The sequence below is a fragment of the Phodopus roborovskii genome, unplaced genomic scaffold, assembly GCF_943737965.1.
Source record: "Phodopus roborovskii unplaced genomic scaffold, PHOROB, whole genome shotgun sequence".
Taxonomy (NCBI): Eukaryota; Metazoa; Chordata; class Mammalia; order Rodentia; family Cricetidae; genus Phodopus; species Phodopus roborovskii.
The window spans coordinates 674706-942500 of record NW_026126665.1 but is presented as its reverse complement, the minus strand read 5'-3'; the positions used below and the strand labels follow the sequence as shown (position 1 = coordinate 942500).

The 267795-nt window shown below is 42.2% G+C and overlaps 7 protein-coding genes across 23 annotated transcripts; 2 read left to right on the top strand and 5 right to left on the bottom strand.

Annotated features, from left to right (window-relative positions):
• Positions 1-62728: 62728 nt before the first annotated feature.
• Kcnk16 (potassium two pore domain channel subfamily K member 16) lies at positions 62729-69067 on the bottom strand. The gene is made up of 5 exons (XM_051174475.1): positions 68589-69067; positions 65149-65263; positions 64066-64232; positions 63203-63368; positions 62729-62962 (listed from the first exon to the last, which is right to left on the bottom strand). Exons 1-5 carry the CDS (start codon positions 68799-68801, stop codon positions 62745-62747), a joined length of 879 nt encoding a protein of 292 aa, XP_051030432.1. The 5' UTR covers positions 68802-69067; the 3' UTR covers positions 62729-62744.
• A 16324-nt stretch (positions 69068-85391) lies between these two features.
• Nudt13 (nudix hydrolase 13) lies at positions 85392-107291 on the top strand. 3 transcript variants are annotated; one of them, XM_051174473.1, is made up of 9 exons: positions 85392-85463; positions 90187-90279; positions 95314-95453; positions 97866-98000; positions 100214-100320; positions 102615-102740; positions 103437-103548; positions 104214-104368; positions 106533-107291. In XM_051174473.1, the coding sequence occupies exons 2-9, from the start codon at positions 90197-90199 to the stop codon at positions 106731-106733; spliced, it is 1059 nt and encodes a 352-aa protein (XP_051030430.1). In that variant the 5' UTR covers positions 85392-85463; positions 90187-90196; the 3' UTR covers positions 106734-107291. The 3 variants fall into 3 exon arrangements, with proteins under 3 accessions (XP_051030430.1, XP_051030429.1, XP_051030431.1); XM_051174472.1 differs by having other exon boundaries at positions 85392-85548; XM_051174474.1 differs by lacking the exon at positions 90187-90279 and having other exon boundaries at positions 85431-85548.
• Positions 107292-115889: 8598 nt separating this feature from the next.
• Ecd (ecdysoneless cell cycle regulator) lies at positions 115890-146079 on the bottom strand. Of its 3 annotated transcripts, XM_051174461.1 has the most exons (15): positions 145946-146076; positions 145471-145563; positions 144584-144789; positions 140968-141085; positions 139702-139789; positions 139412-139590; positions 138099-138291; positions 137458-137586; positions 127959-128087; positions 127163-127248; positions 124330-124436; positions 124063-124249; positions 122056-122123; positions 119482-119675; positions 115890-116132 (listed from the first exon to the last, which is right to left on the bottom strand). In XM_051174461.1, exons 3-15 carry the CDS (start codon positions 144786-144788, stop codon positions 115920-115922), a joined length of 1896 nt encoding a protein of 631 aa, XP_051030418.1. In that variant the 5' UTR covers position 144789; positions 145471-145563; positions 145946-146076; the 3' UTR covers positions 115890-115919. The 3 variants fall into 3 exon arrangements, with proteins under 3 accessions (XP_051030418.1, XP_051030417.1, XP_051030419.1); XM_051174460.1 differs by lacking the exon at positions 145471-145563 and having other exon boundaries at positions 145946-146079; XM_051174462.1 differs by lacking the exons at positions 144584-144789; positions 145471-145563.
• Positions 146080-146446: 367 nt separating this feature from the next.
• Fam149b1 (family with sequence similarity 149 member B1) lies at positions 146447-187639 on the top strand. Of its 8 annotated transcripts, none has more exons than XM_051174466.1 (14): positions 146447-146674; positions 146801-147069; positions 151071-151175; positions 152469-152596; positions 155729-155871; positions 158023-158139; positions 162832-162996; positions 167389-167576; positions 178253-178377; positions 178840-178943; positions 181445-181669; positions 182130-182253; positions 182479-182598; positions 187096-187639. In XM_051174466.1, exons 3-14 carry the CDS (start codon positions 151124-151126, stop codon positions 187309-187311), a joined length of 1707 nt encoding a protein of 568 aa, XP_051030423.1. In that variant the 5' UTR covers positions 146447-146674; positions 146801-147069; positions 151071-151123; the 3' UTR covers positions 187312-187639. The 8 variants fall into 8 exon arrangements, with proteins under 8 accessions (XP_051030423.1, XP_051030422.1, XP_051030428.1 ...); XM_051174465.1 differs by lacking the exon at positions 146801-147069 and adding an exon at positions 185948-186020 and having other exon boundaries at positions 146448-146674; positions 152469-152598; positions 187096-187272; XM_051174471.1 differs by lacking the exon at positions 181445-181669 and adding an exon at positions 185948-186020 and having other exon boundaries at positions 146448-146674; positions 187096-187272.
• A 1136-nt stretch (positions 187640-188775) lies between these two features.
• On the bottom strand, positions 188776-193163 carry Dnajc9 (DnaJ heat shock protein family (Hsp40) member C9). Its single transcript, XM_051174513.1, has 5 exons — positions 192940-193163; positions 192631-192771; positions 192286-192540; positions 190065-190151; positions 188776-189734 (listed from the first exon to the last, which is right to left on the bottom strand). The coding sequence occupies exons 1-5, from the start codon at positions 193117-193119 to the stop codon at positions 189621-189623; spliced, it is 777 nt and encodes a 258-aa protein (XP_051030470.1). The 5' UTR covers positions 193120-193163; the 3' UTR covers positions 188776-189620.
• A 2697-nt stretch (positions 193164-195860) lies between these two features.
• Positions 195861-197894, bottom strand: Mrps16 (mitochondrial ribosomal protein S16). The gene is made up of 4 exons (XM_051174479.1): positions 197755-197894; positions 197297-197491; positions 196506-196780; positions 195861-196093 (listed from the first exon to the last, which is right to left on the bottom strand). Exons 1-4 carry the CDS (start codon positions 197892-197894, stop codon positions 195960-195962), a joined length of 744 nt encoding a protein of 247 aa, XP_051030436.1. The 3' UTR covers positions 195861-195959.
• Positions 197895-198005: 111 nt separating this feature from the next.
• On the bottom strand, positions 198006-262009 carry Cfap70 (cilia and flagella associated protein 70). 6 transcript variants are annotated; one of them, XM_051174488.1, is made up of 28 exons: positions 261894-262009; positions 260367-260553; positions 247466-247564; positions 247209-247288; positions 244939-245118; positions 243796-243978; positions 240552-240646; positions 237809-237908; positions 234940-235074; positions 231720-231890; positions 231506-231586; positions 229126-229217; positions 225748-225812; positions 225303-225493; positions 222848-222979; positions 218728-218853; positions 216396-216529; positions 216166-216281; positions 215576-215788; positions 212036-212104; positions 211388-211546; positions 210319-210440; positions 207844-207996; positions 206937-207098; positions 201282-201371; positions 198703-198804; positions 198447-198494; positions 198006-198200 (listed from the first exon to the last, which is right to left on the bottom strand). In XM_051174488.1, the coding sequence occupies exons 1-28, from the start codon at positions 261954-261956 to the stop codon at positions 198120-198122; spliced, it is 3429 nt and encodes a 1142-aa protein (XP_051030445.1). In that variant the 5' UTR covers positions 261957-262009; the 3' UTR covers positions 198006-198119. The 6 variants fall into 6 exon arrangements, with proteins under 6 accessions (XP_051030445.1, XP_051030446.1, XP_051030450.1 ...); XM_051174489.1 differs by lacking the exon at positions 212036-212104; XM_051174493.1 differs by lacking the exon at positions 215576-215788.
• Between the last annotated feature and the right edge of the window lie 5786 nt (positions 262010-267795).

The following is a 267795-nucleotide window of genomic DNA, read 5'->3' as shown; positions in this document are numbered from 1 at the left end:
GGATAAATACCCATGGGAAAAAGCCTGGGAGTGGGAAAGATCTCTGTTTTGGGGGCTTAACTGTTTTAGTATGCATTTTTAAAAGCTCTACATTCACCTAATGCAAAAGTTAGTAAGTACACACACACACACATACACACACACACACACACATTTTTTCCCCTTTTCTTCCTGTCTTGGTTCCCTTTTCAACATTATCTTTTTTGTGTGTTTTGTTTTTTATTGTTGTGAGATAGGATCTCACTATGTAGTCCAGGTTGGCCTCCAGTTCACAGTTGTTCTCCTGGTTCAGCCTGTCTATGAACAAAACAGCTGTCCTCTTCAGCAGATCAGCCATGCCTGTTTAGAAGAAGCCATCACATTGGGTCTGGGAACTGTTAGCATTCTCTCACAGAAGGAGTAGGAGTATAGATTGGGAGAGGTTAACTGCCAAGGGGATCCATTTATGTGGCTATGGGGAAGCCATCATCCATGCTGGCCTCCCAATACCACTACTGCTTTAGGGTCACTCAGGCACCTGTCAGTCATCCTTCACCCAATACATTTACTGGTTCTCAGGAGTGAACTCTGATGGAATTGTGTTGGGACCTTATAAGGATACAGCTAATGCTGTTCACCTCTCCCTAGGGAAGGGATACTTCGAGTCACCATATGCAATTTGAAGGCAGTTCTGTCAATACATAAAGATTTCTCCATACCCTAGTTTGCCTCTGCACTGCTGTGATCAACACCATGACCAAAGAGCAACTCAGAGAAGATGGGTTTATTGCATCTTAAGCTATTTGTCCTTCTTGAAGGGAAGTCAGGATGGGAACTCAGGGAGCAACCAGGGGGTTAGAAACTGAAACAGAAGTCATGGAGGAGTGCTGCCTACTGGCTTGCACCCCATGGCTTGCTCAGCCTACTTTTGTATTATCAAGAAGTACTTGCCTACCGATAGCAACACCTGCAGGTGGTGGGGGATTTCCACATCCATAATTAATCAAGAAAATCCCCAGCAGACTTACCTTCAGGCCAGTCTTGCAGAAGTATTTTCTCAATAGATTCCCTCCTTCCAGATATGTCTAGGTTTGTGTCAAGTTAACAAGAACAACCAGCACAACACCCCAGTATCACCTGTCCAGGGGTGGCACTACCTACAGGGGGCTGGGTTCTCCCACAACGATCAACCAAGAAAATGTCCCACAGATTTGCCCACAGGCCAGTCTGATGGAGGCTGCCCTCAGTTGGTGTTTTCCTAGTTGATAAAAGCAAATAAACAAAAATGCAAACAAGCACAGCCCCAGTTCTTTTACACAGCTGTGTGATGCTCTGTTATTTAGTTACACCATCATTTTGAACCAGTGCCCCATTGATGGGATTTAGGTTGTCTCCAACTATTGTCTGATATTTACAAGGTTTCTGTGAACAGCTACAGATACCATTTTGCATATCAATGATTTGTAGGATAAATTCATCTCAGGACATTGAGGGGAGTGTGAACCTTGGACATTGGTCCTGTTTGTGTGTTTGCTTCAGGCAGAGCTGACTCATTTTCTGTGTGTCTGGGATATTCTTGGCTTTCATGGTTCAGTGGTTCTTAAGAAGAGACTGTGATTTGGCTTGGGAAAGCAGGGGCCCTTAGAGGAGCCTCTGATGGGAAATGACAAACTGCTAGGTTACAAGTGGGTTGGTAGTGGAGAGGGGAGGGGTCAGACAACTGCACACTCAGAAGGCTGATGGCCACAAAGCCAAGTCCTAGGCCTATTTCAACCAACCTGAATTTGACTGAGGGTTGGGGAGGGTGGGGCTCCTCTCTTGGGCCATCTCACTTTTACATGCTTAGAATTACTCAGAGCAGGACACTAGAGTGGATTTTGCCAGCCTGGCCTGTGAAGCCTCTTCCTGGCACTTGTGGAGTAGAACAGAGCAGTAGGGAGACTACCCACTTTTCAGTTTAGAGAGTCTACACTTGCCTTTGTTTGTTTTTTTGATTTTGATTTTGATTTTTGAGACAGGGTTTCTCTATAGCTTTGGAGCCTGTCCTGGAACTCCCAAGTGCTGGGACTAAAGGTGCGTGCCACGGCCACCTGGCTATACTTCCTTTTTAATGTGTTGTGCGTGTGACATGTCTGTGTGTGCACATATGTAGGCATGCACGTGCCAAGAAACACACATAGAGGTCCGAGGACAACCTTGAGTACCAGTCCTCATCTTCTAACTTGTTGGTTTTTATTTATTTCTTTTTATTTATTTAGTTTTGTTTTAAAATTTAATTGAAAATAGGGTTTTTTCCATACAATAGCTTTCCCTCCCTAACTCCTCCCAGTTCCTTCCCACCTCTCCTCTCATTCAGATTCTCCCCTTTTCTATCTCTCCTTAGAAAACAAACAGGCAGCTGAACATGGTGGCACATCTTTAATTTCAACACTTGGGAGGCAAAGGCTGGTGGCTACCTAGAGCCTTCACTCCATATGGGCTAGTGTTATTGGGACTAGAAGGTACTCTGCATGCTACCAAAGGAGAAAGGTAAACACCAACCCAGCTACAAACCCTTTGATCTACAATGGTGTCCTGCCTGCAAAACACACTTGTGTGATGGTGGCACAAAGCTTATTCAAGTAACCAGTCAATATCTGATGCTTCTTGAATGACCAAGAACCTGAGAGTAGAGAATGGTTAACTTAGGGACCTAGAGTGAAACCATACTACCATTCTTAAAAAAAAAAAAAAGGCAACAAAACAACTTAAACAACACAACTCCTAATGGCATTCTGCTATACTCCTTGTTGATTTTTACTTTCAAAGGTTTATTTTTATTTTATGTGGACCAGTGTTCTGCCTACATGTACACATACCTCCCACTTTTCTGTAGGACAACAGGGATTACACATGCCCGGCTGGATCCAACTCTTACATGGGTCTTGGAATCTGAGCACTTGCCAATAATTTACCCACTGAACTGTCTACCTATTGCCTGTGTCTGTGCTTCTGGAACTTGTACACCACGCTCCCTGTCTCTTGGCTCCACCAGTAACCATTCTCTTACTGCCATTCTCCACTCTTAAGCATTTACTAGAGCTGGTCAGGTAGGGATCCAGGAACTGATGACTGCAAGATTTATGTGGTCCAAGGAGCAGATGCCAACAGAGACCTCTGGGCACTCTGCCCCAACCTCTGCAGCCTTCCTGCCTAGGTGCCTTCCTAGGCTCTACCCACTCTTGCTTCTGAGCATACTCCCCCCCCCATCCCCAACTCCCTCACCCCCAACCCCGTTTTGAGATTACTCTGGGATTTGCTATATAACTCAGGTTATTCCTGAACTCTGATCCCTCCACCTCTTCTTTCCAAGTGCTGAGATTACAGGCATGCATCACCATACCACGTATGGTATCTGAGCCTCTTCGCCTACAAAGGCCACACATTTGTTTTAAAATACAAACGAAATGATCTATAATCCCAGTACTCAGGAGGCTGGGCAGGCAGAGTTCAAGGCCACACTGGTCCACATAGGGAATGGATGGAGAATCTGAGTGGAGGCCAGGAGTTGCTAACCACATGCTAATGGACAGGTCATAAGGAGATAAAACCTGAGTGTGGCCTTATGGGTGTGGCATAAGACTCAGTGTTCTTATCTGTAAAGTGGGAATAACTAGATTATAGACAGACAGATGCTGAAAGTTTTCTAGACTCAAATGAGAGTTCACATGTTCACAAATATACTTATGAAGGGAGACAAAGACGATATCAGTAAGAGATCTTCCCTCCTCATGGCATCCTTCAGGAGTTTAGTTAGGCACCTCTATCAGTGTTTAGGCAGCTCCAGCAGCTAAGGGTCTGCATCTACTACGTCAGGATAGCAGAGTTTACAGTTGGTAGAGCATTTGCCTAGGAGTGCTTGCCTACCATATACAAAGACTAGGTTCAAACTCAACCACTATATCAATTGGGCATCATGGTGCATGCCTATACTCCCAGCACTCAGGTTGTAGGAACAGGAGGAACATAAACCAAGTATATCCTTGGCTACATTGTGAGTTTGAGGACAGCCCGAGTTGCCTGAACCCCTGTCTTGAATGAATGAATGAATGAATGAACGAACGAACGAACGAGTGAATTGGGAGGAAGTTATATGCCTGTAGGGGTGACCCTGAGTAGCAATTCTCACCAGGAAACAGCAATAGTCTGTGCTTGCTGCTGTCCACACCCAGAAGACTTGTGGTTGAGGGAGGCAGAGCATCCAGTGGTGGTGGCCCCTGCAGGCCAGTGCCTCAGCCACTTACCTTGGTTCCAGTTGGAAAAACAGGTATCCCAGGTCGTGAATGGGTCAGGGCTGAGAACCCAGCGGTTAGGTGAGGGAGATATTCATGAGTGAGAATTAACCAGTATTCTTACAGTGAGGTGTGTGTAATGAGGATGGGGACAGGAAGGGAGATGGTGGAATGTTCTCGAAAGGAAGGAGAAAGGGAGCAGCACCCACAGTTGAGGATCCTTCCCTTCTTGCTTATCCTCTTGCCTTGCCAGACTTCCTAACCAGCAAGTCTTTCCAGATTGTCAGCAGAGCCTAGGCCACACCTTAGCTCCACAGTTCCTTGGAATTTATGGAGGTAGTTAGCTACTGTTTTGTTAACCTCCTATCCTGGAAGCTGGACTCCCTGGAAGAAGCTGTTCCCTGATAGCTGTTACTTCCTCAGACAACAGTGGGGGTCAGGGGGTTTGAGCTTCAGGCTTCAGGGGCAGTCAGGAGACTGTCTCAGAGAATTTAAGGGAAGCAGGGAGGACAGAAGCACCTACAGAGATGCCTCCCTATTCTTCTGAAACTGAAAAAACAACACCACTAAATATTTCAAAATGCTTCCCACTCAGGGGCTGGAGTGATGGCTTGCTGCTCTTGCAGAGGACCTGAGTTTGGATCCCAGTACCCAAGTTGGAAAGCTTTCCATCACCTGTATGTCATTCCAACTCCAGAGGATCTGGCACTCACTTCTAGCTTCTTCAGGCACCTGCACTCATGTAAGCACACCTATGCACATAATTAAAAATAAAATCTTTAAGATGCTTCCATTCTAAAGGTGTAGATTGTTGAGATTTCTGTCTCCCCACCTTGACCAGATCCTGACTCAACACTATTACCAGTCTTCTTTGCATGTGTGCACAGGGGAGTATGCATGTGCATACTTTATGTGCATATTAATGCACATAAAAACATGTGGTAGGTGCTGGCAAGATAACTCAGCAGGTAGAATTTTGTCTTTGATTACCAGGACCCATGTGGTGGAAGGGAAGCATCAACTCCAGAAAGTTGTCCTCTGAACTCCACATGTGGTACAACATACACACAAAATAATTATTAATTAATTAAATGGAAATGAAAAAAAAAGTGTGCAGCCACTTGGGAAAGCATCTAGAAATGTTTCTGAAGGTGAGCACTTGTATGCTGGAGGACATGGTGACTCCCTAAGCTGCTAACCATGCATGAGACCGACCATTCACAACTCAGGAGAGCCCAGATTTGGGAGACACTAGAAATGTCCCAGTGAGAATGGAGAAGTCGCCTTATTGTACAGCAATGGGCAGAAAGATGCAGCCAAGCTGTGATGACACATGCCTGTGTAAGAGGTAAATCATGATGTTCCATGTTCAGTCTGCAGTGCTCTCAGAGCTCATCAGTAAGGAGCAGGTCCTGGGCTTCTCTCCCCTATCCTGTGGCTGGAACATGCTGGGAAGTTACAGGCAGTCTGCTACATGACTGGGTACAGCTTCAGAGAGAGGCAATCATCTCAAGACCTGGGATGATTGGACAAGGCTTTGCATCTTGAACGAATAGGATGGGAAGGGGACTTTCCAGAAAAAAAACCAAGATTGTGGTTCTCTAAAGTCCCAGCCTATGGGTAAAAGAGGGCAAGAAGCCTCTCAAGATCAGGGATCAAAAAACAGTCTTGTACCAAATCATCACGCCAGACTTTTTTTTTTTTTTTTTTTTTTTTTTTTTGAAACAGGGTCTTATTATGTACTTCTAGCTACCGGCTGCCTTGGATTCCCTAGTCTGTTTTTGTTTATTACAGTATGAGGGTCTTGTTTCCTACATTTGTAAGCCCAGCTCTTGGAAGGCTGAGGTTAGGAGGATCATGAGCTCTGGGCTAGCCTGGGCTACACAGTAAAGGCCTGTCTCTAAAGCAAATTACTCCTCCCGCTGCACACAAACCAAAAACAAAAGGAAGAAAAGAAAGAGTAATTATTATGTGCAATAATTAGGAAGACACTCAAAACCATGTTGAATTAAAGAAACCACATTCCATCGAAGACATACTTGTGACTTGGCTTATATCAAGTTCACACACAGCAGGGATTAATCTACAGCCTCGGTATTAGGGTAGTTACCATTAACAGAAAGGGTAATGATGGGGCAAGCAAGGAGAAGTGTGTGCCACACACTTCTGGTCCCTGCTGAAGCACAGGACCCTGAAGGGCAGGTATTTTGAACCAGTCCAGGACCTATAGTGTGCCAGTGTTTAAGACTAGAAAAACAGGGGTGGGCCGTGAGACTCATTGCAGGCAGGGAACTTCAATTCTGAGACATAGAAAGGACTTGCTAAGCCCATGCCATTCTGTCCAGGCTCAGGCAGAGCTCCCTTGAGGAGCTGAGATCTGTAGAGCTTTGCCATCTGTGGGAGAAAGACACACTGGGAGGTAGACAGGAGCACAGTACCTATGTGAGTCAACACAGAAACCCAGAGAAAGAAGCAGGCATCTGATGTGAGCTGGGCATATGACACCACACTGGAAAGGCAGTGACTAGGAGGCCAGTCCAGGTGTTGTCGATGGGTGGTATGGCATCTTCTAAGATTCAGGGGCAGGAATGAGCTGGATGCTTTGGGGAAATTGCTTTGGTTTTTATCTGGAACTCAGGTTTGTTCAGTGGGGTTGGAGGAAGAACTCAGTGGCAGGACACTTGCCTGTTGCACATCCCATCCCCAGCACAGAAAATGAAACAAGGAAATAAAAGGCTGCCACTCTGGAGAGATAAATGGGGGTGCTCCAGCACCAAAAGATTGAATAGGGGAACGAGAGCCCCAGGGACAATGGGCAGAGAGCCATCTAAATGCTCTAAATCCTTTTATCCAAATGGGTGTTTTGCCTGTAGTTCACAGCAGACCAGCCTGTGGCCCCTGCCCTCACCTCAGTCCCCACCTTCCACTCCTCAGCCTTTCCATCCAAAAGGCTCCTCCTCCCAACCCTGGTTCTTGGTCCTTGGGTTTTCTTCTTCATGTGTTTCTCCCTGTCAATGTCTCTGTCTGTGTCTCGGTGTCTCTCCATCTCTGTCTCTCTTTACCCTTTTCTTCTCAGAGAAGCAAATTTGTTTTCCTGGCCAGGAGCGCAGTTGCCGGGCCCAAGACTGTATGAGCCCATCTCAGTGTCTCCCCCATCTCAGGATGTGTGGAATAGTCCCAGCATATACCACTAGGCAACCAGACTCACTTTTCCCTTTCTTGCCTCTGGGGTATGTATCTGCCAAGATGCCAAAGCCCTCATTCCCCCCCCCCATTTTGTCATGTGCTAGGAATGGAACCCTAGGAGGCACTTTATCACAGCACCCCCCTTGAAACTTCTTTGAAACTCCTCCAACCCATTCAGGACTCCTCAGTGGTGTGGCCTCTATTCCATGAGGATGCACACAACATTCAGGGCTGTTCTACACAGGCTACTCATGACCCTTGCCCAGACACTGCAGTTCATCATAGGGCTGAACAAAGCAGACAGACCCTGGATCTGATCTCTTCCTGGTCCCCTTCTCAGAATTCAGAAGATGTGGGGACAAGGCAAGCTTCTTGGTCATCCACAAAAAAAAGAGATCTGGGGGACTAGAGAGATAACTCAGCAGTTAAGCACTGGCTGCTCTTCCAGAGGACCTGGGTTCCATTCCTGGCACCTACATGGCAGCTCACAACTGTCTGTAATTCCAGTTTCGGGGAATCTGACACCTTCACAGCAATGCACATAAAATAAAGTTAAATAAATTATTAAAAACAGAAAGAAAGAAAGAAAAACAGATCTGAGGAAACTTCCTGTTTATTTGCATATATTAATCCTTCAGAGAAGGGACAAGCTGGCAAACTCGGGTGGGGGGGTGGGTATGGGGAGTTGCAGGCATGTTGAGAGCCTAGGACTGGGTCAGGGTGAGGAGATTTGAGAGTTCCCAGGTCATAGAATATAACTAAGGCAGTACCCAGTCTGAGGGACATGTAAGGGTCTCCTTCTATTTCATGCCCTGCTACCCCTCACAGCTGCTCTCTGGAGAGCCACACTGATTTCCATAGTGACCCTATTTGCACCAGGAATCAATAAGAATTGCTTTCAGTATAAGGGTTAGACACCTTCAAGATTTTCTGGAAGGCAATATTCAACAACAGGTGACTCAGGTCATGAGCAGACTGGACTTTTCCAGTAACACTGGCTACTGTGGGTTAAGTAACACTCCTGACTGGTACTGACATATGAGCACATCTTTCCTTGGACATCACAGAATTGGGAAGTAGGAAGAATGATAGGTTTTAAACTATCTCAACATATAACCTTAGGCAAATTATCTTGCACCCCTGTGCCTCAGTTTCCTTGTCTATAAAGTGGAATCTAGGAACATTCCGGGATGTGCCTATGAAAATTAATAACATAGGAAGGAGAGGAATGGAGAAGGTGCCCAGTGAGTGAGTGGTAGTTACTATTTATCTAGTTTTAGAAGACAGTATTTCTATGTTACCCAAGCTGGCCTTAAACCTGTGGACTTTCTGGCCTCCCAAGTAGCCAGCTACTATTAATAACATCCTAAATCCTTAATCTGTCCAGGGAAACCTACTAGAGCATGGCGTCAATGGGGCATGCTAGGCACAAAGTGGCTCTGTTCTTTCTTTTTTGATTTTTTGAGACAGGGTTTCTCTGTGTATACTTCTGCTGTACTGGAACTCACTCTGTAGACCAGGCTGGTCCTGAACTAACAAGAGATCCATCAGAGTCTGCCTCCTGAGTGCTGGGATTAAAGGTGTGCACCATCACTGCCCGGTTATGAGGTGGCTTTTTGTGGTAATGGCTGAACAGCCCAAAGTGGATTGGGTGCAGACAGAAGCAATGCATCCAGTCCTTTTGAGACTCAAGTTTAAGACTTTGCTTTTGAGCCCACAACTAAGGCAGCTGCATGGGGAGAGGCCAGAGAGATGGAATGGAGCACACAGAGAATCCACAGTTCCCAGCGCTAAGCCAGTCTTGAGCAGAGCTCCATGGCGTACCTGAAAGCTGGAGGGCTGCCTGTCCTCTAGAATTATGAGTGTTTGGACCAGGTTCCAAGGCAACTTATGTAAATAAGCCTAAAGGATTAATATATGCAAATGAACTTGTAACTGGACCTGCCTAGATCCACAGACCTGTTTTTCTCTGGGTGTCCAAGGTGCTTCAAAGCAAGGATACTGGTGCAGTGGTTCATGCCTGTGATTACTTGGAAGGTCAAGGTGGGAAAACTGGGACTTTCTCAGGAAAAAAAAAAAACAGAGGGAGGGAGGGAAATAGGGAGGGAGGGAACATTCAGGAAGACATTCATCAAAGTGTTAGCTGTAGTTCACTCAGGGAATAAAATAATACCCATTTCCCATTTAAGTGTCTCTTCTTTATAGTTTGTTGGTTTGTTTTCTCTGGCTTCATGCCTTTGGCTCCATGTTACAGGTGGATGGAGGAACAAGTGGGTGATGTCAACAAAAATGAATGAAAACAAAAAGACACAAGTTTAGTTACCTTGGGGATGAGGCTTGGACACTTTCACAGAGAGCAGGATTACAGAGAGAAGAGATTACTGGCGGCTTATGGCATCTAAAAAAACTTGAGATGTTCATCGAGGCTCCTCAACTGTCTTATTTTCTCTATTCTTGTGTGCTTGTGAGTGTGTATGTTTGTGTGTGTGTTTGCTTGTACTTACTTACCTGTGTGTGCAATCCCGGAGTCATTTCGAACCTGTGTTTTGAGTCAAGACACCTCACTGGCTTGGAACTTGCTGACTGGGAGGACCAGGTAGTCCCAGAAATCTGCCAGTTTCTACCCTCCTTGGTGCTGGGATTATAGGTGTGTACTTCAGTGCTCAGGGGAGAGCATCCAGAGTGGACATGAGCTTGTGAGGAGAGGGGGAGATGGGCAGAGAGAGGGGCAGGTGCAGCAACCAGGAGGCCCAAAACAGGAAAGGTAATCAAAATGTCTAGATTATGCAGGGAAGGGCTGCTGGGGGAAGGCAGCCCAGCTCCCAGGCTAGAGAAGTTTAGGGTAGGAAGATGGGATATGCCAGCCATGTCCTGTAACAGGTAGGGACTGAGAGATGCTGGGAGAACTTGGTGTCGGGTCTGCTTTGGTATGTTAAATGGGCACCTCAGCCATTATTCCAAGGTTTGAAACTCAGCTTTTTTAATGTGGGTTCTAGGGATTGAACTCAGATCCTCATGCTTTCAAGGACACCATCTGTCCCAGCACAATTCAAAGAAGCCTTCTTGGTGGTGGTGGTGGTGTGTCTCTGCAGTAACCCCAGGCCCAGCTCCTCATCCCAGGGAGGAGAGATAGTCTAATAATGTTTTCAATTGACCTTCTCACCATTCCCATGAGTTCTCCACCTGCTTTCAAATCATCTTGTCCCTCCATTTCCTGTTGTTAAAATGCCACCTCCTGGTCCCCAACCCTTAGTTCCCCAATTATCCCTTCTTGACCCCAACCTCCCCTTCCATTTCTACATTTCTGTCACTGAGGTGGGATGCCCTTCTGTATGCTTCAAAAATGTGTTGCTTTTTATTTTTTGATGAATAAAGCTGTTTCAGCCAATGGCTAAACAGAGTAAAGCCAGGCTGGAAATCCAGAAAGAGAGAGAGAGAGAGAGAGAGAGAGAGAGAGAGAGAGAGAGAGATGCCAAGTAGCCACTGGGGAGGCAAGATACCAGGGCATCACTGGTAAGATGCAGCCATGTGGTGATACACAGATTAGTAGAAATGGGTTAATATATAAGAGAGAGCTAGTCAGTAATAAACCTAAGTAAGCCATTGGACAAACAATTATAAATATATACTAAGTCTCTGAGTGATTATCTTATAAGCAGCAGCGGGGACCCAGTGGACAGGGAGAAACCAGTCTAGTGGGACTGGGCTAGATAAAGGTCTCCTGTACATCTCACAGCCTCGTTCCTTGTTGAGCTTTTGTTAAGCATGCTGACTACTAGTTCAGACTACAGTGCAAAGGATACCCAACATGCATTAACATTCACAAACAAAATACCACGAAAAGCAGGTTAGCAATGATTTTAGCAACTCACCTTCATGGTGCTATAGCTTGGATCTGAAATATTTTTCAAATACCCAAGGGTTAAAGGCTTGGTCCCTAGCCAGAGTGCTATTGAGAAGTAGTAGAAAGTTTAAATTTCCTCTGCAGGTGCTCTGTCATGAAGCACTGTGCTGACACAAGCCCCAAAACAGCAGGCAAGTAATGAACCCTCTGAGGCTATGGACCAGACTAAACCTTTCTTCTTTGTAAGCTGATCTACACCAAGTGCTTCATTACAGTTACACTTATTCACTAATATGTTTGGGAGGCCAGTATGAAGGAGGTAGGATCATGCCAGAATCCTAAGATCAGGCTCCAGTCTTGAGTTTTTAATCCTTGGCTGACCTTGAATAAGTCATACTCCTTCTTTTGTTGTCCTGTGGGCTGTTCCTTCAGCATTCTGGGAATGCTGAAGGAAACCAGCTCAGCCTCCGTGTGTTGTGTGGACTGTCCTTCATCAAGCTAGCTAGACCATATTGACCAGTATCATCAGGCAAACCAGTAAAGGGTGTCAGTGTTTTCATGAGTGTTTCTAAGGGCACATTGGGTGAGTCACATCCAAGGGAGCCTTTGTAACCCCCAGTAAAGTCTGTTCCTGTAATCTCCCAGATACCAGTATCCTTATTTTGCAAGTAGGTAGCCCAGTCTGGCGCCCAGTAGATGTGTCTCTTGCCCAATGTTAGCTCCTGTCCCTTACCTACAGGGCAAACAGGTAAAGCACACATTTCTGCTATGGCCAATTGAAGGGTCCTGTCCCAGGCCCCTGGCACTTGTAGCCACTATAATTTCTCTGAAGGGTGTGGTTCCTGTGCCCAGTGCCTAAGCATTCCCCCCCCCACCTGAGGAATGCAGCAGTTGGGTCCTTGGCAGTGAAAAGCAAGGATTGAGAGCAGAATAGTCTCAGCTCTAGCAGGTGCTGCTGTGACATCTGGGCTGGTCATTGCCATTCTCATGTCCCAATGTCTTTTGAAACAATGGCAATAATAGTAAGCCACCTCACTGGGTTATTGGGTACTTAACAATCAGATAGGTAACCTGTAATATAATTTTTGGCCACCTATGAATACTATCACAGGTGGAGACAGTAGGGACATCCAGGTGGAGCCCCCATTCATGCCTAGATGCCAGCTCTGAGTAAGCCTAGGGTGCCTCAGTGGGAAAGAGATAGCCTGAGACTTTTTATCCTGCTGGCCAGGATAGAGTATCCTAGAAACTTATCTAAGAGCAGGATGGGGATCTCATTCAAGGTTTCCAAAGTACACTTTCTCCTGGGTTGCAGCAGCTGCCAGCCCTGGCCAGGTCTTCTGGTAATGAAATATGCCCATCTTGGGCAGAGTATGTTAGCCACCACCATGGCCACCCTGCCATACCCTGCACCACCCCACCCCACCTCAGCCCACTAGAGAAGCTCAGAACATCATGTCTCCTTATGGGTTTCAGCCTGGCCCAGAGCCCAGGGTTCAGGTGCCAGGGCAGAGGGTCAAGCAAAGGGAGGGAGCCAAGGAATTCTGGCGGCAAACCCAACACTGTTTCTGACCTTAAACAATCCCTTTCCTGCCCAGAACTTTATTTTCAGGTGGGTTCAAAGGTCCCTTTCATCTTAGAGAAGTGTCCTCCTCTCTCACTACTGGGGACTAAAGTCCCCTGTATGTTTTCCCCCCACTTTCTGCTAAGAAATTTGGAAATTTGGGACACTGTTTTTCTCTTTTCCTTCCTCTCCTCTTGTCCCCACTGCCCACTTGAGGGTCTCATGTATCCAGGAAGGCTACCATCATCAATGGCCTTAAACTTCCGATCCTTCTGCCTTTATCTCCCCAGTTATGGGCTCACAGGTGCTTCCCACCATGCCCAGTTTATGAGTCCTGCTGGGGATTGAACCCATGGTCCCATGTATGTTAGGCAAACGTTCTACCAATTGAGGCACACCCTCAATCCCCCTCCAGTTCTCTTCAGAGACAAGTCCATTCTGCTCCAGGCAACACCTTTTCCTGAGGTTTCAGGGTTCAAATGAGAACTTAAAATACCCACAAATATCCCAACTCAGAAGAGAGTGTGATGGCAGCTCTGAGAGTCAGGTGTGGCTGACTAGAGCAAAATCTAAAACTGAGACGGGGCTTGCACAACTCTCCCTGTGTGTGTTCCCACAGGCTTGTCCTTCAGTCTGCCCACCAGGCCACATGGCTGGACATTTGTGTTTGTGCAGAGCTCCTGCCTGAATCTAGAGCCAGCTCTGCAGTGGGGCTTCTTGTGGACTGGGTGTCCTCTAGTCACAGCTCACTTCATTGCTTCTGGCAAGGGTTCCAGGGGCTGTGGTGAGCAGTTGAACAAGGCCCTGAAGCCTCCCAGACTGTTCAATAGATCCTCATTCATTAACTATCCCTTTTGCTTTGCATCTCAGGCTTACTGGGCTCACTCCAGAGCTGTGATTTTCCTAAGGTTGAGTCACCCTACAGAAAGACAGTAAAGTGGGTGATTAAAAAGTGTTTCAGCTCCTGGGACTTCCAACCTTTGTTTATAGGAATCCAGAGCAAAGACAGGAGTTCCTGGGGTGCATGAGACAAGAGTAGGGGTTCAGAAGGCCTGGCCGGTGCCATCCTGTCCTAGTAGTGCTCCCTGAAGACAGGCTGGGGCTCACTGAGAATAAGCTGTATCTCCCTCATACTGAACTTCCTGAGGAATGAGTGCAAGTCTCCTTTTCTGCCCCAAGCCCACTATATTGGAGGGCTGCTGGTGCCCCTGCAGCGCTACTGGACCTGACTGGTACAGCAGGAAAGACAATAGCCCATGAGCATTCTCATTTCTCCCATGTGTACTCTCTTCTTTCCCACCTCCTTTCCTTAGACCACACTGGGCTGTACCCCTTGCCTCCAGCCCCTCACCCCCATCCCACATGTGTGCTCCTCAGCCAACCCTAACCTAGAACCACTAGTACTTATTGACAAGGGGCAAAGGACAAAGGTGGTAAACTTGGGCACTGCAGGGAAAGCCAGAGCCAAAATAGACTGGTCAGGACAAGGTCTGGCAACCCCCTTCCATGTCCTCACCTGCTGACCTAAGTCCACAGGAGCTGGCTCTGGCCCAGTGGGAATGGAGGGTGATAGGGATTACTCTGAACAACAAGAGGCAGCAATAACAGGAAGGGTTAGGGGACACTCTTCTGGAGCGATTGCTATTGGCCGGCATCTGCAGACTCTATGCCTGCAGCACAGACAGGTGACTTCTGTATGTAGCCTGCAGCTCCATTGACACATAGCAACAGCCATGTGCAGGGTCACCTTGGGGAACTGCAGGTGTTAAGGAATTCTGTGGTGTTTCTCCAACTTTTCCACCAATGTCAAAGAGGCCAGACCACATTCCAGAAAGGGCTTGGCTCTACACAACCAAGTCCCTGTGAGAGTGGGCTCAAGTCCTTGTTCTCTGAAAGCCCACAGATCAATTTTGCATGATAGTATGTCACATGCTTATGTATTTAATTATTTAAATTTTATTTATTTTTAGTTATGTGTATGTGTATCTCTGTTGTTTTTTTTATTATAATTGTTACTATTATTATTTGAGACAGGGTCTCATTTATTTCAGGCTAGACTTAAACTTCTGATCCTATTGTCTCTACCTCCCCAGCACTGGGATCACAGGTATGTGCCACTGTTACACCTAGTCGATTATGAAGGAGAGAGACAAAACTTATGAGTTCCAAAGATTTTAATACTTCACCACATAAATGGGTCACTGATTAATCATGTCTGTAGGAAAAAGACTTGGGAGCTTTGTTTCTCTTGACAACCCTGAGCAGGGTAGATGTGGGATTTATGATCACAAAAATCACAAACATTTGTTGACAAGTTACAGTTACATTTTTTACCAATCAGTATTTAGAGATTAGGGGCTTCCTTGAATGTTGCATCATTGTCAACCAATATACAGTGGAAGCCTGTCAGTCCAACCAATCAGATTAATTTGTTCTTTCTGTTGTTGGGAATAGCTATAATGTTTCTAAAGAACTAAGATTCATAAGGATTATTTCTATGGTGTAAGGAGGAGTTGGGTCAGCTATGGGAAGGCCAGCTAGGGTTTGGAAACCTGAATTTTGTTTCACCCTACATGTATAATGAAGTCTGAAATCAAAATGACAGCATTTAGGACACGGTGCTTTGGCCTGCTCCCTTCATCACCACACCCAGTTTATGCAGTGCTGAGGATGGAACTCAGGGCTTCATGAATTTGAGGCAAGTCCTCTACCAACTGAGCTACATCCCCAACTCCAAAATAGTATTGGTACAAAATAATATATTCCTAAAATTCTTTGAGTCAAATAGCTATTCAGTGTGGGTCATCCTTTCTCTTTTTATTTTCTTTCCCTTTTTGAGAAAAAAAGTCTCTTATAGTCCAGGCTGGCCTCCAGTTCCTTATGTAACCCTGCAGGACCTGATCAGTCTGCCTTCATCTCCTGAGTGCTGGAACTACAATCCTGCGCCACTACTTCAGCCCTTAGTAGGGCTTATTTATCCTGTGATCTTGTTGCCTGGGCATGATGGTGTCAGCTGAGAAACACAAATCAAGGGGCCCAGGAGAGCCCGAGCTGGTCCTAGAGTGGTCTTCTTCCCCTTCCCCTTGTATTTCTGTTGAAGGAATTAAAGGCAGAATGAGTCAGGCTCTCTGGGACAGCAGGCTGTGGTGAAGGACTGGGGGTGTCTCCTGTCTTCCTGGCTGCTTCTTCTTCACCCTCTCCCTAGCCTATTGGGTCTCTGGCCCATCCTTGCTGGCTGAGAAGCCCCTTTGTTGAAGGCTGTTTGACTTTTCACCAGGAAGTTTGCTCTTGGCTCAGACTCACAATAAGGTCATAGACAGCTTAGGAGACATTTCATTTTTTAAATGTTTGGTTTGGGTTTTTGTTTGTTTATTTGTTTTTGAGACAGTCTGGCTGTATCTCTGGTTGTCCTGGAACTCACTATGTAGATCAAGCTGGCCCTTGCCTGTCTCTTCCTCCCAAGTGCTGGGATTCAAATGTAATGTACCATTACTCTGTTTAAAAACTTAGGAAATATTGACAAGGTGTGCATGTGGGTGTGTGATTACACCTAGCAGTGACTTGCAGGGATTTCCTGCAAGTATAGATAAACCTCAGGGAGAAAGTGCCCTGAGAACCAAGGAGCTGGCCCCAACTCCCCTGCTGTCCCATCATCACTGATACCCGTGTTTTTTGTCTCCCAAATGCTTCTCACAACTGTTTCATTTAACACTAAGTCATCTTTGTATAGAGAAAATCTTACTTTCTTCTCTTGCTTTGACCTTTTCCAAGTCTTGCCACAGACTCCATGTGAATTCCAGCTGGTACCAGTCTCTCCCTCCTCTCCTCTGTCCTCTGTATCTTCCACAGCCTGCACATGTTGTCCCTTCTCAGTTCTGTACTTTTGTCTCTCCCATTTTGATTCTTGCTCCTGCTTCTTTCTCCTTCCTCCTTGTCAGGGCTTCTCTATCTCTCAGGCCAGCATGATTCTCAGAGTGTTTAGCTTCTGTCTGAGTAACTGTGAGATGCTGATCCCTCTCAGATATGATCAGACAAGAAGCAAAAAAGTGACCTAGATTCCGACTTTAGAAAGGGGAGAGGATAAAGCCACCCACCCATGAGAGACACACTAAAAATAAAGAGGTACACAGGATATTTTATTTCAAATGGTGTTACCTTTTCTAGAATCTTCTATCTAAAGATGGCTGTTTCCTCACCTGTCTCTGTCCTCTCCTCATAGTCCCTGGCACACACACAGTAGCCTCCTTGAACTCATGCTTAGCCTCTTCCTCTCCACTCTCACTATGGCCAATTTATTACTAGATCCTACTGATTGGCTTCTAACTGTGACCTCAAAATTGACTCAAACACCCACTTTTTCTGCCTCAAGAATGCCTGATGTCCCTTACTTTCTTACTGTCCTTTCTCTACTCAGGAGCCTGATGGGGATGTGTAGCACTGAGAAGATGGCTCAGTAGATAAAAGACTCGCTGTGCAAGAATGAGGACCTGAGTTCAATCCCCAGAATGTATGTGAAAATCTGGGTGCCATGGCTTGTGCTTGAAATCCTTATGCTGAGGAGATGGAAATAGGTGGATCTCCAGGACTTACTGCCAGTATTTCTAGCCTACTTGTCAAGTTTTAGGAAAGAGAGAGAGACATGTCTCAAAAAAAAAAAAAAAAAAAAAAAAGATGGTGGCAAGCTTCTGAAGAATAACAGCTGACGTTGTCCTCTGGCTTCCACATACCAATGCTCACACAGAGAAGATGTCAGATTGGATCTTTCATGCCTCTGCCAATCACCTCAGTGATTTCTTACACATGAGCAAAACCCAAAAGATGGCCTTGGGGTTTCTCAATCCTGGCAATGACCTACCTCCCCAGCCAACTGTCTTCTCCATCTCTGTCCCACCCTGCTTATCTCTCTTGGGCTAGTGTCCTTTAAGGGCTTCCCTGACCACAGACAAGCCCTTGTCCCAGTCCTAGAGGTCTGAAGGCCACTGCTTCCATCTCTCACCACCCCTCATCCTATGTGTGGGTCCTAGCTACCTCTTCAGGGAATCTTCACAATGCCTCCATATCTCCCAACCCTTCAAGACACTTTTGGCCCATGTTAGTAATTACATGATTAACATGTGGGTTTCCACTCAACTGGACTCAGCAGATATTTATAGAAGAGTGAGAATGCCAGACTCTATTCTGCATGCTATCACCTCCTTCTAGTCCTAGGCCCTAGACCATGGTGCCTCCAGTTTCCCCCATTGTCTCCTAAAGGGAAGGGACTGCTCTGCTGGCAGTGTCCTGGATAATGAGGACTCTCATAACAATAACTTATCTCTCCTTTCCCAGAACCCTTTATCTGTGCTCTTACTTCATGATCAAGAATTTTGTGAGGAGTACATTGTGGAAGGACTTGAGGCCACCCTCACTTGCTGTTCATTGGCCCCCTCCTCATCACAGGTTTACTGAAATTCTCTCTGTGACAGGCCTAGGTTGTGTCTAAGGAGTTATGGATGGGCATAGCCAGCACAGGGCACAAGATGGGTTTCAAGGAGACAAACATGTTACTATAGATTGGATGTAAAGGTCCCCTAAGGCTTCCATGTTTGGACTCTCCATTCTTGGCTGGTGGCACTGTTATAAGACATTATGGAAACTTTTTGACACATCTAGCTGACTTAGGGAGGGCCTTTGTAGTGTGGCACTATCCCTAGGGTGTGAACAAGCCAATCTCAAAGCAAAGTAAGGAAACCACCAAAGTCAACTTGGTAAACCAGTTGGGGTTCCTTACAGGAGTACTGGTAAGGTGACTTAGAAATTTACAGGAGCAGAGATGACTCAAAAGCAACTACAAGAGAAAGTCCAGCCCAGCATGGAGTGTCAGCTCAAGAAACCTGGGACACTGGACCTCTCTGTATGACTTGTCTAGAGCTTGGTAGGTCAGGGTATGCCTTCTAGGCAGCTTGCCCAATCTCAGCCTCTTCCAACAGTTCCAATGACTTGACATCAGCTCTCAGAAGTCCTTACTGCTCATATAGTTCTGGGGAAGAATGGGCCTTGTATATTTTCAGTTACAGGGACTTCCTAAGACTTGTGAGTTATTTCCTCAATCGTCACAGCCTCCCTTTAAAATTTCTAGAGTCTTAAAAAGTTTCTCTCCAGCTGGGTGGTGGCTCACGCCTTTAATCCCAGCACTCAGGAGACAGAGGCAGGTGGATCTCTGCTAGTTTGTGGCTAGCCTGGTCTATAGAGAAAGTTTCAGGACAGGCTCCAAAGCTACACAAAGAAACCCTGTTTTGAAAAACAACAACAACAAAAAGTTTCTCTCAAGAAGGAATATTTTAACTTAAAAGAAATTAAGTTAACTACCCAACAGCCTTGAGAAGCATAATCCCATTCTATGTCCTCTCTGAGATCATTTACCTTGAGGTGAACAAGTCATGCTACAGAGATATGCTATCATAGAAGGAGTCGTGTCAGTTTCCTTCCTTAAGTTGCTTCTGTCAAGTTTTGGTCACTTTGATGAGACAAGTAACTGACATATACTATACATGTAATCCAAGTTTTGTGTGTGGAAGGCGAAGTTCCCCTCTGCATTCTAGACTACATGCTAGAATAGTCTTTATATCCTTATAATGCAAGCTTTACTTAACATGCTGCCTCAAATGATATGGAAAGAGAATAGGTATGTCATAAGGCCCTGAGATAACAAAAATTCACACTGCCCCTCCTTTCTGCCCCTCCTTTCCTGTGAGTCAGCAGGTGGTGAATAGGGTCCTTAGGAAACAAAGAGATAGCTGTAACTCTGGTTTGCCCAGACAAGATTAATTAACACACCCTGAGGCCCTAAGGTCTGCTGATCCTAATAGCAGACCATCCAGCCTCCAAGGGTCACGTACTCAATGGACAGAGGGTCCCACCCCCTCCCTAAGCTTGTGGGTTTGCCTTTAAAAACACCTGGGCCCAGGGGAGGGGGCTTCTCCCTAGCCTGCATGCTGGAGAAGCTCGTTTGCGCAAATGTTTCCTGTTCATTAAAGCCTCTTGCGTTTTGCAGCAGCTGGACTGGACATTGAGTTCTTGGTGTACCGACCGGAAACTGAAAGACTCCTCTTTCTGAGGGTCTTACATTTTTGGAGGTTCCACCGAGATCAGATCGACCCCCAGACTCAATTCCTTTGCCAGTTGGAGGTAAGATAGAGCTCGCAACCTATATGTTTGATGTATGTCTGATGTTATGTGTTTTTGACTTGAGTACTTGAATCTGTGCCTGGCCTGCACAGGACTTGTATAGGACCACAGGGGGAGACAGACGTGTCCTGAGACCCTTGGTCCCGCCCTGGACGAAAGTCCGGGGTTGTTTGGAGGAGGGAAGGAGACGAAGTTTCTCTTCTCCAGGGGACGGCGGGCCTCTGGACTTGCTTCCCTCCCGCTTTGTAACTTTGGTTTGGGCGCCATTTGTCTACTGCGTGGATTTGTCCTTTGTTGGATTGTTCTGTGTTTTTTGTGTCCTTCTGTTCCTACTGTTTGTGTCTATTTCTATTCTCCCCATGGGTCAAAAACTAACTACCCCCCTAAGTCTGACTTTAGATCATTGGCAAGATGTCTCAGGCCGGGCCCACAGTGAAATTATGGATGTCTGGAAGAAGAAATGGCATATATTCTGTTCCTCGGAATGGCCTGCTTTCGAAGTGGGCTGGCCAAGGGACGGCACCTTTAACCTTACAACTATCTTGCAGGTCAAAGCCCGAATTCTCCAGCCAGGATCTCTGGGCTACCCTGACCAGGCTCCCTATATTCTCACTTGGGAAAGCCTGAGCTGCACTCCTCCTCCTTGGGTCAAGCCCTTCCTCTCACCTCCTCCTCCGGGCCCCTGCCCAGCACCCCTGCCTTCCCATGTCCCACTCATTCCCACACCCTCAGCCCCTCCTTCAACCTCTTCTCTGCTCCCCTTGACGGAGCCCCGAACTCCTGATCATAGGCCTAAAGCTCCCCTAGTCCTGTCAGATGCGGAAGAGGATCTCCTCCTTCTAGAACCTCCTCCCCCATACCCTAATCCCCAGCCAGCAGCACCCCAACTCCCGGCACCTGCACTTGCCCAGGGACCCCCATTCCCAAGCTCCACCTCGGCGCCGGCCACCAGAGGCCCTCGAGACACCATCCACCCGACTGCGACCCTGCAGAGATAGAATGCCGGAAGCTCTGGAGTCTCCCAGGCTTTTCCTCTCTGGTCGATGAGGGGAGGGCTCTATCAATACTGGCCCTTCTCCTCTGCAGATCTTTATAATTGGAAAACCCATAATCCTTCCTTCTTGCAGGACCCACAAGCCTTGACAGGTCTTATTGAATCCATCCTCATCACCCACCAACCCACATGGGACGACTGCCAGCAACTCTTACACACTCTCCTCACAACTGAGGAGAGACAAAGAGTCCTCCTAGAAGCCAGGAAAAACGTGCAAGGACCGGATGGCAGGCCTACCCAACTCCCCAATGAAATAGAGGAAGTCTTTCCCTTAACCAAACCAACGGATTGGGACATCAACATGGCAGCCGGTAGGGAGTGTCACCGTCTCTATCACCAGAATCTGTGGGCAGGTCTCAAAGGGGCAGGGAGACGCCCCACGAATTTGGCTAAGGTACGTGCAGTAGTTCAGGGATTGGAAGAAACCCCAGCAGGCTTCTTAGAACGCCTGATGGAGGCCTACAGGATGTACATCCCTTTTGACCCCCAGACCCCAGATAGGGAAGCTGATGTAATTATGTCATTCATTGGACAGTCGGCACCTGACATACATACAAAACTACAATGCCTTGAGGGGTTGCAGAGATACACCCTTCAAGACCTAGTAAAGGAAGCAGAAAAGATTTTTAACAAGAGGGAAACTCCAGAGGAGAAGGAAGAAAGATTGCGAAAGTTACAGGAAGACAGGGAGGACAAGAGAGATAAAAAGCGAAACCAGGAGCTGACAAAGATTTTAGCCACAGTGGTAGTGCAGAAAACAGAACCTAGGCCAGGACAGACAGGGAACCTGGGAGACAGAAGGAGAACTAGGGTGGAGAGAGACTGATGTGCTTAACTGCAAGGAAAAGGGGCATTGGGTCAAGGATTGCCCCAAGAACCCCAGACAGAAGCCCATCCCCGTTCTCTCTTTGGGAGGAGAAGATTAAGCCAGTCAGGAGCCCCCCCCCCAGCCCAGGGTAACCCTTACGGTTACGGGTGGGCAGCCCGTAACCTTTTTAGTAGATACGGGAGTTCAACACTCAGTCCTAACCCAGACTCATGGACCGCTGAGTTCCCGGACTGCTTGGGTTCAGGGTGCCACTGGAGGAAAGCTACACTGATGGACAACAGAAGGAAAGGTCCATTTGAGCACTGGACATGTGACCCACTCCTTCCTGCTCGTGCCAGAATGTCCCTACCCCGTGCTGGGGAGAGACCTCCTTTCCAAGGGAGGAGCCCACATTCACTTCCATCAGGATGGGGCCACGGTTATGGGAGAGAAAGGATTGCCCCTCCAGATACTAACTCTACGACTGGAGGATGAACATAGGCTTTTGGAAGACTCCTCTCCCCCCTTGCCACCCATGGAAACTAGTTGGCTGGAAAAATATCCTCATGCCTGGGCTGAAACAGCAGGCATAGGACTGGCCAAAAAGCAGCCCCCATTGATATTCAATCTCAAGCCCTCTGCCACCCCTGTGGCCATCAAGCAATATCCTATAAGCCATGAAGCTAGAGAAGGAATCAGACCGCACATTAATAGACTATTACACCAGGGCATCCTCAGACCCTGCCAAAGCCCCTGGAACACCCCTCTCCTTCCTGTAAAAAAAAAAAAAAAAAAAAAAAAAAAAAAACCAGGCACGGGGACTACAGGCCGGTACAGGACCTCCGGGAAGACAATCGGAGGACTGAGGATATCCATCCAATGGTACCCAATCCCTATAATCTGCTGAGTATGCTGCCTCTGAGCCACATCTGGTACACGGTATTAGACCTTAAAGATGCATTCTTTTGCCTCAGACTGAGCCCACAGAGCCAGCCCCTGTTTGCATTTGAATGGAAGGACCCAGAACGGGGTTTTCCGGCCAACTTATATGGACATGACTGCCTCAAGGGTTTAAGAATTCACCCACCCTCTTCAATGAAGCCCTACACCAGGATTTAGCGGATCTCTGGGTCCATAACCCTAACGTAATTTTACTCCAATATGTAGATGACCAATATACAGAGACTGAGCAGGACTGCCTTCAAGGTACTGGGGCCCTACTACAAAAGCTGGGAGAATTAGGATACCGGGCATCAGCAAAGAAGGCCCAACTCCGTAAAGAACAGGTCACCTATTTGGGATACCGGCTCCAGGGAGGTCAGAGATGACTGACGGAGGGGCGGAAACAGGCAGTAGCTCTGATCCCACAACCCAAAACCCCCCGAGAGGCACGTGAGTTCCTAGGCAGCGCAGGGTTCTGCCGCCTTTGGATTCCGGGTTTTACGGAGCTGGCAGCCCCGTTATACCCCCTAACCAAGACTAACGCCCCTTTTGCATGGACAAAAGAACATCAAAAGGCCTTTGATAAAATCAAAAGAGCCTTGCTATCAGCTCCAGCACTGAGCCTCCCTGATGTAAACAAGCCTTTCACTCTTTACGTGGATGAAAAGGCAGGAGTGGCAAAAGGGGTCTTAAAACAGCAGCTCAGGCCATGCAAAAGACCCGTAGCATACTTTTCCAAGAAGTTAGACAATGTGGCCATAGGATGGCCCCTTTGCCTCCAGATGGTGGCTGCAATAGCAGTCTTGATCAAGGACACAGATAAACTGACTCTGAGTCAGCCACTTACGGTAATGGCCCCTCATGAAATTGAGACTATAATCCGGCAGCCCCCTGACCGATGGCTTTCAAATGCACGAATGACCCATTACCAGGCTCTACTCCTTAATCCAGACAGGCTGAAATTCTGGACAACCATGTCCCTGAACCCAGTCACTCTTCTTCTGGAAGCCGAAGCAGGCACCGCCCCGCCCCATGACTGCCATCAGATCCTGGCCTAGACCTGTGGAACAAGAGAAGACCTAATGGACCAACCGCTGCCCGGAGCCGACCGTACTTGGCTCACGGACAGGAGCAGTTTCTTGCAAAATGGCATACCAGCCGAAGCAGCGGTGGTAGATGGACGAACCACAATATGGTCCAGTGCATTGCCACTAGGAACGTCCGCCAAAGAGCAGAGCTCATCGCTCTAACCCAAGCACTCAAGATGGCAGAGGGCCACAAAGTCCTCTTGAAGGACCCCACGGCACAGGTGGTCCTAACATTCCCAGTCACAGGGCAAGACAATCTCCCACAGGACAATTAGAAAATTCTGTGCTTATTATAAAACCTCATACCGCTCTGGATGACAAACTAGTGATGGAAGTTGAATCAAACATGACAGAAGGAAATAAAAAACGTATATTTTGGCAAACCTCTATAAATAGTCATAGGCCTAGATTAAGATGAATAATAGACTGTTTGACGGTCTCCTGGACACAGGGGTAGATGTAATTATCATATCTAATAAATCTTGGCCTCGAAGATGGCCCCTGCATGAGGTAAATGTTCAATTCTTAGGGATTGGAACCCTGTCTCAGGTAAAGCAGAGCACTAGATGGATTGAATGTATAGGACCAGAAGGACAGAGAGGAAGGTTGAGACCATATGTGGCTGATGTAGTGATAAATTTATGGGGTCGTGATCTATTACAGCAATGGAATACACAGATTAACATTCCTCCAGTATTAGATAGGAACCATAAACGACCTCATGATTGTGGAAAAAATATTATAAAGTACTATACAAGACAGATACCAAATATCCAGGCTGTACAAAAACAGAATACGAGTGCTGAACAAACAGAGGAACCAAAAGCCCTACCTTTAAAATGGCTAAGAGAGGAACCTGTCTGGGTAGGACAATGGCCTATGACCTCTGAGAAGTTAGAAGCTTTAGAAAGCCTGGTTCAGGAACAGCTAAATGCTGGACATATCGAGGAATCAACCAGCCCTTGGAATTCTCCTGTATTTGTTATCAAAAAGAAATCTGGTAAATGGAGAATGCTTACAGACCTGAGAGCCATCAATAAAGTTATCCAGCCAATGGGCTCTCTACAGCCTGGAATGCCCTTGCCTTCTTTGATACCCAAAGAATGGCCTATTATAGTTATTTAAAGGATTGCTTCTTCACTATACCTTTACAAGAACAAGATAAAAAGAAATTTGCCTTCACGGTACCTAATTACAATAATTCTCAACTAGGGAAGATATATCAATGGAAGGTTTTGCCACAGGATATGTTAAATAGCCCCACCCTGTGCCAATATTTTGTACAAAAACCATTAGAAATAATTCGTAAACAGTTTCCACAATCCATAATCTATCATTACATGGATGATATATTGTTAGCTGACACTAAAGGAGAAATATTAGAAAAAAAATGTTTGAGAAAGTAAAGGAAGTTTTACCTCGCTGGGGATTACAAATTGCACCTGAAAAAAATACAAAAAGGAGAGTCTATCAACTACTTAGGATATAAAATAGGTCTACAGAAAATTAGACCACAAAAAGTACAGATCAGGAGAGATCGCTACCAGACTCTTAATGACCTTCAAAATTACTAGGAGAGATTTCTCAACTGCAAACCATTATTGGAGTAAAAGGGCATGATTTGAAAAACCTGAAAATGGCCCTAAAAGGAGATAAGGACTTGAATAGTCCACAAATACTATCAGCTGAAGCTGAGAAGGAATTAGAATGGGTAGAAAAGAGGATACTAGAAGCACATGTGGACCGTGTGGATCCAAACCTAGACTGTATTCTGGTTATATTACCATCTAGAGAATATCCTTCAGGGATTTTGATGCAGAGAGAAGATATCATATTAGAATGGATATTCCTACCACATAAACAGAATAAAAAACTAAAAACATATATAGAAAAGATCTCTGACTTGATTATAAAAGGTAAATTAAGACTTCGCCAGCTAATAGGAAGGGACCCAGCAGAAATCATAGTACCTTTAACTAATGAGGAAATTTCCTCCTTATGGAAAGATAACGAATATTGGCAGAGAGCTTGCAGTAATTTTTTGGGAATGATTAGCAACAACTATCCCAAAACTGAGAATCAAATTCATAAAGAAAACGATTTGGATCCTTCCACGCATTGTAAGAAAAACACCTATTTCTGGAGTTCATACATTCTACACTGGTGCAAACAAATCAGGTAAGGCAGGATATAAATCAGGGAAAAATTAGCAAAGTGGTTCAAAGCCCTTACAATTCTGTACAAAAGGCAGAATTGTATGCCATTCTCATGGTACTTATGGATTTTAAAGAACCCCTCAATATAGTTACTGACTCTCAATACGCAGAGAGAGTCGTTTTACACATTGAGACTGCAGAATTTACTCCTGACAATACAGAATTAACTTCATTGTTTATACAGTTGCAAGATACTATCAGAAAGAGGATTCATCCTATATATATAACACACATCAGCTCCCATACAGGTCTGCCAGGTCCTCTAGCACAAGGCAATGATGAAATTGATTGTTTATTGATAGGAAGTGTGCTAGAAGCCTCAGAGTTTCATAAGAAACACCACGTGAACAGCAAAGGTTTAAAAAAGGATTTTTCTATCACTTTGCAACAAGCCAATGAAATAGTAAGGAAATATCCTACTTGCTCATTCTATAACCAAATTCCTTTACCACCAGGCAGTAACCCTAGAGGTATAAATAGGAATGAAATATGGCAAATGGATGTGTTTTATTTTGCAGAATTTGGAAAATTAAAATATGTATATCACACTATAGATACATTTTCAGGGTTTCAATGGGCTACTGCTCTGAGCTCTTAAAAGGCTGATTCTGTTATCACACACCTATTAGAGGTAATGGCCATCATGGGCATACCTGCACGAATAAAAACTGACAATGCTCCAGCAAATGTCTCCAGCAATTGAAACAGTTTTTTGAGTATTATAACATGAAGCACATAATTGGTATACCACACAATCCTACAGGACAAGCAGTGGTTGAGAGATCCAATCGTACTTTAAAAGAATTGCTCCATAAACAGGCAGGAGGAACCAAGACACCCAAACACAGATTACACAATGCTTTATTAACATTAAACTTTCTTAATGCTGATGAAAAAGGAAAAACAGCTGCAGAAAGACACTGGACAATAGTAAAAAATTCTGAACTAAATCAGCCAGTGTACTTCAAGGATGTATTGACCTCAGAATGGAAAGCAGGATATGTGTTACGTTGGGCTAGGGGTTTTGCATTTGTATCTACAGGAGAAGAAAAACTATGGATACCATCTAAGTTAATCAAGATCCGAATTGAACAAGAGAAACATCTTAATGAAGAGAAATGACAAGTCATCCAACAAATTAGGTCCCATGAGGTGTGCGGAGGCCTCAAAGGTAGGGGAAGTGTTCTGTTCTTGTTCTTACAGGAAAACAGAGAAAACCTATCATCAAACAGCCAAAAGACACTGAACATGTAGGTGCCTACAGAAGAGAAGACAGCTCTTCAGAAACAATCACTTAAGGAAGCAGAATCTGATATATGGTAAAAAAAAAAATATATATATATATATATATGTATATATATATATATATATTTAATTGTAGTACACTATTTCTATACAGAAATCTATTTCTCTCTACTATCTTGTATTCCTGAAGTCCCAATTTATGTAAACCAATGCTGGCTTTGGAGTTGGGTTTGGCTTTCCTTCTCTAAATTCAAGCATGTTGTTAAGATTAAATTCATGGTTTCTGCCTTAAATCAAGAAGCCAACTGCTGTAAGGCAGAAGAAAACAAAATCTGGGGACTCATTTCTTATACGCAATTTTCTCTCTGAAATCCTAATTTTCTCACATACTTTTTAATGCTTATTGTTGTCTTTCCCTAATGCATACCTTAAAACTTGAAAATTTTACTTTAATATTGATGTGTAACTTTTCCACAAGGAATAATAACGATTCCTAACAGCAGTCTTTGAACTCTCCGGAAAGAAGATGGGCCCCACATCGTTTCCACTTGACTCAACCTGATGCATCTAAACTACAAACATCACCCTAAAACCGGTTTGAGACTGTTTTGCTCGAGACAACTCATGACTAGATAGCTGTAATGGTGCACCTTTTTATTTCACCCTGGCCAGAGTTTCAAATAGGACTACAGTCAAGAATTTTCTGCCACACAGTGACTAGCTACATATGTCACAGCCAGTTCTGTTGAGAAATTTGGTTGCTAAAAATTTTTCTTCCTACAGGATCCATTGGAGCAATCATCGTCCCATTTCAGCAGGAAGTAACCTTAAGATAACGACGCCCCCTTTCCCTACCCTTGGAATTTGGGGATAATAGTCATCTCCTTTGGGTTGGTTTATTTAGGGTTGGGTATGGAAGGCAATGCTTACACTCGGGTTTATCTTTTAGACAGGAATAGGGAATGGTTGGGAAAGGTATGGTTTAGATGGGATATAGGTAGATTAGCCTATTTTCTTGTGAATTTGAGTAAGAATGAGATAGTATTTTACAGCTTACATTGTTATGTATTCTTATATGTGGTAAGCTATGTAAAATTAAGTTTATATTTTGTTATATTGTGTGAAATCTTTCCACTTACAATGTTTTATGCACATTATTTTTACCATATTCTATGTATGTATACTTTTCTTGTATTCAAGACATTTGTATATTGATACAATTTGGGATATTTATCATGCTGCCCTTTATAGTTCTACCTCTTGTCTTGACATTTATACTCTACCTCTATTTTTGGGATTTATATGTATGTATATGTATATAGTTATATTGTTTAAGTATTTGTTCCTGCTTTACTCAGGGAAGTTTTAATCAGTTTTTTTTTTTTTTTTTTTTTTTTTTTTTTTGCTAAGTTCCTGAGTATTACAGATTATCTTCATTCATGTTTCCTGTACCTATGAGATTAGTCAGATATAGATGTAAGCACTTCAATCACTTCATAGACATGCAGAACATGGCATTTAAATGTTTTAATATTAGTACTCTGTTGACACGAGACACTGTTGCTCCTGACAGCACCGTGCACTTTCCCGAAAATATGTTGGACACTGTTGTTGCTCCTGCTGGAGTTCAATCTCGCCTCAGCTAATGGCCTGTTGGGCAAAGAACTTCCCCCACCTTGACCACTGATTTGGACATGCAGTCCTATGTGCTTGCAGGAGACAAATATAGAAGACTGCTTGACCTTGCCAAGTCAGGGTAAGACCACCATTCTACCTCCCTGCTGTTGTTGTGGTCTGTCAAGTTCTCTTGGCCTTAGCCAAAACTGGGTGTACCAACGTCGCTGTGAGACCTAGGGTGACTGTCCAGGTAGCTTGCTGTTTCTGTCCTTGCTGCACCTTTTGGAAGGTGCCCATCCGCACATCCTGTCTACCCTAGTATCGTTATTTTCCTTCTCAGGTCTTGATGAGGTTGAAGATTAAACTATCACAACTATTATTCTCTCTTCCTAGTTAGATATATTAGGTACTAGACTTACGTTTTCCAGCTTAGGACAACTCTATTGTAAACTCCGTTATGCCTTCACCCTAGGACTAGATATGTAGGTCATTTTGTTCTCAATTTTCCTTTTCTTAGAGCACACTTGTTATTCACTGTTTTGTATATAGTTTTGTATTAAGCCTAAATCTTTTCTTTAGACTAAAAGGGGAATTATAGTGAGATATTTACTTTGTCTCCTTCTGTGGCGCTGACCACGCCCATTGGGGGTGGAGCCATGGGCGGAAGTGACCTGTGGAATGAGGTCAGAGGAAGAGCCAGGGAATGCTCTCTTGCTGACGGGACTCGGACAGGAGAGCATCCGGTGGAACTTGCTGGTGTTCATCTGTCTAGGTCGTAAGTTATTTCTCCCTGAATAAACATCTATTTGGCCTATTTGTTTATCCTGATCCTTATTTAACCGCGATAGAGGGTCTCAGATGGGGACAGGACTGCTCTTCCAGCCTGGTCTTCCCCAAGCTGTGGTTCCAGAAGAAGTGTCTTGGACAGATTCTTCCACAAGGGCCAGATGCTACCCTCTACTCTCATAGTGTAAGTATGTGTCAGAAGAGAGCTGCAGCAGCAGCTAGGACCAAGCTTGCCCCTCCTAGTTCAGGAAACACTCCTTGTCTTAGTCAAAGTTCTGTTGCTATGATAATAAAAACAAAAGCAACAACAACAACAACAACAAAAAAAAAAAAAAAACCCAAAAAAAAAAAACACCATGACCAAGGCAACTCTTTTAAAGGAAAATATTTAATTAGGGCTTGCTTACGGCTTAGTTTATTTCATTGTCCTCATGGTAGAAGAACAGTGGCATGCAAGCAGACATGGTGCTGGAGAGGTCGCTTAGAGTTTTATATTCACTTTGGCAGGAAGAGTGTGACACTGGGCCTGGCTTGAGCATTTGAAACCTGAAAGACATACTTACTCCAACAAGATCACCTACTCCAGTAATGCCACACCTCCTAATAATGTCACTTCCTATGAACCTCTGGAGGCCATTTTTACTCAAACCATCACCACATTCCTGGAAGCTGTTTTCTATTCTTTTCCTGCTGTGATTTCCCCCATCATGCCAGGACTATTGCATAAATCTGCACAACCCTGAAGTGTTCCCATCCACACAATGCAATGAGGCTTAGCACCCAGGGAGTCATGAACCCTCTTTTCTTGTTCCCCTTGGTGCTTAAGGTCATATATTATGCTTCACCCTTTGAAACCTTCAGGGTTTTCCCATAGTCTTAGGAAGGAACTCAGATTCTATGACTAATCCCAGGTGTGGTTCACCCCTGTCATCCCAGCATTTACAAAGACACAGGATCATGAGTTCAAAGACAGCCTGGTCTATATCATGAGATCCTATCTCAAAAACAAAAGGGAAGAAAATCTCCCAACTAGGCAGTATTTTATAGACACTGACACTGTGGATATAAGACAAGAGGCTTCAGCCAGCCTCTAGGGAGGGGCAGGGGCATGATGCCATTGCCTGTGACTATAGGAGTGAAGGGGCCGCCTGAGTCTCTCTGCCCAGGAAGTCAGTCTGAGGAAGGTAGAACAACCATCAGCCTTTTGCACTACAGCTCTCTGCCCTGAGCCCAGTCCAAAGTCCTGGATGCCAGAAGGGCTCCTGGGAGAGCAGCGTAGCCCACCACGATTTTCTTCCACCATCCAGCATTTCTGCAGGAGACCCTACAGAGAGCCCCAGACTGCTTCATCTGCAATGGCTCTTGCTTATGTACATGGAGAAACTGAGGCCTGGAAAAGGGCAGGGAGTTTCCTAAGGCTCCTGCAGGCAAGTCAGGGCAAATCTAGGGTGGATTCCCAAACCATAAGTGTTCTGGAAATTTCTCTACCTCTTCCTCAAACCTCAGCTCTCCTGGTCCTTTAGGGATGGATCAACTTCTTTCTTGGGTCAGAATGCTGATCCTACACACACACACACACACACCTGGTCATGGGGTGTCATTGCCTCCACCTGAAGCCAGTAGCCAGAGTCACCCTAGAACCCAGGCACCAGCTCCTCCCACAGTCCTCATCTGCAATTGCTTTAGCTGCTCAGCGGAGCGCCTTGCCAGCTGCCAACTCTCCTGCCAAAAAAATGAAATCAAGGGGAGAAAGTGCCTCCCCCGCTTCTGTGGCCTGGAGCTGCTGCCTGGGTCCAGCGCTGGTTCAGCTGATCTCATTTGGTGCCACAAAGGATTCAGCTATCCACATAACCCTATCAGCTTAATCCAGGCTGCCAGCCAGGGTCAGGGCCACTGACAAGGCCAGCAGCACAGGATGGAGGATGGGCCAAGGCAGGAAGGGCTCTGAGGGCCCAAGAGGCATATCTCCACCCCATCCCAAGCTGATGAGGGAGGCCGGTCAGGCTCCCAGGAAACATGTAGAGAGCAGGGGAACACATTACAGAGCAGGCCTATGATGAGTCAGCTAAGTCTTGGGGCCACCCCTTCCATGTCTTTTCTGGATCATTACTGATCCAGTGTGTCAGGGCATCCTGGGTAAGCACTTGATGAGCAGCTCCAGAGCTTGGGAGTGTGCTGCACCCAGTGGTTTTAGGATACACATTCCTGGAGGCAGTCATGAGAAAGGGTTCTTTGTCACACCTGAAGAAGAAGACACAGCAAAGGCACTCAGATTTGCGAGGGCAATAGGCTATTCTCTGAGAAAGGATGTCTGAGCAGAGATGGAAGGTATGAGGGGAAAAGTTGCAGGCCAAGCAAAACTGAAAATGGAGAGCTGTGAGAGCTAAGGGAGAAAGAAGGATCCCCCTACCAAAAAGAAGAAAAAAGCCCAAAAAGGACAGGGGAGGAGAAACAACAGAGAGAGGGCACAAGCTGGAGAAGCAATAGAGGTCTTGGAAGTCAATACCCTAGGTGGTTTCTAAATCCAAGGAGGAGATTGCCCTTCCTTATCACAATTGCAGGGACTGTCTGCATGACTGTCACATGATGGCAGTCATAGCTTCAAGGAACAAAGGTAGGACACTTCTCTATCTGCTCCATGGCACTTCCTAAACTCCCTGTCTCCCACTACCTGCTCCATTTCAGCCATAACAAAAAACAGAACATATGGAGTGGGTATGTAGGTGAGAAGTGGGTAGAGTGGGGGTTTGGGTAAGTGGATGGAGTGCTCCCCTAGCATGCTTAAAACTCCGAGTTCCATCCCCAATACCATATAACTGGGTGTGGTGACACACACCTATAATCCCAGAACTCAGGAGGTGGAGGCAAGAAGGAACAGAAATTCAAGTCATCTTCAGCTGCATAAAAAGTTCAAGGCCAGAATGGGCTAGGTGACATCCTGTCTCAAAAATAATCAAACAGGAGCTGGAGAAATGGCTTAGCAGTTAAGATCACTTGCTACTCTTGTAAAGGGCCTAAGTTCAGTCTCAGCATCCACACAGTGCTCACAAATACCTGTAATTCCAGTTCCAAGAGATCTGACACCCCATTCTGACCTCCAAGGGTACCAGGCACACATATGGTGCACAGACATACATGCAGACAAAAAACACATAAAAATAAATAAATCTTGTCAGACGGTGGTGGTGCACTGACCCAGCACTCAGGAGGCAGAGAAAGGCAGATCTCTATGCGTCTGAGGCCAGCCTGATCTACAGAGAGAGAGTTCTAGAACAGCAAAGCTACACAGAGAAATCCTGTCTCAGAAAACCAAAATAAATAAATAAATAAATCTTAGTAAGTTTTTTTTTTAAACCACCCCACTCAAAACTCTGTTTTTGTCTGAGCCCCACAAGTTACCATCCTCCGACCTCCCCTTTCCCCAGGCATGGGCCTTTCTTGCAAGTACCTTCTGTGGTACAAGAATATTGTGTTCCTGTGGATCCTCTTTTGGATGGCCTGGATAGCTCTGATCAGCAAACTGATCCTCTTCCTGTTTGGGAGGAGGGCATGGGCACCTGCTCATACTGCTCTCGTTGCTCCAGGGGGAACTTCAAGGTAGGAACTTGGAGGCCTCGACAAGAAGGAGAACATAAGGTCTCAAACCCATGGCCAGGCAGCTGCTTTGTGGGGTCTGAGGGAGTCACACAGCATCTGGGACTCCCTTCTGCTCAGGTTATGAACTGTGCCAAGGACAACTAGCTATATTCCACAATTGCTGAGTCTTCCTTCTTGGACCTCTGATTTTAAGCATTATCTCCTGTCCTTCTTTCCAGCTAGGTTAATCTAGATGATTCAGGTCCTTCCATAGGTTACATCCCATGCAACTTATGGGATGCAACTTTGGAAATGAAGAATGCCCCTCTTCCCCTACATCTTTCTTCTTGCCTTTTGCAATGTTGACATATTGGCTGGAACACCAGCAATCATATAGCACTGTGAGATAGAGACTATGATGACTGAAGATGACAGTGACGGAAGAAGCTTGAACTCCTGGCCATCATGCCATTGTCATGAAAAACTGGAATTGAACACCATTCAATTTGATTCATGTGAAAGCAATAGATGTCATATTAAAAATTATTATTTTGGTTTTATGATATATTGAAACCTACACTCAAAATTTTATATACATATCCAGAAACAGACAACATCTGAGGTTATAACCTACACAGAGAAGCAATGCCTGCACCAGCAACTTGCCCCAGTTTAGTGGATGATATTCTTGGACCTCTCTACATTTAGACCCCACAGAGGAATTCGCAGTGCTTCCTGATGATTCCCAGGGCTCAGCCAGCAAGCAGGGTAGCAAGAACCCAACCAGCTACTGGATCCTTCCTTGCTCTCTCGCTCCCTCAAGCCACAGAAAACATGGCAGGACTAGTGACCTGATCCTGCCTCCCCTCAGTCCTTTGCCTTGGAAGGCTGAGTTTACAGAACCCATCTGTTCACAGTGTGTCCTTCCAACAGTGTGACCACAGCAACACAGAGCTCATAGAGCTTCCTAGAAGTGGTTGCAATCCAACCATGCATTCCCAGGCTTCCCAGGCTCAAGGGTTGCCCTGAGCTAGTGGAGTTCTTGGTGATAGTAGGCACCCATGACTTCCCTCTATCCCCCCTCTTGGAGTTTTGCCATAGGTATACTAAACCCTCAAACCTGGGGCCTTTTGGAACTGTGTCAGTGACAGACAGTCTTGAGGCCAAGAAAGCCTGGACACCTTTCCTGTTTGCACCATCTGATTTGCTTCTAGGTGGGCCAAGGCCAGGCAGGTCCAGACCAGAGTAAAGGCCAGGGCTCAAGCTCTGTTTCAGAGATCTTGGGTCTGGACAGAGGAAGCAGGGATGAGACAGAGGTATACTCTTCACAAATAGGACCTGGCAATTCAGTGCTCAGAGGAAGACAGGACCAGTTTCTAGCTGGCCTCTGTTCCTTTGTTCCCCTGCCAGGCACTCTGGCATGAGCACGGCTCACTCCAGTAAACTCTTCTCCCCCATCTCCCCAGGACCCTTGTTTCTTGCAGGAGACAACCTAGGGAGGGTCTCTAAGGGAAGGTTGCTGATTGGCTAGATCCTTGCACTCATACACCAATGAGAAGAATTTGGAGTTCTGCCCTCCATATCTGCCCAGATAGCAGCCAGCAAGGTAGACATGCCTGGATTCCCAGCACTGGGGAACATGGAGACAGAAGGGTCAGCAGCTCCAGGTTACCTTCAGCTATACTGAGTCTAAGGCTAGCTTGTCTCAAAAACCAAATAAGGAGGAAAAGAAAGAAAGCAAGCAAGCAAGAAAGAAAGAATCACTGAGAAGGGCTTACAGAAGGAGTAGCAAAGTTAGGAGAGGGTAAGCAGTGAGTCTGGGTTAACTTGCTGTCTGCAGGAGGACCAGCATCCTACCTTCCTGACAGGCTAAGATGTGACCACCCATTGCCCACAAACAGGAAGGATGCGCCATAGCTGGCCCTTCAGGGGCCAGGTCTGCAGCCTACCTTGCTGGGCAGGAGCCCTGGTTCTGCCCTTGTTAGGCTCTATTACTCTAGGCAAGCTCAGATGCAAGCATCAATTTCCCTCTGCAACACAGATAAGCTCTCTCAGGATTGATATAGAAATGTAAGCAGTGTGTCGACCCCTATAAACACGTATCCCTTCCCAGCTAGGTTGGTGGACCAGGGCAGGAGGAACCACTGCTCTGCAGGCCCCAGCTGATGTGGCTCTTCTGCTGACTATTCTGTAGTAACCAGTGCTGATCTGGGCTCTGCTCCTGGGGGCACTAACACTATGGCCAGGATGAGGGGCTTGGACATACATGACTCATGACCTCTATGCAGAGGCCAAAAAATGTGGGCCAAGTGGGCAGATGTGACCCAGGGACCAGCCACAGCTGCTCCAGGATGCTTCCTGCATCCAGACCTTGCTCTTCTGTTCCTCCAGCATTTGCAGTCCTAAGTGCATGGCTTCTGGCAGTACCTAAGCAACAGATGCTTCCCTTTAAGACAACTTTATCATTATCCATATCTTATTTACTTAGGTTTGGCTTTGAGATCAGGTCTCATAGGGCTGAGGCTGGCCTTGAACAAACAATATAGTTAAGGATGATCCTTAGTTGGGCAGCGGTGACATACACCTTTAATCCCAGCACTGGGGAGGCAGAGGCAGGCAGATCTCTGTGAGTTTGAGACCAGTATGCTCTACAAGAGCCAGTTCCAGGACAGCCTCCAAAACCACAGAGAAACCCTGTCTCAAAACAAAACAAAACAAAACAAGGGATCCTGAACTCCTAATTTTCATGCCTTTTCCTCCTATGCATTACACTATTCATGGTCAGGAGAACTGGATTAATCTTCTGTAGAGATAAGAGTTCCCAAAGCCAGGGAGAACATGTTGCTGGGCATACTGGCACATACCTTTTATCTCAGCACTTGGGAGGCAGAGGCAGGCTGATCTCAGTGAGAATGAGGCCAGCCTAGTCTACAGAGTGAGTTCCAGAACAGCCACAAAGAGAGACACTGTCTTTTAAAAAAAATCAGCAAATGATTCAGTGAGTAAAAACACTTGCCACCAAACCTGATGTAATCTTAATATGTAATCTTAATATGACTACGCCCCCTTTCCCTACCCTTGGAATTTTGGGATAATAGTCATCGTCTTTGGGTTGGTTTTAGTTATTTGGGATTGGGTGATGCTTACACTCGGGTTTATCTTTTAGACAGGAATAGGGAATGGTTGGTAAAGGTATGGTTTAGATGGGATATAGGTAGATTAGCCTATTTTCTTGAGAATTTGAGTAATATTTTGAGTAATAGTATTTTACAGCTTACATTGTTGTGTATTCTTATGTGGTAAGCTATGTAAAATTAAGTTTATATTTTGTTATATTGTGTTAAATGTTTCCACTTATAATATTTTATGCACATTATTTTTTTACCATATTCTATGTATGTATACTTTCCCTGTATTCAAGACATTTTGTATATTGATACAATTTGGGATATTTATCTTGCTGCCCTTTATAGTTCTACCTCTTGTCTTGACACTTATACTCTACCTCTATTTTAGGGATTTACATGTAGGTATATGTAAATAGTTATATTGTTTAAGTATTTGTTCCTGCTTTACTCAGGAAAGTTTTAATCAGTCTTTTTAGCTAAGTTCCCGAGTATTACAGATTATCTTCACTCACATTTCCTGTACCTATGAGATTAGTCAGATATAGATGTAAGCACTTCAATCACTTCATAGACATGCAGAACATGGCATTTAAATGTTTTAATATTAGTACTCCATTGACATGAGACACTGTTGCTCCTGACAGCACCGTGCACTTTCCCGAAAATATGTTGGACACTGTTGTTGCTCCTGCTGGAGTTCAATCTCGCCTCAGCTAATGGCCTGTTGGTCATAGAATTGCCCCCACCTTGACCACTGATTTGGACATGCAGTCCTATGTGCTTGCAGGAGACAAATATAGAAGACTGCTTGACCTTGCCAAGTCAGGATAAGACAGCCATTCTATTTCCCTGCTGTTGTTGTGGTCTGTCAAGTTCTCTTGGCCTTAGCCAAATCTGGGTGTACCAACGTCGCTGTGAGACCTAGGGTGACTATTCAGGTGGCTTGCTGTTTCTGTGCTTGCTGCACCTTTTGGAAGTTGTCCATCCGCATTTCCTGTCTACTCTAGTATTGTTAATTTCCTTCTCAGGTCTTGATGAGGTTAAAGATTAAACTATCACAACTATTATTCTCTCTTCCTAGTTAGATATATTAGGTACTAGACTTACGTTTTCCAGCTTAGGACAACTCTATTGTAAACTCCATTATGCCCTCACCCTAGGACTAGATATGTAGGTCATTTTGTTCTCGATTTTCCTTTTCTTAGAGCACACTTGTTATTCACTGTTTTGTATATAGTTTTGTATTAAGCCTAAATCTTTTCTTTAGACTAAAAGGGGAATTGTAGTGAGATAGTCCTTCTGTAGCACTGACCACGCCCATGGGGGGGTGGAGCCATGGGCGGAAGTGACCTGTGGAAGGAGGTCGGAGGGGGCCAGGAAAGGCTCTTTTTCTGGCGTGACTCGGACAGGAGAGGATCGGGTTGAATTTCCTGCTGTTCATCTGTCTAGGTTGTAAGTTATTTCTCCCTGAATAAACATCTATTCGGCCTATTTGTTTATCCTGATCCTTATTTACCGCAATATCGAGCTCAGTCCCCAGGGAGGGAAAGAGAAAACTGTAAGTCATCCTCTGGCTTCCACCTGCATGCCATGACACATAAGATCCGCCTCCAAACACAAATCATAAATAAATGAATTTTAGCCAAGCCAGTCATGGTGGTACAGATCTGTAATCCCAGTTACTCAGGAGGCTGAGGAAGAACAATTGCAAAGTTCAAAGCCAGCCTAGGCTATAGAATGAGTTCAATAGTAGCTTAGGCAACTTGTCAGGACCTTGTTGTAAAATTGAAAGTGAGAAGAGGGCTGGGGGTAGAGTTTGATGGTAGAGTGCTTATCTATCATGCACAAAGCTGTTCATAGAACAGCAGCAAATATAAACTAGTTTTTCCAGGTGGACAGGAGAGACTTCCTTCATATCCTACAACCTATAAAACAGGACGTGACTCTGGAGCTTTTGCCTTCATATCTGTTCCCTCACCCCAGGGAGGAACCCACTCTACCCAACCAATTAATAACCCCCCCCCCAATCTCTGAGGAAAAAAAACCTTTGCCAGTTTCACCAGGCCTAAATTCACTAGCTCCTCTTGCTTCCCAGTCTCCAGGTTCTTCAGCCTGGAGAAGGATACCCAATAATGCTAGAAGTTAGCCACAGAAGTAGTCAATGAAGAAGCTTGTGAGAACCTAGGATTGAGCCAACTCTATGTTGAGACTCCCATCCCCAATGCCCCTGGGCCCTTATCTCACCAGATCCCCACCCTGGGCTCCAGGCCAGGAGCTTGCTGTCCTGAAGTAGGCCTGCTGACCTCCACCCTCATCAGGCCACCCACAGGGCTGCTTCCCACTCACCCATGCTGCGCCAGCCTCCCTCCCTGTCCCAGCATGCAGTTGGCGCCTGTCTCCTGCCTTTTCACCTTTGGCTGGCCAAATTCCTGTCTAAGTAAAATCTCCCTTGGGGCCACAAAGACTTCCTCCAGTCCAATCCCAACACCTTAGCCTGAGGCCTAGCTCTGGTATTCAAGCAGAGCCAGGAACTGTCTGTTTCCCACGCCATAAACAAACTGTTCAGAGCAGGAAGACAAAGCAATTCTGACCTGCTCCCTCTATGACCCTCTGACCTGTCTGTACAGTCCTTCCTTCGCCAGATGTATCTGCTCTATAGCTGCTATCAACTTGATCACTGACTGGCACAGTTATTGGACAGACTGTGGCAGATACCATGAAGCTCACAGCCAAGGCTCTATCTGCAATCTTGGGTACCCACTGGGGTCTAGGAATCTATCTCCCTGAAGTCAAGAGAAGATCTCTGTATCCATTCTTCCCCCTCTCTGAAGACTGGTTTGAGCAGGGCCTTCTCACTTGGCTCAACACAGTGTCCATCTGAGTGGTTCTTTTCAGTGTGCTGACCCAGCAGCATGCTGGGAACTAGGTCTTCTACCCTCATCCCTCTGGCCCCAGCATTAGACTGTCCACTGTTGTTGCTGTAAGCCACATCATCTTTAGAGCTAACTCGCTGATACTGGACATTGCCTCTGCACTGTGTGCCCTTAATTTAACCTCGGGGAAGGGCCAGCTCCAAGGACCTGCTGGGTCCGTTACCTGGAGTATTAGGTTCCTACAGCAACAACAACAGAGCCTTAAGCCGAGACTAACTCTGTGGAGAGTGACAGGCAGTCATTCTGGCCCTGGAGCCACTCCAGCCCTGGACAGGACAATGTCAGGATAATAGAAGCCCTGCCATTCTACCAAACACCCACAAAACAAGTCTCCTGTGCCTGCATCTGTCCTGTTGAGGACAGTGACAAGGAAGAAGGAAAAGATTTCCTGTACTGCCTGGTCTTGTGACACCTTGCTGTCACTGAAAAGCCTAGCAGTTCAGAGTATGACCCTCTGCAGGAGACCACTCATGTCAAAGTCCCTCTGAGAAGGAGAAAACTTGCAAAATTGTGTCTCCAACCTGAGTTCTCTTACAATATTGTATCATTGCAATCTATGTGCCTTTGGGCCAGTCACCTATCCTTGGGGTGACCAACTTGTCCCAAGTTTCCTGGAGTAATTCTGGGAAAGCCACACTCAAGACCTCTCATACTCCTAGGAACAGTGGGATGAATGTCCTGGCCTTCACTCACTCTTGCTGCCCCATGCAAGGAGCAGCTTTTCCCACAGGTCCTAACAGGGAGCAAATGTTTCATTCCAAGGTGGCATTGAAGGGAACACAGAAGCTCTCAGCTCATGGGAGTTCTAGGCCAGCACCTAGAACCATCTCTAACATCCATCTCCGCTGTTTGCATTCCCCAGAAGCATAGCTAGGAGCAGGATCTGGTCTCAAGCAGCTTTATCTGGGAACCAACTAGAAGCACAGTGTTAAAGAAGGGTTAAATATGACACACAGGACAGCAATGAGCAGGTGGCTCATTGGCAGCCAGATCAGCTACAGGGGAGATGTTTTAAGTCTGGGGAAAGCATGACTCCTGAGGTAACCTCTGTGGACCAGGGGTGGGGATGGAAGTAGGGGTAGGGTCTGTTGAGGGAGTGCAAAGGCACTAACTCCCAGCCCTGTGGCCTGCAGAGCAAATGAGAATGGTAGCTCATGGTGGGCACTGCCAGCCAGCCATGATCTCCCTGACTGTTCATACAAAGTGAAGGAGGCATGAAAGAAGAGGGAATGCCTACCCAGGTGTGTATGTGAGGGGGTGTGGCAAGGCAAGTGAGGGAAAGGGGGATTCTGGGTAAACTGCTTAGAAGAACCTTGGAAAGTTGAGGCACAGATGTAGGAATGATAGAGTGGAGAGGCATGAGCAAGGAAAATGTTGGGAACCTCCCCTCCAGTCTCATTCTTCAACTCAAACCCCACCCAGATGTTTAGCTGGGAGCTCTGCCTCAGCCCTACCTCTCTCTCTCTCTCCAGAACCTGCCTTCAGAAAGCCCACCAAGCAGCGGCTCCTCCAGCTGAGATGCTTGGGACCACGCCTACAGGGTATTTAAGACCAGGTCCCTGGACAAGCCACGTGATTTGCTTATTGCATAGGTGGAAAAACCTGCAACCAGGAATTTCAAAAATACTTATCAAAAAGGAAGTGGATGAAAAGAAAAAGGAATGAATAGAAGGAGCAGAAAGTGGGGAGGAAGAAATGAGAAGGAAAGAAAAGAACTTGCAGAGGAGAAAAGGTGACAAGAAGAAGTTCATCCCAGCATTGGGGATCTGGAGATATGAGAATCAGAAGTTGAAGGTCATCCTTGGCTACACAGTGAGTTGGAGACCAGCCTGGGCTACATGAAACCTTGTTTCAAAAATTGAAAGATTCCGGGGTGTTGTGGCAGACACCTTTAATCACAGTGCTTGGGAGGCAGAGGCAGAGGCAGGTGGATCTCTGTGGGTTTGAGGCCAGCCTGGTCTACAAAGCAAGTTCCAGGACATGCTCCAAAGCAATACAGAGAAATCATGTCTCATAAAAACAAAACAAAACAAACAGACAAACATACAAACAAAGAAACAAAAATTGAAAGATGAAAGGAAGGGAGAGAGGAGGGAGGGTGGGAGATTTGAGCCAGAAGTTGAGAGCTTACCCAGCAAGCACAAGGCCCTGGCTTCTAACCCCAGCATGGGAGAAACTGAAAAAAATATATCCATTCTCCATCTAGAGCTGAAGGAGAGCCAGGGCTTCTCCAATCCTAAAGGTTACAGAGATCTGGAGAATGCTGGGTCCCACCCAGAGTAGAGGTCACTGAGGCTTCATAGGGTGGAAGTTATAGGCTAGCAGTCAAAGCATTGAAGGAAGAAGGCCTTGGAGTGGATGAGGAGCCAGCCCTAGGCCAAGTACAGCTAGCTAGCCTGGAGGGAGGTTAATATCAAGCTACACAAATATTGTTGTTTTGACTGCTCATAGGATTGTGCTATTTTCCTAGGGAACCACAGCTTAATGTGTGAATTCATTTCAGAGCAGGGCCCACGGAGAACAGTAGCTCTGGCTTGGCCTTTCCTCCTCCAGACCAAACCCATGTGTGCTTGAACACACATACACACACACACACACACACATACACACAGGGGATGCATGCAACACCCATGTATGCATGCATGGGACCCAGCTGTTTTCAGATTTCAGGATCACAGTATCACAGTATCACATATCCTACCTCTCATGTGAAACAGTAGCTGTCTCACAGCACTGAGAAAAAGAGATGGTAAGAGTGGCCCAGAGTGTGCTTGGGTTCACATATCAGTTGGTAAAGAAATGGACTAGCTTTATACAAGGCCCTAGATTTGATTTTCAGCACCACATAAGTGAGACTTAGTGGCATACACTTTGTAATATCTATACTCAGAAGGTTGAGGCAGGAGGATAAGGACTTAAAGACTAGCTAGCCTTGGCTACATAGTGAGTTTGAGGTTACTCTGGGCTATATGAGACCCTGTCTCAAATAAATAAGACAAACAGAAAAAGCTGACCAAGTATAAATGTCATCACTGTATGAAATGGTTAACTTTAATAGTCAGCCTTATTGGATTAAGAAATACCTAGTGGACCAAAGAGATTGCTCAGTGGTTAAGGGGACCCAAGTTCTGTTCCTAGTACTCATGTTGGGCAGTTAACAACTACCTGTAACTGCAGCTTCAGGGGGAGTTGACACCCTATTCTGGATTCTAAAGGCATGGTACTCACATGTACACATACCCACAGAGACTTTCCTTTCCTGCCAACCAGTTCCCACATAACTGACATGGAAACTTAATATTAATTATAATTGCTTGGTCGATAGCTCAGGCGTATTACTAACTAGCTCTTACAATTTAAATAAAACCATTTCTGTTAATCTATGTGCTGCCACAAGGCTTGTGGAAGTTATCTCTCTGGCATGTCCTGCTTCCTCTCCATCTGGCTGGCGACTCTACCTGTCCCTTTTCTTCCTACCACTCTGTTTGGCTTTCTGGCCTAACTTTATCCTGTTCAGCTATTGGTTGGTCAGCCTCTTTATTAAATCAATCACAGAGACATATATTCATACAGTGTAAAGGAATATTCCACAAACTTATTCATAATTAAGAATGTCAAACCATTTAAAAAAGTAATAACTTGGGGGTAAATCAAGCATGCCCCTTGGGGTGATTGTGGGCATTCCCAGAAAGAATTAGACCCTGAGGGCTCCAGCCTGGTGAGAGGCTCATCCCTTGATGAAGTCACACGATGTGATTGGCAGAAGGCAGGGCCTACTTGGAGGAAGTAGGTCACTGGGGTCATATTCTTGTGATATATCTTAGCCAGGTCCCTTTCGGTATTCTCTCTCTGCTTCCTGACTACCATCCTCTCTCACTGCCATGACATTCCTCCCACGAGCCTGGGGAAGAGAAACCCAGGTCTGATCTCACTGAAACCCTGAGTGCTGATAAGCCCTTCCTCTCTTAGTTTGTTTCCAGCAGGCATTTATTTGGTCACAGGGACAGCTCACATGCTATGTGAGAAGGGAAAAAGAACCAGTGTTTACCAGTTTAGTCAGAAGTGTGAACAACCCCTGAAAATTGTCCTGAAAGGGAGAGCCACCTACCTTTTTGGACTTTTGTTTTTCCAACCCTGTTAGACGGATGTGAAGGTTGGTATTTCAATAGTGATCTTGGATCAGGAGGCAAAGTTTCTGCATTAAGAAAGTGGATCAAGTTAGGTGTTATGGCTTACATCCTTACACTGCCAAACCACTCTGAATAACCTTCCCAAGCTCATTGGGCAGGCTTAGCCCTGGGAAGTGCTAGGCCAAAGGCACCTTGGGAAAAGGGAAGTCAAGGATCAATCAATCAATCAATCAATCTGTCTTTCACTTTTTGTTTTGTTTTCTGAGACAAAAATCTCACTATGTAGCTCCCTGGTGTTCTGGAACTTGTGTAGAAGCTGGCCTTAAACTCATAAAGATTCTCCAGCCTCTGCCTTTTGAGTGCTAGGACTAATAAAGGTGTGCTCTGCTGGGCAGTGGTGGTGCACGCCTTTAATCCCTGCACTCAGGAGGTAGAGGCTGGTGGATCTCTGTGAGTTTGAGGTCAACCTGGTCTACAGAGCTAGGTCCAGCTGTTACACAGAGAAGCCCTGTCTCGAAAAACAAACAAATAAGGGTGTGCTCTGCAGCACTCCACCCTCTCCTTGGCCACAGCCATGAGAACATTTTAAGCTAACCTTTTTTTTCTTCCCTTCCTTCCTTCCTTCCTGCCTACCTGCCTTCCTTCCTTCTTCCCCTCCCTCCCTCCCTTCCTCCCTCTCTTCATTCCTTCCTTTTGACCCTATATTCTTCCATGAGAACATGTTGTTTTCTCTGTGGAACCTAGGGCCATGCTGGAGAAATCTAACTACTTACACATGGGACATAATGGTAGACATTGTTTTGAGCTTGGGGAAGGCTGGAGTGTTTGCCTGAATCCCTGCAGAATCTCCCTGCAGAATCTTAGATTAGCTAGTGGCCCCTTGTCCTGAGGTACAGGTGATTTGGGCTGGAGGTTCCAGCCCTCTGGCCCAGTGCTCTTACACTTAGCCTTGGGGGTTGGGTAACACACCCCCCCTACCCATCCCCCACCCCTGCCAAGAATCCTGTTACCAATAAAAGGTCTTCAAGGAGAGACACTGGGGCTTCTGTGTAGGGCTGAGGAGGTGGGAACTCCAAGTGTGGAATCAGATCTACCATCCAAGTTCCCGCTCAGCTCAGCTTTGGTCAGTATCTGCCCACATTCTTGCAGCCAGCTGAATCTGATGCCTCTCTGCTTTCTGAGCTGTTTCTCCTCTGTGTTCCTTCACCTAAACTGCTGGGATTATTCCTTCTGTCTCATGGTGAGTTCCAGCCAATTTGTGTGCACACAGTAACAGAAGGAAAAAAAATATGCCACACACTCCATGTCCCCTTGAAGACTTCTTATATTTCAACCACAGAACAAAAATAACACTGGATTATCACACTGCAAGAGGAACTGGGAAATGCAGTCTTCTAGCTACTTGACAAATTAACCAGTTTTAAAAGACTGACAAGTGGAAGGCTTGGAAAATACTAGAAGTTTCTACTATGATGTTCGGAAACATTAACAGATTCAGTACAAGTCTCTGTCCTGGCACCAGGAACTGCTGTGCACATGGTTGCCCAGACAGCTCCATTTAAAGGGCCAAGGATGTTGTTGATAAAATGCCTACCTAGCTTGTACGCAGTTCTGGGTTTCATTCCCATTATCACATAAACCAGGCTTGGTAGTGTATGCCTGAAATATTAGCACTTAGGAGGATTACAAGTTCAAAGTCATCCTCAGCTACATAATTAGAGAGTAGCATGAACTATATGAAACCTTGTCTCAAAGTAGGGTGGAGGGATAGAGGTACACAGATTGGTGCTATGATGTTAGTGGGTCCTGAACAAATGTTTCACAAAGAAGCCGGATATCAAGACTCAGACTGGGGTTCTGCCCCTGTGGAAGTCCAGAGTTGGACATACACAGATAAAAGGCAGATAAGCTGGGGCTGGGGAGGTTGCTCAGTGGCCGGATGCTTGTTATGAAAGTAGAAAGTGCCCATATAAAAAAAGCTTGTGTGGTGACAAATGTTTGCAATCACAGTGCTGGGAAGAAGAGACAGGAAGATCCCTGGGACTCCCTGGCCGCCAGTGCAGCCTAATAGGCAAGTTCCTGGAATTAGTAAGAGATTCTGCCCTCAAACCCAAAGAGGATGCTAGAGAGATGGCTCACTGTTTAAGAGCACTGGCATCTCTTGCAGAGGACCTAGGTTCAGTTCATAACACTCACATGACAGATGTCTAGAACTCTAGTTCCAGGGGATCCAACACCCTCTTCTGGATTATGCTGGCACTACATAGATGAGGTGCACATACATATACGCAGGTACTCATAAGTGTGAAAAATATGAAAACAACAACAAACAACCAAAACTTTAAACAGTACATAGAAAAGGGAAATAGCTCCTGAAGAATGACACTTGAGGTTGTCCACATGTACAAACATGCATGGGCACATGTGTGTATCCACAGAGTATTAGAGGAACAGGACTTATAGAACAAATCCATACATATATAAAATATCACACACACACACACTCACATTTTTATTAGACATTAGAATGGCTTATAGACTGTGGTCTAGCTAGTTCCATAATTGCTGTCTATCAGTGAAAAGTCGAAGAATCCAGTAGTTGTTCAGTCTGCAAGGCTGGATGTCTCAGATGATCTTCAGTATACACCCAAGTCCCAAAGAAGTAGGGTGTGAGGCCAGTGAAAAAATGGACTTGCCATAGACAGTGAGAGTAAGCAGGCAAAAAATGAAAGCTCCCTTCTCCCATGTCCTTCATATGGGTGGCCACAGGAAGGTGTGGCCCGGATTAAGGCCAGGCTATTATGGTTAAATAAGGATCAGGATAAACAAATAGGCCAAATAGATGTTTATTCAGGGAGAAATAACTTACGACCTAGACAGATGAACACCAGCAAGTTCCACCGGATGCTCTCCTGTCCGAGTCCCGTCAGCAAGAGAGCATTCCCTGGCTCTTCCTCTGACCTCATTCCACAGGTCACTTCCGCCCATGGCTCCACCCCCAATGGGCGTGGTCAGCGCCACAGAAGGAGACAAAGTAAATATCTCACTATAATTCCCCTTTTAGTCTAAAGAAAAGATTTAGGCTTAATACAAAACTATATACAAAACAGTGAATAACAAGTGTGCTCTAAGAAAAGGAAAATTGAGAACAAAATGACCTACATATCTAGTCCTAGGGTGAAGGCATAACGGAGTTTACAATAGAGTTGTCCTAAGCTGGAAAACGTAAGTCTAGTACCTAATATATCTAACTAGGAAGAGAGAATAATAGTTGTGATAGTTTAATCTTCAACCTCATCAAGACCTGAGAAGGAAAATAACGATACTAGGGTAGACAGGATGTGCGGATGGGCACCTTCCAAAAGGTGCAGCAAGGACAGAAACAGCAAGCTACCTGGACAGTCACCCTAGGTCTCACAGCGACGTTGGTACACCCAGTTTTGGCTAAGGCCAAGAGAACTTGACAGACCACAACAACAGCAGGGAGGTAGAATGGTGGTCTTACCCTGACTTGGCAAGGTCAAGCAGTCTTCTATATTTGTCTCCTGCAAGCACATAGGACTGCATGTCCAAATCAGTGGTCAAGGTGGGGGAAGTTCTTTGCCCAACAGGCCATTAGCTGAGGCGAGATTGAACTCCAGCAGGAGCAACAACAGTGTCCAACATATTTTCGGGAAAGTGCACGGTGCTGTCAGGAGCAACAGTGTCTCGTGTCAACAGAGTACTAATATTAAAACATTTAAATGCCATGTTCTGCATGTCTATGAAGTGATTGAAGTGCTTACATCTATATCTGACTAATCTCATAGGTACAGGAAACATGAATGAAGATAATCTGTAATACTCAGGAACTTAGCAAAAAAAAAAAAAAAAAAAAAAAAAAAAAACTGATTAAAACTTCCCTGAGTAAAGCAGGAACAAATACTTAAACAATATAACTATATACATATACATACATATAAATCCCAAAAATAGAGGTAGAGTATAAATGTCAAGACAAGAGGTAGAACTATAAAGGGCAGCATGATAAATATCCCAAATTGTATCAATATACAAATGTCTTGAATACAAGAAAAGTATACATACATAGAATATGGTAAAAATAATGTGCATAAAACATTGTAAGTGGAAAGATTTCACACAATATAACAAAATATAAACTTAATTTTACATAGCTTACCACATATAAGAATACATAACAATGTAAGCTGTAAAATACTATCTCATTCTTACTCAAATTCACAAGAAAATAGGCTAATCTACCTATATCCCATCTAAACCATACCTTTCCCAACCATTCCCTATTCCTGTCTAAAAGATAAACCCGAGTGTAAGCATTGCCTTCCATACCCAACCCTAAATAAACCAACCCAAAGGAGATGACTATTATCCCCAAATTCCAAGGGTAGGGAAAGGGGCGTCGTTATCTTAAGGTTACTTCCTGCTGAAATGGGACGATGATTGCTCCAATGGATCCTGTAGGAAGAAAAATTTTTAGCAACCAAATTTCTCAACAGAACTGGCTGTGACATATGTAGCTAGTCACTGTGTGGCAGAAAATTCTTGACTGTAGTCCTATTTGAAACTCTGGCCAGGGTGAAATAAAAAGGTGCACCATTACAGCTATCTAGTCATGAGTTGTCTCGAGCAAAACAGTCTCAAACCGGTTTTAGGGTGATGTTTGTAGTTTAGATGCATCAGGTTGAGTCAAGTGGAAACGATGTGGGGCCCATCTTCTTTCCGGAGAGTTCAAAGACTGCTGTTAGGAATCGTTATTATTCCTTGTGGAAAAGTTACACATCAATATTAAAGTAAAATTTTCAAGTTTTAAGGTATGCATTAGGGAAAGACAACAATAAGCATTAAAAAGTATGTGAGAAAATTAGGATTTCAGAGAGAAAATTGCGTATAAGAAATGAGTCCCCAGATTTTGTTTTCTTCTGCCTTACAGCAGTTGGCTTCTTGATTTAAGGCAGAAACCATGAATTTAATCTTAACAACATGCTTGAATTTAGAGAAGGAAAGCCAAACCCAACTCCAAAGCCAGCATTGGTTTACATAAATTGGGACTTCAGGAATACAAGATAGTAGAGAGAAATAGATTTCTGTATAGAAATAGTGTACTACAATTAAATATATATATATATATACATATACATATATATATATATATTTTTTTTTACCATATATCAGATTCTGCTTCCTTAAGTGATTGTTTCTGAAGAGCTGTCTTCTCTTCTGTAGGCACCTACATGTTCAGTGTCTTTTGGCTGTTTGATGATAGGTTTTCTCTGTTTTCCTGTAAGAACAAGAACAGAACACTTCCCCTACCTTTGAGGCCTCCGCACACCTCATGGGACCTAATTTGTTGGATGACTTGTCATTTCTCTTCATTAAGATGTTTCTCTTGTTCAATTCGGATCTTGATTAACTTAGATGGTATCCATAGTTTTTCTTCTCCTGTAGATACAAATGCAAAACCCCTAGCCCAACGTAACACATATCCTGCTTTCCATTCTGAGGTCAATACATCCTTGAAGTACACTGGCTGATTTAGTTCAGAATTTTTTACTATTGTCCAGTGTCTTTCTGCAGCTGTTTTTCCTTTTTCATCAGCATTAAGAAAGTTTAATGTTAATAAAGCATTGTGTAATCTGTGTTTGGGTGTCTTGGTTCCTCCTGCCTGTTTATGGAGCAATTCTTTTAAAGTACGATTGGATCTCTCAACCACTGCTTGTCCTGTAGGATTGTGTGGTATACCAATTATGTGCTTCATGTTATAATACTCAAAAAACTGTTTCAATTGCTGGAGACATTTGCTGGAGCATTGTCAGTTTTTATTCGTGCAGGTATGCCCATGATGGCCATTACCTCTAATAGGTGTGTGATAACAGAATCAGCCTTTTAAGAGCTCAGAGCAGTAGCCCATTGAAACCCTGAAAATGTATCTATAGTGTGATATACATATTTTAATTTTCCAAATTCTGCAAAATAAAACACATCCATTTGCCATATTTCATTCCTATTTATACCTCTAGGGTTACTGCCTGGTGGTAAAGGAATTTGGTTATAGAATGAGCAAGTAGGATATTTCCTTACTATTTCATTGGCTTGTTGCAAAGTGATAGAAAAATCCTTTTTTAAACCTTTGCTGTTCACGTGGTGTTTCTTATGAAACTCTGAGGCTTCTAGCACACTTCCTATCAATAAACAATCAATTTCATCATTGCCTTGTGCTAGAGGACCTGGCAGACCTGTATGGGAGCTGATGTGTGTTATATATATAGGATGAATCCTCTTTCTGATAGTATCTTGCAACTGTATAAACAATGAAGTTAATTCTGTATTGTCAGGAGTAAATTCTGCAGTCTCAATGTGTAAAACGACTCTCTCTGCGTATTGAGAGTCAGTAACTATATTGAGGGGTTCTTTAAAATCCATAAGTACCATGAGAATGGCATACAATTCTGCCTTTTGTACAGAATTGTAAGGGCTTTGAACCACTTTGCTAATTTTTCCCTGATTTATATCCTGCCTTACCTGATTTGTTTGCACCAGTGTAGAATGTATGAACTCCAGAAATAGGTGTTTTTCTTACAATGCGTGGAAGGATCCAAATCGTTTTCTTTATGAATTTGATTCTCAGTTTTGGGATAGTTGTTGCTAATCATTCCCAAAAAATTACTGCAAGCTCTCTGCCAATATTCGTTATCTTTCCATAAGGAGGAAATTTCCTCATTAGTTAAAGGTACTATGATTTCTGCTGGGTCCCTTCCTATTAGCTGGCGAAGTCTTAATTTACCTTTTATAATCAAGTCAGAGATCTTTTCTATATATGTTTTTAGTTTTTTATTCTGTTTATGTGGTAGGAATATCCATTCTAATATGATATCTTCTCTCTGCATCAAAATCCCTGAAGGATATTCTCTAGATGGTAATATAACCAGAATACAGTCTAGGTTTGGATCCACACGGTCCACATGTGCTTCTAGTATCCTCTTTTCTACCCATTCTAATTCCTTCTCAGCTTCAGCTGATAGTATTTGTGGACTATTCAAGTCCTTATCTCCTTTTAGGGCCATTTTCAGGTTTTTCAAATCATGCCCTTCTACTCCAATAATGGTTTGCAGTTGAGAAATCTCTCCTAGTAATTTTGAAGGTCATTAAGAGTCTGGTAGCGATCTCTCCTGATCTGTACTTTTTGTGGTCTAATTTTCTGTAGACCTATTTTATATCCTAAGTAGTTGATAGACTCTCCTTTTTGTATTTTTTTCAGGTGCAATTTGTAATCCCCAGCGAGGTAAAACTTCCTTTACTTTCTCAAACATTTTTTTTCTAATATTTCTCCTTTAGTGTCAGCTAACAATATATCATCCATGTAATGATAGATTATGGATTGTGGAAACTGTTTACGAATTATTTCTAATGGTTTTTGTACAAAATATTGGCACAGGGTGGGGCTATTTAACATATCCTGTGGCAAAACCTTCCATTGATATATCTTCCCTAGTTGAGAATTATTGTAATTAGGTACCGTGAAGGCAAATTTCTTTTTATCTTGTTCTTGTAAAGGTATAGTGAAGAAGCAATCCTTTAAATAACTATAATAGGCCATTCTTTGGGTATCAAAGAAGGCAAGGGCATTCCAGGCTGTAGAGAGCCCATTGGCTGGATAACTTTATTGATGGCTCTCAGGTCTGTAAGCATTCTCCATTTACCAGATTTCTTTTTGATAACAAATACAGGAGAATTCCAAGGGCTGGTTGATTCCTCGATATGTCCAGCATTTAGCTGTTCCTGAACCAGGCTTTCTAAAGCTTCTAACTTCTCAGAGGTCATAGGCCATTGTCCTACCCAGACAGGTTCCTCTCTTAGCCATTTTAAAGGTAGGGCTTTTGGTTCCTCTGTTTGTTCAGCACTCGTATTCTGTTTTTGTACAGCCTGGATATTTGGTATCTGTCTTGTATAGTACTTTATAATATTTTTTCCACAATCATGAGGTCGTTTATGGTTCCTATCTAATACTGGAGGAATGTTAATCTGTGTATTCCATTGCTGTAATAGATCACGACCCCATAAATTTATCACTACATCAGCCACATATGGTCTCAACCTTCCTCTCTGTCCTTCTGGTCCTATACATTCAATCCATCTAGTGCTCTGCTTTACCTGAGACAGGGTTCCAATCCCTAAGAATTGAACATTTACCTCATGCAGGGGCCATCTTCGAGGCCAAGATTTATTAGATATGATAATTACATCTACCCCTGTGTCCAGGAGACCGTCAAACAGTCTATTATTCATCTTAATCTAGGCCTATGACTATTTATAGAGGTTTGCCAAAATATACGTTTTTTATTTCCTTCTGTCATGTTTGATTCAACTTCCATCACTAGTTTGTCATCCAGAGCGGTATGAGGTTTTATAATAGGCACAGAATTTGCTAATTGTCCTGTGGGAGATTGTCTTGCCCTGTGACTGGGAATGTTAGGACCACCTGTGCCATGGGGGCCTTTTAGAGGCCCCCTAAGGAGTTTCCAGATGGTAAAGGGTTTCCTTGCTTGTCTCTGGTCGATCTACACTCATTTGTCCAGTGTCTGCCTTTGCCACACCTTCTACATAACCCAGGAGGCTGAGGCCTTCTGTTTGATTCATTCCTGGGAGTGTTATTTCTAGGGAAGCTTTGCCTACAATTTCTTTTTAGATGTCCTTTCTTACCACAGTTATAACATCTGACATGTTGATATCTCTTCAAACCTTTGGAGATGGCTTCTCCTACCCAAGCTTCTAAGTCACCATAGTAAGGAACTCTATTATCTTCATGTCTTCTCTGACCTTTAGATATGGCTTCTCCTAAGCATGCTTCAGTTTTATTGTAATTATACTCAATGTTGCCTGTATATAGGACTCATTCATCCAAGGGTGCTGATCGCATTTTTAAAGGCCAAAGCACCTGTTTGCATTGAGGATTCGCATTCTCATAAGCTAAAGATTCTATGAGTATTCACCTAGCATCTATGCCTGCTACTTCTAATTGTACTGCCCTAGATAATCTTTCTAGAATGACACTAAAGCGTTCTCTAGGTCTTTGCCTTATCTTGGTATAGGGTTCTATCCTCTCTCCTAATTCATGAACCTTATCCCAAGCATTCAAAGCTGCTGTACTGCATAGAGACAAGATATGTTCATCATAGGCAGCTTGGGTTTCTGGGTCAGCATAAAGACCCTCACCAAGAATTTTATCTTGGGGAGCTTTATAACCTTTCTTTAAGCCCTGAAGTTCAAGAGCTTTTGCTTCCTCTCTCCATAAAGCCCTCCATTCTAATTGAGAGGAGTTTTCAAGGACAGCTGATATTAATTGATCCCAATCCTTAGGCATTGCCTTGTTATTCCATGCCCATGATTCTACTAAGTGCTTCACATAAGGTGAGTGCATGCCATAAGAGACTACTGCTTCCTTTATTCCTTTTAAATCTTTCATACGTATTGGTTCCCACTGATATGCAACGACACCTTTTGGGTGTTTTTTCATTGCTGGTTTTTCATTACTAGATACAGGGAAAGCTCCCCTGACCCTAAATGGTGTGGAAAATTTTAAATCTTTTTCATGCCCTGTTACCTGTAGTTCTTCTTCTGATGTATCAGACTGAAGGTCTTCTAAAGCCTGAAATCTATTCACCATTGTTTCTTTTGAGTGTCTGAACTTCTTGAATCAAATAACTTTCTAGAGACTTCATTGCATCAGTTAGTTTCTTACTTTCTCCAACTACAAATGATTCCATGTTTTTAATCTTCTCATCCTTAGATATTATCTGAATGGCATGTAAACTGCCTTCCAGAAACAATGTTCTATCTGCTAACTTGCCATTAGCCTCAGACATGGAAGAGATTCTATCATCTAGTCTTTCTATCCTATGTTCCAGTTTTTTAAACTTATTAGTAGCTTCCTCCGACCAGGAACGAGCTGTTTCTGCTGGCGTGTTAATGCATTGCATTGTTTCTGTTCTGACATGAAACAAATTCTACCTGTCAGCTCTCCAACGCCATCTTCAATATTCTGAACCTTTCTTTCTATACTTTCTATGCTTTGAATTCTATCATTTTCAATGTTTCGAATCCTTGTTACTAAGTCTCCTATGGTTTATACAAGTTCCTTATTGTTTGCTGTAGTCTCAAACCATTTCTTTAAGAATATCATGTTAATGATGAAACCCATTGCTATTACAAAATAAAAGTACATATTGGTCCAGTCATAAGTTTCTTCTGCTAAAATCCCTTCTATATATGAAGTAAAATAATTCCTAAAGTCCTGCATTGCAAAATTATCTGCCGTAGTTATGGAACAATTGATCTCAGATATTATATCAGCTTAAATTGCAAAGGATGTTACAATTACCTTAGGTGTAATTCTGCTGTCCTGGAACTTTGATGCTTTTAGTTGTAGATCTCAGCTTGTAGTAGTTATGCCTGGAGGTATACCACAAATGGCGCCTAGCCGCCGAGGCCCATCTGATCCCAGTTCTGCCCGGAAGTGTACCGCCAAATATCGTCCGGCAGCAGACGATCCTTCTGATTCCGGTCCCTGTAGAATAGCTCTTAACAAACTATGGCAAGCAAAATTTTGTTAAAAGGAGACTTGTGGAATTGCTGGAACACAAGACTAAGGGTGGGAAAACGTGCAAGCAGGGCAGGTGCCGAGTGGCTCTGCGCAAATGCAAAGTGCCGTGCGGAAATGGGCAAAAAATGAGAAGCGGTGAGTGCCTTCTCAGGTCCGCTTTGGCAGCAAAGATCTCCTTTGCCGTAAGGAAGAGGCAAATGTCCCAAAGCTGTGGTGAGTCCACCTAGTTAAACCCTGCCCGTTGGGGAAGGTGGGGGAGGGGAGCAGCTTCTGCCGCCTGAGTGAAACCCAGGTCCCATGAAAATCCTAATCCTGCTTCTGACACCAGATACCGTGGTTAAATAAGGATCAGGATAAACAAATAGGCCAAATAGATGTTTATTCAGGGAGAAATAACTTACAACCTAGACAGATGAACACCAGGGGATTCCACCTGATGCTCTCCTGTCCGAGTCACGCCAGCAAGAGAGCATTCCCTGGCTCTTCCTCTGACCTCCTTCCACAGGTCACTTCCGCCCATGGCTCCACCCCCCAATGGGTGTGGTCAGTGCCATAGAAGGACTATCTCACTACAACCCTCCTCTTAGGGGAGGAGAGGCCTAAGACCTTGAATACAAAGGTCCAGAGAATGTTCCAGAAATAACCCACATGGTAGAATCAAACAGATTAGAAGTTGTGTTTCACTATGCTATCTCAGGCAGTTTGGCCTCTCTGAATTTCACTTCCTCACTGTTAAAATGGGAGTGTGACATTCATTCTGGGTTGTAAGTTGAGTGAGTGACTTGCCACTCTGGCAGAGCCTCGTCTCAACTGTCCACCACAGAATTATGGGGAGAGCCCTGTTGTGTAGGACTACCATCCAAGTCAGGCTGCAATGTCCTATCAGTTGGACCCACTTGCAAATAATCATCACAGCTGACCTGGACTGCTGACATCCCCTCCTAGGAGATGGGGAGTGGAGAAACACTAGCCTCTCCTGAGCATACTGTGTATGGCATATGATACACAGTGTATGGGTTGGGAAGGACTTGGGGGTTCCATCTATGTAGCAAGAGGAGTCATCATCCATGATAGGTGAAAACCTTGCAGTGCAGTGCTTTGGGATCACCCACACTCCTGCCTATAACACCTCACCTGTGCTCTACAAATAAGCTTAATAAACTCATGGTTCTCCAGGGGGAGGTTTGATAGAATCAAACTGTGTTTTGTCTTTGAAACCCCAGAAAGAGGGGGATAGGTGTTGCCTAGCCCTGCTCCCCACCTCCCACTCCTCAGCTCCAGGAGAAAATTTTCATGACAGACCCACTCTTCACTCCAGGGCACTGGTCTACTGAAGGGTGTGGCATCCTCAAGGCCAGCTGGTGGTGGAAGAAGCAGTGGCCTTCACTCTTAGGGCATCTTCAGGGCCAGTAAGGGAAAGGCAGTCAGCCACAGCCTCTGCTACAAGGGCTGTCTCTTCACTGCCACCTGTTGGAACTTGTCTCCACTATTTACTGCAAAGTCCCGCTGCCTCTGGTGTGCTTGCATGGCCCCAACTGACAATGCTGATGGACCTCGTTTTGAGTGAGACCTTCTTGGCCATTGTTTTCCCCCTGGGTCCAGGAGAGACTGAGGTGCCCTGACTTCACTGACTGTTTTGCCTGGTTCTTGCCTGGAGCTGGGTGTGGGATGCGTGGGGAAGAGATTAAGTAGGAGGGAGACTAGACTGTGTCCCTCTAGGGCACTGATCTATCTACAGATAAGCTGACCAGCAAAAGGGGGAGGGAGTAGCCCACCACACCGGGAAAGGGTAGAGCCTACCTAGGCTACAAGCTATGTTCCAAGCTCACCAAGCCACCCACATGAGACACCAACCAGACACTTGAGGTGGATGCCCAAGCTTAGAAGGTGCAGGCAGCTGAGTCTCCACCATGCCAGCCCCACGGTGCTGGTGTGAAGGTCAGGTGGAAACTTTCCATATAGCTCTAGCCTTTCATGTGGGAGAAGAGAAGTGGAGGCAGCAACAGGAAGAGAAGGAGGCCTGACAGCTGCACAGCAGACCCTGCGCACACCGTGTCCTGCCTAGCACAGCACTGGCCTGTGGCTCTGCCAGAAGAGTGTGAAGGGGTGCCCTTCTCCCTCATCTCCAGCTTTGTGTCTCCCCCACATTTCCTATGAGCCTATGGTAACTTTGATGCCTGCCATCCTTCTCATTCCCACAATGAACATCTTAAGATCAAAGCCTCCATTCTGGACTTTGTTTCCACAACCCTATCAACCCCTCATTTTCCCCATCCCACCCATCCTGGTCCTGCACCTTCCCTCTTCTGGAAGTGACTTCTGGCTCTCAGCCATTCCCTTACCTGCCAGCTGCCCCCAAGCTGGTGGCACACCTGTGCACCCCACACTGCATGATGTGGCCCAGCAGATTAAGCACCACAGGGTTGAATGGAATACCAAGGAGAGCAAAGAATATGCAGGAGGGACGGCCAGCATGGTCTGTGGGCTTAGGTTGTCATAGCCTTGGGCAATAGAGAGAAATACTTAAAGGGACTCTTCCCCTGCCTCTGACCATGGCCACTGCAGCCCTCTTCCTACCCATCCCTCACTCCCAACCCCAGCATTCCACTCCAACTCTTGAGTGGACAGCTCCAATAATGAGCCAGAGTTCTCTTCTGTCCCAGCCACCTTTCTTATCCTCTGCCCTGTGCAAGGCAGTGGGACTTTGAGCCCATTTCCTTGGACTTAAAATGTGATGTAGACATTCCCTTGGCACAGGCATAGTTAGCCACAGTGGGATCGTACTGTAGAATGTGACTTCCTGTGCAGGCAATGTGTACAATCCTGAGTGAATGGACAGATAAATGGTGGAAACCTGCCCCATATGGGCATCTGTCCTGAAAGTCTCCTCAGGGACCTCTTTCTCTGGAGCTCCCATCCTCTCCCATCTTGTTTTGTTTTGTTTACCTTAAAACAGGGTCTCTAAACTGGGAATAGTGCCACACACCTCTAATCTCAGTGCCCAGGAAGCAGAGGCAGGCAGATTTCTGTGAGTTCAAGGCTGGCCTGGTGTAGAGTGAGTTCCAGGACAGTTAGAGTTACATAATAGAGACACTATCAAAAAAACAAACAAAAAACACCAGAGAAATCGGTCAGAGAAATGCCTGCTTCATAAGTGCAAAGCCCTACTTGCTGACCCCAGCACCCACATAAAAAGGTGTGGTGGCATGTGCCTGTAATATCAGTACTGGTGAGACAGAAATAGGAAACTGGGACTTTCCAGACAGCTAGTTCAGCCAATTTGGTGAGTCCTAGGTCCTAGCGAGAGACCTTCACTCAAAAACAAAGCAAAACAAAACAAAAACAAACCTGTGAATGAAAAATAAAGTTGACCTACCTCTCTTTCTCTCTTTCCTCTCTCTCTCTCTCTCTCTCTCTCTCTCTCTCTCTCTCTCTCTCTCTCACACACACACACACACACACACACACACACACACACGCTTAAATAAATAAAGACAAAACACCATGATAGCCAGTTCCAGGATGTCTGTGAGGTCAATGGACACCAAGGGACCTTTCACATACACTGTCTCAAAGATTGCCCATGCTCCCTGGAGTCCTCAGAGCTTCCTCCTGGAATTAGGGACTGAGTTAAAACTATCCAGAGGGCTGTGCATATAGTGAAATTCACCTGCTAGCTCTTGGGAAGACAAGGCAAGGTAGTGGAAAGCTGGATTGAGTCATCATTGGTATGAACCTGCCACCTGGTGGCAAGTCCTGGGTCATGCAGGGGATGCAGAGAGCAAGGGTCTGGGACACTGGCATTATTCCCTGAGATTCAGGGCTGCAGAGGAACCTAGATCTTTTTGTCCATACTGTTTCCAAACAACAGTCCTCAGGGCTCTTTTGGGATGAACTCCGCCTCTGGAGGGGAAATGGATCTGGAGAATGGTGACAGGAGTGAGAGGTGCTGGTGGCCTAAGAGGGACTGTAGAAGGAGCTAGGTAGAATGACCAAAATTTAAACTGACTATTTTATAGCTATGACACCCTGGATTAGCCCCCTCAAATGCTATCACCAGTTCCACTGACTCTCAGGGAGGCTCCATTGACTCTTAGGGAGCAGCCACCTCCCCAGCCCCACCAGATTGTCCCCACCCAGCCCTTACCAATAACAGTGATGGTGAACATGGAAAAGAACAGCCAAAACTCCCAGAGCTCCATGCTGTTGGTACTGCTCAGGAGGCTGGTCCCATCCTTGGATGCTTGGGTGATGTGTTGGGCAACACCCCAAGGCACCCACATACTCACATCTATAGACACCTACACTCATACATTTGCAGCCCTCATATTGTATAGGCAATTTCTATAAAGGAAAACCCTTCCTTCTAAAGGGAGGAGAGATGCTCATAGGACTCAAACTCAGCACAAATGGCTAACTGAGATGTCTATTAACATATCAAAGTGGATGCTGCCCCTCCCCTTCCCCAGTCTCTCTTAGCATCAACAGTACCAGTAATAGAGACATCCTGGGTGGCATTCCCAGCCCACTACCCTAAGCTCTCTGGCCCAGGGGCAGGGCCGGACCCCTTCCCTCAGCTTTTCTTCCCTTTATAACCTAGCCATTTTGGCTATGTGGATCTCTTGGTTGATATTCTTAGTTCCTGCTCTCCAGGTCTCTTGGCTTCTGGCTCTCCCCTCCCCACTCTCTCTTCCATGAGCCTATCTACAATAAACCTGCCTCAATCCATACTAGGAGCCACACATCCTTGCTTCATTTTTTTCTATTGTCTTACAAGGCTCTAAAGCTTATAAAGTTACAGGATTCACAAGGCCCCTCCTCCACACTATATACACAGTAACAATTTGCCTCCATGTAGCTATTTGCAAGTTGAGTGGTGAATTCTGGGGGTGCAGCTTCTTCAAGATATTATGCCTACTGGTGTGGTTTTTCTGTGCTCCATTGAATGACCTGTGCTGCTGATAGTAAACCCAGTACACTTACTGGTTCATCCAGATAGACACAGGTGCCCTGACTGGGATGAAGATATTTTGTTTATGTGTCCCCAGGAATCTCACACAATGCCTCATTCTTTACTTCAAGCCCAGACAGATCAAGGAGCCTCCACCCTTCCTATCAACCAGGGCCTCCTCAGAGGCAGGGACCATAATAACCCTTCCACTCCATATCCCAGAGCTGGGTTCTGGGCTATCTCTCAGGCTTAAGTATTCATTACTTAAGCCCCTTAGTCCTAATGTTTCAGGAAGCAGTAGGCTGGGTGACGACAGACTTTAGCCTTCAGTGGGACAGAGAACTGAATAAATTCTGACATGAGCCATCAACGCTGTTTCAGGTGTGGAGACTATAGATGTTAATCGGTTTCTCCTTGCCTCGGTTTCCTTATCTGTAAATACTAATATTAACATTGGCTAATCCTCTCTGTGAAGGTTAAATCTGTGGAGCATGGTTGGGAATTCTGGGAAACATCCAGAAGCAGCCTCTGGGTGGTCAATGGTTCCCATTCTTGGCTGTGCCGCCTTGCATCCAAACTAACCCTCTCTGAGCCTTGCCTCATCTCTAAATGGGGATGATAGTATCTGCTTGTGAGACTCTGGGGGAGATGGGGGCCGGGCAAGGGAAGGGCTACAACACAAATATTTACTGATGGTGGTGGTTGTGGGCAGACATTGTCCCCACCCTGCCTAGATCCAGATCCTGCCCAACTGGCACGTCCAAAAGTTTGAAAGTCTATCTCCATTCAGCTGACCTCCTGTCCCACCCCAACAATATCCTCTTCCGTTCCAGTATCTGGCTTCCGCTTAGAGACTTGGGGCCATTGCAGGAATGTGAAGAGTCTGCACATGGGTCTAATGTCTGTCCCTATGCTCATGGCAGAGGGACTCTGATTTGCTTAGCTGCTGACCCTGTTGGCCATAAGTGGAAAAGCCCTTAATGGGAAGTCCTGCCAAGATGAACTACCTTCTTCTGCCTCCCTACCCTACAGCATTCTCATCGGCTGCGAAGCCTCTGGCTCTGTGATCTTGACACCTTCCTCTGTGTCCCCTTTCTATCTCTGCCTGCCCTGCAGTTGGGGCGGGATGACCTCCAGGCGAACTGGTCTCAACCCTGGATTCAGCCCGGGTCCACTCATCTCTAGCCCCTCTCTTCTTTGCCACTTTGACCCCACTTTTCCCACCCCTATTGGCTGAGCCTTCCCCCAATTGCCCAGACTCCTGTGCCTCTGTAGAGCCTAGCCTTGCCCCAAAGGCCCCTATTTACCCTTCACTAGCCCTTTGGAAGAGGCAAGGTGTGGTCTTTTCATTCTTTGCCCTCTGTCGCAGTAAGTCCCACACAGGGAAGACACAGATGAAATGCTACCTGACACTATCCGACAGCCCTGTATCTTGTGATCCAGGGAAGCACACCTTCTGTATTCCTTATTTCCAAATTAAGAATGACTGTTTTCCCACAAAGCCATGCCCTCTCGTTTCCTTAAGGACAGAGGCCGTTTCCGTTGCTGTTCAGGCCAACCCTGTGGTCGCCCATCCTCAACCGCACAGCCCTGCTGTTCCCAGTTCTGGCCTTCCACCTCTCCATGAAGTGACAGCTCCTAGCACTTCACTGTTCTGGGCCAAAGTATTCTCCATCTCTACCCTGCGCCCTGAGCCCCACAGTTCCATCTCTTCTTTTCCATGCTGACCCTAACCCAGAGCAGCAGGTCTTGTGTCCAGCCATCCACACGCGTGTAGCTCTGTAGCAGCTCCCACTCGTCACTCTGGAAGCTGCAGCTGGGGTCCCGGGCAGCGTGACCCTCCAGCACCCAGGACACACCAGTGTCTACACCCGGCAAGCCAGATAGGAGAGCAGCAGAAGTCCGGTGCCCGGCACCCCTAGGCCCCAGCCCACTAAGGCACTGAGGGAGCTCTCGGTCAGCGGGTGACCATAAGCAGGAGACCAGAGCGCTAACATGATGGTGAGGTCAGAGCTACGATGGACAGGAACCAGGTTGGGCAGGAGGGGCCAGGAGGGGCCAGGAGGGGCCCCCTTCTCTAAGCAAATGCCTTCCTGTTTCCTTGTTCAAGAGTGCTGGAGGATGGGATGACCCTGCCCACTCTCAAGGATCCAATCCCTGGGACAAAAAGAGTGTGGAGTGCCCACCCGTACATCAGAGGGAAGGAGGGGGTCGGGGTAGCCACAGGCAGGGGACAGAAGGACCCAGAATCCCCCAACCCCAGTGGTTCCCTGTAGTAGAAGAGACTCCTGCAACCCACTGTGCAAAGGAGAAACAGCAGCCAAGTTTATTGTCATGGGGCTCCTGCCTATATTGAGGGGCCAGGGATTTCCTCAGAGTGCTTGTAACTAGTACACCCAGAGAAATAAAAGGGGCCCCATCTGGGTTTGTCTGTGTGCTGGGGGAGGGGTGACAGGCAAGAGCTTGTCCTTTGCTGTTTTGGAGAGAGGTTCCTGTCTCTCCAAGCCCTCAGAACAGAAGCAGGGACCAGCATGAGCAGTCAGAAGTATTGGAGGACTTCAGATTTCAATCCTTTCCTGGGTGGCAGCAGGACTTGGGTGCTGGGAAGCCCCTGCCAATGTGGGTTTTCCCTGGGACTCCTCTCAACCTACTGGGCTCACAGTCCCACCCATCCCCATCCCTAATGCTGTAAAGAGGACACAGATCTTCAGAAGCTCCTTGCCACTGGGGAGGTGGAGAAAGCCAAGAGAATTTCAATTCCTAAGCCTGAGATTGGGCACTGGGATAGACTGAGTCAAACTTCCCCTCCCTTCTGTCCCACAGTGTCCCAATCTGGCAGAAAGGCCAGGCTTGGATGAAGTGTTCCCATAGGAGTCCATGCCACAGGGGAGCTCATATCCTGTAAGGTTCTTGGGATCTGCTCCAGCTTCTCGGGGGAGTAATGAGGTCTAAGGGTGCACTAAGGGTCAGGGAAAGTCATGTTCAGGAAGGCAGTGGTACATCTAAAAGAGGTCCCAAGCATTGTTTCAGGATAGCTCTCTATGTGTGGGCAAGGAGAGCTGGAGAACTCTAACTGGCAGTCTTCCTGTCCCTCAGCTGTGAGACTCCTGAGGACATCTTCCTGCATGCACCGTAAGTGCCCCCAGGTGTGTGCCCAGCTGCCCTCTCCAGTCACTGCCCTGAACTTTCATTCTCCCCAAGTTTGTTCCCATCAAGCCTGCAGATGCTGCCCTGGGGCTTCTTTAAGACTGAAGACAGAAACCATCACTGTCATAGCTGCAGACCCAGGCACAGTGCCTGGGACATAACAGAGCTTTCTAAGAGCCTAGGATGTATGTAGCAAGCCATGCAGAAAGCAGGTCCACCTTTGCTTGCAGCCTAAGGGCTCCTGCCAGCATGTCAAGATGGCAGTAGTGATTTGGCCACCATGATCCATATTGGGTTTGACTTTTCTGAGTCCTCTTTGGGAGATAGGGGAAAGAGCTCAGAGGCCAGCTTGCATATCTCCATCTATAGAGGCCTTGATTTTTTGTCTCCTAATCAGTTATTTTTTAGGCTTTCTCTCTCTCTGAAGAGTTGCTGTGTGTGGGTTGAAATGGAAGAGGAAGGGCAGGGCTTTGGGAGGGCAGGACCCCTGCCTTTCATGCAGAGATAGGAATTTTCTGTGGCCTAGTGTCAGAGTCAGGGTCTGCTCCATCCTTGAGGTCCAGGCCTCTGATGAGTAGCCAGAGCCGGGAGCACCTGTGCAGAAGCAGGGATCCCAGGCTAAGGACCACCGCCAGCCACGCCAACCCTAGAAGGATCCATATAGCTGCCAGGCTCCGGTACACAGCGATGTAATGCTTGCTGGGGTCTGTGCCTGCCGGGGAAGGTGATGGCTCGTGTCTGAGGGCACTGTCATCCCCAGCTCCTATAGGAGTGCTTTCTCCCTGGTCCTCATATGATGGACTAGTGATGGAGGAAGCAGTGATAGGTATCATACTAGAGGATGCCCCCAAGAGTCTACAGTAGACCCAGAAGTAACCAGCCTCAGCTGGTACCTCTCTGTTCCCCATCATCCTAGTGGGTACCCAAGATAACCTTATTATCCCATTCTCACCAACAACGTAGTCGCCAAAGCCAATGGTGCTGAGGGTGATGAAGGCAAAGTAGAAGCCCTCACGGAAACTCCAGCCCTCCACATGGCTGAAGAACATGGGTGGAAAGATGAGAATGACCAGGGTCCCCAAAGTCAGGAACAGAGCCAGGCCCAGGACCTGCAGGAGCTGGGAGGGGAGAAACTACCCTTGAGACCACTTGGAAGGCTCTGAAAATATGTGAGGGAGGTTCAGGAAAAGTTGGGTATGGGCAGGGCAGTATCTAAGCCCCCCACTGCAGACTTTTGGGTGGGGCTGTGCCCATGGGCATGTGACATGTATGTGCCAAGCTTTCCTAGTCAGGGGAATGTGTTAGTGAGTCAAGGAAGGAGCCAACATCTCCTTTTGAACTTGATAATTACACCTGAGAAGGCTCCCTAGGGCACTCAGATCTGGGATAAGACTACTGTCACCCACCAAACTGTCCCCAGTCCCTCTATGTCAGTAAGCTCTATAGGGCATGCTGGGGATTGCTTTGGACCACATAACAAACTGTTGGGTACCTGTGATGACCATGGAGAGGCAATGTAATGTTCAGATTCTCTACCAAAGAAGGATGCTGCCCAGAGCTGCCTGGCACAGAGCTGCCCGGCACAGAGCTGCCCGGCACATGGCACCATCCTCACAGGGAAGTCATACTCAGGGCCTGGCCCTCAACCCTTTGCAGGTAGACTCCAAAGTCACATGTAACTGCAGAGCCCTTTGAGGCCATGCCCTGTCCAGTCTACATCACCTTACCAACCCTGCAGCTGTCCAAATTGACTCTCAAATGTCTGTATACCCAAGCCCATCTCCCAGAGGGCCTGGATAGGACTCTCTACCTTACCTGGGATTGCCTGGGATGATCCTCCCACCTGTCCAGTGTGGTCAGGTGGGCACGCAGCCCTGTGCCCAGGTGGTTGAGGAAGACCACGTTGAGTGGGATGCCCATCAGGGCGTAGAAGACACAGAAGACCTGACCTGCCTCCGTGCTGGGTGCCAGGTTTCCGTAGCCTACAGGACAAGGGAGTGTGCAGATCAAGGGAAGAGAGAGCCCAGAACTGCCTCCCACCTGCCCCCACCCCAGATCCAGCAGACACTTGTGTCCATCATCTCTGGGGGAGGAGATGCTCCCTGTTCCCATGAACACTCATCTTATTCTCTGCTAGAACAATCTATAGAAGGCTCATCTCCCATGAAGCCCTCCTGACTACCACCCTCTGCCTCTGCCAGGCACGATTCCCTGAGATGCTTCCAGTCATTTCCATCTAATTATCTGTGCTGCCTTATGCAATTATAGCAATTTATTCCCTCTTTGATGGATGAGAAACTCTGAAGGCCAAGCCCGGGATAAATCTAGGTCTATACCCTGACCCCCAACTCTGTCGCGCAGCCTGGATTGCCAAAGAAGATGGGTAGAAATGGATTTGGGCTTAGCTGGAAGGGAGGCCTATGTGAGAGAGACCTGGGGGCTCATGGGAAGTGAGTAGAGTGCTCTTTCTGTGGTACCCCATCTCCTTGGGACACTGACCCTAGAAGAACAATCCCTGTGCACAAATGCCTCCCACTTCGCATCTCTCTTCCTGAGCAGACTCTCATTCCAGGTGTGAGTTTGGTCTATAGCTTGGTGCACAGGGTTAACACACCAGAACCAGACTGAGGCAAAAGAAGGACAGGCCCTCATTCCCACCTTTTATGCTGCCCTGCTGATGAACTCTATTTAGCCCTTCAGTGTGCCCCAGAGAGTGAACCTACAGCTACAGCCAACTTGGCTGCCTTCCATTTTCACGGGTTTCACCTACTCACTTCCCGATCTGTGCCTTATGTGCCCCCTCCTGGAGAAACCACATCCTGGTCTCAGTAATGGCTTTTGGAAGGGCTCACAAGCTGAGCAGGGCCTAGGGAGACCCCTCTCCCCCCACCCCTTTACCTATGGTGGTGACCACTGTGCCTGCAAAGAAGAAACTGCTCCCAAAGTCCCAGTTGCTAGGGTTGGTGGAGTTGCCTTTGGGGTTCACACCTTTCACCCGGGCTTCCAGGATGACCTGTGAAAGTGGCATGGTTACTTAGTACAAGCTATCACCAAGTCTCTCAGATAGCATTGTTCCTGTTTCACAGAAAATGGCATGAAGGCTCTAAGTGGCTAAGACACTTGTTAAGTGGCTAGAACCTAACTGAGGTATGTGTTCTAATGAGCTAGTGGAGGGCCTGAGGAGATAATGTGGAGGTGCTGATAGCTAGGAAAATGTCACACACACACACACACACACACACACACACACATATATATATATATAGAGAGAGAGAGAGAGAGAGAGAGACAGAGAAAGAGAGAGAGAGAGAGAAATGGGGGTGTAGGACAAGGTGGGTTTTGTATTGAATGCTTCTGGAAGGGTCTGCTGACCAAAGCGGGGTGGGTCTGGATGCCCTCCCACAGGCCAGGTGGTGAGAACAGGAGCCTTCTTGGGCATCTAGTTGGGGCTGGGGGCTGGCAGTCTGGTTCTCTGGTACCCGCTAGTGAGTGCAGCCCATGCTCGCAGAAGAAATCAAAGAGACCCACAAAAGGGCCTCTGTGTGTGTGTGTGCGTGCCTGTGTGTGTGTGTATCTGTCTATAAATAGGTATACAGTGTGTACATGTGGTGTGTTGACTGAATGTGCTGTACAGTGCTGTATGTTGTGTTATGTGTGTGCTTTATGTGTCTATGTTTTGTATTTCTAGAACAGTAGCCTTAACAGGCTTCACCCTCAAGCCCTCATGGGGAATGAGCAGGTTCTATCTCCCCAAACTCTAGCCCTCCCCTGTGGCAGGATGGTGGCAGCTCAGCTTTGATATCTGGCAGTGCCCCAAAGGCAGGGAAACCATTGGAAAGTAGGGCTGCTCCTGCCTCCCTTTCTTGTGAGAACTGATTTTTCATAGACTGGGCAGAGGCCTCCCAGCCCCACATGTCAGGAACTAACCTTTTAAGATAGAAACTTTCGACTTCTCTTTCCCACACACCCAGACACCTGAACCTGATGTTCCAGAGCATGTCCCCTCCCTGGAGACGTTCACCAATGAGGACAGCATTTTCCCAGTTCCTGGCTGTCCCCACTGCACCTCTGAGCCCTCCATCCTAGGGGAGGGGCTCTGACCCCTCTGATGGTTCTGAATGTGGATGAGTGGACTCAGAACTCAATGGTGAAGGAGAAAGGGGCTGATGTACAAGCTTGCTTCCCCTTGGAGCCACATTTGAATACTCAGCTCTGTTTATGACTCAGTGTGGGGGTTCCTCATAGAATGGATTTCCCCAAATCTTACCTCCAAGTTCCACTTACCCTGGAAGGTAAGGACTTTCAGGGTTGTGTCTGTCCCATCTTTCCTAGTGCTTTCCCTGGGCTAAGCACTGCCCCCTTAGGATGCAGTCAAAACTGGTCCATGTGACTACAGAGCTGGTTCAGATCTTGCCACCTGTCTGCCAACTCCTCATTCATGGTTCCACTTCCAGCCCAGGGAGGGGAGGGGAGTGGTTTAGGTGTACCTATCTTTGACCAGGATGTCAGAGTACCTTGGAAATTAGTGCCACCCTGAGTAACTCTATGGGGAGTCTACCCTGCAACAGCAGGGAGAGTTCTCCCTGCTCATGCATCATCCTGTAGGCCAGTTGCTCAGTCCCAAGAGAAGTCTCAGGGCCTCAGCACCACCTGGTGATGTCCCTGAAGCTCCTGAGTCAGCATGACTGGGTGGAAGCTGACACTTGCTTTCCTAACATGCTCTCAGGCATTGCTTCTGGTGGGGTTCACAGGCCCCACTTTAAGAACCCTCACTTTCAGCAGTACCCTGTCCTCAGCACATGAATTAGTTCATGGAGTGAAGAATAAGGAGCTCCCTAGCAAGAAGCATGGCTGTGAGTTCTGCCTCAGCCAGTGACTGTGCAGCCTTGGCCCACAACCTGCCTCTCTCTGAGTCTCAGCTTCCACCAGCAAGCTGAAGATACTGGTTAAAGTAAGCAACTGGGAGAAAACACCTGTAGGTGCTCAGACCCAAGTGCTGTATCAAATGGAACAGAGCCTTGGTCCCCACCCTTTAACACACAGGATCGTTGTGCTGACTGCTCTTCGTCTGTAGGTTTGCAGTGATCTTCTCAGTGGATTTACCTTGGACCAAAATACCTAGTATGTCTTTGTTTCTGGCGGGAGGGGCCCAGGCAGTGAGTGAGAGAACCCCAGGGTACAGTTCTTGTCCTGGCAGAATTCCTTGTCCATCAGCCCAGCTGGTCTTTACCTTTGTTTGCATCTCCACCCAGGGACATAAGCTGAGAGCCAGCAGATGGAGCAGCAGGCCTAAGAAGTGGGGGAGTGTGGGAGAGGAAACTTTTAGAGAGTTAGTAACTAACAGATCATGTTCATGAAGCAAGTGGGAGCTCAGAGAGGGCTTTTAATGTTTAGACTACAGACAGGAGTGTTCTATGAGTGTGTTTATGAGTGCATACATATATGTTTGTGTATGTGCAGATAGCTGTGCATGTGGCCAGAGGTCAACCTCAGGTGTCATTCCTCAGAGCCAGCAGTCTTATAGGATCCACCTGTCTCACTAGCCCAACCATCCAGTGCTGGAGTCACAGGTACTTACATCCATACCCAGAATCATACATAGGTGCTAGAGGTTTGAACTCAGGTCCATATGTTTATTAATGAAGTGTTCTTTCCTACTAAGCCATCTCCAGCATTCCACATTTTCTTTCTTTTTTTAAGATAGGTTCTCTCTCATTCTCATTGGCCTGAGACTTGCCCATTTGGCAAAGCTGGCTGGTCAGAGAGCCCTAGAAATCTTCCTATATGGGCCTTTCCAATGCTGGGATTACAAGTCATCGTGCCTGTCCTTTTAATTTAAAATTACATTTTAATTCGTACACAACAATATGTGTATATCTATACATGTGTGAACATGCGTGTGTCATTGTAAGTGTGTCAAGATCAGAGGACAGCTTTCCAGGAGCTGGTTCACACCTTGCACCACATGTGGGTTCCAGGAATTGAACTCAGATCATCAGGCTCCATGCCAAGAATCTTTACTCACTGAGCCGTCTTACATGCCCCACACCTGGCTTCGAAGTGGGATCTGGGCATAGAATTGAGGTCCTCATATTTGTTTGTCAGACATTTGACTGAATGAGGCCCCCTCCCCAACACCAGATATGTTCTTTATTTTCCCCTTACTAATGAGACATTTAAGTAACTTGATCAAGTTCACATAATAGACCTGTGACTAGATTCTCCAGGCTCCAGTTCCCTCTATACTCTGCTTCGGAACAAGTAACCAAACTCACTTGCCACTGGCCCCTCCACTCACCTCCCCACTCTTCCTGGCCCATCCTTTCTTACTCCCTCACCTGTACAAATTGCTCCAGGGCCTGCTGGTCCAGGCAGGTGTAGTTCTCTAAGAAGCGCAGCTTTTCCAGCTGGAACTGGTCCCTGGATTGAGCTTCTGCCTGCTTCTCCAGCAGCTGGAAGATGGTGGCCCCGAGCAGCAGGTAGCAGATATAGGCCAGAAGCAGGGGCAATACCTGGCCACCCCAGCAGCTACAGAGCCCAGCACGGGGCATGGTGTGGCTAGGACTTTGCAACAGCTGTCAGGGTGGCTGTGGGGAGCGTTGAGAAGAGGTGAGAGCCCCTGCTACTGCCTTCCCTGTCTTTTACCTCACAGGTGTCTGCGGCAGGGGAGTCTGTTTGAACAGTGTGGTGTGCAAACAGGCCTGCCATCCCCCACCCAGCCTTGTTTTTCCATGCACAGCAGCAAGGCAGCAAATGCATGGGCCCCTCAGGAACACCTACAGGCTTCTCCTGGGCACATCTGGTTTCATCTTCTGCTTCCAAGTGAGGCTGAGTCTGAGGCAATCTGAAAAGGAGCCCACTGAGCTGGGTCTAAAAGGGCTCTGAACAACTTTATATTCTTCACTTGGAAAGGCTCCCAGCACAAATACGGGAGGCTGGGAGGGAAGTCTCACAAGGGCGTGGGTTGGCCTTGCTTACAGAACAGAATAGGGAGGATTGGCCTGCCTGTTGGGGAGACCTGGGGATGAATAAACCAAAGTGAAACAAATCAGAGCAGAGTAAACAGGCAGATGACAGCCTTGCTTAGCAGCATTATCAATCAGTTCCACTGATACACAGGAGGCCCTGGTTACCACCAGGTATCACTTCTGCCAATGGTTGGTCTTGCTTGAGACCCTTGAGCAGGTTATCTGGAGGATGCTGAGCTCCTGAGATGCAAGTGTGGCGAAATCAGAAGAGAGCCTTCACCCCCACATTGCTGTCCATGGCTCCTTCCTCTGCTAATGGACCCATGGTGCCTTGGTTGATCTTCATGGATGTGACAGCTTTATTGACATTATATAATAGCTCGCCTCACATACATTGAAAGTGACCACTCCCATGGTGTCCTTAAAAACACCCAACAAAAGCAACTTCAGGAAGGAAGGGTTTATTTTGGTTCATAGTGTGGGGTTAGCTATTTTTGTTGTTGTTGTTGTTGTTTGTTTGTTTTTTGAGACAGGGTTTCCTAAAACTCTGTGTAACCTCAGCTATTCTGGAACTCTCTATATAGATCAGGCAGGCCTCAAACAGAGCGTTCTCTCCTCTCTCTCTCTCTCTCTCTCTCTCTCTCTCTCTCTCTCTCTCTCTCTCAGAGGTTTGTGTCCTATCTGAATTTAGAACCTGTCAAGTTGACAGTCAACACTGACCATCCCACATGGTTTGTACTATATTCACAGAGTTATAACGCCACACCACTATCAATTATTGCTTCAAAGAGAGATGCCCCTCCCATGTTAGCTATTGCTTCCCACTTCACCCAGGTCTGCTCCCTTAGTCTATAGGAACCTGTTTTCTGTCTCTAATAAACTTCCCTATTCTGGAAATTTCATGTAAAAAAAATGTGTCAGAGACGAGCCCCAGGTCCACTTCTCTGCCTTTTTTCTCTTGGTGTTTCCTGGGTCTGATCTCATGTGGAAAGGCAGGTTGCCCATGAGAACATTTACATGGTGGTCGTTTTACAGGTGTCCAGTACCAGATGGACCAAGTTATTAAGCAGGCAGGATTCTGGAACTGAGCTACCCCCATCAAAGGGGGTGTGGGCCTCCCTCATAGTTGTGGGCATCAACTAGAAGAAGCTATGGTGTGAAGATGCTGTGACTAGCCTATCAGGACAAACAACCACCATTACTTCTATAATGATGTGAAGATGAGAGAATATGCATGCTGGTGATAGAGGAGTGTGATAGTTTGAATAAAAAGGCCCCCTATGGTGTATATGGGCTCATATATTTGAATGCTTTCTCCCTAGTTGTTTGAACTGTTTTGGAAGGATTAGGAGGTGTGGCCTTGTTGGAGGCAGTGTGTCACTAGCCCATGTCAGGCCTAGTTAGTGTTCTCTCTGCCTCATGCTTGTGGATCAAGTGGTAAGGTCTTAGCTACTGCTATAAGTGCCATGCCATGCCTGCCGCTGTGCTCCCTGTCATGGTGGTTATAGACTCGCCTTCGGAAACTTTAAGCCAGGCCCCAGTAAATTCTTTCTTCTATAAGTTGCCTTGGTCTTGGTGTCTCTTGATGGGAGATGTCATTCTGTATATGTTTCTCATACTGGTTAATGAATAAAGCACTGTTGGCCAATAGGAAAAGAAGATAGGAGAGACTAGGAGAGAAGAAGGAAGAGGAAGTAGGAAGGAGGGGTGATGGAGAGACTGGGGAGACGAGACGCTGGCCCCTTTCCCCGGTAAGAAGACCACGTGGAAATACATAGAAGTGGGTTAATACTTAAGACAGAGCTAGCCAATAAGAAACTAGTACCTGGCAAACAGAATTATATCAAATACAGAGTCTCTGTGTGTTAATTGGGGCTGGGGCGGCGGCTGGACAAGACCAGGCGGCAGGCGGAAAAACCATACTTGTTACAGTCTCTTACCAAGACAAGGGCCTACAGAAAACCAAAACAAGGGGAGCATCTTTATGACTTTAAAGTTTATGAGAGAAAGGGTAACATAGGGTTTCTCCTCTGCTACAAGGCCCAACATAGAACACAACACATTACTGGCATGAGGTGAGGCAAGGGCATGGCTACTCATATTAAGAGCAAGAACAAGTGTGGGCTGTTTTGGAGGGAATGTGAGGAGAGCTGGGGAGTCATCTTTTCTGAAACCTCCCTGCTGTTTCTGTTTCTGATGCCTCTAGGATGGGTTCTCTCAAGAACACAGCCATGTGGTTGAGGAGCTTCTGAAAGCTCATTGTTTTGAGACAGTGTCTTATGTAGCCCTGGTTGGCCTGTAACTCACAATATAGACCAGGTTGGTCTTGACACAGAGATCTGCCTGCCTCTACCTCCTGAGTATTGGGATTGAAAGCATATGCTATTACACCTAGGTGATTTCTGAAAACTCTTAGAGTCTAAGACTTAGATCATAGAATATATAGGGATTGAAATACAAGGGTGAGCTGGGTAGTGATAGCACATGCCTTTAATTCCAGCACTCAGGAGGCAGAGACAGGTAGAGAGTCTACAGAGTGAGTTCCAGGATATCCAGAACTACACAGTGGATCCCTGTCTTGAAGAAAAGGAAAGAAAAGAAAAGACAGGAAGAAATAAATACAAAGGTGAAATATGAATGGGATGACTCATGAGGTTCTCAAATTACCCTCACAAGATTCAGGAGCTCAGAAACTTACAAGAGTCACAAAGCCACTCCCAAAGGTTAGATGGTCAGTAAATAATTTCTAGAAAGAGGAGACTCTTCCACAGAGCTGCCTTCCAGTTGTGCAGAGAGCTCCATGGATGCACCTGTAGGTTGTCACCCATACTAAGGTAGGCTTTTCACTTCCAGGACCTGTGAGTAACCAGGAAGTTCATCAAACTGGACTTTGGTAGAATGGTTTCTTAGGTCTGTAGCCCATGCCCTATTTGGAGTGAGCAGACATTTTTTTCACATTTCCCCAGGAAAAGCCACAGAACCCTCCCTCCATCCCTTCTTCCCTCCCTCGCTTCTTCTACACATTCAAGGTGTCTGCCACCGTTTGATTTCTGGACTATTGGCTCCTCCCCACATCCTAACTCAGTATCTCCCTATACAGATAGTGCTCCACTGTGAGTGAGGACTAGACGACACAAGGCATGATTTATAACCCCTTTCAGGGAATTATTACTGCTAACGGGCAAGCTAATTTGTGCTTCCCAAGTGGGGAGGGCAAAATCAATTAATGACAAACATAAAACAGCCAGGCAGCCTTGATGGCAGAGCATGGTCTAACATCTGGAGTTGATAAGCGATTTTCTGAAGCTGAACTAATAGAGAGATTGGAGGGGGGGCGGGAACCAGATCAATCCCATGTACAATGGACAGAGAATCCAGAGTAAACAGAGTAGCTGGGCTTAGGTTTCTTTCCATCTGAATGAACCCTGAGATAAGGAAAAGGACAGGCCACCCACCTGATCATCCAACATAGGTATTTGCTTATGGATTCACTCAACCGACATGTCTGCATAGAGGTGAAAGAACACTTTCCAAACAGAAGCCAAGGGGAGAGAATAAGGCCCACATGCCCTAGGTTTGTGTCCTATATGAGAAAGGGTAGGAGAGAGGAGGAGCCACCTTAATGGCCCACCTAATAGAACCAAGTGGCTGAACCTTATAGTCAAGGATGCTGGGGGCTCCTGGAAGTCTCCTTACAGAGGTACTGTAAGAGAAAATTCTATGTGGGGCAGATGGTACAAGTCTCTATGGGTCTTTATCTAACTTAGTAGTTGATCTCAGAAAAGGTCCAGCTTGCTGTGACCAGAGTGAGGATGTGGCACGATGAAGGATGATTTGAGGGGACTCTCCAATTAAGTAAGTAGGCATGCCTAGTGTTGAGTTTTTAAAGACTTATTTATTGTATTATTTTATGTGCACACATGATTTGCTTGCCAGAATATATATATCAATATATCAATATATCAATATATCAATATATCAATATATATATATATATATATATATATATATATATATATATATATATATCATGTGTGTGTCTGGTGTTGAAAGAGTTGTATCCCCCAGCCTGGAGTTATGGATGGTTGTGAGACCTTGTGAAGTTTTATGTCAGATTAACACATCTCTCATCTGAGAGAAGAATGAATGTCAATTAAGAAAATGCCTTCATAAGATGGGGCTCAAGGCAAGCATGTAGGGCATTTTCTTAATCAGTGATTGGTGGAGGAGGGCCCAGGTCATTGTAACTGGCGTCATTCCTAGGCTGGCAGTCCTGGGATCTATAAGAAAGCAGAATGAGCAAGACATGTGGAACAAGCCAGTAAGCAGCACTCCTCCATGTCCTCTATATCAGCTCCTGCCTCCAGGTTTCTGTCCTGCTTGAGTTCCTGTCCTAACTTCCTTTAGTGATGAACAGTGAAATGGAAACATAAGCCAAATAAACCCTTTTCTTGTGCTGATATGTTGTTTATGATCTAATAAAATCACTGAAGATCAGAAAAGCAAAGCAGCCAGCCACTAGCTCTTACCTTTACCTCAGACAGAAATTGATGCTTCTAGAGTCTCCATGTCTCCACGAATCCTCAGAGTTACAATGCCCTCCCTGTCTCAAAACTAAATCTCACATGAGACCCTTTGCTTTTTCATTTTATACCTCCCTAGTGCTGGGATTAAAGGTGTGAGCTCTGTTATTCTTTTAGATTGACTCTTGTGTAGCCCTGGGTGGCCTTGAACTCACAGAGATCCTTCTGCCTGTCTCTTGAGTCCTGGGATTAAAGATATATGCCACCACTGCCTGGCCTCTATGGCTAGCTAGTATGGCTGCTGGAATTAAAGGTGTGTATCAACACTGTCTGGCTCTATGGCTGAGTCTGGCTTTGCATTTTGATCTCCAGTGGCTTTATTAGATCATAAACAATATATTACCACATCTCCTCCTCAAATTTCTTTTGGACATGGTGTTTTATCACAGCAATAGTAATCCTGACTAAAATAATTATCGAGTGGATGCTGGGAATTGAACCCAGGTCCCTGCAAGAGCAGCCAGTCCTCTAATCTTGCTCAATCTTTGCTGTTGTTTCTTCTGGAAGGAACAGGGTATTTTTTGGATTATTTTGTTGTTGTTGTTGTTTGTTTTTAAATACAGAATCCAAGCCTCAACTTGGGATAGAATTGAGAAGAGCCTCATTTTCCACAGCCCAAGGTTCATTCGAACACCCCCATATCCACAATTCTGAAACAGATGGCCAACACTGGGCTTCCAAAGACCAGATCTAAGATGGTGTGAGATTGTTCATCTGGCAAGTGACCCCAGAAGTTGCAGAAGAGGAGTCAGGGAGAGGTAAGGACAAGTGTGTAAGCAGAGGGTTGCTGTAGACCCCACTGAGACACCTAGGAGACTATAGAGTACACTTTAGAGTGTTCACAGAGCACAAAGAAACTGGATGCTTACCCGCTACCTCTCTGCCTCACCAGAAGGAGAATGCACCAAAGAAGCCAACTGTTCTAACTTGTTCCCTGTTGCTGTGATAAATGTCACAACAAAAACAATTTAGAAAGAGAAAAGATTTATTTCAATTTATAGGTTATAGGAGTCTGGAGGCTGAAACAGAAGTATAGACCATGGAGGAATTCTGCTTACCAGCTTGCTTCCGTGGGCTGAGGTCCTAGAGTGAAAAGGATAAAATGAGCTGAGTGGTGGCATTTATCAGTCTCTGCTGCCTGGTTACAGATGTGTGACCAACTACCTCAAGTTCCTGCTTCCCTACTACACTGAACTGTCTCTCATGAAAATGTAAGTCAAAAATCCTCTTTCCTTGTTTGTTGCTGTTGTAAGCTGATTGTTTAACAAGTGAGCCATCTCTCCAGCCCAAATTCTTTCTTTCTTTCTTAAGATACTTTATCAGATATTTTATCATAGCAATGTCAGGCAGCTAATACAGTGGATATTAGTATACTTCTCACAAACTAGTGAGTTTTATTGTGACATTTCCATACATACATATAATACACTTTGATCATATCCACCCATTACCCATTTTTGCCCTCATTCTGCCCTTGTCCCCTCCTGTAATAGTCCTTGCTTCTGCTTTCACGTTTTGAAAATATTTTGGAGACTGCTGAAAAAGAAAATGCAATGCCCAAAACAGAAACTCATGTGAGATTAGTGATCACTTGTGTACAGTAAGAGTAATAGAACAGAAGAAGTTCTTACAGATTTATTCATTATCTGATCAGTTTATTGGAAGATAGGCTTTGTCCCTTTGGGGCATCTGGTTGACCCCACATATGTGTTTTGAAACACTTCTTCAATGAAAAAAAAAAAAAAGAACAGAACCAAAGCCCATATGGAGCCTCTCCTAGGCTAGGGATGGTTCCTATAGATTTTGCTGTTGGTACCTGCTGATTCTCACACCAGAGGGACACTTAGCAGCTTTCTAGCAAAGTACCTAGAAATCCATGGAACACAGCTGAAGGCAGATATATTTGCTTTACTCTAAAGGTGATGGTGAAAAAGGCAAGCACATAAGATATTTTAGAGAAATTATGACAGTACCCAGGGCCAGAGAAGTAATGGGGTTAGCCTGGGAAAGGGCTGCCTTCTTGAGACAAGGAGTGGAGCAAGAGGAGAACCAAAGCAATCTGCTGTCAAGTCTTTGCTCTGTCTAAAGCTGCTTAGCCTGCTGGCTGGTGTTGAGCCATGGAAACCTTAAAAAAAAGTCAAGAGTCCTAGTGTGGCTTGGCATCTCCTTCTATGCCTTTTGTGATTTATCCAGGGCCACAGGCAAAGGCTACTATCCACACAGCTAGAACTGTTTTACACATTTTACGCATACAAATTCATCTGCTAACACTCATGGTCAATTCTTCTCTACACTCCATGCCTTAATACACTGACAGCCCCTAGACATGTGTCACAGAGCACTATCTCTATGTGTTCTCATTTGGCCTGAATCCCTAGAAATCCCTTGTATACATACTCCATGACCCATGCCTGCTCACACCAAGGGACAAGTAACCTGCTATCCTGTCCTATGCCTTCTTCTGCTATGCTCACATTCTTACCCACTCTGACAGCAAGCTCAGCCTGTCCTAATCTACCCTACCTCTTTCCATCAGATTCTCCTATACGTTTATGTTATGTTATCATCCTCATTATAATGCAAGGTCCTGTTCTTGATCTGACTTTGTCACCCAACAAGGTGGATAGCCTTGTCTTCTTTAAAAGAATGACCAGGTGAGTGAACCAAGTTCACATGTAAGGAACTGAGGAGGGAATCTCCGCCTACATTGCAATGCAGATATGTTGTGTCAAAGAAAAGTCCTTGTCTTCACATTCCATCACCAGTGTCCTTCCTTGAGGCTGCTTCAATAGTTGTAGATCCTTCTCATGGATATATACTCCCCTTCTCCTGGAGATCAATGTTATCTCAGATCTAAAAACTGTTGCTTTGCATGTGTTGTCTAGGTTTAGCCATGTAAAGGAGAGTAAATGAGGTCCTACTGTGGCACATGGCTACACGCAGCAGATACAACACGTCTGAAGTATCTTTCAATAAATTAAAGTACTATGTTTTTATAGTGAGGAGAACACATGAAGTGTATGTGTATGGGGGGTATGTATACCACAACACACCTGTGGAGATCAGAGAAATACTTGCAGGAGTCAGCCTTCTTTCTTCTATGTGGGTCCTGTAGATCAAACTCAGGCCATCAGGGTTGGCAACAAATGCCTTTACTTGCTAAATCATCTCTTTGGTCTCCAGAAAATCCCCTTTTGCAAGATCTGAGAAAGCACCTCCCACCCTGCTCTTTTCTTATGGAGGGAATGACAGAAGCTGAATTATATCCAGTACTAGACCAGGGTTACCATCCAGGCTAATTTCCAGAGAACCCTTTAACATTTCAACTCCGACACTCCTTGCCCCTGTTGCACAGAGAATAGTTGGCATATTGGAGCATCTGTTCAAAGCATTCATCCCTTCCTCCCATTTGCAGAGACCCTTTTGGGGAAGGTTCATTGTGGTCTAGCCCAGGTCTACACCAAAGGGCCAACATCTACTGAGATTCCAGGTAGGTTGACCTACTACAGGGCCCTAGTGGCCCTGGGTTCCTGGTAAGCTGTGCTCTTTTCTTCCTTGCCATCTCTCCTGCCTGGGTGACTGCTTCACACCCTGAACCACACATTTTAATCAATAAGTAATGTCTCAGCATTTTTCTCAGGAGAGCAAAAGTCAACAGACCCCAGGAAGCTCTAGGAAGCAGAGGCATCAAAGTGTTCCAGGAACACAGATGCCAATCATGAGGGACTTGGGCAAATTCCATGTTATCTTCAGTGTGTATTTGTGTGAATCTGTATGTACATCCTGTGGAATCATGAGGAGTCTTCTAGAATCAGGTTATAAGGGCTGTGTTTGGTCTTACCTAGTACTATAGGTTTTACTAGGGACTAAACTATGAATGATAGGACTCAGAGGACCATAAGTGGCCCCCTCCCCCATGGGACTAAATCACTAATTCACAAGGAGGTAGACACCAGCCTGAGAAGCAGGGTTGGGTTCTGGCCGTGCCCCTCACAAATGGAGGGATGGCTTGTTAAGCGCTGACTCTATGTTAGGGGCATAGCAAGGAGCCAAGAAACAGTCCCTGGCTGTCTCAGAGCTATGGATTTAAGGTCTGTGGCAGATAAGGAAACCAAGTGTGGAAAGGCAAGGCTGGTATGCTCTGTGCCTCTGGTTCCTAACCTTGGAAGCCAGGCTATGGCTAAGAAGAGTGCTACAGGCCTGCCTAGCTTCAAATGCCTAAAAAGAAGAAAACAAAAACAAGTCCATGTCACTGCGTTACCTCTTTGTCCTCTCTTCAGGATCATGAGTTCTTATACTTGCGGAATAGACACACTGGGAGCAAAGGAAAGTATTTTTATTTAGTTGTCATAATTTCTAGGCACTTATCCCTCTCCCGCCACAGCCCCTCCCAACTGTAGCTGGTTGCCAACTGTGACCCCTTTTCTGTCCATTCAGTCTACAGCACAGGGCCAGAATTTGGAGTGCCGGAAAAATCACTGAGGCAAGACCACTGGCAGCTACGTTATCCCTGTGGGTAGGGAGGTTTGGGCATTAATTCTGTAGAATCCCATGCAACAGGGTGGGATGAGGCCCAAATTCCAATGGCTGCAGAGCTCTGGGGAGCTCCCCACTTTTTCTGGTCCCCTGAGATCCTCAAACTGTGGGGTACATAGCTTCCTGGGGACAAGGCAAGTGCAGGTTCTGCCATCACAATGCCCTTATATTCTACTCTCTTATGTGAGGCTCTGAAGCCCTGCCTGGCCTGCCATAGTCATTTCTGTCCTCAGCTAGGGTAGGCTAGAGTAGTGGGCTGACAGAAAGTTATGATGGATTATCCTTCTGTGTCACCGCCTGGAACCTTCCCTATCTGTACATTATGAGGGTGAATTATACTTTCTCTAGGAGTTCCATTAATCTGACAGTAAGCAGAACCTCCTTTCTTTCCCCAGCTCCCTAGCATTGCCCACCCTGCCCATAGCTCTATCAGGGCCTCCCACCATCCCTGTCCATCCTCTGCTGCTCTCCCAGATACCATCCTCAAGGACGCACAGCTCCCCTCCTCTGACCTCAAATTCCTCAGGCGCTCTGACTAGCTTCATGTCATATCCAAGGTCATTAGTGAGGGATGGGTTCTTTATCTTCACATTGGTCATTCTGCCTGCAAAATAAGCTTAGACTTCCATCAGAAAGTCAGTTGCTTCCCAGACTGAAGAGATGAGGTTGTTTAGCTTGAGGTAACTTTTCCAGAACTGGCCAGTGTTCAAGGGAGGCTGGACCACAACCCTCTCATCCTGAACCTTGCCTGTCAGGCAGAATTTACTCCCCAGGCTCTCCAGCAGGGAACTTTATTACCCATTGCTAAGGTTTTACCCCTGAGCAGAGACTCACACTCATTCCCACCCCATTGTTTTGACACACACACACTAAATCCTTTTAAAATTTCAGTATGGGGTTCCACTTACAGGTTAAATCTGCGTTTGCATCCTTGCAGAATTCTTACATTCATGACATACAAAAATGTGAGCACTGAGGGCTGGAGAGAGCACTGGCAGTTCTTTCAGAGATAGAGATACTGAGATAGAATAGGTGATTTCCTCAGCCCACAGAATGTGGGGAGTAAGAGAGTAAAACAGCATGGCTTGTACCTGCAGTTCTGAGGGGCTAGCACTGTGGAATTCAGCAGGGATTGTTCTTATTTTTAACATATTTCTAATCAATCGATTAAGTAAGTGATTAATTAATTTGTTTACAGTGTATGCGATTTCACATTGTGTCTGGAGAGATTAGAAGACAATCTATCTGCATTAGTTCTCTCTTTTTCCCATGGAGACGTTGAAGATGGAATTTGGTCAGCAGCAAGCACCTTTACTAGCAGAGCCGTCTCACTGGCTTTTCCACATATCTCACCCTGTCCTAACCCAACTCTAGGTGTCAGAAGCTGTCTTTGTAGGGCTGCAATCAGAACCAGCCGAGTAGCCCCAAGTTTGTACCTGAGTGGGGGTGTGTAGATGATGGAAAGGCTAGCTATAGACAATAACGAAAAAGACAGAGGCACAGAATAAAAGTCGGGGTGGGGGGCAGATCAGCCAATACTGAAATGCTAGGAGTTTATTTTTCACCACTCTTATATACAATGGTATCATGTATATGGAACAAACAGACTTTTCTTACTCATTCTAAGGGTTCAGTAACCACACCTCAGCTTCAGCTTCTTGTTCCCTAGCCTTGTGGATCGGGAGTAGCCACACCTCAGATTCAGGTCAGGTGTTATTTAGAATTAGACAGCCAAACATCTTACCATAGCCACACCTTTGATCTTTAGGTCTTATGATTTGATGAGAATGGTTTTGAACTCTCTGCCCTTATGCCTGTTGTGCCCAAGTCTCAAAGATCCCCAAAGACCACCATGGAGAGACAGACCCATTGATGCAAATGTATAAGGTTTATTGTTCATCCAACAAGGACAGGGACACTGTCTAGATGGGTGATGCAACAGCCATCAGAGGAATTGAGTTCTCTGTCTACTGTCAGGTTTTTAAAGGCAAAAAAAATCTCAGGATTACATCAGTAAGTATGGGTTGGTTTCTGATTAGTTGGCATTTGGGGAACAATTGGGAATTTTTCAAAGTCATATTTTGGCATGAAACACCTGTGTACCAATTATTCTCATTGGTCAGTGCTGAGAGGGAACATTCTGTGGTTTCCATTGCTTTGTCGTACTTGCAGGTGGCCTGTTGTTCATAGATACTAATAGTTTTCAGAACTGTATCCTGGAGACTACAGAGGAGGTTTTGGTCTCCCCTGGAGTTTCTTTTGTGGCCAAACAGTTCCCAGGAACCAAGCATCTAGGAGGCTTGGGGGGGGGGGTCCTGGAGTTTCTATGTGTTCAGTTTTTACCCTAGGCTCCAGGAGGCCAGGGGATCTGAAGTTTCTTTGTGTCATGTGCTGAGTCAGAGGGCTGCATGTCTTTTCTGTAGCTTGTCATGACTGCTAAAGCAGTTTACTCCAAGATGGATGCAGCCATCTTTATGGGCACCAACATCTAGGACAGGAAAGAAGTTGAGGCACATCCTAGCTTACAAAGGCCTTTTAGACACCCCAGGACAAACTCCAGGCCTTGGGACTGAAACCCCTGGGGAATGGTCCAGCAATTCTAGTGTACAGCAAAAGCTGAAACCCTGTTTCATCTCTCCAGTCCAAGGACCATTGTGGTCAGGCCTGGGGCCATTTTAGGTCTCAGGTCTGATGTTTTCTCTACACTGCTGATGAGCAGCCTGGGTTGAGATTAGTTAGTGTGGTTATTAGAAGATGCCTGGGAGCCTGAGTCAGCTCCAACCTCAGCTTTCCTAACTCCCCTAGATACCAGTATGTTGTAGTGCCCAGGAGGTTGAAGGAGGAATGGCACACAGCAAAGCTGAAAGCATACCATACCCTAGCACACGGCTCCTCACAGGAACAAACCACCATACAGCCGCACATCAATGGACCACCACACAGCCCTCCAGGTGCCATTTCTGGTGCATATACTGTATCCCAGCTGAGTGATAGAGCTGGAGTAGCATTGGGGCTGTTCATGGTGATGCATCCCTGAAATGGAAGGTATAGTCATAGACATATCACTAAAATGGGGCCAGGTCTTATCACCAAGGAAAGCCACCTTCCCTGCTGCCAACTCTGGTGCCTGGTACATTATAAGAGACTCTGAGGAACTTTATATCTGAAGAGATTCACTGACCAAGTGAGGATGGATGCTACCTTTGACAGACACTGAGAGATTCATGTCATAGCATGACCTGCTCAAGGCCACAAATAATAGAGATAGCCCTTGGATCGAGGGTTTGTTCCTTCTAATCCCTTGAGCACTCTTTCTGACCTTAGGAAGGGCTCCAGAACCCAAGCAGGATTAGGGGTTTGTTAGGAAGTACAGGAGCCTTTGGCAGGCCTTTTCCTGGCATCTCTTAGAAGTGGGGAATTGTGGGTATGGGATTGCTTTCAGGGACTTTTCTGGGTGGAAACTCTTCCAAATTTGAGCATTAAGGAAAGGTTATAAGAGGGACCTCCAGAAAGGAGCCAACCTCATTTCCTCAGATATAAAAGCCATGCTTGGCAATGGAAGTACAGATCTAATGCCCCTGTTGGGGACATATACCTGTCTGCAGGTGCCCCTGGCAGGAATTTAAACTTCTGCTGGCACTTCCATGAGTCTTAAACCAAGCTAATTCATCCTGGCTCTTAGCTAATGCCCTGTGCAAGGAGCCTTATGCTAAGTTGCCCTCCCTGGGCTCCTGTTTCCACTGTAGTCACAAATACTCAGTAATGAGTTCTGGGAAGAAGCCATGACAGGCGGCATGATGGGACAGACAACCCCAGGCAGAGCAGGGTGTTTGCTTTGGCTGGGAGATGCTGGCCTGGCTACCTACTGTTTGCTTGATGGTGGGAACTGATAAATGGACTGCACATAAAATGCTACATAATGGTTCCTGCTGTGTGTCTGGACAGGCCCTGACTTGGTGGGAAATGGCCCTAGTATCCCACTCTATGGTTTCCCTTGAGTCTGCATGGTCACTAAGAAACAAGAACTTTTTTCTGTTTGAGAATGAAAAGTGGATCTTGGAACTTGTATGTGTGTTGATGAATTACTCCAGGCTGCTGTTTGTTAGGACAATAACACTCCAGCTGCAGGGTAGGGGGAAGCTGTAGCTCTGCCTCTAATCTGTCCTGCTCTCTGAGATCAAAAGGCACAGCAGAAAGGGCAGCTCTTGCTTGCTTGTGCCTTTAAAGACAGTGTTGCCTAGTGGAGAAAGCAGAACACCTAGGCTACATTAGCTGCATAGCCTTGGAGACGTCTTTAGCTGCCTCTGTTTTCTTGTTTGTCAGGATAGTAGTCAGGCTCTTGCCTCCATGTACCTTAAGGGTGTGGGTATATTGAGAGCATAGAAATGCAGTAATGTAAATGGTAACCTTTATCGATGACAACTTAGAGTGTGTGTGTGTGTGTGTGTGTGTGTGTGTGTGTGTGTGTGTGTGTGAGTGCACATGCATGAGGAGGCTAAAGTTTGACCTTAGGTTATTCCCTAGATGACATCTACTTTTTACATTAATTAATACATTTAGAGTATGTGCCATATCCCTGATGTGGATGGAGGTCAGAGAGTGGCTTGCTGGAGTTGTTTCTCTCCTATCACATGGCTTGTCAGACTTAGCAGCAAGGTAGTTTACCTGATGACCCATTTTGAGGTCCCATTTTGCATTCTTGATGGAAAAAAGCTGGGCACAGTGGCCTGCACTTATAATCCCAGTGCTTGGGAGACAAGCAGATCCCCAGGAATTGATGGCTAACCATCATAACCAACTTGGAGAGTTTCAGGCTGAGAGATCTTATCTCAAAAACCCATGTGGACAGTGAGGAATGATGCCAAAGATTTTCCAATGGCCTACACACACACACACACACACACACACAATCACACACCTGACCTCCCCTCACCATTAAAAACAAAATGGCTAGCCAGTTAACAATGTCTGTTTTCCTTTTCCTAATAATCTAGATATATATTAGCTACATCAAGATTTAGTAAACTTTCTTACCTTCAGTCTAACTGCCAGTCCATGCCAGTCCATGATTCTTTTAAAGTGTAAGTCAAGTCCTCTTATTCTGCTTAAGTCCTTCAGTGGCATTCTGCCCCTCAGAATAAGACCACAAATGTTATAATGGCTTCATAAGAACTCAGCATTCATAAGGCCCCATGTGTTCTATTGCCTGTCTACTATTTGCCCTCCTCTCCAATAGCTTTCTTTTTTACTTTACGTATTCTTTTTACATGTATGTATATCTGTGTACCACTTTCAAGCAGTCCCCTCAGAGGTCAGAAGAGAACCTCAGATCCCTTAGAATTAGGGTTCCTTACTGGAGCTGGGAATTGAACCCAGGTCCTCTGTAAGAACAGCTAGGACTCTAAACCACTGTGCTATCTCTCCAGCTCCAGTCCTCCCTTTCTTTAAATTTCCAAGCACATTTCCACCCCAGGGCCTTTGCAGGAGCTCACCTTATTTTTTCTACAAGTCTCTACCCATAAACCCTAATTTGGCTATCCCTGTCATCTTAACAATGAGGCTAATCATGGGGCAGTGGTGGTGCATGCCTTTAATCCCAGCACTTGGGAGGCAAAAGTAGGCAGACCTCAATAAGCTGGAAGACAGCCTGATCTACAAAGGGAGTTCCAGGACAGCCAGGACTACACAGAGTAACTCTGTCTCAAAAGCCAAAGCAAAGAAAAAACAATGAAGCTAACTATCCTACACAAAATAGCAAAATCACTCCTCTTAATATGTTTTATTTTCTCCTCAGCATATACAACCATCTGTATATTTACTTGTTTTATTGTTTCCTCCCATAGAATTTGGTTTACACATGAATAGAGGTTTTTATGTATTCTGTGCTTTTAACAGATCCAGAATTATTTTTTGTACTCATTAATTATATTTTGAGGAGCTAGGGAAATGGCTCAGTGGTTAACATCGCTGGCTTCTCCACCCAAGAATCTTGAGTTTAGTTCCCAACACTCATATTTGAAGGTAACAACTATCCTTAACTCCAGTTCCAGAAGAGGGATCCAATGCCCCCTTCTAGTCTATGGCCATACCACCCTGAACATGCTGGATCTCATTTGATACCCCCTTTTGGCTTGCAAGGACACCAGAGATGTACATGGACACACTTGCAGGCAAAACACCCACATATGAAAAACTGATGCTAAATAAACAGATTTTGAATGAGTGTTCTACCACAATGGCTTTTCATACAAGCAAGCAGCTTCTTCAGTGGGAAGAAGGCATCCCCAACTAGCTTTCCTGGAGATTGCTGTTAAACAAATGTTGTCTGGTCTGACTGATAATCAAAGTAGGAATTATACCAAAAGTTTGTAGATACCTAAGTACAGCCCTATCTTACTTATTTATTTTGAAACAGGATCTCAGTATGAAACAGGATCTCAGTATGCACACCCCTGAATAACCTATACCCTATTATTTACACTAGGCTGTTCTCAAAGAACTCTACCTCTGTTTCCTGGGATTAAAGGCAGGCCTGGAATTCCTAGCCTTTAAAAAAAAAAAAAAAAAATTAAGTTGTTTTTTGGTGATGGTGGTGTGTGTGTGTGTGTGTGTGTGTGTGTGTGTGTGTGTGTGTGTTCATGTGCATGGGTACATGTATCCATGGGATGCATGTTCAAGTGTGTGGGTGTAGAGGGTAAAGTTGACATTGAATGTCTTCCTCCATGGCTCACCCCTTTTGTTTGTCAAGGCAGTTCTCACTGAACCTGGAGCTCACCAATTCAGCTAAGCAACATCTGAATAACACCTCCAGACCAGAAGAGCCGGAAACTGTGAAAGTTATTTGGTTGTGGTGGTTTTCATTATAAGTTTTGACATCTGTGGTTAACTTTGCTATCCAAGGTCATGACTGTGCCTGGAAAACATGACTCCGTGCCTGGAAAATTGAACTACAATTCCCAGAGGGCCTCGCTAATCTATCTGGGAATGCTGGGAAGTGTGGCAGAGTATGGTCTTTGGCCAATTATAGTTTCTGTTACAGGCGTAGCGATTAAGTTTCCCAGAGTGCAGCTTTAGGAGGATTCTGGGAGGAGTGGCAGAAGCGTCAGTCCTACAGGGAAGGGAAAAGGTAAACCATTTGAACTTGGACATTCAGCGTTTCGTGGGGTTTGCAGACTGTTGGGACATAGAAAGCACCCCGAAAAGAATTCAGAGTGAGTACAGTGAAACGAAACCTGTTCTAAGTGCAACCAGGATGTAGTAAGGAGTCATAACCAGAACTGGCAGACGCCCTCGCCTACAGCGTTTGAGTTTTTAAGTGTTTCTAATCTCGAGAAACCGGACCTTTTTGCACTCAACATTGAGTACCTCAGTTTATTTTCTGATTTCTCACCTTTTCTCTTAATCTTTGAGGTGGTGGTGGGATCTTTAGAAATAAACCATAAAGCTTTTCATATAACCAAGACCGTGAAGGCTGCATCACGGTGGCATCTCATCCTCTCCAGACTGGTCGAAATCCACAATGGAATGGATGTTACCAGGACTCTCCCAAACACAAAGACCAATACCTCTGCAGGGTGAGGGCATCCGTGAAGATTCGGATGGACTCTTTGTTATGCTTTATGCCTTCTGGAAAGGCGAGCAAGATGAGAAATGTATGCCATGTATTTTGTTAGTTTTAGGTCAAAACAGTGTTACCTTTCATCTCATCTGTAATTCTTTGTACACACACACACACACACACACACACACACACACACACACACACACACCACGAGGGAGCGCAGCTCTCTGTGACAAATTCCTGAGTATTCGGGGCATGACAATTTGCAAATGGCTAAAACTAATTTAATAACAGAAATTGGGCAAGACACTAGGCAGCCATACAGTGGGCCATGCAGACTAGGTAGTAGCTACCCCTACAACGAAGTAGCTTTTGCATTTCCCAGGATCTACGAACCTCACCAGAGGAATTCCAGTAGCCTAGAAATAATCCAGCTATTATCCCATGAACTACTGTTTTAGTTATACATATTTGTTTCTTAAAAAGAATATGTGCACATGCCTAAATTTTAGGCATCGTGTCTCAGTGCCTATAACCCCTCTAGCTGAGGCAAAATGGTTGCTGCCATGAGTCTGAGGCCAGCTTGGGCTACAAAGTGAGACCTTGTCTCAAGATTAATAAATGAATGAAATTTAAAATCAGTAAAAATAAATACATTTAAGACAGGGCTAGGAAGACGGTTCATCGGGTAAAATGCTTGCTGAATTTGATTCCCCAGGACGACCCTTGTAAACCTGGGTGCAAAAACACACATCTGTAATCTGAGCATGCCTACAACGAAAGGAGAGGCAGGGGAGGCTTCCTGGGCACTCACAGGCTAACCACCCTGGTGTACACAGGGACAAACAATAGAAACAGCTTGGCTGAAAATAAGGTGGGGGGGGGTGAAGATCCAACACCTGAAGTTGTCCTCCAATCTGTACACGTGTCCTGTGGCACATGTGTGCCTATAGCAACCCCCCCAACACACACACACACACACACACACACACACACACACACACACATACTATATATACACAAATGTACATGTGAAAATGAACAGTTTAATTGCATGTACCCTTCTCAACCATCATCATCTTCCCTTTCTCCTAAACTAGCCACTGTCTATAGGTTGGTCTGTATACTTCTAGCCATTTGAAAAATATAAATGTCTAACCATAATCCTGGCATTCAGTAGTTGATAGCAGTAGGATCAGTGAATTCAAGGCCAGCCTGGGTTATATGAGAACCTCTCAAAACAAATAAAAAGTAAAAGTCCATACAACTCCAGATGAATGAAGTATTATATGTTTGCAATCACAGCACTGTGGAGTCAGAGGCAGGAGGATTGCCATGAGTTCAAAGGCTAACCTGGGTTACATAGCAATTTCCTGGCCCACTGAAGCTAAGACCCAATTTCAAAATAACAACAACAACAAAAATATGTAATTTATGTATACTGGAATGGTTTATCTGTTCTCTTCATTGTAAATGAATTAGGTAATGGTGACCAACTAAATATTACTTGTCTTTTCCACTTGTCTAGCTGAAGATATAATAGGCAAATAAAGCTTGGTGTGGAGGCTTATGTGTGTTAACTCAGTACTTGGAGGGAGGGGACTGATACAGGATGATTGCCTCTGATTGAAAGCCAGCCTAGGCTATATTGTTTCCAGGCCAGACTCATCTTAAAAAGTTATCATCATCATCATAAATTGATAAAAAAAAATGTAGTATATAATGTAATATTTCAATATTTGCACATCCTGTTAAATAAACCAAGCTAATATATATATATGTATGTATGTATGTGTATATATCCTTACATATTTATAGTTGTTCATTGTGGTGAGGGCATTTAATGTCTCCTAGAGGTTTTCAAGTGTCTTTCAAGTATATATATATGATGACCATCAGTGCTACAGATTTGCAGAACTTACATATCCTGTCCAATTGAAATCGTATACTCTTTGGCCTGCATTTCCCCGTTGCCTCTTGGGTATTTCTGAACTGTGTTCGTGCTCTATCCTGAAAAACAAATATTATGAATTACTCTTTGCTGTTACTACACACATTATTCTCTGTTTAGAAGCTACTTACTATTCCATTTAATCATACGTTTGAGGGGTTGCTGAGGGTCAAACCTTGGGCCTCATGCATATTAGGTAAGTAGTTTACAACTGAGCTATATCCCCAGACCGTATCATAATTTAAACTGGCATAGTATGCATATGAAGGCCAGTGGACAACTGTGGGGAGTCAATTTTCTTCTTCCACTGTGGTTCTGGAAATCAAACTCAGGTCATCAAGTTTGCACAGCAGCAGTCTCGCTGGGTCCCAATATCATAATTTTAAAAGTTTTTATTTCTTTTATGTTCATTCATAAACAACTATGTTTTTATACATGTGTATGTGTGTCTGGTGCTTGTGGAGCAGAAGAGGGCACTGGAGTTACATGTAACTCCTTGGCTCTGGAGTTACAGGCAGCTGTGAGCTAACATGTGGGTGCTGGGATGCTGAGTAATCTCCAGCCCCTATACTCTTTATTACCATTCTTTTTTTTTTTTTTTTTTTGAGACAGGGTTTCTCTGTATTGTTTTTGAGCTTGTCCTGGCACTCACTCTGTAGACCAGGCTGGCCTTGAACTAGCAGAGATCCCCCTGCCTCTGCCAAATGCTGGGATTAAAGGCATGTGCCACCAACACATGGCTTCTTTATTAACACTCTTAAACATATTTTTTCCTCCCTGGGATAGATTCTTAGACGTAGAGTTTTTAGGTAAAAGAAGTTTTATTTAACACATTAGCAGTTATTCCTAAATTAACTTTAAAATATTAGAGCTATGTACATTTCTGAGTTATATATGAGCTATAAAATTTAGCCTTAAACACATATCTTTAGTTATGCCTTTGTTAGCATCTCAGGGTGTTTTTTAACCCACATAGTACATACTACCTTCTGTGAAGGTTATTCATACTGTATGTTTTCTTGTTTCTTAAATGACCTTGAGTAATATCAGCACCTAATATTTCACTGACTCTAATTTGCCAAATATATTTTAGCCTCACCAGGGCCATAGATTGCAACCAAAACTATTCAAGGATTAGTCATCAGGGACTCATAATTGTGCAATCAAGAAGCAGGCCTGAATGCTAAAACTCACTACCTCCCAAGTGCTGGGATTAAAGGTGGGTATGCTCCACCATGCCCAGCCCGAGAAGTTGGATAAAAACAAAAAATTATTACATCTTAAATTTATTTTGTGTATATGTGTGTATGCCCTGGTACATTTGTGGAGGTCAGAGGACAACTTGTGAAAATTGGGTGCTGGGAACTGAACTCAGGTCCTCAGGCTTGGTGGCACATACCTTTATCCATAGAACCACGTCACCAGTCTAGAATGTTGTTATTTATGGATGAGAAACTTGGTCAGGAGTCTGGAGACATCTCAGAGTTGTCCAGAGTTGTCATTTATTTTATCAAAGATAATGCTAACGACCGTAGTATATTTCAGTGGTCAGGAGACGGAGGGTGTAGCTTAGTGGTAGAGTACATGGTTTGCAAGTGCCAGACCCTGCCCTCAATTTCAAGAACTAAAACTTAAAAAATTAAAAACTTTTAGCTTCTTAATATGGTGAAGCCTTCTTTCTTTTTAAGAATTCCTTTCTGTTATTACCCACAGTTGTAGGGATTGAATCCAGACCCTTGCACATGCTATGGAAGTGTTCTGTCATGACCCCATACCACCCCTACCCAATATGGTCAAAGTTCACTTCTCACCAACAGTCCAATGCAGAAGAGTTTTGGTTGATGGAGGAGCTTTTCTCTGTGTGTGAATCAAAGATCCGTCTAATGACTTTCCTTTCCATTGGAGTCTCCTAAGCAAAGGGGGAAATGAGGATGGAGAAGCCACATTCAATGCTAAAGATTCATCCTAGAAGGGACATATATATTTCCACTAACACCATATTGTTAAGACCCAGGCATGGCCCTACCTAGGAATAAGGAAGGGGAGAGAGATGGTTGACTTTGCAGCACTTCCCATCAACAGCTCCACAGTGTGAAGGAGGAAGCACATTATTCATGTTAATTAGCTGATTCTCATATCTTCTGAGCTCAGCAGAACAGGTTTCAATTTTCTGTTCACATGAGTCTTGGGTATTTTTGTTGTTGTTGCTGCTGTTTGTTTTTCCCTAATATTGTAAAATGATTCTGCCCTGGCTTAAACTATAGCGCTCTTGTTGATTTATTATTTTAAAGTACATATTGTGACCCTAAAAACAAAACAAACCTCCATTTTCTCTAGGAGCCCAACAATGTCTCTGTATTTTGGAACAATTTACAGGAGGAAATCTTTTTGGTGCTATAGGCTGCTGTCAACTTATGTCACCAGGACACAGTGAGTTCTTACCAATCTAATTATTTTGGGTCTATTAAATACTCTTAAAATCCTATATTAAGATTTAAATGTGCAAGATAAAAATTGCATATAATATCCATATTTATAGCTGAAAGACATTTAATAATAAATTTCCAACACTGAAAATGTTCTTGACTGTAAGTTCTACTCAAATAAGACATTGTCCTTTTGCCCAAGAGTGGTGATGCACACCTGAAATCCCAGCATGTAGATGGTGGAGGCAGAAGGACCAGGAATTCAAGATCCTCCTCATCTACATAAAGAATTTGAGGTCAGCCCACGTTACATGCATACTCTCTCTCAAGAACAAGAGGAGGAGGAGAGAAAAAGAAGGAGGAGGAAAAAAGGACTTTGTCCTTTTTTTTTTTAATTGTTGTTACTGTTTTTGTTTTGAGACAGGATCTAGCTGTATTTTTTGTGTGTGTACATATTTATAGTTACACATGTGGAGAAGGGTGAGTGTACATGGTTGCGCATATACATATGGAGGCAGAGGTTGACCAGATGTCTCCCTCAATCACTTCTCCACTTTACTTTTTATTTTTCCAAAGTTTTATGTATATGGGAATTTGGCATGCATATGTTTGTGTACCATGTGTGTACAGTGTCCACAAAAACCAGGAGAAAGAGTATAGATGGTTGTTAGCTGCTATGTGGGTGCCTTGACCTGAACTCAGGTCCTCTGAAGAGCAGCCAGTGTGCTTAACTACAGAGCTTAGTCTTCCACTTTGTTTTTTGAGATGGGGCTCTCACTGAATCTAGAGAGTATTGATTGACTAGCTAGCAAGCCCTAGGGATCCTCTTGTCTCATCCTCCCTGGCTCTGGGATTATAGTGCCCTGCCCGGCTTTTTTATTTTATTATTATTATTATTATTATTATTATTATTATTATTATTATTATTTTACAGATCAAAACTTGAGTCTATGTTGGCATAGCAAACACTTTACTGTCTTGGTCATCTCTACTCCCCTATTGGTTTTTTGAGGCAGTGTCTTACTATATATAGTTCAGGATGGCTTTGACCAGCTGTTCTTTTGCTCCAGCCTCCCAAGTGCTGGGACTGCCTATGTGTATCACCATACCCAGCTAAGACATTGACTTTCTTCTGTGGTATCTTGTTGCCTGAGACAGTGCTTCCCACATAACAGGCACTGATATTGTTAGATGAATGCACAGGGAGGGAGATGTTAAAACAGACCTGTTTGGTGTGATTTTTAACACAGTTAAACTATATTGAATAGTATATTTTTATTTCCTGAAACAGCAAGAATAACTTCAAGACCCTCCTTCTCTCAAAAAAGCTACACACTTCAGGCTGGAGCAAAGGCTCAGCAGTTAAAAGCACCTGCTGCTCCTGCAAAAAAAACCCAGATTTGGTTCCCAGGATCTGCATGGCAGCTCACAACAATCTTTAACTCCAGTTCCAAGGGATTCTACACCCTCTTCTGAGAGGCCCTTTCCAGAGGCACCAGGCACACATGATACACACATGCATGCAAGCAAAACACACATTCACATAAATAAAAGTAGATAAATCCTTAAAGAAATAATAACAACAACAAAAGACTACAAATGGCCTGGCATGCCTTTAATCGTAGCACTTAGAAGGCAAAGGCAGGTAAATCTCTCTAGGCCAGCCTGGTCTACAGATTGAATTCCAGGGATAACCAGGGCTACACAGAGAAATCTTGTCTCAAAATAAATATAAATAAAAAAAACAAAGATGACAAATGAGTAATTATGATTGGTTCTGTATCCACTCACATATTTTTCTATGCATACCTATATTCCTTTCAATGTATATTGATACACAATACTATTTAGATAATTCCAAAATTCTAAACAGGATTTTTCCTCTGATTAGTGGGATAATTGATTTTTTTGATAAAAATTAATTGGAGCTTGGGAGATGGCTCAGTAGTTATGAGCAATATCTGTTCTTCCCAAGGACCCAGGTTCAATTCTCACCACCACTGGCAGCTCATATCTGTCTGTAACTCCTGTTCCAGGGCTTCTGACACCCTCACACAGACATGCATGCAGGTAGAACACCAATGAACAAAATAAAAATAAATTATAGTTAGCTTGATGATGGGGGTGCATGCTTTTAATGCCAGCACGCAGGAAGCAGAGGCAGGTGGATCTCTGTGAGTTTGAGGCTAGCTAGTCTGGGACAGCCAAGTATACACAAAGAAACCCTGTCTGGGAAAACCAAAGTGTGTGTGTGTGTGTGTGTGTGTGTGTGTGTGTGTGTGTGTGTGTGTGTGTGTAAAATCGTTTCTTGTTTCTCAACTGGATAGTGGTGGTGAATGCCTTTAGTCCCAGCACTTGGAAGGCAGAGGCAGGCAGATCTCTGTAAATTTGAGACTGAGGTCAGCCTGGTCTACAAGAGCTAGTTCCAAGACAGCCTCAAAAGCCACAGAGAGACCCTGACTAGAAAAAAAAAATCAGATAAAGCTTAAAAATAACTACTTTCAGACTTGGTTGTCAGTATAATGGCATCTATGGTACTATAATGAAAGGGAGAAACTGAGGTCTTTACTGAGAAGTGTCTGGACTTTGGATCTCACCAGATCTGTTGAGGCCATTAGTTGAAGACCTCAACGTCAGTGTTTTTATTTTAAGGATCTTTGAGGCAAAGTGTCCTACTGTCTTTGAAGGCATCAGTATTTCTATTGTTTGTATTTGGTAACTTTGGAGTGGCCCTTGTCTCTCTGACATACGTACATACGTTTATTCTTTACCCTGGAAGCTACAGTCACCTAAAATAAGTTTAAATATACAAGTTGGGTTTCTTTTGGCTCCGTTTATTTTGTTGTTGTTGTTGTGTTTTTCGAGACAGGGCTTCTCTGTGTAGCTTTGGAGCCTATCCTGGCACTCACTCTGTAGCCTGCCTCTGCCTCCCAAGTGCTGGGATCACAGAGTACTGGGATTAAAGGTATGTGCCACCACCAGTCAGGTTGGCCCTGTTTCTAAAGAGCTCTTTGTAAATCCTCTTCACCAGTGGATGGGATTCCTAGCATGGCCAATGTGGTGTTAGTTCTGTTGTGTGTTTTCATGCAGTGCCAACTCTGCTTGCTGCCTTTACACACGTTCCTATATCTTAAAGAAAACACTTGTAAAAACATTTCCCACTTACTTAACAAAATATGGCATATGCTTGAGAGTCTGTTTTAGGGCTTAACTTTTTGATCCTTCTGTATGGAGATCAAACCCAGGGCCTTTCACATGCCTGACAAGCACCCTAACACTGAGATACACCCATAGTTTGGTTTTAGGGTTTTAACCAGCAAAACTGGTTAATAATTAAAATGATTAAAATAATTAAAAGTCACCACTGAATCTTCTTTTTTAAGATTTTTATTCTGCCTGTGTGTATGCCTGAAGGCCAGGAGAGGGCACCAGATCCCAGATGGTTGTGAGCCACTATGTGTTTACTGGGAATTGAACTCAGGACCTCTGTAAGAGCAGCCAGTGCTCTAAACCTCTGAGCCATCTCTCCAGCCCCACCACTGACACTGAATAATCTCCTCCTCCATTTTTTTTTTCGAGACAGGGTTTCTCTGTAGCTTTGGAGCCTGTCTTGGAACTCACTCTATAGACCAGGCTAGCCTCGAACTCACAGAGATTCACCTGCCTCTGTCTCCCAAATGCCACCACCACCCAGCTTCCACCACTGAATCTTAAAGACTCTGATTCAATTTGAGCTTGTGGACAAACTCCAGCCACACTAAATGAAGATCCTAGGAAAGCCTAGAACTTGCTTTATTATTGTCTCTTTTGATAAACCAGTATTTCTTTTTCTTTTCTTTTTTTTTTTTTTTTTTTTTTTTTTTTTTTGTTTTTTTTTTTTTTTTTTTTTTGTTTTGGAGACAGGGTCTACATAACCCTCATTCCCCTGGAACTCACAGAGATCCACCACCTCTGCCTCCTGAGTTTGATTAAAGGCATGTGCCACCTCTATGCCCAGTCCAGTAAGTTTTCTTAATCTACTTTTTTTTGGCTCCTGAAAATATTATCATTATGAATATGTCAATAGTCAAAATGGGCTTTACCAGTGGTTCCTCTGATACACTTACAGAGCCAAAGGAGTTCATGTCTGAAACATCTGAAACACATGTGCACTGATCATTACATGTATGCCTTGTCTTCCCTAGATTGAATGAGAATTCCTAAAGGTGCAATTTGCTCCCATCTGTGGGTATTCTGTGCTGATGTTTTGACCATACTCCTTAACCTTTCAGTCCACTGCCTACAAATTCTTGCCTTACTGTATAACACTGGCAAAGTTCCTTAAGATTTAATTCAGTATTTATTGCCCTTGAAGTTCAAATCAATAAATACTGGTTGAACTAAGCTATTTTATATACTAATTACTAAGATGAAAAGCCAAGAATAGGAGACCCTGTCCTTAAAGAAACCAGTCTTTCTGGAGAGATGAACAGTGAACAAACGGTACAGTGGCACACACAAGGATAGGTGGGAGAAGTTGGGTAAAGACCAGAGTGCACAGTTGCTTGTAGCCACCTCAACTTCAGAGCAAACTGGGATGGAAATAAATTAATGAAACTTGGCACAATGGCACAGACCCTTAATCTCAGCTACTCTATAAGCTAAGGCTTTCATGGATGGACTACAGAGTGAGTTCAAAACCAACTAGGGCAACTTAGTGATAAAAGGTAAGAAGAGAATTGGAGAACTTGCCTAGTAGTGTAATACATACATACATACATACATACATACATACATACATACATACATACATACATACATACATACAGTGCAGGAGAGTTAAGAATTCCTCCAAGTGAATGAGAGACAACCATGTCTGCTTGTTTATATAATTTGGGCTGTATCTGTATGTGTCACAGCATGTGGAGGTCAGGGGATAACTTGAAGGAATTGTCTCTCCTTCCACCATGTGGGCTCTGGAGACTGAAGTCAGGTTGTCAGGCTTGGTCATCTCACTAGCCTAAGTATGGTCTTTCAGTAGTTTGTTTCCTAAACGCAGGTATCTATTTAAATTGAAGGAAGATGATGAGGCCTGCAGGGAAGCTCAACAGACCGGAGTGTTTTACCTCTTTCATGATCTGGCTCCTTTGCTACAGGCATCAGGACATAGATATCTGGTCCCCCAGCTTAGCCGAGCAGGTAAGGTCAAGGTGCACCAGTGGGAGAGATGACGCCTTGCCACTAGGTGAAATTCAGGTTACATTGAAGCTCCAAAAAATATCCTTGCATTTTTCAAATAGCTCTTGAAACGCAAGCTTTCGAACAGAAGTTTCTGTCCTTCCCAATCCCACAGCCATTTAGTCCAAATAAACACACAGAGGGTTATATTAAATTATAAATTGTTTGACTGAAGGCTCGTTTCTTATTAGCTAGCTCTCTCTTAGCTACTAACCCATTTCTATTGATCTGTGTATCCCCTCGTGGTCTTGGCTTACCAGTGATGCCTGGGCCTCTTTCTTCCTTGGCAGCTACATGACATCTCCTTGTCTCTGCCCACTACCTTTCTCTATTCCTATTTGGATTTCTCACCTAGCTAAATCCTGACTGTTCATTGGCTGAAACAGCTTTATTCATCAACCTATAGGAGAAACATATTCACAGCATACAGAAGGACATCCCCCATCACAAGCTCACATAACTATTTCTACTAACTAAATAAGTCATTGTATGAACTTGAATTGCTAGTTATTCTTGGTAGTGATATGAGCCATGAGTGCCTTAAACAGAGGTCCTTGTAGCTCCTATTCAAATGGTATGGACCACTGCCTGTTTTGTAAATGAAATTGTATTGTAAGATTCCACACTCATTCTTTAACATACTGTGTCCAGTTGCTTTTATGCTACAATGGCAATTGAGTGATCACAGCAGACTGTATTATAAACTATAAAATATTATCTATTTACAGAGAAGATTCTCCACCCTTGCCTTAAGCTAATGAGTTCTAGACTCAGGTAACTGCAGTTTATATAGTTTAAGATTTGCATCCTAGGAGCTAGAAAGATGGCTCAGTGGTGAAGAAGGTGAAGGTGGGACTGCTCTCCCAAAGGACCAGGGTTCAAATCCCAGCACCCACATGGCAGCCAGCAACTGTCTGTAACTCCAAGATCAGTCACTCTCACACAGACTTACCTGCAGGCACAACACCAATGCACATAAAATAAAAGTAAATAAATTAAAAAAATATTTGCATCCTAACTTGATTTTGACTAAGCCAAAATCAAGTAAAATTAATTTTTTAAATGGTTTTGAGCCTAGCCTGATGGGAGATGTCATTCTGTATATATGTTTCTCATACTGGTTAATGAATAAAGCACTGTTGGCCAATAGGAAAGGAAGATAGGAGGGACTAGGAGACAAGGAGGAAATAGGAAGTAGTAAGGAGGAGCCAAGACCGGGGAGACCAGACGCCTGCCTCACTCCTTGGTAATGGCCGGCTCCCCGGTAAGAGAAATACATAGATCAACAAAAATGGGTTAATAATTAAGATAGAGCTAGCCGATAAGAAACTAGTAACTGGCCAACAAGATTATATCAAATACAGAGTCTCTATGTGTTATTTGGGGCTGGTGTGATGGCGGGACAAGAGCAACGGCGGGACAAGACTGGCTGCGGGCGAAAAAACCCATACTCCTTACACTAGCCTTTAATGGCTGAGCTATACCTCCAGCCCCAAATAAAATTAATTTTGAGACCCTTTTTAGTACATGCAGCTAGATATCTACGCTTCTAGATTTGGGAATTTTATTTTTGGGACTCAAGTATGGATTGAGCATACTTTTTTAAAATTCTGAGTGGAGGAGGATGTGACTCAGTGGTAGATATATGACCAGCATACACAAGTGTCTTAGTTACTTTTCTGTTGCTATGATAAAACACCACAACCAAGGCAATTTACAGAGAAAGAGTGTATTTCAGGCTTACCATTTGAGAGGAATGAGAGTGTCATGGAGGAGAGGCATGGCACTGGAGCAGTAACTGAGAGCTTACATCTTAAAGCCAGGAAGCAGAGAACGCACTGCACGTGCTTCCCTGCAGCAACATACCTCCAACAAGGCCACATCTAATACTTCCAAAATAGTTCTACCAACTAGTGACCAAGTATCAAACATAGGAACCTACAGGGCCATTCTTATTCAGACCTCCACAATGAGGTTCCTAGATTCAATCCCAGTAGCAGGGGGGAAAAAATCTGCAACCATTAAATTGAGGGTAAATACCAATAAAATAAAATAAAAATCTATGATATATTAACTATGGTCAGGTGTTCATTCTTTTCATTATTCCCTAAACAACAGTGTAAAACAATCAAGTACATATTTGCATTGTTATTTGGTATTTTAAGCAACCAAGAGCTATTTAAAGTATTAAAAGATTTGATCACACCCAAATTTTGGTATGTAAGAGGTATTCTATAACAGACACCAGCTGATTGTGAGGTCGTAACTATGTACTCTAAGCAGAAGTATTTCCTGTGGGCCTCACATAGCTGTGGTGATGTGACTAAAATTTGTATCTCACTTTTTCTCTCTCTCTTCTTTTTTTGTTACTAGAGTTGGAAGGGCTGCTGGGTAAGTTTGGACAGGATTCCCAAAGAATAGAAGATTCAGTACTGATTGGATGCTCCAACCAGCACAAAGCATGGTTTGCTTTGGATCTAGGTCTGAATAGCACAGCCTCCAAACATGGTGTGTATTCCTTTTCCTAATAGGTACTTCCCTGCCACTCTCAGACTTTAGGTTTTGCATACCATTTCAAAGAAAATTTTACACATACAAAAACATTATCAGTTTTTCTCTTTAAATAAAGATATAAAAACACTATTAGCCATTATCACCACTGAAAAGAAAATAAGAAAGGACTTGCTATTAAACTTTAGATAGCCTGAAACTTGCTATGTAGCCTAAGCTGGCCTCAGATTCAGTCCTTCTGCCTCAGCCTCGGTGTGCTGGGATAACAGGCTTGCATCTGGCTGAAAACCAAGGTGTAATGATTTTTGTCCAAGTGGTGGACACACACACACACACACACACACACACACACAAAATATCTTAACTATTTAATAAGTATTTTAAATTCATGTCTTCAAAACCTGATATGGCAGCATATAAAAGAATTTTAAGTTCTGGGCCAGCTTAGCCTACATAGTAAGTTTTTGAGTGGGGGGGGAGAGGTACCCTACAAAAAAACAGCAAAGTTTGGCATGGTTATCAAAAACTTTAAAAGGACTTTGCTTTTAAATTTTTCACTCAGGATTCAAAAAAAGAACTAAAAATAAGTATCAGAACTAAAGTCTGAGGGGAAAGGGATTGGCTCACATGCAATTGCTCCTTTGCATGTTCCTTTCTTCTTCTCTGTCTCTCTCTCTCTCTCTGTTTCTTTTTTGTTTCTTTGTTTCTCCCCAGTTGTTGGGGGTACAGGTACACACACACACACACACACACACACACACACACACACACACACACACACACACACACACACCAGGCCTTCAGGAAAGTTTACTTACACCAGGCCTTCAGGAAAGTTTACTTTTCCCTGAGGATGAGCAAATGGGCTGATTACCTTTGTCTTTATCTTCTCAGGGGAAATAGGAGGAAGCAGGAAATTTCTGAGCTAAAATTTTGAGTTAATAAAACAAGAAGTTTGAGAATCTTTTAGTGCAGGGTTAGTTTAGGTTATTGCTTCTCTGTCTCTGTCTACCAGTGAGGTAAAATCAGGGCATATTTATTTTTTCTATCCATCGAAGTAGCTATGAATCAACAACTTTGGGCTTGTAGTAATTCTGTCTATGTCCTTGGCTATCTGGAAATGTGTTAGATAGGATGCTTTTGCCTGGGCCCTAAACAGTGACAAAATGCCCATCAATAAAGGTAATTGCTGGAAGGCATATCTCTGCTATTGCAATGGAGAGGGGAACAAGGACCTGATAGTGGGAAACAGGCCCCATACATAGCTAAGGAATATAATCAGTAAACTAGAACCTGTTAATGGAGAATGGGTTTTACACATAGCTCGGGAGTGTAATCTGTAAACTCCAACTGCATGGGGAACTTGTTCCCAGTAAATGATCAGATGGTACTGAACTGGGAAGTAAATCCTAAGTTTGTTACAGAAAGGAATAAGCTACAGAAAGAATCTACAGCAAGAAACAACTAATTCATTCACAAAACTATAACGCCAAATACAACTCTTGTATTGGTTTTATCCATTAGAAGAATTCTTGATTCTTCTGAGTTGTCTCATGATATGGAGCTGTATAATTACAGTGATGTTGTGGTTTGTAGTACATGGTGGTACATACTTGTAATCCCAGCACTTGCAGAGTTAAAGATCATCCTTATCTACATGAGACCAGCCTGGCTGCACAGCATTCTGTCTCAAAAACAAACAAAATTGTGATAGCATTTTTTTTCATAAGCTGTTTCCATGGTCCTCCACCCTCCACTTTGGTCAGTTTGGATCCTCCCATGCTCTCCTCTCTTCTGTGTCTGGGGTGTAAGTGTAATGGTTGTGGGATGAACTTAGATATCCCATTTTATGCTTTCCAAGGATTGGTATTGCTGGTCCTGACTGCTCTAAAACAGATCTTATGAAATACTATACACTAACATTTTCCAAAAAACAAACAAACAAACCCCTAAGAATCTGTTCAATTTTTTTAATTTTCCAAAATTCATGTTTGGGATCTCTCTCTCTCTCTCTCTCTCTCTCTCTCTCTCTCTCTCTCTCTCTCTCTCTCTCTCTCTCTCTCTCCAAATAGAAGCTTGGGGGCCTGGGTAATTTCCCAAATCCCTAGATGAGTCTCTAGACAAGTTTGGGAAGCAGAGCTTAGACAGGATGGACTTCGAAGGCAAAGCTGGACATCTGTTTAATCACATTCTCTTTTCTAATTTCCTAGTCTCCTTGCCAAAATCTGAAATGGAAGCCGAGCTCGGAGGTTCTTTTATCAAGCTGAGGCAGGCTCTTTTTCAGCTGAACTCCATGGATTCCTCCTTACTATTCACGGTAGCTCTGGTTTCTCAGTTCCATAGGAAATAGAACAAAGTTGTGTGTACTGGCAAATACAACCTTGGGGTGACACATAGATTCTCTTGGATCACAGACCTTCCTGTACATTAATTAGCAGAAGACAGTGTACTGTGAAAGATGGTTCACCGTTCCTTGTTTTACTTTTAGCAGAGCTGCTGTGAAGATTTGCCTCGTAACAGCATGTCAACTGGATCTATATATTTTGATAGCTATTAATTATTAATATATTTTTACAGATTTTTTATACATGCTTTTTAATTTTTTTTATTTTTAATTGAATGTGCATGTATGCTTGAATGTAGATTGTACATATTGAGTGTAGCTCTCTGCAGAGGCCAAAAGGGGCACCAGCTCCCCAGGAGCTGGAGTTATGAGTTGTGTGAACGGCAAGTTATATGTCATGGGTGCTGGGAACTGAACTCTGGTCCTCTGCAAGGGCAGTATGTACTCTTATTCTTATTCTTAACCACTTGGCCATCTCTTCAGCCCAACCTCATAAATATTTTTCTCTACAGCATGATATACATCTTTTTACATAAGAAATAATTTTACATTGCTTTAATAACTTGTTCTCACAACTTTAGATCTCACTTGTTAATTTTTATTGTTGGCTTTTTAATCTTTATTTTTTGAAACAGGGTCTTATCTACCCCAGGCTGGTCTTGAACTCACTATGTAGCTGAAGATGACCTTGAACTTGTGATCCCTCTACCTCTATTTCTTAATTACCAGGATTATAAGTATGCCCTTACCTGCCTGGTTTATGTGGTACTAGGGTTGAACTCAGAGTTGACTACATATTAGATGTATGAATTACCTTTCCTGCAGCTGTGATAACAACCCTGACAAATACAACTCAAGAGAGAAAGGTTTATTATGGCTCACAGTTCCAGGGTGCAGTCCATCATGGTCGGGGAGTCACATTATATTCACAGTCAGGAGGCAGACAGTGATGGAGGATCAGTCTGGCTTCTCCTTTTTATTCCAGCCAGGACCCCAGCCCATGAAATGATGCTTTGCTAGACACAATTAGGGTGGGTCTTCTCACCTCAGTGAACCTCTCTAGATAATCTTTCCCAGACATGCCCAGAGATTTATTTCCATGGGGATTCTAAATCCTGTCAAGCTGACAACAGTTATCATACTAGCTATTAATGGTTTTTTGTTGCTTTAATTTTAAAGACATAATCTTGGGTAGCCCAAACTGGCCTTCATCTTACTATATAGCAGAGGACAGCCTTGAACTCCTGGTCCTCTGAGCTCCATTCCCCCAGTTCTGGGATTATAGGCATCTACACAGGCACCAACACACCTGTCTGCTGTGGTGTTTTATTGTCTGTTCTAAATTAAGGAGAAACTCCTAAGCATTTTTTTTTTATAGAAAAGGAAAATCACAACTTGAGTTGTAGAAACTGTGGGTGAAAGTACCTGCTATGCAAAACTGACCCAAGTTTCATCCTGGGAACCCATGGAAAAGCCAGATGCTGCAGTGTGCGCTGGGATCCCAGGACTCCTATCGCAAGATCTCAGGTAGAGGCAAGAGAGTGGCTGAAAGTTCAGGGGCCACTGGCCTCGAGCACACTGCACAGCAAAGCCAGTGAGACCCACTTCAAGGTGGAAAGCAAGAAAGAACTGGTTCCACAAGTTGTCCTCTGACCTACAGTTACACACACACACGTTTTCAAAAAATCATAACTTCATTGAGGAGGAATAAGTATGAAAGAAATGTTTAACCATAATGGAAATTGAAATGTTTTCTTTTTAAGATGGATTACATTTGCAATTCATAGTGTATTTCAAAATACCTTGTAGGTTAGGGATATAGTGCAATGAAAAATTACTTCCTAGTAAATGTGAAGCTGTAGTTTCCCAGCACTGCAAAAAAAATTTTAAATACATAAAATATGTTTTCTTTTAGATTTTTTTAATGCTAGGACAATATATTTAGGCCATTTTCTTATTTTATAGTTTAATACCAGTTGGAATAGGTGAACTAGGACCAGTGAGATGGCTCAGCAGGTAAAGGTACTTGCCATACAAGCCTGATGACCTAGAATGATCTTTGTAAAGGTGGAAGGGAAGAGCCAACTCCATCAAGTATTCCTCTGACCCATCCATGCACCATGACACATGTACTCCCCCCAAGATGCAACACTTTATTGATAATACAATTAAACAACTTCCTTGAAATGAGTGAGCTAGAAAAAGATACCCCCAAGAATTGGTCTAGACACCTTTCTCTAAAGCCGGACCCTCCTCTATGTCTCTAGGCTCAGGCTCTTCTCCGATGGCACAATGGTCACCAGTTCTGTAGCAAAAGTGGGCAGCCCACTAAGAAGAACATGGCCGGCAGCAAGCGAGTGTGTCTTTCCAATAACATCATCTACTATCCACAGGTAGGGACAATGGGGTGGGACATACCTGCAATTCTAGTACTTGGGAGGTAAAGGCAGCCTGGGTTACCTGAGATACTTTCACAAAAACCAAAGTAAGGGCTAGAGAGATGGCTCAGCAGTTAAGGGCACTGGCTGCTCTACCAGAAGACCAAGGTTTGATTCCCAACACCCACTTGGCAGCTCAAAAAATCTCTGTAACCCCAATCCCAAGGGATCCAAGACCCTCTTCTGGCTTCCTTGGGCACCAGGCATGCATGTAGCACACATACCTATATACAGGAAAAATATTCATGCGGATAAAATGAAAGTAAACAGGCAGGCATTGTAGTCAGCACTTGGGAGGCAGAAGTGGGCAGATCTCTGGGAGTGACCCTAACCGGGTCTTCACAGTGAGTTCCAGGACAGCCAGGGCTATGTAGAGAGACTCTGTCTCAATAAAATAAATAAATTTATCTAAAAAATATTTCTCTTTGATTTTTGAAAAAGGGCCTCTCTATGTAGCCCTGGCTATCCTAGAATTTGCTATGTAAACTGAAGAGTAGAAAAAGGAAATTGAGGCAGTATTCCAAGATGGCTTCCACCACTCTGTCACGGGGAAGGGAGCCTGTGTGCTCAGAAGGCTTCCATGATTGCCTGCTCCTTTTGCCTTCTAGGCCTCCAAATGCCAACATCTCAATTTCCATTGTCCTTTCCTAGATGGCCCCTGTGGTGATCACACTGGTGACAGATGAGGCCCGGTGCCTACTTGCCCGCCAGAGCTCCTTTCCCAAGGGACTATATTCTGCCCTGGCAGGCTTCTGTGATATAGGTAAGGAGTTTAGGGGAGGAGCTGCAGGTGAGAGTGGAAAAGAAAACAATTTGTCCTGTTGCCATCATGCTTCTAGTCACAAATATTCACTCTCATGTCAAGAAAACTGTCCTGGAATCATATACAATTTTCCTACATTAACAGGAGGTAACATTTGGAACATACAGCATAGCTGGAAGAGCGATACAGTGATACACCCACCACCTCGTTTCTATCATCTGTATTACACTCTGCTCACATATGCATCTACCCATTTGTCTGCCTGTCCATCAGGCCATCTTATTTCTTATGAACAAATTTCAGACATGAGTGTACTTCTCCCTGAGTCTTTCAGCACACAATGATGCTAACTAGAATTCTGTGCTTACTTACATTTCCTTATGCTGTTATCTCTTTTAGTTTACTGGGTAAAGTTTCAGGATAGTGAGACATGACACTGTCATCCAGCTGAAGGGAGCAGTAACCTCTCCCATTGCTACACTCACCTGCATTTTAACCAACCCACTAGACTTGAACACTTGCTATACTCAGGGGCTGATTCCTTGTGCTGGGAACTGCGACTTGGAACACTCGCAGGAGCACCACATTCAGACTCCTTTCACACATTAGATAACATACAGTTTTCCTGCACCAGGCCTGTCTAGAATTAATCTGAGTGCTTTCAGGTGAAAGTGTGGAAGAGGCTGTCCAGCGAGAAGTTGCAGAAGAGGTGGGTCTGGAAGTGGAAAACCTACAGTACTTCTCATCCCAGCACTGGCCCTTTCCCAACAGCTCGCTTATGATTGCTTGTCATGCAACGGTGAAACCAGGGCAGACAGAGGTAAATTCTTAACTTTCCCTTCACCAGACAGAGAGCACTTTCTGAACATGTGCCTTAAGGAGTACTGTTTGGGCCATAGGGAGGTATAGAAGGTAATCAGTACCTTGAAGGAATTTGCCCTTGAGAATGGAAACAAATGGTCATCATTCTCCCTTGCATATATCCTTTGCTTCCCTTTGAGCTGCTTTGTTATAGTATAATTAACACAGAGTCTACCCATGGACAGGGGTTGTGGCTCACTTGGTAGAATGTGAGCCTAATGTACACAGCACCATGTAAACCAAAATTTGGGAGGTGGAGGCAGGATGATCAGAAGTTCAAGGCCAGCCTAGACTACATGAGACCCTGTTTGTTTTTTAAAATGGCATGTCTCCAGATGTCTATAGACTTCTTTTTTTTAAAAAAAAAAAAAATGTATTTATTATGTATGCAGTGTGCTGCCTGCATGTATGCTTACATACCAGAACTCATTATAGATGGTTGTGAGCCACCATGTGATTTCTGGGAATTGAACTTAGGACCTCTGAAAGAGCAGCCAGTGCTCTAAACCTCTGAGCCACATCTCTAGCCCATTTGCAGACCTCTAATGCTTCTAAGTTGCTGGGTTTAGAGATAAGCATATATCAGGAGCCGCCAATCAGGCATCATTATAGGTATCATGAACTTACCCTTTATTTTCTGTCCTCCTGCTTTTCCTCTGTGCTAAGAGCAATTAATATAAGCCTCACTTTAATGTATTCAACAGAATATTTCTAACTGTAGGTTACTAACAGAACTTACTCTGTTAAAAACTGTATATCCTCTGATCACTGCTTCCCTGTTTCCCCCTCCTTCCAGACCTTAGGAACAGTTCTACTCTTTGCTTCTACACCTTTGACCATTTTAGTGGCACCATGCAGCTGAGACCAGGTATGGTCTGTGTTTGAGGCCATCCTGGTCTATAGAGCCAGTTCCAAGACTCCAGGACAGCCAGTGCTACACAGAGAAAGTCTGTCTCAGAAGAAAAAATAGTTTCTATACAGCAAAGGAAACACAGAATGAAAAAACACCCTGTGGGATGTGAGAGAATGTTTATAGAGTAAATATCTCAAAAAGATTAATATACAAACTATGTAAGGATCTCAGCACAGACATGTGTTGGAGTTCAGTGGTAGTGTGCACCTTTGAGGTCCTGCATCCCAAGACAGGGTTTCTCTGTGAAACAGCTCTGGCTTTCCTAGAATTCCCTCTGTAGACCAGGCTGGCCTCAAATTCACAGAGAGCTGCCAATATCTCCCTCCCAAGTACTGGGATCAAAGGTGTACCCCACCACCCAACTTAATGGTACCTTTTATAGAGACAGAATACACATACCTCACTTAGCAATTTGGAGATTGATCTTACTCCTCACAGAATTCAGGATATTGGGGACTAATGATATAAAGCTATAGGAACTTCTGGTTGAAAGGGACTTTGGTATCTTCCCTAAATCCACCTTGTTTGTCTGTAGCATGTCTGACAGATGGAAGTCACCAAAGGCCCTGACTACCAGTTTGCCTATTCTGTCCTCTGGTTTTTATGGGCTCGATAATCTGCTTCTACTTCCTGGGACAGTCTGTGTTTACTTTACTTCTTGCTTTGTCATCATTGACCTTTATCCTTTAGAGAGAGCAACATTTGTACAAGTGTATTTATGTGTACATATGTGGAAATCAGAGGCAGGCTCTGGGAGCCCGTTCTCTCGTTTCAACGTGTGAGTCAAAGGACCAAGCTCGGGTTGTCAGGCTTGGCTTGCTGAGCCATCGTGCTGACCCTGCAGCTGCTGTTTAATTGAAAGAGTTATACAATTAATTATAACTCACCACTCAATATTTTAGTATCTGTACTTGGGGATTTTATGTGTATGTATACTGGGGGTTGAAACTAGGCTAAAAAAATGCTGTTAGCCTTGTACGATAGGATATTTTTTTTATTTTATCTTTTTAAAGAGAACTATGTAAAAATACATTTGATTCTCTATTGTTTTTCCTGACAATATGGAGAACTGATTTTAACCTAGCCCATCAATGCCGGGTGTTATCATTTAAGAAAACATAGTTTTATATGAGTTTTCTCACTTTTGGCCTAGTATTTTAAATTTTATAGTTCCTAATTTTTCTCCCCCTCCCGCCCCCCTGTCTTTCAGATCCAGGTAAACCAGAGAGAACTAGAAGCAGCTGCCTGGTTCAGTCTTGATGAGGTAGCCATAGCCCTGATGAGAAAGGGTTCCTTTCTTCAGCAGCAGAGTGATGCTCTCCCGTTGTTGTTGCCTCCCAAATTAGCTATTGCCCACCACATGATTAAAAAGTGGGTGGAAAGGCAGACCTGTTCTTCCCTGGCTGCTTAACTCAAATCAAGCTGTCTAGATCCCTCCCGGGCATTGCTGAAAGGCATGCCAGAGATGTACTACAATAGAAGGTGGCAAGGCCAGCTCCAGGGCAGCCTCCTAAGGCAGAGGAGCTCTGAGAAGTTCCTATTGCCAAAAGAGGTTCCTATTAACAGACAACCAAAAACATCAGTGAAACTAGGATAAAGCATCCTGTGCTGGCACTTGTCCCAGCTGCTTTGGAGGATGAGGCAAGAACAAAACCCCTAAGGAGCAGAGTTGATTGATGAAATGCTAATGATGAGCTGAGGGAAGGGTACTGATTCATTCAGATGTGAGCCATTTTCTCCAAGGCTGTAGGAGCATACATCTTCAGGCACATGGCTTATGGTTGTTGCATTTACAGGAACTGACAAATGTGCCTGGGGTAATTTATCTTAGTATCTAAACTATTAACAAATCTTAACGCACATTTGAGTTGCTTCTGTCCTCACAGAAAAAATAGCATAATATAATGTTTTTGAATTTGTATGTAGGTATATTCCTTTTTAAATTTTATTATTACAAGTGTTTGTCTGCATGTATGTCTTTGCATAATATGCATGCCTAGTCCCTGTGGTGGCCAGAAGAGGGTGTTACATCCCCTGGAACCGCAGTGACAGACTTGTGAGCTGCCTTGTGAATGATGGAACTCAAACTTGGGCCTTCTGGATGACAGCCTCTGAGCCACCTTTCCAGCCCCTATAAGAGTATACTCTTATATGTGGTAGTTAAAGTTGACCATTTAGTAGTTGTTGCTGTTGCTGGAGATCAAACCCAGGGCCTCATACATGGAAGGCAAGTGCTCACCACAGAGGCATGTCCTCAGCCCCAAAGTTATGGTTTTGTTTTTTTGTTTAAGCTCTGAAGGGTTGAGGAAAGTGGGAACAAAGTTCTTCCTCAGCATACTCTATAGGCAAACGGAGTTTGTTTGTTTGTTTTTCGAAGTAGCTAAATCCAAAAAGGGATTTAAATAATTTGAAAGACTGTGTTGTGGTTCCAGCTCTTTCACTGGCTCAGTTTGTGACCCAGGGAAGAGACTAAACCTAAGACAGTACTGAATCTGCATGCCCAGAGGACACTGCTTCAACTGAAGGAGTGTTGAACCACCACTACCACCCACAGTGCTAGAGAGACCGAACTCATACACCTCTGCAGGCCTATCACTGAGCTGGACTCCAACCTCTGTGTCCTCTGTGCCTTGCCATTGTAAGAGAGATTCTCTGGAGGAAATAAATGTTCCTGCCTTTATTCAGACTTACTTTTTTTTTTCCTGTCTATTGCTCAAATTTTAGAAAATGAGAATGGGGTGTGGATGGGAAAGATCTTTGTGTGTAACTGTAAAATGTTTAAGTCTGGATTCCCAGGCTGTGGTACAAACAGGAAAATGTGCAGAAGAAACTGTCAGAGAGACAGTTGGAAAGAATGGCTGGGGCAAGTCCTAGCTTCAGATAACTGCACTAACATAACTTAGAGAGGAAAGACCCAGCCACCCTAAGCTTACCCACACATTGCAGAAGCATTAATCTAATTATTCTTTATCAATAAAAAATCAGGAGTCAGATATCAAGGTAAGAACCTGAATGATCAGAGAAGCCACCTTCCTCTCTCCATTCCTCCATCCAAAAGGACAAGATTCTCTCTCAGACCTGCATTACTACTTCCTGTCTCCAATATGTCCTCAAGTCCTCCAAAATCTCTATGGTTAATTTTGGTCAACTAGTGGCTAGCTCTGCCCTCTGACTCAAAGCAAACTTTGGCAAATTCAGAGAAAATACTCCATTATCTAACATTTCTTGGTGAGTCCAAAGTTTTGTACCTAATTTACTTTCTGTCCTAACTTGTATTACTAACCAAAATGATCCTTTTATGTCTCTCAACCTTATATACTTTACACCACTTTTTTTTCTTTTTTTGGTTTTTCCAGACAGGGTTTCTCTGTGGTTTTTGAAGGCTGTCCTGGAACTAGCTCTTGTAGACCAGGCTGGTCTCAAACTCACAGAGATCTGCCTGCCTCTGCCTCCCAAGTGCTGGGACTAAAGGCATGCACCACCACCGCCCAGCCTTTACACCACTTTTGTGAGTTTCTTTTCTGAATTTGGTAACAAGGAAAATTCTATAACTACCTAGTCTTTGACTTTATTAGAGACTTAAGAAGGATGTAATATCATCTGACTAAACTGGAAGTGCAAAGTACACAACTTCCTAAACTAAGAAATGACAGAAACAGCTAGCTGCCTGGACAGTCACCCAAGGTTCCTCTGTAACTTTGGGCAACCTTAACTTTGACCTACAGGCCTACCTAGAATATCTTGACAGATTTTTCTGTGAAGCAGGATTTTGAAGTCATTTTCTTTTGTGTCCTCCTTGTCCAATTTAGGCAGCACACTGTCAGCTGTTAAGGCAAGCATATTTTCTTGCCCAGTGGCTAACTTTTACCACAAAGAAAGCAAACTCCATATGGAGTTTCTTCATTGCTCACCATCTTCTCTGAAGTAGATTGGTGGTGCCAAGAGCAGACATCTCTCACTGTCATAAAAAAAAAACCTTGTATGATTAAAATATCTTTAATGCCACATCCTGCAGATCTCTGAAATGTTTGAAGACCACTTGTCTATATAAAACATCTCTGTTTGACTTTGAAAACATACCTAACATGACTCCAAGTTTGATTGTAATAGGGGCCTAACTACCAGTCTGTATTTCTTTATTATTCTAAATAATTTATAATAATAACTTTCAAGGATTAGAAATGTACATTACATTGTTAAATGAGCTGCATAGCTACAATACAATAAGAGTAGAAACAAGAGTAGTACTCTTTGTTCTAATAGAAATAATCTCAAATTTGTATCACTATGCAAAAATATCTTAAGAGTAGAAATATATGTACAGTATAACAAAAATAACCTCAAATGTATATAGACATATGAAAATCCATACCAATGTAAAATATTTAAGACTAGTAGTTGCTTTTTTGGTTTAAAAGTAGATTCAATAATCTACCCTTTAATCGTATCATTTCTATATCCCTTTTTCTTTACAGAACTGAATATAATTAGATTAGCTTTGTTTAGCTTTTTTTCCTGATCACTACCAATAACAACTTGTAACAACCTCCCTAAATGATGACAAATATCCATAACCCACTGAATGACCAAAAACACCCAACCCATTGTAGCATTCAGGCATTATGCTGCCCCCCACCCCCACCTCCAGCCGCCCATCACCTGGTTGGATGTGCTTGGCAGTACTCAGCCAGTACTCTGAGCAATGCAGGGTCCTGACAATCTCTTCAGCTTTGTCACTATAGCTATATCCTCTTTAAAAGGTGGAATCCCACCTGCTTTCTCTCTTCTCTCTCTTCCTCTTCTCTCTCTTCCCCTTTCTCTTTCTCCCCTTCCCTCTGTCTCTCTACATCTCTGTATCTCTTTCTCTCTTTTCCAATAGGCCCCTCTACGCTTCTTTTCTTTCTCCCTTCTCTTCTTTCCCCCACCAATAAAGAAACCCTCCATATGAATGCTGTCTGCATGGTGTGTCTTTCTCACCTGCCATGGCGGCCCCTTGGCTCCAATCCACCAAGGTCTCTCCCCAGCCGTTTTATAACACCACCTCTTGAGAATGTGAGTGTTATGTACTTAAAGTTACTTCCTGTTTTCTTGTGGGGGTGATGGCATCTCTAGGGGACCCTGAGAAAATTGAGATAATAGTCAAGTCCTGGGAGAGGTAGCTGTATCATTTGTTGCCAGTCTCTGTGTAATGGAAAAAGTGTAGGCCTTATCTGAAGTCCTGGCTAGAGTAGTGCATGAAGCTGAACCATCTTAGCTAGCATCATTAAATTGTCCTGAATAGTTTTTAGTTCAAAGCTGTTCTTTGAGTGGTGTTTGTCAGCCTAGTGACATGACTACAATCCAGGTGAAACTGTCATTGTGTGGCTCCATCATCCTATTGGAGGCATCAAAGGTCACTATTAGGCATGGTCACAGTTAAACATCTTAATGTCATATGCAGCAGATCTTGGAGAGCTTAAAAGGCCACAATTTGTTAAGTACATCTGAAATACACAAACTTAATTCCTAGTTACCTGATTCAGACTCAAACCCAAAATCATGCATAGGAAGCTAGATTGTCTTTTTTTTTTTTAACATCATGACATAAAGTTATAATACATATTATAAATCTTGAAATAATATTTATACCTTAAGAAAAGTTTTAAAGTCAAAATAAAACCAAAGAGTTATGAGATTAGTAACAATAGAACAGTCCCTTAATTTTGGTTTTTCTTCTGTCCTGTATCAGAAGGGACATGAAATGAAACAGAGATTTTGGATTTTCCTTTAACAAGCATACTTGAGTTCAGAGAAGGAGCAAAGCACACTCCAACTTCAAAGCCAGCTTGAATTTGTAGTTGGATTGGAACTACAAAAAAATCATTTGCCTTATGTCTCTAGAGAACAGCAGAAACAAACATTTGGGGAGATATATGAAGTTTTATTCTGTTGGAAATGTAATATACCATTAGGTCAATTTACTCTTTTTATTGTGACACTTTCTTGGATGATTTGTCCTTCTTCAGATGTCTCATTTGTTAAGTGGTCTTCAGATTCCTTGGTTGGATGCTTTCATTCTCCTGGAAAGACAAAAACAAAATCCTGCTCCACCCCTAACCTTTTTGGCAGGTTATATCTGATCAAATGAAAGCATTTGTTAGTCTTATAAGTTAGTTTAGGTTTAATGTTAACACTCTTTGATGAAATATCTCCTTTTCTAATCAAGTGGTCTCATGCTGGAGTCTAATCTTTATCAATTTTGATGGTATCCATAGCTTTTCTTTTCTTATGGAAACAAAAGCAAAAAACCTCTTCCCCAACATAACACATTTTAGAAGTCACCTCTATCCAAGTATCTTTATATTCAACATCAGCTGAATTTCTAATCCATTCATCTATGGGTGCTGATCTTGCCTTTAAAGGCCTGATCACCCTTTTACATTCTGAATTAGCATTTTCAAAAGCCAAAGGTTCAATTAATATTTATCTAACTTCTGGATTTGATGTCATTCTATTTATAGCTGAAGTCAATCTTTGTGGAAAAAAAAAATCAGTGAAGCCTTTGGGGCCTTGTATAATTTTAGTAAATAGCTCAGTCTTCTCTCCTGATTCTTCAGTCTTGTCTCAAGTGTTCAAAGATGCTTTACGACATAGGTCTGCAGTATGATCATCAAATGTAATCTGTCTTTCCTCATCAGCATAATGGCCCTCACCAAGGATTTGATCTTGGGAAATCTTTAGCCCTACCTTATTGTTCAGTGACCCTGGCTTCCTTTCTCCACAAGGTTCTTCAATATTGGACCAGCTTCCAATATTGCTGAAACTAAATCTTTCCAGCCTTGTAGAATAATAATTCTGTTCTGAGTGGCCCATGAATATGGCATTTAAAATGGTTTAGGGTTTTTCTTGACAGTGAGACATAAATGCTTCTGGCAACACCACCTACATCAGAAAGGAAGATGGACATCGAAGAAACGCGTTATGAAGTTTACTTCCAATATGGCAAGACTAGCTATTTGGACAAGATACTGCTCTTGTCTGGACTGTTTGACTTTATGCTGTATAAACTGGACATGCAGGACCCACAGGAAAGTGACTGCTGATTCAAGATGGACATTGCTACCGAGTTTCTGCTTCATGGAAGAGTCTGCCAGACAGTCTGCAGGACACAGAGAAAAGTGACTGACAAACTGCCAATACTTTGATGAAGATGGCCTATGGGCTAAAGATGGAAGATTACAGAAGAACTTCAGGTGACTGACAAGGCAAGATGTCTCTGTCATTTCTAGAGTTTATATACTATCCTTCTGTGGTCTTTGAAGGAGTTGAAGACAGATAGTTATGGTAATAGTTTTCCTTAGTTAGGATTAAAGATAAGTTACATATAGGACTTTAGACTCACAAATATAGGATAGATGATAGAATAGTTTCTTAAATCTTGCTAAATGTTAATGGAATAAATAGTGTTAACTGTGATTCTTATTTGATAACTGTTATGTGATATATTTTGCTATGTTAAGGTTAAACCCCTTTTTATTTAGACAGAAAAGAGATGATGGGAGATGCCATTATGTATATATGTTTCTCATAAAGCACTGTTGGCCAATAGGAAAGGAAGATAGGAGGGACTAGGAGACAAGGGGGAAAGAGGAAGTAGTAAGGAGGAGTCAAGATGGAAGACGGAGAGAGCAGAATGCCGGCGGGCTCTCTCTCTGGTAAGATAAGACCATGTGGAGATTAATAGAAATAGGTTAATACTTCAGAGTTAGCCAATAAAAAACAAATAACTGGCCAACAGCATTATATCAAATAGAGTCTCAGTGTGTTAATTGGGGCTGGCGCAGCAGCGGGACAAGACCAGCAGCAGGAGGAAAAACCATACTCCTTACAAACATCTGCTTAACAAAATGGATATATACCATATGAAACTATTGCTTCTTTAAATTTCTTCAAATCTAACATTTCTATAGGATCCCAGTTAGCTTTTGAATAGCCTCAGGGACGCTCAGCCTCACCTTATTACTTCCTGTCTCCTATCTGTCCTCAGTCCTCCAAAGTCTCTATGGTTAATTTTGGTCAGTGAGTGGCTAGCTCCACCCTCTGGCTCAAAGCAAACTTTGTCAGAATGCAATCCAAATATCACACAACACATTAGAACCCCATAGGCACTAGGATAGTTGAGGATCTGAATTTCCTCTTGACCCCAAAAGATAACTTCTGGGAAAATGCAGGTGCCTTCATCTGAAGTTATTGAAAGATTATTTGTGCCTGGTCCTGATTTGGCAGTTTGCTCGACCCAAGATGAATCATAGTGAAAAGCACTTGGGAAAGGAACCTGAGATTTCTTCACATCTGCAATCAGAAAACAGTTCAGCATCTCTCTCTGCTAGCCCATGCTGTGGAGTTGGAGTTGGAGGAGATTGTAGGAATGCTCAGGGTTCCTCTTTTTTTTTTTTTTTTTTTTTTTTCTTATGTTGTTTTGCAAAAGATGGGGGGGGGGTAGCTAATAGGAGAAATTACAACCCTGATGTTCATTTGCCCAGCACAAGTTGGGTAAAGGAGCCTTGCCACAGAACTCCAAGATTATTTGGAAGATAGGGCTAGGGTCTGAAAACAGCAGTTAAGTGGACATAGGATGTTCATGTACACAAACATATGCATATACACACAACAGTGGATTATACGTACTAAGGACATAGTGCATACAGCTGGGACCATGATGCAGATTAGCAAAAAAAGACAAAACCTTTTAACAAATGTGTTTGTCACCAAAGGGAGTTTGGCTCAAGGTCAGTCACCTTTGGTAATGGGAATAGAAAAGTAGTCCACTCATGCCTTAGTTTTATCTTGTTTCCCCATTCCTCAGCATTTAGTCATCAATGAAGATATAATTAACATAAACAAATGCATTGTGGGAAAGCCTTTTTCTCATAATCAAGCTGAGACAGAACACTAATGTGGGAACTGAAATGCAAAGCAAACTTTAAGATGTATTTATTCTTTCTGTGTTTTGAATTTATTCTTAACATTTAAAACTATTTAAAATGCTAATAAAAAGAAACATTTATCTGATGCTTCTGTATATGTGTGCATGCAGACTTGTGTTCCTGTGTGGAGGCAGAGGTCAACCTCAGGAGCCATCCACATGGCTTTTTGAGAAAGGGTATCATGGGCACAGAACTTTCTGGCCAGCAAGCTTTGGATAAACCCAGGGCTAGGATTACAACCATGTTGCCACCAAGGCTTGGCTTTTTTTTAAAAGATGGATTCTGGGGAACTAAAAGGTGTGGCAAGTATTTTATTGACAAGGCTCTCTACCCAGCCTGATGATTTTTTAAATTGTATGTATGTATGTATGTATGTATGTATGTATTTGTTCTTTTTGTTTTTTGAAACAGGGTTTCTCTGTATTGCTTTGGAGCCTGTCCTGGAACTAGCTCTGTAGACCAGGCTCGCCTGGAACTCACAGAGATCTGCCTGCCTCTGCCTCCCCAGTGCTGGAATTAAAGACATGTGTCACCAACAACCGGATAACTATTTATATTTTATGTGTATGTGTTTTGCCTATATGTATGTATGTTCACTACATGAATGCAGTACCCACAGAAGCCAGAAGAGGGCATCAAACATTCTGGAACTGGAGTTACAGATGGTTGTGAGCCATCATGTGGGTGCTGGGAATGGAACCCCAGTCCTCTACAAGAATAGCAAGTGCTCTAAATCACTGAGCCATTTCTCCAGCCCCCAGCTTTTACTTTCATAGAACAATATACATTAAGAGTAAAGTAGGGTGTGACAGCTCATGCCTGTAACTCTAGCACTTAGGCTATAGAAACAAAAGGATGAACATCAACAGAAAGCGAAATTGTAAATTTTCATGTGCCCAAACAACAGTCTTAAGGCACACAAACCACCCTGGCTACATGAGACTGTCTCAGAAAAAAAAAAAAAAAAAAAAAAAAAAGTAAATGTGACATAAAACAGAAGGGAATTAATGGGGAGGGGGACAAGAGAGGGGAATGGAGGAACAAAGAAATACCACATCTCTCTGCTACTTGGAACCAAGACTTACATGTGTATATATAAGACAAGCAGCAGAGCAGTGCGAGGGTGCGAGGAGACAAAAGGAGGCAACAAGGGTAAACAGAAGCCAAACATTATACCGAGGTATGAAATGCCTCCATGATACCTGCTCTATATGCTCATGTTTTTAATTAGTTAATTAAGAAATCTTGAATTAGGAACACATGTGCAAAATGTCACAGAAATAACACTTTAACTTTTAGCACTTTATATTTCCTTAAAAAGTGAATGAGATTTTTGCTGACTTAGAAGGAGGAACATGCTTACTTAAGGGAGAAACTATTCAAAATTACATCATGGATGCATTATGCTTCACTACACCACAGGGAGACCATGTCTTGGAGAAATATAAACCAAACCAAACAAACTCACAAGGTCCCAGGACTTGTGGAGAGGTGGTACTGGGGCTTTGAACCCTGCAGGGAAGACAGTCTTTATGACGAGCCAACAAGAAATGTGCACACTTGGACTCACTGTTTAGTTTATATTTATTGTTTATTCAGATGATGTGCAGGCTAACCCTTCACTGGCTTCCTCAGTGGATGTGATCAGCATTGTCAGGGAGTCGCACACCCATGCTGTGTAACAGGTTGGAAGCAGGCCCTGCCAGCCCGGCTTGGGAGCTGTAGGATTCCAGTATATTTGAGACCAGGTTTAGGTCTACATCCACTGTTTCGACAACACAATCTCCTGCACCTGAGTCTTCCTCATCTGAATTGTCATTTTCAGTCTGTGATGGGGGGTCCTTCTAGAGAGAGAGGAAGAGAGAGGAGATAGTAACCCTCTAGGTTGAATGTTGGTTACAGTGAAATGCAAAAACTTAGCATTAATTTATATACTTGAATTCCAAATTAAAAATGAAATTTCCAATCCTTGGTGACATAAGGTGAAAATGAGCTCTAATAATGTGATTTAACACTTGGTTCCACAAGGGGCAATAGTGGCACATGCCTGTCATCCCAGCACTTGAGAGTGGAAGCGGGAGGATCAGAAGTTCAGGGTCACCCTCAGCTGTACAGGGAGCTTGAGGACAATCTGGACTAGACACCGTCTTAACACAAGACAAAAGGTTCTAAAGAATGTGACAGATTTCTGTTTCAAAAGCATTCCTATGAATTAAACAGGTCTGTCCCTACTTTGTACTTTGAAATAATCCAAAAGAGAGAGCTAGCATTAAAGAGGTATACTCATAACCTGCATAAATATTAATACATCATTAAAAGACAAAAATCTAAATTTTCTTCTAAGAAGTTAAGATTTTCTTTTTGTTCCCTGACCACAATTTTGTTTTTGTTTTTGTTTTTGTTTTTGTTTTTAAGACAGGGTTTCTCTCTATGTACCTCTGGTTATCCTGGAACTTGCTCTGTAGACAAGGCTGGCCTCAAACACACAGAGATCCACCTGTCTCTGCCTCCTGAGTGCTGGCATTTAATTACAAAGCATCTAGTTTGTTACTTGGGCCTCCTGTTTCACAGGCTAGGGGGGAAAAAAAAGTTGGAAAATTGCATATTGACTTATAGACCTTTCTATCTTTGTTACGCAAACTGTGATCCACATACTAATAGTCTGAATTTCTCAGGATTTCCTAAAGCAGAAAATTTCAGTTCTTTGTCCATTTGTCTTAATAAAGGCCATTATTGCCTGATATGGTGATAGATGCCTTTAGGTGGATCTCTGTGATTTCAAGTCTAGCCAGAGTGAGATCCAGGACAGTCAAGAGCTAAACATTGAGACCCTGTCTCAAAAGCCAAAAAAGGCCCTTATTATAATAAGATCCTTGGATGATATCTATTCACAATTAAATCTAATAAATACTTTTTATTAGGTTGAAAGCAATTATAGTTTTAAATGTGGTTCAGATGATTAAAGCAAAGAGTTCTTATTAACCATAAACTGTCATGAGCTTTATTGTTATTTCATGCTAATTCTATGACATGAGGATTTCCAGTTAGAAAGATAATGCACACTGTAGATGGCTGAGCTCTATTTCAAACTGTGGTCCATGACACTCTGTGCTTTCCCCATAATGCCTCTTGTTGGCTAAACAGTGTTGTCAAAAACACTAAGATAAATACGTGACTGGGAGAGGAATTCTAAATTGGTTCTAAACTAGGAAAACAGGAAACAATATTGAAGTTACTTATAAGCTCCTCTTAGTCTGTTTACATTTTTAAATGTTTCTTCTCTCTCTCTCTCTCTCTCTCTCTCTCTCTGTGTGTGTGTGTGTGTGTGTGTGTGTGTGTGTGTGTGTGTGTGTAGCTGGCATGTGCATGGGTACTCGGAAGTCAGAGGTCAATTTTGAGGAGTTGGTTCTCTCCTGCAGTGTGGATTCCAGGAACTGAACCTAGGTTGTCAAGCATGAGAAGAATCACTTTTATCTATCTACTGACTCTTACTCCGGCCCCTCTTGTTTCTTTAAAAGAATAAAAAATAAAAATAAATCTACTTATTGCCAGCCATGGTGGCTCATACCTGTAATCTTAGCATAACTTTGGGGCCAACTTGAGCTATAAAGTGAGGCTCTATTTCAAAAATCTCTCCACTCCATACCCCTTCCGAACACACACACACACACACACACACACACACACACACACACACACACACACACACACACACACACACACACGCACGCACACACGCAATATAAATCTTAAGATATTAATTGGAGATGGCTTAGAGGTTAGGAGCACTGGCTAATCTAGAGGACCCAGGTTTAATTCCCAGGACCCACATGGCAGCTCACACTGTATGGAATTCTAGTCCCATCTGTAACTTCAGTCCCAGAAGACCTGGTGCCCTCTTCTGGCCTCCAAGGGCACCATGCATGCACATGGTGCATGCACACAAAACACCCATAGATATATTTTTTAAAGAAATTAAATATTCTGGGGTTTGGAGTAAATTTTTTTTTTATTTTATGTGTAAGTATGTTTTGCCTGCATGTATGTATGTGTACCAAGTGTATGCCTGGTGTCCTCAGAGGTCAGAAGATGGCTTCAGGTCCCCTAGAACTGTAGTTAGGATGGTTGTGAGCTGCCCTGCTGAACCCAGGTCCTCTGCAAGAGCAGCAAGTGCTCTAAAAGGCTGAGCCACCTCAGTTCCCTGGCCCCTTTAAGAATATAATTATAGTCGGGCTGTGGTGGTGCACACCTTTAATCTCAGCACTTGGGAGGCAGAGGCAGGTGGATCTCTGTGAGTTTGAACCAGCCTAGTCTACAAGAGCTAGTTCCAGGACAGGTTCCAAAGCTACACAGAGAAACCCTGTCTCAAAAAAAAAAAAAAAAAAAAAAAACAACAACAACAACAAAAGAATATACACAACTTTAATCCCAGCACTCAGGAGGCAGAAACAGGCTGACCTCTGAGTTTGACAAGGCCAGTTTGGTCTACAAAGTGAGTTTCAGGATGGCCAAGTCCTCACAGAGAAACCCTGTCTGGGAAAACTAAAAAGAATGTAATTATAATCAGGCATGGTGGCCCATGCCTGTAGTTCCAGCTACTCAGGGGGTTGAAGTGGGGGGATCACTTGAGCCTAGGAGGGTAAAAGCACTTTGAGCAACACACTGAGGTAAAGGAAACAAAGGGGGTGGGACATAAAGGGGGAATTGAGAAGAAGCAGTCATTAAGTTTGTATTTAGAAAATCAAGTTTATAATCTGCCTTTCCTGTTAGTAGGGAGGACTCAATCAAAGGCACATCAGATACCTGCTCAACCACTGAACTACATTCTCAACACCTGCCTACTCTGTCACTGTCTCAGTATTTTGCCCCCGTAGGTTTCAAACTGTTGAGCTTAAATGATCTTCCCTTCTCAGCCTTTTGAGTATATGTGATTTACAGGCACATGTCATTGCAGCTGTCCCCTATAACCTTTCATTATACCAATGTTAGGGGAAAACTAGTGATCTTGGAGTTGGACTGTGTGCTTAGCGTATATCCCAGATCCTAGGGTCAGTTCTTAGCATCACTTAGCCTGCAATAAAACCAGCACTTACTTACTTCAAACCTCGCAAATCAAAAGAGACGAAAGAAAAACTCAGATGAATTATGACTGTCACTCTCCTACATGTGGAGGAGTGGTTAAAACACACTTACTGCTTGCTTCCGGGTACTGAAGCTTTTGCCCATGCAGGTGTGCACCAGTTCGTGGTCCATCTGGGCCATATAGGACTTGAGACTGCCAAGAGCTCCTTTCAGAGATTCAGAGTCCTGAGTTTCATCATCACTGTCTAAACATTCTAAGTCATCTTCATCCAGATCATCAGAGTCTGACTCTTGAGATTTTGTCCCTAGATTGATGGAGACACAGAAAGAACCACTTGGTATACTTTTTTGAGCAGGTTACACCTCTCAAAAGAATTAGAATGTTCCACAAGGACTGAATGGGTTAACCCAACTACTTTGGAAAAATTCTTTCCCAAAATGATGATTCAAGGAGGCATTTATAGGACCATGAACAGGCTAAGCTAAGAGATCCAACTTCAGTTTTTAAAGTTGATTTGATTAATTGAAAGATTTTTTGGTTTGTTTGTTTGTTTGTTTTTAAGGTGAAACCAGGCACATGCCTTTAATCCCAGCACTCTGGAGGTAGAGGCAAGCAGGGCTCTGTGAATTGGAGGCCAGCCTGGTCTACAGAGTGAGTTCCAGGACAGTCCAAGCTATTACACAGAGAAACCCTATGTAACAAAACCAAAATAAATAAATAAGGTAGAAAATCAGGCTGTGCAACCTGGTGATCTGAGTTAGATCCCTAAGGTGGAAAAAGACTTACTCCATAAGGCTGTCCTCTGTCTGACCTTCACACCCATGGTGTTATACATACTCCACCTACCCACACAATAAATATTTTTTAATTTAAAAACTGGGTTGATAGTATTTTAAAACTGAACTCAGTGGTAGAGAACTTGTCTAGCATGTATGAGGTCCTGGGTTTGACCTCCAGCACCATAAAAAAAAAAAAAAAAAAAAAAAAAAAAAATGCAGATTAAAAACATGGGGCCTGGAGAGATGGCTTATTTGTTGTTTTGCTAAGAACCTGGGTTTGGTTCTCAGCACACACAGAGCAGCTTACAACCATCTGGAACTCCAGTTCCAGGGGATCCAACACCATCTTCTGACCGCCCCAGGAACTATGCACATATATGATGCACATAAATAACCATAGGCAAAATATACTTACATATAAAATAAACCTTTTAAAATTATAAGTATAAACTTTTTAAAATTTAAAATTAGGAAATGACATAAATATACACTGATGTCAACATTCAGCTACAGAGATACTGTTTCCTAGTTCACAGCCTTCTCTGAGACATCTTTGAACAGTTGGCTGGTATCCAGATGTCAGATCTAATGGATAAAGCTATGCACACAGGCATATACAAATATGGAGATTTCTTTCAGTACAAGATTTATTTTCATTTGTATGTGTACAGGAACCTACAGGGGCCAGACGAGGGCATCAGATCCCCTAGAGCTGGAACTACAAGAGGTTGTGAGCCAGCTGACATGGGTGATCAGAACCAAATTCCAGTCACCCAGCCCCATGGTTTCTTTTTTAACCTAGATATGCTCACAGTGAACTATGGTCTGCTTTTCTACATACTATGTCTTGTAAATTGTCTTCTTGCAAAATATACAGATGACTTCATAGTTTATTATGGCTGTGCAAATTTATAATATAGTGATTTATTTATCCATTTCTCTCTTGGTGGTCATTAGAATTTTGGTGCTACAAAAAAAAAAAAAAAAAAAAAAAAAAAAAAAAAAAAAACACATTGAAATGACCATCAGTGACCATATCTCTTTCATAGGGTAAATCCAAGAAGTGAAATTGCTAAGTCAAAAATAATGGGCTCCCTAGATTCTTCCTTCAGATTTTGATGATATTCATTTCTCCAACACTTTACAGTAGTTGCTTAATCTTTTCAATAAAGTGAGAAAAAAAGTCATGGTTTTTTCTGCATTTGCTTGCTTACTAGAAGAGTTAACTATTTTCAAAGATTTACTAATTACTCTTCAGTGCACAGCCTGTTCATACACTGTGTTTTTGTTTTGTGTGTGTGCAGACACACATGGGCCAGTGTGTCTGCATGTATGTACAGTGCATGTCAATTGTCTTCTTCTAACACTCTTGACCTTGTTCTTTGACACAATCTCTCCACTGAACCTGGAGCTCCCCAGCAAGCTCCAGGGATCTGCCTATCTATCTCTGTAGCTTCAGTACTGGAATCAGAGGCCTATGCATCTGTGCCTGGCTCTTTATGTGAGTGCCAGCAATCTGAACTCAGGTCTTCATGCTTCTATGCAGCAAGCACTTTACTGAGTTATCTCCCAAGCCCTCTGTGTTGTTTCTTATTTTATTATTGACTTCTAAAATAGTAAGTCTGAAAGAAAAGACAAAAAATGTAATATGAAAGCCACATTAAAATCCTTTCAAAGCATAAAAGGTTTGTGCACTCTGTCAATCAGCAGATAGCAAGCTGAGCACTAATTAGATGGTCTCTGCAAAGTGGTTCAACCAGGCAGTAATTTATAGTTAAATACAATTTGAAACCATCAAAAGAAAGTAGTATTTTGGTTCATAAATGATCTAACGCCCCAGTGTGCTAACAACAGTGATACCCTTCACAGTTTCAAAATAAAAGTAAACACCATATGGTAACTCACCTAAAATTTTATCAAAATAATTAAGAAAAGAATCTGCATCAAAAGTGATTGGAGCTTCAGAAGGGTCTCTGAAAGATCAAAGGGAAAAGGGCATGTAATTTATCCTGACCACAGTTCTTGAGGCATGTTCTAAGATGGTGCTATGCTTAGAGAAACTACCAGAAATATCCATAAAGGAACAGCAAGGGAAGTCATAGTTTAAATAAATAAGAAAAATTCCTTGTGCTTATTTGAGTGGCAATAGGAATACAAAAATCTGGTGACAGAAAAGTAAAAATTACACCTTGTTAACATACATTTAAGCATATGCATTTGGTGACCTGTCTATTCTTTACTCCCTACAAGATACATGGTAAAAGAAATGATTTATCTGAGTTCACTCACATAATGCTTATTCTTTTTTTAAATTATTTTTTATTTTACATATCGATCCTAGTTCCCTCTTCCCTCCCTCCCATGCTCCCCAACTGCCCCCCACCACCACCACTGCACAGGGAGGGTGATGCCTTCCAGGAGGGATCATCAAAATCTGTCAAATCATTTGGAGTAGGGTCTAGGCTCTCCTCCCTGCCTCTAGGTTAAGGGAGTATCCCTCCATGAGGAATGTGCTCCCAAAGTCCTTTGGTATCCTCTCCACTGTTGCTCAGATTGTTAGTTGGGGTCACCCTTGTAGGTCTCTGGACATTTCTCTAGAGTCAGTTTTCTCTTCAAACCCTCTATTGTGGTATCTCTTTTTTTCACTCTCGTCTATTCATCCCCTGACTCAATCTTCCTGGTCCCACATGTTCTCCTCTCCTCCCCATAATGTTTATTCTTATAGAACTCCAAGCTTATGCCTTTAACCCCAGCACTTAGGAAGTACAGTCAGGAAGATTGTGATTTCATGTAAGTTTAAGGCAAGAAAACAATAACAAAAATCAAAGCCTAAAATTGCACCTTCCTTTATTCTTTCCCCTTAACAACTAATAATATGAATAAACTTGTATCTTTTCTTACAGTTTAGGAATAGTAATGTGGGCAGTTTCACTGGTCTGGGGAAGGAACTCAGCAAGGCATTGTTAGAGGGCACAGCCTCTGATCAGTGGCATGTACAGTCTCTGGTCAACAGAGCACAGTCTCTGGTAAACAGTGTACAGTTCCTGGGTCAACAGTGTCAGCCTCTGGGTCAATCCCATTACCACCAAAAAGAAGAGAGATATTTGCTGTACAGGTAACAATTCTACCCACTTTTCCCTAGTTACTTGCCACAAATAGCTCCACAGTTCTGTGATTCTTTCTGTCTCTGATGAATTCCTTTAATCTTTGAGTTTCAAGATTCCAGTCTGATTGTGGGGTAGGAGGTCAGAAGCCTGAGCCTGCTGAGAGCTATATGTGACAGAGTTCTAAATAAGAGTCTATAGAAGCTAGGTGTGAGAGCTCACACCTTTAACACCAGTACTTTGGAGGCAGAGGCAGACAGACAGTTATAATTTCAAGGCTAGCCTGATCTATATAGTGAGCTCCAGGACAGACAGGGCTATGTAGAGAGACCCTATCTCAAAAAAAAAAAAAAAAAAAAAAAAAAACAAGAAGAGTAAAGTGAAAGTGTCGTGGTTCTGGGTGGTGGCTTTTAAACCTATTCAGTTTTCTGGCTTACTTTAAGAATTACAAAGGCAACTTGAATTCTGACCTCCAATAAGAAAGGATGCACCATATGCAGCACCAAAATAGGAAACAAAGCAGCACTAAGAATTTGCTCAAAAAATAAAAACAATTACACGCATATAAGAAAAAAAGAAGAGAGAAAAGCAATATCAAAACAGAACCAAGTGTGGTGGCATGTGGCTATAGTCACATTTGATTAGGAATCTGAGACAGAGAGATACCATAAGCCCAGGAGTTTGAGACCTGGGCAACACAGTAACACTTGACAAAACAAAAGAAAACCAAAGTGGAAACAGTACTTTCTGCTGCTGCTGCTGACTTTGACACTGGGTATAACTGGGCATTTTTCTTTAGTGTAGATACCTTGGCAGCTCTGCCCCCTTGTGGGTTGAGACTTTGGAGATGAAGGCCTTCATGCTGTCTGAGACCTGTGCTACGTCATAGTTCTGCTCCTCCTCCTGCCGGGAAACAGGCTGTGACTCTTTTCTGCCTGCAGTGTCTTGCAGCAGTTGGTCTAGCTGGTCTGGTGACAGGTTTAACCACTGGTCATCTGAAAAAGAAGGCAGGTGAGCCATGCCACAGGAGAGGCCCTTTCTTACCTCCCTGCTCTACTCCAGGCCCATCACTCACCATCCTCAGGAAGAAGATCATCTCCTTCTTTCTTGAGCTCTTTGACATCAAATGGCACTGTCTGCAACACGGTTAAGATTTCCTCACCTGGGCTCATAGCAACTGAACTATAAAAAATACAGACAGGCATTTCTTTATGATGGTGACATGACTTATCATCTACACTGATGGAACTATCTGAACTATTCAAATGAAGCAAATTCAATAAACAGCTGAATACTTTGAAAAGGCACATCAGTAATAAATTATTCCTAATCAGTGTTATGCAAACATTACTAGGCATGAAAAAAAAAGCACAGGGGGATGTGTATGGCAGTGTATGTCTATAATCCCAGCACTTGAAAAGTGGAGACAGGACGCAGTCTCAGCTATACAGAAGGTTTGTGGCCAGTATGACCTAAAAAAAAAAAAAAAAGGTACTGATAATCAATCAAGAAATCAAAACCCTAAAAGTGACTTTTTTTAATGGCAAAATACAGTCACTTTAAGAAAAGCAAAGGCTAAAGAGATATGGAAGAGGACAATTACTTTTACTGGGGTGTGAACAAATTTGTTTGTTTGTTTGTTTGTTTGTTTGTTTTAAAGAAGAGATGGGGCCTGAAACATGGCTTAGTGGGTAATGGCATCTGCTACCAAACCGGATGACCTGAGTCTGACCCTCAGGACCTGCATTGTGAATGCTGAAAACTGACTCTGCAAGTTGCCCTTTAATTTTGACAAGTTGCTGTGGCACACATTCACCTAGAACACTTACAATTCACTCTATTTTTTTTTTTTTTTTTTTGAAGTGCATCATCAAGTATATATGAAGTAATACACATTTTACTTAGATTTAACCATTCTGCAGTGGATATACACTTTAAAACACCACATTGAGCTGGGATTAAAGGTGTGTGATATCGAGAGGCGGAGGCAGAGGCAGAGGCAAGCGGATCTCTGTGAGTTTGAGGCCAGCGTGGTCTACAGAGGAAGTTCCAGAACAGCCAAGGCCACACAGAGAAACCCTGTCTCTAAACAAAACAAAACAAAACAAAAAAGCTCTAAGGATGGCTCAGAGGTTGAGCATTGCCAGTTCTTCCAGAGGTCCTGAGTTCAATTCCCAGCAACCACATGGTGACTCACAACCATCCATAATGAGATCTGGTGTCCTCTTCTGGAATGCAGGCAAAACATGCAGATAGAACACTGTATATATAATAAATAAATTAAAAAGCTCTAAGAACTGGAGACATGGCTCGGTGGTTAAGAGCACTGAACTCTTGCATTCAGGCTTGTCTCCCATCACTCACATGACAGCTCACAACAATTAGTAACTCCAGGTCTAGGAGATCTGATACCTTCTGCTAACCCAAGGGAACCAGGAACAAATCTGGCATACAACATACAGTCAAGCAAAATACTCGCAGACATAAAATGAAACAAGTCTGAATAAATGAAAATAGAAGATGTCTAAGCCTTGGGATTCAAGAATAGGTCTGGAGGGAGATAGGAGTTTGGTTTATAATAGTTTAAAAGGCAAGTCTTGGTGGTTCATGTTTTTTGTTTTGTTTTGATTTGTTTTTTGTTTTTCAAGACAGGTTTCTCTGTGTAATAGTCCTGGCTGTCCTGGAACTCACTGAGATCACCTGCCTCTGCCTCCCAAGTGCTGAGATTAAAGGCATGTGCCACCACCGCACAGCAATGGCTCATGTTCTTAATTCCAGGACTTGGAAGGAGGAGGCAAGAGGAACAAGAATATAAGACCAGCTGGACTACACAGTGAAACTCTGACTTAAATATCAAAAGACCAAACCAAAGCAAATCAAAATGAAACTGTTGAAAAATGACTAGTGTGAGAAATGGGAGTCTCCCTGGAAACTTTCAAATTCTGGTTGTTTTGTTTCTTGAGTCAAGGTCTCTCTTTATGGGCAAGGTTGGCCTAGAAATTATGTAACCCAGGTAGCCTCAAACTCATAGTGATCCTCCTGCTTCAGCCTTCTGAGTGCTAGCTAGGAATCACACTTGCTTAAAATATTAGATGTTAAAGCAGCTTGTATATTTTCTTCAGTACCAAAAACAGTTGTGTGCTTCCATTTCCTTAAATATTGTGTCATAAAGAACTGTGGGGGGGGGGGCAGGATTTCTTTAAGGCCAAACAAACCCCTGGGCTCAGTGCCAGGGCAGCCGTGAGCATTCAGGCTGCAATGGGCTTCCAGTCTCCTGGCCTCGGTGTCTAACAATAAATACACTTGTTAATCTCAAAAACAAAAACAAAAACAAAAAACCTAGAACTGACTGGAGAGGTGGCTTAGAGGTTAAGAGCACTAGTTTCTACCAAAGGACCTGGATTCAATTCTAGCACCCATATGTCTGTAACTGTTCTCAACCATCTGAAATCGAGCTCCAGAAGATCTAACACCATCTTCTGGCTTCCTTAGGGAACCAGGAATGCATACGGTGCACAGGCATACAAGCAAAACACTCATATACATAAAAATAATAAATATTTTAAAGAGAATTGTACTCACAGAAAAATTAATAAGTAAAATTATGTATAAAAATACAAATACCTATAATATAGATTCAAACAGTAAAAATATATAGAAATCAATCAATCAAAAAAATAGTGGTCAATTTTGGTATAAATATTTCCCTTCTTACATCATTCTCTATTAATACTAGAATATCTGTTGTTTTCATACCAACAGCAATAATCTTACTTATGGCAGATAAGATGCCCATGGTAGCATGTTCATGTCTGTATCTATACACACCTTACACACATACAGCCACAATACTTTTACAAAATATATTAGCCTGCCTTCCTCTATGGTGGGTACTAGTTATAACTCACCTTTCTGGCCGTAGTATGGAGAGCTGGAAGTAGTTCTTTGCCATTTCTAGTCTTTCCTGGTACTGAGCAGAACCTTCTATCAGTCCCTTGAAAACACAATATTAGTCACTAGAACAGTACTTACACAATATAAGGTGCTCCATCACTGAGCTACATTTCCAGTCCAATTTTATTATTATTTTGAAACTAGATCTTGTAAGAAGCTCAGCTGGCCTTTAAACAGCTACACAGTCAGACAGGCCTTTAACTTGGAATTTACTATCTGAGCCTCCAGTAAACTGGGATTATATGTGCATACCACCACACCTGACCTCAAATTCCATTGATTTTAGTGAGTGTTTTATTAGCAAATGTTAATTATATATAATAATGGTTTTCATTTTGACATTCTTGTATGTGTATTTCATTAATGCATTTTAATTATACTCATACCTATTACATTCTTAAATTACTTTCAGGTAAGGGTCTCTCAATGACAATGCTAGCAGGGACTTATAGGAGCATTCATTTTCAATTATCTTCATACCATGCTCATTTGTTTACATCAACTACCTAGGAAGGTGGATTTGGTGGTGGTGTTCACTTTATTTCTCTAAGAAAAGGCTGGCCTGGAAGCTCCTTGGCCAACCAGTATAGTCAACTAGAAAGCTCCAGGTTCAGTGAGAGGAAGACCCCCTCCATCCACCTCTGTCCCCCACATGTGAAAACACAAATAATATATACATGCATTACACATGCACATGTGTGTGCCCATACACACACATTCACAAGATGAAGCAAGTACCACAAGTCCCACCTTAAAGTAATCATTCTTCTTCAGACTTTCAAGAAAGCTAGCCCAGAGGGGTGAAATAGTCACAAAGGATTTCCTGGAGTCAGATAAATGTGGGCTACATTTGGAGCACAAAATCTCAAATCCATGAGCCTAGACGAGACAGACAAAATTTTTGTTATTCTTGCATTTTCTTTTTCTATCATCTAATTTTTTCCTACTTAGCCCCAATCAAGAACTAGGTGACAAGGCATGTGGACACTTAGAACACTTTTTAGTTTATTTTTTAGACAGGGACTCAGTATGTATCCCTGGCTGTCCCTGAAACTCAGTACATAGACCAGGCTGGCCTCAAACTCAAAGATTCACCTGCCTCTGTCTCCCAAGTGCTGGGATCAAGGTGTGCATCACCATACTGAGCTTCACTTAGAACACTTTTTAAATTATATGAAAAGTAGATTTTGTTTCTGAGCTGGCAAGATGGCTCAGTGGGTAAAGGGGCTTGCCACCAAGCCTGACGGCTTATGTTCAATCCCTAGAACTCACATGATAGAAGAGAACCAACCCCAAAGTTATCTTCTGACCCCCACTGTGCACCACAGCAGGCTCCCCAACCCTGCCATGCACACAAACGAAAATGTAACAAAAATGTGAAAGTAAGTTGAGCATATTCTCAGACACAGGAAAGAACAGAAAGATTTTGTTTTAAGATCCTTCAGTAAGGGATTGGCCCTGATCCTGCTGCTCCTGTCTCCGGTCCCCATCGAGAGCACCCTTGGAGCTCTGATACACCCCCACCCATCCCCACCGCCAGCCTACCCCCCCTACCCTGTGCCCTACCCTACCTACGGTCCTGCCGCTCTGGTTGAGCACTGGGACCGAGGGTGGAGCCAACAGTCCACCCTACTTCAGAGACCTCTCTGAGCAACTCCGAACAAAGGAGACCTGACTATCCACGCCGGACCACCTGTAATTTCCACCGGCTTGGTCTCTGACCCCGCCTCCAGTCCTCTGGAGTCCCAGGCCCCTCCCAGAGATCCGCCTATCTCTGCAGGTCCACTCAGAGTTCCTGCGGGCAAGATCCTTGACCCCAAATCCAGGCCCCTGCCAAAGAACGAGTTCTCAGCGGGAGAGCGCCAGTTTCCAGGGAGATCCCACTACCCTGAAAAACCTTCTCAAGTTCAAGCTCAGCCCTCATCCTCGGCTATTGGCCAGAGCTATTGGCCAGAGGACCACTGTGAGTACCTGCTGGCATCTTCTTCTGGATCCTCATCCTTGACCCCATCCCTGGATCCCTGTCTTCGGAGAAACCTCCTAGAGAGCTTGGACCACACAGAGCTACAGATATTGAATCTCAGATCCACATAAGCCCATCGGGGGAAGGACCATAGAGAGAGGGAAGAGACACCACCAACACCTACTGGAAGAAACTATGGGAAGAAGGCAATACAAGAGAACACCTAACAACAGAAAGACAAACATGACACCACCAGAATCTGGGGAATCTACACCAACTAGAATGGAACACAACAACAAAGCAGAGGAAGCAGAAGGGTACGACTTAAAAATCACCATCATAAAAATGATAGAGGCCTTCAAAGAAGATTTGAGAAAATCCCTTAAAGAAATGGAGGAAAAAACAAACAAAGTGGAAGAAATGAACAAATTCCTTAAGTACAGAAAGCCAAGAAAAAACAATCAACCAGGTGAAGGAAACGGTTCAAGACTTGAAAACTGAAATTGAGAAAATAAAGGCAACACAAACGGAAGGAAGGCTGGAAATTGAAAAGCTGGGCAAAAAATCGGAAACCATGGACACAAGCATAACCAATAAAATTCAAGAGATGGAAGAGAGAATTTCAGGCGCAGAAGATAAACTAGAAGAAATAGATTCATCGACCAAAGAAAATCATAAATCCAACAAATCCTTAACACAAAACATCCAGGAAATGTGGGACACCATGAAAAGGCCAAACCTAAGAATAATAGGCATAGACGAAGGTGAGGAAGCCCAGCTCAAAGGTGCTGAAAACATATTCAACAAAATCATCGAGGAAAACTTTCCAAATCTAAAAGGGACATGCCCATGAAAGTACAAGAATCATACCGAACCCCAAATAGGCTGGACCAAAGAAAAAAGACCCCTCGACATATAATAATCAAAACACCTAGCATACAGAATAAAGAAAGAATATTAAGAGCAGCGAAGGAAAAAGGACAGGTAACATATAAAGGCAGACCTATCAAAATTACACCTGACTTCTCCATGGAAACCCTCAAGGCCAGAAGGTCCTGGATAGATGTTCTAAAAGTATTAAGAGAACACGGATGCCAGCCTAGGCTACTATATCCAGCAAAACTCTCAATCAATATAGATGGAGAGAACAAGATATTTAATGACAAAACCAGATTTTCCCAATATGTATCTACAAATCCAGCCCTACAGAAAGTATTGGAAGGAAAACTGCAATCCAAGGAAGGTAACTACGCCCACAAAAATGTAGGCAACAGATAATCCAACTACACCAGAAACCTAGGGTGAAGCAGAACAAATATATTCACAATATCACTGCCAACAACAAACCTAAATCAAACAAGCATCAACAATCAATGGACCTTACTCACCCTCAACATTAATGGTCTTAACTCACCTATAAAAAGACACAGGCTAACAGAATGGATACGAAGACAGAATCCATCCTTCTGCTGCATACAAGAAACACATCTTAGCTCCAAAGATAGACATTACCTCAGGGTAAAGGGTTGGGAAAAGATTTTCCAATCAAATGGAAATAAGAAGCAAGCAGGTGTAGCTATCCTAATGTCTAATAAGTTAGACGTCAAACCAAAATTAGTCAAAAGAGATGAAGACGGTCATTTCATATTCATTGCAGGAGAAATCCATCAACACAAAGTCTCAGTTCTGAACATCTATGCCCCTAATACAAAGTCACCCACATTCGTAAAAGAAACACTACTAAAACTCAAAGCTCATATAAAACCTCACACACTTATAGTGGGAGACTTCAATACACCACTCTCAACACTAGACAGGACCACAAATCAGAAACTCAACAAAGAAACAAAGGAATTAACAGAAGTTATGTCTCAACTGGGGTTAACAGACATCTATAGAACATTCCATCCAAAGACAAAAGAATACACCTTCTTCTCTGCTCCACATGGAACCTTCTCTAAAATCGACCACATACTAGGAGACATAACAAACCTCAACAGATACAAGAGAATAGGAATAGTCCCCTGTATCTTATCGGACCACCATGCTTTAAAATTGGAATTCAACAACAACACAAATAGCCGAAAACCTGCAAACTCATGGAAACTTAACAATGCAATTGCACCACTCCTGGGTCAAAGAAGAAATAAAGAAAGAAATTAAAGACTTTCTAATATTCAACGAGAATGAGGATACAACATACCCGAACTTATGGGACACCTTGAAAGCAGTGCTACGAGGGAAGTTCATTGCACTAAGTGCCCATATGAAGAAAGCAGAGGATAGTCACAGAAGAGAATTAACAGCCCAACTGAAAACCTTAGAACAGAGAGAAGCGAAATCACCCCGCAGGAGTAGACGCCAGGAAATAATCAACTTGAGGGCTGAAATCAACAAAATAGAAACCAGGAAAACAATACAAAAAAAAAATCAATGCAACAAAGAGTTGGTTTTTTGAGAAAATCAACAAGATAGACAAGCCTTTATCCAAATTAACGAAAAAGCAGAGACAGAACATGCAAATTAACAAAATCAGAAACGAAATGGGGAACATAACAACAGACACAGAGGAAATCCAGACAATTTTCAGGTCATACTTTGAAAATCTGTATTCCACAAAAATTGAAAATTCAAAGGAAATGGACAAGTTTCTGGATAACTATCACTTACCAAAATTAAATCAAGAACAGACAAACAACTTAAATAGACCTATAACCCGCAATGAAATAGAAGCAGTCATCAAAAGCCTTCCAATGAAAAAAAGTCCAGGGCCAGATGGATTCAGCGCAGAATTCTACCAGACATTCAAGGAAGAACTAATACCACTACTCCTCAAACTGTTCCACAAGATAGAAACAGAAGGTTCATTGTGGCCTCTTTTTATGAGGCCACAATAACTTTGGTACCCAAACCTCACAAAGACACAACTAAGAAAGAAAACTACAGACCAATATCCCTGATGAACATCGATGCAAAAATACTCAATAAAATACTGGCAAACCGAATTCAAGAATACATCAGAGAAATCATCCACCATGATCAAGTAGGTTTCATACCTGGATTGCAGGGATGGTTTAACATACGAAAATCTATCAATGTGATCCACCATATAAACAAACTGAAAAAGAAAAACCATATGATTATCTCCCTAGATGCGGAAAAAGCCTTCGACAAAATTCAACACCCTTTCATGATAAAGGTATTAGAGAGGTCAGGGATAACAGGAACATACCTAAACATAGTAAGAGCAATATACAGCAAACCAACTGCCAACATCAAACTGAATGGAGAGAAACTTAAGCCAATTCCTCTAAAATCAGGAACAAGACAAGGCTGTCCTCTCTCTCCATATCTCTTCAATATCGTACTAGAAGTTCTAGCTAATGCTATAAGACAACAAAAGGAGATCAAGGGCATCCAAATTGGAAAGGAAGAAGTCAAACTGTCTCTATTTGCAGATGATATGATAGTTTACATAAGCGACCCAATAAACTCTACCAGGGAACTCCTACAGCTGATAAACACTTTCAGCAAACTAGCAGGATACAAAATAAACTCAAAAAAATCAGTAGCCCTATTTTTTTTCAGACGACAAAGAGGCAGAGAAAGAAATCAGAGAAACATCACCCTTTACAATAGCCACAAGCAACATAAAGTATCTTGGTGTAACGCTTACCAAACAAGTAAAAGACCTATATAATAAGAACTTTGTGAGTCTAAAGAAAGAAATTAAAGAAGATACCAGAAAATGGAAAGATCTCCCATGCTCTTGGTTAAGTAGGATAAACATAGTAAAAATGGCAATCTACAGATTCAATGCAATCCCCATTAAAATCCCACCACAATTCTTCACCGACCTAGAAAGGATAATAATCAACTTTATATGGAAAAACAAAAGACCCAGGATAGCCAAAACAACCCTATACAATAAAAGAACGTCAGGAGGCATCACCATTCCTGACTTTAAGCTCTACTACAGAGCTGAAAACAGCCTGGTATTGGCATAAAAATAGACAGGTAGACCAATGGAATCGAATTGAAAATCCTGATATTAACCCATGCACCTATGAACACCTGACGACAAAACAGCTAAAATTATACAATGGGGCAAGGACAGCATCTTCAACAAATGGTGCTGGCACAATTGGATGAGGGTGTGTAGAAGACTGCAGATAGACCCATGTCTGTCGCCATGCACAAAACTCAAGTCCAAATGGATCAGAGACCTCAACATCAATCCAGCCACATTGAACCTCTTAGAAGAGAAAGTAGGAGGTACCCTTGAACAAATTGGTATAGGAGACCGCTTCTTGAACATAACTCCAGGGGCACAGACACTGAAAGAAACAATTAATAAATGGGACCTCTTCAAACTTAGAAGCTTCTGTAAGGCAAAGGACACAGTGGACAAGACCAAACGGCAGCCCACTGACTGGGAAAAGATTTTCACTAATCCTATATCTGACAAAGGGCTGATCTCCAAAATACACAAAGAACTCGGGAAACTAGTCAACAAAACACCAAATAACCCTATTAAAAAATGGGGTACAGAACTGAAGAAAGAATTCTCAATAGAGGAAATCAAAAAGGCTGAAAGACACTTAAGAAAATGCTCCACATCCTTAGCTATCAGGGAAATGCAAATCAAAACAACTTTGAGATACCATCTTACTCCTGCCAGAATGGCTAAAATTAGAAACACCAATGATGACTCATGTTGGAGAGGATGTGGAGAAAGGGGAACACTCCTCCACTGCTGGTGGGAGTGCAAACTCATACACCCATTTTGGAGATCAGTATGACGGTTCCTCAGGAAAATGGGAATTAGTTTACCACAGGACCCGACAATCCCCCTCTTAGGCATATACCCAAAGGATTCACATCCATGCAACAAAGACATCTGTTCAACTATGTTCATAGCAGTACTATTTGTAATAGCAAGAACCTGGAAGCAACCTAGATGCCCCTCAATTGAAGAATGGTTAATGAAGATGTGGCACATCTACACAATGGAATACTACTCTGCAGAAAAAAATAATGGTATCTTGAAATTCGCAGGCAAGTGGATGGCACTTGAAGAAACCATCCTGAATGAGGTAACCCAGTCACAAAAAGAGGAACACAGTATGTACTCACTCATATATGGATTTTAGAACTAGATCAAATGATCACCAGCCTATAATTTACATCACCAGAGGAACTAGGATACAAGGTGTATTCTAAGAGATTCATATAAAGTCCCTCACAGAACTGGGAAGGGACAAGTCCCCCAGAGCTCAGGTGAACTGGGGAGGACAGCGAATGGAGAGAGAAGTAGGAGAAAATGAGGGGGAGGAGAGGAAGGCATGTGCGACCAGGAGGATTGAGCCTGGTTAGGAATGGAAGATAGGAAAGAGAGAGAGAGACAGAGACAGAGATAGAGAAAGAGAACATAAAAGAGGGAGCCAATATTGGTTTGAAGATAAAGTTGAACACAAAGAAAGGTCTAGAGAACTACAAGACTGCTCCCAACTAACAATCTCAGCTTCCATGGAAAGGCTATCATAAATGCCCTTCCCGGAGAGTGAGATCAACAACTAACTAACTTCTCCATGGAGCCTTCAACTAATGCCTGTTGAAAACAGGAGCAAACACCCATACATAAACACTGAGACGAACTAGAACCCAGAAGCAGATGGAGAGGACAAGACCATGCGGCAGAAGCACATAGAGACAGCTTACCTGAACAAGGAGGAGCTAAGGGCCACTAGACTGATAGCTGGGAAGCCAGCATGGGACTGACTCGGGCCCCCCTGAATATGGGTCTCAGCCAGAAGGTCTGAGCAGTCTGAGAGACCTCAGACAGTGGAGCCAGGATGTATCCCTGGTGCACAAAAGGACTTTGCAAACATATCCGCCATGGAGGGATAACTGCCTTATTCTAGAGACAGGAGAGAAGCCCTAGTCCCTACTTCACAGGACCTGTCACATCTACATGACCCCAACTGGATGGCATTCCCCTACATACGGAATTGTGGTGGGGGGATGAGAGGGGAGGGTGTTTAGAATGCATGTGAGAGGGCAGAGACGGTAAAAGGGAGGGAAGGAGGGAGGGAGGGCTGAAGGGGAGGGAGGGAGGGAGGGAGGGAGAGGGAACTGGGATCGACATGTAAAATAATATATTAAACTAAAAAAAAAAAAAAATGCTTTGACTCCAAAATTTAACTTGAAGAACAAGTTACTGGGGAAAAGGATTTCTATTTTTGTTTCCACAGAAAATGAAAAGATGTGGATTCCTTCCAGACTAATGTGGTTTGATCACGCCAGACCGCCTGAAACAGAGTACAAGCTGATCCTACATTCAAAACAGCTGGACAAAACAGCCCTACAGACTACAGCTAGGATATCTGAATCTTCTTCGAATCCCCCAAGACAGCGCCCCTTACCAGCAGGAAGTAGTTTGGAAAGAATGACGCCCAAATTCCCAAATATTTTGTATAAATAAATGTTTGTTTTCATTTAATTGGACTTTGTTATATAAAATTAAATTAAAAAAAGATCCTTCAGTAAAAAAATTATAATATGGCACAATAATTCAAACATTATTACCTACATCCAGCATCTCCCTTCAAAAGTACTCTGTACACTCAAATAGATACTGGAACTATCCTCTTCTACAACAGCAGCACACACTCTACTGCTTGGAACTGCATGATATGGAGATAATTTCCTATTACACACATCAATTTGTCTACTTCACTTCACAGACATGCCATAATTTACTTATTCTTCCATGTACTTAGGTGTTTTCTAAGTTTTCACTATTACAAATGATGTTTCCTGAGTAGAAGTTTAATGGTTTTGAAACCTGGAAAATACATTTCTAGAAGTGCAAATGATAACAGCCAATGCAATCTCAGTGTTGATGGACTCTCTCTCTCTCTCTCTCTCTCTCTCTCTCTCTCAACAGGATCTCACTATGTAGCCCTGGCTGTCCTAGAATTCAGAGGTCTGCCTCTGCCTCCCAAGTGCTAGGATTAAAGGTTTGCACCACCACACTCAGCTCAATTTTTATTTCTATCCATGTGTTAGAAAACCTTTTTTCCTTTATATATTCTTACAAATGCTTACCAGCTTAGTATATGTTCTCATACTTTTTTACAACTGCCAATCTAATAGTGAAAAACTATTTTGTGGCTTTAAATTATATTGATTTTTAAGAAGAGAGGTCAATTTTTTTTTCATGTTTAAATTAAAAATCATTTGTACTTCCTTCTCTGTGAACTATCTGTTCAGCTTCTGAACATTTAAAATTAATCACTTAGTATCTTTTCTATAGGAACACCTAATATCCCTTCTCTAGATTTTCTTATATCTTTTGAGTTCATGACATTTTTCTTTTCCAAGTAGAATTTCTCTTCTTCCATTTACTGCTGTGTTGTTGTTTGCAACTGTTGCTATCTGTCATCCAGGATGCAATCTGGCTCCTGGACTCTAAAGGGGATCACAGATGCACACTGCTCTTGGCTAGAAACCTTTACATAATCAAATTATCAATCTTTTATTGCTTATGGTTTTAAGCCATGCTTTAAAAGGCCTTTCCTAGTTGCATAATTTTCTAATTTTATAGTTTCAATTTTTACACTTAATTATTTAATCCAAGTGGAATTTATTCTAAGTGTGAAGGGATTGACTTTAATTCTCAGATGGCTTCACAGTTATTGGATCACTATTTACTGAATAATTCGCCTGATGCTCTGATTTGAAGTGATGAATTTTACTACTTCCTCACATAAGCAGGACTTATTTCTAGAGTTCCTATACTGGGTCATTCATTATCTCAGATGAAAATGACAGCAAAATGTTTGATACAATTTAAGTAGTGATGAGTAGTGGGAAATGATTTCTTATAGGGATTGAATCAATTTATATCTCTATCATTAATGTTCAAAAATCTTTGTGTAGTCTTTTGAAAAATTATTTATTTGTATGTGTGTAAAGGGTACATACATGTGAATACAGGTATTCACAGAGGCCTGAAGCCCGGGAAGTCACTGGTTCTGGAATTACAGGCATTTGTGATATAGACGCTAGCAATCAAGCTCAGGTCCTTTGCAAGGGCAGTATACACTTCTAGCCACTGAACCATTTCTCCAGTCTTTAAAGCTCTTTCATATTAGAGAAAGAAAGGGGAAAAGGAGGGAGGGAGGGGGAGGAAAAAAGGGGAGGGAAAAAGAGGAGAAGGAATAGGGAGAGAAGGAAGGAGGGAGGGGAAGCAAGTTAGTAGTTTTCTTGTTTCAACATTACCAACTTCATGCCCAGTTCATGGGCTCGGTACTGGGGATGTGATGGAGGTGGCAGCTCATATCCACTCCGCCGGTCTGGCACAAATTTCTGTTGTACCAGCTGTGCATACAGACATTTGGTAAAAGTGACCTGGGCATTGGGATACAAAATATGTGAAGTTGAATTTTGATATCATTTCATATTTGGATCTAACAGTCAGTCCACTCAGGTGCTTCAGTTCATATACCCATAGGTGAAGTGCGGAGAAGGTATAGCCTGTTCACTTCTTGTGTGTGTTTTCAGAAACAGCTAGTGAGATAAACATTCACAAACTGTGAAATTTACCCTACTGCCCACCTCTCAGTTGTCACTACTGTAATCACCACTAAGAATACGATGGCATTTTGGGAGGGGTATTAAGATAATAAGTCTTAAGAGATGAAATGTTTTATTGTTAAGAAAGAGGTAATTACAGAAATAGGGAAAAGATGGTCAAAAGTAGATAGGTCATGCTAAAACATAAAATAAGTGTCTCTTAACCCTGCCCCCTCCTACACACATGCTTGGGTTAAAAGAAGAGAAAAAGACAGATATGTGCATTAATTTTCTAAGAGACTATTAAAATTATAAGAAAAACTAAATGACCAAGAAAGATATCTCACTGATGTCATTATTCGTGTTTCAGGCAAAAATGTCTTGAAAACGCGACAGGCTCTCAAGTCAATGGGGTCCCGTAGGTAGAATGCCTGGACTGCTGCAGACACCAGTCTGGGTTGTTGTTTGAGCACTGCCACAATACCAGCCGGAAGGAAGCAATGTGCTCGATGAAGGGAAGCTTCAATTTTTTCTGGGTACCTGTAATGGGTAATATAATGCTTTTATTTGGAATGCAAATATTAAGATTTTTTTTCAGGGTCTCCCTGGGTACTCCTGGCTGCCTTGGAACTCACAGAGATCCTCCTGTCTCTGCCTCCAGAGTACTAGGTGTGAACTAGCATGCACAGCTTAAAAAGAATTTTAGTATCATTAAGAAAATACGTTAAATTACAATGCTATTGGAACTTGTCTTCTCTTCAAAATGAAACTTAAAGGGTTCCACATAGGTCAAAGAACCAACAGAAGCTAAAGGGCTCTACATAGGTGAAAGGAACAAATAGAAGCTCCACAACCACAAAACAACAAAAGGTTTTCATCTTTAAAAATCTCAATTTTTATTTTATTTTTTAAAATTTATAATTTTATGTGTATGAATGTTTTGTCTAGATGTATGTCTGTATACCACATGAATACCCAGTGCCCACTGAGGCCAGAAAAGGGTGTTGAATTCCCTGGGACTAACTTGAGTTACAGATTGTTACAGACTGTTATGAGTGGCCATATGGGTGCTGGGAATTTAACCCAAGTCTTCAAGAAGAGCAGCTGGTGTGTTTAATCATGAAACCATTTCTCCGGCCCTGACCTCATTTTTTTTTTTTTTTTTTTTTGGTTTTTGCTTTTTTTGTTTTTGTTTTTGTTTTTGTTTTTCCTGAGAGTTTCTCTGTGTAACCACCATGGCTGTCCTGGAACTCATGGAGATCTGCCTGCCTCTGCTTCCTGAGAGCTGGGATTAAAGGCATGTACCACCACTACCTGGCTGAAAAGATACTTTTGAAATGGGAAGAAAAACTACATCTAAGTTAAGCACAATGATGTACACCTAGAATCACAGCTACTAAGGAGATTGAAGGAAGAAATTAGATTGAGATTTTGGGTCCAAAGCTAGCCTCCGCAACACAGAGACCCTATCTCAGTCAATCAGTTGATCTGATTTGTGAATTTAAATCCCACAAATGTAACTGTCAATTTCATGAACAGAAGCACCAATAAAAGCAGATGAGTATTACTCTAAGTGGGAGGCATTCTAGATGCAAATAAAAACCTGTGCTGCCTGAACCAAATGTCTGTCAGCTAATAGTATCAGAGTGTTCCTTCTTACCCTCTGATGCGTCTGTCCACAGCAGTTTTTATAGGTTCTGAAGCTAACACAGCTTCTGGGTGTGCTGAGATGATATCCAAAGCCTGTTGGATGGCTGGGGGTGTAGTGGGTAGCCAAGGTATTCTTTCAGATTTCCTTGGCACAGGAATAATACACAGCTCCCCACGATGAAAAAATACCTGCAAAATGGCACTACTTAGTCTCTTTGTGGGTTCTAGGAAACTCCAGGGACACAGGAAATAATGTGGCATGACTTCATACCTGTATTCTCAAAGCTTGGGTGTACTTACCCTATTGGCACTATTATCAGGATCCAACCACTTAGGGAGAAAGTCAGCAGCTTCTATTAACAAGAACTCACCGTCATTGTCTTCAATCCTAATGAGAGAAAAGACAACTTTTCACATTTACAGAGCACAAGATCAAAGACATTTTCCCTTCTTATCAGAAAATACTTGAGTACTTGAAACTTAAAAAAAAAAAAAAGGCAAAATTTAAAATACAGTAAAGAAGGGCTGGGAAAATGGCTCAGCAGTTAAGAGCATGACCTGCTCTTGCAGAGGACCCAGGCTTGGTTAGTTAGCTCATAAATGCCTGTAAATCCAGATCCAGGGCATCTAATGACCTGGCTCCCATCAATACCTGGACTCCTATGTACAAAGCCAAAGAAACATACCCACATACACATAATTAAAAACAATAAAAGTAAATCTTAAAAATCATACCAAAAGTCTATAGGAAACTATAAGATTGTAAGGAAATGTAGAGAGATTAAAAGAGAAAATCCCCAAAGTATTATCTTAGACAAATATATGAAAATACATAGGTACTATAAGGTTCCAAAAGAAGGAGGGGAAATAGCTACTTGTAGGTGAAATTAAAAGGGCCTTTTATACAAAGTATTATTAAGATCTGCAAGGATATTTTTTGTCTCATCTATTTTTAATTTTGAGTCACATCGTCATGTGGTTCCACTTTAACCACACCCAGGTTTTCATTGTTCATCTTTTCTGTATATTTACTCTGTTCTGCATTATTGAGTATAAGGATTTGAATTTTAAAAAACTCAAGTATCTTTGGGTACAATATTCTTTGTCTGAGTCTCATATGTGGCCAGTCCCAATGACCTTCCACACACTTGGCCTGACAGTGTGGAAGATCTGCCGACACACAGCCCTATGTAACATGTACTTCATAGATTTCTAATCATAAGAGAACAGATACTTGTGGTAAATAAAATTTGAAACAGTATAAAAGATAGTACTGTATTGGTGGTTTCCCCAGAAGTTATCATCATGAACTTTTAATATAGGTGAAAAAAAAAAAGTTCTGACTTGGTGGTGCACACCTTTAATCCCAGCACTTAGTGGGCAAAGGCAGGTGGATCTCTGTAAATTCAAGGTTAGTGTGGTCTACATATCAAGTTCCAGACCATCCAGGACTACACAATGAGACTGTCTTTAAAGTGTGTGTGTATGTTCTATCAGATATCAGAAAAAAATTACTGAAGGGACATAAATATAATCACTTATGCTTTAAAATGAGAATTCCTTTACCTTGCTACTAACTCTGGAAATGCATTTGTAATCTGCTTTATTACATAAACAATAAACCATTCATCCTCAATGTTATCTCCAAACTTTGTCATGCCATACATATGAGCAGGAACACCCCCTATAAACAAAGAGAGAATCGATCATAAACCAGGCAAATCTGACACTGTAAGGAACAATACATGTAAGCATTCAGTAACTAGCCACTGACTAAGTTCCAAGAATTATTCTGGGAGCTGGGGTTGCAACTCTGAAAAAAACAGGGAATGTGTATTTCTTAGGAGTTTGGGTCTAAAACAAAGAACAGATAACCAAACTGTCTTTAAAAGCACACTAAAAGTTGTATAAGCATAAAGCTTCATTGTCTGGAGCAGTGACAGCTGCAGAATGATCAGAGCTGGACTTTCAGAAAGAAGGAACAGCATGGTAAAAGGCACAGAGTTAGTTATAGTAGAAAAGGGAGTGTTGTGGGAATAGAAGGATTCTGCTTTTAGAACATTTCAAATAAGTGTATGATCCATTAAGTATACAGAAGATAACTATCACATTTTGACACAACCAAGAATCAAAAGGAAATCACAGGAAAAGTGAAAAAAAAAATTGGGGGGGACAAATGAAAACGAAAGCACTATATACTATAATTCATAAAGTTTAGCAAAAAATAGTTACAGCAGCGGTTTACAGTTATCTAAAATCTCAAACCAGCATCTATACTTTAAGAAAGCAAAAACCAAGAAATAAAGCATATATCTAGCAGGAGAAACAAGAAAATTAGAACAGAGATAAATGAAACAAACAGGGTTTCTTGTTTTGTTTTTTAAATGGGGGGAGAGGTCAACAAAATTGACAATTTAAAAAAATTAAATAATAAGGAGAAATTACTAAAATCAGATATGAAAGCAGGGACAGTATACGCTTTCAACAGAATCTAAAAGATTATAAGGGAATCTATAGATGCCTTACACCAAGAAATTGGAGAACCTATAAGAAATAAATGGATTTTTTTTTTTTTTGAGACAGGGTTTCTCTGTTTTGCTTTGGAGCCTGTCCTGGAACTAGCTCTGTACATCAGGCTGGCCTCAAACTCACAGAGATCCACCTGCCTCTGCCTCCCAAGTGCTGGGATTAAAGGTGTGTGCCATCAACGCCCAGCAAGAAATGGATAAATTCCTAATTAAAGAAGCAGAAAATACTATGAAGAAGCAGAAAATACTATCAGACCTATAACTAGAAGGGATATTCAATTAGTAATCAAAAACCTCTAATAGCTGAGCATAGTGACACACACACTTGTAATTTGAACACTGAGTCTGAGGCAGGAGGTTCAAGAGTTTGAGGTCAGGCTGAGTTATACAGCACAGCCAAGTGACCAGTCTAAAACCATAAGCTAAATAAATCCTCTTACATTGATTTTTCTCAGGTTATTTTTGTCACAATGAAAAGCTGACTAACCAAATTCAGCAACACATTGAAAGGGTTATAATACTACAATCCAATGAGTTTTTTTTTTAAGACTACAAAGATGGTTCAACATACAAAAAAGCAGTCACTATGAGGCTGAAGAGATGGATCAGTGGTTAAGAGTCCTGGCTGCTCTTCCAGGGGACCTGGGTACAATTTCTAGCACCCACATGGTGGCTCAAAATCTTCTGTATCTCCACTTCCAAGGGATCTGATGTCCTCCTATGACCTCTGAGGGTACTGCATGAACATGGTATACAGATTTATATGCAGGCAAACACCCATACACATAAAATAAACAAGAATTTAAGAGATCAATCAATGCAATGTACCACATTAACAGAATAAAGGTCAAACAAATGGTGAGCAGCCTGCTCAACTCTTCTACTCACTCCAAACCACCCAAATCTCTCCAGTTAGATTAGAGCACTATGATTTTTATTCTATTACTTTTTATTATTTATATTATTACTATGATTAGTGCATGACTTTTATTTTACATTACATATCAGACTTCAACTGAAACCTCCTCCTGCAGCAACAGGAAAATGAAGGAGTTTAAGCCAGGAGGTGACACCATCCAATCTATGTTCTATGAAGGTACTGTATATAGTGTGAGGAGCTCAAGAGACTGACTGGAGAGGTAAGCTGGGAACTGTAGTTTCCCAGACGAAAGATTAAAGATCAAGCAGATGTGGGAAGGGATATTCTGGCAATGTTCACACTAGACTGGACAATTTGAAATACTCACTAGCTTGGTCAACTAGTCAGCAATGCCATTAGAGAAGTAAGAAAATACAGAGTAAACATGGTTTTCTCAAAGTTAATAGGTTGCTTTTGTTGTAAAACTGGGTCTCACTCTATGGCCCTGGCTGGCCTCAAACTGGTGATTCTTCTGCCTTAGCCTTCAGAGTGTTAAGATCACAGATAAAGGGTTGGTTTTAGATGCGGCACACTAATTTGCTAGTCTCCTTGTCAATAAATATCATATGTATTCTAGAAAATAAGAGTTCAATAAAATTAAAGTTGGAGAAATAGCTCAGTAGTAGACCTGTTGCTTAGCAATGCACAAGGCCCCAGGTTCAAAGCTCAGTGCTACAAAAAGTTCAGTAAAATTAATAGCAAAGAAGAAACTTAGCAGTTACTAGCCAAATATAACAGATTAGCACTCACTAAGAGCCAGAATGGCAGGAGCAAAAGATACCAAGCTCCTTCCTAAATAGACCCTGTGATAGAAAAATTAATAACTAAAACATATAAAATTAGAGCTTATGGCAAAAAGGGAAAACTAGAGAGAACAAGAATTTCTGTCAGTAGTAACTCCCTGACTACAGAGTACAGAACCCACATGCTGTTCTCAGGAGATAAAGAAGAATGCCAGAGCCCACCACTAGCATCCTCCCTGCCCCATTATCTTGAGAACAAGGCCACTGAGCCTGCCAACCTTGTAAAGAAACTTTGTACTTGGTAAAATCTGTAACCTTGGAAACCTTGTGAGTTGAGACTAGCGGTCTCAAGCCTCCCTTTCCTTTTCCCTTTTAAAAACCCTTCATAATTGTAAGCAGGCACCTTACTCTTCCGATAGAGTAAGGTCCCAGCCAGTCTGGTTCTTAGCAATAAAAACCTTTTGCTTTTGCAGTTGGGAGTCACTTCCTCAGAGGTTGAGGAAACCCGGTAGGCACAAAAACCCTACATAAGTCATTGTGTAAATACCGACTGGCCCAGCTATCTATTAATCATTTTCATAAACAGTTGACTGAAATCACGGATGGCACATGTAAGCAGTAAAGGACATTCAAGATGCTTCTGGATGGTAATTGATAGTGACAAAACCCATTTAATTATCTTTATTAGACAGATAAAGTCACTCTTTGAGTCTCAGCAAAACAACTACATGAAACAAAGCAACCAACTAAAGACATCATCAAGATGCTACCTGAGTAGCAAAATGGAACCATGATTGAAGAAACAGGGTAAGGCTGGACCTGTGACAGCATCATAATTAAAGTTCAGAACAATAACCACAATCCCCACATTATGATCTATATGGTATATATTTAAGTTTAGGGGCTTAAATGGATATGGGCAAACATCACTGCTTTTTAAGGTTGTGGTTGTAACTCTCTCTTAAACAACACTAATGAACGGGTTACTTTACCTTTTGCAGGTTTATATTTGAGATTGAAAGGCTGATTCTGCCAGATATAAGGGACCAGTATATGTGCAAAGTGGGTCATTATTCTTTCAATGTACTTCTGAAGAATCTCTTTGGGTTCATCTGTGTCTCTTGCTTTATCCGGTATTAGGAAAAGGTGGTACTCCACAGCATCTTCTACCATTGCAAGCTTCATATTGCCCTCCATTCTTTGAAAATGACATTACAAATTTCAGTGACATAAACCACATAGGAGAAGAAATAACAGCATTCCCAAAACTCTTCTAGGTGGTTGCATTATTTCCCAAAACTTTGATTCCCACCATCATCATGGTTGTGGCCTTCATCAGACACCACTTAACTTATTACTCTCTGAATGACATTTATACTTAAAAGCGTGTTCTTCATACTTAAATTATGTTAAGTGGAAACCTTGATATTATAGAGTGAATGGAGATCCAACAATGCACTTTTCAATTACCAAATAAGTATGTAAGAATAAAAATTAAAAATAGCTAAGTGCAAAGGGTGTGCCTATGGTCTCGGCTGAGAGACTAAGGCAAGAGGATCACTTGGGTCCAGGACTTCAAGGCTAGCCTAGGAAACACAGCAAGACCGTGTCTTACAATCAAATGAAGTATTCTGCCCTTAAATTAGTAGCAGTGTGTATAGCACAGTTAGAAAAAATTAATCTACTATTTTCTCTCAAAACTTTCAATTGTGCTTCTATTGCATACTTTGGGCACTTTTCTTGAGTTTTCTCATTAATTGTGGAATGGAAGTGTTACACGCCATCTCTAAAACACCTCGTTAATTTAAAACTGTGTTATCAAATGCGTTAAAAGGCAATATTTAGCCGGGCAGTGGAGGCATAAGCCTTTAATACTAACGCTCGGGAGGCAGAAGCAGATGAACTTCTGTGAGATCGAGGTCAGCCTGGTCCATATGGCTACTTCCAGGATAGTCAGAACCACAGAGAAACCCTGTCTCGAAAAACAAAACAAACAAAAAAGCAATGTCCCTTGCTTTACAGAATTTAAGTCTACAGAAGATTTAAAAGTACAAAAATTTATGTTACCATTTCGTCCCCAAATAATTTGCCATGATTCCGGATGCCCACCTAACGCAGCGTTTTGATTTTTAAGCTTACTTGGTTGGCTTTGCAAAGAACCTGCATCTTCCATGCAACTACCCACTCATCACTGTAAATTAGAATCATGCTGCCTTTCAACCCGGAGAGTCAGGTAAAAATTCTACCCACCCTCCCACCTCACAGCCCAAGCAGAACTCATTGTGCAGCATTTACAGAATCAAAACTGAACTTGAGATCATTCGGATAAAGGATCCATAACACAAAAGACAAACCTGAGAGCACAGAAAGCAGCGACCGAGGAGCTCGGGTCTGGCGCGGTCTAATACTCTTTCATCAAACTAGACTCCCATCGTCCGCCTGACAAAAGTTAAGCAATTCCTTTTACGGTTATAGGCCCTCTCTTATGCGCCTCTGCTCTGGCACCTTTCCTTGGCCCTTTACCAACAACCACCCAAAAACCACTCAAGCCCAGCCCACACTGGTTCTCTTTGCCTGGGACCCAACCCGTTCCTAAAAAACTGGAAGCCGTGAATGTACGGAACTGGGTGTCGTTACTAATGCATCGGAGCCAGTTTCTGAAAGGATGCTGTATTCCTCCGTCACTTCCTCTCAAGAGAGGAAGGAGGCAGGTCGGAAGGCTATAGAGTGGGAACTCTGGGAGGTGGTGGTCCGGTACGGAACCTTGGGTGTCGTTACTAATGCATCGGAGCCAGTTTCTGAAAGGATGCTGTATTCCTCCGTCACTTCCTCTCAAGAGAGGAAGGAGGCAGGTCGGAAGGCTATAGAGTGGGAACTCTGGGAGGTGGTGGTCCGGAATCTAGGCGACGGGGCGAGACGGGGCGAGACGGGGCCGGTAGGTGGCAGGAGGGGGCCGGGCCGGAGCCGGCGGGAGGGCCAGGCCCCGAGGCCCCCGCCCTGGCTAGCCCGCCCCGGCCGCGGAGAAGAAAACGGAGGATGATCTCCAGATACGCTCGGAAGGCCGTGCCACAGAGCGTAGAGCTGTGAGTGGATTGCTCTGCTCGCCCACCCTGGGCCGCGGGAGCTCTAGACACTCTCCTTGAATAGTCTCTCCTTCCCTTTCCCAGGGCTCAGGAGAGAAAATAATATGCCTAATTCTCTCCTCCTAGCCCTGGTGGAAGCTGTCTCTTGTCCTTGGGTCACCAGCTGAGAGTGTGCTAAGACTGTCTTTGGGGCTGTTACTACATGAATTGAGGACGTGGATCTCCAGAAGCCCTTACTGTTCCCACAGTGCTTCTGGCCCCACTGAAGACAATAGATGAATGTTACAATAAAGTTGAACGCGTCTAGTTCCAATCACTATGCAAAAGCTGTTTGCTTGAATGCTTTAGCAAAACCAGGAGACCGACTTTGCACATCCCACAGATAAGGATCACAGGTATCTAGAAGATAGATGCTGCTGCTGAGAAGTCAAACAAAGTGTCAGTCCAGTTCGAAAGCCTATTGTCAAGCCTTCACACAAACAATGCCTTCACACCCCCGGCAAATAAGAATCATTTTTGTTTTTGAACTAAAAAGCAAACTCTTGTAGCTAAAAGACCAGCTTTGTACCCTTAGTTAAGTGTTGTAATGTGACAGGTAATGATAATGCCTTACACTTACTGGCATGTTGTAATTTCAAAAGAACCTTCAGTTTCTGTTATCCTTTCAACAGTTCTGAAAGATGGCTATAACTAACTAGCTTCTATTTCTCAAATGAAATTAGTAAGGTCCCACATCTTAAGCCATTAGAGTCTGAACTTTTAAAAAGCCAAGCCCCATTGTTCCCCATCACTAAACAAATTAAAGCAGTTATACACTTACTAAATTGTAAATTGTAGCTGTGCATGCTAATAACAGTCATTTAAAATCACACCTGAGATTTTGGATGGGCACTTTTCTTACTTTTAGGCACATTACTAAACCTGGGCCTTCCTGTCTATATATACACAAGCATACCCAAAATAATGCCATAGGGCTGTGGCAGCTTCAGGGATTGAGAGGGATCCACAGAGTTTGTGGATTAATCACTCCATTGACTTTTCTGTCTGAGGGAGTAAAACTTAATTCTCTGGAGCCAGCAAGGTGAGCAAAACTCAACTCTCTGGGGCCAGCAAAAAAAGGGAAACACACACACAACTCCAACATGTCAGGATCTCACCTAGAGTGCTGCTGAATAGCAAGCCATCATCAACAGGTCAGAGAAACTGAAAAGGAGATACAAAACAGGCAAACTACTGGACAAACAGACACATGAGGACTTTTCTGAGGGCCAATGCTTAGTTCTTCATTTTATTATTTTTAATGTTGCTTGCTCTACTCTATTCTTTTTCTGTTCTTTTCTTCTGTTTCCCTTCTGTCTATTCTTAATTTTTTTCCTTCTAACTAACTTTATACTTTCCCTTATAGCTTATATATCCCAGCAAAATTCTTTCAAGCAGTAGAAAAATTACAATTCTATTTTTAAGTGAATGATTACAGTAAATACAAGTTAAAAAATAATGTTTTCCATATCCCTTACATGAGTAAACATTTTATGTATTACAGGTGAAAAACAAGTTGTCCCAAGAACCCACATACATTCATACCCAAGCAACTTGTTGCAGATTAACAGATTATAAGCAAGCACAGTATTTTTCTCAGCCAGTTCTTTTGCTGGCAGGCTGCATTTTGTGGTTGCAAAGAAAGGATCAATCACTTTATTATGTATCTCAAAAGGTAATCTTATAAAAAAAAATCTTAAAATAACCATAAATCTAAACTTTTATATATGAAAAACAGTTCTACTTTAAATCCTCAGGGTTCTAATCCACTCATCAACAGATTTTTTTTTAATCAGGAAGCTGAGGGCAGAAATGGGGTACAAGGAGTTAATCATCACCCTTGATCATCAACCTATCCTAAGATATACCTTTGTGCATCAGCCAGCCATAGCCAGGCTACTATTGCTCCTATTCCTGACCTCAACGAGGTTCAACTTTTTGTTTTGTTTTGTTTTTGTTTTTTAGAGACTGGGTTTCTCTGTGGCTTTGGAGCCTGTCCTGGAACTAGCTCTTTTAGACCAGGCTGGTCTTGAACTAACAGAGATCCGACTGCCTCTGCCTCCTGAGTGCTGGGATTAAAGGCATATGCCATCACCACCCGGTGAGGTTCAACTATTAAAAGTATGTTGTTATAAGCTAAATTGTTCCCCAAGATTTTCTACCTTAAAGTCATTAACAAAAATGTTTTAACCTAACCTTATTAACAATTCTCTTTAAGGGTGGTGGTTGAATTATCAGTTTGCTCCAAAAGCAATACTTGGAAAAAGTCAATCACTATTATTCTAAGTACCAGTGACACTGCCCAGTGAGGGGATAGAAACCCTCTGAGAGTTTTCATGCAACCCATAGATTATAAGGGATGTGGTGACCACAAAGGCAACAATCAGAGCCATGCTCAGTAACAGCATGAGGTCCTCAGGACACATAATCCTTGGGTTTGCCTCTCCAAGGCTCACTCAGGCATGGCTTGTCAACAGCCCAGTCTTGTTCTATGAGTTCCAACACTGCCTGTTGGTCTCTTCACATGGTCCCCAACAGTAGGTCCTCAATAAGTGATAATACTCTCCTTGCCTCTTCCCACCTTGACTTGGTACAAGAGCCATACAAAGAAAAGAACTCTCCTTGCTTTTCATCAACACACTATCTACTAAGAAATATGTTATCTACACAACTGCAAATTAGGCAATAAGCCCATTAGGGAATAAGACTTAAGAAACAGTCATTTCCCCAAAGTGAGAAGGGTTTGACTTAAAGTGTGTTTTTAATTTTTAAAATTCCATTTAGTGTATTATGTGTATGTGTGCATATGCACAAAAGCACATGTACAGAAGTCAGAAGACAGCCTACAAGAGTCACTCCTTCCATTTTGTGGGCTTGAACTCAGGTGATGAGGCTTCATGGCAAGTCCCTCTCCCCACTGAGCCGTCTCATCAGTCCCAAATTTGTTTTTATAGTTAATTCTAACCAGAGAAGTTAAAAATACATTTTGCATGAAAATGTAGGCATTTTCTGAACTGAAATTACTGAGCCTGTATTCCTTGTTCTTGATGCCATTTTGATAGTTCCTAAAAGTAACCTTTCCAAAAGGGAGTCATAATGAAGTGAACAACAAGGACCAAATGCATGTAAATGATTGTAAATTAAAATGTTTTTTTTTTTTTTACTTTAGATGTTAGAGTGATAATCCATTGAAGCAGTACCCTTTCCTAACAGTTACTAATTGTGAGTGTTTAATTTTGCAAATGTACATAACAACCTCCCACCCTCATCTCCTTTTTTGGTGCTGGGAATTGAACTTAGTATCTCATATATGATAGGAAGCTCTACTGCTGAGCTAAATTCCCAGCCTTGGCTTGCCATTTTTTAATGAGAAATTTGAAACATAAATATATAAGTCAGCTTTTTTGTTTTTAATGTGACCACCTGAAAATGTAAACTGACATTCATAGTGGGGTTTTTTTTTTTTTAATCATATTTACACTGGACACTTCTCCTCTGGGATCTATTTTTGCTGGACTTGTCCACTGAAATAGAATATGTTAGCTAATATGTCTTCCAGAACTAATTATCTACAATAGGTATCATTTCCCCACAAAATTCTCTAGTCAAGTACATTCAGAAGACATGGTAGGTTGGATGGAGTTCTACAAGTTTCTTTACAGGGAGTCTTCCCAAGGCCTTTAACATGCAAATGCACTTCATAAATCCCAAGTACATATGTTTCAGTTAAAATACAGGATTAAAACCTGCTTTCAATAATATGACTAGTAAGTGATGAAGTCAATGTTCAAATCTAGGTAGTCTGACTCCAAGGCTTCTCAGGAAATGAATGGTTTGAGATTTTAGTGAATTGTACCTTATTTGTACATAAAGCTAAGACTCAGTGGGATGTACACTTTAATTTTCTCTCTCTAATGGTGGACATTTTTAAAAAGTATATTGGGGAGGGCTGGAGACATGGCTCAGACGTTAAGAGTATTTACTGTTCTTACAGAGGACCTGAGTTTAGTTCCCAGCACCCATATCAGGGGGCTCACAGTTGCATATAACTCAAGTTCCAGGAGATCCAATACCCTATGTGCACCATGTACACACAAATACATACACATAATTTAAAAAAAAAAAAGTAAGTAGTTTTATTAGGGGCTGATAAGGTGGCTCAGCATGTAACAGCACTTACTACCAAGGTTGGTAACAGTTCAATCCCTGGGACTCACATGGGGAAGGAAAGAATCAACCCTCACAAGTTGGTCTCACTCTTCACATGCACATACACACAGAGAATAATAAATAATTGTAAGCCAGTGACTTTACAGGGCATGTGAACTATAAAGCAAGGACCGTTTTATCTTCACAGGAAAGGAATAACAAAGCACGCGCTTAACCGTCATCCCCTTCCAGAGCAACTGGATGACATTTCCTCTACCAATGGCAGCCACGAAAAAGATACGAGTTCTCAAAGGTACCACCACAATTCATGCTTGCTTGCTTATTGCACTCATTAATGGCAAGGATTTCATTAAGACCACACCTATGCTGGTGAAACAAAACAAGAAATTTTATCTCTATGAGAGCCTGAAGCAGGAGGCTTGCTGGAGCTCAGGTTTACAAAACCAGCCTCTGTGTGTGTGTGTGTGTGTGTGTATGTGTGTGTGTGTGTGGTGTGATGTACATATTCCCTACTCAGGACCATTTAATTTTCTTTCTGGAATAGCTATTGGAAACAGTATCACACTTACTTTCATAACTTTCTGGAAGTAACAGTGTGAAATTTAGTTTATGTACGTATGAGTGTGTAAGTTTGTACAGATGACTGCAGGTGCCAGAAGAGGCTAAAGATCAGGTCCCTCTGTAAGCTCCCTGGCATGGGTGCTGAGAACAGAACTTGGGTCCTCTTGGAAAGCAGTGTACACTCTTAACTTGAGAGACATCTCTCCAACCTGCCCCAAGTAATATGTAGTTGTTAAGTAATTAGATTCAAAAGGGATCAGATTTGATTTTAATTCTGTTCTTGCCATTTATTAGCTGAGTAACATTGGGCAAATGAGTCAATGGATAGTGAAATAGAAAATCAACAATCAGAAGTTGGTTCTTAGGAAATTAGTCAGTAAAACTGACAAATCTTTAAGATGGCTTGACCAAGGGAAAAAAAAAAAGACATGAATAAGACATTATCAACGTTTCTTATATGGTGTTGTAAATATAAATTAGGTAAAGTATGTAAAACTCGACACAATGTTTATAATATACAAATACGTAGTAAATAATAAGTGCAGTTACTAAGGAAGAGTTAGGAGAACAGCTTCAAAGAGGATTCTGAAGGACAGTGTGCTGTCAGAAAAAAAAAAAATGTAAAGTCAAAATCTAGTTTCAAACCTGGAAGTAAAAGTGAGATTCCTTGAATTTTAAAGAGAGTTCATTAGACCTGCATTAGCAGGTTACAGTAGCAAGGGTTAAATCTGTGAATGTACTTGAGGGGTTACTTGTTTAGACAAGTTCAGACTTTCTGTTACCTTATATGAAGTATCTCCAGTGGTAAAGAACTCACGATACAGGTGGATACTAACTCATCCTGAACTGGCTAGCATTATTCAGCACAGCTACTGTCAGTTCTATACAGATATGGTAGATTTTCCACAGTGCTTAAATGTTTGCCTCTACAGATATATTGTGTAAATATTTACCACCTGATAAGGTGCTGAGAAAATATGAGAATAACCTCTTTTTCTCCCTTTCTCTCAAACTAATCATGTAGTGAGTCTGACATCACCCAAGAATCACCTTTTACATCAACCGACACCGGGAATTCTCATTCTGCTTTTCCAAGCTATGCAGGCACAGGGATGTCTACAGAAGGCAGCTCTGACTTCTCTTGGGGATATGGTGTGAGTTGTCTGCTTATCATTCTGCTGCAGTTCTAGAAGACTCTCTTGGAACTGAAGAATGCTGTCCATTCACTCTTCAGACTGTGTGTGTGTTCAGGCGTGTGAGTGCACACTTGTGAATATGTCTTTGTGTGGTGTGATATGTAGGAATGTGTTTGCCATGTTGCCTTGCACTCTCTGTGTGTGTATGTATGTGTGTTGTTTGTGATGTGTAGGAATATACATCTTGTTGCCTTGCGCTGTGTATGTGGTGGTGGTACGTAGGAGTGTGCTTGCCTTGTACTCACTGTAAAAGCCAAAGGTCAACCAACATTAGGTGTTTTCCTTGGTCATTTTTTACCTTGTTTTCTTATTTCTTCATTTATTGGGTTATATATATATATATATATATATATATATATATATATTTTTTTTTTTTTTTTTTTTTTTTTTTGTATGATTCTGGCCATCCTGGGACTCATTATGTAGACCAGGCTAGCCTCAAATTTGCAGAGATCCATCTGCATCTGCTTCCCCAGTACTGAGACTAAAGCCATGTACCTTCGTGCCCAGCTATTTTATTTATTGTTTTGAGACAAGGTCCCAACTGGGTGTTGGTGGCGCATGCAACCCCAGGACTCAGGAGGCAGAGGCAGGTGAATCTATGAATTTGAAGCCAGCCTGGTCTACAGAGCAAGTTCCAGGATAGCCAGAGCCACTCTCTTTACAGAGAAGCTTAATTGTTTAAATTATTACCATTAATCACTTTCTAATAGTTTTTATGTATGTATATTTTCCTCGGTTAATATGTATGTGCATACTATTTTGTAGTCTACTTTTGTTACCATTGTTAATGATGATGTTTATTATTACCTTCACATCTGTCAACTAGAATAATATATTTAATAGTCTTGGTATAAACCTATTATACTGAGAGCTTTCCTGTATTTAATATTTGGATTTTCAGGTTTTATTAATTTCTTCAAGGAATACTTTGAGCATATTTGTCTGTTGCTGTAGATATGGAGATTTACATATTTCAATAGTCTAATGAGGATACTGACAAAAGGATGTAAAGTGACAAAGTGCTCTAGCAGGATACTGAAACAGGTTGGGACAATAGCGTTATCTGTACAGTAGGTTGAAATTGAAGAGGTAATCATCATGTGAAAAAAGAGAAAAAGAACTTCTCAGACAATGGCAGAATATGCAAGAGCCCCAAAAGTGGGCCTGGCAAAGATGGCTCAGTTGTTAATAGCATCAGGACCAGAGTATGGATTCCGGCATCCATATGAGGATCTAGGTGCCCCTCAAATGCCTGTGATCTCAACCCTGGTGGGGTGAAGACAGGAAGATTGCTGGGGCTCACTGACTCAAGCCCCAGTCTCAGGAACAGGCACAGAGTAATGGAAGAGAAAACTTAATGCCCTTGCCTTCCTGGCCTTTGTGCATGCACAGGCACAGACACACAAAAAATAGAGAGATAATCTTAAAATAAAAGAATGCTAAGTGGAGAAGAAACTCATGCTTTAAAGGTAAATATCCTTGGGATAGAGATGTATAGGATTTGGACAGGAAATACAAACAAAAGGGGTAAGTGAGAAGAACTCGGTCATTGGAGCCTTGCAGGCAGTGGTGGTGGGGGTGTATGGATTAAACTTTATTCCTGGTGACTTAATCCAATGCCTTATCAGGAGGATCCAGTAAACTGAGTACACAGTCTCATCATCCTGAGTTGTGATTAGTATCTTTAGGTTCAGAAAGTTGCATATATGTTTCCATCACCTGCTTTCCTTTTGGTGCTTAGTGTACAGTAAATTTTTAGAATTCTTTTTTGTTGTTTTTGTTTTGTTTTGTTTTTCAAGACAGGGTTTCATTGTATGGCTTTGGAGCCTGTCCTGGAACTAGCTCTTTAGACCAGGCTGGCCTTGAAGTCACAGAGATTCGCTTGCTCCACTCCCCCCCCCCGCCCCCCCCCCCAGTGCTGGTACAGTGCACCACCAATGCCCGGCTTAGAATTCATTTTTAAATTACTTTAAAATGTATTTTTGGTCAGGTGTGGTGATGCACATCTTTAATCCCAGCACTTGAAAAGCAGAGGCAGGTGGATTTCTGTGAGTTCAAGGCCAGCCTTGTTTACAAATCAAGTTCTGTAAATTGTCTTTATTTTTAAAAAAGAAAAGAAAGAACCAGAAGCATCTGAAAATTCCTTGACATGTGGAAGCTTCCTGTTAGCTTTACTTTTATATAAACACGGTGTCTCAAATGAACTCTTTAAAACAAAGCAAACCATTATGGTTTTTAGTTTTTAGTTTTGAGTGCCTGAGATTAAAATATTCCCTCTGACATGCGTGAGTGCGTGCATGTGTGCGTGCGTGCGTGCGTGCGTGCGTGCGTGCGTGTGTGTGTGTGTGTGTGTGTGTGTGTGTGTGTTTCTGTCTATGTTGGGGGCACAAATGCTGTGGCATGAGTATAGAAGTCAGAAGACACTTGTAGGGAGCTAGGAAGATGGCTCAGTGATAAAGAGCATAAGTGCTAAAAAAACACCACATTAAAAAAAATAAATCTGCTGTACAGAAGTAGCACACACATTTAATCCCAGCACTCAGGAGGCAGAGGCAAATGAAACTATGAGTTTTAGGGCAACCTGGTCTACAAAGAGAGTTTCAGGACAGCCAGGGCTACACAGAGAAACCCTATCTTTAAAAACCAAAAATAAATCTTTAAAAATAAGAAGATAGTTTGTGGATGCCAGTTCTCTCCTTTCACTCATGAGTTCTGGGCTTGGCAGCAAGTGTCTTTACCCACTGAGCCAACTTGCTGGTCTGAAACATGTTTATCATAGCATTGTTAAAGAATAGCTTAAAATGGATAGAAAACTCAGGGTTATCTACTGGTGCTCATTCTCTAGAGTGCTGTACAAATTTTTAAAAATGAAAATTTTATTATAAAGAACTTGCTAAAGAATGTCAGACACCAAAATTAATCTCACACAAAGTCTATATACATCTCAGTGACCCAAGTGCATAGAAATATATTTGATAGTGAAGATGTAAAATCAGGTGTAAAACATCACAGGTTCAGAATAAAATTTACCAAGATACATTGTTCATAACTCATCTATATGTTTGGGGATGGTATTTGTTTCTAGGAACTTGACCAAAATGCCACTGAGAAGGTGCAGGCAATGTTCACAGCCATCGATGAGCTCCTGTATGAGCAGAAGCTGAGTGTGCACACACAGAGTCTGCAGAGAGAGTGCCAGCAGTGGGCATCCAGCTTTCCTCACCTCAGGTATCCAATGAGACTGACTGCAGCGGAAACTGGGCGTCTCAAATCTTGAATTTTGAACCTTTATGACCTTTGGGTGTTTTTTGTTTTTTGTTTTTTTATTTTTTGAGGTCTGAAATCCTGGCTGGCCAGGCGTCGGTGATGCATGCCTTTAGTCTCAGCACTCGGGAGGCAGAGGCAGGCAGATCTCTATGAGTTCGAGGCCAGCCTGGTCTACAGAGCAAGTTCCATGACAGCCTCCAAAGCTACACAGAGAAACCATATCTCAAAACAAACAAACAGAAATAAAAAGAAACCCTGGCTGCCAGAAACTCATTATGTAAACCAGACTGGCCTTGACTCAACAGAGATCCAGCTGCCTCTGTCTCCAGAGTGCTGGGATTTAAAGGCCTACCTGGCCTGAGCATGTTTTTGTTTGTTTGTTTGTTTGTTTTTTGCTTTTTCTTTCCTTTAATGGACATATTTTGATGAAATATAATCTAAAGCCATGTTGTATATAGCCTCAGTTGAAAGAAAATTCAAGTTAGTAGAAGTTTTTGGACTTAATCCTAATCAACAACATTCTAACATATCAATCTAATCAAGCACACTTTTCTCTTTTGGAGACAAGGTCTCAATATGTAGATCAGACTGGCCTTGAACTCATTTATCTGCCTGCCTCTTGTCTCCTTGGTGCATGCACCACCCAGCTAGCAGTAAAACTTTTAAAAATGTATCTGTGTATGTGTGAAACAAGGTCTCAGATAGCCCAGGTTGGACTTGAACTTTCTTTTTTAAAAAATATTTTTTTCATGGCAAGGCTTGATAGTGCACTCCTTTAATGCCGGCATAGTGAGTTCCAAGACTGCCAGAGTTACTTAGTGAGACCTTATCTCAAAAAAAAAAAAAAAAAAATTCTTATGTGTTATAAGTGTTTTGCCTACATGTATTTATACATACTGCATATATGCCTAGTGCCCAGGGAAGCCAGAGCTCCTGGAACTGGAGTTACAAACAGTTGTGAACTGCCATGTAGATATTGGAAATTGAACCTGGTCCTCGGCAAGAGCAGAAAATGTTTTTAGCCCTTGAGCCATTTCTCCAGCCCCAGGAATTGAACTTTGCTTGTGAGCTGATGATCTTGAATTTCTTATTCTCCCCTACTCTCCACCTCCCAGGGCCTGGGATTGCAGACATGAGCTATTGTGTCACAAGCTGAGTAAAGTATCTTTATATCAGTAACTGGTTTCTGAGTATTAGGGCATTTCAGAAAACCTTTCTTTTCAACAAAATGATCAGGGAATGTTTTGTTTATACCATTGTCTACAAGTAATTCTCATGTACTTGAAAGGATATACATACAATTCCCTGAGAAACCACAATAGTACAACTGCTATTACTTAAATTTCTGTTCAATGTTATTAAGGATATGATTCATATGCTGGGTGGTGTTAGTGGAGCACACCTTTAATCCCAGCACTTGAGAGGCAGAGGCAGGTGGATCTCTGAGTTTTGAGGTCAACTTAGTGTACAGAGCAAATTCCAGGACAGGCTCCAAAGCTACAAAGAAACTCTGCCTCAAAATGAATAGATAGATAGATAGATAGATAGATAGATAGATAGATAGATAGATATAAAGATGGGTTAGAGAGGTGGCTCACTGATTAAGAGTATTAACTGCTTGACCCAGGTTCAATTCCCAACACCCACGTAGAAGTTCACAACTGTTTATAACTCCAGTTCTAGGGGATCCAACACACTCACATAGGCATACACACAGACAAAATACCAATGCCCATAAAATAAATAAATAAATCATTTTAAAGGAAAGAACATGACCCATCGTTTTCATTAGTTTGGCTGGGCCTTCATTCTCTTGTGGGGGATGGGAAGGGAGGTACTGTGTTTGCTGATGAGTGAACCCAGGGCCATGGCATGCTAAGCACATCCCTAACTTTCCTTGGATTATTCTTTAAACTCAGTAATAGCTTTGTTGTTTACATGTATAGTCTATAAAGGGGAATATAGCTGAGTAAGAATTCACATTTCCTCTCATGAGTCATTCTTAGTCAGTATCTGGCTGAATGTGTAGAGCCCTCAGATATGCGGCTGACATGCTCAGGTTTTGCAAACATGCCAAGTGAAGGTACTTCACTGTCTGTTCTTCATTGGAAGGATTCTAGGTAGGCAGATGATCACTCCGAGTGAAGGCTATGGACTGTACCCTAGATCACCTTCTGCTGTGTCAGCTTCACATGATGCAACCTTGTCTCAAGAGAGAGACTCTACCATGTAAGTGTTATTATGTGAGCACTTCCATCTCCCGGTGCAGTGATGGTTCCTGTGGGGATGATGGCACAGAAGAGCAAAGCCTTGGTCCTGAGACTTCTGTGCTGGCACTGCTGTTTTGCCACTTTTTGTTCTAAGACATATCAGCAAAGTGTGTCCCAAATAAAAGTTTAATGTACCAGGTTGCCATAAGATAAGGGCTATCAACCACTAAGACTGTACAAAAATCCTATCAATTTGCCACATTATATTAAAACAAACTCCCAGTAGGTTCCCCTTGCCTTGAAGATAAAATAAAATTATAAGCTGGCCCTGCCTACAGCTCTATTTTATCTGTCACTTTCTTGTCTCTCATTCAGCAGTCCTCACGTCAGCTGTCTTTCACATCGTAAATGCATTAAAATGTCTGTTCTGGGTGTGCTCTTAGACTGGGAGGAGCCATACATGAACAATTCAGTGATTATTTGTGTGTCTGACTGAGACCTAGCACAGTGCCTGTGAAACCATTAATGTTCTTCAACTTTCTTCCTTTTTAATCTAAGTGAGAACATATTTACATGAAAACAAAGTACACAAAAAAAGCAGATTAATATATAAATTCAGATTGTGGTTTCAAACAAGGTTATCATTCAACCTTGGTAGTGTGTAAGCCAAAATAGTAATCCAGGAAGTTAAAGTGTTAGAAGATGGTGTCAGGCTACAGAAGAACATGTGAAAAGTTGAGTTTGTACCAGGCATTGGTGCCACACGCCTTTAATCCCAGCACTTGGAAGGCAGAGGCAGGTGGATCACTGTGAGTTCGAGGCTAGCCTGGTCTAGAGTGAGTTCCAGGACAGGTTCCAAAGCTACACAGAAATCCTGCTTCGAACAACCAAAAAAGAAAAAAGTATTCTTCTGGGTTGTGTTTAGACAAGGTGTCACTATGTAGCCCTGGGTAGCCTGGAGTTCACTATGCAGACCAGGATAGCTTCAAACTCACAGAAATTCCCTGTCTCTGCTCCTGAGTGTTGGTCTTAAAAGCATATACCACTACTAGACCCATCTGTTACGAGCACTTTCCGGCCAGCCTGGTCCCACAGCCATGGCAGCCCCAAATAATACACTGTATTAGTTATAAAACTGTTGGCCTGTTATTAGCATTTCTTCTTGGCTAGCTCTGTCTTAAATATTAACTCATTTCTATCAATCTGTTTCCATGCAGTCTTATCTTACTGGAGAGAGGGTCTGGACCTCTAACTCCTCTTGCATCCTACATTTCTACTCCTCTCTACTACACTTCCCAGAATCCTCCCTGTCCTCTAGGCCAACAGTTCTTTATTCATTAACCAATGAGAGAAATATGTTAACAGAATGACATCTCCCATCATTTCCTCTTTTCTGTCTAAATAAAAAGAAGGGCTTTAACTTAGTAAAGTATATAACAAAATTGTTAAAAGTTATCAAATAAGAACTATAGTTAACAATATTTAGTCCATTAACATCAAGATTTAAAGAAAATATTCCATCATCTATCTTTATGAATCTAAAGTCTTATATGTACCTTATCTTTAATCCTAACTAAGGAAAACTATAACCATAACTATCTGTCTTCAACTCCTTCAAAGACCACAGAAGGATAATATATAAACTCTAGACTTGACAGAGAACTCACTGCCTGGTCAGTCACCCAAAGTTTTCTGTAATGTTCCATCTTCAGTCTATAGGCCATATTGTGTTTGGCAGACTTCTCAGCAAAGCAGGAAATTTCAGACTATCCACCTGTGTTGGCAGTTTGTCAATCATTTTTCTCTGTGTCCTGCAGACTGTCTGGCAGACTCTTCCATGAAGCAGGAACTCTGTAGCAATGTCCATCTTGAATCAGTATCACTTTTCTGTGGGTCCTGCATGTCCAGTTTATACAGCATAAAATCGAACAGTCCAGACAAGATCAGTACCTTGCCCAAATGGCTAGTCTTGCCATATTGGAAGCAAATTCCATAACAAGTTTCTTCAGTGTCCATCTTCCTTTCTGACACAGTTGGTATTGCCAGGAGCAGTTGTGCCTCACTGTTTAGAAAAACCCTAAATCATTTTAAATGCCATATTCTATATGTTTTTCAAAGGTTTGAAGAATATTTAGCCACCTCAAATACATCTCTGTATATCTAGAAAACCTAACTAACTTAACTGTAAGTTTTGACTATTATAGGTAACTACCTATAATTTGTACTTAATTATACATTGCATTTTTAAATGGGCTATATAAACACAATACTTAGGGCTGGAGAGATGGCTCAGAGGTTAAGAGCACTGGCTGCTCTTCCAGAGGTACTGAGGGTTAGCTCACAACCATCTGTAATGAGATCTGGTGCCCTCTTCTGGTGTTCAGGCATATATACAGACAGAACAATGTATACATAAATAAATAAATATTTTTAAAAACACAATACTTAAACAAGAGGAGAAATATACATATTACAAAATTGACCTTAAATTTGTATCAATAAAGAAAAATCTATTCCAAAACAAAGTGTTCATTTCTAACCATAATCCCCCTTTTACCTTTAAAAAGAGATTGGTTGTGATCATTAACCATTTATAACCAACCCCATTTAGATAAAGACAAACATTTACAGACAATATTTGGGAATTTGGGCATCGTTCTTTCCAAAGTGCTTCCTGCTTGTTGGGAACACTGTAATACCATGGGAATCTAAGAAGATGCTTAAATCCTGGCCGTAGTCTTCAAGGCTGCCTTGTCCCAGCTATTTTGAATGTTGGATCACCTGGGACACTGTTTCAGTGGGTCTTGTTTGATCAAACCATATCAGTATGGAAGGAATTCACAGCTTTTTATTTTCTGTGGAAACAAAAATAGAAATTCTTTTCCCCAGTAACCTGTCCCTAGACTTAAATTTTGAAGTCAAAGCATTTTAAAAATATATAAATTGGATTAATTTAGCAGCATTTATAATTCTAATGTATTTTGGCAGCTGTATCTCTTTCCTTGGCAAACAAGCAATTTAAAGACATAGTATACAGCATCCAGACTCTATGTGTATTTTCCATTTTTACATGGCTTTTTTATTACTCTATTTCTTTTTCTTTTTTTAATTTTGTGAGACAGGATTTCTCTGTGAACTTTTGTCTGTCCTGAAATTCACTCTGTACACCAGGTTTGCCTTGAAATCACAGAGATTTGCTTGTCTCTGCCTCTTGGGTGTTGAGATTAAAGAAAGGCATGTGCCACCACACCCTGCTACTCTCTCTTTTTTTTTTTTTTTTTTTTTTTTTTTTTCTATTTTTTAAAACCACTTTATCCTAGGTTTTTTTTTTCCTCTCCCAAGCCTATGTATATTTTAAAATATACTGTAAACCTTTAGAGGTTTTTCTTTATCTTAGTCTGTCTTTACTGTAAATCTTTTTTTTTTTTTTTTGATCATGAGACATTTGTCTGCTAAACAACAACATTATTAAAATTAAAACAGTGACTGTTTTAGCCATTGTCTTTTCAAAATGACGGGAGTACATTTACCACCAGCATTGAGAGTTGTGCTCACTGCCTTGGTCTATGCCTGCCACCAAGCAGCATACTGTTTGGCTTGGTAAAGTGGTCACTGCCACTACCAGCTGCTGATACAAACCTTTTTTGTTTGGTAGCAGGGCCTCTTAAAAGAGCCCGGCGGTTTTTTGTTGCTTATGCCAAGTCAGGAAGACTCCCTTAAAGGAGCCAAGCAAGTCTCTGCTTGTCGATAGCAAAACAGAGCCCAACCTAGAAAAATGCTGCTACCAAATGCTCTGTTCTTTTGTTTCTAAATCCCTTTTTAAGCTTTTGTCAAGTTGTAAGTGGAAATTCTTAGTACTCACAATGCAGGCACCATTTTGTTACACCCATCTATACTTATTTTAAAACATATTTCAATAGATGCTTTTGGGAACAATGCTATTGGGAAACTAAATTCTACCTCCTAGTTGAGGAAGTCAGATCCTACCATGTTATACATAATACAACAACCATCCATACAGTGAAGTGCAGGGGATGCCTCTGGGACACAAGGTTTCCAGTGATTTCTATGATGTAATGTCATAGGCAAAAGCAAAAAATAGCCAGGTAACCAAAAGGATGAGAGAATGTATACAATAGTATAAAGTGTTCACAAATCATGTCTACGATGGGCATTGGTGGCCCACACCTTTAGTCCCAGCAACTCAGGAGGCAGATCTCTGTGAGTTTAAGGCCAGCTTTGTCTGCAGAGCTAGTTCCAGGACAGGCTCCAAAGCAATACAGAGAAACCCTGTCTCAAAAAACAAACAAATCATATGTCTAATAAGAGTTAGTATCTAGAAAGTAAGGAATTTCTGCAGTTGAAAATCAAAAACAGCCTAACTGAAAATGGACAGAAAACATTAATAAATGGTTCCCTAAAGGTATGTGAATGACCATCAGCTGTATGAAAAGACACTCAGGGTTACCATCAGAAGAGAAATGCAAATCAAAGCCAGGCAGTATCACTTAGCATGACCAAGGTACTGAGTACAGTCCCCCAGTACTGGAGGAAAAAAAACAAAAAAAAAAAAAAAAAAAAATCTTAGAATCTTAGTTCAAGAAAGTATTGCCAGGACAAGGACGGTTTGTTGCAAAAGTTATGTTACTTGTCATGTGAGAGCTGTTTGTATTAATATGTCATTAATACTGCCTTTTCTTCCCTCTCCAAGATTTGGTATAAGGGGAAAGAAGTTACATTTTTCATCTTATGCTCATAAAGTATCTCCCACCACCAAACCCTCTGGCTTGTGTGCTGTGGAAGGGGAAGAAGTGGACTGTATAATTTTTTCTGAAGGAATAATCGAGGAGTACCTAGCTTTCGACCACACAGATATGTGAGTACTGTCTTTTAAGATTTCCACTATGTTTTGTGTATCACTATCTCCTGTTTTGAAACTGCACTATCGGTTTGTAACAGTTTGTTGTCTGTTCCCCGTCATCTCCAACATGTAGAGCTCATGTCCTTTTGCTTCCACACACCAGGCTTCCCTCTTCATTTGTGTTTTTGCCTTTTCCTGAGATCAGAGATTTTTAAATAACTTAATTTTCTCTACAGAATTTGATTTTATCCTTTTACAAATTATCACCAGTGGAAACTGAAACTTCAAAGACTAGTTGAAGAGATGTGAATTTTTGTTTATTTAAATTAAACTTTATTACTTTATTTTTGGTATTATTGTTGTTTTGAGATAGGGTCTCATTATGTAGCCTTGACTGCCCTCAAACTTACAGAAATCTGCCTGTCCCTGCCTCCCCTGTGCTAGGATTAAAGGTGTGTGCCACCATGCCCATCTAATTCTTACTTGAAAAGGATGCATATAGTTTATACAATTAACAATATGTATTTATATCCACTTATATTCTGATAGCAGTCATATAATAGATATTACCTTGACATAAAATAGGTGAGAATCAGGGTGCTTAAGTAATTTTCTGTGGTAAAGTTAAAACCAAAACCTTATTCATCTGATTCTAAATCCCAGTAATCTCATCATATTGCATGCTACCTTTCTGAAATATAAACTGTTTTTCTAAGGCTTTAAAAGTTCTAGAAATACTGGGGACATAACTCATTTGGTAGAATGTCTTCCCAACAAGAACAGAGCTCTGGGTTAAATCCCCAGCACTGCATAAACTGGAAGTGGTGGCTGCTGCTTGTATCCTAGGAGGCAGTGAAGGGAGAATCAGAGGCCCCCACCCTCTGCTACAGAGAAAGTTTAAGGCGAGCCTGGGTTGTGTGAGACTCTGTCTCAGAAATAAACAAATAGGGCTAGGGAGTGGCTTTGTGGATAAAGTGCTTGTATCACAATCCTAACAAATTGAATTCAGATCCCTAGAGTCCACAGAAGCTAAATGCAGTTTTTGTCATTCCAGAATTTCTACAGGGCATTGAGAAGCAGAGACAAGAGAATCTAGAGAAGCCGGTGGGCCACTTAGCATGGTATATATTAGTGAACAAGAGAAATTTCGTCATGATTGACACACAGGTTGTCCTCTAACCTCTGCATGTGTACCATGGCAGGCACACACCTACACTCACATGTACACTCATCACATACACAAAACTAATTAATGGGAATGCACCCTAGCTTAGGAAAAAAAAAAAAAAGATCCAGAACCTATAGACATAACAGCACATCTAGAGGTATGAGTATCATGTTGGGCTGTGTGGTTGGATCTGGTTATTGTGTCACGGAAGACTTCTCTTCTTCCGTGGTGATTCCTACTGCCACATTCTCTCTTGTGTTCACTCTTGTGCAGATTGCAGTATCAGTAGTGTAAGGACGTTTTTATGTGGCTTTTGATTTTCTAAAGACTCTTCTTCCCCTAGCCTTTGTCATCTACTTCTTCTGTCTTGTGTTTCCTCAAACCAGAAGTCCTCCCCTTTGGTCCTTCTTCTTAAATTATGAAGAATGAAGTTGACTGAACTAAGTTAAAATGTGTGATACAAATGGCTTGTGTATGTTCAGGGCACCTCTCCCTTTTTCTGATGAGACTGAATTTTCAGGTACTATGAGCAAGAGTTCAAAAGACAGCCGTATTGTAGATACTACCAAATTACCTTCTTGTAAAATGACACAGTAGTTGGGCCTCTAGAATGTTCCTAACCAAAGCTGGCCCTACTGGACAGACCTGTAATCACAGTTATTCAGGAGACTGAGGCAAGGAGAGTCACAAGTTCAAGGCCAAACTGGGCTACCAAGTGAGATCAGGCCAGCTTATATAATCCAGTGAGACACTGCTTCAAAATGAAAAGATAAAAGCCCAGCTGTAACTCGGTGATAGAGCAGTTTACCCAGCATGCAGAAGATCCTGCATGGACAGAGACTCCAGTGTCACAGGAAAAATGTTCCTAACTGAAATATTTAAGGTCACAAAATGAGGGGAAATGCCTGTGGGAAATGAATATAACTTAAGCAAATGATTTGTTTACAAGTAGAAAAACCAGGAAAAATAACATTCCTAACTTATTCTTTCTATAAAAAGTAAATTTAATTTGGGAGGCAGAGGCAGGTAGATCTCTGTGAGTTTGCAACCAGCCTAGTCTACAAGAGCTAGTTCCAGGACAGGCTCCAAAGCCACAGAGAAACCCTGTCTCGAAAAAAAAAAAAACAAAAAAAAAAAAAAAAAGTAAATTTAAATTTCACATATAAAAATTTTCGTATGACAGATCACATTGGTTTAGAAAGCAGATATGGCAGACTTTTTAAAAAATGAGATTTTTTTTTTTTTTTTTTTTTTTTTTGAGACAAGGGCCTGGCCTGGAACTTGATATGCAAACAATGCTGGCCTGGATCCTGCTTCTGCCTTTAAGTGCTGGAATTAAAGGTGTGTGCCACGTTAGGCCTCAAAAGCATTTTAAACCCTAATAGATATCTATGAGTCATAGAAGTTCTTAAATGATGATGTTAAACGGCATTCTGCGTAGGAAAAAGAAACAAAGTCAAAAAACTAGGCAAAAATATCTGTACTACATTCGTAGAATTAATTTGTTTAATGTATACTTGAATGAGGAAAAGACTAAGGATTAAACAGGAAAAGGACATGAATAAAAAGTTCATATGAGCAGAACAAATATTTTAAATGTTTGAAATTAAGCCATGTTTACATTAGAGATCAAATTAACCCAGAATGAAATGCTGTGATCTCCATCAGGTTGAGAGAACCCCCAGGGAATTCCAGAAAGTGTCTTCTTCACTATTGGTCTATAGAACCTCTTGAGAGGGTGGTGGGCCGTATCTTTCAGATTGCAAAGCAGATGCCCTTTACCACACTAATTGTATTCATAGGAATCTGTTCTACAGATGTAATCATCCATGAAATAAAACACTGTATAGCAATTAGAGTACCTACCACAGTCAAAAGCCTGCCTAGTTGGGTACATAGGTACATGTGGTGCAGCTGCTGGAATTCTCCAGCTGTTCTTGAAGAGACAGATTGATATGTACTGATAGGAAAGTTCCAGGTGCTCTGGTAAATAAAGAATGAGGTACAGGGTAACACAGAATGTGATTTTTTTCCCCTGTGGAACAGTACAGAATATTTGCTTCTCATGAAGGGGATGAAAGTGATGTAGGAGACATCCTTTTCACTATGAGTTCTTCTACACAATTTGAGTTTTTCATCAAATGATGGCACATGCCTACAGTCCCAGCATTTTGGGGGTAGGGGCAAGCGAGATCACAACAAATTTAAGACCAGCCTGGTCTACATAGTGAATTGTAGCCAGTCAGGGCTACACACCAAGACCCTACCTCAAAAGTAACATTTAAAAATGAAAGAAAGTAAATACAGTTCATCCAATCACTCTGATCCTTTTAGCCCCTGATAATGCCAAGCAAGTTCCTCCTCAGGCAGCTGCCCTGCATGAGCCTCTTCCCTGCCTATTTTGTTCTGGGGACCTCTGCTGCCTGAGGGCAGCCTCATTGTAGGAACCTGGAATATTTCTCCCACTCCTCAGCCACTTCCTGAATTTTCTTTGTCCTACTTTTTAATAGTCTATGGTAGTGGTTCTCACCCCTCTAAATGCTGTGACCCTTTAGTAGTTTCTTATGTTGTGGTGACCCCCAACCATAAAATTATTTTGTTGCGGCAGGTGATGGTAATGAACACCTTTAATTCCAGCACTCAGGAGGCAGAGGCAGGAGGATCTCTGTGAGTTCGAGCCAGCCTGGTCTACAGAGTGAGTTCCAGGACAGCCAGAGCTACACAGAGAAACCCCGTCTTGGAAAAACAACAAAAAAATTATCTTGTTGCTACTTCATAACTAATTTTGCTACTGTTATGAATCGTAATGTAAATATCTGATATGCAGCCGGAGCCACAGGTTGAGAACCGCTGGTCTATGGTAAATGAGCATACTGTCAGCTAGCCCTTTCCCCAGCCCCAGGCTATTGGTTTTCCCCTTAGAAAAGCAGATAGGCTTGGCTCCCTGGGAGTTCCTGGTTATAGGCATGACATAGAGTCTCCAGAAGACACAGGACTTCCATTCTATTTCAGTCCCCACCTTCCTTTTGTGGAGCACTAGGACAGGGTGCGGGTAAAACAAGGAACCAGTCTCTTCTATTGAGAACTCCTTTACTTCCCAAGGCAGCTTCAGGTGCTACATTTGCTGGGTGAGGAGGGGGGTGGAGCAGGCACAGCATGTGCATTACTGTGTATAAAGAACAATGGTGGGGCTCAGGGAAGAGTAATCATGAAATCTTTCCCTCTCGCTTCTATTCCAGGGAAGAGGGATTTCCTGGAAACAAATCAGAAGCAGCTACAGAGAAACAGAAATTAGGGTACCCTCCCATTGCTCCATTTTACTGCATGAAAGAGGATGTCCTTGCTTATGTTTTTGACAACGTGTGGAGCAAGGTTGTGGGCTGTATGGAGCAGTTGACACGTAGTCACTGGGAGGGATTTGCTTCTGGTAAGGATCCTAATGAAACCAATGTGAAAAAATAATTACTTATGATATACAAATACCAATTAGTCTTTGTGTGTGTGTGTGTGTGTGTGTGTGTGTGTGTGTGTGTGTGTGTGTGTGTGGTGCTGGCCAAGCCCAGGACCCTGTGTGTGCTAGGCAAACACTACCACCAAGTTACAACACAGCCCTTTTAATTTTTTAATTTTAAGACAAGGTCTCACTGAGTTACTTAGACAAAGCTTGAATTTGTGTTCCTCTCAAGTTGCCTACACCGACCATGTTTCCTGCCATGAAAATAATGGACTAAAACTGCATGCCAGCCCCAATTAAATGTTTTCCTTTATAAAAGTTGCTGTGGTCATTGTGTCTCTTCACAACAATAAAACCCTGAGACAGAAATTGATATCAGGGACCAGGGTATTGTTGTGAAAGACCCAACTGTGCTTTTGTTTAGAGGAATGTGGAATTTGGGACTTTGGATTAGGAAAGCAGTTTAATGCTTTCAGTGGGGCTTAATGGAACATGGAAGAGAGTGGTATTAATGGTGACTTGAACTGTAGGGAATTTATATGTGGCCTAGAGATCATTGTTGTGAAATTTTGGTGAGGAAAAATGTGGCTATTTTCTGCCCATGTCAAAAAAAAAAAAAAAAAAAAAAAAAAAAAAAAGTCTGCCTGAGACTAAATTGAAGAGTTATGGATTAACAGCTTTGGTAGAAGAGATTTCCAGACAGCCTTGTATTGACTGTGTTGCTTGGCTATTAGTGTCCGTACTTATGCAGATCTGTAATGCAAAGGAAAAATGTAAAATGTACAGTTTGAGGTGAAAAAGAAGTATGAGAAAGTATAAGAAAATTAAAGAAGCCTGGCAGTGGTGGCACAGGGGGTTCTCTGTGAGTTTGAGAGTGAGTTCCAGGTCAGGCTCCAAAGCTACACAGAGAAACCCTGTCTTTAAAAACAAAAGATTAGATTAAAGAAAAGCCTTATATTGTAAGCGGAATAAAGGGAGTAGTGACCTCTGAGCAGGATCCCACCCAGCTAAGCTTCCAATCTATGAAAAGGGATTAAAGCAAAGTTTGGAGCTGGGTGGTGGTGGTGGTGGTGGTGCATGCCTTTAACCCCAGCACTTGGGAAGTAGACATCTCTGAGTTTGAGGGCAGTCTGATCTATAGAGCAAGTTTCAGGACAGCCAAGGCTTAGTCAGTGAAGGAAACCATCAACAGAAAGCTGGTGAAATGGTATTTGGACAAGCAGGCCATGTTCCAGTCCCAGAAAGCAGCAGAACTTGGCAGCTTTAGCCACATGGTTTGGCCTTAGAGTCAAGGAAAGTCACTGAGGCCAGGCATGTGTCAGGAGGCTTTGAGAGGCCATTACATGAAGCTGTGAAGGGGAAACCTTGATTGCCTTGGTGACTCCTAGATTTTGGAGAGGACAAAGCTATGGGATACCTGCTGAGGAAAGCTACTAACAGGGAATTGGAACCAGCCCAAGAGAAAAAATGTGTGTTGCAATCTACAAAGCCTAAAGGAGTTAGAGATCTGAAGAGCATTTTGACATCAGATATGGAGATGCAAAGTTTGGAGTTTTCCCAGTTGGTTGTTGGTCTTGCTTTGGTCCAGTTATGTTTCCTTACTATGTTCTATTTCCTCCCTTTTGTAATGGTAATGTATTTTATGTGCCATTGTGTGCTGAAAATATGTGATCTGCTGTTTCATTTTGACTTTTCAGGGTGTTACAGTTAAGAAATTGTCATGAGTATCTGTGGAGACTGTAATAGACTATGGATAGGACTTTTGAAGGGGACTGAATATAGTTTTGTATTATTTGTGGCTACAAGGCTCAGGGGGCCAGGGAGTGGATTGTGGTGGTTTGAATGGAAATGAACCCCATAGGCTCGTAGGGGGTGACATTATTTGAAAGGATTAGGACACCTGTGTGGCCTTGTTGGAGTATATGTGGCTTTGTTAGAGGAAGTGTGTCACTGGGAGTGGGCTTTGAGATTTCAAAAGCTCAAACCAGATCCAATGTCACACTTTCTTCTTGACACCTGCTGATCCAGATATAAAACTCTCAGCTACTTCTCCAACATCATGACTGCCTACATACTGCCATGTTTCCTGCTATGACAAACCTCTAACTAAACCTCTGAATCTGTAAGAAGCCCTAATTAAATGTTTCCCTTTGTAAGAGTTGCTGTGGTCATTGTGTTTTTTCACAGCAATAGAACACCCTGGCATCCACTAAAGCTAACTAATCTGCAGTGGCAAAAAAGCCAGTCATTAATTCATTGGGTTCTTCCATCTCCACATAATTAGATTTATCCATCTCACTTTGTGTATCTGTAATTCCTTTTATTGCTGGATATTATTTCATGAAATCACATTTAAATTGCTTTCCTTAGCTGTTACAAACACTAATGTACATGAATTTAGGGTTATGTATTTCTATTTCTCTAGGCAAATTCCTAATACTAGAATGACTGGGTTATATGGTTAGATATATAAATATTTTGTTACAAACTATATATATATATATAACCGCTCAGATTATCCCAGACTTCACAGCTTTAAATAATACATACTGTTGTCTCACACATCTGTGAGTCAGAAGACCTGGAACAACTTAGCAAGTCCTTTGTTTAGGGTCTCATAAGACCGAGGTCAAGGACTTGACCAATGCTGGGTTTTCATATGGAGGCTAAGCTAGGAAAGGGTCCACTTGTTCTTGTATGTTCTCAGAAGTATACAGATTCTTGTGACTGATTTTCATAGCAGCTTTATTTTCAGAGTCAGCAAGTCAAAAATAATTAAGGAACAATTCATTTAATAATAGCAAATGACTGAACTAGACTGAAGTGGACTGGAGAGACAGCTCAGTGATTATGAATAGTGGCTGCTCTCCCAGTGAGGGCCTAGGTTTGATTCCCAGCACCCACATGTCAGCTGGCAACTCTCTACAACTCCAGTCCAGAGAATCTGGCACCCTCTTCTACAGCACTGTATACACATTATGCATGGACACATAAAATAAATAAATAATATCTTCATGTCTCTAATTACCTTTATCTTCATTTTATACTTCCAGGTTTCTATTCTATTAGAAATGTTTAGGAACCAGGTGGTGGTGGCACATTCTTTTAATCCTAGCACTTGGAGACAGGCAGGCATATCTCTGTGAGTTTAAGGCTAGCCTTGTCTACAAAGCAAATTCCAGGACTATTACACAAAGAAACCCTATCTTGAAAATAAAAAAAGGGGGGGGGAGGTTGCTGGCACAATGGCTGAAAAGTTAAGAGCACTGATTGCTCTTCCAGAGGTCTTGAGTTCAATTCCCAGCAACCACATGGTGGCTCACAACCGTCTGTAATGAGATTTGGTGCCTCTCCTGGCATATAGAAATACAAGGAGACAGAATGTTTTACATTAAATAAATTAAAAAAAAAACGTTTAGGGATAAAATTAACTCTAGAAATGATGAAAGTTGTGTACTGAAAACTAAAATCACACCATATGAAATTCAGTAGACCAAGACCTAAAGAAACACAGGAAAAACAGCCTGTGTTCATGAATTGGAAGACATACTATTAAGGTGACAGTACTTCCAAGGAAATCTGCAGGTTCAGTGAAGTCTCTATCAAAATCCCAACTGCCTAGCTGAGGATATGATCATGTAGAATGCAATGGAGTGCTTGACTCTCATATGCAAAGTCTACAAAAAAAAGAGAGAGAAAAGAAAAAATGATTTCAGCTCCATGTTTTATAGAAATGGGCAAGCAGATCCTGAAAGTCATCTGGAATTGCAAGGGGCTCTCAACAGTTAAAACAATATTGAAAAGGAACAAAGCTAGAGAACTAACTTCCTTGTGTTAAAACTTTTAAAATAGTGCTTTGATTAAGACTAGCAGATGACAGATACATCAGTGTAGTAAAAACAAATAACCTTGAACATCTACAGCCAACAGTGTCAACAGGGCAGCCAAGACCAGTCAGTGCAGGTGATATCTTTCCAACAAATGTGGCTAGACCAAATAGATATCCACACAGGAAAAAGTGAAGTTGGACCCTGACATCTCCTTATCTACAAGAGTCAATTCAAAAGTAGATAAAAACAGACCAGTTGAGATAGTTTATTGGCTGAGGGCACTTGCCCATTAGACCCGACAACCTGAGTTCAGTCCTTGGACTGGAAAGATCAAGTCTCAGAAGTTGTCCTCTGACTTCCACATACACACCATGGAACATGCGCATCTAAATGATAAATGCAAACATTTTAAATAAACTTATTCTCTTAAAAATGAATAAAAAACTAAGCCAGTCGTTGGTGGCACACACCTTTAGTCTCAGGAGTCAGAAGCTGGTGAATCCTCTGTCAGTTCAAGACCAGCCTAGTCTACAAGAGCTAGTTACAGGACAGGCTCCAAAGCTACACCAGAGAAACCTTGTCTTGGAAAAAAAAAAAAAAAAAAGAAGATGAAAAATCATCAGAGATCTTTTTCTTTCCACGAATACAGAATACACAGAACCTGAATGAAAACACAGCAAAGAGAACCCAGCCCTGAGGCATCTTGATCTTGGACCCCAGAACTGAGATAAAAATCAGTGTCTGTTGTGAACAGAGATAAAACCAGTGTCAGTTGTGTAGTCACCCAGCCTGTTATTTTGTTAAAGCAGCCCTGACAGACTAATACACCATACTGTAGAATACTGTTCATCCATAAAAAGGAATTAAGTACTGAACCATTATTACAACATGGATGAACCTTGAAAATATACTAAATGAATGGAGACAGACACAGAAGGCCTCTTACAGTATTAATGTATTGTTTAATTCATATAAAATATACCAAGCAAACAAAACCACGTACACAAAGTAACTTAACAGTTGCCAGGGAATGGGAGAAGGACTTGGAGTGATGGGAATCTTCTAAAATGATACTGTGGTGATGATTGCACAACATGGTGAGTGCAGTGAAAACTGGCATACACTTTAAAGTGGTTATGAGTCTTTGTGAACAAATAAAAAAGTCTAGCCTAGGGTTGGGGAAGTAGCTTAGTACTTAAGAGCATTTGCTGCTCTTGCAAAGACTTCAGGTCTCAGTACCCACATGGTGGGTGGTTGAAAATCATCTGTAACTCTAGTTCTGGAAGTTCTGATGCCCTCTTCTGGCCTCCATGAGTATTGCATACATGTGGTGTACATAGATATATGTAGGCAAACACTCAAACACATAAAATAAAATTAATGTCATCCTTAAAAGTCTCACCTGGAAAGCATTTTTAACATTCTTTTTACACAGATCTGCTAGTTAAACTTTTTGTGTTTAAATTTTTCTATATTCTATCAACAGTTTACCTCTCATACTTTAAAGATGTTGTCTTTGGTCCTCTCCTTTCTGTTGCTTCTAACAAGAAGCCTGATGTCATTTTGTCCCTATGTCTATGTTTTTCACTTCTGACTTGGAAATATCTGTATAGACAAGGCTGGCCTCCAACTCTCTGTTTCTCTTGACTGGGAATTAAGGGCACACATCACCACACCCAGCCTCCAGCTACTTCTAGTATTTCCTCATTATTTCTGGCAATTGATGATGTACTTTGACATAGTTTTCTTCCTGTTTCTTTTGGGTGGAGGTGGCCGGTTTTCCTGTATCTGTGGACCCAGGAAGCTTCCTTTGGAGTGTTCAGTTATGCTTTTCCTTTACATGTGTTTGTTTTTCAACTGTCAGGAATCCAGTTATTCAGAAATGGGTCCATCTGATCACAGAGCCCTCAGATAACTTGGGCTTTAAAACACATTTTCTTAGAGCTGAGCGTTGATGGTGCACACCTTTAATCCCAGCACTAGGGAGGCAGAGGTAGGTGGATCTTTGTGAGTTCGAGGCCAGCCTGATCTACAGAGTGCCAGGACAGGCTCCAAAACAATACAGAGAAACCCTGTCTTGAAAAACCAAAAAAAAAAAAAAAAAAAAAAAAGCCTTAAGTCGTCCCTCAGACCTCTCTGGTATGTGGTGTACAGCTGTGCTTTTCTTATGTCTGTCTGTAATAGCCTCCTCTTTCCTCTCCCCCTTAGTATCCATGCTTAAATCTATATAAATAATTTTGCTTTTTGTTTGTTTGGATTTGGGGGTTTGGGGAGACAGAGTTTTTCTCTGTAGCTTTGGAGCTTGCCCAGGAACTCATGCTGTAGACCAGGCTGGCCTCAAACTCACAGAGATCCACCTTCATCTGCCTCCTGAATGCTGGGATTAAATACATCCACCACCACTACCCAGCATAAATTTGTTATTTTTAATAAACTCCAACCTTGCTTCAGATTTCTTTTCTTTTCTTTTTTTCCTCTGTATTTCATTTTGGATAATTTATGTTGTTGGGCCATCAGTTTCTTCTGTGATAAAGTAAATAAACTGTTAAAGTTTATTTACTTTATTTACTTTAGTTTTCATTTCAGCCATTGTGATCTCAAATTATCTGTATGATCGTTATACTTTCATGCCTCCATTTAATGTTGTGAAGTAGAACAATGCTGGATATTTAATCACACTCCTCTAATGCCAGCACTCTAGGCTGAGGTAGAAGGATTCTGAGTTCAAGACCAATCTGGGCTACATAGTGAGACCCTGACAAAAAGGAGAGGGTGTAGAATAACATGGACCTGTTACTGACTTTGGTTTTGCTCACTGATACCCTCCTTATTGTGAGTTTTATTTTCTGTCTTCTATCTTTGAGTTTTTGATCTTGGAAACCAACTTATGTAATTGCAAAGCATGTCTCATTTGTTAATATCTCCAGGGTTTATTTTTTTATTATCCATTATCCATTTTCTTGAAAGCCAATGTTTTGTGGCTTCCCCTAGACTGGATATGGTGTTGCTGTACACCTTTATTCTCAGTAGCTGAGAGGTAGAGGCAGGAGCATCTCTGTGAGTTTGAGGCCAGCTGAGGATACAAAGTGAGACTCTGTCTCAAAAAAAAATTATAAGAATGGATTAATACCTTATACATCACTCTGCATGTTTTTTCAACGTTAGATTATTATGTTTGCTTATAACAGTTTTTTCTTTTTGTTGCTGTGTAGTATTCATTATGTCTACTGCTGATGACTATGTAGTTTATGTTTTTCTGAATAAAGTGCTGTTAAGAACATCTCCATGTGTCTTTTGGAAGAATGTGTATAGAATTGGTAGGTCATGTGATAAACTATGCCCATGTCAGTGACATCTCCCCCAAAATGTTTCTAATGTGACTTTACCTATGCTCACTCTCTCAGATATTGTGAGTTCCAGTTGTCCAACCTTTGCTGTGTCTGATGTTGTCTTATCTGTATTCCCTTCTGATACCCAAGAGAAGTGAACAAGAGTGACAATCTTCATTAAAAATTATCTGGTCAGGGCCAGAGAGTGGGCTCAGCAGGTAGAGATACTTGCAGCCAGCCTGATGACCTTGGTTCGATCCCCCAGTCTCATGAGGTGGCAAGAAAGAGCTGCTCTCTGACCTCTACAAACATGCCCTGGCACATGCATGCCTGCCAGCACATGCTCATGTTCCATTCCTCCCCTCACAGACACACATTTAAAAACAAAAGTCAACTGGTTGGCTTGTAATGGTATACACCTATAATCTTAGCACTTGGCAGGAGGGTGAGGAATTGAAGGTCAGCCTAGGCTGCATAAAGCCGTGTTTCTAAAAACCTAAATTAATTAATTAAATACCATAAGGTGGGTTGTTTTTATGAGGGTTTTTGAAGATAGAACCAATGTTAAGTCTGGGGTCAGAGAGACAGCTCAGCAGTTAAAAGTCCTTGTTCTTGCAGAGGACCCAGCACCCACGCACGTGGTGTTACAACCATCCCTAACTCCAGTTCTGGGGATCTAACATCTGATTAGATTTTCTTCATTTTATGAAGACTGTATTTTATTTTTATGTGTAAAGGATTTGTCTGCATGTCTGTCTATGCACCATGTGTGTGCAGTGCCTGGAGAGGCCAGGAAGTTGGTGTTAGACCCCAAGACTGGAATTACAGACAGTTGTGAGCTATCATGTAGGTGATGGGAATCAAACCTGGGTCCTTTAGAAGAGCACCCAGAGCTCTTAACCTGCTTTCTTATACATCCCAGAATCGCCTGCCTAGGGATGACACCATCCAACATGGGCAGGGCCCACCCACACCAGGTATTATTCAAGAAAATGCTGCACAATTGTGTCTTTAGGCCAATAAGATGGAGGCAGTTCCTCAACTGGAGACTCTCTCTCTCTCTCTCTCTCTCTCTCTCTCTCTCTCTCTCTCTCTCTCTCTCTCTCTCTCTCGGTGACTCTAGTTTGTGTTGACAATAAACTAACGCGCACAGAAGCCAACCTCAGTTTAGTCATGTGACAATTTTTTATGCTTTATGATTTTCTATAAACCAGAAGTATATAAAACTAAGTAATGTACCAGTATTCCTATCTTTCACAAATGCAAGTGTATAAAAAGTGCTCTTCCTCCCAGGAGCTCCAGCATTTGCTGTGCATAGAACTTTCACCCTGCAGTGCTCACATGATGCATTCTGGGTTATCGGTGGAAACGATGTACAGAACTAACTAGAGCTCTCAGAGGCTACATAGCTGATGTTTGTGATCATTTTATTCTCAGTCAAGACAGGTTTTAAAATCTAAATCAGGAAGAAAATACTCAGCTTTAAATTACTATCATGATTTTATCCCTAATTTGCTAACAGGGAAACAAGTTTCACAATGATTGTTTCTGAAAGTGCACCATCTCTGAAATAGACAAGAAATCCGATGATGATAATGGAAATGATTTAGAGACATTGAAGACTACAAGACTTCATACTGGTTTCACTCAGAGACATGTCTTATCCTCCAATTCATTTTTACTTGTGCTTAATGATGAAAAGCTCAAAAGTCCCAGTGGTGAGGCTCAGAGGGTAAAGGAGCTTGCTGGCAAGCCTGACAATCTTGAGTTTGATCCCCCACAGCCCACTTGGTGGAAGAGCAAGCTGTCATGTTGTCCTCTGACCTTCATACGAACACCATGGCACATGTACACACATACAAATAAATAATGTGATACAAAATTTTAATCCCAGTTCCATGTATTTTGACAGTAATTTGACAGTTATGACAATAATGCTATGAATGTTCTTGCATATTTCATACCACACATATGTAAGGTTTTCTATATGCTTACCAAGGAACTGTAAGTTGGTCCCTGTTCACTAGTCAAGAGTTATTCCAAATGAAGGTGAGTCTGTTTTCCCACTGGCCAGACACAAGTTCCTGTGCTCAATATTGTCAGTGTTGTTCTTCAAGCTTTAATTGTGTATTAAAATATGTTCTTGTTCATTTTTTAAATTAAGATATAATTTGCATACAGAAAAAATCTTTTAATGGTATTTTGAGGCAGGATTTCTTTGTATAGCTTTGACTGTCTGGAACTCAATCTATAGACCAGATTAGCCTTAAACTCTGCCTCCCTAGGGCTGGGATTAAAGTTGTGCACCACCACCTGGCAGATTTTCCCTTTAGATTTATATATATATGTGTGTGTGTGTGTGTGTGTGTGTGTGTGTGTGTGTATGTATGCATGCATGCATATGTATGTTGGTGCTGCTGAGGCTCAAGGTAGTTATGGGAACACTTAAGAGCTGTGGTTGCAGATGGTTATAAGTTGTCTGATATGAGTGCTGGGAGCCAAACTCTGGGTCCTCTTTCTGAGCCATTTCTGCAGCCACAGATTTCCCTCCTAGTTCACTATTTCTTTAACCTTCTGCCAAAGCTTAAATTTCAGTTTAGAGGCTTTTGTAGATTTATTGTGTCCTTTTTAAAAAATTGCTTCTTTTTATATTTTGCACTTATTCATATTCCCAGGGTTTTTAGAAAAATCTTAATTAACTTTGTATTCGGTGTCTGTCTGTCCTGATATTGGAAGTCTGTCCAGAACTGACAATGCTGTTCCACTTGCTCTTTTTCAGGGCACTTAAGCTCTGTATAGAAAACAGGATTTTTAATGGTTTCTAGTTTCAGTGCATTGTTTATGGCAGTAGTTCTCAACCTTCCTAATGCTTTGATACCATTCCTCACATTATGGTGAACGCCAACCATAAAATTATTTTTATTGCTACTTCATAACTAATTTTGCTACTGTTATGAATTGTAACATAAATATCTTTGTGCAGGATATTTGATATGGCCCCCATATAAAAGGGTCATTAGACCCCCAAAGGGGTTGAGACCCACAGCTTGAGAACCGCTGGTCTATGGGAACTGAGGTCAGGAGGAAGGTTCTGGAGTTCTACAGTAGTCACTAGCAACATGTAGCTCTTTAACTTTAAAAATGGTGTTTGCAGTCACAGTAGCCATATTAGCCACATTTTAATTGTTCTATGGCCTTCATCTCTTATGGACACCACATTGGGTACTTCCACCATTTCCAAAGGTTCCATCATAGAATAGATCTTTGCTTTTCCCTTGCTTGGTACCACCAACCATCATCAGCCTGGAATAAAAAAAAAAAACTTTAAACTGAGCTCTCAGCCTGAGGGTTTACAACTGTACAGATGTATGCAATTGAGCTGAAGAAGTGAGTAAAACCTGTCTAGAGACTGCTAGCTGTCAGGGTGATTGTCTCTTGGCACTCTAATCAGCAGACACCTATGGATAATAGATCCTGTTCCTTTGCTCAGATGATGAGAGTAACGTTGAAATTACCAGACTGAATTCAGGAAGTCCCTGTGTGCTGAACGAACAGCATCCTTTGGTCTTACCTCGAGTGCCACAGTCCAGGGTGCTGTCCATCACCTCAAATCCGGTAAGCCCCAGACCAGATAGTGAGAACCCAGAACCTTTCTTGCCAGAGGAAGCTTGCCCTGGTGTTTGCCTTGGTTGTATTATTTCTGGCAAGGTTCATAACAACATAGTCACGTAGTTATGTTAAGAGATAGTTGCACTGTGTAGCCCAGTATTTTTTCTGTTGTTAAAAAATTTACTTGCAACTATTATTTAGGTTTTCTTTTCTCTTGTAAGCAATCATAATGCTTCTCTCCTATGAAAGTAGCCTTTAATTTTATGTGTGTCCACCATCTGTCATGTAGACATACAGAACAAAGAAAAGAACTGTGTTCTCTTGACAGTGCACTTTGTGGGCTACTGTCCTAAAAGTTAAGGCACGAGATGAGGGATGTATAAGTAACCTAACTGTAAACACTAACTGTGTGAACTTGGCAAATGGAGCAGGCGTCTTCACCAACCAATGTCTGCTTTTGACACATAGATGAGTTTCTGTCAAGCAAGTGGTCAGCAGCCAAACGTGAATGGCCTCTTGGTTCACGGGATGCCTCTACAGCCAAGGAACCTCTCCCTGATGGATAAGCTCCTGTAAGAAGTTTGGCTTTTCATTCACAATAGAGTGCCAGTAGAATGCTGAGGAGAGCAACACCAGTCACCACCATGCCACTGAGTGGCAGACACAGCCAGAGAGGAAAACATGTAAGGGAAGGATACCCAGGACCTGGCCACATACAGCATTGTGTGGCTGAGTATCATGTAAATGCTGGCTAGATGGACAGCTTTGTAGCCCTGAAGGAGAAGGTACTTTGATGAGTCTGTGTCTAGGGATTTAGAAAATTACCAGGCTATTCTAGGTAAGAAGAATGGTGCATGAAAAGAGTTGGAGCTGGAAACATTAAATACTTAAGAAAAAGCAGACCATCTTGGTATAGAAGTGTAAGTGTCTTTAATATTTTCAAGCCAGTGGGATTGCTTAGTGGATACAGATGTCTGCTACCAAGCCTGACATTGTGTGACAGGGTCTCTCTATGTAGCCCTGGTTGTCCTGGAACTCACTATGTAGACAAAGCTAGCCTCAAACTCTGAGATCAACCTTCTGCTTCCTAAGTGCTGGGACTAAAAGCACTATGAACAAATCTGGCTCACAAAAGAGGTAATTTATTAGAACTTCAATGCTTGCAATCAAAGATCATTGACAATATTGTAGAATATTGTCATGGGAAAATTAGTGGGAAAGAATTCATAAAATTAATAAATGTGACCAGATTTTGGATGGTTATGAATGTCATGTTGATATTTGTCCATGTAGTTGTACATGGCCATGGCCACTGTAATTTATCTATGCTGTGTTCCCTAGGTTGTCTCTAGCCTGGTTTTATTATGCAGAAAGGCATTGTAAGTATTTTGTGTAGGTCGGAGGACATACAATCACATTTAGGGCACTAAGGCAGATTGATTCCACAGCATGAGTCAGGAATTGTACTGCAGCAGAAGGAACTGAGAGTAAGGAGTCCTCACCAGAGTTCAAGCAAAAGCGGTGAGGGTGTGCACACAGCGCTAGTGCAGGGCGAGGAGTGTACAGGACTCAGAACTCAGCTGCAGACACTTGTTTATCGAGTATCTGATCCCCACCATTCAAAGAAAGAATGATTGAGGTCAGGAGATACTGTAGGAACAGTAGTCAAAGTCATCTCTGAGAGGAGGTTTGTTTATGGGAAAATAGGTTTCTCTGGGTTCTGTTTGTAGTGACAGGCCACCTTCTGAGGATGTGGAGAGTTCAGATTTGGAGACTGACCTAGTAAAAGGTGGCAATTGAACTCACAGTCAGACAGAAAAGGAGCTGAGAGAATAAAACACTGATAGAGAGCAGCTAAAGTCCATGGCTTTTTTTTTAGAGACAGGGTTTCTCATGTAGCCTTGGATGTCCTGGAACTAGCTCTGTAGATCAGACTGGCCTCAAACTCACAGAGCTCCACTTGCTGGGATTAAAGGTGTGTACTGCCATGCCCAGCTAAGTCCACGCCTTTTCAATTAGAATATAGTGAGAGTGAATTGAAAAAAGAAGACATGAGTGATTAGTTACTTAGGAAGATCAGAAAGATCTCTAAGTCTCAGGGGCTAGAACTTGGGCATTCTCCTTCCCAAATCCTCCAAACACTAAGGCCCTGGGTACAGCCCAAACCTGCAAGGCTGAGTAGCCAAGTGGCAGAGGCAGGCTGCTTACTTCTTTCCTTCTCACTCCATTTTGTCTTCTAGATGTCTTAGAATCATCAGACTTCCTGGCATCCTTGTAAAACAACAAAACCAAGGCCACTGCCACATCTGTAGAGCAGCATTAAGTGTGATGCTTGTTTGAAGGCTTATGGGAGAGTTGCATTCCTCAGTTGTTTGTGCATATAGGGATCTGCTCTGTTTTTAGTACCCTGGGCAGCTGTGGCAGGGACTCTTTGCTTGTTTCCAGCTTCAAGGATTCCAGGACCAAACATACTCCTGTGGGTTCCAACTAGCTCAGCACTTTAAAGGTTTATTTTTATTTGTATGTATGCATGTTTTACTTCCACATATGTATGAGCACCATGTGTGTGCATTGTCCACAGAGCCCAGAAGAGGGTGTTGGATTGCAGAACTAAGCTCACTATTTCAGTATCAAAGTGAGAGCCACACTGGTACCTCAGATCTAACCCTAAGGACACCTCCTCAGCTCAGATAGGCTTCAACTATTGTAGGACTCTGTGCCTGTCAGCCTTGCCTTCCCCACAACTGAACAAGTGACTGTGTGTCAAGTGAACCATGGACATTTCCCCAAATCTCCATTCCAGTGAGTTACAATTGACATAGGTCATTGTCAGGTATACACCTATCATGAAAGCACTGGAGAGGCCAGGTAGAAGAAGCTCAAATTCCAGCCCAGCCTAGGCATCTAAGAAGCCCCCATCTCAAAAACAGCCTCTCATGCCAGAATCCTAGATAATCTCTGGAAGCCATTTTGCTCTTTCTTCCCTGGATATCTTAGATTAAGGCTTTTTATCCTGAACCTTGTCTTCTTTTACATAGTGATTTTCATTGTGAGTTTCTGATTTGGCCACTAGAGATCTTGATGACAAGCTACTTATGAGGCCTGGCTCCAGTTCCATCCTTTCAAACCGAAATTGGCCAAACCGAGCCCTGGAGCTTAGCACATCATCTTTGTCATATACAGCACAGTCCGCCAGGAGACGCAACCCCCCACCCCGTACCCTTCACCCGATCAGCACAAGTCACTCACGCGCCGGGACACCATGGCCTGCAGAAGAAATCCTCAGAGGATCCCGAGTGTAGGTTTCAAAAGCAGAATTTCCGAAACTGGTAAAACTAGTACCAATAGTTATGGGAGTAGTAATAGAGAATGGATTTGAATATAAGATTGAAGCTATGCCTAGAAATAGTTAAGTAGTCACACAATGGATAGTCTCTGGGTTTAAATCCAATTCAAAATTTTTATTTAAGTTTTAGTGAAATACAAATACTGGACAAGATCATTCTGTTGACTCTGCTGAAGATTTATATTTATGAAATTTAAGGGAATTTAAAACAAAACAAAACAAAAAAGCCAAAAAAAAAAAAAAAAAAAAAAAAAAACTTTCCAAAATTGCTTCCCCTTTCCTGACAACCTAGGTGGCTTAAGGCTCCCTGAGCACATTAGACTTAGTGGCTTGATTACTGCATTTCTCATCCATTTGCTTGTGTTGTTACAACTTTGCTTTTGCATCTCGGTTTTGCTGGTGGGCTCTGCAGTCCAGTGACTGCAGACACACTCTCTTCTCCCTCGCCAATGCCCCTGGGTCGGAACAATCTGCTGCCACCTATTGGAACAGCTGAAGTGGAACATCTGAGCACCGTGGGGCCACAACGGCCGACAGTAAGTCTTACTTACACAGCCTTTCCGTGCGCACTATCCTGAAATCTCACTGGCAGTGGCCTTAATTCAAATTCACTCTTCCTCCGCCAAACATAAACTGGGTTCTAGGCCTCTGCAGTGGGTTTGCAGCTGTTGGCAGCGGGTACCAGAGCTGTTGGTGAGGGACAGGGTTGATGTGGAACATGCCCAGCACCCTGGACACTTTTAGCTGTTTCTCCTCTGCAGAAACCCCATGGCGACTGCAGCCGAGCTCGAAGTGCAGTGGTGGACGAGCCCAACCAGCAGCCCCAAGAGAGGCTCCTTTTACCTGTCTTCTCTAGACCCAACACAACTCAGTCATTTTTGGTAAAGTGCTTCCTATTTGTCAGTTTTGGAAGGGGTTAACACAGTGTCTAGATAGCTCCTAATGCTTCTGCCTCTAGCTCTCAAGTGTTGGTGTTACAGGAAATAGCTTACTACCCAGCTCCTATTTGTCCTTGGCATTGGAGAAAAAACAGGGTGGGAGTGGGTATAATCTTGACAAATTTAGGACATTATTAATTCTGAGGAAAATTAGATGTTCTAATGATAAAAATACCATTCTGTGTGTTCTCCTTAAAATTTTCAGTGTTCCCATCCTCATTCTCTTGGTAGTAAAATGCCATATTCATAAATTAAAATTCTTCAGCAATTTACTGTGAGCATAAGCAAACTCAATAAACTCCAGTGCATGTCCAGTCAGCCCAACTTCACTGCCTTCCCTGCTCTTGTGGAATGTACACCGAAAAGTGGTGTTAGATTGAGGACTGGAACACTCTTCCTGATGAGTGAGTGATACTTGCCTCCTCACTTGCTGTGTACTTACTAGCCCTTTTGCTGTTAAGAAAGCATCTGAAAACCCTGACTACTGAGCCATGTACGGATCTCGCATACTTATAGGTCAGTGCATGGTCCTACCTCATCTGCTTTGTGTCAAGAGGCTTGCAAAGCATAGGGGTGTGATTGAGCTCATGTTTAGTGCTTAACTAGGAATTCAGTGTCCTGCATCAGTTTTCAGACTGGTGGCATTTGTAGCTCATGTATCCCAACTTGACCCCTGAGCCATCTTCTACTAACAGTGGTAGGAGTTCATATCTGAATGTTTCATAGGGTTTGCATATAACAGATGACCACAACATGGGCAGCCAAAACTACAGAAACAGTTACAGAAGCTGGAAGCTCTTTGCAAGCTCTAGAGAAGAGCCTCTCTTGCCTCTGTGTAGCTCCTGTGGCTGCCAGCAATACTTGGGCTCCATGGGCAAGCAGCTTAGCCTAATAGATGAGCTCCAGAGCCTAGGAAAATACTGCCAAAAACAAGGTGGACAGCTCCTGAGAATCACACAAAGGTTAAAATCTGGCATGTGGGTACACACTCACACCACACATAGACACAAATAAAAACTAATTTAAAAAAACAGTTGGAGATGGAGAGATTGCTCGGTGATTAAGAGCACTGGGCTGTTCTTCTAGAGGACCCAGGTTTCATTCCAAGCACCCACATGGTAGCTCACAAGTACCTGTAACTTCCTGGTAAGCATACATGCATGAAGTCAAAATACCTATTGCAAGTAAAATAAAAATTAAAAGATAACAGCCATTGAATGTATGGCCTACTCTAATCCAGGATGAGTTTTTGTTTTTGTAATGTGCATTGGTGTTTTGCCATGGGTGTCAGGTCCCCTGGAACTGGAATTACAGACACTTGTGGGCTGCCATGTGGGTGCTGGGAATTGAACCAGGGTCCACTGAGCCATCTCTCCATCCCTTCCAATGTGACTTCTTAACTTGACTACTTATTCAAAGAAATGGTTTTCCTAAAATAGTCAAATTCACAAGTTCCAGGCTGATATGAATTTTGAAGGGCAGTAATCAACTCAAAACTTCATGAGGCTTAATTAGAGAAAAGTCACAGATCCACTGTGAACTCCAGAAAACCTAAAACATCTTCTGAATTGGTCTTATAATTAGACTTAGAACATTTGGGTTTTTTGTTTGTTTTGAGACAGGGTTTCTCTGTAGCTTTGGAGCCTGTCCTGGAACTCGCTCTGTAGACTAAGCTAGCCTCGAACTCACAAAGATCTGCCTGTCTCTGCCTCCCAAGTACTGGGACTAGAGGTGTCCCACGCACCCAGTTCAGAACATTTTTAAGTTTATGTTCTATAATTATGTTCTTTCCTTTCAAAATGTAGTTTTAGTTGCCTTAGGAATAAAACCGAACATATGAACACTTCAAAATTGCTTTAAAAATAAGTATTTTATAAAAGGCAATATTGCTTACCTTAGCATTATTTTCCCTATTTTCAATCATAAAAAGATTAAGTAGTAACTAAGAATGTGAGCTCCAAACCTTAGGCCTGGTGCTAGCAGTCAGTGAACCTCAGGAGCTATGCAGGACTGCTGCCTGCTTGGTAAATGAAGCTTTATAGAAGCAGAGCCACCAAGTCTATGGCTACTTTTACCTTTTTAACAGCGGTGTTAAATCATTACAATAGATTCCACAAAGCACTCTGCTAAACCCTGTCTCCACAGTGTGGTACCTTCACCAGGAGAAAAGTCCTGCCACTTAATCCAGGCTGTCACAGAGACTTCTTCACTCAAGAAACACCAGCAGGGTGCTTCATTTTAGTTTTTACATTTTAAATCCCTTGAGCTAACTTTGGTGTTTAGGGTGTGCCTCTCTCCCAACACCACCACCTCAGAGTTTCATTGGTTAACAGCCCTGGCTCTCCTGGAACTCATACTATAGACCAGGTTGGCCTTGAGCTTACAGAGATCCACCTGCCTCTGCCTCCTGAGAGTGCTGGGATTAAAGGCATGTGCCACCTGGTCTGGTGTTTTGTTTTTTGAGACAGTTATTACTATGTAGCCCTGGCTGGTCTTGAACTTACAGAGATCTGCCTGCCTCAGTTTTGCCTCCTAATTGCTCAGATTAAAAATATGCACCACTACAGCCAACTGAGGTAACTTTGAAATGTGTGAGTCTCATAAAGCTAAGAATTAAATGTAAAGTTAAATTTCATTGCATGATGAAATCATAGACGTACTTCCCTTTCACCAACAGTGCTGATTCTATTTAAATGGCATGCTGTAATATCAGATGGCATTCTGTTGGCCAGCTATGGGGATGCAAACCTACAATCCCAACACAATGGAGGCAAAATAAAACATCCTTTTGTATCTAATTGCAGTATTACACCATATGGATTATTTGTAAATGCTAAGATTTTCTTAAAGACATATTAATAAAGTTATAGAACATGCAATTCTTACAAGTTAGCAAATTACTTTATGGACATCTGCTTGGAACTTTTTTCTTGGAATTTAACATAGTGCCCCAGGTTGGCAGGTGACAGATTTTCATTGTTAATGTCAAGGTTTTCCAGTGTAGTTTGAGTGAGATCTTCCCGTTTGAGTTCTTGGTTCCTAACAGTGGTACTGTTTTGACAGTTTAGGAGGTATGGCCTGGCTGAAAAGTATGCTACTGATAATGTGTGGTAGACTCCCCCATTGATAGTTAGATCTGCCTCCATGCTTTCTGCTTCCCCGCTTTGAAGGGCGCAGTAAACCCTTCCTTCTGTTAAGTTGCCCTGGTCATGGTGTTTATCAAAGCAGTAGAAAAATAACTAAGGGTCTTTGGGAGAAGCTGCATCCTAAGACATCTTTTCTCTCCTTTTAGCCAGACACACAGTACCGAAACTCCTGTGTATCCGAGTTTCCTCACCAGGCCCGACCTGGCAGGGGGTCTGCAGGTACAGGTGGGGCTGCCATTCTTGTTCTTATCTTTTTCTTTATTCCTACACATCCTCCTTTCCTGCAGACCTGTCTATCATTAGCTATCCCTATATAAATCATATTAGCTTCATTTTAGAAGATGGGTGTAAAAGAAAGGCCAGCTGCTCAAAGCCAAGAAGTTCCAGATTTGTTTTTTTTTAATACCAAGTAAATTAATCTTTAAAATAAATTACTTTTTTTAAACAAAAATTGGGGGAACTGGGAAAATGGATCAGTGGTTAAGAATATTTGTTGTTCTTCCAGAGAACCCAATGTTCCTAGCACCTATGTCAGGCTCACAACCACCTGTTAAATCCAGATCCAGGAGATAAGACTCCCTCTTCATGCCCCACAGGTACCTGCACATATGTGGCCCACACTCACAGGCACACACATTTACATAAACAATAATTTTTTAAAGCCTCCAATCTGACACTTTGAGTCAGATTTTTTGTTTTGTTTTTGGATACAGGGTTTCTCTGTAGCTTTGGAGGCTGTCCTGGAACTCTCTTTGTAGACCAGGCTGGCCTCAATCTTAGTAATCTGCCTGCTTCTGCCTCCCAAGTGTTGGGACTAAAGGTGTGTGTCATCACTGCCCAACTTGAGTCAAATATTAGTTTTAAAAGTTAGGTTATTGAAATAATGCATTTTAGTTTTTAATGAGTAAGCTCTCAAGCAAAACTAGGTTATAGTTGTGGTTTTGTTTGGTTTTGATTTGAGACAAGAAACTCTTATTATTCAACCCTGACAGTCCTTGAACTCACTATGCAGACCAGGCTGGCCTTGAACTCACAGAGATCCTCCTGAATCTGCTTCCCAAGTATGAAGGATATATGCCACCACACCCAGCTTGTTTTTACTTCTTAAACTATAGTTGTTTCTTCATTAGGATAAACTATTTAAATATGGATTTTAGTAACTTGGTGAATATATACTTCTTTAGAGACAGTCTGTCTCCAAATTTAAAGTCTATGGTAATTTGTAAAAGTCCCTAAACTTTGATGTTTATTGCCAAATATAAACTGTTTACTAATGTTATTCTGTGTCTGACAGGTCCTCAGTCACATGGGTCTACAAAACCTCAAAGCAGAGGTGGACCCATCTCTAGAAGCAGGCAGTGACCATAGAGGTAAGAACCTGCAAGGCTGCAGCAGACTGCAATCACATGGAGGGTTTCATGCACCAGTGCTCAGGCACCAAATGATGCAAAGCTCCCACAAACAGCAGCTTGGTCCACCTTCAAGAGTTATCTCGGTACAACTTGTCTGAGAAACACTAGAGTATCTGCCAAAGACTGCGTGGGCAACTGTTCTATGTCCAATTACTGTCTCCTTTCAGCTCTTCCACTGGTCAGTAAAGACTGTGACAATGAAAACCACCTCAAATCACTGCTCATGTTGTCTATAACCAATCACCAGTTCGATTCTTGTACAATTCAGCGAGATTACATACACACAGATGATTCAGATCACTGGCTTCAGAATATTTCTGCTTATATTAATTTCTGAAGAACTTCACTGTTTTAACATATTTTTAGAAGAAAGTGCTGCCAAAAATCTGAGATACTCATCAAATAAATGTCATTCCTAAACTTTAAGTTCTTTATTACATTTCAGGTAATTTACTTTTGTGTGTGCATACGTGCGTGGTGGGAGGACAACTTTCAGGGGTCAGTTCCATCTGAGTCTCCTTGTCTCAGGGAAGGTGCTTTTACCTGCTGGGAAGCCAAGCTTCCTTTTAAAAAAGCAGAATGAGGGCTATAGAGATGGCTCAGTGGGTAAGAGCAAATACTCAGGTTCAGTTCCCAGAACCCACATGGCAATACAAAAGTACCTGGGGGGATGCAATGTCTCTGGCTGTCTTGGGCACCTGTACTCATGTACACTACCCATATGCATATAATTTAAAATAATCTATAAAAAAATTAAAAAAAAAAAAAAAAGAATGAAATAAAAGAGCTAACTAAAGGTATCAGCACTGGCGTGAAGAAATCAGTTTCTTTTTCCTAGGACAGCCATCAGGGTCTTTTGTGTTCATGTTTGTGTAATTGTGTGGGCATGCATGTGGAGGCCAGATGTCGATGAATGTCTTTCCTGTTTCTCTGTATCATTTTTTAAGACAGAGTCTATCGCTGAATTTGGAGCTCCTCATTCATGCACCACAACAGGGTTTTCTTGTTAGTGGTGGGGATCCAAACTCAGTCTTTATGCTTATGATATGAGTCCTTCACCATTGAGCCAGTTCTCCATTCCAAGAGCACTGGAACTGGAGGACTTCATATTCTCTAGTTACACCACAAGCTTCTGAAGGACATTAGAAATAGAGCAATGGTGTTAACTACGGCTTGAGTCTATCTTAATAAAATGGTACTATTGCCTTAGCTATTACACCACTCTACCACTCTGACATTACTAATTTTTGGAGTAGCTAAATTCAAATGCTTGTCTTTTGAAGGTGACTTAAATTATTCCAAGTTCTTATGCCATCAATTAGATAAGATGCCTCAAATATCCCAAACAGAATTATATTGTAATTCAATTAAATAGTTCTAACATGTTTATGATCACAGTGTATAATGTATCCACCTTAAATTATAATTCTCACCCTTTTATGTGTGTGTCCCCTCAAAGCTAGTACTTACCTTTTTAAAAAACCTGAGTATAAGTGTACATAGCAAATCCCAGGCTAGCCAGAGCTATACTTTGAGACAAAGCAAACAAAACAAGCCAGGCAGTGGTGGTAAGCACATATTTAATCCCAGCAGAGGTGGGCAGTGATCTCAGAGTTCCAGGACAGCCAAAGCTACACAGAGAAACTCTATCTGGGAAGGCAGGGGAGAGACAACAACTACAACAAAACAAACAAACTGTAACACAAATGCCCTGCTGTACATACGAATTAATGAGTTTGGACCTCACTCTTACAGATGAGAAGTACAGACAAGCCCAGTGAAATGCCTGACCCTGAGCCCTACAAAGACAGCACTGTGACATCCATTTCTGCTGCAGAAATCAGCTTATCTGTGGTAGTGCTGACTTGATTGCTTATATACTGTACTTTTCTAGAGCAATGGGTTATTTAAATCATCCATCAGACCTTTTAAGTTTTTCTTTATTTAGCCATATACAATCTTACAAAAAAAAAAAAAAAAGTCTACAGTAATATGAACACCCACTTCTCCTACCATAAGGACAGAAGACAAAACATTAACAGTAAAACAGGAAAAGAACCTATGAGGATTATTAAGACAGCTGCTGAGTAAGTGTTCCGAGGGTGCTCTCTGTACATAGAATCTCTTAGGTGTGTGCACATCAGCTCCTTGGGCAGAAGGCCCATGGAAGTAAATGCAGTCAATCCACCCTCCCAACCATCACAACTATACCCTTCATGTGAAGCCCTTGCATAAGGTCAGGTGAATTCTAGGGAACATTAAGATCAAGTTGATGAATCCTGTCTGGCTTAAGTGATCCACACGTTTTAAGCAGAACAATTTCTCTCAAAGTTTAAGCTAACGGATGCCTTCACCTTGTCTAACCTGGCACCACTGACACAAAAGGACCCATAATGAGAAAAGTCCATCATTTCTTTTCCTTCTTGGGAGCTGCTCTTTTCCCTTTGGAAGGTTTGCAGTATTTTGCTTCCATCTGAGCCAGAAAATTGTCCATTTCCTTTTGCCGATCCTTTTGTCTGCTCTGTTTGAGAAGTTAAAACACAGCTTTCAAAATGCAGCACTGTACACTGAGACAAAGTACCTCACAGTTAGGAGGGGTTGTGGTCAGGGAAGCATACCACATAATGGGTACTGGCTTCCTCTGGAGTAGTAACAATGTTCCAGAACCAGTGGTGGCAGCTGTATAACATGGAGGGGGGAAATTACTTTATTGTACATATGGTGTACATTATGTGTAACTGTGCCTTAAAAGAAAAAACAGAACACCAGAATCTATTCCAAAGAGTATACACACAATAAGGGATAATGAGAGGGCTGTGAGGGGAACCAGAGGGAAGCCTGCCATGTTTACCTGGATGAGTGCTTTCAGGCTATCCACTCCTTCCTGCAGTCCCAGCTCCTTTCTGCTCAGCTCTGCCTCTTTAGCCTCCTCCTGAGCCTGAATAGAAACTTTCATCAGACTTCATGGCAACCAAGAAATAACAGAAATACATCTAGAAGATGTTAAGACCTCTACTAGAGCTGGAGATACATGAATAAAATTACACATGGTTTTCATTAGAAGATGACACACACTGCTCTAATTCCAATACGCCCTCCTGTTTTTATCCCCAGTTGTACTTCCTAGAGAGCACAAACCAGATGCTGACACAAAGGAAAACTACCTACTAGGTGGACAGGGAGGATCACAGAGCCAGGAATGCCAGGTGTCAGACACTTCAGGGTCTTCATCTGAAACCCCATTTTGTACACAGCCTTGTGAATGCAGTGATTTGAAGGCTTTCTCTGGCTCAATGGTTAGCAGCACTCCTTGCTTTTTGAGGGTATGCCCAGTACCACATCAGGCTGCCTATTACCCCAGCTCCTGGGAATTACAGCCTCTTAGCTTCTCTGGGTCCCCACACTCTTGCACTCATAGCACACCAGCAAACACACACACACAGTTTTCTGAGTAGTTAGAAAAAAAAAAAAAAAATTAGCAAATTCAATTTTAGCCTTTCTTTACCTGACTTCAAAGCTGCCTTTAACAAAATTTGCCAAAATACCACAAGAACACCAAAAGGCAGCAACTGTGATAATATGAGGTCCTAAATGGTTGTAAAAGTTTCTAATTAGCAAAGAATTTCATTAATACTGAGTATAATAATAAATTGGGATCTTGTTATTCCAGAATAAAGTTTTGCTTGGTTTTCACCTTTCAAAACTCAGCACCCTCAATCGCCACACACTGGTAAGACAGCTTTCAAATTGTCATTCCCACACTCTCAAGTTTCTCAAACTAAAATTGTATGTTTAAATACAGCTATTCTCAGTTTTACCTGAGAAAATGATTAACAAGCAGTGGACATGACTCTTAAGTAGATGTAGCCACACAATGAAATGACTTTGGTATCGTCTCACTTCTTCCGTCACAACAATAGACATGACAGTCTCTTATCTCCGCAAAACAGGCCCTAAACTCACCCCATCCACAAAGGTCAGTTTTTCTCTGAAATTTCATGAATCCAAAAGCTCTGGCTCTTTGCCTGTCCACTTCAGCCACAAAAAAAGACAACTCAAGTGCCTACCAGATACCTAAAATCTTAAATGGCTTCCTGGAGAGCTCTCATTGTGAATGCCAAGATGAAGCAACTGTTGCTTTATGAGCCCAAGACAACATCAACACAGATGCTTGCTACCTTGAATTTCTATGCTACCATCCTTACCAACCCTGGCTTAATAGGTGTATGAAGAATCACAAGTCCCAATCCTCAATTCTCAGCAATCAGGTATTCCTCAGAATGGGGGCAGAAAGACTCACCTCAAGTGTCCTTTAAAAAAAAAAAAAAAAGTAGTAGTAGTAGCAGGCGGGGTCTGGAGAATTACTCAGAGACCACAGGTGTCAGATCCCTGACAGCTGAAGTTAGACAGTTATGAGCCATCCGACCTTGGTACTGGAAACTGAACTTGGGTCTCTGTAAGAAGAGTACATGCCCTCTGAGCCACCTCTCCAGCCCCTTAAAGTTTAATAATTATATGCATTTACAGAATTAAAAAAAAAAAAATCAATCTGTGTTTTCTCTCACTCTTCTGAGCAGTTTTAGAGACTTAACTCGGGACCTACCACATACTAGACAACCAATCCAGCTCTGATACACACACTACCAGCCTGACCTCAGAAGCCACAATCTCTTATTTTAGCCTCCTCGATGCTCAAGTACCAGAAGCACCACACTCCAGCATTCTACTCTCAACAACCATACCATGTTCTCCCTGTTCACCAACCACAGAGGGACCACAGCCTCTACCATGTAACCAGGATCCATATGCCTCCCTAGGAAAGCCTCAGCAAAGCTATAAGGACTGTCCCGTGTGACTGGTGCTTCAGTCACTCTAGGGTAATTTCAAACAATCCATAAAGTGAAATCATTATCAGCATGGAAAAAAAAAAAAAAAGTCAAGACTATCTAGTAGATGAACACCACAGGTGAAGCACCCCAAATTTCAGCTGTCTTTATCTCCATCATTGTAAATACTCCCAAGATCCCTTTTTGAAACAGCTGACATAGGTTATGAACAGCATTCAAACTTACCCTCCTTTTCCTTGCATTCATCTTTTGTTTGGACTCTTTGACAAAGGCATTGTAGGATGGGACCTCTTTGGCATCAATAGCTTGTTGAATGATGTTTCGTATCCTAGGTTCGTCTGTGTATTGTACACAAAGCACAGACTCCATGATCTGATCCATGTCGCCCTTGAAGTCCAGATAGGCTTGCTTAACATCAGCCAGCTCTTCTTCAGAGCCTTTGTATGTCTTTTCAAAAGCTTGAATGTCCTCTAGCGATATCTAGTAAAAAAAAAGATCGCTTTAACTTCGAGAATTGTCCTTGTGGACTGGACGATGGGAATTAGTCAAAAGCCACTAAAGCCCTTTTACCTTTTTAAAGAGTAACCTCCAATACGCATCCCAGTCCCGGTCTTGGTCGAAGCCAGCAGAGTCCTCGTCCACTGTTCCCTGTTCATCGTACACTGCTCTCTGCTCCTTGTCACTCAGAACCGCATAGACTCTCCCCAAGATCTGCAGGCAAAGAGCACCCAAAGTCACCCTGAACCTCCCGCTGACACCGTGAGACTACAAATGTTTAAAAACGCCAAGCCGGTTATCAGCAGTGCGCTGTCCCGGGGGTGGGGTCGCCGCAAGAGCGGGGAGAGGTCCCGGTGGCCGCCCGAACACCGGCTCACATACCTGGAAGCGGCGGGTGGCGTCCTCTTTCTGGTCCTCGTCTACACGGTCGGGGTGCACTTGCAGAGACACCTTGTGATAGCCGCGTCGGACCTCACCCTCGGAAGCCTCGTGCCGCACGCCCAGCACCTGGTAGAGGTCGGCGGTGCCGAACACCTGCTCGCATAGCTCCAGCAGCCCCATGACAGGGAAGAGGATGCCCCGCAAACGCCGACAACCTGCGCCCACAGCGGTTCCGGCCGCCCGCCTCCTTTTCCCGCCCAAAAGCCCTGGGCGCTTACGTCATAGGAGGCGCGCCGGAGGCGGGGCCAGTTGCGTTTTACGGCAGCCGCAAAGGGACTTGATCTCGCCTGCGAAGTAAAATACGGCCCTCAGCATGCTGATGGCGGCGTCACCTGAGGCGGGAGGAAGCACTTCCTTTCTACTCGCGATTCCGCACTCCTTTGGCCATACCTGACGATCTCCAGGACACATCAAGAGTTCTTCTGACCTCTATTCACGTCACCAAAATAAGTAAATAGTCATGTGTTAGCGTTGAGAAATTTAACGTGCTCAACCCACAGATTGATGTATGTTTTAAAAGATGAGCCTCTTAAACAGTACAACTGCAGGCTGAAGAGACGTCATCTGGGATGAATCCCTGGATCCCGGCAGGAAAAAGCCTGTGTCGAACCAAATGCAGAAGCACAGCTTTTAAGAATAGTTTTTATCTTCTAGGATTGTATATATTTGACAGTACAGAATTCCATTCGCCTGCTCCAGTCACCTCTCATAATATGGACTCAACTTATCGTTTTAAACATTTCAGTAGTTTCTCAGCTTTCCCGCCTCCTATCTAAAATTCAAACCCAAGTAAAGTCAGTCCATCTCTATTCTCAAGGTCCCCTCATGACAAGTGAAAGAAAACCAGCAGCCACATTGGAGAGCCTCAACTTCAGAATGTGCATTAGCTAGTAAATGTTTTTAGAACCCAAATAAGGCAAGTCAGATCATAAGCAGATATTAGAATCTTCCAGAAACATAGCCAAACCTTCATCCAGCATTTGAAAAGCAAACATGTGAAGGAGACACACACACCACCCCAATACATGGGGGGCTTCCTCCTAGATCCTGAATTAGGCAGAAATCACACCCAAACACCTGTTTTCAGAGAGATCCTTTATTAAACAGGGAAGAAAAGTTAAAGTGGCTGCTTTCTGACTCAGGCAGCAAATGACCTTGCTGGTGTAAGTTTTGAGAAGAGAAAAAGGGGAGCCTGTGTTAGAATGTGTGATGTATTTTGATTGGGCATGTTAATTGGGTGAGCCAAAGGGGGCTTTGATTGCTGAACATTAATAAGCAGACCTTGGTAGTCAGCCTCAGGAGGAAAAGTCACCAAATAATAGGCCTTGGTGGCTAACTTTAGGAATATAATCTAACATTTTTAACAAGGTAGAGGGAATTGGGGAGAAAGACAAGGCCTGCCAGAGCTACATGCTCAAGTGGGCTAGTGTCCCTTCAACATGTAATTCATGATTACAATTGTAAAATCCTATTGTTCTGGTGAAGCAGGTGTTACATTTTATTTCATGCAGCCTCTGATTTACATACCAAACTCAGGATACCTAAACACAATTCTGTCACTGACTTTCTTCTATGTATGATGTGTGTATGTGTGTGTGAGTTAAAGTGGGCATGTATACACTACACTTGTGGAGGCCAGAGAAAGACCTTAGGTGTCAGTCTTTACTTTGAACCTCACTTGAGACAAGGTGTCCTCCATTGTTTTCCCACTGTGCACACCAGTTGGCCTATTCTGAAGATTCCTTTATTTCTCCTGCCCATATCCCTGTAAGGATGCTGCTACTGCAGACTCTTCCACTTCCTATTTATTACATGACTTCTAAGTATTTAAACTCAGAATCTCAGAACTGCATGGTAAAACACTTGTACCCCGAGCCATCTCCTGGGCCTCTATCACTAACTCTGGAAAAGCCCTCTTATCACTTTTCTCCTCATATAAGCAACAATATATGTAGGAAGACTTTGTAGGTAGATATATGGATTCTGAATCTCAATTGCTATAGGTTTCCTGCTCTTGAGGCACAGCTTCTCTTCCCATTTGTGAACATGAATATAACTGAGCTAAAGTTGTGATACTTGTAATACACAAGCAACTTCTCAGTACAGAGTTGACTATACGAAGGGGTTTTGTATTAGCTTCCTTCTTACTACTCTCTTAAAAGGCAGTGGGACAGGCTTTACATCCCAACACTCTGGAGGGAGGCAGAGGCAGGTGGATCTCTGTGAGTTAGAGGCCAGCATTGTCTACAGAGTAAGTTCCAGGCCAGCCTGGGCTATTACAGAGAAACCCTGGGGGAGGGGGGATTATATATTAAAGTGCCAAACCAACTTTATAACCCATCTTTGTAAACCTCAAGAAAACAATATACATCTCCACTAACAAACACTAAACAAGGTAATTTCTTCCTGAGCTTTGAGATGAACCCAAGTGATAAAGGGTCAGGCAAGAGTAGCTCTACCTGTAATCCCAGAACTCAGGAGACCTGACAGTCAAGGCCAGTGTGGTCTACATAGCACATGTAACAAGCAAGCAAGGGGGTTTGAATGGCATTTGAATGGCCCAACACATTCTCATTGAGGGCTCTGAAGCAGGAAAGTACTGAAAGGCAGCAGACTGTAAACTTGGCCATGTGACCACGGAGAGCCTAACCCAAAGGCCAAGCCCCCTCTAACCACTGACTCACAAGGTAAAGCAGAAAGCCTAGCAGTTATCTACACCTAGCTCAAACATCAGACAATAAATCCTCTAACCACTGACTCACAAGGTAAAGCAGAAAGCTTAGCAGTTATCTACACCTAGCTCAAACATCAGACAATGAATCTGTCTGACTCCTGCTCAGGGTATGCTGGAAGACTGGGACTTGGAAAACTCCATTTATTGATCCTCAAGCCCAACAAAAAGTTCTACAAGAGTTGTGAAGGCCCTTGCCCTTGTAACCACAACTGTGTGCACTCTGGAGTCAGCTTGCTTCTGTTTCTCCCAGCTCTAATTCTGTTTTCTGAGATGCCAAGAGGACTTCTTGAGCTCTCTTCCTTCGAAGTCTCTCAGCATTTGTGATCATCATTGGATGCAGGGGGTAAAAACCAGAAAGACCTAAAAGCAAGAGGATTTTTGTTGTAATATTGTACATGCCAGTGTGTCCCAGGAGTCTGTTTCACAGAACTGAGATGCAATACCTGACCCATAGCATAGACAAGAAACAGACCAAACTCACTGTCTAGTTCCTAACACTGTTCTCATTTAAAAAAAAGGGGGGGGGAGCAAACTGACAGGTACCCCAAACACACTAGTTCCACCCCCCCCCCAATCCCAATCACTCGAAGTCTTCTAAAGGAGTTTACAAAGGGGTCCTCCAGATTTAAAAACCGGCAATTACATCACACTACACCTTCCACCCCTGTGCTGAGCAGCTTGGATGGAATGAAAATTATTCTTCTTTCCCATTATCCTAGAGCTGACCCCAGTATAAAATCTCTTAAATTATCTAAACTCAGAGATAGTTTACCTAGAAGTTTTTCCATGGGCTTAGAGAGGTGAGCCCCACAGCCAATCCAATGCCGGATCCGGTCCAGGTTGAGGGCAACCAGTTTTTCTCCGTTACTATTGGGCAGTGGATCGTAGGAGCCCAACTGCTCCACGAAGCGGCCATCCCTGGGACACTTGTTGTGAGCAGCCACAATTCGGTAAAAGGGCCGGTTGGTGCAGCCACCCAAAGCAAGGCGGATGGTTAGATGGCCCCCATGGTATGCTTTGCAGACAAAGGTTGCTGTAGAGAAATAACTAGTTAGGAAGACACAAAATGGGTCATATAAGGTAAAGGCACAATTCCTCCTCCTAGTGCAACGTTCTCACTTCCAATCTGTTCATTCCATCCGGCTTAGGTACCAACTTGTCTGTGAAACTTTCCCCTTAACCAATCCATCCCAGATGTGCGAGCATAACACGGACCTGCCACTTGCTAGATTGACCTTGTCGTAACCTTAACTGCCTCATCAGCAAGACGACTTCTACAACGATTTCATGGTAAAACTAAAAAGAGAGGCCGGGCGTGGTGAAGCACGCCTTTAATTACAGCACATTTGGGAGGCAGAGGCCAACGATGAGTTTGCTGTTATGAGTTCAAAGCCAGACTCTCTTTATATTGTGATTTCTAGGCCAGCCAGGCTACACAATGAGACCCGTCTAAAAACAAAGGGGACTGAGACGAGGCGCCGCTGTAAGGCACTGCGGAGCTCCTAGCCCGGGTCGCCGCTGCCCGCACCCGTCCCGAAGACTCTTTCACTTACTAAGGTGGACCATAGTGCAGCGACCAGTGACCCTTTGGCGGTCCTTCCTGTATACACCAACTCCACAGAGTCTGAAGCCTGAAGCCTGGAGGAGCGCCCCAAGCGGCAGCGCAGGCACACGCCCCAGCACCGCTTAAGATCCGAAAAGCCCTCTGCGGAAGCCTCCGGCCGCTCGCCCTGCCTCTTCCGCTTTCTCTTTCTGAGTCTACCGGAAGGCAACAAGGGGACCCTGACTTCCTTTAACGATGCGGAAAAGGAAGGGGGTGCGTGCGTGCGTGCGTGCGTGCGTGCGTGCGTGCGTGTGTGTGTGTGTGTGTGTAACGATGCGGAAGAGGGTGTGTGAGTGTTTGTGTGAGAGGGCAAGATTCCGGTTGATTTAAAGAAATTAGTATATCTCTCTTAAGCAAAATACCTCTCTTTCAGCTCTCCCAAAACGCTTAGCCCCCAGAATATCCTCTGCTCTCTTACCTAGTGACACAGCATGGCAGTATTCTAAGGCCACCTTTGAAGATGATACCATAATTCCCAAGCCCCAGTAACTGAAGCTGGTCAAGGACCTTGGCAATTGACCATAAGCTTTCATCAGAAATTCTAATAGTTACAACCATGATGCATATAGCTATTCACAAATGTTTACTAATTAGTTAATTATATGTGCTATGTAAGACTCTAGAAACACACTGACAAACTGAGGTTCTTTCTTTTTTTTAATTGTCTGATTTACAGTTAACATCTAATGGGGGGAGGGGAGTCCAGGTTTCATCTAGAGACAATTTGGGAAGGAAAGATGCTATGCTTGGGGGTCCCATACTGAATATCCACTTGCCAGGACATCAGAAAGATGGATCTCCAAAGCCAACCATTTCCTGTACACTGTGGATTTCTGCAAGCAGAGCCTCGTTTTTCAGTTTCAACTGCAGAAACAAGACAGGAAGAACAAATCACACCAACACACCTCCAAGCTTTGAAGATCCCTAATTTACAAGGCTCTAAATTTGTGGGAATAGAATGGGCTTTTCCTATACTCTCATCACCATGAGACCCCCTTAAAGACTTGGAATGTTGTGTTGTTTTCAAGGGTGTGTGTTCCCTTGGTGGAAATTCATCAAGCACTGTGAGCTCTCACAATCTACAGCCTTGGTATGGCATCTGTCTCATACCTTTATTGTGTACTTGTAGGCCTGCTCAGCTTCCAGTTGTCGTCCAACCTGAAGCAGAAAGAAAGCACAGTATGTCCTTCCGGTTTCAAGGAGGAACTGCCCAAGATTGATACTTCCTTTGTCAAAAGTACAATGACCAAATCCAGAGCTCATGGAACTTAAGTTATTATGTGTTAACAACCAGTTTACCTTTCTTTGTTGGACCCTCCCCTGTTCTCTGAAAGGGCTTTGTAAAGGGACAATGTGAAACACTCACTTTCAGGCAGACCAGAGCCAGATAGGCCCACACTTCAGCATTGTAGTTATTCAATGCATTTGCTTCAGAGAGAGCATCCTCAGCCTCAGTGAGCTCTTCCAGCTTGGCAGAGAGGGAGAGACAGAAGACACAGTCTAAAGTGATGGGAGAGGTCATTCTGTATGTTTCTCATACTAGCTAATAATAAAGCACTGTTGGCAAATAGGAAAGGGAGATAGGAGGGACTAGGAGACAAGGAGGAAATAGGAAGTAGTAAGGAGGATTCAAGATGGAGTGTCTGGAGAGAGCTGGACGCCAGCCGCCTCCCCGGTAAGAGAAGGCCATGTGAAAATACATAGATCAGCAGAAATGGGTTCATAATTAAAGGCAGAGCTAGCCGATAAGAAACTAGTAACTGGCCAACAGGATAATATCAAATACAGAGTCTCCGTGTGTTATTTGGGGCTGGCTTGGTGGCGGAACAAGAGCAGGTGGCGGGCAGAAAAAACCGTACTTGTTACACTAAAGTGTTTTTTTTTTTTTTCACTGAAGCAAACTAGAATCAGCTTAGGGTGAAATCAATATCCGACCAGTAGCTGTCTATGACCTTCCGGTACCAGTGCTCCTTCAAACAAAACCTCAGAATTCATCAGTGTCTCCAGAGTCACATACAGCATACATTTTATATGTTCTTATATAATTATGTAACTACTAATACATATTATTTGTGGGTGGATATATGGTGTGTATATATATATATATATATATATATATATATATATATATCCTCCCCATGATATCGAAACTTTTTTAAATTTATTTTTGTTTTAAAAGTATTTACTTAGAGACTTGGTCTCAGGATTGGCTTATAGTCCAGACCGGCCTTGAAAGCGAAACTATCCACCCACAGTCAACCAGGCATTGGTACTATAGGGGTGAACCACCAGGCCTAGATAGTTTTGTTTTTCTGATTTGAAAGAATAATGAGTGAGCTGTGTGGTGAGGAACACTCAGAAGGCAGATCTCTGTGAGTTCAAGGCCAGCCTTGTCTACAAAGCAAGTTCCAGGACAGCCAGGGCTACACAGAGAAACCCTGTCTTGGAAAAGCAGAGAGAGAGAGAGAGAGAGAGAGAGAGAGAGAGAGAGAGAGAGAGAGAGAGAGAGAGAGAGAGAGAGAGAGGGTTTCTAAGCCCATGTTTGGATTCGTACTTCAGGTCTTCCAGACATTGATTATTCAGTCAATGTACATTATCTGAGGATGTGTTCTATGCTCAGCAATATTCTTGATGCTGAGAATAAAAATACGTATATACATATACATCCCCCTACCTAAAGACCCATTGATACATAAAAGATAAAAACAATGAAAAATTAAGTACAAACAGTTCCATTACAAAATAAATATTTCTACAGTAAAAGCACACTTACAATCTAGAGATGGGACAAAGAGAAACAGTACCAGATCTACCCTAAGACTGAAGGATAGCCTCAGAGAAGAAATGTCACTATGATGGACCATGAAGGATAAGTAGATGCATAAGGTCATGGGAATAAAGGAACCAACTACAAAGGTATGTGTACATAATGCACAAAAAAAAAAAAAACTTTTTTTTGGAGACATGGTCTCTCTGGAGCCCTGGCTGGCCTGTAACTTGCTGTGTAGAGTAGGCTGGCCTTGACCTCATAGAAAGCCACCTTCTTTTGCCTCTGCCTCTACCTCCTGAATGATGGGATCAAAGGCATGTTTACAGCTTTGAAGGTACTGTCCCCAGCCTCAGGCAGGAACTCTGTGAACATGAACATCAACAACCTCACAGTCTTGGCAGAAAATATTGTCTGTCTATAATCCTACCACTGGGTAGGCATGAGAGAAAGATGAGTTAAAGGTCATATTTAGCTATACCATGAGTTTGAGACTACCCTGGGTGCACAAGAGCCCCATCCCTGGCCTTGGGAGAGACAGGAATTAGACTCTGGCCTGACCATATTAACGGGTTTGCAGATGGGCTGCTCCATGTCTAACAGTTGCTTTAAAAGATTCCAGAGAGAAATGTTGAGGCAAAGTTGAAGATTGTGGTGACCTAAAGTCAATGACTGCCAAAGCAGGGTAAAGTAGAAGGCATTTTCTTCTCTTTATGACTAAAGACATTTAAAACTGTCCATGATAAAAAGCTAAAAGAAAAATATTGACACCATAGCTGGTTGTGTGGCCCTGGGAGCACACTTCTGTGTGTTTACATGTCAGGTTTCTCAGCTAGGTTTTCCTTAGTTTTTCTTTTTTGTTTGTTTAGTTTTGTTTTATGTGCATTAGGATTTTGTTTGATTTTTAGTTTTTTGAGACAGGGTTTCTCTGTGTAGTTCTAGCTGTCCTGGGACTCTATATAGACCAGGCTGGCCTTGAACTCATGGAGATCTGCCTGCCTCTGCCACCCAAGTGCTGAGATCAAAGGTGTGCACCACCACTTCTAGGTCTTATGAACAATTTGAAGAGTAGTTGTTTTTGTTAGAGCAGACTGCCCTCCCACTATCATCACAACCTCCCTCAATATGCTTGGAGGACAGAGAAATCAGGGCCAGGTAACAAGCCTTTGTACTCTTACCCGGTAACAGGCAATTCCTAGTCCCAGCCAGGTCAGACACGAAGGGGATCTCTTACAGGCTTGCATGTAGGTTCTCTTTGCCTTTTCATACTGTCAAAAGAAAAGTACCATAAGCTTCAAACACCATGTTGCTAAGGTAACTGTGAGCTTCTTGACAGTTTTGTTCCAGAGTAATATAAAACTGAGTGAGTCCTTGGATTATATTTCCATGGATACTTTAAAGGAGGTGTTGCAAGAGTACTAGGGAGAGCTGAGGAAGCCAAAATGAAAGGGCAGATTTTCACCTGGAAGCAAATTGGTAGACAAGGGAGGAACTTAAACTGGGTATTCTAGGGAAGCACAGTGATTATATGAATTTTGTTGAGACTTTATGTATGTGCTACATCTTTTCAGTTAGAAGAGGCATCATCAGCTAGAGAGATGCCTCAGTGGCTAAGAACACTAGCTGGTTTTCCAGGGGTCCTGAGTTCCATTCCCAGCAACCACATGATGGCTCACAACCATCTGGGATGAGATCTGGTGCCCTCTTCTGGCCTGCAGGGACACATACAGACAGAACACTGTATACATAATAAATAGATCTTTGAAGGAAAAGGAGGAGGAGGAAGAGGAGGAAGAAGAAGAGGAGGAGGAGGAGTTATCATGTGATGGGGTGACAGACACTGACCCTCTGGTCCCTCTGAGAACCTATTCTCTGATCAGAAAAGTCTTCAAGGTACCACAGAAGACATTAGAGAAACTCAAAGACCAAACTTCCATTCAGAGGCAAGGTCTGCTACTCAGCTTCTAAGAGCTAAGAAAAGAAGGTTAGTTGAGCCCAGAAGTGCAAAGACAGTCTTGTAACTGTAATGCTATTTCTTACTTATGCTGACTGTATCTGCTGTGCATCTGATTCAAGAAAAAAATTTTAAAAAAAAAAGCTCTATTTGGTTCAAAAAAAAAAAAAAAAGATGACATTTCATTTCCTTTAGTGTGGGTGAGAAGAGACATAGCCCAAACTGGTCTCAAGCTTGCTATGTAGCCCAGGACAGCATTCAAAAGCTCACTCTACATCCTGAAACCTGGAAGACAGGGATGCCCTGACACACCTAGTTCTATGTGATGGTGGGAATCAATCCCAAGGCTGCATTCTTGATAGACATGTACTCAACTAGCTGCACTATATCCCTAGACCATTGTCTCTTTTTTGTTTTTTGAGACAATACCTCAGTACTTCCCCCAGGTTGATTTCAAAGTTCTGTGCTCAAGCAATCTGTGACCTAAGCTCCTGAGCACTGGGACTATAGGCACACACTGCCACACTCAAGACCTGGTCTCTTTCCAAAATGAAACTTTCAAAAGAAGTAGGACTCAAGCAGAGCAGTGGTGGCACATACCTTTAATCCCAACACTCAGGAGGCAGAAGCAGGCACATCTTTTTGAGTTTGAGGTCAGCCTGGTCTACAGAGTGAGTTCCAAGACAGCCAAGGTTACACAGAGAAACCCTGTTTCAGAAAACAAAAATAAACATTAAAAAGAAGTAGGGCCCCATGCCTTATTTCTTGTCTTATATCTATAGCTGATCTTCAGCATTTAATCTAGGAACTGGTTGCCTAGTAACCATGAAGTCAGTAGTGCCTGGAAGATGCAGCTTGCAATGACCTTAGAAAGACAATGATTCCTTATTTACTTCACTGCAGTAGGGCTGTGATTTCTCTCAGCCCTGGTTTAGCCTTCCCATGTATATTGTCGAGCATTGGAACTTCATGTTCCTGTTAATACACAAAAAACAAAACAAAACTAACATTCACAGGTGAAAAAGGGAAAAGGAATGAAGACAAAATAAAATGAGGGAATCAAAACATTGATGACAGAATGGTGACAACAATTATGTGTCCAGGTGGTTTGTTCTCTTATTGTGTTTATTTTGCATGTATTTGAAGTTTTCTATAATAGCAAACCCCTGTTCTACCCCATTGCAAAGGCCCTTGGGGTAATTTCCCTAAAAGACAGCAGAGGGACAGCTGAGGAGTCAAGTTAGAGTGCCCAAGAGGATGGGCACTAGCCTAAGTTAGATGAGACCTAATGCTTTGTATTGGGAAGGAAGTCTGAAGAAGTCCTTTAGAGTCCCAGGACATGTTCTGTCCCTTAAGTCAAGCTAAGAATGTTTCTTTTAAAACACCAATGATGACTTATGTTGGAGAGGATGTGGAGAAAGGTTAACACTCCTCCACTGCTGGTGGGAGTGCAAACTCATACACCCATTTTGGAGATCAGTATGACGGTTCCTCAGGAAAATGGGAATTAGTTTACCACAGGACCCGACAATCCCCCTCTTAGGCATATACCCAAAGGATTCACATCCATGCAACAAAGACATCTGTTCAACTATGTTCATAGCAGCACTATCTGTAATAGCAAGAACCTGGAAGCAACCTAGATGTCCCTCAATTGAAGAATGGTTAATGAAGATGTGGCACATCTACACAATGGAATACTACTCTGCAGAAAAAAATAATGGTATCTTGAAATTTGCAGGCAAGTGGATGGCACTTGAAGAAACCATCCTGAATGAGGTAACCCAGTCACAAAAAGAGGAACACAGTATGTACTCACTCATATATGGATTTTAGACCTAGATCAAAGGATTACCAGCCTATAATTCACACCACCAGAGGAACTAGGATACAAGGTGTATTCTAAGAGATTCATATAAAGTCCCTCACAGAACTGGGAAGGGACAAGTCCCCCAGAGCTCAGGGGAAGTGGGGGGGCAGCGAATGGAGAGAGAAGTAGGAGAAAACGAGGGGGAGGAAAGGAAAAAATGTGCGACCAGGAAGATTGAGCCTGGTTAGGAATAGAAGACAGGAAAGAGGGAGTGAGACAGAGAGAGAGAGAGAACATAAAAGAAGGAGCCAATATTGGTTTGAAGAGAAAATTGAACACAAAGAAAGGTCTAGAGAACTACAAGACTGCTCCCAACTAACAATTTGAGCTTCCGTGGAAAGGCTATCATAAATGCCCTTCCCGGAAAGTGAGATCAACTACTAACTTCTCCATTGAGCCCTCAACTAATGCCTGTTGGAAACAGGATCAAACACCCATACATAAACACTGAGTCGAACTAGAGAACCCAGATGCAGATGGAGAGGACAAGACCAGGCGGCAGAAACACATAGAGACAGCTTACCTGAACAAGGAGGAGCTAACGGGCCACCAGACTGATAGCTGGGAAGCCAGCCTGGGACTGACTCAGGCCCCCCTGAATATGGGTCTCAGCCAGAAGGACTGAGCAGTCTAAGGGACCTCAGACAGTGGAGCCAGGATGTATCCCTGGTGCACAAAAGGACTTTGCGAACACATCCCCCATGGAGGGATAACTGCCTTAATCTAGAGACAGGAGAGAAGCCCTAGTCCCTACTTCACATGACCTGTCAGATCTACATGACCCCAACTGGATGGCATTGTCCTACATATGAAATTGGGGTGGGGGGGTGGGAGGGGAGGGTGGTTAGAGTGCATGTGAGAGGGCAGAGACGGTAAAAGGGGGGGAGAAGGAGGGAGGAAAGGAGGGAACTGGGATCGACATGTAAAATAATAAATTAAATTTAAAAAAATGCTTTGACTCCAAAATTTAAGTTCAAGGACAAGTTACTGGGGAAAAGGATTTCTATTTTTGTTTCCACAGAAAATGAAAAGATGTGGATTCCTTCCAGACTAATGTGGTTTAATCACACCAGACCGCCTGAAACAGAGTACGAGGTGATCCTACATTCAAAACAGCTGGACAAAGCAGTCCTACAGACTACAGCTAGGATTTCTGAATCTTCTTCGAATCCCCATGACAGCGCCCCTTACCAGCAGGAAGTAGTTTGGAAAGAACAACGCCCAAATTCCCAAATATTGTGTATAAATGTTTGTTTTCATTTAATTGGACTTTGTTATATAAAATAAATTAAAAAAAAGAAAAAAAAAGAATGTTTCTTTTACCGCAGATAAAATTCCTATTAGTATTAATAAAATATTTAGTTAAAATAACATTCATTAAAGTTCATAATAACTTTTTAGTAGCTCAGTGGTCAATACCAGATTCTCATTTCTACACTAGTTACTGGGTACTTAATGCCGAGCAAATGATTTTACCATTGGTATAAAGGTGATATGGTCATGTGACTATTTTTTTCTTATTTTACATATTGATCCCAGTTCATTCTCCCTCCCTCCCTTCCATCCCCCCCCCCGCCTCCCTCCCACCACATTCTCCCCCTCCCCACTTGGCTGGCTCTGAAGCAGGATAGGAGAATAGGAAAAATCAAGGAGACATAAGGAAGAAAAGGAACTTCCCTGTTCCAGAATCTGTCTGGAAGTCAGAGACTTCCACACAGCTGCTGAATGAAAACCACCTGTGGAGATAGTGCTGATCTCCCTAAAGATAAACAGAGATGCTAAAAACAATGGACCAAGTTTTTTTAGGAGCAGGAGCAGGGGGAGGGTCTTAAGTTTAACTGCATCACCATTCTCTCTCGGCCCAAAACCTAAAAAGAAAAAAATACTCCTTGTGAAACCTTGTCAATTTAATTTACAAAAGGAAATCCTTTTTTTTTTTTAAAAAAAAAAAGACTTATTTTTAATCATGTTATGTGTGAGTATGTGCATATGAGTTGAGGCTTGTGCAGGCTAGAGATGTCAGATCCCCTGGAACTGGATGGAGTTACAGGCAGTTTCTAAGCTGCCTGATGTGGGTGCTGGGAATGCACTCCTAGCCACTGAGCCATCTTTGCATCTTGAAAAAGGAAGTTCTTTAAAATTTTCTTTAAAAAATGTGTGTTTACATGTATGATTGTATGTCATGTGTGTGCTGGTACCTGTAGATGCCTCAAAAGGGACTCAGATCCCCTGAGTCAGAGCTGCCTGATGGATTCACTGGAAGAGTAGTATAAACTTTCAACCACTGAGCCTTCTCTCAAGCCCCCAAAGGAAATTCTTTAAATTTAATAAACCAGCTCATGTTTTAAAACATTTAATTGTGTGTGTGTATGTGCCATTATGTGTCTCTGTACCACATGTAAGTAGGAGCCCATGGAGATCAGATGTGTCAGATCTCCTGGTATATGCTTGTGAGCTGCTATGTGGATGCTAGAAGCCAAACCAGGTTCCTCTGCAAGAGGTTATGCATGTATGCGTGTATGCCATGTGTTAACCACTTAACCATTGAGCCATCTCTCCACCGCTCATAATTTTTACACTCATGAGTTTGAAAAATTGTTTAAACTTTAAAGCGTTTTTAAAATCACAGCTCAGAATCATATGTACAGGTGTTGTGAAGACATCCAGGCAGTCTTTTGAGAAGCCCACACCCATTTTGGATGTGCACTGCTTTTTAGTCAGTTTTTCTCTCTCTCCTACTCCCACTCATGTTTAGCTAAATGGTGTGTTATTCTGTATCCCTTCTTAGTAAACTCTCCAACTTTGCATCATTCCAACATGTCCTGAGTTCTCTTCTTCAGCTTAGTTTTGCCTAAAGTGAAGGTCCCTAAAATGCAGGTGGGATGGAGGGGAGTAATGGAGGAGGCAGAGGATGGGAGCTCTCTGGGTTCCTCTAGGTGGCAGTGCTTAGCTATATTTCTCCATAGCCACTGACAAGTCCTGGACCACAGTTACCTACCTCTCCCTTACCTCCTTTTCTTCCAGGTATATGTGTCCCAGTCGTAGGAAGATGAAGTGCATCTCAGAAGCATCGACTACAAAACTAATAGTTCGCTCATAGCATGCCTTGGCCTCAGCATGATTTCCACTCAGAAAATATAGATGGCCCTTCACACCCCAGACATTAGGGTTCTGAGGAAGCAAAGAACACGCAGGCTAATGTGATATTTGAGTCTCAAACGGATTTTGCTTAACATTTAAATTTAGATTGGTACACTTCTCTATTTTTTTTTTTTTTTTTTTTTGGAGACAGGGTTTCTCTGTGTAGCTCTGGCTGTCCTGGAACTCACTCTATAGACCAGGCTGGCCTTGAACTTACAGAGAATCACTTGCCTCTGTGCTGGGACTAAAGGTGTATGCTGCTACCACCTGGTTCCCTCAACCATTCTTTCTTTTTTTCTAAAAGCACACAGAAAGAGCTGTTTTTGTATTTCCCTAGGTCTGTTTTCATTTTTTGATTCCTCAAAGCCTAACTACTAATACAAACACTCAACTGTAATCAGGATAATGTTATTAGGAGCAAAGAGAAGTCTAGAAACTTGAAATAACGAGCAACTCTTGCTAAATGTCCACCTTATCTATTCTCTTTACTTAAGGAAAACAAGTTCAAGTATAAATGTTATCACACACACACACACACACACACACACACACACACACCCCAGAAATTTCCCTGTGAGTTGGCACGGCCATTTTATTTATTTAATCTGAGACAGAGCTCTCTCTCTCTCTCTATCATGCTACCCATGCTCAAACTCCTGGGCTCAAACCCCCAAGCTCCCGAGGCACACACTATTGTGTCCTGCTCTCATCCTGGTTTAAAAAGGTCTGTTCACCCCTTCTCCCATCCAAGAGGCTTTCTCTAGGAAAGCAGTACCAGATAGTCCATCTGGGCCGCTTGTTGAAGGTACTCCTCTGTCTTGGCAAAGTCCTTCTTGAGAAGGTGTGTCTGGGCCAGAACCAAGTAATATTCACAACTGGGCCCTCCTTGAGGGCACAGCAGCTCATGTGCCAGGACTCTGTGCACAAACTGCAACGAAATCCAAGAACAAAGACCATAAAAATGACTGGTTAGCTTTACAGAGTGGAGGGGAGTCTGGCTCCCTGGGTGAGCAGTCGGTGTCTTATAGAGTAAAATGATCATCTTCAGTGGCAAAGGGACAAGGGCTATCACAAGCACTCAGTACTTTATGTTCTAGTAACAGCTACTCAATATTTCCAAGGAACACCTTGCAGCACTACATGGGGCTGGCCTTGGTGGCTATCAGACTGAGATTTGTTTCATTTCATTTTGTTTATTTGTTGTTTGCAAGGCAGTGTTTCTCTGAATTGCTTTGGAGCCTGTTCTGGAACTAGCTCTGTAGACCAGGCTGGCCTCAAACACACAGAGATCTGCCTGTTTCTGCCTCCTGAGTGCTGGGATTAAAGGTGTTCACCACCAACCCGTGGCCAGACTGAGATTTAAACTGTATTTATGAGGTACAGGCAAAGGCATTTCATCAGCCTTCCTGCTTACACAGGGAGTAACATCTTCAAACAGTTGACATTTTAAGAACACTAATAATGAGGCAAAGCCATCTCTCTGAAATGCTAAGACCTGGAATTTCACAAACATATACCTGCTTTTGCCATACCACTAACTATCTATGCATACCAATGCACTTTTGAGGCTTTTCCCCTCCACCCCCTCAATTTAAGTGACAGACAAATCTGGTGCAGTCAGGTGCAAAGCACAAGTGGACCCTACCTAGCCTCTGCAGTCTGTTCTTCATCATTTTAGCCTTTCAGCACAGAAACCTGTTAGCTCTACCTGCCCCTGGCAATCTGATCTGGATAGATGAGATTCATTAATGGAGGAGAGAGCCTGTTCCTGCTGGGAAGCATTCCTGTGTGTGAAAGACTCTTATTTAATGTGATCCAACCCTACCCAATTCATAATTCTTGCCCTTTCTCGAGATTGCATGCCCTCAAGTAAAGCATTGCTTGAAGGATCAGGGTTCATTCCACCAAGTTCTCTATCTTACACTCCTTCCTACCACTTGTTCATGGGTACTCCTTATGTGGGCATGTGCTTGTTGGATAAACTTCTTTTTTGGGAAGAAGACTGCATCACTAGCTGTTCTGCCTGTGACTATGTGGGTCAGCAAATTTGGAAACAGTATACATGTATGTATGTTTGTAGGGGTGAGGGGGCAGGGTACATGCATACTATGTTGTGCATGTGAGGATAAGGGAGTAACTTACCCAAGAGTTGGTTCTCTTCTCCCATTATGTGGGTTCCAGGGATCAAACTCAAGTCATCAGACTTGGTGGCAAGCCCCTTTACCTACTAAGCCATCTTGCCAAACCTATAACTTAGTTTTGCCATTAAAGTAATTTAATATTTTTAACCCTTTTTCATATAGCACTGTGTATCTGTTCTCAGGACATGGATGGTAAAATAGGTATAATCATGTGCCTATGAACCTCCAACACTCATACATTCCTAAAAGAAAAAGCTCAGGGGCTGACAAGAATGCTCAGTAGGTAAAGGTGCTTGCTGCCAAGCTAAAATATCTGAGTTTGATCCCTAGAACTCACATGGTGGGAGGGGAACACTTACTTGTGCAAGTTGTCTTCTGACGTCCACAGGCATGTATCTCCTCACAGAGAAGTAAATTTAAAATATTTTAAAAGGAAAGAGGTCAGGCTATAGTCAAACTTAAGAGTCTGACTTTGTTCTGTTGGCATCCTATGGGGAACAGACTTCTCAGTGAGGGCTGATAATAGCATCTCCAGAGAGTGGCTGGTATTTGGATATTACTTAGATTTGGTTAAGAAATGCCCTTAAAAGTACATCTAAGAGACAGTGGAACCAGGATGTATTCCTGGTTCACAAAAGGACCTTGTGGACACATCCCCCCAAGGAGGGATACTGCTTTAACCTAGAGGCAGGAGAGAAGTCCTAGCCCCTACTTCTAATGACTTGACAGATTTACACGACCCCACCTGGATGGCATAGCCCTACATGTGGAATTGGGGTGGAGGGATGGGAGGGGAGGGTGGTCAGGGTGCATGTGAGGGGGCAAAGAGGGTGAGAGAGACAGAGAGAGGGAGAGAGGGGGAACTGGGATCAACATGTAAAAAAAAAAAAACCTAAAAAAAGTACATCTGAGAAATTAGCAATAGAGCTAGAGCTTAGTGGTAGAATGTGTGCTTAGTGTGTAGGAGGCCCTAAGCTCATCCCCAGGACCAAAAAAATTATGTTTAGTTTCTGCTTCACACATATTTAAGCTTGTAAGACACTGCTGTGGATGGAACACATAGTTTACTAAAATCCTCCATCTATGTACCCATTCCCAAACATTCTCACCTGCACAGCATTGACCTTCATCAAGAATCGAATGGTCTCCATGAAGATTGTGGCAGGGGCTTGGGGAATAACATGAGGGGTAGAATGCAAAAAGGCTGACGAATCTTGACATTTTGATGTTTCTGAAAATAGATTAACAGGATAGAAGACCAGATGCAAATAGGAAATGCCAGAAGCTCACACATATTAATAATAGAGAATATATGGAGAATCATCTTCCGGATCTCAGAATCTGGGAAGCAATAGACTATTTCTAGTTATGATGCAGAAAGCAGACTTAAAGGGCATCAAGGCAAATAATGAGTGTTTTTTTTTAAGATTTATTTTACATACATTGGTGTTTCCCCTGCATGTATGTCTGTATGATGGTGCCATATTCTCTGGAACTGGAGTTACAGACAGTTGTGAGCTGACATGTGTGTTCTGGGAATTGAACTCAGGTCCTCTGGAAAGAGCAGCAAGTGCTCTCAACCACTGAGCCATCTTTCCAGCCCAAATGAGTATTTCTAAAGGCAAGTAACAACTAAATGAAAGGGCTTTAGAGATCATTCAAAAGGGCCTGAGTTCTGACCTCCATCACCCACCAAGAAAGCCAGGAGCAGGCGTGTCACTGGAATCCCACCACCAGCAACACAAAACCAAGCTGCACTCACTGGCCAGCCAGGACAGCTGAAACAATGAGATTTTGTCTCAGAAAACAAGGTGGACAGTGACATAGGCCAGACAGACACCTGGTGTCAGCTTCTGTTCTCCACATGCACTTAACTTATTAATTTAAAGAAGTATTTAAATCTCCTTGGATTTGAAACACAATTTACAGATATTCTGAAAATGAAGCCTCATTGGAAAATTATAGTTCTGTTAGATACTTGTATGGACAAAATTAAAATCCATACTTATTAAAGGAGACCCAGCACAGGGGTTGGATTTCAGATCCTAGACTAATGTGAAGAAGTGGGCTCAGTGTGACTTGAAACACATCAGGTCCCACAACCATAATCCTGGGTCTCTGTGCTTGTCTAGCTTGTTTACAGCCCTCTTTCCAGTGGAAATACTGACTCCTCCTTACCCTTTTTCGAAGTTAGCTCTTTTAATAGCACATTGGATGATTTCTGGGCAAGAGAAGGCTCCATAGGTTGTAAAGTCATTATTGGTTCTTGTGACTCAGAGTGTGCTTTAGATGATTCTTCGATAAACTCATCTAGACTGGACAACACAGTGCTTGGTCCTAAACAGATTAGATTTTGATGAAAATGAGCTTCCTCTTTCTGGCATTGAGAGGTTATAGGAAAGAAGATGTGTAAACAATGAACAGTTAAGACTATAAACTCCTCCCACCTCTTTGACCCCAATACCCTCAGTCCCAGGTACGGTGATGTCACACAGCACAGTTACAGAAGTCACTTGCTAGGTCTACAAGCTCAAGAACTCACAGGAGAAGAAAGGTACATCACAGACAACAGGAAGGCCCTCAAGGGACAGGACCGGTCTTCCATCAGTATTCAGCAGGAAGTGAGCACAGAAGAACAATTTACAGAAGACAACAAACGGAATGTATGAGATCTGGGAAGACATGAACTCAGAGAGTAAAAGTGAGAGAAGGACATACACACCCATAAAATACTTCCAACTTTGAAGAGAGGGGGAAAAAGAGACCACATCAAAGAAACGAAAAGATGGTGACACAAACAATAAAAGCAAAACAACAAAAAAGAACCTTGGGGCTGGGAGTGCAGCTCAGCGGTGGGATGAGGATTCAGCAGGTGGGAGCTCCTGGGTTTGACCCCTGAATAACAACAACAATAATAAAAACTCTTGGTAATTTTTCAGAGGAAAATAACAAAAACCAGTAACTTCAGAAACATAAGAGATGAAAGCTGGGAAACTACACCAGGAATCACAACGTAATGAAATATGAAGATTTAAAGAGAAAAGGGGAAATTGTGACAATACTGGAAGGAAAAAAAAAAAAAAAAAAGATTATGTGGAGACTGAGGGACTTGGAGCACAAGCTCCAAAAGGACCTGAGCTTGGTTCCCAATACCACATCAAGTGGCTCACAGCTGCTCCAGGGGAATCACATGCCTCTACAAGGTCCTGCATTCTCATGCACAAACTCCTGACTTAGATACACATTAAACATAAAGAAAAACGGGGCTAGGGAGATGGTTCCGTGGTTAAGAGCATTGGCTGCTCTTCAAGAAGAGTCACAACTGTCTGTGACTCCAGTTCCAGGGGATCTGACATCTTCATACCAATGCACATAAAATAAATAATTAAAAAAAACAAAGTAAAACATTTAAAAAAGATAATGCAACATGAGCATTGGGAGGGGAGATGCACTATGTTGGTTGGTGAATGATATCAGCCATATGTGTCTGTTTGTTTATTTGCTTGCTTGCTTGGTTTTTCAAGACAGGGTTTCTCTGTATAGCCCAGGCTGCTCTACAACTCACTCTATAGATGGGTATGGCTTCAAACTCAGAGATCTACCTCCACTGCCTCCCAACTGCTGGGATTAAAGGTATGGATACCACTCCCAGCTCATAGTCATATTTTAAAGAACCAATAAAAATCATTAATTCATTAGAATGAATAAGAGAAGAACAAGGCTTCCACATACAAATTCAATAAAAATTATCTGCAATCTAGAAACGACTAGAAATTTTGTTTACTAAACAGGGCCTTATTAGATAAAGTGCTAAAATTTTAGTAAAAGACAAAGAAGGAAACTTATTAGGTGGCAGCAACACCACCACACAGGACAGAAGGGTCTAATATAAATCCCTCAGCTAATCTCTAATATTAACATAGTTCAAATAAAAATTATACCAACTGGGCAGTAGTGCACACTACTTTAATCCCAGCACTCAGAAAGCAGAGGCAAGCAGATTTCCATGAGTTCAAGGCCAGGTTGGTCTACAGAGTGAGTTTCAGGACAGCCAAAGCTACACAGAAAAACCCTGTCTCAAAAAAACTGAAAAAAAAGAAAAGAAAAAAGAAAGAAAAATTATAGATAGTTACATTTAAAAATATACTTAATAAATTCACTATAAAGTCCATCCAAACAAATAAAGGTCCATGCATAGCTAAATGAGACAATTACATGTAAGAACCTGATATGACAGATGTCAAGGCACACATCAAAATCATAGCCATAAAGACATACAATGCTTTCATATCTATGTGTTTACATCTGACAAATATGACAGAAGTTCAGAATTTAAGACTATATTCCCCCTTTAAGGGGGAAATAATGAGGTTAGTAGAGACTTCTGAGAATTCTATATCCATATATAAAAATCAAATGGAATGGCCACCCAGTAGAATATTTTATAATGGACTCCCTCAAGATCTAAATGCAAGTTATAAAGTTAACTGAGGAAAATATTCTAAAACTACAGTCAGGTACAGTGACCTTTGCCTATAATAAGCACTTGGGATATAGAGGCTGAATGACAGCAAATTCAAGGCTAGCCTGTGCTACTAAGTAAAACCTAAACTTCAAAGATACAGAGCTGAAGCAAAACTGGCTGACAAAACCACATCTGCATCTGTGGAACATTGTATTTTTGAAGGATTCAACTTAGAGAAAGTTTATTTTCCAGCCACAATGAGATAACATTGTAAGTAAAAAGCAAGCAAGCATATCTTGAAAAACCTCCAAATACTTAGAAAATAAAAACCACATTGATTAAAAACTGGTGAATTCAACTAGTGAATTCCTAGGTGTTTACAGAAGAGAAATGAAAGTCTATCCATGCAAAAATAAGAACCTAATGTCATTGGTAGCTTTAGCTCAATAGTCCCAACATGGAAACAACCAAGCACAAAGCAATGAATTGGCATACAGTGCTCTCTCTATATATACTGTTATGCAGTGTGGCAGTAAAACCAAGCAGTTGATAGAAGTAGTGCACCAGGGCTAGATTTCAAAAGAATTAAAACTGGTAAAAACATCAGACCAAAAGCACATGCCATTTAACTCTAGAAGTAATAAAAAATTCTAGAATATTTCTAGAATTCTAAATCTTAAAAACTAACAAATTTGGGCTGGTTATATGGTTCAGTAGATAAGGGTGTCTGCCACCAAGGCTGAGGTCTGTACCAGGAAGAAGTGACTCTTTAAGGTTGTCCTCTGACTGCCACACAAGTGTCAGGGCACATATGCCTCCCAACCCAAATAAATAAATAAAAGGTAACTTAAAAAAATTTCAATGCAAATTCCTCTATAGTGACAGCAGGTCAGAGGTTATATAGAAATGGGGACAGATGAAAAGCAGCACAGTGGGCATGAGCACATGTCATTATCTTGATTGTGGTGGTATTTTCACTATACTTGCTAAACTGACCTTAAATTTCCTCAGGCCACCTTAAAATTCGTAGGTACACAGAATAACAATACATGTATGCAAGAAATGCACAAGCAAAGACACATATAAAAACAGTTCACAGTAACTGATTTCCTAAAATATATGAAAAGTAGCTGTAGAGATAGCTGAGTGATTAGGATCCCTTGCTGCTCTTGAAGAAGACCCAGGTTTAGTTCCCAGCACCCATATCTGTCAGCTCCCAGGCAGTGGTCTGTAACCCCAGTTCCAGATCATCAGGCTCCCTCTTCTGAACTCTGAATACCTACATGCATGTGATGTACACACTGATAAACAGACACACATATACTTATAAAATTAATAAAACTAAAAAAATCTTAAAAATATACAGGAATAGCGAATAGGGGAAAAGAAATGAGGAAATAAATACATTTAAGAATTACATGAACTGGGAGTTGGTGGCACACACCTTTAATCCCAGCACTTGGGAGGCAGAGGCAGGTGGATCTCTGTGAGTTCGAGGCCACCCTGGTCTACAGAGCAAGTTCCAGGACAGGCTCCAAAGCCACACAGAGAATCCCTGTCTTGAAAAACCAAAATAAATAAATAAATAAATAAATAAATAAATAAATAAATAAATAAATAAAAGAACTACATGATTGGGAGAAAAGGGCAGAAAGAAAAACATTTTAAAATATTCAGAACAGTATCAGTTTTTAAAGGGTACTGATAAAGAGAGTAAACCCTGTATTATATGAAAACGAGCATCAACATATTTCTGACCAGTTCCCAGATGATGAGTTATTAATAAGCCTGGCATCTTTCCTGATATTGCACACTGACTTGGTACCTACTTTGTACCAGGTCTTATTCTTAGGCCAGCAAGTTTCCAATGGCCACTTCCCATCCCCACACTCAGCTCCCACCTGTCAGGCCTTCTGATTTGAGTGCTGAGGCAGAATCATGTATGGCTCCCCAGGGGCCAAAACTGTGCTCTATTTTCACTCCATCATCAACATTCTCTATGGTGCCAGCACTCTTTAGCTTTGTTTGGAGGGTTCGTGCCTGAAGCTGTTTGAAGGCCTCATGAAATGCCATTTCCATTCGAATATCATTATTCTGAATTTCATAGAACAACCCTGAGGAAATAAAGAAGCTGAGATAAAGGGCTAAGCTCCCACCATCACAGGTGAAGAATGGACCCATTTCATTTCTGTCTGTCATATTTGTTTTTACTAGAGTTTAAAAACCACATCTTAGCTGGATGGCGGTGGTATAGGCCTCTAATGCCAGGAATAGGAAGGCAGGCAGATTTCTGAAAGTTCAAGGCCAGCCTGATCTACAGAGTGAGTTCTAGGACATCCAGGACTACACAGAGAAACCTCATCTCAAACTTCTCCCTTCCCTCCCCCCAAAACAAACAGACCCCACATCTTCAGCCGCTAGGGTAAATAGGGAAAATGAGAATCTTGTGATGGAGGAAAGCCCACATTCACATCAAAGGGCTACAGTGTACCGAGTAAAGTCCACGCAATAACATTGGTAGGTTCCAAGCATGTAGCATCCTCAAAGAAAATCTCTGCTTGCTCATAGTTCTCCATTAAGACAGCCAGGACGCCACACAGCAACAAACTGAGGAGAAACCCACTAGCCTGGTTAGCAATTTGGTTCTATGTCACTTTAACTTCTGCAATTTCATGTTGCAGCTTATCTGCTCCTACTCATTGATCCCAGTTTCTCCTCTACCTGTGAATGTGATTCTCATTCAGGGAAAGGGCTTTCCTGAAACACTCCTGTGCTTTGGTGATGTCTTTCGTGAGGAGGCAGAAGGCACCATAATCCAGCCAGTGATCCAGGTTCTGAGGCTCACGGACCAACCTCTAGATACACAAAGTATAGGGAGGGACAGGGTTATTGTGACACTAAGCCCTACTTTTTGTACATATACCACTGAAATACCATATATTATGAAAGTCAAAACCATCACTTTTCTTTTGCTTACACAGAACCCAGGTGCCCAGCACAAGTACTGTTCTAGCTTTGAGTATATAGTCAAAAAGTATTGACATGACTTAAAATGTGAGTCCTCAAGAGATTTATTCCTACACTTAACCAATACCTTAGGAATTAAGGACTCACTTTATGCTGCATCAACTAATAATTATTGTCATAATATTAAAGTGGAAAATATACACAATCATCTATAAATCCAAGGAAAAGGATGCCTCATGTAAATAAAAACTATAAATACTACTTAAAGGATAGAAAGAAAACACAAGTAAATAGAAGAATGCCCTAAGTTCAGGTTAGGATGGGGAGATTTGGTGTTAAGATGCTGTCAAGAGCAATCTACAGATGAAGGGCAAACACTGTCAAAATCCCAGTGGAAAATTTTTAAATATTAAACATAGGATCACTATATAGCTGGCAATTCCATTCTTAAGTGAATCACTATATAGTTGACAATTCCATTCTTAAGTATACCCAAAATAATTAAAACAGACACCACTTTTACAAAAATGCTGCATTTTGAGTCTGTTTTTGTTTTTTTAGAAATAGGATCTCACTATATATCTCTGGCTGTCCTGGAACTCACTCTATAGACTAGGCTGGCCTTGAACTCACAGAGATTCATCTGCCTCTTCCCAAGTCCTGGGATTAGAGGAGTGCCACTACTCCTGGCTGCAATTGGAATCTTAAATTCTGGATACAAGTTGTTTGAAAAATATATGTTCTATTTTTCCTAATCTGTACTTTTGTAGCCCTGGCTAGCCTGGAACTTGTTGCATAGCCCAACCTGGCTTCCAATTTATAGCAGTCCTCCTGCCTCTACTTTCTAGTGTTGAGATGACAGACACTACTTTTCTCTATGACCTTCTGTCTGTCCTTTGGTCTCCTGTCAAGGAACTCTCTACATAAGATCCGATCAAGGATTTCTTCCTATGTTTTATTTTGAATGGTACATGTTTTACATTTAGAGTAAGTATCCATTTATCATTGATTTTTTGCAAAGAATCAGGTCAAGGTTCATTTATTTTGAATGTGGATCGCCAACTGTTCTAGTTATTTATTGAAACAATTCATGCAGAACCCACAGGAAAGTGACTGCTGATTCAAGATGGACATTGCTACAGACACTGCTTCATGGAAGAGTCTGCCAGACAGTCTGCAGGATGCAGAGAAAAATGACTGACAAACTGCCAATACAAGAAGACAGTTTAAAGATTCCTGCTTTGCTGAAGCGTCTGTCAGACACACTATGGCCTATGGGCTGAAGATGGAAGATTACAGAAGAACTTCAGGTGACTGACCAGGCAGTGAGTTATCTCTGTCATTTCTAGAGTTTATATATTATCCTTCTGTGGCCTTTGAGGGGGTTGAAGACAAATAGTTATGGTTATAGTTTTCCTTAGTTAGGATAAAAAAATAAGTTACATAGACTTTAGACACACAAAGATAGGATAGATGATGGAATATTTTCTTCAAATCTTGCTAAATGTTAATGGACTAAATATTGTTAACTGTGATTCTTATTCGATAACTGTTATGTGATATATTTTGCTATGTTAAGGTTAAAATCCTTCTTTTTATTTAGACAGAAAAGAGGAGATGATGGGAGATGTCATTCTGTATATATGTTTCTCATACTGGTTAGTGAATAAAGCACTGTTGGCCAATAGGAAAGAAAGATAGGAGGGACTAGGAGACAAGGAGGAAAGAGAAAGTAGTAAGGAGAAATCAAGATGGAGAGTTGGAGAGAGCAGGACACCAGCCAGCTCTCCGGTAAGATGAAAGCACATGGAAACACATAGATCAACAAAAATGGGTTAATACTTAAGACAGAGTTAGCTTATAAGAAACTAGTACCTGGCCAACAGCATTATATCAAATACAGAGCCTCAGTGTGTTAATTGGGGCTGGCGCAGCGGCGGGGCTAGACCAGCGGTGGGAGGAAAAATCTTACTCCTTACACTGTCCTACTGATCTGTGTCTATCCTTTCACTGGTCAGGTTTGCTGTTAGTAGAAAATTACAATTTTACATAGATTCACAACAATCATCACTGAGATGTTAGCTACCTCTTCATAATACACTGCTGCCATTTCATAGTTCTCATTGACTTCTGCCTCAAACGCGAAGAGTCGAAGTTGTTCACTGCTGGTGTGGATCGTTGAGGCAGTGCCTTGGGTGTCATCAGGCATGGACTTGTCATTGAGATGGTAAACAAACCAAACAAAACAATTATATGTGGAAAGGCTTATGAGAACAAACTGGATGTGAGATCCAGTCATAGCATATAAGTGAGACTGAAGTGTGTATGTGTGTGCATGCACATGCATGTGCACTCATGTATGAGTGAAGGACTACACTTGTCTTGAATGCACTCTGGAGACCATGCAGGTTTTTAACCTTCAATTCTCCTGCCGCAGCCTCCTGAGTAACTGGTATTTCATGCTCGTAGTTACCAGGTCAGGTCTCATCATTTCACTAAGGGGCTATTTCACTTGAGAGGTGAGGACAGAACCATTAGTTCAAGGTCATCCTTGGCTATATAGAAAGTTCAGGACTAGCCTGGATTATGCAAAACATTCTCAAAAGGAAGAAAGGAAAAGAGAAGTCATTAGATAAGCAATCCTCAATTTCTTTAAGGTATTGGAGAGTGAACCTGTGACCTTACACATGCCAAGCAAATGCTCTACCACTGAGCTATATCTCCAGCCTAAAATCTCAACTCCCAAGCTAAGCTGTCTCCATCTGTGGCTCTGTCCTTTTGGTCTCAGAGAAGGTCATCCAGGGCTTTCTCCTTTTCACGTCTAACCCTTCTGCTTCAAACCTTAGATCTTTCACAGGTATATACCAGAGACTTCCTAACAGCATTTCCCTCCATTTACTTGCTTTTCTTTGAGACATGTTCTCATATGATAGCCCATGATAGTCTGAAATTCACAGTGTAGCCTAGGTAAGTCTAAAACTCTCTATGAAGCCTCCATCTCATGGCTACCCTCCAGCCTCACTCAGCTTGGGTGCTGGACTTTGCTCCTTTGCTCACGTTATATACCAAAACTGCATACACACTTGCCTTGAAGAGGGCAGCCTCATAATTTCTAGATTCTATTTTCCTTTGTCCCTCATGGTCCAACTTCTTGAATGCAAATTATTTCCTACCAACATATTTACTCCTCAATTAATTTTAGTTTTAATTTTCCCAGTGTAAGTGAATTTCCCTTGTAAAGTTTACCAATAACTTCCTTATCACCAAATCCATTGAAAATTCCCCAGGGTTGTTTTTCTTAAGTTCCTAGGTATTGGAAAATGGAGATCTGTTTCTTTTTAATTCTTTCTCCTTGGCTCCAGCAACTTCACACTCTTCTGTTTACTTAACAGCCACTATTGTCACACCTTCCACTCATCCATGCTTCCTGGCATTTCCTAGGAGACTATGCCAGAGTTCCCTGTCTTTCATTTCAGGCAGTCTTGTCTCTGGCTACGTGACTCCTCAAACTTCATGTCTAGCTCAGATTGCTCTCTCTGAAGCAAAGATCCACTGGGTCTAATGGTCAAGACTAGATCCAGTGTCATCTGCACCCCCAGATCTACTTATGCCTTGTGTTCCTTGACCGCTAACAGCTAAGTTATTGAGCCTTAAACTTAAAAACATTTGACTCAGGCCAGGTATTGGTGGCACACACCTTTAATCCCAGCACTCGGGAGGCAGAGGCAGGCAGATCTCTGTGAGTTCGAGGCCAGCCTGGTCTACAGAGCAAGTTCCAGGACAGGCTCCAAAACAATACAGAGAAACTCTGTCTCAAAAACAAACAAATACACGAACACAAAAAACATTTGACTCAGGGCTGGAGAGATGGCTCAGAGGTTAAAAGCACTCCCACTGGCTGTTCTTGCAGAGGATCTGGGTTCACTTCTCAGTATCCACTTGGTTGCAGCTCAGTTATGCTCTTTTAGCCTGCCTGGGCACTGCATGCACATAGTGCCTATACATTCGTGCAGGCAAAGCAAGAATACACATAAAATAAATGAATCTTAAAGAATACTTCAGAGCCAGGCAATGGTGGTGCACACCTTTAATTGCAACACTTGGGAGGCAGAGGCAGGTAGATCTCTGTGAGTTTGAAGTCAGCCTGGTCTAGAGAGTGAGTTCCATGACAGCAAGGACTCCTTTCACACACACACACACACACACACACACACACACACACACACACACACACACACACACACCATCTTGAAATACCAGAGAAACAGAAAAGTCCTTGCTGGACAGTAGTGGTTCATGTCTTTAAACCCAGCACTCAGGAGACAGACTCAGGAGATCAAGACTTGGTCCACTGAGTGAGTTTCAGAAAAAAAGAATCCTTGACAATATTACCAAAGTCACCATGAATCTAGTCTCTGAACTGCTAGGAGAGTACTTTTCTGTATAATATTAACCTAATCAAACTATATCCCAGTATGAGTAATTCAATTCACTGTTCCTGTTAATTGGAAATAGGAAAATTTTCAAATTAAAAATTATTTTATGTGTATGGGAGTTTTGGCTGCTAATGTCTGTATAACAGGTGCATGCATGGAGCCTGTGAAAGCCAGAAGAGGGCATCAGATCCTTAAGAACTGGAATGACAAGTGGTTGTGAGCCACCATGTGGGTGTTGGGAATTGAACCCCAGTCCTCTGGAAGAGCATCCAGTGCTCTTAACTGTTACTGAGCCATTCCTCTGACCTTGCAAATTTTCTTTGTGTGGCAATCAAGGCCTTCCTCTCTATAACCCAAAACCCTCATCAGGAATGGGAACCCAGCTTCAAATCCTGCTTCTCCAACTTCGCTCTCTGCTCCTGAACTCTGATGTTTCTTTGTATCCTAAGCCCTGCGATGGACCTGTTGGCTCAATGCTCTGGAGCCACCTGGAGATGTCTGCAGCTCTGAAAGCCCAGTTTAAGCCACAGCTCTTTCATGAAGCCTTCCCTGAAAGGTCCCTGAATCACACAGAGCCCAGTTTTGCTCTGTAGAGCTATGCCTCTGTCAGAGAGCTTACAGCATTTGTGTCTCATACTTGTCTCCTCTCCTAGACAAAGGTTTCCTGGGGACAGAAGGCAACAACAAATCCAATCTTATGTCAACTGTCAAGAATTTTCCAAACAAATCCTACGCACATATCACCCTTGTCTGTGTCTAAGCAGGACTGTTCTTTTAACCCTATACTACTGGATTTTCCTGTCTTACCTATTCCAAGAAGACTGAAGCATGTGAAAGGAAAGACAAGCAGTGAAGAAAGAGAAACCAGGACAGAGGCTGTGAAGTGGCACAGCTGGCCAGAGACTGACTCTCCAACATACAATAAGATTTGATTTTTGTCACCGTTCACATTGAGTAACAACTAACTATATGCAGAGTTACATACAAGCAGGCAAGAAGCAAGCTATACAAAGATAGGCACAAACAGAGGAGTGGGAGAAAGATCACCAGTCACTAAAATGTATGGCTGCTGCTAATCCTGACGATCTGAATTCGGTTCCTGGACTCACATGGTGGCAGGTGGGACCTCAACATGTGGGACATGGCAATACACATACAAATTAAATAAAAATGTAATTAAAAAATTTAAAGGCATTTTTAATTGCTATTGTCATCTTCACATAGCATTTTAAACCTAACTTTTAAGATAAACATAGTTTTTCCTGCCTTTCATTATCCTGAAAAAAATTAAGACTTGTATACATTAACAATATAATTGTTTTGTTTTACATTTTCCATGGCTTTAAGAATTCTGCCACATGAAAAAAAAAACTTTTATTTATGTGCATGCTTATTTTGGCACCTGTATGTCTGTGTCTGAGGCTAGCTGAGGGTTTAGGTACAGGGGATTTATAGTGACAGTTGTGAACTACCATGTGGGTGCTGGGACTCAAACTTGTGTCCTCCGGAACAGCACCTGGTATTCTTAACTACTGAGTTATCTCTCCAGTCCCATATAACATTTTTGAAGGCCAGAGAACCAGTTTTTCTGGGAAAGTGAAAGAGCATGTCCCTTTTCCTCCAAATGTTTGATCAGTACCTTGTACAGAACATCCTATTTCATCAGCATTTGCTGAATAAGGAAAGAAAATAAGCCAAGAAGGGGGGTGTTTTTCAAAAGAAGCCCAGCTGTTTTCCAAGAGGAGTGGGCTCTGAGCTGTAAACACCTACCTGGTTTAGGGCCACATGCATTTGATCTACCAAGAACACATAAAGCTCACTGATAAATGTCTGCAGTTCCTCTTGGCTTTCAAATGCTGTTGTCTTCAAGTATTTCTCTCTCACAATCTTTACCACCGCATGCTGCAAGACACAAACATTCCCTTCTGATGTCACAGTTCAGCAGTGTACTGATGCCCAGATATCTGGGGCTTCTGACACCAGGCCACAGAGCATCCAGTGACAGTCACTTTCTACCCTGTTAACTAACAGCTCCCCAGTCAACATGTCCTCAATGGATTTATTTATTTAAAGACAGAGTCTTACTATGTAGCCCAGGCTGGCCCAGAACACACTATGTAGCCCATAGTGCTGCTCAACTCACATCTCTGGCCTCTATCTCCCAAGTGCCTGGGTGGTAAGAAAGTCTTTTCTTTTTTAAAAGAATCTAGAAGAGGGCACAAGATCTCATTACAAATGGTTGTGAGCCACTATGTGTTTGCTGGGAATTGAACTCAGGACCTCTGGAAGAACAGCCAGTGCAGTTAACCACTGAGCCATCTCTGCAGCCCAAAAGGCTTTTCTTGATTCTGCAACACCACTAATAGGGGTAAGGCAGTACATACCATGTGAAGCGGGTCCTGGAGATGGAAACAAACTTTGGAGTAGCTTTGAGAGTTGTGGCTTTCTCAGCAGCTATGTGGTATAGGGGAGAAGGGGAAACTCAGGTCTGAATGGCTTGAGAATGGAATTAAAGATGGTCATTGTACAACCTCCTATGTTCTATTTGGTGCCTTAGCTTCCTCCTTTGCTAAGTGAATACATAGTTTCAGTATTGCCACTATACTTTAGATGGTAGTTGAGAAGCTGAACAGAGTAGACAGAAGCAGAAGTTTGAAATGCTACAGAAAGCTGTCTGTGGTGGCACAGGTCTGTAAAGCCAACTTGGGGGTGGCAAAGACAGGAGGGAGCCATAATTCGAGGCAGCCAAGGTTACATAAATGACAGCAGTCTTTCCTTACCCACAGTTTCAGGTATCCATGCTCAATTCCAGTTTGAAAACAAGTGGAAAATTCCAGAAACAAACTTTAAATTGAGCACTGTCCTGGGTAGATGCAGAAGTCTCACACTATATCCAGCTTCTTGGATCTGAAGCAGCCCCTACCCAGCATTCCATACAGTAGTGGGTACCCACATCCTAAGCACTCAGTAGACATGTTGTACCATAGCACCAATGTTCAACAGCTCTTATGAACTTCATAAAGCCACCAAAGCAGCAGTGGCGAGTGATGCCAGCAGTGTGGATACACCAGAGAATCTATCAGTGTTTCCTTTAGTGAAAAAAACCCATAGGATCATATGTGTAGGAAAAATATACAAGTTTCAGTATTATCCACAGTTTTTGTTCTGTTTTGTTTTTCGAGACAGGGTTTCTCTGTGGTTTTTTTGAACCTGTCCTGGAACTTGCTCTGTAGACCAGCCTGGCCTCGAACTCACAGAGATCTGCCTTCCTCTGCCTCCTGAGTGATGGGAGTCTTAAAATATCTACTTACTTATATTTTTATGTGTATGGGTGTTCAGCCTGCATGTGTGCCTGGTGCCCACAGAGGCCAGAAGAGGATATCAGATTCCCTGAGACTGGAATTACAGATGGCTATGAGCCTCCATGTGGGTGCTGGGAACCAAATATGGGTCCTCTGGAAGAGAAACCAGTGTTCTTAACTGCTGACCTATCTCCTCAGCCCCTTACCCACAGTTCTGAGCACCTAATGGGGATCTCAGAACATACACATTGCAGACAGTGAGGGGAACAATATACAGCTACTGTTTTTTTTCTCTCTCTCTAAGTCAGATTATATATTAAATACCTTCATTATATTAATACCAATAATAACCCCTTGTGATAATATTATTTTCTCTTGTTGCTCAAAATATAACCCATCTCCAAAACTAAAAAAAAATGATTTAAAAATGAATACTAGTCATTATTATTTAATGTACTATTTTAATAGACTTTTAGGTTTTTAAAAAAGCTTTTAGGTTTTTGTTTGTTTGTTTGGACAAGGCCTCATCATAGCCCAGACTGGCCTCAAACTTGTTACGTAGCCAAGGCTGGCCTTGAACTCCCGATTCACCTGGGATTCAGCTGAGATTACAGGTGTGCATCACCAGCTCTCAATTCTTAATTCTGCACACAAGGAGACTTAAAGATAAGGAGAATTAGTGTCAAGAACATATTGTCTGCTAGCTGGTGGAGGGTGAAGTCTGATAGCCTCAAGTGAAGGTTAGGTCTTACAAGTTCTCATTTGGAGTAAACACTGCACCATCCCAAGACTTTAGACATGGATCATTTTCTCACATCTCTCCCAGAGAGCTCAAGCAAGAAGAATCAGAGCAAAGACTACAGAACACGTGTACAGAAGGGGCTCCGCAGACTGTCAAACCATGAGAGAAATGCACATCTCACCTTGAGCTGTTCTTTGAAAGCAAAGTACTTTCCGGAGCAATTGAGCTCATAATTGAGTTGGCACTTCTGTTCCTCCAACGTCTCACTGTCCACATCACTTCCCACCTTGGCCACTTGCTTTCCAAACATCCGGTGGTATTCATCCAGAATGGCTCTGGAAATGCTCTTGATCTGTGTGTGGTAGTCACTCACTGCCTGGGGGAAAAATGAATGGTTAGTAAACAGGCCTCAAAGATACCCAGATCATGGGTTAGAAATTACCACATCGGCTCTATAAACTATCCTTTTCCACTGAGCCAGATTACACACTGTATGCAATTCATGGATCACAAATGGAACTGAATGAAAGTCTGTGAGATACCAAAGAGGCTTCCCCCTCCTCATAGAAGCCATTGAAGAGCTCATGCTGCCTTCAGACACCTCAGCATGGTCCTGGCATTAACACCTGCCTTCTGAGCTCCTCCTGTCCGTCGGGTGAGAGGTGGCCTTGGAGGTATCATTTCCTTGACCCTGTATCAGCAAAAAGCAACAAAACAACAAAATCTTTATTATCTGCAGGCCTGTGTTCTTTCTTATTTCCCCAGAGTCTGTATAAAGGAGATCTGAAATTGGCCTCGCTGCTACACTTGAGCATTGTTCTGCTCTCTCATATAAAACCCTAGATCTGAACCCTTGAACAGTATAGAAGACTGTGCTTCTGGCATTAGCCTCACATTTTTTTTAAAGTATTGTTAAACAGCCTCTGGACTAAGTGTTGGGAAATAATGGGTATCATATCTGTTGGTGTTTCTGAAAGGACACAGATTTGGAAAGTTAAAAGTTTCCTTTCCACCTAGAATGAAAGGCATGGACTTTTTTGAGACAGGGTTTCTCTGTATTGCTCTAGAGCCTGTCCTGGAACTTGCTATGTAGACCAGGCTGGCCTCAAACTCACAGAGATCCACCTGCCTCTGCCTCCCAAGTGCTGGGGTTAAAGGCTTGCACCACCACTGCCCTAGTATGTTCTTTTTTTTATTTAGTTATTTCATGTATATGAGTTCTATCTGCATGTACACCTTTATGCCAGAAGAAAGAATCAGGTTCCACTATAGATGGCTGTGAGCCACCATGTGTTCCTGGAAATTGAAGTCAGGACCTCTGGAAGAACAGCCAGTGTTCCTAACTGCTAAGCCATCTTCCCAGCCCTGAAAAGTGTGTTCTTAATACTAATGTATACAACTACATTATTAAATTGTAATTTAATAAATAATAAATAATGATATCAAATATGTATAGTTATATATATTTGTTTTGAGCCTGGCTGTTGAAGCATACTCCTTTAATCCCACATGGGAAACAGAGGCAATGGGATCTCTGTGAGTTCAAGGCCAGCCTGGTCTACAGTGAGTTCCAGGACAGCCAGGGCTACACAGAGGAAACCCTGCCTCAAAAAACCAAAATAAATAAATGCATAAAGGTTTACTTGTTTTTATTCTATGTGCATGAGTGTTGTGCCTGCAATTATAAATATGCATTGTGTGCTTGCCTAGTATCTAAAGAGGCCAGAGGAGGACACTGGCTCTCCTAGAACTGGAATTAAGAGCAGTTATGAGCCACTGTGTGGATACTGGGAAGCAAACTCAGGTCCTCTGAAAGAGCAGCCAGTGCTCTTAGTCACCAAGTGGTGTCTCCAGCTCCGTCTCTCTATAGCATTTCACTATAAAGCAACACATGCCAAAATGCCTACCTTCCCTTTATAGAGCTGGGTTTGGGGATGTACGCCTGTGATGCTAGCATTTGGCACATGGAAGCAGGAGGACCTGGGGTTTAAAGTTAGCTTAGTGACATAGCAAGTTTGAGGCCAGTGTGGGCTTCTTGAGCCAACAAAAACAAATACAATAAAACAGAAGATGGAACCTACAAAGGACAAATCAGAATATGCCTGAGCTCTGGCCCTTTCTAGTTTCAGATTCCTGTCAAACCATATTGTACTGCCTTGAGATCTTCAATTGTGGAACTTTTCTTTAATATGATTTAAATAATTGTACAGGACTGTTAATGATTACTAATTTTAATTCTATTTATCTTAATAGGCAATATATCTATATAACTGAAAATTTAAAGACATGGAATACTGTGTAGCAAAGCATCTCCTTTTTGCTTTGCTGTCAACCTCCTAGTTTCTGCTCCAAAGATGATCTTATCAATTCATTCAAAATATGGTGAGTTTCTATGTCCATCAATGCCTTTCTAGGCATGGAGATGGAGCTAAACAACACAAAGATCCTTGCTCTCATGGAGCCTGCTTTCTGGTAGGAAAAGAAGACCACTGAGATAAATACAGTAGAAATGTGTGCCATGGGAGATGCTGCTGGGAGGCAGAACTTTGTTGGGGCCCAGGCTGGTGGAACAGGAGAGCACACTTTACCAGCAAAGGCCTCATTGAGATGATGCTTTCCCGGCAAAGGCCCGAGGGAAAGTCTTGTGATATTCATGACAAGGAAATTTCAGGCATAAAAGCAGCCAGTGTGAAGAGCTTGCTGCAAACCTGAGCTTCATGCTTGGTGAATGTCTTTAATCCCAGAACTCAGCACTGTGAGTTCAAGCCCAGACTGGTTTACTTAGTGAGTTCAGGATAGCCAGGGCTACATAATGAGATCCTGTCTCAAAAACAAAACAAACAACAACCAAAAAAAAAATGAGCCTCACATGTGAGGAATAGAAAAGATATTAGTTTGGTTGGACTGAAGAAGCAAGGGCAGAACACCTAGGCCATAAAGTTTAAAGGTAAGGTAAGCATGGTTGAGAAGGACAGCTGATACTGCCCTCTGGCTGCCACACACACATACACAAGTGAGTGCACATAGACACACAGAAGTATACAGCACAAACACACACATATACACCTCTACAATATAACATGGACATATACAAATACACATGTGTGCACACATGAGTATTCAGTGCAAACCCATATATGCACACACACACACACACATCCAGCACACATGAACACATGAATAAGTGCATACATGTGTGCATACATGAGTATTCAGTGCAAACCCATACATGCACACACACACACATACACAGCACAAATGAGCACATGGATGAATATACCTATACATATGTGTGCATACAGGAGTATACAGCACAAACATACAGGTACATACCTACACAATCTAATGAAAACAAGAGGACAATATTCCACAATTTATGGGCTGTAGTGAATACAGTCCCCAGAGGAGAACTTCTATTTCTAGATAGGTACACTAAAAGGGAAGAAAGGGGCTGGGGACATAGCAAAATTGGTATAATGTTTGCCTAGTATGCCAAAAGCCCTAAGTTTGATCACTAACACAACATAAAACCAGGTTTGGTGACACACAACTGTAATTGAGGAAGTGGAGACAGGAGGATCACATGTCCAAGGCTGCCCAAGGATACATGAAACTCAGTCTTAAAATAAGACAGAACAAACCAGAAGGAAGCCCACCAAAAAAAAAAAAAAAAAAAAAAAAAGGAAGAAAGGAAGAAAAAGAAAAGAAGAGAAAGCCCACAAGGCAGTGACTTGATTGTACTCCTTATGGACAGAAAACAAACAATCAAACCAAACCAAAACAAAAATAACAACAAAAACCAACAAATGCAAGTGCCTGTAGAGCCCAAAGAAGGTATTGGATCTCTTACAGCTGTAGATACAAGTGACTGTGAGATGCCTGATATGGTGCTGGGAACTAAATTCAGGTCCTCTGCTTAGGACACGGGAAATACATTTGTTGGGACAAACCCAGTGACTCTTCTTCATTTCTAAACTGTGCCAAATGGAGTAAGTGTCCCACACCTTCTGGCCAGTTCCTCTGGCATTCGCTTTGGAACCAAGGCTTTGTCCAGTTGGATCTCCAAGACAATGTATGTCCCCGCTTCTAAATATTGCTGCAAAGACATTTTTTTTTGTTTTTGGTTATTTGGTAATCTTGTAAAAAGACAATAATGAAACATTTTAAATAATATCAGGTACTACTTACCAGAGGGAAAATATGTGCATAAACTGCATGTAAAGTGTGATTTCTATGATTCAAATATTTTTACATGGGATAATAATTTGAAAGGAATATAGCAATAGGGGTTAGTTAGCTCATGGAAGAGTGTTTCCATGTCTAGCCTTGGAGATTTCCACTTCAGTGGATTCTGTTGAACTTACTTTAAAAAAAGTTTATTTATTTATTATGTATACAATGTTTTACCTGCATGGGTGCTTGTGCACCCATCAGAAGAAGGCACCAGATCTCATTATAGATAATTGTGAGCCACCATGTGGTTGCTGGGAATTGAACTCAGGACCTATGGAAGAGTGGCCAGTGTTCTTAACCTCTGAGCCATCTCTCCAGCTCTATTTTTACATTTTTTTTTACTTATTTTTCTTTTTTGAGACAAGATTTCCCTTTGTAGCTCTGGTTGGCCTGTCACTGTCTGTGTGGACCAGGATCTAGAATTCACAGAGATCCTCTTGCCTTTCCAGTGCTGGTATTAAAGACATGGACTACCATGCCTGGCAAACTCATTCATATTTGTCTTGGAACTATTTTACATGCATGTCGCTTTTTCCTCCAGCAGCCTTCTCATGTAGAAGTTTTGTTTTCAAATCTTTGTATCTTCACACACAGTCTTCTTACCATCCAACTCTTACTTACCAACTCTGACTGCTGAACATGTCTACCCAGACTTATTTTTACCAGCATCCTAAATATAACTCTCTGTCGTATTGATGCTTCTTTTGGAGATTTCTCTTAACGATGTCAACCTTCCACAAAGTAACACCTGAAACCTCAGTTGTCTTTGACTTTTCTTCATCAATCTCCCTGTCCCCACAAACTTCTCAACACACTGCTTCTGCAGGCCACTGACTTCCTTTCCTTCAACCACTTCCCGAAATCAAACTGGCATCAGTGTACAAATGAGGTATAAGAGAGAGCCACAGTCCCTCCCCACCTTCTGTCTGAGACCCAGACAAGAAGTCCCAGCACTTGGGAGGTAGAGGCAAGTGGCTATCTGAGGGTTTGAGTCCAGACTACTTTATAGAGTGAGCTCCAGGACAGCCAGGCCTACACAGAGAAACCCTGTCTTGAAACACCAGAAAAAAAAAATAAAATAAGGAAGAAGGAAGAAAAAAGAAGGAAGAAGGAAGTAGTAGTAGTAATAGTCTGGCTTGCAACACAATTTCTAATTCAACAGAATCAAAATTTCTGTGAGTCAAAACCTTTGGCATAGGGAATGAAGAGGGTTTACTGAGCACTCATGGGATCTTGTATCCAATGCCCAGCTCAGAAAGGGGGCGAGATGGAGTTCAAGAGTCTCCCGCAGAATGAAACCTAAGCACCACAGCAAGCCTTTTAGGTTCTCCAGGCTGTCTTTCCCTACCTGTCACTCCTCTCTATAGTAGTTCTCAACTCTACTAATGTTGAGACCCTTTAATGCAGTTCCTCATGTTGTAGTGACCCACCCCCAACCGTAAAATTTATTTTTGTTGTTACTTCATAACTGTAATTTGTTACTGTTATGAATTGTAATGAAAATATCTATGTTTTCTGATGGTCATTGGGGGTCGTGACCCACCATTTGAGAACTATTGCTCTGGGACCATTTTCCATACCTCTGTATCCTACCCTGAATTGATTCATATAATTTTTCTCTGTGTTTTGACTTAAGCTGCTCTCTGACCGTGGAATACCTCTCTCTCTATTTTCACTGGGCAATGGCTGTCTTTTCCTGTTTTTGGTTCACCTTTTCTGTGAAAATTTCCCTGGGACTACTCCATCCTAACTGCCATCTCCTCTGAGACTGGCAAGAACTCCCACTAGTGCTTCTGTTATGGCAGCCTAAGTTCTGGGTTAGAGTTAGAAAGGCAGCAGTCTGCACAGAGCAGGGTGTCTTGAGGGTAGGTGGGCAAATGTTGCCAGTGACACATCTTTGCATCCGTTATGGTGCTTAATGCAGACTTAATGAAAGATAAACATTTAATTCTGGAAAGGACCTTAGCTACAACCTGGTACCAACTTACTTTAAGGTCTCAGTGAACAAACTTGCCCAAGGTCATTGGCTAGTCACAAGCAAATACTCAAGGTGACTCAGGTCCCATCTCCAGCATTTTTCACTAAAGCTGTCTTGCTCAGTGAAGGTCTGGTGAAACTAAATTCCATTTCTAAAATGTTGAGCATAGTTACCTGTCCTTCTAGATTGTGGCTTAGAGGGGCTTCGCCTTCCAAAGGAGTATCTGAGCTCTGGGATTTTATGCTAGGTGCTTGCTGAAACAAAAAGAAACATGAAACTTGGATTCTCTCATGGCCTTTATCATAGTAGGTACATTAAAAATACACCAATACAGCTCACCAAGTGGGAAATGAATGCAAGCATCTACATATGGTTTCAAGAGCCTACCAAATCCCCAGGCCGAATCCGTCCATCTATCTCCTTGTCTTTCACTGGTTGTTTTTCTTCTTTCAAATTCTTGGAAACAGGTTTGGACAGTGGGGAGTTAAGACCTCCTGCTTTATTATTGTGAGCCAGATGGTGTCCAGTGTCCCTGAATAAGCTGAACAAACATTTGGTCTGAAAAGAAGAAAAAGAACAAAAACATAGGTAAATGGGACCACCCAAGGGGGTAATTTTCTCCATAGGTAAATGGGACCACCCAAAGAGGTCATTTTCTCCATAGGTAAATGGGGCCACTCAAGGGGGTCATTTTCTCCAGATCATTTCAGCATCCAGATTAGAGACCTGAAGAACCTCAGTGCATTCTTCACTTGTAGAACACAAAATATCACCACTGACAATTAGCTGCCTCCCTGTTACTTAAAGTGCTAGGAGGAGACATCCCAGCTGTACTTGGTTTTGATGTCATAATTCTTGTCATCAGAAAGATTTTCATCTTTGACACATAATTCTGAATTACTTCAAGTAAAATAATTCATTTATATACAAGAGACAATATTTGTCTAATTACTATTCACTTACCAATTATAACTGGAAGAATAAGGCAAGTTTAAAGTTCACAATAAAACCTTTGCATGATTCAAACTGCAGTTGATTTTTTGCCATGTTTTCTAGGGGAAAATAACCCCTAAAACTTTAATAATAAAAATTTATTATGTAAATAATAAATAATAATAATAATAACAGGTGTTTTTCTTCATACAATACACCCCTAACAAGGTTTCCTCTCCCTCCACTCCTCCCAACATTTCATCTCTCTCCCAGACCCACTTCCTCTCAATTTCCCCTTCAGAAAAGAGCAGGCCTCCCAGACACAACAATCAAGCAGGACAAAGCAAGATATGATAAGACAAGGCAAAATATCAAGGCTGAACAAAGCAACCCAACAGGAGGAAAAGAGTCCCACGAGCAGGCAAAACAGTCAAAGATTCACCATTCCCACAAAACCCCAAGCTAACAGCCATAACACATATGCAAAGGACCTGGTGATCACTAAACATAATTTAAATTTGCTGGGGCTATACAGAGAAACCCTGTCTCAAAAAATTACATTTTATTGCCAGACACAAACCCATTGATCTACAATGGTGTAAAGCCTCCAAGATATGCTGGGCAATGGTGGCAGAAAGCATATGAGAGTAACTAACCAATACTGACTGGACATAAGGCCCACTCCCTAAGATGAAATCCATACCTGATGCTGCTCGGGTGACAAGAATCAGAGACTAGAGTAGGACCAAATAATATTAGTCTAAAAACAGAAAAACAAAAAAAAAAAACCAAAAAAATAGTGAAAAAGTACTTCTAATGACATTCTGATACACTCATGGATCAATGCCTTGCTCAGCCATCATCAGAGAAGATTCCTCCTGCAGCAAGGGGGAACAAATACAGGAACCCACAGCCAGATATTACACAGAAATCTTTCCCCTCAGAGCTCAGGCAACCCAGTAGAAGAGGAGGCAGAAAGAATATAAGAGCTAGAGGGAAAGGAGGCCACCAAGAAAACAATGCCCTCTCTCTATATCAACTGAGCAGAGTTCATATGAACTCACAGAGACTGAAGCAGCAGGCACACCAGGTCCTCTGCATATGTATTATAGCTTCTAGTTCATATGTGAGTGGGTCTCTGATTCTTGTGCCTTCTCTTGGGCTCTTTTCCTTCTGTTAGTTTGTTCTGTTCAACTTTGACATGACAGTTTTTGTTTCTTTTCTTTTCTTTTCTTTTTTTTTTTTTGAGACAGGGTTTCTCTGTATTGTTTTGGAGCCTGTCCTGGCACTCACTCTGTAGACCAGGCTGGCCTCGAACTCACAGAGATCTGCCTGTCTCTGCCTCCCAAGAGCTGGGATTAAAGGTGTGTGCCACCAATGCCCAGTGATAGTTTTTGTTTCATCTTATTATATTTTATAAAAGGACTGAATGAGTAAATCAATGAATGAAAACCTAGCCAAAAAGGTAATAAACTGAAATAAATAAATAAAACTGAACTGTCATTTATACCTACTGGGAGAGGGAAAAATCAGTCTTCTCCACTATCACCCACTCCTCATATTCAGTAGTTGGCCTACAAAGAATGGACTCCATTGTTTCTTTTTTTTGTGTGCTTTTATTTGGTTACAGTTTGGTTTTGTGTTTTTTTGTTTTTTGTTTTGTTTTTTTGTCTTGTCTTGGTGGGTTTTTTTTTGGTTTGGGGGATTTTGTTGTTTTATTGGGTTTTTTTTTTTGAGAAAAAAAAAACCTTAAAGTTTGGTGGGTAGGGTCAGGGAGATCTGGAAGGACTTGGGAGAGGGGAAGACTATGACCAAGTATATTTAAATTTAAAGACAACTTTAACTAATAAAAATATAATTAAAAGACAAACAAATAACTTACATTTTATTAATTGTATTTGTCTATATGCATATGTGCACATATGTTATATGTTATATGTTATGGAGGTCAGCAGATAACTCTTAGGATAATGTGACTCCCTGACACTTTATGGGATGTAGGGATCAAACTCAGGTTGTCAGGCCTGCCTGCAAGTGCCTCTACCCTCTGATAAAAAGTCCATGTTCAGGCCTAACATGGTGGTGCACACTTTTAATTCCAGCACTTGGGAGGCAGAGGCAGGTCAATCTCTGAGGCCAGCCTGGTTTACAAAGCAAGTTCCAGGCAAGCCTGGTTCACTGAGTGAATTCTAGGCCAGCCAGGGATACACAATAAGACTCTGCCTTGAAAGACAAAAATCCACACTCAAAAACATTTGGGAGGGGAATATAAAACTACAAAAAAAAAAAAAAAAAGATCAAATGTCTCTTTGGGTCTCCTATAATCCCATCAACTGGAAGACAGAGGCAGGAAGGTTTCAGTTTCAAGAACAGCCTGAGCTACAGACAAGAAACTATGTCTACTATTACAAACACAGTTAATAACCAGTGCTTGCAGGTTGTAGATCCCAACTGGAGTAGCTAAATTGACACAGCACCAAAATGGCTTATAAACAAGGCTGTTTATCCCCAAAGACAAAGGCTTCTCTCAGCCTTAAGCAGAGGAACTATCTTTACAGAATGCAGTGGTGAATGCCATATACTGATTGCTTCTAGATGTCAACTACAAAGGTATAAGAAAACACATATATGGAGGAAGCATTAAGATGATACTCTTTGTGCAATGTCTTCTTACCTTTTCAAAGACTGTACTGTCCAGGTAGGGGTAAACATGAAAAGCCCCTCTTATCCTCTTCACCCCTGGATACAGGAGTGGGACCATGTTGACGTACGCCACGCCATGAAACGAAAGTTGATTTTCATCATCGGCCTGAAGGAATATGAGCAGTCATTAGAGCTTTGGGCAGAGAGTGTCTGGTTGAGACTCGGAAGTTCAAAGGCTGGTCTAGGAACAAGCTCTGCTGAGTAACCAGCTGTGCATCTTGGTTCAGTCACATAGACACTTTGGGACCTGGTTTCATTTCCAAAATGGGTTTAACAACTACTAAGATAATGTATATTAGCAGTGTTAATGACAAGGCAGTAGTTGAATCAACATACAGTCAACTTAATGGATATTACAAATATCCAACCAAAAAGTCAATTTCAACAAGTTGCTTCTTAGGAGAAAAGTCAAATTTTGAAAAAAAGAAAGTAACAGAATTTAAGGGAAATCGGATCCAACTCCCACTCTAAAGATAAAGAGCCTGCTAGAATACATAGTTTAATATAATTTTTAATGATTTGATAGCTTTCCATAAAATCTGCTAAGGGGAAAAAAGTCAAATTTTAGAAAAAAAAACCATTTAATTCCAAGCTTAAAGATAACCTCTTAAATTTTGTCTACTATAGTAATAATTAGATGCTAGATTTAAAAAACCCATTGCTTCCTTCATAACATTTTTGTGGCTTTGAAATCTAAGGGATGCTAACCAATAGATATTGGAATAAAAGAGGGAAATGGTTACATGGGAACATAACTGGTTTTGGTTTTTTGTTTGTTTGTTTTTAGATAGAGTAGGGTTTCCTTATATAAAACTTTTCCGGAGATGGTTCAGTGGGTACATTGCTTGTCCCATAAGTGTGAGGACAGAACTTTGCATCCCAGCGCATCTGTAAACACTGATCACAGAGAGCAACTACCCTGAATCCAACACTAGGTAGGTGGGGACAGGAGATTCCAGAGCAAGCCAGCTAGCTAGAATATCCCAAGTGGTGAGTTCTGGGCTCAAAATGAGAGACTTGGCTGCAGCATATAAGGTAGAATTCCATCAAGGTAAACCACTCCAGTGTCAACCTCTGGCCTCCACTTACCACTGTGTGCGCACACACACACGTACTCACAGTTACATGTGTACTCACACACACACAAACACTCATATATGCATGTATATCACATAACATAAGCAGCATTTTAAATGATTCTCAGAGTTAGGCATGGTGACACATGCCTTTAATCCAAACACTCGGGAGGCAGAGAAATCTGATTTCTGTGAGTTCAAGACAGCCTGGTCTACAGAGTGAGTTCCAGGACAGGCAGGGTTATATAGAGAGACCCTGTCTCAAGACAAAACATTTTTCATTGTGCACATTCATTGTACATGATACTGTGTTACATAAGGACATGTTTAGTCAGGTATTAATGTACAGTGAGCACTCCTCCACACACCGCTCCCCTTCTTCCCCTTAGTTCCTTTTGTTCCCCTCAGTGGTGTTGCTTCTACTTTCACGTCATATGTACAGATGTAACTGTATGTATCTGTATTAAATTCAGGAACTCTAAATGACAGGAAATATGTATTTGCCTTTCTGAGGCTGATTTAATTGATATAATATGATTGCATCTGTTTTCCTGCAAATATTACTGTACTTTTTTGCTTGCTTGTTTGTTTGTTTGTTTTGAGACAGTGTTTCTCTGTGTAATAGCTTGGCTGTCCTAGAACTCACTTTGTAGACCAGGCTGGCCTCAAACTCATAGAAATCTGCCTGCCTCTGCCTCCTAAGTGCTGGGATTAAAGGAGTGTGCCACCATCTGCCAGCAGGCATTACTTTATTCTTTATGGCTGAAAAAAATTCCATTATGTATTTAAACACATTTTTAAAGCCATTTCTCTGTGGGTGAGTTCCTGGGTTGGTTTCCTAACTGCTACTGTGAGCAAAGAGACAATAAACATGGATGTGCCGGTGTCTCTGTGACGTGGTGACCAGGAGTCATTTGGGCAAATACTCAGAAGTGAAACAGCTGTGCCAGATGTTAGATCTAGTTTTAGTTTCAGGGAACCTCCACACTGATTTCCACTGTGGATGGACTACTTTCCATCCCTGTCAGTAGTACATAGGCTTCCTTTTGTTCATTATGGTGGTAACATTCTTCTTATACAAAACCAAATCAAATAACTTAGATTCTTGTTAGAGGCCTGCTATGAACTGTGTGTCATGCTAACTTCAGTGCAGGCTATAAAACAGTATGAACCCTACCGTCACAAACTTTATACATAAGGAGTAAAGATGACACATACACAGGAAAGATGGTAGAGAACATGCTCACAAAATTATGTCTTCCCAGAATCGTGGTTTTTCTATGAATCCTAACACATTAACAAGCAGCCTAAAACATTATGTTTACCAGATTGAATTGTTATTACACTTTTTGACTTAGATTAAAAAATGACGATTTCTTATGGTACACATGGTAAGAATATAACAAGGGTAAGGGGAAACAAGTATCTGAAAATAAGGCTTGAACAAATATTTGTGAGCAACAGGGAACTTCAGTTGCCAACCATCCAGGTTTTCATGGAACATGAGGCTTTCAATGCACACACCAAGAAAATCCAAGGCAAAGAATCACAAATTGGTTGCATTAGGAAAAACAGCCACGTAAAATCAGACAAAGAATAACAGACTTCATTTGATTGGTCACTTCTAATTTTAAAAATGAACTGGAGGCTGAGGCTGCTGTCCAGCACTGGAATGCAAATGATCCTTGTCTCAGTTTCCCAGCTGCTGAAAGCCATGGGAAGAAGTCTCCGCACCAGTTTTATTTTGGGGATACACATGTTTACCTTCTCAAGTTTGCCTGGTTTCCCTTTTGGTACAGTGACCAAAGGCACTCTTGTGATCTCCACTGGCCAGAGCCGGCAATCAGCAATTCGCTTCTGAAAACTGCAAATTAAAAAAAACAGCCTGTCATAACCACATTGCAAACATGGACCATTATAGCATGAAATATTCTTTTTTTAGACAATAATGAGTAAAATGAGCTGGGAGTATGGCTCAGTGTAAACCAAGCCTTGTCTAGTCCTGGATTCAGTTCAAAGTCCTAAAAATAAAATTGATCATTTAGAAAGTAATGGAATACATCTGGTATGGGGAGAGGGGAGAAAGAGAGGGAGAGGGAGAGGGAGGGGGAGAGAGTCTGTCTTATTAGGCAGGTGATTTTTGTGTGTTTTGGGACAGAGTCTCACTCCTATACCTCAGTGTGGTCAAACTCAGATCCCTTCTGTTTGAAGCTCCTAAGCACTAAGATAACGGATATGCACCACCATGCTGGACTATTTTGCTGTTTTAAAAAAATAAAGATTTATTTTCATTATTTTTAACTGTGTATGTGTGTCTCTGTGAGTTATATGCATGCCAGTACAGTGCCTGCTGATGGCACTGTCTCCTCTGGAACTGGAGTCCTTGGCAGTTGTGAGTTGCTTAATGAGGATGCTGAGAACTGAACCAGTATCCTCAGCCAGTACTCATAATAGCCGAGCCATCTCTCCAGCTTGGGTGGCTGATATTTTAAAACCATTCTAGGTTTATATATTTATAAAAATAATTATGCTTAAGTACTAACAATGTCAAATCATACATCTTTTGGCACCACGTGGCAATATAAGCTTGACAGGAGGCTAAGACAAGAGGATCACAAATTTGAGGGCTGCACAGTGAGTTCCAGGCCAGTCTAGGATATATAGCAAGACCGTGTCTTAAAAACAAACCAACCACTGGGGAGGCTTGGGGGAGTGCTTGTCTTTAATCTTAGCACTTGGAGGCAGAAGCCAAAGGATGGTGAATTTAGGCTGGCCTAACCTGGTCTACATAGGGAGATCCTGTCTAAACAATTAAACACAAATAAAAACACTGAAAATTGTAATGATTAATCTTAGAAAGTTAGCAGGACTTAGATTAACCAGAGAGAAACACATTCCTGGGTATATTTCTGAGGATGTTTCGGACAGGCTTACCTGTACAGGGAAGACCCCCCATAAAGCAGACTGAATGTAGGTGACAGCTTCTGGAAGGTTAGAGTCTTTAACTGAATAAAGAGGGAAAGGTGAGCTGCCATGTTCACTTGTCTCTCCTTCCTAACTAACTGTGGACATATGTGACCAGTTGTCTCAGCTCCTGTCACTGTGCCTCCCCCACCATAATTTGAAGGACTGTGCCTTCAAAGTATGAGACAAAACAACCTATTTTTCCCTGAAGATGCTTTTTGGTGGGTATTTTGTCACAGCAGTGAGTGATATAAAAAATGTTTGCATTCTTTGAACCATAAATTCCATGTCCAGTGAATTATCTTAAAGAAATAACCAAAGTTTGCAAACGCATGTTTATTTGTACTATGTGGGTGAGCGGAGCCATCAGCTGTGAAACAACATTGAAGTAGTCATGCTGTCCTTGCAGCAAGAAAACTGCCATCAGAGAATTGACGTAAAAGGAAAACTGGGAGCTGAGATTTAGATCAAAGCTGAGACCCACTCAACAGACAGCTGACGCCAGTACAGTAACCAGAAAAGAAAAAAGAAAAAAAACAAAAAACAAAAAACTCAATAGTAACTTTGACAAATTATTGAGACTAAGAGCTAAAAAATTCCCCGGAATACAGATGTAAGGGGTGCCTCTTGGTTTTTCAAGACAGGGTTTCTCTGTGTAATAGCACTGACTGTCCTGGAACTCAGTTTGTAGACGGGGCTGGACTCCAACTCATTGGATCAGAGGTGTGTACGACCTCTGCATGGGTTGCCTCTTCTTAAGGGTGTTAAATGCAGGAGCCTTGAAGGGCCCCAAAGAGGAGAGAAGCCTAATGCTTTAAGGGGGTTGGAAGCAAATGTTTTGAAATATCCCTGAGTGTTCTTTTTTATTTTTACTTATGAGCTGCCATGTGAATGCTAGGAATCAAACCCAGGCCCTCTGCAAGAGCAACAAATGCTCTTATCTGCTGAGCCAGCTCTCTTGTAGGGAGCACGTAGGTCTCTGTGTTCACAGACATGCCCTAGGGGAATATAAAATGTCAAGCACACACAGTTGTTCCAAGGCAAGGAATGTGAAACCTGTTTTCCGCCAGAAGGCTGGAGCGACATTTATTATAGCCAGCTCTGAGCTCTCCTCCAGACCTTTCTCATAAACTTGTTTTTCCTCAGTCAATCTACAGAACTTATCCTTATGGAAAGTGTATGTGTACTTTACAGAGCTTCAATGTAGTCACTTCTGATCTGTACCCAGCTTACTTTGTTCCTCAAAGGAGATTTAGACATGCTTTGTTGTGTACACAGGATTGAGTTAATCATCACGGGAATAGTTTCTTACCAGATTGTGCTGTATTTAAATAAACCACAAACAGCCTGGCAATGATGGCACTTGGGAGGCAGTGGCAGGTGTATCTTTGTGAGTTCAAGGCCAGCCTAGTCTACAGAGCTACACAAAGGACAGCCAAAGCTACACAAAGAAACCCTGTCTGGGGTGGAGTGGGGGTGGGATAACAACTCCCTCCCTCCCCTGAAGACCTGTCTGGTTAAGCACATGACTTTCTGTTCCCACCTTGCAACTGCAGAAGGATCAAGGTAGCAGCGGCTCTCCAAGTCCCAGACGATCCTTTTTTTGATGCACTCTGCTTGGTTCCTAAATTCCCTGTCCTGAAAAAATAAGCAGAGGTGTTTTCTGTTCATTCTGATGATCTGTGGTTGTTCTTGAATACAAAACCTACTGTAACTGCTTGCAGTCTGAGATAATCTACTGAGATAATGCTTTGCTTACATCAGCCCATTACTAGGTGCCATTTGTTTATGCACATAACCTCAGTCAGTGATTCTCAGTTCAGGGTATACATTAAAATCATGGAAGAGAGAGTGGCATCAGAACTAGGCACAAGGCTGTGTGCACAAATCCATTGCTCTCTGCTTTTGACTACAGCTGCTGTGACATGACCAGTTCTTCTCTGAAATGACAGGCTATAACCTGGTTCTGTTAGCTGAACACTCCTTTCTTTCCTGAGCTGCTTACCTCAGAATGTCTCCCCACAGCAATAGGAAACAAAACTAACACACCATGGTCATCATTTTAAAAGGATTTCTGGGGGCTCTACATAGTGTCACATCTGTAATCCAAGTTCTGAGTAGGGTGAGTCAGGAAGATGAGTTCAAGCCCAACCTAGGCAATTGTTGAGACTTGGTCTCAAAAAGACATTTACAGATCTGCTGGAATTGGAGTTACAGCTTTTAGTTTGGTTTGGTTTTTGGGGTAGGGTCTCACTATGTAGACCAGGCTGGCCTGGAACTCACTATGTAGTCTAGACTGGCCTCAAAGATCTTCTACTCCCAAGTACAAGGATCAATGATACATAGCACCACACCAGGCTCCTTTACAGGTAATTTTAAAGTGCAGCCAAGGTTGAGAAACAATTATATAAGCTAAAATATAACATAAGATATAAATATATAAAATAAAATATAAATCTAAGGGAAGTATGAATATTCACTAAACAAAAGATGAGAAAAGACATTCCAGCAATTTTTAAATGTTGCCAGCCTTATTACTAGCTTAGATATTTAGAGTCAATGAAAAGAATTCAGCATCCTCATTTCACTAATTATTTTTCTGAATGTTTTCATTGATGTTCATCACCTAGTATGAGAATCATTTACAATCACTTTCTTATCTTTTCCATGTCCTTGATAAGTATATTTGAAATAAAAAGAGAAAAATTAAACTAAATCTTGATTACCATTAGAAAGGGATAAGCAAATTAAAGTATGCCCACCCAATGTCCTATCATATAGCAACCATATCAAATGAAAGCAAGTGAACATTTTTTAATGTTGTGATATGAAAAAATATATGATACACTATGAAGTATAACAAAGCAAATTGTATAATAGCCTTTAAAATGATGAGGACAGTATCAATATGTGTGCACTAATGTCTATAAATATGAGGCAAAACTGACAGGCTTCCTGCTCCTAGTGTAAGGACAATATGTACCCAGTCCTGTAACAAAAACAATACCAGCAAATAAACAGAAAAATAGGAGTGGCTTTTTGTTTGGTTGCTTGGTTTGTTTTTTTGAGACAGGATATCTCTGTGTATAGTCTTTGCTGTCCAGGAACTCATCTGTAGACGATGCTTCCTCGAACTCAGAAATCCACCTGTCTCTGCCTCCTGAGTGCTGGATTAAAGATGTTTGTAATCACTGCCAGGAGTGACTTCTTGATATGTTTTAGTTCTGAAAAGAATACAATTGAATACTTCCCCAAAGCCTATATTACCTAAAAACAAGCCATTTTAAAAAAAATGTGTTTGGGTGTTTTGCCTACAGGTATGGCTGTGTACCATGTGTGTGCCTGGTGGCCTGGGAAACCAGAAGAAAGCATCAGATCTGTTGGAATTAGAGTTACAGATGGTTGTGATTCTCCATGTGAGTGCTTGGAGTCAAATCAGGGTCCTCTGGTTTTAGTGAATATTTGTAATTACCTTATATTTATATTTTATTTTATATATTTAGATCTTATGTTATATATATTAACAACTGGGTCATCTCTCCGGCACCAAGAAAAAAATTACATTTATTTATATTTCTTTTTTAGTTTTTCAAGACAGGATTTCTCTGGGTAGCACTGGCTGTCCTAGATCTCACTTGTAGACCAGGTTGGGCTCAAACTCACAGAGATCTGCCTGTCTCCGTCTCTCAAGTTCTGGGTGTGTGCCACCACCTCTTGGCTAAAGAGAAACCCTATCTTGACAAACAACTGAATGAACAAAAGAAAGGAAGGAAGGAAAGAAAAGAATTTTATCTGTAAACTTTGCTATAAATGCTAACTGAATATTATTTCACTACCTTTGGAATTATTATCAAATGGAAAGGCATTTCCCATTACAAATCAACTAATAGAAATGTAGCCCACTGGAAACTTTTCTTGGTTTCCCTGTGTAGCTTTGGAGCCTGTCCTGGCTCTTGCTCTGTAGACCAGGCTGGCCTTGAACGCACAGAGATCACCTGCCTCTGCCTCCCAAGTGTTGGGACTGAAGGTGTCTGCCTCCACTGCCTGAAGTTTTTATTGTTTTCTTTTAAGAACTTGTTTTTGTTTGGTAAGCATGTCCTTCTGAAGTCTGACTCCCTTTTTATCTTTACTAGGTCATGTCTCTTAGTCTCCCATCACTGTACTTATTTTCTTTGTACAGAAGGCATCTGGGAGAAACTGTGACAAAATAACTAAGAAAACAGAATGGAAAAGAATTAGCAAGGAGATACACACATGGGAGAAAGACTTTTACTTTATGCTTCTTAATTTTAAATTTTTAATTTTACTATTATTGCTATAGTTTGGAGGCTGAATGTCTCCCAAAGACCTCTGTATTAAAGGCCCCAAGAGTGGTAATACTGGTAGGTTTGGAGCCTTTAGGAAATGAAGCCGAATTGGGGGCTTCCTATGTACAGAATAGAGGGCCCAACCCATCACAGAGCTGAACCTCCAAATATGAACCAAAACAGAACTTTCCTCCTTGTAAGTTGATTATCTTGAGCATTTCATTATAGTAACTATTGGATAACATATTTATCTTCTCAAAAAGGAATAAAAGTAAAAGATTAAATTGGATGTAAATTATTCTGTTTGCAGAATTAGATGATAATGGTTTTTACAAGCAACCAGTTTTGATAAGTGCCAGGTGTGTGTGTGTGTGTGTGTGTGTGTGTGTGTGTGTGTATGTGTGTGTAAATTTCAGATTCACAAAAAGTTTATAATCTGTTGGTGAACGGTGTTTATCATGGACATCTGTTCTTTCTCACCTCTGGATGGTTGAGTTCTCCTTCTTCTTCCTCATAGGGACCACCCACAATGAATGCATCAGGAATGTTATTAGCTCCTGGAGCGAGAATGTTAGCAATCGGCCACTTTTTAGGCCTGGGAACGGTTTCTCTTTCTCCTCCAAGTTTCAGATTTCCATTCTTGAATACCATAGGGTAGTCTTTCTAAAACAATAAATGCTATATGTGAGGACACTTGTAAAGGTCTTTGGAATGTATAAAAGTCCAATTACTACCTTTTCCAGTAGAATTGTGGGTATTATTCCAATGATTACATAGTAGGGGCCTGTGCCCTTTGTTCTATTTGTGCTAGTGTATAACTCTGTGTATTACAGAAAACATGATGAACTGTAAATTATTCTTTTAATAAGTGTTTTATTTATTCACTCACATATGTGTGCATGCATATGCACAAATTTGGGAGCTGGTGTTCTCTTTCCCAGTGTAGGTTCAAGGGATCAAACTCAAGTCACTGGGCCCAGCAATATACCTTTACTCCTCAAGCCATTTCACCAGCCCAAAGAAAAAAAAGTAGAAACCTGAAGTTGGAGCTGAAGAAATGCACAGATGTGCCACATGCAGTCATGGGGCTGTCCCTGGGTAGGAAAGCAACCACCCAGACTCCCCTTGTTATTTCAGTTTTAACAATGGAAGTCAAGTGTCTCTGGGACCCAACCAAATCCCCAACACATGAGTGCGGTGAAAATTTACATGCACAGCTGTTTCATTAGCATGGGTGGGGTCATTAACTTATTGCATCTTGGGACTCCTGTATCTAGAGATATGATCTAAACAATACCTAGAATTAAGAGGAAGCATTGCATGAGATACTTATACAAAACCCACAAAACAACAAATGTATAAGCATACCAAGACCTGGTAACTTTTAAATGTTGCACATATTTTGAACCATAACTATATAGTGATTATTATAAATTACATGTAATGTATAGATTGTGTAACTGCATATGGTTATGAAAATATACATGTAAAACAAAAATCAATGATAGTTTTTAAACCTAAAATAAATCTTAGCCATTGGTAGAGTGAATTTGAATGCAGTCTTAGCAGGGAGTGTGGGCTTGCTTGAGCCCACCATGTAAGTATCTGGAAGTAGGGCATTACCTCTCCAACTGATGGAACTTGCAGACCAACCATGTAGTTCTGCTGAGGCCCTACTGGCATGAATGACTCAGGCACAGAATAGGCAGCCTCCAGTGTGACCTTCAGGAGATTGCTCGCTGAGACCTGGGCTGGGGTCAGTAAGGGCTCTGCCACAAACACCTTCACATCAAGACTGCATTGCTATAAAAGAAAATTACACGACACTTATGAAAAATGTCATTGGTCCTTGTGATCTTCACTGAGCTTATTTGCTATCACTGCTCAAGATGAGGTTAAACTCAATTATTTCCAGAGGACTTAAATTTTATCTTTCCCCAACTACCAGGAGTCAAAGAGTCAGGAGGAGAACTGGAGTTGTATGCTGAACTAGAAGTCCTTCATTCTGTGACAGTGAGGTACAATGCAAACAGAGACACATGTGGAAGAGAACCTGGATGATTCCATACTGAACACAACTAGTTGGCACTCATGAAATGAAATTGAGTGCTTTTATTTTGCTAGCCTGTATTTTATGATTATGCAGCGTGTGTGCATGTATAATGTGTGTGTATGTGTTCAGGCACATATATGCCATTGTGAGCATGTGGAGGCTAAAGAACAACCTTGGGTATTGGTCTTCACTTCCCACTGGGATTACAGGCCCATGTGGCTTTACATGGATTCTGGAAATTCCAGCCTAGGTACTTGTATGGCAAATGCTAACTAAGCCATCTACATCACTATCATCATCATTGCTATACAGGGTCTCACTATGTAGTCCTGCCTGGCCTGGAACTTGCTCTCTAGACCAGGCAGGCCTCAAACTCATAGAGATCCACCTTGCCTCTTCCTTCCAGGTGTTAAGATTGAAGATGTTTTCCCCATAGCCACTCCCTTATGATTATTCTAATCACTTAATGTAGTGATTTATTATAAGATATTTTCATCTGGGTGGTGGTGTACACCTTTAATTCCAGCACTCAGGAGGCAGAAGCAGGCCGATCTTTGAATTTGAGGCCAGCCTGCTCTACAGATTAAGTTCCAGGACAGCCAAGGCTATACAGAGAAACTCTCTCTCTCTCTCTCTCTCTCTCTCTCTCTCTCCAAACACACACACACACACACACACACACACACACACACAACACATAATGAAAGTTTTCCTTTCATTATGGAACTCGTATCATAGCTTTATGAGTCATGAAAAATTCTGTACAAAATGCTGTCTTTGAGAAGCACCAAAGATTGTTAGGCTGTGGGAGAGTAGGAAACAATGACATCTGAGCCTACTTTTACAGGGTATAAAGGAGTACGTCATTTGGATTGGCAAAGGGGATAAAGAAAAAATAATTCTGGGTCCAAAGAAAAGCTACTATAAAAGGGAGTGAAACGGTATGCTACCTTCAGCCCAAAGGTAAGTGCCAGGATTACTTACAATGACCCAACGAAAGCCTAGGTAACATGGAGCACGGAAATAGTAAAAAGAAAGAGTCTAAGCCGGGTGATGGTGGCGCACACCTTTAATCTCAGCACTGGGGAGGCAGAGGCAGGTGGCTCTCTGTGAGTTCGAGACCAGCCTCATCTACAAAGCTACATAGAGAGATCCTGTGTCAAAAAAAAAGAAAGAAAGAAAAAAAAAAAGAAAGAAAGGAAGGGAGGGAGGGAGGGAGGGAGGGAGGGAGGAAGTCTAAAGACTTAGGAGGGAGAATAGGTTAGATTTGGAGATTGGCTGTACTTAGGATCCATGGGTGTAACTTAGGTCCTATGTCATGCAATTTCATGGATGGGTACTGTCATTGGTCCAAGGCACTAAGATTAAGGAAAAAAAAAAAAAAACAAGTTTAGGGGAAGATGCTGAGTTCAGAATAGTATGTCTAGATGTTTACAGGGTGACATTGAAGAGAATTCCAACATGTTGCAAAGTCTCACATTTTGGAATTCACAATAAGGTATTGGCTGGTACTGTTGAATTAGAAGTACTCAACCATAGGCAGGCTGCCATGCCTAAGTATATACTGTCATATGCAATTTAACATTCTGGCACACAACTCAAGAAGCATCCATAGCTAAGTTACTTGCCTTTTGGGCAAAGTAACCAATACCTGCTCTCTGCCACAATGATTCATTACACTGGGTTATAATCCACAATGGGACTTAGCCTTAGTCATTCCTGTTTACTAGAAATAGCTCTGCAGGTATTGTGAAAGGAAGGCATTGTACTCACCTGAACTCTACCTTAATAGCTGGATTATGAAGCAGCTGAAAATGCTAAGACTTTAAACTCAGATTACCTTAGAGCCTGGTGAAGGAGTTTCTAAGGGTGACCCCTGCACAGGGTGTAATGGGACCATCGTTTCAAATGAGTCCTCTCCTGTAAGGTCAAATTGAGCCAAGGAAGAGTCAAATCAGAGTTAATATAGGCACAGACACATACCCTCATCTCCCACTAAAACCTTTCAAAGCCATGGAGGCTGAGTTTTACACATTGCTGGGTATAGGTTTTATGTGTTTTGTTATTTTTTGCTTTTGGATAAATTATACATCTCACCTTCCAGTAAAGGAAGAAGGTCCACCACAGCTTGGCCCAGGATTAAGGTCTTCTCGTCCTTCTGTTTCTTTTCCTTCGGTAAGACCTCAGTCACGGTTACTGGAAGAGTCAGAGAAAATGAGAATGCTTCTAACAACTCCATCAGATGGCAAAGCCAAAGCATACAAAGTCCAAGTTAAAGAAAATGAGTTCTGATATGGGGTATATAGCTCAATGGTGAGAATGTGTGAGTGAGGCTTCATATAAAACTCCCAGTATAAATAGTAATAACAGACAGGAGCAACAGTTATCCTGAAACCCTAAAAGAAAGTCAGTGAAAAGTCACTCAGTGAAGTCTGCACTTTGTCTCTAAGTTACAAGAAATAGATACATACATACATAAAGGCAATGGATGTATGAAGCTATCTGGGAACAAAGTTACTACTCCTTATCATCTCAAAGAATCACTGTTTCCTAATTGTATTCATCAAAAAAATTACTGACAGATGTGGTGGTATACATCTGTAATCTCAGAACTAGAGATAGAAGCAAGAATTGCAAATTCAAGGTTAGCCTGGACTAGGTGAAACTGTTGCTTCTATGGAAACAAAAGTTTTAGAAGTTTTAGATAGGGTTTCATGTATCTCAGGCTGTCCTGAAACTCACTCTGTAGCTGAGGGTAACCTTGAGCTTCTGATCCTCCAGTCTCTACTTCCTGGGTACTGGTATTGCAGGTGTGCACTGCTGTCTTAGTTAGGGATTCTATTGATGTCATGAAACCATCATAAAACCATCAGTTTTTCAGGTGCAAGGGTCCAGTGTTTTCTTCTGGCTTCATCTAATACTCTCCACATACAGAGCACACACATACAAAAGAAAATGTTTGCCTCTTAATCTGAATCCACTGATGTTTCTACAGTGCTAAGTATAAAGTCTGGCAGATAGAAGATAAAAAGGAAACATATGGGATTTATCCTTCGTTTCCTTATGTCCCTTCTCACCCTTTTCAGCCTCCTATATTTGCTTTTATACAATGTCCACTTGTGTTCTCTGAGAAACAGGAAAGTGTATCTACCCAGTCATCTCAGAAGTTTCAATCCTTTTTTATTTCTAGTGAACACACTTATGATTTATTATAAGTTAAAGAAAAGTTAAATGAATACACTTAAAATGAAATAGTCCTTGCTCTCCCTTCAACCCCCACCCTGTGTTTAGTAATTCCAAATACACTCCATTTTTTTCTGATTTCTTTGTTCCATGAGTCATTTATACGCTTTTGGTTTGTTTTAAATTTCCAAATGAGGGGCTGGAGAAATGGCTCAGTAGTTGGGAACACTGGCTACTCTTCTAGAGGTCCTCAGCAACCAAATGGTGGCTCACAACCATCTGTAACAGGATATGATGCTCTCTTCTGGTGTACATGAAGAGAGTCACTCATATACATAAAATAAATAAATATTTTTAAATTTGAGTAAATACAAAAGCTATAAATTTTTTCAAATGAAGTGTGTGTTTCTGGCCTGCCTTCTGGTGCCATGCTCAGAGAGTCTTGAGGACTGAGGAGTGAGAGCTAAGTGCAGGGAAGCCCACCCTATTGGACAGGCTCATCTGGAGTCTGCCAGCATCCTGGTCCAGCCTCCAACCAAGGGAGGAGTCGCACCACCACCTACTGGAGTAGGAGAGCCATCTGACTATTGGAACTGCTTCCACCCACTGGAAGAGAACCTTGGTCCCGTACCCACTAAAAGATGGAGAGACCCTACCAGTACGTACTGGAAATAGAAATGGGTAGACGACAGTATAAGAACATAGTCAACAACAGGAAGATCAATATAATGCTACCAGAGTCTAGGGACTCCACACCAGCAAGATTTGACCATCCCAACACAGATGAAGCAGAAGAGAATGACCCTAAAAACAACTTTATGATGATGATAGAGACGTTAAAAGAGGTAATGAGAAAATCCCTTAGAGGAATGGAAAAAAAAATTCAAGAAATGGAGGAAAAGACAAACCAAAAATTACAAGAAACAATTCAAACAGTGAATGGTTTGAAAGCTGAAATAGAGACAAAAAACAAACAAAAAGACAGTCTGAAGGAATTCAGGAAATAGAAAAGTTAGGCCAACAATCAGGAACTACAGATGCAAGCATAACCAACTAAATACAAGAGATGAAAGAGAGAAGATACACTCGGAGAAATAGAGATTCATTGACCAAAGAAAATCTTAAGTCCAACAAATCCCTGACACAAAATATCCAGGAAATATGGGACACTGTGAAAAGGCCAAACCTAAGAATAAAAGAATAAAAGAAGGTGGTGAAGGAACCCATCCCAAAAGTGCAGAAAATATATTCAACAAAATCACAGAAGAAAACTTCTCCAACCTAAAGAAAGACATGACAATGAAAGTACAAGAAGCTTACAGAACACCAAATAGAATGGACCACAAAAGAAAGTCCCCTCACCACATAATAATCAAAACATCAAACATAAAGAGTAAAGAAAGAACATTAAGAGCAGCAAAGGAAAAAGGACAAGTAACATATAAAGGCAACCCTATCAAAATTACACCTGACTTCTCCATGGAAACTGTGAGGGCCAGAAGTTCAACACTAAGAGATCACGGATACCAGCCCAGACTACTATACCCAGCAAAGCTTTCACTCACTATTGAAGGAGAAACCAAGATATTCCATGACAAAATCAGATTTAAATAACACACATCAACTAATCCAGCCCTACAAAAAGTTCTGGAATGAAAACTCCAATCCAAAGAAATTAACTATACCCACAAAAAGCATAGGCAATAGATAATTCCACTTTACCAATAGCCAAAAGAAAAATGGGGGGAGGGGGAGTCCACATACAAAACCATCACCAACAGCAAATCCAACACAAGCAAGAATTAACATCAATGGTAATTAATATCCCTCAATATTAATGGTCTCAACTCATCTATAAAAAGACACAGGCTATGAAGACAGAATCCAGCTTTTTGCTGCATACAAGAAATACACCTCCCTTCAAAGACTGATGTCACCTCAGAGTTAAGGGTTGGGAAAAGACTTTCCAAACAAATGGACCCAAGAAACAAGAGGGTATAGCAATACTTATACCTAGCAAATTATACTTTAAACTAAAATCAATCAAAAAAAAAAAAAAAAAAAACAAAACAAAGAAGGTCATTTCTTATTCATCACAGGAGAAATCCATCAAAATGAAGTCTCAATTCTGAACATACATGCCCCAAATACAAAGGCACCCACATTCATAAGAGAAACATTACTAAAACTCAAATCTTATATAAAACCTCACACACTTACAGTTGGAGATTTCAACACCCCACTCTCAACAATAGACAGTTCCACTAGACAGAAGCTTAACAAAGAAACTAAGGAACTAACAGAAGTTATGACCAATTGGGTTTAACAGACATTTATAGAACATTCCATCCAAACACAAAAGAATATACCTTCTTCTCAGAGCCACATGGAACCTTCTCTAAAATTGACCACATATACGGCAATATAGTAAACCTCAATAGATACAAAAAAATTGGAATAAACCCCTGTTTCTTATCATACCACCATGCTTTAAAGTTAGACTTCAACAACAACACAAATTGCAGAAAACCTACAAACTTATGGAAATTGAATAAAGAAATTAAAGACTTCCTAGAATTCAATGAGAATGAAGACACAATATACCCAAAACTTATGGGACACTTTGAAAGCAGTGCTAAGAGAAAAATTCATAGACCTAAGTGCCCACATGAAGAAACTGGAGGATAGTCACACTAGAGAATTAACAGCACAATTGAAAGTTCTAGAACAAAAAGAAGCAAACTCACTCTGGAGGAATAGATGCTAGAAAATAATCATTTTGAGGAATGAAATCAATATGGCACAAACTAGGAAAACAATACAGAGAATCAATGAAACAAAGAGTTGGTTCTTCCAGAAAATCAACAAGATAGACAAACCTTTATCCAAACCAACCAAAAGACTGAGAGAAATTAACAAATTAACAAAATCAGAAATGAAAAAGGGGACATAACAATGGACACAGAGGAAATACAGAGAATCTTCAGGTTGAAAACCTGTACTCCACAAAATTAGAAAATTGAACAGAAATGAACAATTTTCTGGAAAAATATCACTTACCAAAATTTAATCAAGACCAAATAAGCAATTTAAATAGACCTATAACCCCTAATGAAATTGAAGCAGTCATCAAAAGTCTCCCAACCAAAAAAACCCCAGGGCCAGATGGTTTCAGTGCAGAATTCTACCAGAAATTCGAAGAACAGCTAATACGACAATACTCCTCAAAGTGTTTCATACAATAGAAGCAGAAGGATCATTGCCAAACTTTTTACGAGGCTACAATTATCCTGGTACCCAAGCCATACAAGGACACAACTAAGAAAAAGAACTACAGACCAATATCCCTCAAGAAGATTAACACAAAAATACTCAATAAAATACTGGCAAATCGAATCCAAGACCACACCAGAGAAATCATCCAACATAACCAAGTAGGCTTCATCCCTGGGATGCAGGGATGGTTCAACATATGAAAATCCATCAATGTAATCCACCATATAAACAAACTGAAAAAGGAAAACCACATGATCATCTCACTAGATGCTGAAAAAGCCTTTGACAAAATCCAACACCCTTGGAGTTGATCAGGGATAACAGGAACATACCTAAACATAATTAAAAGCAATATACAGCAAACCAACAGCCAACATAAAACTAAATGGAGAGAAACTCAATGCAATTCCTCTAAAATCAGGAACAAGACAAGGTTGTCCACTCTCTCCACATCTCTTCAATATTGTACCTGAGGTACTAGCTAGAACAATAAGACAACAAAAGGAGATCAAGGGGATACAAATTGAAAAGAAGTTAAACTTTCACTATTTGCCGATGATATGCTAGTTTATATAAGTGACCTGAAAAACTCTACCAGGGAACTCTTACAGCTGATAAACACCTTCAGCAAAGTGGCAGGATGCAAGATTAACTAAAAAAAAAAAAAAAAAAAAAAAAAAAACACACAATTTTCTCTCTGAAATCCTAATTTTCTCACATACGTTTTAATGCTTATTGTTGTCTTTCCCTAATGCATACCTTTAAAACTTTAAAATTTTACTGTAATATTGATGTGTAACTTTTCCACAAGGAATAATAATGATTCCTAACAGCAGTCTTTGAACTCTCCGGAAAGAAGATGGGGCCCCACATCATTGTTTCCACTTGACTCAACCTGATGCATCTGAACTACAAACATCACCCTAAAACCGGTTTGAGACTGTTTTGCTGGAGACAACTCATGACTAGCTAGCTGTAATGGTGCACCTTTTTATTACACCCTGGCCAGAGTTTCAAATAGAACTACAGTCAAGCATTTTCTGCCACACAGTGACTAGCTACAGTCAGTTCTGTTGAGAAATTTGGTTGCTAAAAGTTTTCCTCCTACAGGATCCATTGGAGCAATCATTGTCCCATTTCAGCAGGAAGTAACCTTAAGATAATGACGCCCCCTTTCCCTACCCTTGGAATTTTGGGATAATAGTCATCTTCTTTGGGTTGGTTTTAGTTATTTAGGGTTGGGTATGGAAGGTGATGCTTACACTCGGGTTTATCTTTTAGACAGGAATAGGGAATGGTTGGGAAAGGTATGGTTTAGATGGGATATAGGTAGATTAGCCTATTTTCTTGTGAATTTGAGTAAGAGTGAGATAGTATTTTACAGCTTACATTGTTATATATTCTTATATGTGGTAAGCTATATAAAATTAAGTTTATGTTTTGTTATATTGTGTGAAATCTTTCCACTTATGATGTTTTATGCACATTATTTTTTACCATATTCTATGTATGTATACTTTTCTTGTATTCAAGACATTTTATATAATGATACAATTTGGGATATTTATCATACTGCCCTTTATAGTTCTACCTCTTGCCTTGACATTTATACTCTACCTCTATTTTAGGGATTTACATGTATATGTATATAGTTACATTGTTTAAATATTTGTTCCTGCTTTACTCGGGGAAGTTTTAATCAGTTTTTTAGCTAAGTTCCTGAGTATTACAGATTATCTTCACTCATGTTTCCTGTACCTATGAGATTAGTCAGATATAGATGCTTAATCTTCAATCACTTCATAGACATGCAGAACATGGATGGCATTTAAATGTTTTAATATTAGTACTCCGTTGACATGAGACACTGTTGCTCCTGACAGCACCGTGCACTTTCCCGAAAATATGTTGGACACTGTTGTTGCTCCTGCTGGAGTTCATTCTCGCCTCAGCTAATGGCCTGTTGGGCAAAGAATTGCCCCCACCTTGACCACTGATTTGGACATGCAGTCCTATGTGCTTGCAGGAGACAAATATAGAAGACTGCTTGACCTTGCCAAGTCAGGGTAAGACAGCCATTCTACCTCCCTGCTGTTGTTGTGGTCTGTCAAGTTCTCTTGGCCTTAGCCAAAACTGGGTGTACCAACGTTGCTGTGAGACCTAGGGTAACTGTCCAGGTGGCTTGCTGTTTCTGTCCTTGCTGCACCTTTTGGAAGTTGTCCATCCGCACTTCCTATCTACCCTAGTATCATTATTTTCCTTCTCAGTTCTTGATGAGGTTGAAGATTAAACTATCACAACTATTATTCTCTCTTCCTAGTTGGATATATTAGGTACTAGACTTACGTTTTTCAGCTTAGGACAACTCTATTGTAAACTCCATTATGCCTTCACCCTAGGACTAGATATGTAGGTCATTTTGTTCTCGATTTTCCTTTTCTTAGAGCACTTATTCACTGTTTTGTATATAGTTTTGTATTAAGACTAAATCTTTTCTTTAGACTAAAAGGGGAATTGTAGTGAGATAGTCCTTCTGTGGCACTGACCACGCCCATGGGGGGTGGAGTCATGGGCAGAAGTGACCTGTGGAAGGAGGTCGGAGGAAGAGCTGGGTAAAGCTCTTGCTGGTGAGACTCGGACAGGAGAGCATCCAGTGGAATTTGCTGGTGTTCATCTGTCTAGGTTGTAAGTTATTTCTCCCTGAATAAACATCTATTCAGCCTATTGTTTATCCTGATCCTTATTTAACAGCAATAATCAGTAGCCCTACTATATACAGACAATAAAGGGGCTGAGAAAGAAATCAGAGAAACATCACTCTTTACAGTAGCCACAAACAACATAAAATATCTTGGGATAATACTTACCAAACAAGTGAAAGACCTATATATTAAGAACTTTGAGTCTTTAAAGAAAGAAATTAAAGAAAATACCAGAAAATGGAAAGATCTCCCATGCTCTTGGATAGGTAGGATCAACATAATAAAAATGGCAATCTTATCAAAAGTAATCTACAAATTCAGTGCAATCCCCATCAAAATCCCTACATAATTCTTCACAGACCATGAAAGAACAATCCTCAACTTTATATGGAAAAACAAAAGACCCAGAATAGCCAAAACAATCCTGTACAATAAAGGAACTTCTGGGGGGCATCACCATCCCTGACTTCAAACTCTATTATAGAGATATAGTCCTGAAAATAGCTTGGTATTTGCACAAAAATAGACAGGTAGACCAATGAAATCAAATTGAAAACCCTGATATTAACCCACACACCTACGAAAACCTGATTTTTTACAAAGAAACTAAATTTATACAATGGAAAAAAGAAAGCAACTTCAACAAATGGTGCTGGCATAACTGGATACAGGTGTATAGAAGACTGCAGTATCTATCACCATGCACAAAACTTAAGCCTAATGGATCCCAGCCACACTGAACCTCTTAGAAGAGAAAGTGGGACTTATCCTTGAATTAATTGGTACAGGAGACTGCTTCCTGAACATAATACCAGCAGTACAGACACTGAGATCAACAATTAATAAATGGGACCTCTTGAAACTGAGAAGCTTCTGCAAGACAAAGGACACAGTCAACAAGACAAAACAGCAGCCAACAGAATGGGAAAAGATATTCACCAACCCCACATCTGACAAAGGGTTGATTTCCAATATATACAAAGAACTCAAGAATCTAGTTACCAAAACACCAAATAATTCAATTAAAAAGTGGGGTACAGAACTAAATAGAGAATTCTCAATGGAGGAATCTAAAATGGCTGAAAGACACTTAAGAAAGTGCTCAACATCCTTAGCCATCAGGGAAATGCAAATCAAAACAACTCTGAGATACTGTCTTACTCTTGTCAGAATGGCTAAAATCCAAAAACAGCAAAGACAGCACACTCCTCCACTGCTGGTGAGAGTGAAAACTCGTACAGACACTTTGGAAATCAGTATGGCAGTTCCTCAGGAAAATGGGAATTAGTCTACCTCAAGACCCAGTAATTCTTAGGCATATACCCAAAAGATGCACATCCATACAAGGACATCTGTTTAACTATGTTCATAGCAGCATTATTTGTAATACCCAGAACCTGGAAGCAACCTAGATGTCCCTCAACTGAAGAATGGATAGAGAAAATGTGGTATATTTACACAATATAATACTACTCAGCAGAAATTAGCAGGGAAATGGGTGGAACTAGAAGAAACCATCCTGAGTGAGGTAACCCAGTCACAAAAAGACAAACACGGTATGTACTCACTCATATATGGATTTTAGACATAGAGCCAAGGGTTATCAGCCTAAAATCCACGCTGCCAGAAAAGCTAGGAAACAAGGAGGACCCTAAGAGAGACATACATGGTCCCCTGGAGAAGATCTGTGCAAATTGAGAGCATGGAGGGAGGGGAGAGGGACTTAGGAGAAAGAGAAGTAGAGAAGAGGGGAGAGAGGGAACAGGAAGCTTGAGACAGGGAAAGAATAGAGGAGAACAAGAAAAGAGATACCATAATAGAGGGAGCCAATATAGATTTAAGGAGAAATCTGGCACTAAGGAAATGCCCAGAGATCTACAAGGATGAACCCAACTAACAATCTAAGCAATAGTGGAGAGGCTACCTTTAATGCCCTTCCCTAATGAGATTGTTGACTACCCTATATGCCATCCTAGAGCCTTCAACTAGTAACTGATGGAAGCAGAAGCAGACACCCACAGCTAGACACTGAGCCAAACTCCTGGAATCCAGTTACAGAGAGGGAAGAGTGATGAGCAAAGGGGTCGAGACCAGGTTGGAGAAAACCAGAGAATCAGCCAACCTGAACAAGGGGGAGGGAGCTCATGCATCCCAGTCTGATAACTGGGAAACCAGCATAGGACCAATCCAGACCTCCTGAATGTGGGTGTTACTTAGGAGGACTGGGCAGTCTATGGGGCCTCTAGTAATGGATCAGTATTTATCCCTAGTATACAAATGGACTCTGGGAGCCCATCCCACATAGAGAGATACTTTCTCAGTCTAGACACACGGGGGGAGGGCCTAGGCCCTGCTCCAAATGACAGACTTTGAACACTTCCCATGGAAGGCCTCACCCTCCCTGATGAGCAGAAAGGGGATGGGATGTGGGTTTGTGGGGCGAACAGAGGAGGACAGGAGGGTTCAGGAACTGGGATTAACATGTAAAACAAGCTTGTTTCAAATTTAAATTTAAAAAATCTAAAAAACAAAACAAATAAATAAAAAAATAAAATAAAGCTGCATGTGTGTGGTGAACACATAGCTGTCTTTACCAATTACCAACAAACACTCATTTCTTCTTTCTAAAGGAGGATGGCAAATGGATTTGATTTTCCTGGGCATTGATTTTCAGAGCTATAGATGTACTGAGGACAGGGTTTCAGTCTCACCTCCCCAACTATAGCAGCCCAAGGCTTTGCCCTTGTGAAAACATTAGAATCTACTCCTAAGTTTAGGAGCACTGCTCTCTTGCCCTGCCCCTCAGCTTCTGTGTGTTCGCCAAAGTCCACTGCTCAAAGTCTTCAAGTTCAGTCCTTGCTTTTTTCTCCTGGGAACTAAGGGACTGCTTCTGTCTGTCTCATGGCTGTGGTTACACACTTAAAAGAAATCTTCAGTTCTGCTTTCTTCATTCATTTTGCTTGGGAAGATCCTATTGGGGATTTCAGGAACACATAGCAAAGTGAAGAAAAGTGGGAGAAGTAGTAAGAAAGGCAGGAGGGACTCCTCCATGGGTAGCAGTTCTAGAGGGAGCCCACATTTGGCACTGCAATGGTTAAGCTGGTGAATTTGTTTCTTAAGAGGCACCTGAGACTCTTACCCCATCTCCTCTGTTGGTTGGGAGTTTGGTGGTCTATGGAACCCCAAGAGTTCTTATGGAAAGAAAGATAGAGATCAACTGTAGAATCTAGCACAGTGATTCTCAACTTGCTAATGCTGCCACTCTTTAACACAGTTTCTCATGTTGTGATTACTTGCAAAGATAAAATTATTTTGTTACTGCTTCATAACTGCTGTTGCTACTTCATAACTTTTGCTGGTGTTATGAATCATAATGTAAATACCTGTGTTTTCTGATGGTCTTAGGTGACCCCTGTGAAAAGGTCATTTTACTCCCACAGAGGAGTTGTGACTCATAGGTTGAGAACCACTGATCTCGAATGTTGTCTGCATTCCACATCTTGAGATCTGAGGGTTTGGTAAGTACCCCTGAGATGTATTATTTAAAAAACTGGAAGAATTACAAAAAAGACTAATATGTGTGCTGATCCTCTCCTTGACTGTATCTGGAAGCAACAAGAAGACAACTACTAGGCCACCCTCTAGGGGATTTTTGATCAAATTACTTGAGGCCCAGATAAAAAGACAGAAGAGACACTTTTCCTTATTCCTCCTTGCCTTCACCTTCTATGTCAAATTCTATACTTCTCAGCCACTGCTGACTCTTTGAACTTAGGAGCAGCTTCTCCTGGCCTGCATTGCAACTGAAGATCAGTGGCTCTCCAGGAATCATCCAGGCCTTCAGCACCTGTGTAGTGGAATAATCTTTTTGTACACAGTGAAGATGCATCTCTCTGGTTGGTTTAACAAAAGCCTGAACAGTCAATACCTAGGCAGGATTTCCAGGTTCAGAGGACACTGGGAAGAAGAAGAGTCACCAGCTACACACAGATGAAGCAGGAAAGCAGCATGGGCAGCACAGAGAAAAGGGAATAAAGCCACAAGGCAGAAAGTAAATTAATAAAATGGGTTAATTTAAGTTATAAAAGCTAGTTAGAAGCAAGCCTAAGCTATCAGTCAAGCTTTCATCATTAATAACAAGCCTCTGTGAGGTTACTTGGGAGCTGGCTGGCAGGACAGAGAAAGACTCACTACACACCAGGCTGGAACTACTCAGGACTGAGTCTATTGGAGTAAACAACACTGGGTGTTTGGTCTTTCCAGTGTGAGACAGCCATTGGTGGACTACCCCAACCATTATTATAGATCCCAATACAATAAGTCCCTTTTAACAATCTGTTCTGTTCTCTAGAGCAGTGGTTCTCAACCTTCTTAATGCTGTGACACTTTAATATAGCTTCTCAGGTTGTGGTGACCTCCAACTATAAAACTATTTGTTACTTCTTCATAACTGTAATTTTGCTACTATTATGAGTCATAATGTAAATATTTGATATGTGACCCCTTTGCCATGACATTGACAACCACTGCTCTAGAGACTTCTGATTAATATAAAGACAACAGACTAAAACACATGTCAATAAGAACTTGACTTTAAGCTCCAAACAAAACTTGGGAGCCTATGGCAAGCATATGCAACCCCAGGTGTTGTGGGTTGAATAGGAATGGCTCCCACATGTGAATGTTTAAGGTGGCAGTAGGTGGTGTGCCCTTGTAGGAATGGGTGTGGCCTGGTTGGAGAAGGTGTGGTTTTGTTTTGGTATATACAGCCTTGTTGGAAGAAGTGTATCACTAGGGGTGGGCTTTGGGGGTTTCAAATGCTCAAGCAAGGTCAAGTGTCTCACTTCGTGCTCCCTGTTGATCTTAATGTAGAACTCTCAGCTACCTCTCCTCTACCATGTCTACCTGCAGGTGGCCATGCTTCCTGTCATGAGATCCTACCTCAAAAATCAAGGTAAACAGTAATAGAGGAAGACACCTGATGTTGGTCTCTGCACATATGTACATGTACATGCATGCACACTAAAATACATGAGCACATCTCTCCTGAACACACACACACACAGAGAGGGGGTGGGGAGAGAGAGAGAGAGAATACAGACTAAAGCAAAACAAAGTAAAAGAGTTACCACACAAGTGTAACAAATTATATCAGAGATAAAGTAATACATAATGTGTACATGGAAACCATAAAAAGAGAGAACTAGAGAAACCATCCACCTATCCATCAAATTCACTCAACAAAGACTCTTTGAGCATCTGTTATAATACAGATATTTCCAGGAATCAGAAATTCTGAAATAAGCTAAATCCAGCCCTGATTTTAAGAAGAGCATTCTTTAGCAGGAGAAGCAAATGAAAACTGGCCACTCATAGGGGCTGGAGAAATGGCTCAGTGGTTAAGAGACTGGCTTTTCTTCCAGAGGACCTGGGTTCAATTCCTAGCACCTACATGGCAGCTCACAACTGTCTGAAACTCCAGATCCAGGGGATCAGAAAAATAGCCACTCGGAATGGTGTGTCTAAAGAAGCACGGATAACACAGGATACTCAGTTAGGATTAAATATCAAATAAACAATGAACAATTTTAAAGTAAGGATCTGTCGGGTTTTTAAAAAATCATTTTCCCCTAAAACCTAGTAACCATAAATACTGGACTACAAAGGAAACTTCTAGAAGAGAAAGTATGAAAGCTGACAAAATTAGCATGCCATGGTTTTGGATGGTTTGGATGCTGTGTCATTCCTGCGGACAATGTAAGGAATATGCGGTTCTCCCATCACAGTGGCTGAGTACTCAGAATCTCCTCACCATGCCCTTGAACCATGAGACTTACAGAATAAAGGTTTGTGGGCGAGGTCATCTAATGTAATCCCTCCATCCGGATTGAGCTCAAAGCTGCTAGTAAAGTTGTACTTTGCAGTTCCTTCCGGAGAGACAGTGATTTTTGAAGAGTCTCCGAGAACTGCCTGATTGAATTCTGCACGAACAAAAGTAACTGGAGTGTCTCCTTTAAAGCCTTTCTGTGGGCAGAGAGAGCATGTTACAGTTTCAAAGACACGATTTTTCCACATATCTAGCAATCTATCTTGACCTGAACTAAACATCATTTTGGTTTTTTCTCTAACAAACTACACCACAAATACAAATGGGACAAGTAGAAAATCATTAAACAAATGAAGTTTTAAGTAGATGCAACATTCTACTTAAGTATTATTTATGTTAAAGTTGAAAAAGATATCACTTCTTGTATTATCTGATTATAAAATTATACTACCAAATGTATACATTTTTATATACAAATTATTAAACAAACAGAGTTCATTAACTATGCCCCCCCCTTTTTTTGAGATAGGGTTTGTCTGTGTAGCCCTGGCTGTTCTGGAATTCACTCTGTAGACCAGACTGGCCTCAGACTTCAGAGATCCACCTGCCTCTGCCTCCCAAGTACTAGGATAAAAGGCATGCACCACCACTGCCCAGTTAACTATGCCCTTTTAAAGAACAGCTCTGTAAACTTCAGGACAGTGAATATTTTTATGTTTAATTCTTAATCTAATTTTTAGTAGTTATTGCAGGTCTATTATTTGAAATCCTAAAATGAAAGTAATCATTGAGAGAATTCAGGAAGTTTAGAACCTTCTCAGAAAATAGGAAAAAAAGAAATTATAAGCCAGATGTGGCAACTCGTGCTGTAATTTCATCATCTAGGAGTTTGAGACTGGAGGATTGCTGTGAACTTGAGGCCAGACTGACATAGCAAAATTGTCTCAGAAGAAAGGGAGGAGGTGAAGGAAATCACTTAGCATAACAGAAATGACTTTGTGGCGGTCTGAATGATGTCCCCCAAAAATTCATAGGGAGTGGCACTATTAGAAGGTGTGGCCTTGTTGGAGCAAGTGTGTCTCTGGGGGCAGGCTTTGTGGTTTCAGATGCTCAAGCCAGGCCCAGTGTCTCTCTCTTCCTGTTGCCTTAGGAACAAGACATAGAACTCTCAGCTCCTTCTCCAGCACCCTGTCTGCCTGCATACCACCATGCTTCTCACCTTGATGACAATGGACTAAACCTCTGAAATGTGAGCCAGCACTAATTAAATGTTTTCCTTTATGGTCATAGTGTCTCTTCAGGGCAACAGAAACCCTAACTAAGACAGATTTGTTTCAACTCTCAAATTTAGCATCCAAAAGGCCAGATAGTTTGGGTGTGCAACATTATGATTTGCTGAGTATAAAGTAACAACAGGGAATAATGGGGAGAAGATCACTATGCTTAGACTGAGAAAAAAGATACAAAATGTCAGTCTTCCCCTCCCCCCATGCTCCTAAATAGGGACTTTGTGGTGGGTTTCCGAGAATCAATTTACCAAATCATATCCATTTGTCACAGTAATGTGCACCGTTCTGCCTGCTGATGACACCTGCTCCATGTCAGCACTTGGTCAAAGTCTCTCTGGTTTTCTTCGGCCTCTGTAAAGGTAACAAATAAGTCTGTGTCCTTGTGTACTACATAATAACCAAGACCACTGGAACTGCAGGCACATCATAGGCCAGCTTTGTTCATTCCTGCTTCATAGCCTCTGCTACTGGAAAGGATAGGCTTTCAGGAGTTGTCACAAGCATGAATCCACTAACTGATGCTCAAAGTGCCTAAACCAATGACTAAGCATTCCACCCACATTTTCTCTAGTCTGAGAAGTTTGTTTTACAAACAACAAAGGCATGTGTCTCTATTTTCAAATAATTTTACAAACAATTTCAAAAGTAAATTGTCTGGGTCTAGAGAGATGGCTCAGCAGTTAAGAGCACTGGCTGCTCTTTCAGAGGCCCTGAGTTCAATTCCCAGAAACCATGTTGGCTCACAGCCAGCTATAGTGGCATCTGAAGCCCTCTTCTGGAGTGCAGGTGCATATGCAGATAAAGCACCAAATACATTAAAAAATAAATCCTATTTTTTAGAAAGTAAATTGTTCGGGTGTGGTGGCACACATCTATGTAACCTCAACACTTAGGAAGCTGAGGCTGGAGGATTGTGATTTCTAGTCTAAGTAATGAATTCAAAACCATTTACCCAAGGCTACACAAGGATAATTGAGGGGAAAAAAGACAAACATCACATGTTCCCCCTCATGTGTAGAACCTAGCAGACATGGAACTATGTTGGGGTGAGGGTGGAAAGTGATGAGTCAGGGACAAACAATGGAGAGTATCTAAACAATGACAGAAACAAATGGATCTGTCATAAAGAAACACATTGTTTTATATGTTTACTGAAAATAAATTTAAAACCCAAAGTGGAACTTAGCTGTAAGGACATACTGTGCTAAGTCTATCTGGAACAGGCAATGTAAAAGAGAAGACAGCCACTTGCAGACTTCAGACTTCATATCACTCTGCCTTTTCCTAGCGACTCCTTCATCTCACAATTTTCTAAAAGCCTGTACTTCACCCGCATGCTTCCAGACTCTTTCAGGGCCTCCGTGGCACTGCTGATTTCCATATCAAATGTGTATCAAATGTCTTTTTATGTCAACCCCTTTCTCTCTGGTCATTTCATTTATGTTCCCTGTACTAAACTAACATGTCTTTGAGTCTCTCTGATTCCTTTTTACATGTGAGGGACACATGTAAATAGACCAAATATAAGGTCTGAGAAATGAACACACAAGTCAGTATAGGCAGTGCTAGGGTACACAACCCAAAAACATCATTTGTGGGAAAAAATAAAAATAAAAACTCTCAGAGCATCCTGAGCAGATGCTATCTCAGGCCAGCCCATGAGCCACTGGCATCTGTACAGAGGAGAGGCATGGTAGCAGCACAGTTGGGTAGAAAAGAGGAAGAGGAAAGAGAATGTTTAGCAGAGAAGTAGAAGGCTTGGATATATGGTAACTCCTTTCATTTGCCTGTCCACTGGCAGTAACTGGAAAGATCCCATAAAATATTGGGATCTAAAGAGCCTTTAGATAGCCAATTTGGACCATTTCTTAGTCCAGTGGTAAGTGAGTCTGGGGGCCTTCACAAGTGGCATGACATTAAGTGAAGGGGTTTTAGATTTTCTAACAGGCATCCTAGTGGAATGTATACACACACACGCGCACACACACACACACACACACACACACACACACACACACACACTCACTCACATTTCCCATGGAAAGGTGGAGAGAAAAATAATGCTTCAGGTCATTCTTGCAACTCTTCAGCCCAAGAATAAAGGCCAAGGGCTAAGCCAGATATGACACTTTAGTCTGAGAGAAGGCAGTAATCTGTAACCACTGAAGGCGTGAAGCCGAAAGTCAAGTGTACTGTCCAGTGAGGTTGGTGCCTGTAGGAAGTTGACCTTGAGGTGATTGTTAGCAAGACCAAAAGGTAGAAGTTTTGTGAGAGGTACCCTGACAGAGAATTGGGGAATGGGGAGGAAACTAACTTTTGATTATGATTTGCTACATACTGAAGCCTTTATGTGTGTCACATAGGAAAAAGAAAAAAGTTTTAGACAGACAAGTTTTTTTGTTTGTTTTGTTTTGTTTTTAATCTTACCAGCCCATCACATATCAGGGAGTGTGTGAAGCTGGGATCTAATTGAATCTGAGACTGTATGTGTACCTGTGCATACCAGGAAAATCTCCTCATGTGAGGCGACCCAGAGCTAAAAGAATAGTTTAAGATGAAGGTTGTTATAGGCAGAAAGAAAAGGCTGCAAATGGCTCAAAGGACCAGAAAGCAAATCAAACTTGATGTGAGAATAGATCTGGAGATCAAAGCAGGTCAATACTGTCCAGCTGTAGTACCTAAGTCCAACACTCCCACCTCAGCAGTCCAGACAGTTTTTTCCCTCATCTAGTCTGTGATCTGGCTTAGGTTGGTCCCCTCCCCTCCCCGCCCCGCCCCAGTGTATACACACACCTCAGAACCTCCTTCACATTCTTTGATTTCCTATTTATTTTTCTTCTGTCCCCTGCCCCTTTTAAGCCAGATACCAATGCTATTCATTCACTTTAAATATTTCCTATCCATGAAGGTTCTCTTGCACTCGGGAATCTTCACCGAGGCAGTAAATTCAACCCTTTCTCCCTCCGGGACATCTGCTTTGTGAGGGTGGAGGTTTTCTTGTTTTCCTCCTTGTGCTAGGCACACAACAGAGCCTCACCCATGCTGTGCAAGCAGTTCACTGAATTAGATCCACAGTCCGAGAAGTGGAGACTTAAGACATTTCCTGCTGAGTAACTGTGACCTTGGACAAATGCCTAACCCCTGCTCTTGCACACAACAAGGCACGCACTTCTTGTCACGCGCGCGCAGAAGCAGCCGCGCCTCGAGCTGGGCTCCGGGTGAGGCGAGATCGTGAGCAAAGCGGAGTTGGGGGGAGTCCTCGGCAGCACCGGGAGTGTCAACCTGGCCTTAGCTGAAGGGGAAGAGTGGGGAAGCCTGGAAGAGATCTGGAGAGTAGGAGTGACAGCTTTACCTAAAGCCTCTGGGGAGTAACTATCTTACCTGAGACAGAAACAGGTTGTTGTTTTCTGTAACTATGGCAACCGGTCACCTCTCGCGAGAACTTGTTTTTCCAGTCTCGCGGAAGCCAAGGCCATGCTCATATTCTGAAAACCACGCCCCTTGGGTGCTGTGTCTCTTTTCAAGTTTGGGTAAAAGTGTAGCTTTCCACTTTTCAATTTGTTTTCTCAACTCATGATTTACACACACACACACACACACACGCACACACACTACAAAGTGTAGCTTTCCACTTTTCAATTTTGTTTTCTCGACTCTTGATTTCAACACACACACATTACACACACCACACAAATATAACGATAAAACTAAAAGGAACTTTTATTAGAGAAAAAGCCCAGTGAGACCAGGCCAAGAATCAAACAAGAACCAATAAGAAAAAAAGCCTTTACTAAACACATGCTAAACATACATATGTCTTTTTAGCAGGATGCCCTGGCTCTTACCTCTAGTACCACTTAATTGGGAGACTGAGGCAGAAGGATTGCTTGAGTGGCTGGCCATTTGAGACTAGCCTGGACAATATAAAAGTCGTCTTCCCTTCAAAAGTATACTAATAATTTAGGTCTTTTCTCAAAACATCTGTATCCTAAATGATTCAGCAGTTAAAAGTACTGCCTGTGGCTGGGCATTGGTGGCGCAGCATTTAATCCCAGCATTCAGGAGTCAGAGACAGGTGGATCTCTGTGAGTTCCAGGCCACAGTGGCCTACAGAGAGAGTTCCAGGACAGCCAGGGCTACAGAGAGAAACCCTGTCTCAAAAAAAAAAAAAAAAAAAAAAAAAAAGAAAAAGAAAAAAAAGAAAGGGGGCTGGAGAGATGGCTGATGGCTTAGTGGTTAAGAGCATTGACTGCTCTTCCAGAGGACCTGAGTTAAATTCCCAGCACCCACATGGCAGCTCACAACTGCCTTTAACTCCAGTTATGTGGCAAAACACCAATGTACATTAAAAAAATAAAAAACAAAACAAACAAACAAAAAGAGAAACAGATAGTACAAGGCAAAGCAAATGAATTGAGAGTTGACAAATATGCACTTAACAGATATGACCAACAGGTTTTGAACAAGCATGCTGTAAAAAGAGGTAAAGAACACTCAAGTGTACCCTGTCTACCTTGGTGCAGCAATTTGTTTTAGACTTACTTGCAGGACATGAATAACTCAAGTGCTTGCTATACAACTGGGAGGATCTGTGTTCTATGTAAGGAGTAGGTTTTTTTTTTTTTTTTTTTTTTTTGGTCCGTCGCCGATGGTCTTGTTTTGTCATCATGCCAGCTCCAATTAACACACAGAGACTCTGTATTTGATATAAATGTTGTTGGCCAGTTACTAGTTTTTTATTGGCTAGTTTTAATTATTAACCCATTTTTGTTGATCAATGTATTTTTACGTGGTCTTACCAGCGAGAGGCGGCTGGCGGTTCTGCCTTCTCCAGACTCTCCATCTTGACTCCTCATTACTACTTTCTCTTTCCTCCTTGTCTCCTAGTCCCTCCTATCTTCCTTTCCTATTGGCCAACAGTGCTTTATTCATTAACAAGTATGAGAAATATATTTACATAATGGCATCTCCCATCAGTTCTATTTAGAGTTCATGTAAAATTGGCCCTGTAAACATTGCTGGGGATTCTGGGAGCCACAGAATACTGAGTGTTACAGCTCAGATGGAAAGGTATTCTGGCATTCGGGAGCCAAAAAATACCACAGGTCATAGTAAATGTAGCTGCCCTGCCTTGCAATGCTACAGATTTCCCATCCCTGAGCCCAGACTGACTAGATTTCCTCCTGCTCAGGGATTGGTTAGTTTTCTGCACAGGTTTAGGGTCAGATTTGGCTCTGGTTTTAGGGTCAGGGTGCATTTCTTTGGTTCTGGTTGCAGAGCCAAAGTGTGTTTCTTTGGCTCTGCTTAGGCTGTTTCTTTTTTTTTGACTGGCACTTTTTCTTTACACACCCTAACTGATCCCCATCCTGTAAATCTCCCTGGAAAAACTCTGTACCCTAAGAATCCCTGTATAAACCCTGTGTCTGTTCAGGCTGCCCAGCTGTCCTCTGCCACCCTGGCAGAGGGCAGCCACTCTTCTGGATTCTTCCCTCACAATAAATCTCTTGAAAGAGGTTTGGGTGGAGACCTTCTTTTGCCGGAGCAGAGACAAACCTGGGCAGAGCAGAGATGGGCAGGGCTGTAATACTTTCGCTGTGGAAACCTTCCCCTGGCAGAGCTGAGTTGTTACACCACTGTCGGGGGACAGAACCAGAGCCGAACTGTTAGGGAAACCCTCTCCTACTGGAGCAGAGCTGATAAACTGGGAAAGCCTTTCCCTGAAGCAGAGCTGTAAATTGCTATGCTTACTGTGATCTGTTGTATCCCTTGGCTCCTGAGTGCCAGAATTCATCCCAGCTGAGCTATCAAAATGCTTACAGGGCCCATGTCCATATTCCCAGTGCTACTATGGCCAGTGGAGATGGAAGAATCTCTCATAATCAAGCCAAACAAGAAGCACACATGGCAGATGATAAAAGGGACTGTCCCAAAACAAGGTCTCAAAACAAGGTTGTTCCCTAACTTCTATACAATAGTCACATGAATGTATATGTACACACATACAATTGTCATATGTAAATGCATGATGAAGTATTCAGCTTTAAAAAATAAGAAGAAATCCTACATACCATTTACAACAATGTAGATAAGCAGGGTGTGGTGATGCACACCTTCAAACCCAACATTAGGGAGACAGTCATGGCCAGAGCT

Coding starts and splice junctions, on each gene's coding strand:
- Kcnk16 (XM_051174475.1), bottom strand. CDS start 68,801: ATGCCCCGTGCTGGGCTCTGTAGCTGCTGGGGTGGCCAGGTATTGCCC. Junction 65,264..68,588: donor CCCTGGAGCAATTTGTACAG/GTGAGGGAGTAA, acceptor CCACTTTCACAG/GTCATCCTGGAAGCCCGGGT. Junction 64,233..65,148: donor CACAGTGGTCACCACCATAG/GTAAAGGGGTGG, acceptor CTTGTCCTGTAG/GCTACGGAAACCTGGCACCC.
- Nudt13 (XM_051174473.1), top strand. CDS start 90,197: ATGTCTCTGTATTTTGGAACAATTTACAGGAGGAAATCTTTTTGGTGC. Junction 100,321..102,614: donor ATTCCTCCTTACTATTCACG/GTAGCTCTGGTT, acceptor CTATGTCTCTAG/GCTCAGGCTCTTCTCCGATG. Junction 103,549..104,213: donor GGCAGGCTTCTGTGATATAG/GTAAGGAGTTTA, acceptor GAGTGCTTTCAG/GTGAAAGTGTGGAAGAGGCT.
- Ecd (XM_051174460.1), bottom strand. CDS start 144,788: ATGGAGGGCAATATGAAGCTTGCAATGGTAGAAGATGCTGTGGAGTAC. Junction 124,250..124,329: donor TGATCTTCTTCCTGAGGATG/GTGAGTGATGGG, acceptor CTTCTTTTTCAG/ATGACCAGTGGTTAAACCTG. Junction 122,124..124,062: donor AAGGGGGCAGAGCTGCCAAG/GTATCTACACTA, acceptor TTGATCTTTCAG/AGACCCTTCTGAAGCTCCAA.
- Fam149b1 (XM_051174463.1), top strand. CDS start 146,628: ATGATCTCCAGATACGCTCGGAAGGCCGTGCCACAGAGCGTAGAGCT. Junction 151,176..152,468: donor AAAGATACGAGTTCTCAAAG/GTACCACCACAA, acceptor CTAATCATGTAG/TGAGTCTGACATCACCCAAG. Junction 155,872..158,022: donor TCCAGCTTTCCTCACCTCAG/GTATCCAATGAG, acceptor CTTCATTGGAAG/GATTCTAGGTAGGCAGATGA.
- Dnajc9 (XM_051174513.1), bottom strand. CDS start 193,119: ATGGGGCTGCTGGAGCTATGCGAGCAGGTGTTCGGCACCGCCGACCTC. Junction 192,541..192,630: donor GGAGGTTACTCTTTAAAAAG/GTAAAAGGGCTT, acceptor TTTTTTTACTAG/ATATCGCTAGAGGACATTCA. Junction 189,735..190,064: donor GCCTGAAAGCACTCATCCAG/GTAAACATGGCA, acceptor CTTCTCAAACAG/AGCAGACAAAAGGATCGGCA.
- Mrps16 (XM_051174479.1), bottom strand. CDS start 197,894: ATGGTTGTAACTATTAGAATTTCTGATGAAAGCTTATGGTCAATTGCC. Junction 197,492..197,754: donor CTGCCATGCTGTGTCACTAG/GTAAGAGAGCAG, acceptor GCCTTCCGGTAG/ACTCAGAAAGAGAAAGCGGA. Junction 196,094..196,505: donor GCCCATGGAAAAACTTCTAG/GTAAACTATCTC, acceptor TCTTGCTTTTAG/GTCTTTCTGGTTTTTACCCC.
- Cfap70 (XM_051174488.1), bottom strand. CDS start 261,956: ATGGAGCAGGTGTCATCAGCAGGCAGAACGGTGCACATTACTGTGACA. Junction 229,218..231,505: donor GCCACAATCTAGAAGGACAG/GTAACTATGCTC, acceptor ATGTCTTTGCAG/CAATATTTAGAAGCGGGGAC. Junction 225,494..225,747: donor AGGAGGAGCTCAGAAGGCAG/GTGTTAATGCCA, acceptor TCCCCCAGGCAG/TGAGTGACTACCACACACAG.